At 43.8% G+C, this 288358-nt stretch overlaps 3 protein-coding genes and 1 long non-coding RNA gene across 6 annotated transcripts; 1 reads left to right on the forward strand and 3 right to left on the reverse strand.

Moving 5' to 3' along the window:
• The first annotated feature begins 95935 nt into the window (after positions 1-95935).
• On the forward strand, positions 95936-104550 carry LOC110503019 (endoplasmic reticulum lectin 1). 2 transcript variants are annotated; one of them, XM_036960895.1, is made up of 13 exons: positions 95936-96051; positions 96852-96956; positions 97102-97182; positions 98207-98284; positions 98390-98518; positions 98729-98952; positions 99588-99735; positions 100680-100844; positions 101288-101347; positions 101500-101624; positions 101866-101943; positions 104193-104268; positions 104427-104550. In XM_036960895.1, the coding sequence occupies exons 2-13, from the start codon at positions 96894-96896 to the stop codon at positions 104496-104498; spliced, it is 1299 nt and encodes a 432-aa protein (XP_036816790.1). In that variant the 5' UTR covers positions 95936-96051; positions 96852-96893; the 3' UTR covers positions 104499-104550. The 2 variants fall into 2 exon arrangements, with proteins under 2 accessions (XP_036816790.1, XP_021437074.1); XM_021581399.2 differs by lacking the exon at positions 95936-96051 and adding an exon at positions 96213-96571.
• A 1505-nt stretch (positions 104551-106055) lies between these two features.
• gpr75 (G protein-coupled receptor 75) lies at positions 106056-111382 on the reverse strand. Its single transcript, XM_021581398.2, has 5 exons — positions 111197-111382; positions 110139-110410; positions 109804-110057; positions 108778-109160; positions 106056-108552 (listed from the first exon to the last, which is right to left on the reverse strand). Exons 2-5 carry the CDS (start codon positions 110210-110212, stop codon positions 107578-107580), a joined length of 1686 nt encoding a protein of 561 aa, XP_021437073.1. The 5' UTR covers positions 110213-110410; positions 111197-111382; the 3' UTR covers positions 106056-107577.
• Positions 111383-115279: 3897 nt separating this feature from the next.
• On the reverse strand, positions 115280-213751 carry LOC110503043 (proteasome activator complex subunit 4B). 2 transcript variants are annotated; one of them, XM_036960896.1, is made up of 44 exons: positions 213235-213751; positions 202868-203008; positions 199901-200017; positions 198902-198958; positions 195499-195543; positions 187822-187971; positions 187357-187420; positions 187059-187133; positions 186366-186488; positions 185974-186066; positions 181608-181873; positions 180429-180615; positions 180124-180278; positions 174087-174237; positions 173758-173926; positions 173516-173583; positions 173032-173247; positions 168250-168407; positions 166790-166885; positions 166613-166668; positions 166376-166432; positions 162990-163144; positions 161101-161163; positions 160524-160619; positions 156986-157117; positions 152866-153075; positions 152544-152680; positions 152257-152310; positions 148995-149124; positions 148585-148666; positions 147214-147437; positions 146775-146900; positions 139519-139671; positions 138883-138987; positions 138441-138532; positions 133532-133663; positions 130800-131008; positions 130275-130360; positions 130044-130172; positions 127878-128033; positions 121252-121414; positions 117101-117234; positions 116625-116766; positions 115280-116459 (listed from the first exon to the last, which is right to left on the reverse strand). In XM_036960896.1, the coding sequence occupies exons 1-43, from the start codon at positions 213429-213431 to the stop codon at positions 116632-116634; spliced, it is 5544 nt and encodes a 1847-aa protein (XP_036816791.1). In that variant the 5' UTR covers positions 213432-213751; the 3' UTR covers positions 115280-116459; positions 116625-116631. The 2 variants fall into 2 exon arrangements, with proteins under 2 accessions (XP_036816791.1, XP_036816792.1); XM_036960897.1 differs by lacking the exon at positions 198902-198958.
• A 9892-nt stretch (positions 213752-223643) lies between these two features.
• LOC118943927 lies at positions 223644-226354 on the reverse strand. Its single transcript, XR_005039278.1, has 2 exons — positions 226016-226354; positions 223644-224505 (listed from the first exon to the last, which is right to left on the reverse strand). It is a non-coding gene; the product is annotated as an uncharacterized LOC118943927 (long non-coding RNA).
• Between the last annotated feature and the right edge of the window lie 62004 nt (positions 226355-288358).

Here is a 288358-nt window from a genome sequence, read left to right on the forward strand (position 1 = left end):
AAAAAGCTACATTTTAGTCTCATCTGACCAGAATATCTTCTTCCATATGTTTGGGGAGTCTCCCAAATTCCTTTTGGGGAACACCAAATGTGTTTGCTTATTCTTTTCTTTAAGCAATGGCTTTTTTCTGGGCACTTGTTGCCTCTCTGATTAATGCCCTCCTTGCATGGTCCGTGAGTTATGGTGGGTGGTCCTCTCTTGGTAGGTTTGTTGTGGTGCAATTTTCTGTCCATTTTTTAATAACGGATATAATGGTGCTCTGTAGGATGTTCAAAGTTTCTGATATTTTTGTACTTCTGTACTTCTGTACTTCTCCACAACTTTGTCCCTGAACTGCTTGGAGAGCTCATTGGTCTTCATAGTGCCGCTTGCTTGGTGGTGCCCCTTGCTCAGTGGTGTTGCAGACTGGGGCCTTTCAGAACACATGTATATATGGAGGGGGTGAATACATATGCATGCACCACTTTTCAATTTTTTTGTTTTTTTTTAACAAGGATTTTTTATTTATTCACTTAACCAATTTGGACGAATTTGCGTATGTCCATTACATGAAATCTAAATAAAAATCAATTTAAATTACAGGGTGTAATGAAACAAAATAGGAAAAACGCCAAGGGGGTGAATACGTTTTCAAGGCACTGTACTTATTCCTTGCAGTGTTATTTTTAATGTACATGAGGTACTGTATACTTTTAACCTCTGGACAAGCCATGGGAGCTTCAAAGGCCTCTACATTTGGGTGGGAGGGTCTGTGGGAGGGTCTGTGGGGGGGTCTGTGGGAGGGTCTGTGGAACTCTCCTGCCATTGTTAGGCTCAAGCAATTTCTCATTTAAGTGCTAATTGATCAGGTCAGTTTCTTTCCTAGCAGCTTGGGACTTTGTAGGCTTATTTATTAAGCTTCATTTAACAAAATTCCCTCGAGATTATTGTCTTTTACTTTTAGCCTTCAGAAGTAGGTTCAGACCGAACTTTACTCACTCAGTGTTGTTGCGGATGGTATTTCCAGGTTCCGCTGTGTTACTTCTGCAGGTTTTGGTTTGTTAGAAGTTTTTTCTTGATAATCCTTGGTAGTAATAGTCCATTCAGGTAATTTTGTCCAAAATCAAGGTTTTAGGTATGGAATTGGGATTTGGATTGAAGGTTTTGATGTTGAGGTTAGTATCCTGTATAAGTCCTGAAAAAAATATAGTTTATCTACATTTATCCAACTCTAATTTTGTATTTTTTCAGGAGAACTCAGGGACCAATGCTCTCTGTGTGTGTCTATCTCTCCCTCTCTCTCTTTCCCTCTCTCTCTCTCTCTCTCTCCGTCTAGTTCGCTCCCTCTCTATCTGTCCCTCTCTCTCACAAACACTATCTTTCACTCTCTCTCTCTCTATTCCTTTCTCTTTAGGTTTTGCCTTTCTTCTCTAAGGTGAATGTTAGTGTTGTGTACTTTGGATGATATGAAAGCAGTATGTATAACAGTAGGCCTGGTTCCCTCAGGCTCTCCTGGGTTCAACTATGGTGAACTTTGTTTATGGATCTTCACGGTTAATAATTGTCCTCTGATCTCCGTCGTGGATTCTAAGCTATACTATAAAGAAGAATCAAATAATTTTTGAATACCGCAAACACAGAGTCCATTTCACATTTATATTTGTGCCTTTTATTAAATCACTCTCACACTTGTATTGCACACTGAAAGTTCAACCCCGTATATCAGATAGGCAAAGTATGCAATCCACATGGCACCCTAATGCCTAGTGGATATTTCTCGGTCTGTACGTTCCTTCGTACGTTCATAGGTTAGTCACATGTGATCTCTCAAACAGCACTGGGCTGATTTTGCCTAAACTTGGGTGAAGGATGGGACTTACCATAGCAATCTGGCATTTACAAAATTACATTGATTGGCTAAGTTATATATTTACTAACTAGAGAGTTTAGAGTTTCTAACCATTTCATACCTTTCAGCTTGCGGTGTCAGTCCCGCTGGTGTAATGTAAATTTCATTAGGAGTCTTGTATACATTTTTTTAAATGTTTATTTAATCTTTATTTAACCAGGTAGGCCAGTTGAGTAAAAGTTCTCATTTACAACTGCGACCTGTCCAAGATAAAGCAAAGCAGTGCGACAAAAACAACAACACAGAGTTACACATGGAATAAACAAACGTACAGTCAATAACACAATACAAACATCTGTATACAGTGTGTGCAAATGACGTAAGGAGGTAAGGCAATAAATAGGCCAATAGTGGCAAAGTAAATACAATTCAGCAATTTACACTGGAGTGATGATATACAGTGGGGCAAAGAAATAATTTAGTCAGCCACCAATTGTGCACGTTCTCCCACTTAAAAAGATGAGAGAGGCCTGTAATTTTCATCATAGGTACACTTCAACTATGACAGACAAAATTAGAAAAAGAAATCCAGAAAATCACATTGTAGGATTTTTTATGAATTTATTTGCAAATTATGGTGGAAAATATGTATTTGGTCAATAACAAAAGTTTATCTCAATACTTTGTTATATACCCTTTGTTGGCAATGACAAAGGTTTTCACACACTGTTGCTGGTATTTTGGCCCATTCTTCCATGCAGATCTCCTCTAGAGCAGTGATGTTTTGGGGCTGTTGCTGGGCAACACGGACTTTCAACTCCCTCCAAAGATTTTATATGGGGTTGAGATCTGGAGACTGGCTAGGCCACTCCAGGACCTTGAAATGCTTCTTACGAAGCCACTCCTTCGTTGCCCAGGCGGTGTGTTTGGGATCATTGTCATGCTGAAAGACCCAGCCACGTTTCATCTTCAATGCCCTTGCTGATGGAAGGAGGTTTTCACTCAAAATCTCACGATACATGGCCCCATTCATTCTTTCCTTTACACGGATCAGTCGTCCTGGTCCCTTTGCAGAAAAACAGCCCCAAAGCATGATGTTTCCACCCCCATGCTTCACAGTAGGTTTGGTGTTCTTTGGATGCAACTCAGCATTCTTTGTCCTCCAAACACGACGAGTTGAGTTTTTACCAAAAAAGTTATATTTAAGTTTCATCTGACCATATGACATTCTCCCAATCTTCTTCTGGATCATCGAATTGCATAGTGGAGTTTGGAGTGTGACTGTTTGAGGTTGTGGACAGGTGTCTTTTATACTGATAACAAGTTCAAACAGGTGCCATTAAAACTTCTCATGACTCTCAAACCCGCATGCGGGAGCGTAACCATAGCCTCAAACTAATTAGCATAACGCAGCATAAATCTTCTTAGAAAATCTTCCTATTCATGAAAATCACAAATGAAATATATTGAGACACAGCTTAGCCTTTTGTTAATCACACTGTCATCTCAGATTTTCAAAATATGCTTTACAGCCAACGCTAGACAAGCATTTGTGTAGGTTTATCATGGCATAATGCTATGGCTAGGCTCTGCTACCAGCAGGCAACATTTTCACGAAAATAAGAAAAGCAATCAAATTAAATAATTTACCTTTGAAGAACTTCAGATGTTTTCACTCAGGAGACTCCCAGTTAGATAGCAAATTTTTTCCAAAAATATTATTTTTGTAGGCGAAATAGCTTCGTTTGTTCTTCACGTTTGGCTGAGAAATCGACCGGAAAATGCAGTCACTACAATGCCAAACTTTTTTCCAAATTAGCTCCATAATATCGACAGAAACATGGCAAACGTTGTTTAGAATCAATCCTCAAGGTGTTTTTCACATATCGATTCGATAATATATCAGTCGGGACAATTGGTTTCTCATAAGAAGCGATTGAAAAAATGGCTACTTGTGTACTTTACGCAAGATTTTCTGCGGGAGACTTGCTCAATGTGGTCCCTTACGGCTATTCTTCAACATAAATGCGTAAAAATACGTCACAATGCTGTAGACACCTTGGGGAATACGTAGAAAACGTAAGCTCATTCGTAGCCCATCCACAGCCATATAAGGAGTCATTGGCATGAAGCGGTTTCAAAAAATGTGGCACTTCCTGATTGGATTTTTATCTGGTTTTCGCCTGTAACATCAGTTCTGTTGCACTCACAGACAATATCTTTGCCGTTTTGGAAACGTCAGAGTGTTTTCTTTCCAAAGCTGTCAATTATATGCATAGTCGAGCATCTTTTCATGACAAAATATCTTGTTTAAAACGGGAACGTTTTTTACCCAAAAATGAAAATACCGCAACAGGTTAATACAGGTAACGAGTGGAGGATAGAGGAGCCTCTTAAAGAAGAAGTTGGGGATGAGGTATGTAGTTGGTTGGATGGGCTATTTGCAGATGGGCTGTGTACAGCTGCAGAGGTCGGTACGCTGCTCTGACAGCTGACGCTTAGTTAGTGAGGGAGATATAAGTCTCCAACGTCAGTGATTTTTTTTTTTATTCGTTCCAGTCATTGGCAGCAGAGAACTGGAAGGAAAGGCAACCAAAGTAGGTGTTGGCTTTGGGGATGACCACTGAAATATACCTGCTGCAGCGCGTGCTACGGGTGGGTGTTGCTATGGTGACCAGTAAACTGAGATAAGGCGGAGCTTTACCTAGCAAAGACTTGTAGATGACCTGTAGCCAGTGGCTTTGGCGACGAATATGTATCGAGGACCAGCCAACGAGAGCATACAGGTCGCAATGGTGGGTAGTATATGGGGCTTTGGTGACAAAACAGATGGCACTGTGATAGACTGCATCGAATTTGCTGAGTAGAGTGTTGGAGGCTATTTTGTAAATTACATCGCCAAAGTCAAGGATTGGTAGGATAATCAGTTTTACGAGTGTATGTTTGGCAGCATGTGTGAAGGAGGCTTTGTTGCGAGCACTCTCCTTGGAGGGCGGTACCATCCCATTGCCACAATGTCTGTGCTCACGTGGGCGTGGTTACTGACTTGGTAAAACTTTTATATTAAAAACAATTCTCATGTAGAAGGCCAAAATCACATTTCGTCTTCTCACAAATTGTTTCATATTTAATCCTATAAATTCCACAACATTTGGATGTAAACCTGACAGCTGGGAAATACACACATTCAGAGATGCAGTTATGTTGTTATACCATCCTTAATGAGATCCCTAAACAACAACTGATCTGACACAACAGTTCTTTAAGTACCCACTTTAAGTACAACTGTTTGTATTACAGAAATAGTGTTTCATTTTCCAACCTTGAATGTTACAGTACTGCAAAATTTCTCGCTGTTGTAACAGGTATTTTTAACTTCCATTTCTGAAATAGTGGGAGAGAGAGTGTTTGGTAGGTAGCCTAGTGACTAGAGCACTGGACTAGTAACCAAAAGGTTGCAGGATCAAATCCCCAAGCTGACAAGGTAGAAATATGTAATTCTGCCCCTGATCAAGGCAATTAACCCACTGTTACTAGGCCATCATGTAAAATAAGAATGTGTTCTTAACTGACTTGCCTAGTTAAATAAAGGTAAAATTGTAAAAAGTCCTGCAGGTACTTTCATAAAACAGCCAACTTCACCCTTCTCCCCCCTCTGCGGGAGAGAGAGAGCGCTGTGGAGTGGACTCACTGTAACCTGATCCTTCGTATCCTCACAGGAGAGTCATGGCAGTAGCTCGCTAGCCATTGTTTTTTTTTTACTAACTTTGCTAGCTATTGACAACATTTACATCCGTCTAAAGTACATTTGACAACATGATAATGATGGCAAAGTTGCTTCCTACTATGTATCTACTTTAGCAATGTCATGGTATTCCCAAGCCCCTATAGGGTAATTTGGATGTCACAGTCATTAGCCTCAGTTCAAAGTCATTAGCCCCAGTTCTACCTTTAGACATCAATATGCTGCGGCATCTGTAGAACATAGCTATCAATGGTAACGATGCCACTGAGTTTCAGAGGTGCAACTCATGAATAGTCTAGGAAATGACCTCTACTCCATCCCTTATCCTCTCCCCTCTACTCCATCCCTTATCCTCTCCCCTCTCCTCCATCCCTTCTCCTCTCCCCTCTATTCCTCTCCTCCATCCCATATCCTCTCCCCTCTACTCCATCCCTTATCCTCTCCCCTCTCCTCCATCCCTTCTCCTCTCCCCTCTACTCTTCTCCTCCATCCCTTATCCTTTCCCCTCTACGCCATCCCTTATCCTCTCCCTTCTCCTCCATCCATTCTCCTCTCCCCTCTACTCCTCTCCTCCATCCCTTATCCTCTCCCCTCTACTCCATCCCTTATCCTCTCCTCTCTACTCCATCCCTTATCCTCTCCCCTCTACTCCTCTCCTCCATCCCTTATCCTCTCCCCTCTACTCCATCCCTTATCCTCTCCCCTCTCCTCCATCCCTTCTCCTCTCCCCTCTACTCCTCTCCTCCTTCCCTTATCCTCTCCCCTCTACTCAATCCCTTATCCTCTCCCCTCTACTCCATCCCTTATCCTCTCCCCTCTACTCCATCCCTTATCCTTTCCCCTCTACTCCATCCCTTATCCTCTCCCCTCTACTCCATCCCTTATCCTCTCCCCTCTACTCCATCCATTATCCTCTCTCCTCTACTCCATCCCTTATCCTCTCCCCTGTCCTCCATCCCTTATTCTCTCCCCTCTACTCCATCCCTTATCCTTTCCCCTCTCCTCCATCCCTTATCTTTGCCCCTCTACTCCATCCCCTCCCCTCTCCCCATCCCTTATCTTCTCCCCTTTACTCCTTTCCTCCATCCCTTCTCCCTCCCTTCCCCAGCTTAGTGGGCTGGTATCCTGACTTACTCTGCTGGCACTTCCTAGATTGCCCCCTCCGTCCCACCACGTCCTTCCTTTCCTCCCTCCCCCCTCTCTTCCCTTCCTCCCTCCCTCCCCTTCCTTCCTTCCTTCCTTCCTTCCTTCCTTCCTTCCCTCCTCCCTTCCCTCCTCCCTTCCTCCCTCCCCCCTTCCCTCCTGCATTTATTCAGATAATATTGGAGTCAGATTGATGAATGTACTTTATTGCTATATTCAACATCATTTTCATCCAAACTACACCACTATATTGGCCTTTTCTAAGAGTTTTTGGAGTACATACTGTATGTTTGGCAATGCAGAGGTGCTATAGATGCGGGTGTTTTATTGTAAATACAGGCAAGACAGCACAGGGAGAAAGGTTTACATACTATAGACAACAAGAAAGCAAAACGTGCTTGGCTGCTGCACATACAATGTAAACTTCAGAGTTAAAGATACTATGGAAGTTCAGTTTCTAATTCTTTACCCATTTTTAGATCAGAGGCACCACTAGTGGCAAACGTTCTATATAGTCCCTCTAGCAGTCTGATTAGAATACTGTAGGGTAAGATCACTATAGGGTGAATTTCCTGAGCCGCAATGTCTCAGGACGACCTTTGTGTGTCTCACACACACGCATACACACACATACACATAAACACAGATATACACGCACACATACACACACAGTTGATAAGTAACTAAGTGGCTCTGTTTATATTGGAGATGCCTTCACTTGGAAAGGGGAAGTGTTATTGATCTTAGCTGAACTTCGTTCATTTGATTGTATTTCAGAAGGGTACAGAATACAAACTGTGGATCGTAAACTAGATGGTGGCTTGCTAGGTAATTCAGGTGGCTGTGATGTCAGAAACTAAAACAAAACCTTTAAGAGAGAAATGTTTCTAGGTGCCTTGCAGGTTGTGTAGTAGATGGTGGTTGTTTGGCGTGGTATAATACTATGTTAATGCTGCCACATGGTTTTTAAAATACAGTCATTGTTCATGTGAATTAAAAGTTGTTTAAAACCTGCATTTTGCTTACTCAAGGTTGTTGTGTGAAAAACAAAACAACGCCACCACTACAGAATTAGGCCATTTGACCTTGATGGATGGTTTCATTTTCAAAGTTTCAACGTTTCCAACTTATCTCTCAGTTTCCAGCTAAGTGGTTCCTTTATTTTGGATTGTCTGACTGGGATGTCTGGTGGAGTCATGCCTGGCTTCCCATCGACATCGCGACAGCGCCTCTTCCCGCTCAGGAGGGCATGGGGCCCACAAATCTTCAAAAGCTCTACAGCTGCACCATTGAGATCATCTTGACTGGCTGCATCACCACCTGGTATGGCAACTGCACCGCCCTCGATCACATGGCACTACAGAGGGTGGTTCGGACAGCCTAGTACATCACTGGGGCTGAGCTCGTTGCCATCCAGGACCTCTCTATCAGGCGAGAAAATTGTTAAAGACTTTAGCCACCCCAGTCATGGACTGTTCTCAGTGCTTCTGCATGACAAGCAGTCCTAGAGAAACAAGTCTGACACCAACAGGCTCCTGAACAGCTTCTATCCCTAAGCCATAAGACTGATAAATAGCTACTATCTGCATAAACAGACTATCTGCATTGACCATTTAATTTTATATTTGCACTGACTCTATGCACACTCGCACACACTCATACTGAAACTCCAACACACACACCACACACACACATAATTTGCTCACACATACATAACCCACACACACATTCATTCTGAATCTACACCCACCCACACACTCACATACAATCATCATATATGCAGCTGCTACTCTGTTTATCATATTATTTTATTGAAAATTAAATTCAATAAAATGTTATTTTATTTCATCAGGGAGTCACACTTAAGACCAAAGTCTCTTTTATAGATCAAAATATAAATACAAGAGCCTCCCGAGTGGTACAGCAGTCAAAGGCACTGATCAGTGTTAGAGGCGTCACTACAGATCCGGGTTCGATCCCTGGCTCTGTCGCAGCCGGCTGTGACTGGGAGACCCATGAGGCGGCATACAATTGGCCCAGCGTCGTCCAGGTTAGAGGAGGGTTTGGCCGGGTTTGGGATGTCCTTGTCCCATCGTGGTCTAGTGACTCCTTGTGGGGGGCCGGGTGCCTGCAGGCTGACTTCGGTCGCCAGCTGTACCGTGTTTCCTCCAACACATTGGTGCAGCTGGCTTCCGGGTTAAGTGAGAAGCGTGTCAAGAAGCAGTGCGGCTTGGCGAGGTCGTGTTTCAGAGGACGCATGGCTCTCGAACTTCACCTCTCCCAAGTCTGCATGGGAGTTGCAACAATGGGACAAGACTGTAACTACCAATTGGATATCACAAAATTGTGGAGAAAAGGGGTTAAAAAATCTGAAGTTTATATACACTTAGGTTGGAGTCATTAAAACTTGTCTTTTAACCACCCCACAAATGTCTTGTTAAAAAACTATAGTTTTTGCAAGTCGGTTAGGACATCTACTTTGTGCATGACACGTAATTTTCCAACAATTGTTTACAGACATATTATTTAAGTTATAATTCACTGTATCATCATTTCAGTGAGTCAGAAGTTTACATACACTAAGTTGACTGTGTAAACTTCTGACTTCAACTGTATATTAATTTTTAAAAATACAGAAAGAAAAACGTGTTAATAGTAATAAGGTCCTCAATCATATTTCCTGATACCTGTATATAGCTACTGACCCTGGAACAGACCCTGTATATAGCTACTGACACTGGAACTGACCCTGTATATAGCTACTGACACTGGAACAGACCCTGTATATAGCTACTGACCCTGGAACAGACCCTGTATATAGCTACTGACCCTGGAACAGACCCTGTATATAGCTACTGGCCCTGGAACAGACCCTGTATATAGCTACTGACACTGGAACTGACCCTGTATATAGCTACTGACACTGGAACAGACCCTGTATATAGCTACTGACCCTGGAACAGACCCTGTATATAGCTACTGACACTGGAACTGACCCTGTATATAACTACTGACCCTGGAACAGACCCTGTATATAGCTACTGACACTGGAACAGACCCTGTATATAACTACTGACCCTGGAACAGACCCTGTATATAGCTACTGGCCCTGGAACAGACCCTGTATATAGCTACTCTATTTTTAGGAAAGAGCAAGAAGGCTTTTCACTGTACTAATAAAAACGTGAAACTTGAACTAATGTTTCTGTTCCACGGTGAGTCTGGATTTGGGGTGAATCGTCAGGCAAGATGAATTCCCAACTCAGCCTAATTAGATAAATGCCGCAGACAAGACCGGTTGGCATGGAAACCAAGGTCTATGTGTGCGTGTATGTGTGTGTGTGCCTCCTGTATCTGAGAAGTGTATGATATTTTAACACTGAGTAATGTGTGCTTGTGTTTCCATGACCCCTATACTTGTTATGATAAAGGTCAAATTCAAAATGCAGAGCTTCACATTCACGTCAGATAGAGATTCTTCAGTTAGATTCAACAAACTGTATACTGCCACTTCATGAATGTAGATTTGAAGAACCTTATCTCAATAGCCCTGAAGGTTTTTACCCAATATGAAAATATCAATTTTTATATCTGCACATTTATTTTGGTGAATGTGTGTGTCTAACATGATTGCTAGTACTTGCCTTGAAGTTTGCATGATTTTCATCCAATATTTGAGTTTGTATGTTCCTCTATACTTCAATGCAACACTGCACTAAAAATCTCTGGACAAAATCCTTCTTTTGTGACCTACAGCTTCAGAGTCAGTTTGCAATTAGCGAGCAGGGTCAGAGTCTATCTTGGGTAGCTCAGTGACCTTGGAGACCTTGGAACAGAATACAGAAGGGAGCCAAGTAAAAAACTCACCTCTTCTGCTAAAAAACAAAGCTCAGAGTCTGGAGCCAGTGAATACTGCAGTGTCACGTGGCAGAACAGTACACTCCTCACCTCTCCACCTAATTGCTGTGTGGTGAGAGTTCTGGCACAAAAAAATGGTCGCTGTGCATCACCTAGGTGGGTGCTACACATTGGTGGTGGATGAGCTGAGTTTCCCCCTACCATATAAAGAGCTTTGAGAACCTCAGTTGGTAAAAAAAAAAAAAAAAAACGCTATTTAAATCCAATCAATTAATTACACAGTTTGTGTCCTAAATGGCAGCCGATTCCCTATAGAGTGCATCCTATAGGCCCTGGTCAAAGGTAGTGCACTACATAGGGAATAAGGATCCATTTGAGCCACATCCACAGATTGCACCTTGGACACTAACAGCAGGCTGCCAGTTGGCCAATCCACCGTCTGTGGCGGCTAGTCTGGCAGGGCTAAATTAGACCAAGACAGATGCTGTCACAAACTGAGCCCTGGCTGGCTGCATCCCCAACTCACAATGTAATGGGGGCGTTCAAGGTTGTCTTTTGTGCATTTGTGCTGAGCAGATGGATATGGAATGTGCAGCCCAAGCAACTTTAAACAACACAAACTGTGTTGAGTAACTCTGGTACATGTGTAAAGATTCTCCTAATGTCACGTCCTGTCCTTAGTTCCTTTTTTATGTCTCTATTTTAGTTTGGTCAGGGCGTGAGTTGGGGTGGGTATTCTATGTTTTGTGTTCTATGTTTTCTATTTCTATGTGTTTGGCCTGGTATGGTTCCCAATCAGAGGCAGCTGGAAATCGTTGTCTCTGATTGAGAACCATACTTAGGCAGCCTGTTCTCCCACTATGGGTTGTGGGTAGTTATTTTCTGTTTAGCGTTTTTGTTGCACCTTACAGAATTTATTAAACTGATTATGAATACGTACCACGCTGCACTTTGGTCCTCTTCTCCTTCTCCAGACGACAATCGTTACACCTTATATTTTATTTTAGCAGAGTCCCATTGAGATGTAGATCTATTTTACAAGGGAGCCCTGCAATAACACAATACAAATTACACAATTACAAAACAGTTTAAGAGATCTTTATAAATAAAAAGAAAGCAATGAATTGATCTGCGTAAACATTTATGTAAGGGATTCATAGAGATGGGAAGATGGCCTTTGTAACCCATTTCAGGAAGAAGACCATGCAATGGTCATTAAGTGATCACTCCAAACCCAAACAGTCTTTTGTGTCAAGTGTGCCTTTTGTCCATCTCTATGGAATCTTCTCACATAGGGTATCGTCTATAGATCTCTATGGATTCTCCTCACACAGGGTACCGTCTATACATCTCTATGGATTCTTCTCGCACAGGGTACCATCTATACATCTCTATGGATTCTCCTCACACAGTGTTCCATCTATACATTTCTATGGCTTCTCCACACAGTGTTCCATCTATACATCTCTATGAATTCTCCTCACACAGTGTTTAATCTATACATCTATATGAATTATCCTCACAGGGCACCATCTATCCATCTCTATGGATTCTCCTCACACAGGGTACAATTTCTCCACTCATGCATTATGGATGCCAATCATCTAAACTGCATCAAGTTGACACTTTCCACTTAGTTTCAGGAGCAGTGTCTGTGAGGATGCCACTGTTTGTCAAGTGATATGAATGCTGAGGCAGGTCAACAGTAGTGCACTATAAGGAGAATAGGTGGGATGCACACTCCTTTGTTTCAGAAGACAAGGTTTGGTCTCAGGGGGCTGTCGAATTCTGTAGCTATAAAATATTTAAGTACTCTGCACATAAGAAATATACATTTTGAGTGGGTTTTAAATAACACAGTTCCTTGCTTTTTGGTTGTTTTAAAATCTTTAATTTGATCTTGTAATTTTTTTATGCTTTAGCACACAAACACACAAACACACCCTCTGAATCTGAACAACAATCACACCTGTAACCCTGAACACGTGACTATTAAACCCTCTGAATCTGAACAACAATCACACCTGTAACCCTGAACATGTGTTTATAAAAACACTCTGAATCTGAACCACAATCCCACCTGTAACCCTGAACATGTGACTATTAAACACTCTGAATCTGAACAACAATCACACCTGTAACCCTGAACATGTGACTATTAAACACTGAATCTGAACAACAATCCCACCTGTAACCCTGAACATGTGACTATTAAACACTGAATCTGAACAACAATCCCTCCTGTAACCCTGAACATGTGACTATTAAACACTGAATCTGAACAACAATCACACCTGTAACCCTGAACATGTGACTATTAAACACTGAATCTGAACAACAATCCCTCCTGTAACCCTGAACATGTGACTATTAAACACTCTGAATCTGAACAACAATCACACCTGTAACCCTGAACATGTGACTATTAAACACTGAATCTGAACAACAATCCCACCTGTAACCCTGAACATGTGTTTATAAAAACACTCTGAATCTGAACCACAATCCCACCTGTAACCCTGAACATGTGACTATTAAACACTGAATCTGAACAACAATCCCACCTGTAACCCTGAACATGTGACTATAAAAACACTCTGAATCTGAACCACAATCCCACCTGTAACCCTGAACATGTGACCATTAAACACTCTGAATCTGAACCACAATCCCACCTGTAACCCTGAACATGTGACTATAAAACACTCTGAATCTGAACAACAATCCCTCCTGTAACCCTGAACATGTGACTATTAAACACTCTGAATCTGAACAACAATCCCTCCTGTAACCCTGAACATGTGACTATTAAACACTCTGAATCTGAACAACAATCCCTCCTGTAACCCTGAACATGTGACTATTAAACACTGAATCTGAACAACAATCCCTCCTGTAACCCTGAACATGTGACTATTAAACACTCTGAATCTGAACAACAATCCCTCCTGTAACCCTGAACATGTGACTATTAAACACTGAATCTGAACAACAATCCCTCCTGTAACCCTGAACATGTGACTATAAAAACACTCTGAATCTGAACAACAATCACACCTGTAACCCTGAACATGTGACTATTAAACACTCAGAATCTGAATCTGGGATGAGAGAGGGAGATATTTTACGCCACTCTCCGGCTGATGACTACATTTTTCTGCAAGCAGTAGTTTTCAAGAGAGGTTACAAGGAAGTAGGTTACATCCCTAATGGCACCGTATTCTCTATGTAGTGCACTACTTTTGACCAGAGCCCTATGTTGTGCACTATTTTTGACCAACGCCTTATGTGGTGCACTACTGTGTACCAGAAGCCTATGTAGTGCACTATTATTGACCAAAGCCATATGTAGTGCACTATTTTTGACCAAAGCCCTATGTAGAGCACTACTTTTGACCAGAGCCCTATGTAGTGCACTACTTTTGACCAAAGCCCTATGTAGTGCACTACTTTTGGCCAAAGCCCTATGTGGTGCACTACTGTTGACCAGAAGCCTATGTAGTGCACTATTATTGACCAAAGCCATATGTAGTGCACTATTTTTGACCAAAGCCCTATGTAGTGCACTACTTTTGACCAGAGGCCTTTAAAAACTACTAGGTCCTTAAATGGTATTGTATGTGAGAGGCATGTTCTCAGTAAGCCGTATATAGCCTAGGACTACTGTTAAAATGGTGTTATAGGACTAAATAATTGACATAGCCTATGTCTTTGGTAACCGGACAAGAGGCGGTCTTTGGAAATGGGGATGGATACAAGCCGTATGGAGTATGCACTGCCGGTAGGTCTGTGTGAAGTGTGAATAATGTAAAAGCCTGGAGTAAACCATTTAGACACCCTTTACGAATAGGCTCCTGGCTAATGCATGGCCAGGAGAAGAAAGACACCAGACACATTTCTTTTGAACCAGATTTCAATGGAGCAGGGAAAGGGTAACCTACTAAGGACTTGTTTTTTAATTAAACAAAACGGAAAACAAGCCATTTTTAAAGGAAAATAAATTAAATATTTCTAAATTCTACTGTCTCCAGATTATCTCATCTCCCGTACCCTAACGGATCTACAGTTGTCTCCAGATTATCTCATCTCCCGTACCCTAACGGATCTACAGTTGTCTCCAGATTATCTCATCTCCCGTACCCTAACGGATCTACAGTTGTCTCCAGATTATCTCATCTCCCGTACCCTAACGGATCTACAGTTGTCTCCAGATTATCTAATCTCCCGTACCCTAACGGATCTACAGTTGTCTCCAGATTATCTCATCTCCCGTACCCTAACAGATCTACAGTTGTCTCCAGATTATCTCATCTCCCGTACCCTAACGGATCTACAGTTGTCTCCAGATTATCTCATCTCCCGTACCCTAACGGATCTACAGTTGTCTCCAGATTATCTCATCTCCCGTACCCTAACGGATCTACAGTTGTCTCCAGATTATCTCATCTCCCGTACCCTAACGGATCTACAGTTGTCTCCAGATTATCTCATCTCCCGTACCCTAACGGATCTACAGTTGTCTCCAGATTATCTAATCTCCCGTACCCTAATGGATCTACAGTTGTCTCCAGATTATCTAATCTCCCGTACCCTAATGGATCTACAGTTGTCTCCAGATTATCTCATCTCCCGTACCCTAACGGATCTACAGTTGAAGTCGGAAGTTTACATACACTTAGGTTGGAGTAATTAAAACTCGTCTTTCAACCACTCCACACATTTCTTGTTAACAAACTATAGTTTTGGCAAGTCGGTTAGGACATCTACTTTGTGCATGGCACAAGTAATTATTCCAACAATTGTTTACAGACATTATTTCACTTATAATTCACTGTATCACAAATCCAGTGGGTCAGAAGTTTACATAGACTAAGTCGACTGTGCCTTAAAACAACTTGAAAAATTCCAGAAAATGATGACATGGCTTTAAAAGCTTCTGATAAGCAAATTGATATAATTAGAGTCAATTGGAGGTGTACCTGTAGATGTATTTCAAGGCCTACCTTCAACTCAGTGCCTCTTTGCTTGACATCTTGGGAAAATCAGAAGAAATCAGCCAAGACCTCAGAAAGAAATTGTATACCTCCACAAGTCTGGTTCATCCTTGGGAGCAATTTCTAAACGCTTGAAGGTACCACGTTCATCTGCACAAACAATAGTACGCAAGTATAAACACCATGGGACCACACAGCCATCATACTGCTCAGGAAGGAGACGCGTTCTGTCTCGTAGAGACAAATGTACTTTGGTGCGAAAAGTGCAAATCAATCCCAGAACAACAGCAAAGTACCTTGTGAAGATGCTGGAGGAAACAGGTACAAAAGTATCTATGTCCCTAGTAAAACAAGTTCTTTATCGACATAACCTGAAAGGCCGCTCAGCAAGGAAGAAGCCACTGCTCCACAACCGCCATAAAAAAAGCCAGACTACGGTTTGTAACTGCACATGGGGACAAAGATCATACTTTTTGGTGAAATCTCCTCTGGTCTGATGAAACAAAAATAGAACTATTTGGCCATAATGACCTTAATTATGTTTGGAGGAAAAAGGGGGACGCTTGCAAGCCAAAGAACACCATCCCAACCTTGAAGCACGGGGGTGGCAGCATCATGTTGTGGGGATGCTTTGCTGCAGGAGGGACAGGTGCACTTCACAAAATAGGAGGAAAATGTGGAAGGAAAATTATGTGGATATATTGAAGCAACATCAAGACATCAGTCAGGAAGTTAAAGCTTGGTCGCAAATGGCTCTTCCAAATGGACAATGACCCCAAGCATACTTCCAAAGTTGTGGCAAAATGGCTTCAGGACAACAAAGTCAAGGTATTGGAGTGGCCATCACAAAGCCCTGACCTCAATTCTATAGAAAATGTGTGGGCAGAACTGAAAAAGCATGTGCAAGCAAGGATGCCTACAAATCTGACTCAGTTACACCTGCTCTGTCAGGAGAAATGCGCCAAAATTCAACTTATTGCGGGATGCTTGTGGAAGGCTACCTGAAATGTTTGACCCCACGTAATAACAATTTAAAGGCAATGTTACCAAATACTAATATATGTATATAAACTTCTGAATCACTGTGATGTGATGAAATCATCATAAATCATAAATCACTCTCTCTACTACTATTCTGACATTTCACATTCTTAAAATAAAGTGGTGATCCTAACTGACGTAAAAAATTGAATTTTTACTTGGATTAAATGTCAGGAATTGTGAAAAACTGAGCTAAAATGTAGTTGGCTAAGGTGTATGTAAACTTCTGACTTCAGCTGTGTAGCCTGGAGGGTTTTTTTCACACATCTGAAATAATAAGAGGGGCTGGCTAAAACATTTTAATAGACTATATAGATAAAAAAGGGATGTCAGCTCACTATTTTGCCAAACTTGATCTTTTATTAAAGCTTTTGTTGATTAAGATTTGTCCCAAAGCGGTCTAACTAGCAAAGCCCTTTATCGATAGTCTACTGCTTGGTGAATGCATTGGGCAGGAAAAAAACAGCTTTCATTGAGAAGAGTGCAGGCTATGCTTGTTTTTTTTAATCAAATGTTTTTTTATGTTTCTAAATACAAGGTTTATGGGCACAGAAAGCACATCTCTCTTGTTCTTGGCTGGATAGGCTGGGGTTCCGCTGTCAAAATCCATGCTTAACCAAAATGCCAAAACCAACCGTGTTCCCGCTAAAACTTCCAATTTACAGTAGCTATTAGAGTAAAATAATACCATGATATTGTTTGAGGAGAGTGCACAGTTATGAACTTGAAAATGTATCAATAAACCAGTTAGGCAAATTTGGGCAGATTTGATACAACATTTTGAATAGAAATACAATGGTTCATTGGATCAGTCTAAAACTTTGCACATACACTGCTGCCATCTAGTAGCCACAAGCTAAGTTGCACCTAAGCTGGAATAATACATTATGGCCTTTCTCATGCATTTCAAAGATGATGGGGGCAAATGTATTATGTATTATCTTTTACCAGAACTAATGTGTTATATTCTCCTACATTCATTTCACATTTCCACAAACTTCAAAGTTTTTCCTTTCAATTGGTATCAAGAATATGCATTTCCTTGCTTCAGGTCCTGAGCTACAGGCAGTTAGATTTGGGAATGTCATTTTAGGTGAAAATTTAAAAAAAGGGTCAGATCCTTAATTCAAACAGGTCGAAATTGCAAACAAACATGCATTTGACAATTGCGCTGGCTTAACGCCAGACGAAAATAGTCCATGAGTCCATTGTCTCATTTACTGATATTGTGTAATCTATCATCATTTGGGTGATTTGACAGCTGTGTCCACAGGCACACTCCTTGAATAATTTTTCATCTATACATCACAGACTGCTTACAGGGTGTTCCTCAAAACATTACAGTACTCTGCCACCGCATATAACTGATACCAGGCTGACCACCACCTGCCTCCATACTGTCAAGTTACTGTATCGTTGCGATGTTCTGCGGCCATGTTTTTATTTGCTAGTTCTATGTACAAACGTGTACAAGTTCAAAACACTAACGGGTTAAACCCTAAAGTCATCAGAGCAAACAGAGAAGAAGAAAGCCATACAGTGTATTTTTACCAGCGCTCTGACAGTATGATTAAACTCAAAGGGACTTCCATACCTCAGGCTAGTATTTAGTGAGACGCCTTCCCTCCACCACCATCTTGCTTTTGGAGGTATTAAATTGTGAATACTAACAGAGGCATTTGTCATGAAGTGATGATGGCTGTTCTGAGGGCCTCAGGGCCCTGGCAGATGTTGACTGATGTGTCTGCCATGGCAGGTACAAGAGAGGAGGAGATGAGAGAGACAGACACACACGTACACCGCTGCTGTCTCATGCCATTAAATGAAAATGATACTGAACTACAACAAAGAAGCCATACTGAGAACATTCAGATTGCAAGTACATGAATGAATTGTGGTTTACAAAGAGAGAGAAAGTTTTACAATACAAAGTCAAACCTTCACCTGTGAAAAATCTACTATACTAACAACTGAAGGTCACAATGTTCTCCTGGAGCATGCGTCTGTCTGCAATGGGATGGTTTCCTGTTATGTCATCAATTCTACAGAACAAACGTTTGATCTCTCTCTTACGATTTAACTCTCCCAATGTATCTATCTCTGTCTCTCTCTCCCCTGTATCTTTCTCTCGTCATCCCTCGTTCCTGCACGTATCACCGTCTCCAGGAGAAGTGTGATGAGTTTAATAGATTCTGTTTTAAAGGGCACTTGAGATAATATATATGGAGAAAGTCTACTGAGGAAACAAGGACAGATGGAGTCTCAAGAAATAAAATGAGAGAGAATTCCTTAGAGCATCCTGGGTGAGAGAGAGAGAGAGAGAGAGAAAGAGAGAGAGAGAGAGAGAGAGAGAGAGAGAGAGAGAGAGAGAGAGAGAGAGAGAGAGAGAGAGTGGAAGGGGTAGGGAGAGTGTGGAAGGGGGAGTGAGGGAAGGAGAGGGGGGTGGAACAGGAGGAGAGAGGTTAGAGAAGGAGAGAAGGGGCAAGTGAGATGGAAAGAGAGGAAGAAATAGAGAGGGAGGGGATGGAGGAAAGGGAGCATTCTACGGAGGACACAGAGGGGATGGAGGACAGGGAGCATTCTATGGAGGACAGGGAGTATTCTATGGAGGACAGGGAGGGGTTGGAGGACAGGTAGTATTCTATGTAGGACAGGGAGGGGATGGATGACAGGGACTATTCTATGGAGGACAGGGAGGGGATAGAGGACAGGGAGGGGATAGAGGACAGGGAGGGGTAGCCCCTTCCAGTCCTCCATAGAATACTCCTTGTCCTCTAACCCCTCCCTGTCCTCTATCCCCTCCTTGTCCTCTATCCCCTCCCTGTCCTCTATCCCCTCCTTGTCTTCTATCCCCTCCTTGTCCTCTATCTCCTCCCTGTCCTCTATCCCCTCCCTGTCCTCTATCCCCTCCCTGTCCTCCATAGAATACTCCCTGTCCTCCATCCCCTCCCAGTCCTCCGTCCTTCCCTGTCCTCCATAGAATACTCCCTGTCCTCCATCCTCTCCCTGTCCTCTATCCCCTCCCTGTCCTTCATCCCCTCCCTGTCCTCTAACCCCTTCCAGTCCTCCATAGAATACTCCTTGTCCTCTAAAGGACAGGGAGGGGATGGAGGACAGGGAGGGGATAGAGGACAGGGAGAGGATGGAGGACAGGGAGTTTTCTATGGAGGACAGGGAGGGACGGAGGACTGGGAGGGGATGGAGGACAGGGAGTATTCTATGGAGGACAGGGAGGGGATGGAGGAAAGGTAGTATTCTATGTAGGACTGGGAGGAAATGGATGACAGGGAGTATTCTATGGAGGACAGGGAGTATTCAAATCAAATCAAATTTATTTGTATAGCCCTTCGTACATCAGCTGATATCTCAAAGTGCTGTACAGAAACCCAGCCTAAAACCCCAAACAGCAAGCAATGCAGGTGTAGAAGCACGGTGGCTAGGAAAAACTCCCTAGAAAGGCCAAAACCTAGGAAGAAACCTAGAGAGGAACCAGGCTATGTGGGGTGGCCAGTCCTCTTCTGGCTGTGCCGGGTGGAGATTATAACAGAACATGGCCAAGATGTTCAAATGTTCATAAATGACCAGCATGGTCAAATAATAATAAGGCAGAACAGTTGAAACTGGAGCAGCAGCACAGTCAGGTGGACTGGGGACAGCAAGGAGTCATCATGTCAGGTATTCCTGGGGCATGGTCCTAGGGCTCAGGTCCTCCGAGAGAGAGAAAGAAAGAGAGAATTAGAGAGAGCATATGTGGGATGGCCAGTCCTCTTTTGGCTGTGCCGTGTGGAGATTATAACAGAACATGGCCAAGATGTTCAAATGTTCATAAATGACCAGCATGGTCGAATAATAATAAGGCAGAACAGTTGAAACTGGAGCAGCAGCACGGCCAGGTGGACTGGGGACAGCAAGGAGTCATCATGTCAGGTAGTCCTGGGGCATGGTCCTAGGGCTCAGGTCCTCCGAGAGAGAGAAAGAAAGAGAGAAGGAGAGAATTAGAGAACGCACACTTAGATTCACACAGGACACCGAATAGGACAGGAGAAGTACTCCAGATATAACAAACTGACCCTAGCCCCCCGACACATAAACTACTGCAGCATAAATACTGGAGGCTGAGACAGGATGGGTCAGGAGACACTGTGGCCCCATCCGAGGACCCCCCCGGACAGGGCCAAACAGGAAGGATATAACCCCACCCAATTTGCCAAAGCACAGCCCCCACACCACTAGAGGGATATCTTCAACCACCAACTTACCATCCTGAGACAAGGCTGAGTATAGCCCACAAAGACCTCCGCCACGGCACAACCCAAGGGGGGGGGGGGTGCCAACCCAGACAGGATTACCACATCAGTGAATCAACCCACTCAGGTGACGCACCCCCTCCAGGGACGGCATGAGAGAGCCCCACTAAGCCAGTGACTCAGCCCCTGTAATAGGGTTAGAGGCAGAGAATCCCAGTGGAAAGAGGGGAACCGGCCAGGCAGAGACAGCAAGGGCGGTTCGTTGCTCCAGAGCCTTTCCGTTCAACTTCCCACTCCTGGGCCAGACTACACTCAATCATATGACCCACTGAAGAGATGAGTTCAGTAGAGACTTAAAGGTTGAGACCGAGTTTGCGTCTCTGACATGGGTAGGCAGACTGTTCCATAAAAATGGAGCTCTATAGGAGAAAGCCCTGCCTCCAGCTGTTTGATTAGAAATTCTAGGGACAATTAGGATGCCTGCGTCTTGTGACCGTAGCGTACGTGTAGGTATGTACGGTAGGCCCAAATCAGAGAGATAGGTAGGAGCAAGCCCATGTCATGCTTTGTAGGTTAGCAGTAAAACCTTGAAATCAGCCCTTGTTTTGACAGGAAGCCAGTGTAGAGAGACTAGCACTGGAGTAATATGATCAAATTCTTTGGTTCTAGTCAGGATTCTAGCAGCCGTATTTAGCACTAACTGAAGTTTATTTAGTGCTTTGTCCGGGTAGCCTGAAAGTAGAGCATTGCAGTAGTCTAACCTAGAAGTGACAAAAGCATGGATTAATTTTTCTGCATCATTTTTGGACAGAAAGTTTCTGATTTTTGCAATGTTACGTAGATGGAAAAAAGCTGTCGTTGAAATTGTCTTGATATGTTCTTCAAAAGAGAGATCAGGGTCCAGAGTAACGCCGAGGTCCTTCACAGTTTTATTTGAGACGACTGTACAACCATTAAGATTAATTGTCAGATTCAACAGAAGATATCTTTGTTTCTTGGGACCTAGAACAAGCATCTCTGTTTTGTCCAAGTTTAAAAGTAGAAAGTTTGCTGCCATCCACTTCCTTATGTCTGAAACACATGCTTCTAGCGAGGGCAATTTTGGGGCTTCACCATGTTTCATTGAAATGTACAGCTGTGTGTCATCCGCATAGCAGTGAAAGTTAACATTATGTTTTCGAATAACATCCCCAAGAGGTAAAATATATAGTGAAAACAATAGTGGTCCTAAAACGGAACCTTGAGGAACACCGAAATTTACAGTTGATTTGTCAGAGGACAAACCATTCACAGAGACAAACTGATATCTTTCCGACAGATAAGATCTAAACCAGGCCAGAACTTGTCCGTGTAGACCAATTTGGGTTTCCAATCTCTCCAAAAGAATGTGGTGATCGATGGTATCAAAAGCAGCACTAAGGTCTAGGAGCACGAGGACAGATGCAGAGCCTCAGTCCGATGCCATTAAAATGTCATTTACCACCTTCACAAGTGCCGTCTCAGTGCTATGATGGGGTCTAAAACCAGACTGAAGCATTTCGTATACATTGTTTGTCTTCATGAAGTCAGTGAGTTGTTGCGCAACAGCCTTTTCTAAAATTTTTGAGAGGAATGGAAGATTCGATATAGGCCGATAGTTTTTTATATTTTCTGGGTCAAGGTTTGGCTTTTTCAAGAGAGGCTTTATTACTGCCACTTTTAGTGAGTTTGGTACACATCCGGTGGATAGAGAGCCGTTTATTATGTTCAACATGGGAGGGCCAAGCACAGGAAGCAGCTCTTTCAGTAGTTTAGTTGGAATAGGGTCCAGTATGCAGCTTGAAGGTTTAGAGGCCATGATTATTTTCATCATTGTGTCAAGAGATATAGTACTAAAACACTTGAGCGTCTCTCTTGATCCTAGGTCCTGGCAGAGTTGTGCAGACTCAGGACAACTGAGCATTGAAGGAATACGCAGATTTAAAGAGTAGTCCGTAATTTGCTTTCTAATAATCATAATCTTTTCCTTAAAGAAGTTCATGAATTTATCACTGCTAAAGTGAAAGTCATCCTCTCTTGGGGAATGCTGCTTTTTAGTTAGCTTTGCGACAGTATCAAAAAGGAATTTCGGATTGTTCTTATTATCCTCAAATAAGTTAGAAAAATAGGATGATCGAGCAGCAGTAAGGGCTCTTCGGTACTGCACAGTACTGTCTTTCCAAGCTAGTCGGAAGACTTCCAGTTTGGTGTGGCGCCATTTCCGTTCCAATTTTCTGGAAGCTTGCTTCAGAGCTCGGGTATTTTCTGTGTATCAGGGAGCTCGTTTCTTATGACACATGTTTTTAGTTTTTAGGGTTGCAACTGCATCTAGGGTATTGCGCAAGGTTAAATTGAGTTCCTCAGTTAGGTGGTTAACTGATTTTTGTCCTCTGGCGTCCTTAGGTAGACAGAGGGAATCTGGAAGGACATCAAGGAATCTTTGTGTTGTCTGTGAATTTATAGCACGACTTTTGATGATCCTTGGTTGGGGTCTGAGCAGATTATTTGTTGCAATTGCAAACGTAATAAAATGGTGGTCCGATAGTCCAGGATTATGAGGAAAAACATTAAGATCCACAACATTTATTCCATGGGACAAAACTAGGTCCAGAGTATGACTGTGACAGTGAGTGGGTCCAGAGACATGTTGGACAAAACCCACTGAGTCGATGATGGCTCCGAAAGCCTTTTGGAGTGGGTCTGTGGACTTTTCCATGTGAATATTAAAGTCACCAAAGATTAGAATATTATCTGCTATGACTACAAGGTCTGATAGGAATTCAGGGAACTCAGTGAGGAACGCTGTATATGGCCCAGGAGGCCTGTAAACAGTAGCTATAAAAAGTGATTGAGTAGGCTGCATAGATTTCATGACTAGAAGCTCAAAAGACGAAAACGTCATCATTTTTTTTTTTGTAAATTGAAATTTGCTATCGTAAATGTTAGCAACACCTCCGCCTTTGCGGGATGCACGGGGGATATGGTCACTGGTGTAGCCAGGAGGTAAGGCCTCATTTAACACAGTAAATTCATCAGGCTTAAGCTATGTTTCAGTCAGGCCAATCACATCAAGATTATGATCAGTGATTAGTTCATTGACTATAATTGCCTTTGAAGTAAGGGATCTAACATTAAGTAGCCCTATTTTGAGATGTGAGGTATCATGATCTCTTTCAATAATGACAGGAATGGAAGTGGTCTTCTATGGAGGACAGGGAGGGAATGGATGACAGGGAGTATTCTATGGAGGACTGGGAGGAAATGGGTGACAGGGAGTATTTCAATGGAGGACAGGGAGGGAATGGAGGACAGGTAGTATTCTATGTAGGACTGGGAGGGGATGGATGACAGGGGGTATTCTATGGAGGACAGGGAGGGGATAGAGGACAGGGAGGGAATAGAGGACAGAGAGCGGATAGAGGACAAGGAGGAGATAGAAGACAAGGAGGGGAGAGAAGACAAGGAGGGGATAGAGGACAAGGAGGGGATAGAGGACAGGGAGGGGATAGAGGACAGGGAGGGGATAGAGGACAGGGAGAGGATGGAGAACAGGTAGTATTCTATGGAGGACTGGAAGGGGTAAGGGGACAGGGAGGGGATGGAGGACAGGGAGGGGATAGAGGAAAGAGAGGGGATAGAGGACAGGGAGGGGATGGAGGACATGTAGTATTCGATGGAGGACTGGAAGGGGTTAGAGGACAGGGAGGGGATAGAGGACAGGGAGGGGATAGAGGACAGGTAGAGGATGGAGGACAGGGAGTATTCTATGGAGGACAGGGAGGGGATGGAGGACAGGTAGTATTTTATGTAGGACTGGGAGGGGATGGATGACAGGGATTATTCTATGGAGGACAGGTAGTATTTTATGTAGGACTGGGAGGGGATAGAGGATAGGGAGGGGATAGAGGACAGGGAGCGGATAGAGGACAAGGAGGGGATAGAGGACAAGGAGGGGATAGAGGACAAGGAGGGGATAGAGGACAGGGAGGGGATAGAGGACAAGGAGGGGATAGAGGACAGGTAGAGGATGGAGGACAGGGAGTATTCTATGGAGGACAGGGAGGGGATGGAGGACAGGTAGTATTTTATGTAGGACTGGGAGGGGATGGATGACAGGGATTATTCTATGGAGGACAGGTAGTATTTTATGTAGGACTGGGAGGGGATAGAGGACAGGGAGGGAATAGAGGACAGAGAGCGGATAGAGGACAAGGAGGAGATAGAAGACAAGGAGGGGAGAGAAGACAAGGAGGGGATAGAGGACAAGGAGGGGATAGAGGACAGGGAGGGGATAGAGGACAGGGAGGGGATAGAGGACAGGGAGAGGATGGAGAACAGGTAGTATTCTATGGAGGACTGGAAGGGGTAAGGGGACAGGGAGGGGATGGAGGACAGGGAGGGGATAGAGGAAAGAGAGGGGATAGAGGACAGGGAGGGGATGGAGGACATGTAGTATTCTATGGAGGACTGGAAGGGGTTAGAGGACAGGGAGGGGATAGAGGACAGGGAGGGGATAGAGGACAGGTAGAGGATGGAGGACAGGGAGTATTCTATGGAGGACAGGGAGGGGATGGAGGACAGGTAGTATTTTATGTAGGACTGGGAGGGGATGGATGACAGGGATTATTCTATGGAGGACAGGTAGTATTTTATGTAGGACTGGGAGGGGATAGAGGATAGGGAGGGGATAGAGGACAGGGAGCGGATAGAGGACAAGGAGGGGATAGAGGACAAGGAGGGGATAGAGGACAAGGAGGGGATAGAGGACAGGGAGGGGATAGAGGACAAGGAGGGGATAGAGGACAGGGAGGGGATAGAGGACAAGGAGTATTCTATGGAGGACTGGAAGGGGTTAGAGGACAGGGAAGGGATGGAGGACAGGGAGGGGATAGAGGACAGGGAGAGGATGGAGGACAGGGAGTATTCTATAGAGGACAGGGAGGGGCGGAGGACTGGGAGGGGATGGAGGACAGGGAGGGGATGGAGGAAGGGAGAGGATAGAGGACAGGGAGGGGATAGAGGACAAGGAGGGGATAGAGGACAGGGAGGGGATAGAGGACAAGGAGGGGATAGAGGACAGGGAGTATTATATGGAAGACAGGGAGGGGATTGAGGACTGGGAGGGGATAGAGGACAGGGAGGGACTAGAGGACAGGGAGTTTTCTATGGAGGACTGGAAGGGGTTAGAGGACAGGGAGGGGATGGAGGACAGGGAGGGGATAGAGAATAGGGAGAGGATGGAGGACAGGGAGTATTCTATGGAGGACAGGGAGGGGATGGAGGAAGGGAGTATTATTTGGAGGACAAGGAAGGGAAGGAGGAGAGGGAGGGGATAGAAGACAGGAAGAGGATAGAGGAGAAGGAGAGAACAGAGGACATGGAGGGGACGGAGGACATGGAGGGGACGGAGGACATGGAGGGGACGGAGGACAGGGAGTATTCTATGGAGGACAGGGAGGGGATGGAGGACAGGGAGTATTCTATGGAGGACAGGGAGGGGGTGGAGGACAGGGAGCATTCTTTGGAGGACAGGGAGGGATGGAGGACAGGGAGGAGAAGTGGGACAGGTAGTATTCTATGGAGGACAAGGAGGGGATTGGAGGACTGGGAGTGTTCTATGTAGGACAGGGAGGGGATGGAGGACAGGGAGGGGATAGAGGACAGGGGGTATTCTACAGAGTACAGGGGGGGATTGAGGACTGGGAGTGTTCTATGTAGGACAGGGAGGGGATGGAGGACAGGGAGTATTCTATGGAGGACAAGGAGGGGATTGGAGGACTGGGAGTGTTCTATGTAGGACAGGAAGGGCATGGAGGACAGGGAGGGGATAGAGGACAGGGGGTATTCTACAGAGTACAGGGAGGGGATGGAGGACTGGGAGTGTTCTATGTAGGACAGGGAGGGGATGGAGGACAGGGAGGGGATAGTAGCCAGGGGGTATTCTATGGAGGACTGGGAGGGGATGGAGGACAGGGAGGGGATAGAGGACAGGGAGGGGATAGAGGACAAGGAGGGGATAGAGGACCGGGAGTATTCTATGGAAGACAGGGAGGGGATAGAGGACATTGGGGGGATAGAGGACAAGGAGGGGATAGAGGACTGGGAGAGGATAGAGGACAAGGAGGGGATAGAGGACAGGGAGTATTCTATGTAGGACAGGGAGGGGATAGAGGACAGGGGGGGATGGAGGACAGTGAGATTTCTATGGAGGTTAGGGAGGGGACGGAAGACAGGGATTATTCTATGGAGGACTGGAAGTGGTTAGAGGACAGGGTAGGGGATGGAGGACTGGGAGTATTCTATGGAGGACTGGGAAGGCGTTGGAGGACAGGGAGGGGATAGAGGACAGGGAGGGGATAGAGGGCAGAGAGGGGATTGAGGACTGGGAGTATTCTATGGAGGACAGGGAAGGGATGGAGGACTGGAAGGGGATGGAGGACAGGGAGGGGATGGAGGACACTGAGTTTTCTATGGAGGACAGGGAGGGATGGAAGATGCAGTATTCTATGGAGGACAGGGAGGAGATGGAGGACTGGGAGTATTCTATGGAGGACAGGGAGGGGATAGAGGACAGGGAGGGGATGGAGGACACAGAGTATTCTATGGAGGATAAGGAGGGATGGAAGACGCAGTATTCTATGGAGGGCAGGGAAGGGATGGAGGACAGGGAGTATTCTATGGAGGACAGGGAGGGGATGGAAGACAGACAGTATTCTATGGAAGATTTGGAAGGGATGGAGGACAGGGTCTATTCTATGGAGGACAGGGAGGTGATGGAAGACTGGGAGTATTCCATGCCTATTGTCACGATCGTTGGAATAAATGGAACAAGGCGCAGTGTGCGTAGCGTTCCACATGTTAAATTAATAAATTAAACTCACCAAAACAATACAGAACAAATGAAACGGGAAGTCAATGCAGTGCTCACAGGCATTACACAAAAACAAGATCCCACAAAAACCCAGTGGGAAAAAGCTGCCTAAATATGATCCCCAATCAGAGACAACGATAAACAGTTGCCTCTGATTGGGTACCATACCAGGCCAACATAGACATATAATAACCTAGATAACCCACCCTAGTCACACACCGACCTAACCAACATAGAGAATAAAGGGCTCTCTATGGTCAGGGCGTGACACCTATCTGTGAAATGTACGTTACTGAGCAAATACTATTTATTATTTATTCATATTTTAATGTCAGAGCCCATGTTCAATATAAAGAGGAATGACTATTTATTATTTATACATTTTTTAAAAACTTCTTATGGCTGCAGGGGCAGTATTGAGTAGCTTGGATGAATGGTGCCCAGAGGTGCCCAGAGTAAACTGCCTGCTCCTCAGCCCCAGTTGCTAATAAATGCATATTATTATTAGTATTGAATAGAAAACACTCTGAAGTGTTTCTTTTGCTTTTCTGAAGACAAAGGAATTCTCCGGTTGGAATATTATTGGAATTTTATGTTAAAAACATCCTAAAGATTGATTCCATACATCGTTTGACATGTTTCTACGAACAGTAACGGAACTTTCTGACATTTTGCCTGCAACTAGGGAACGCGCTTCATGACTTTGGATTTGTTTACCAAACGTGCTAACAAAAGTAGCTCTTTGGACAAAAATGATGGACATTATCGAACAAATCAAACATTTAATGTGGAACTGGGATTCCTGGGAGTGCATTCTGATGAAGATCATCAAAGGTAAGTGAATATTTATAATGCTATTTATGACTAATTTTGACTACCCAATATGGGGGATATCTTTTTGGCTGCTTTGTTGTCTGAAAACTGTACTCAGATTATTGCATGGTTTGCTTTTTCCGTAAAGCTTTTTTGAAATCTGACACAGCGGTTGCATTAAGGAGAAGTGTATCTATATTTCCATGTCTAACAATTGTATTTTCATCAATATTTATAATGAGTATTTCTGTAAAATGATGTGGCTCTCTGCAATATCACCGGATGTTTTTGGAACTAGTGAACATAACGCGCCAATGTATAATGAGATTTTTTTATATAATTATGCACTTTATCGAACAAAACATACATGTATTGTGTAACATGAAGTCCTATGAGTGTCATCTGATGAAGATCATCAAATGTTAGTGATTAATTTTATCTCTATTTGTGCTTTTTTGTGACTCTTCTCTTTGGCTGGAGAAATGGCTGTGTTTTTCTTTGGCTTGGCTCTGACCTAACATAATCGTTTGTGGTGCTTTCGTTGTAAAGCCTGTTTGAAATTGGACACTTTGGTGGGATTAACAACAAGATTACCATTAAAACGGTATAAAATACATGTATGTTTGAGGAATTTTAATTATGAGATTTCTGATTGAATTTGGCGCTCTGCACTTTCACAGGCTGTTATCATATCAATCCGGTTAACGGGATTGCAGCCCTAAGAAGTTAATGTTCTAGACCATGTTCAATATAAAGAGCGACATCATTCTTGACCACTACGACTGTGTGTGGTATCCCTTATTTATTAATGCTCCCATGTGTTTGTCTTGGTTATCAATCCAATGAAAGGGGAAGAGAAGAGTGGGAATGATCAGTTAGAAAGAAGAACAGTCTTTAAGAATCTAGAGATATACCCAGGTAGGCACACATCTTCTGTCTCAGCCATTTCTCTGCTTAATCCCATGAAAATGAGGTCTTATGTTAAATCCGGCATATTTAAATTGATGTGTTGATTCATTTACACTGTCCCTGTCAATCTTACTTGTACAATCCTACTCTAAGTAGGGTTATATTGACATATGGCAGGCATGACACACACCCACACAGATAAAGGTCACATATAATCAGATCGAACATCCAGGTGTGACATAAATTAGTAACTTAATTCCAAGAATTGCAGTAGAGGTTGGAGAGAGGGTTACCCAGGGGATTACAGTCAAATCTTACAGGTGAAGATATTGACATTGTTGCAGCAAAACGTTGAAATCTATCACACACAAACGAATTGAGGGATCATTTAATGAAAGGCCAATTGTAACGGCTTTCTTCCTGGGAAGGAGAGGCGGACCAAAACGCGGCGTGGTTAGAGTTCATGTTAATTTAATAAGGTAACTCAAACATGAACAGGATACAAAACAATAAACGTGAAAACTGAAACAGTCCTAACTGGTGCAGAAAACACAAAGACAGGAAACAACCACCCACAAATCCCAACGCAAAACAGTCCTAACTGGTGCAGAAAACACAAAGACAGGAAACAACCACCCACAAATCCCAACACAAAACAGGATACCTAAATATGGTTCCCAATCAGAGACAATGACTAACACCTGCCTCTGATTGAGAACCAAATTAGGCCAAACGTAGAAATAGACAAACCAGACACACAACATAGAATGCCCACCCAGCTCACGTCCTGACCAACCCTAAAACAAGGAAAACACACAAGAACTATGGTCAGAACGTGACACAAATACACATTTTAGAGTCAGATAGTAGAGTAAGGCATTTGCAACACTAAGATTGTAGGATTCGATTCCCGAGCCACCCATATGAAAAATATATGCACGCGTGATTGTAAGTCACTTTAGATAAACACATCGCCTAAATGGCATATATTATAATATTAGAGGAGGCTAGTGTCCTTGTGTGCCTGTTGTACATAGTATATTCTAATTAAAATGACAAATATTCAGAAAAGGATTTGGACATGTTTCCTGTAGCTTTTTTCACTTTTTGTTTTTGTTTGTGCTTGAGAAGAGTTCAAATATATTAGTTTGAGAATAGTTGGAATATGGCTACCTATCAACCTTCACTATCCCAGGAAATATGTTCCCTGGTACCAAGAGGTGATGCCAGCATTCTGATAACTGAATCAGACACCTCTCATCCAACTGATTGTTTTTCCATTGAATTTGGCTTTCAGTCAATAACACGGATGGAGGTTCTAGCCTTGACTGAACAAATCAGACCTCTTTTCTATCACTTTTTTTTGTCCCAATGACACCCTATTCTCTATATAGTGCACTACTTTTGACAAAAGGAAATACGGTGCCATTTGGGAGGCAGCCTTTTCTGAAAAAACTGTCAAAAAAGCGTTGTCGTGTAGTGAGGGGGTGTATAGAATAATCTCTAATAATATCAGTGGCTTTCAAAATGGAGGGTACAAAAACATTCACAAACCTCGGTGTGCAGAGATTTGTTTCTGACAGGCTACATCCATCAAAGAGAGAGGTTACTGCTTCTAATACATTGCCTTGTCCCCTTTCCTCATGTTTCTGCTGTTGGAGCTTTCTTTCTTGTGGTCACCTCTAAGAAAAGTTCAGTGTTCGGTGGGCAGTCGATAAAGACTCCTTAGATTCAAGTTTCAAGTTTTAATCTCAAATGCACAAGTACAGTGAAATGCATTTCTTGCAAACTCTAACCCCAATAACGCAGTAATCAATATCAATGTAATACAAAAAACAACAAGGTAGAACAAAAACACACGAGATATAAAAAATAAATAAGAAGAACACAATAAAGTAAGTAAGCATAGTATATATATGGTCAGTTCCAGGACCATATTTACAATGTGCAGGGATACTGGATGGATTGAGGTAGATATGTATCGGGGTAAGGTGACTGACTAGGCATCAGGGTATTTGATGATTGTGTATTTGAAGATTGTGTGTGTGTGTGTGTGTGTGTGTGTGTGTGTGTGTGTGTGTGTGTGTGTGTGTGTGTGTCAGTGTAAATGTAAATGTATGTGCATGTCATGGGTGTATGAGCAGATGATGGAGTGAATGTTTCAACAGTGTGGAAATGATAAAAGTGCAGGAAATGCAGAAATTGAATAAATTGGATTGAACAGTATAAAACAATCAGAATTGAGAAAGTCCCATTGAAATGACATATCATTCATGTGTTGTCACCCTAGGGTCATGAACTACTCATAAAGCATATTTAGAACTTTTATTGTTCAAAAACATAAAATACTGTCAAAAACTTCATACTGTCAAAAAGATGAAACATATGGTGATATATCGCCCATGTCACGCCTTCCGCCGAAGTTGGTCCCTCTCCTTGTTCGGGCGGCGTTCGGCTGTCGACGTCACCGGCCTTCTAGCCATCGCCAATCCACTTTTCATTTTCCATTTGTTTTGTCCTTGTCTTACACACCTGGTTTCAATCTCCCAATTACTTGTTCATTATTTAACCATCTGTTCCCCCCTGGTTGTTTGTGAGTGATTGTTCGTTTGTAATACGGTCCGTTATTGTGGGCTCGATTTATTGTGTTGTATTTGTGAATATTTGAGTACATTATGTTTATTACTCATATCTGCTGTCCTGCGCCTGACTCCTCTACACCAGCTACACACAGGCACTATTACAGCACAGCCCTAGCCCCTGCTATGGGGACAAAAGTTCTATATGTTGCTGGTTTTCAGAGAGTGTAGTGGTTGAACCATGCCCTTTAACTGATTACTAGAATTTGTCAATGGTTAGGGGCTATGGGTCTATCTGTGATTGACTGTATGACTATTTTAAAATACATTTGTAGTGTGTGTAGATTCAGCAGTAGGCAACCATCTTCCTGGAGATCTATTCTCCAGTAGATTTCTACCCCAACAATCACATTGTTCAACAATCCCATTTCACAACAGATTCCGCCAAGCAAGTTGTTGTTGAGAAGCTAGGGATTGCTGTGTGTTGCATTAAATGTGAAATACTACCTCTTCTACTTTTTCTGTCACAGGATGAGATTACACTGTAGTTGTGTATAGTTGGAAAGACAATGTAAATAAAACCACTGTTTGTACTTTCTACCATTGCTGACTACTCTACTGCTGCTCTACACCGCCTATCTCAGTATGTTTAGCTAACACCCTCTAACGTTCACCATCATCTGTTTCCCTTTCACAGGAACAGTTTACAGTATGTTAAGCTACAGTAACACCCTCTAACGTTCATCATCATCTGTTTCCCTTTCACAGGAACAGTTTACAGTATGTTAAGCTACAGTAACACCCTCTAACATTCACCATCATCTGTTTCCCTTTCACAGGAATAGTTTACAGTATGTTTATCTAACACCCTCTAACGTTCACCACCATCTGTTTCCCTTTCACAGGAACAGTTTACAGTATGTTTAGCTAACACCCTCTAACGTTCACCATCATCTGTTTCCCTTTCACAGGAATAGTTTACAGTATGTTTAGCTAACACCCTCTAACGGTCACCACCATCTGTTTCCCTTTCACAGGAATAGTTTACAGAGCTTGAACACATGTAAAACAATAACCTGAAAAGATACTAATGCCATTATTTAGACTTCATTATAATCTTGTTTACGATCTGTTTAATATGTTCCGTAAATAACTGATATATGCGCCCGGTCTACGGCACTGCATCTCAGTGCTAGAGGCGTCACTACAGACCCTGGTTCGATTCCAGGCTGTATCACAACTGGCCATGATTGGGGGAGCCATAGGGTGGCGCACAATTGGCCCAGCGTCGTCCGGGGTTAGGGTTTGGCCGGGGTAGGCCTTCATTGTGAATAAGAATTTATTCTTAATTGACATGCCTAGTTGAATAAAGGTTAAATAAAAATAAATATTTATGAAGAATGACAACAACTTTCCAGTCTGGTTTCTGTATTTACTTTCAGCAGCAGAAAACATTCCAAATGTGTAATTCATTTGAGGAATTGAAATAAATGATCATCTCCAGTGTCATCACAAAGTTTATTTCTTAAAATGGTGAAATAGACTTTGTGACGATACTGACGATTATACCATAGTCTTCCCTCTAGATAAGCATGGCATGAGGCAATGAATAGGCCCGGATGTTCCACCATACAAACAAGCTGTTCAGGTCCGGCATCTTCTGGTGACACATTGAAAACTGCACAACAATGATAATGAAGATAGATTATGTATGCTTTTTGTTTTGATGACAAGACAAAGAAGTCTACACACCTGTGGAAGTTTGTCGCTTTTCAGGGTCCGGCTCCAGCTCCAACTGACAGGTGCTTTTGTTGTTGTTGTTGTTGTTTTTCTAGACCATCCTATCAGCTAATCATGGCTGTGTATGTACACTACCATTCAAAGGTTTGGGGTCACTTAGAAATGTCCTTGTTTTTGAAAGAAAAGCACATTTTTTTGTCCATCAAAATAACATCAAATTGATCAGAAATACAGTGTAGACATTGTTAATGTTGTAAATGACTATTGTAGCTGGAAACGGCTGATTTTTAATGGAATATCTACATAGGCGTACAGAGGCTCATTATCAGCAAGTATCACTCCTGTCTTCCAGTGGCATGTTGTGTTAGCTAATCCAAGTGTATCCTTTTAAAAGGCTAATTGATCATTAGAAAACGCTTTTGCAATTATGTTAGCACAGCTGAAAACTGTTGTTCTGATTAAAGAAGCAATAAAACGGGCCTTCTTTGGACTAGCATCAGCATTTGTGGGTTCGATTACAGGCTCAAAATGGTCAGAAACAAATAGCTTTCTTCTGAAACTCGTCAGTCTATTCTTGTTCTGAGAAATGAAGGCTATTCCATGCGAGACATTGCCAAGAAACTGAAGATCTCGTACAACGCTGTGTACTAGTCCCTTCACAGAACAGCGCAAACTGGCTCTAACCGGAATAGAAAGAGGAGTGGGAGGCCCCGGTGCACAACTGAGCAAGAGGACATGTACATTAGAGTATCTAGTTAGAGAAACAGACGCCTCACAAGTCCTCAACTGGCAGCGTCATTAAATAGTACCCGCAAAACACCAGTCTCAACGTCAACAGTGAAGAGGCGACTCCGGGATGCTGGCCTAGAAGACTAGACACGCTAAGGTACTTCTTTCTATTCTGGTTAGAGCCTGTTTGCGCTGTTCTGTGAACGGAGTAGTACACAGCATTGTACGAGATCTTCAGTTAATTTCAATTTCTCAGAACACGAACAAGAATAGACTCACGAGTTTCAGAATAAATATTGAGGCTCTTATCAACCCCCCACTTGCAAAACATCGCCAGAATGTAAACAAAAAGACACCTCTAAAAACTATTTTCATTGATGCTGAAATAAACAAACCACCAGGACTATAACACATTCATAGCATATTCATAAGCAGCTGTCTTTATCGCCTGTTTGGCAGCATTTCACACTGCTAAAATGTAGCCAACATACATTAGGTATAGTAACTCACTATTTACTTGCTTAGGGGCTTCATTACACATTTACAAGCCCAACATATTTAAAAGAGATTAGAGTGTCGGATCACTGTAGTCCACCTCTGTAGAGGGCAGATAACTCTCTTTGTCTCCTGTTTGGCTGCCGAAAAACATACCTTAATTATTGTTGAAGGGCACAGCTTGAAACCTCTCTCAGAGATTGTGTTTGTATTCAACTCTCCTTCTCTCTGAAGTTGTTGTACGGTCATTTTATTATTTCTCTTGAGTTGGAAATCTTTAAGGTTCTCATCTCCGTAATGTAAACAGAACAAAATGGGAAACCTCTGAAACCAGTTGTCATTGTAGAAAAGTGAAATACACCATGACTATAAAATAGGCTACTTACCATGAGAGTCACTTGTAATGTCCCTATCAATCTAGTCTAGTGTAGACACACAGGCACATCACAACTGTCAATCACTCACGCTAGCGACACTAATTAAACAACACAGTTGGCTTTCTGCTCTGTCTGTCACACACACACCAGTCAGTATGTGACCTGTAGAGATGATCTGTCAGCTGCTGGTAATTGAAAATCTACCTCATTGGCTATTTTCCTAAACAAATCAGCCACGTCAATCAAGAGTTGTTGTGCTGAAACAGGCTCCTATAGAGACACAAGCTAAGTTAGGTCACAGAAAACTCTGACACTAATGTTATTTTTCTTACCCTTCCATTACAATTTGTAACCCTAAAAATACATTAGACCATATTTTTTGTTTGTACATCTTTTACCATTGTTATTGTTTATGATTGTTATCAATAAATCATATGAACACAAAGTCTGACTGCAGGTGGAAATGAGATACACAATGTCACAGACTGACTGGTCTATGAACATATTCATTTTTTTCTCCAAACCACATACCTGTTTCAACAGAATTTATATGAGGGGTGGATGGAAGAGAATAATTTCTATGTTACACATTTCAATGTTACGGCTTTAAGGAAATCTCTTGAGAAACATAATCACTTTAAGGGGGAATTTCTTTGGTTTGTGCCTCATACACTGTTGTCCCTATCCTCCTCCCTCCTCCCTCCTCCCTCCTCCTGCTCCTCCTCTTCCTCCTCCACCCACTCACCCACCTCCTCCTCCCTCCTCTTCCTCCCTCCACCTCCTCCTCCCTCCTCCCCCCTCCCTCCTCCTCCTCCTCCTCCTCCTCTTCCTCCTCCTCCTCCTCCCTCTTCCTCCCTTCTCCTCCCTCCTCTGTTTCCTCCTCCTCCTCCACCTCCTCCTCCCTCCTCTTTCTCCCTCCTCCTCTTCCTCCTTCTCCTCCCTCCTCATCCCGCCTCCATTTTCTCCTCCTCCTCCACCCACCTCCTCCTCCCTCCTCCCCAGAACCTCTGCCCCCAAGGCAGACAATGATTATGTCCCAAATGGCACCCTACTATCTATATAGTGCAATACTTTTGACCAGGTCCCACAGGGCTCTAATACCCATAGGGCTCTACAACCTATAGGGCTCTACTACCCATAATAGGGCTCTACTACTCATAGGGCTCTAATACTCATAGGGCTCTACTACTCATAGGGCTCTACTACTCATAGGGCTCTACTACTCATAGGGCTCTACTACCCATAGTAGGGCTCTACTACCCATAGGGCTCTACTACCCATAATAGGGCTCTACTACTCATAGGGCTCTAATACTCATAGGGCTCTACTACTCATAGGGCTCTACTACTCATAGGGCTCTACTACCCATAGTACGGCTCTACTACTTTAGGGCTCTACTACCCATAGGGCTCTACTACCCATAGGGCTCTGGTCAAAAGTAGTGCACTACAGTGCCTTGCAAAAGTATTCACCTCCCATGGCATTTTTCATATTTTGTTGCATTGCAACCTGTAAATCCAGAAAATCACAATGTAGGACTTTTTATGAATTTATTTGCAAATTATGGTGGAAAAGAAGTATTTGGTCAATAACAAAAGTTTATCTCAATACTTTGTTACATACCCTTTGTTGGCAATGACAGAGGTCAAAAGTCTTCACAAGGTTTTCACACACTGTTGCTGGTATTTTGGCCTATTCCTCCATGCAGATCTCCTCTAGAGCAGTGATGTTTTGGGGCTGTAGGTGGGCAACACGGACTTTCAACTCCCTCCAAAGATTTTCTATGGGGTTGAGATCTGGAGACTGGCTAGGCCACTCCAGGACCTTGAAATGCTTCTTATGGAGCCACTCCTTCGTTGCCCGGGCGGTGTGTTTGGGATCATTGTCATGCTGAAAGACCCAGCCACGTTTCATCTTCAATGCCCTTGCTGATGGAAGGAGGTTTTCACTCAAAATCTCACGATACATGGCCCCATTCATTCTTTCCTTTACACGGATCAGTCGTCCTGGTCCCTTTGCAGAAAAACAGCCCCAAAGCATGATGTTTCCACCCCCATGCTTCACAGTAGGTTTGGTGTTCTTTGGATGCAACTCAGCATTCTTTGTCCTCCAAACACGACGAGTTGAGTTTTTACCAAAAAAGTTATATTTAAGTTTCATCTGACCATATGACATTCTCCCAATCTTCTTCTGGATCATCGAATTGCATAGTGGAGTTTGGAGTGTGACTGTTTGAGGTTGTGGACAGGTGTCTTTTATACTGATAACAAGTTCAAACAGGTGCCATTAATACAGGTAACGAGAGGAGGACAGAGGAGCCTCTTAAAGAAGAAGTTACAGGTCTGCGAGAGCCAGAAATCTTGTTTGTTTGTAGGTGACCAAATACTTATTTTCCACCATAATTTGCAAATAAATTAATTAAAAATCCTACAATGTGATTTTCTGGATTTCTTTTCTCATTTTGTCTGTCATAGTTGAAATGTACCTATGATGAAAATTACAGGCCTCTCTCATATTTTTAAGTGGGAGAACTTGCACAATTGGTGGCTGACTAATACTTTTTTGCCCCACTGTACACATTTCTGAAAGGCCCCAGAGTCTTCAACAAAACTAAGCAAGGGGCACCACCAAGCAAGCAGCACTATGAAGACCAAGGAATTCTCCAAACAGGTCAGGGAAAAAGTTGTGGAGAAGTACAGATCAGGGTTGGGTTATAAAAAAAATATCCGAAACTTTGAACATCCCACAGAGTACCTTTAAATCCATTATTAAAAAATAGAAAGAAAATGGCACCACAACAAATCTGCCAAGAGAGGGCCACCCACCAAAACTCATGGACTATGCAAGGAGGGCATTAATCAGAGAGGCAACAAAGAGACCGAAGATAACCCTGAAGGAGCTGCAACGCTCCACAGCGGAGAGTGGAGTATCTGTCCATAGGACCAATTTTAGCCATACACTCCACAGAACTAGGCTTTACAGAAGAGTGGCCAGAAATAGCCATTGCTTAAAGAAAATAATTATCAAACATGTTTGGTGTTTGCCAAAAGGCATGTGGGAGACTCCTCAAACATATGGAAGATGGTGCTCTGGTCAGATGAGACAAAAATGTTGATTTTTGGCCATCAAGGAAAATGCTATGTTTGGCACAAACCCAACACCTGTCATCACCCTAAGAACACCACCCCCACAGTGAAGCATGGTGGTGGCAGCATCATGCTGTGGGGATGTTCTTCATCATCAGGGACTGGGAAACATGTCAGAATTGAAGAAATGATGGGTGGCGCTAAATATAGGAAAATTCTTGAGGGATACCTGTTTCAGTTTTCCTGAGATTTGAGACGGGACAGAGGTTCACCTTCCAATGACCCTAAGTATACTGCTAAAGCAACACTAGAGTGGTTTAAGGGGAAACATTTAAATATCTTGGAATGGCCTAGTCAAAATCCAGACATCAATCTGTTGTACGACTTTAAGAATGCTGTACACCAGCGGAACCCATCCAACTTGAAGGAGCTGGAGCAGTTTTGACTTGAAGAATGGGCAAAAAATCCCCGTGGCTAGATGTGCCAAGCTTATAGAGACATAACCCAAGAGACTTGCAGCTGTAATTGCTGCAAAAGGTGTCTCTACAATGTATTGACTTTGGGGGGGGTGAATTGTTATGCACTCTTACGTTTTCTGTTTTTTTGTGTTAATTATTGTTTGTTTCACAATAAAAAATGTTTTGCATCTTTAAAGTGGTAGGCATGTTGTGTAAATCAAATGATACAAGCCCCTAAAAATCCATTTAATTTCAGGTTGCAAGGCAACAAAATAGGAATTATGCCCGGGGGATGAATCCTTTCGCAAGTCACTGTATGTAGGGAATAGGGTACCATTTGGGACTCAATGTTCCAGTAATGTTTTTCAGTTTTTTCACTGACTGTCAGTTATAACTGTGATGTTATCTCTTAGCCTGCGTCCATTCTCTTTCAATGCCTTTCAAGGCCTTTATAGTGCGCTATTTTTGACCAGAGCCCATACGGTCCAGTTAGGGAATAGGGTGCCCTTTGGGACTTAGCCATGGAGAAATGTAGATAAACCATGGGCCTTTCAGACAGAATTCCTCTCTTCCTATTTAAAGTGACTGAATGGTCTAATTTTGGCTGCACTTTAAGGTGACTGGTACTCTGCAAACACCTTTTTGATGGTGATGGCACTCGACCAAGGAGGGATTTGAGTCAGTAGACTGCATATGTATATATATATTTGACCATAGTGGGAATAAGGGGCAGTTGGGGAAGCAGACCATGACTGCAGCTGCCTTAGGAAAATAACATACATGTTCTGCTTTCATAGAAGATGGAGGTTAAGTACTGTTATTGTAGACCTAAAAGATGCACTCTGCCCCACCATCTATGGTATCTTCAATAGTTTATCAATGTACCTTCGCTCCACCTCTCAGGTGCCCTACAGGAGCTAGCAGACACTGTCTGGAAGATTCCACATATCAAATCAAACATGAAGGATTGATGTCAACCAAATGGCCTCACTTCTCACGAATGTTGCCATATTTCATAATGGTTGAACATGGGGATACAGAGAGCATTATGTAAATTATTCTCCACCAAAATGAAAAGGTGATCTCACGTTGTTAATTTATGTGAGGGCGGCCAAAACATTCAGTTTTCTTTCAAGTGAAAACTTTCCTTTAAAAGGAAGCACTTTATTTTAGAGTTTGGTTAGTAGATTATGGAAGTCGATTATTGTCTATCGTTCAGGTAGTTGGAGGACATGTGTAGTTAGGTAATGGGAGCCTGGTGGTTTCAGATCTGGTCTTGCCAACTACTATGGTCATTGTCATGCCAAACATGTTATTTAAAACAAGGGTAATGGATGGCGGAGGGGTTAAAAGTCAGTTCTAAAAGTGTCCAGTCAGCAGATCTTCTGTCTGGAGACAGCCAATCAGAACGAAACCAGCTGGTGTGGTTTGGCATGCCAGAGGGACACACAGGCCGGTTAAAAGATGGTCTTCCGTGCCCCTGTTTTTGTGTGTGTGTGTGTGTGTGTGTGTGTGTGTGTGTGTGTGTGTGTGTGTGTGTGTGTGTGTGTGTGTGTGTGTGTGTGAGTACGTGCTTGTGTCTACGTGCTTGTGTCTGCGTGTGTGTGTTTTTGATTCACACATAGGAGAATTTGGTTCATTCTGCAGTCATCACAGCTAAAAGGATTTCTCTCTTCTCGTTAGAGAAATTAACTCTGTTTAATGAACCAGAGAGATTAACCTGCTATCTAATTACAACCTTATCTCCAACTAGAATTTATTACAAAATGTCACACCTTCAGGGACCCAATGATTAAACTGTCTCAAAGTTGGCTTTTTATTTCAATATGAAGTTATAGGCCCCTCCCCTGAATCATAACATGCTTATTTGGACAACACAGTGTTGTACGCTCATTTCTAAAAGTGGTCACATCATTCTAAATCGCATAGACGACATCATTTGGACATTCTCTTTAATAGAACAATATGTAAGTATTACTATAAAACAATGCCTCCATTGTGAGTGGGGAGGATGATAACATGGAGTTATTTCTGGTTGAAAATAAGTAGGACATGTTGCTGTCTGTTGAATACTGACTCTCCCTCCCAGTCAGTGATGGCGTTCAGGGTGGCAACAAACCAATTTTCTACTCTCACTATAATCTCTCTCTCTCTCTCTCTCTCTCTCACTCTCTCCCTCTCACTATAATCTCTCTCTCTCTCTCTCTCACTATAATCTCTCTCTCACTATAATCTCTCTCTCTCTCTCTCTCACCATAATCTCTCTCTCTCACTATAATCTATCTCTCTCACTTTCTTTCTCTCTCTCTCTCTCTCTCTCTCTCTCTCTCTCTCTCTCTCTCTCACACTATAATCTCTCTCTCTCTCACTATAATCTCTCTCTCTCTGTCTCTCACTATAATCTCTCTCTCTCTCACTATAATCTCTCTCTCTCTTCCTTTATCTCTCTCTCTCTCTCACTATAATCTCTCTCTCACTTTCTTTCTCTCTCTCTCTCTTCTCTCTCTTCTCTCTCTCTCACTATAATCTCTCTCTCTCTCACTATAATCTCTCTCTCACTATAATCTCTCTCTCTCACTTTCTTTCTTTCTCTCTCTCTCTCTCTCTCTCTCTCTCGCTCTCTCTCTCTCTCTCACTATAATCTCTCTCACTATAATCTATCTATCTCTCTCACTTTCTGTCTCTCTCTCTCTCTCACTATAATCTCTCTCTCTCTCTCACTATAATCTCTCTCTCTCTCTCTCTCACTTTCTCTTTCTTTATTTCTCTCTCTCTCTCTCTCTGTCTCTCTCTCTCTCTCTCTCTCTCTCTCTCACTATAATCTCTCTCTCTCTGTCTCTCACTATAATCTCTCTCTCTCTCACTATAATCTCTCTCTCTCTTTCTTTATCTCTCTCTCTCTCTCACTATAATATCTCTCTCTCTTTCTTTATCTCTCTCTCTCTCACTATAATCTCTCTCTCTCACTATAATCTCTCTCTCACTTTCTTTCTCTCTCTCTCTCTTCTCTCTCTTCTCTCTCTCTCACTATAATCTCTCTCTCTCTCACTATAATCTCTCTCTCACTATAATCTCTCTCTCTCACTTTCTTTCTTTCTCTCTCTCTCTCTCTCTCTCTCTCTCTCTCGCTCTCTCTCTCTCTCTCACTATAATCTCTCTCACTATAATCTATCTATCTCTCTCACTTTCTGTCTCTCTCTCTCTCTCACTATAATCTCTCTCTCTCTCTCACTATAATCTCTCTCTCTCTCTCTCTCACTTTCTCTTTCTTTATTTCTCTCTCTCTCTCTCTCTGTCTCTCTCTCTCTCTCTCTCTCTCTCTCTCACTATAATCTCTCTCTCTCTGTCTCTCACTATAATCTCTCTCTCTCTCACTATAATCTCTCTCTCTCTTTCTTTATCTCTCTCTCTCTCTCTCACTATAATATCTCTCTCTCTTTCTTTATCTCTCTCTCTCTCACTATAATCTCTCTCTCTCACTATAATCTCTCTCTCACTTTCTTTCTCTCTCTCTCTTCTCTCTCTTCTCTCTCTCTCTCTCACTATAATCTCTCTCTCTCTCACTATAATCTCTCTCTCACTATAATCTCTCTCACTTTCTTTCTTTCTCTCTCTCTCTCTCTCTCTCTCTCGCTCTCTCTCTCTCTCTCTCTCACTATAATCTCTCTCACTATAATCTATCTATCTCTCTCACTTTCTTTCTCTCTCTCTCTCTCACTATAATCTCTCTCTCTCTCTCACTATAATCTCTCTCTCTCTCTCACTTTCTCTTTCTTTCTTTCTCTCTCTCTCTCTCTCTCTCTGTCTCTCTCTCTCTCTCTCACTATAATCTCTCTCTCTCACTTTCTCCCTCTCTCTCTCTCTCTCTCTCTCTCTCTCTCTCTCTCTCTCTCTTCTCACTCTCTCTCTCTCTCTTCTCACTCTCTCTCTCTCTCTCTCTGTGGCGGGGTTGAGTTCAGGTTGGCAATAAACCTCTCCTAAGAGTTCTGCAGCCAGGTGGAGGTGTGGGTAAGAGTTCTGCAGCCAGGTGGATTTGTGTAGAGAAGAGTTCTGCAGCCAGGTGGATGTGTGTGGGTAAGAGTTCTGCAGCCAGGTAGAGGTGTGTGGGTAAGAGTTATGCAGCCAGGTGGAGGTGTGTGGGTAAGAGTTCTGCAGCCAGGTGGAGGTGTGGGTAAGAGTTCTGCAGCCAGGTGGAGGTGTGTGGATAAGAGTTCTGCAGCCAGGTGGAGGTGTGTGGGTAAGAGTTCTGCAGCCAGGTAGAGGTGTGTGGGTAAGAGTTATGCAGCCAGGTGGAGGTGTGTGGGTAAGAGTTCTGCAGCCAGGTGGAGGTGTGTGGATAAGAGGTCTACAGCCAGGTGGAGGTGTGTGGATAAGAGTTCTTCAGCCAGGTGGAGGTGTGTGGATAAACGTTATGCAGCCAGGTGGAGGTGTGTGGGTTACAGTTCTGCAGCCAGGTGGAGGTGTGTGTAAGAGTTATGCAGCCAGGTGGAGGTGTGCGTGTAAGAGTTCTGCAGCCAGGTGGAGGTGTGTGGATAAGAGTTCTGCAGCCAGGTGGAGGTGTGTGGATAAGACTTCTGCAGCCAGGTGGAAGTGTGTGGATAAGAGTTCTGCAGCCAGGTGGAGGTGTGTGGGTAAGAATTCTGCAGCCAGGTGGAGGTGTGTGGGTAAGAGTTCTGCAGCCAGGTGGAGGTGTGTGTGTAAGAGTTCTGCAGCCAGGTGGAGGTGTTTGGGTAAGAGTTATGCAGCCAGGTGGAGGTGTATGGGTAAGAGTTCTGCAGCCAGGTGGAGGTGTGTGGGTAAGAGTTCTGCAGCCAGGTGGAGGTGTGTGGGTAAGAGTTATGCATCCAGGTGGAGTTGTGTGGATAAGAGTTATGAAGCAAGGTGGAGGTGTGTGGATAAGAGTTCTGCAGCCAGGTGGAGGTGTGTGGATAAGAGTTCTGCAGCTAGGTGGAGCTGTGTGTAAGAGTTCTGCAGCCAGGTGGAGGTGTGTGAATAAGAGTTTTGCAGCCAGGTGGAGGTGTGTGGATAAGACTTCTGCAGCCAGGTGGAGGTGTGTGGGTAAGAGTTCTGCAGCCAGGTGGAGGTGTGGATAAGAGTTCTGCAGCCAGGTGGAGGTGTGTGGGTAAGAGTTCTGCAGCCAGGTGGAGGTGTGTGGGTAAGAGTTCTGCAGCCAGGTGTAGGTGTGTGGGTAAGAGTTCTGCAGCCAGGTGGAGGTGTGTGGGTAAGAGTTCTGCAGCCAGGTGGAGGTGTGTGGGTAAGAGTTATGCAGCCAGGTGGAGGTGTGTGGGTAAGATTTATGCAGCCAGATGGAGGTGTGTGGGTAAGAGTTATGCAGCCAGGTGGAGGTGTGTGGATAAGAGTTATGCAGCCAGGTGGAGGTGTGTGGGAGTGGGAAGGAAGAGCAGCATGTCTTCTGTCACTCAGACCGGACCGTGTGTGTGTGTGTGTGTGTCTAGCAGGCCCGCTAGGAAGGACCAGATGGCTGCTCCAGGATAAAGAACCAGTGACATCTGCTGCGTCGCAACGCCAACCCGCCAACTTCCCGACAGGCTAACAGACTCTCCTGGATCCTCCGGGGAACCGGTCCACTCCTCTCTTCCTTCTCCCCCTCTCCTCCTCCTCCTCCCACTTCACCAGATCAAGTTTCTCTTCTCCTCGACTCCTCCACTCACAGGATAAGAAGTTAAAGCAAGGGGTCTTGAAGATAAAAGCATAGACAGAGTGTAGGTGTGTTTTAGAGGCAGAATAGTGATGTCTTGGATTTCATTTTCTGTCCTTCACTGGAAGAGAGAGGAATGAATGCTGTCGGTGTCTATTTGTTAAAGAGATTCTCTAGTGCTTTTGTACACTTGTTAGACAGTAGTTCTGAACCCACGAGCCAGAAGTGGTCCCCGAAAATGGCAAATTACATCACAAATGTGGTAGACGTGCACCACGTCATTGCTCTCTCTCTCTCTCTCCCTCTCTCTACTGTCTGTTCGTTCTGCTAGCTGTCACTCAAACGGTTTGGGCCTGAAGCTCATTGGCTGGCCCGCGTGGGAGTAAATGTAGGAAAAATGGCACTGCACAGCTTCCAGAAAACAGTCGCTTTCAAATGGGGGATTTCGTGGCTAATTGAGGTTAAACATAATTCTGCTCATAGATTATGCATGCATGAACTACACATTGAAACATCCAGCCCAAAGTGGGAGGTTTAAAGCATGTCCTTAAATGCTGCTGAATTGGATTAGGGTTTTGTTTCATGTTGGTTTATGCTATGTTCAATGTTCAGCTACCTGTCGTCACCAATGGGCCGCATGTGAAACTCTCTGTAACACTTTACCTAAAGCCTGCTTTATGAGGCTGATATGAACCCAAGATAAAAGGAGCAGTTCCTACATCCGTTTCTGGACTTATAAATTAACAATATGTACCCATTGATTCTTGAAGAATATAACTTCTTGAAGAATATAATGCCTCATGAGCTTAGCTTCATCCATCAGAACTCAATATATAACTTGTTTTATTCCAATGTTTGTAAACAAAGTACACGTAAACAAACAAGACAGGATTAAAGCTATAATTGTTATATCATGGATGGCCATGCATCCATAGTTCATCTATGAAGAATGATCTGGCCTTAATGGCAATGTACTTTTATCATCTCCACCCTGCACAGACAGAAGAGGACCGGCCACCCCTCATAGCCGCGTTCCTCTCTATGTTTCTTCCTAGGTTCCTGTCTTTCCAGGGAGTTTGTGCTAGCCACTGTGCTTCTTCATCTGCATTGCTTGCTGTTTTGGCGTTTTAGGCTGGGTTTCTGTATAAGCACTTTGTGACAACTGCTGATGTAAAATAGGCTTTATAAAATACATTTGATTGAATATGACCCATCACTCAGCTTTTTACCGAAACAGTGGTGGCGAGGTACTTTGTTATTGTTTCTACTGCGGATTGACTCTTTAAGTAAAGCGCTCCAAACTCCCTCAGTCGAGCATCTGATTCCCCCTTTTTGGTTTACTGGGCTGAAGTGTCTTTGGATATACCTTTTTTCCCTTTAGCGTTCATTTGGTGATGTATGAACCTTTATCAATGTTATAGCAACTTGGAATCATCTGAGACATTTTTTGGGGGCAGATTTTGCTCACAGCTTGGCTTTCAATGCTGAGTTGTTTGAGAAGTGAGTGAGTTGTCACAGGTTCTAACTAAGACTGCAATCCATGGGATCTGCTCCAAAAAGGTAATTCTCTGACAGCCTAGGGATCATTGAAAGGGCATAATCTCTGTCTGTGTCATTTGGAAGAGAGGCAGCCGGATGCCAAACTGTCAATACCCAATCAGCTCTCCTCTTTTCAAGTAGAAACTTAATATCAACACCAGTTATGTATGACTATTTATTAATTTATCGAGAATGAAATGAGAAAACACTCCTATCAAATATTTAACATGGTGTTAAAACATTTACACTTCAATTAACAGAAACCATAAAGACACAATTGAGGGTGCATGATGGGATGTGTGTGGCCTAACAGCCTGGAAGGGCGAGGGGAGGAGGTTCAATCAGTCAATCTCCCATCCGTCAAGACGGCTTTGATTCATTTACACCTTAATGTTTCATTTCAATTTGCCATGACCCGACTCCAAATTGGCTGGCAAAGGTCATTTTCTATAATCATTCATCTGTAAACATTAATGAGACAGGTGTGTAGGAGTCACAGTAATGTTTATTTATTGTGTTTATACATCCTAAAATGTCAATTCATTATCCCATGTAAATCCAGTTGTCATCAGCTCAACCTTTCCCTGTTTGTTTGAATGTTAGATTGAGTGGAATCTCCCTTTAATTGTCAGGTGACTGCTTTCAAGCCTTGCAATTAGTTGATTGCACACACCTGTGGCCTCCTGCCTCAATTGCTTCAGTTTGTATTAATGGAAGATGGTATTCAATGTTTGAAGGTGACTGCTGGTTTGTCATGGAAGTTTTAATAAAAATAACCTCTTTATTATGATAGCACCATCTCTGTCTTGTCAATGTGAAAGAGCATCGGCCAGCTATCAGCACTGATTTTAATCTGGAGAGGCTCTGCATCTCTTACCTACCTACCTACCTAATTCTATACAGCCTCTGCAGTCTTGTAATAGTGTCCTCATTAAAAAAAGATATACTTTTACATAATTTACAAGATTACTGGGTGGTGTGGGGATACTGTAAAATGTAAATAAAACAACTGACAACAAATGAGCCAATAGAAAACAAATAGAAGCATATTACAGTTTTTTCCGATTGCTAAACGACAGTGGACACAACTGGAGTCACATGTGCAAAACTCTAACTACAGTCTGCACAGCAGCAGTTCATGTGGACCAAACTCTAGTTCGTTTTTCATTGCTTGAACACAGTTTTCAAAACTCTACACACTTATCCCACGACTTTAACCACAACCTGCACAACACTGTGGATTTCCAGCACTTTGTTCAAATGCTAACACACTGCTGTCAAAACTGTGAACCACACATTCAAAACGGAATAGATTTCAGCCTTGTGCCTTTCAAACACTGCTGATTGCAATTTCAGCTGAAAGGCTAAGCAGGTGTCTTGTTTTAGACTTGTTAGTGAACACACACACATATTACAGTATATATAGGTAGAGCTCAGAAAGACTCATTTTGGAAATGGAACAAGGAAGATGGGTTCGTGGAGGGAGAAGGGTGGCAGGGAGAGGGCGGATGCGTGGAGGAAGACAAAGAAGACAAAGAGCTGTTATTTCAGATGAAATAAGGGCTACACTTATAGACCATGTCGTGAACCATGGTCTCTCATTGAGGGTGCAACCCAATCTGCAAAGATCCACAGTGGCATCTGTAATGCGAATTTTCCATCATGCAAACAGGTGAGAGTTACATCCTTACAGTAAATGAAAACATTACAGGAATCTATTTTGTATTGCAATTATAGAATATTTACACAGATATATATTACAGTAAGTTTGACTGTAAAATATATTTTTACAACAGGACCCAAAGGCTGCCCCCAACAGGGGGAAGAGGAAAAATATTTTCAGATCCGCAGGAAAATGCTATTGTTGACATGGTTGTTGTCAACAATGCAATAAAACTGCGGGAGATTCAAGATAGAGTGCTGGCTGATAATGATATATTTGAAAATGTTAATTCTGTCAGCACAACAACTATTGCTCGAGTCCTAAAGAAACACCAAGTTACAATGAAACAGTTATACACTGTACCGGTCGAGAGAAACAGTGAACGGGTAAAAGAGCAAAGATACCAATATGTCCAGGTAAGACATCTGAGGTTACGTACACAGCTATACAAAATATTTACAGTAAAAAAAAACACTAGCATTTCTACAGTAAAACTGTGCACTTACTGTTTTTCAGAGAGTAATGGAGGTGGAAGCACTGGAAAGACCACATTCATTTGTATTTATCGATGAAGCTGGATTTAACCTTGCCAAAACACGGCACAGAGGAAGGAATGTTATAGGTCAAAGGGCCACTGTGGAGGTTCCAGGCCAAAGGGGGGGAAATATCACCATGTGTGCTGCAATGGCCAATGATGGTTTGCTTCTCAACACACCACTCATTGGCCCATACAACACAGAAAGGCTTATAGCTTTCCTAGAACAGCTCTATGCTCAGCTAGTGCCAGCAGAACAGGGGGAGCCAGTAAGAAACCCCCAAGTTTTTGTCATAGTTTGCGATAACGTTGCTTTTCACCACTCTGCAGCTGTCACAGATTGGTTTGCAGCACATCACAGATTTATGGTTTTGTACCTGCCTGCATATTCACCCTTCCTCAATCCAATAGAGGAGTTTTTCTCTGCCTGGAGGTGGAAAGAGTTTGGTCACCACCCACATGACCAAATGTCTCTTTTGGAAGCCATGCGTGCCGGATGTGAGGACACGAGTCCAGAGGACTGCCAGGGATGGATAAGGCACTCCAGAAGGTTCTTCCCCAGGTGCATGGCAAGAGAAAACATTAGATGTGATGTTGAAGAAAACCTGTGGCCTGATGCTAGAGAGAGGCAGGATTAGCCCCTCAATTATTTGTTCGAATTACAGTATGTACTTTTAGTTTCTACCTTTTTTTTTCTCATTACTGTAATTCCGTAAATTACTACAGACTATTGAAGCAAACTGCTAATTTTCATTAACCTTAAAGAATTGTTATGTTCTAAAAATTGTAATAAATCATGTGAAAGAATGTCACTCTTTTCTTTGAAGAAAATATTACTTTGTATGAAGTCACTGAAATTGTTCAAACTGTAATGATGAATAGTTTGTATTTTCTGATTTGGTGTTTGATGCTAGTGTTTTTACTCTCAGTGTGTTCTGAGTGACAGTGTGTGTTATCTCAGTGAGGGTTGTGCATAGTGTTTGGCTGCACTGAGCGTGTTTTGAGCCATGTGTTAAGAGTTGTGTTGCTTGGAATGAGTTTTGCAGGTGATGTGAACTGTTTAGCTCAGGTGACTGTAGTTAGAGTTTTGCACATGTGACTCCAGTTGTGCCCACTGTCGTTTAGCAATCGAAAAAAACTGTATAAGGCAATGCTGATGGTCAGTGGAGAACCAGGACTGCTGGTGGTCAGTGGAGAACCAGGACTGCTGCTGGTCAGTGGAGAACCAGGACTGCTGCTGGTCAGTGGAGAACCAGGACTGCTGCTGGTCAGTGGAGAACCACGAATGCTGCTGGTCAGTGGAGAACCAGGACTGCTGATGGTCAGTGGAGAACCAGGAGTGCTGATGGTCAGTGGAGAACCAGGACTGTTGCTGGTCAGTGGAGAACCAGCACTGCTGGTGGTCAGTGGAGAACCAGGACTGCTGCTGGTCAGTGGAGAACCAGGACTGCTGCTGGTCAGTGGAGAACCAGGACTGCTGCTGGTCAGTGGAGAACCAGGACTGCTGCTGGTCAGCATTCATGGAGTCTTGGCTGGGGGACAGGACATTGGGTGGTGCCTTGGCGTGGGGGTTGAATATGGGCATTGACCATAGGACGAGGACAAGGCTGCTAAAAGTAGAAACGTAATAACAGTTCCAGTTATGGAAAGCAGAGGGGCCTAGAAGTTATAGAAAGCATGTCGGTTTGGGCCGAGAAATAATAATACATTTATAAATGCATTTTATTTCAATTTAGTGGACACATCAATGAGAAAACAGAGGACTGGACACATCAATGAGAAAACAGAGGACTGGACACATCAATGAGAAAACAGAGGACTGGACACGTCAATGAGAAAACAGAGGACTGGACACATCAATGAGAAAACAGAGGACTGGACACATCAATGAGAAAACAGAGGACTGGACACGTCAATGAGAAAACAGAGGACTGGACACATCAATGAGAAAACAGAGGACTGGACACATCAATGAGAAAACAGAGGACTGGACACATCAATGAGAAAACAGAGGACTGGACACATCAATGAGAAAACAGAGGACTGGACACATCAATGAGAAAACAGAGGACTGGACACGTCAATGAGAAAACAGAGGACTGGACACGTCAATGAGAAAACAGAGGACTGGACACATCAATGAGAAAACAGAGGACTGGACACGTCAATGAGAAAACAGAGGACTGGACACGTCAATGAGAAAACAGAGGACTGGACACGTCAATGAGAAAACAGAGGACTGGACACGTCAATGAGAAAACAGAGGACTGGACACGTCAATGAGAAAACAGAGGACTGGACACGTCAATGAGAAAACAGAGGACTGGACACGTCAATGAGAAAACAGAGGACTGGACACATCAATGAGAAAACAGAGGACTGGACACATCAATGAGAAAACAGAGGACTGGACACGTCAATGAGAAAACAGAGGACTGGACACGTCAATGAGAAAACAGAGGACTGGACACATCAATGAGAAAACAGAGGACTGGACACGTCAATGAGAAAACAGAGGACTGGACACGTCAATGAGAAAACAGAGGACTGGACACGTCAATGAGACAACAGAGGACTGGACTAGAGGTCGATCGATTATGAATTTTCAACGCTGATACCGATTATTGGAGGACCAAAAAAGGAGATACCGATTAATCGGCTGATTTTTAATTTATTTTATTTGCAATAATGACAATTACAACAATACTGAATGAACACTTATTTTAACTTAATATAATACATCAATAACCTCAATTTAGCCTCAAGTAAATAATGAAACATGTTCAATTTGGTTTAAATGATGCAAAAACAAAGTGTTGGAGAAGAAAGTAAAAGTGCAATATGTGCTATGTAAGAAAGCTTCCGTTTCAGTTCCTTGCTCAGAACATGAGAACAAATGAAAGCTGGTGGTTCCTTTTAACATGAGTCTTCAATATTCCCAGGTAAGAAGTTTTAGGCTGTAGTTATTATAGGAATTTTAGGACTATTTCCTTCTATACCATTTGTATTTCATTAACCTTTGACTATTGGATGTTCTTATAGGCACTATCGTATTGCCAGTGTAGCAGTATAGCTTCCGTCCCTCTCCTCGCTCCTCCCTGGGCTCGAACCAGCAACACAACGACAACAGCCACCATCGAAGCAGCGTTACCCATGCAGAGCAAGGGGAACAATTACTAGAAGGCTCAGAGCGAGTGACGTTTGAAACGCTATTAGCGTGCGCTAACTAGCTAGCCATTTCACTTCGGTTACACCAGCCTCATCTCAGGAGTTGATAGGCTTGAAGTCATAAACAGTGCAATGCTTGATGCACAACAAAGAGCTGCTGGCAAAACGCACTAAAGTGCTGTTTGAATGAATGTTTACGTGCCTGCTTCTGCCTACCACCGCTCAGTCAGATACTTAGATACTTGTATGCTCAGTCAGATTATATGCAATGCAGGACACGCTAGATAATATCTAGTAATATCATCAACCATGTGTAGTTAACTAGTGATTATGATTGATTGTTTTTTATAAGATAAGTTTAATGCTAGCTAGCAACTTACCTTGGCTTACTGCATTCACGTAACAGGCAGTCTCCTTGTGGATTAATCGGTCGACCTCTAGACTGGACACGTCAATGAGACAACAGAGGACTGGACACGTCAATGAGACAGAGGACTGGACATGTCAATGAGACAACAGAGGACTGGACACGTCAATGAGAAACAGACGCCTCACAAGTCCTCAACTGGCAGCTACATTATATAGTACTCGCAAAACACCAGTCTCAAGTCAACAGTGAAGAGGCAACTCCAGGATGCTGACCTTCTAGGCAGAGTTCCTCTGTCCAGTGTCTGTGTTCTTTTGCCCATCTTAATCTTTTCTTTTTATTGGCCAGTCTGAGATATGGCTTTTTCTTTGCAACTCTGTCTAGAAGGACAGCATTCTGGAGTCGCCTCTTCCCTGTTGAGGTTGAGACTGGTGTTTTGCGAGTACTATTTAAAGAAGCTGCCAGTTGAGGACTTGTGAGAGGCGTCTGTTTCTCAAACTAGACACTCTAATGTACTTGTCCTCTTGCTCAGTTGTGCTCCGGGGTCCCACTCCTCTTTCTATTCTGGTTAGAACCAGTTTGCGCTGTTCTGTGAAGGGAGTAGTACACAGCGTTGTACGAGATGGCAATTTCTTGCATAGCCATAATTTCTAAGAACAAGAATAGACTGACAAGTTTCAGGAGAAAGTTATTTGTTTCTGGCCATTTTGAGCCTGTAATCAACCCCACAAATGCTGATGCTCCAGATACTCAACTAGTCTAAATAAGGCCAGTTGTATTGCTTCTATAATCAGAACAACAGTTTTCAGCTGTGCTAACATAATTGCAAAAGGGTTTTCTAAGGATCAATTAGCCTTTTAAAATGATACACTTGTATTAGCTAACACAACCATTGGAACACAGGAGTGCCATTGGAACACAGGAGTGACGGTTGCTGATAATGGGCCTCTGTACACCTATGCAGATATTCCATTAAAAATCAGAAGTGTATGTACCCTCTGCACTATATAAAACTATTTTTTGACCACTGGAGACTTGGCTGGAGGACAGGACCTTGGCTTGGGGGTTGAACGTGGGCACAGGGCGAGGTGGGCATAGAGTCCCTCTGAGATGGATACTCTGTGTGTGTGTGTGTGTGTGTGTGTGTGTGTGTGTGTGTGTGTGTGTGTGTGTGTGTGTGTGTGTGTGTGTGTGTGTGTGTGTGTGTGTGTGTGTGTGTGTGTGTGTGTGTGTGTGTGTGTGTGTGTGTGTGTGTGTGTGTGTGTATCCATTTGGTTATGGCCATCATGCTCTGTGTGGGTGTATGCACAAGAAGTGTATAAAAATATCCAATATTTTGGGTGTCAGGGATGCTTCATTATCTATTTGTACAGCCATAAACAGCAGTTATCTTCCCCCTATAATATCAAACTGTTGAATTAACAGTACAGCCTTAAACAACTGTTCTCTGTAACGTCTGCTTCCAACTCACACTCTCAAACACGTAGATCTCCTGAACGCAGCTCACTCTCCAGATCCCAATCACCTGAATTCTGATCACACACCTGTATGTCATTATCACACACTATTTAGTTCAGTTCTTTGCACCCCATCATTGTGAGGTAATGTTTGTTTTGTGACATACTTCTGTTCAGAGTGCTGTCCACCCCCCAATAGTCTAAATCTTCCCGTGTATGATCGTTTTGCCTGCCTCACTAACGATGCCTTTTCCCTATTCCCTGCCTGTACTTTAGCCTATCGGATTTCCTGTTGTTATCAACACATTGCCTGATCTCCCGGACAATGTTAATAGCCTTTTCCCTGCCTGTACTGTTGCCTTTTTGGACCCCCTGTGTATGACCTTCTACCTGCCCCTGGACCCAGCTACCTGCCTCCCCCTGTGGTCCTTTACAAATAAACACCTGCTGCGCACTGCGAAACCAGCTCTCTGTCTCCCATCGTGTTCATTACATTCTCTTCCCCCTATAATATCAAACTGTTGAATTAACAGTACAGCCTTAAACAACAGTTATCTTCCCCCTATAATATCAAACTGTTGAATTAACAGTACAGCCATAAACAATAGTTCTCTTCCCCCTATAATATCAAACTGTTGAATTAACAGTACAGCCACACTGTAATGAAAAGTAAAACCATGTACAATTGTGGCTTAATGATCAAACAATTATAACATAATTGTGGAAAAGTAAAATTATACACACTAGGCATAATTCTGAGATCCACACACACACTCCAGTAGTTTTAATTAGGTGCAGCTTCTCAGTGAAGAAGTTAGAAAGTTGCCTTGGCCTCAGTGGTGCAGAACAGACAGAACAGCAAAAAGATTCTGACTCCATTCTGACTCCATTCTGACTCCATTCTGACTCCATTCTGGCTCCATTCTGACTCCATTCTGACTCCATTCTGATTCCATTCTGACTTCATTCTGACTCCATTCTGGCTCCATTCTGACTCTATTCTGGCTCCATTCTGGCTCCATTCTGACTCCATTCTGACTCCATTCTGACTCCATTCTGACTCCATTCCGGCTCCATTCCGACTCCATTCCGACTCCATTCCGACTCCATTCCGGCTCCATTCCGACTCCATTCTGACTCCATTCTGACTCCATTCCGACTCCATTCTGACTCCATTCTGACTCCATTCTGACTCCATTCTGGCTCCATTCTGACTCCATTCCGACTCCATTCTGACTCCATTCTGACTCCATTCTGACTCCATTCCGACTCCATTCTGACTCCATTCCGGCTCCATTCTGACTCCATTTTGTCCTCTGAAAACCCTTTTGTTGTGTTGTTACCTTGTCCACAGGTTAATTACTACCACATATAAAGACAGACAGATGGCGGACAACATTACATCTTTATATTTCTTAATTAACTTAGTCTCTCAGGCCCACTGTTGTTTTACTACCGGTATATACAGTAAATGTAGATATTTACTCTAGAATGTTTTTATCTTTCTCACTTTTATTTGATGTATGTGAAGCACTTGGTACTGCTTTTGATATATGACATGTGCTTCATAAATAAAGTTTGGTTTGATAACTGTTTAAATCGTCTCAGCTTTCATTTGTTAGACACAGGTCAGATCTAGTCGGCGTCTACAGTTTTATTACATACGCTTATAACTTGTTATATTGAAGTCATTTTCTTGGCAGACATTTTAATGAGCTTCTAGTTTATCATATGTCACTTTTGATTACTCACGGAAGAATGAAAATCTAATTTATCTTTTCAGATGTGAAATAAACAGCTCATTCTGAACATCATGTTTATTAAGAGGAAAAACTATTTATTAACTCTGGCAGGTTTTCCATTCTGACTGTTTTCCTCTTGTTGATGTTTATTTATCATGACATCATGACCTCTAACACACACACACACACACACACACACACACACACACACACACACACACACACACACACACACACACACACACACACACACACACACACACACACACACACACACACACACACACACACAGAGGCATGCATGCACGCACGCACATACACCTACGCACACACACACACAGGCAAGCTCGAATGTGCCCACACACACACAGAGGCATGCACGCACGCACGCACATACACCTACGCACACACACACAGGAATGCTTGAACGTGCCCTCACACACACAGAGGCATTCTCCCACACACACACACACACACCGAGAGGCATGCTCGCACGCACACACACACATAAAGAGGCATGCATGCACAGACACACACTCACACTCACACACAAACACTCACACATATAGAAACACACACACAAACAGACACGTCTATGATAGACAGATACTGTGTGTGTGTATGTGTGTGTGTGTGTACATGTTTTTCACAAAGCCACTATGAGACAGTTGGCCACAGAGCAGCACTTAGCACCATCAACTATGTAGGGCATCCAGACAGCTTTAATACCATCATCACTGTTAATGATTTAACCTTTCAAAGATATTGGTTCCCATTTGGGACTCTACCCTCCCACGTTCAGCTGGAACGGTGGCGCATGGAACGCAAAAATATTCTTAGAAATATTTAACCTCCACACATTAACAAGTCCAATAGCTCAAATGAAAGATAAACACCTTGTTCATCTAGCCAGCAAGTCAGATTTCTAAAATGTTTTACGGCGAAAACATAGCACATATATATGTCAAACCACCACCAGACACAGCTCATTTGAATAGCCAAAACATGCAATCAACAAACGTAGGATTAAAAAATAAATCATTCACTAACCTTTTGAAAATCTTCATCAGATGACAGTAATAGGACATGTTACACAGTACATTATTTTTTTTTCAATAATATGCCATTTATATCCATAAATGTCCATTTACATTGAGTTCATGTTCAGAAATTACTCAAAAATGTCCGCAGGAAATCTAGGTAGCGCGGCAAGATAACGTAAATAGACATCATAAACTTTGACTAAATATACATGTTCTACATATAGTTAGAAAGATACACTGCTTCTTTATGCAATCGCTTTGTTACATTTATTTTTAACGTTACAGAAATCGCACACTATTCAATATTCTGAGACGGCGCTCAGATATAAGCTACATTTCTCCGTAATGTTGGAGTCAACAGAAACACAGATTTCAGCATAAATATTCCCTTACCTTCGATGGTCTTCGTTCAGAATGTTCTGGAAGGCTTCATACTTACCCAATACATCGTTTGGTTTCAAGTCTTGCGTCTTTGTATTAGCTACTGCTAATAACATCAGCTGAAATGCACCCAAAATGTCCTCTGGTCCGGAAAAGTTGCGCATCAAAACTTCAAAATTACATATTATATGTCGACTAAACAGGTCAAACTAAGTGCAGAAGCAAGCTTTATGATGTTTTAGACACACAAAACAAATTTCAATTCAACCGGTCATCGTCTGTCCTTCTTTTGAGTGCTGGAACAAAGGAATGGCTGGGACCAATTTGCGCCACAACGCACAACATATTTTCTCATGGCACACACTAATTTCACTCCCATAGGGCCAATTCTCGCGGGATTTGAACGATTAAAAGCTCTACTGAATGAGGACATCGAGTAGAAGACATAGAAAGTCTCCCCAGAATCATAACTGGTTGGGAAGGGTGGGGGCGACGACGTCAAAGTTCCTCCAACTTTCATGACCACAAAAACTAGTTTGGAAGAATGCCTGCCCTGTGAGTTCTGCTATACTTACAGACATAATTCCAACGGTTTTAGAAGCTTTAGAGTGTTTTCTTTAGAAGCTTTAGACAGATTTCTTTTTCAGTTTACTAGGGGTACCCAATTCCTCCAAAGGGGGCATAAGTCTGCCATATTAAGTATTCTTTTTTTAAAAGCTGCCTTCTTTCCCCTTGGAGTACAGATCCTACTGTACCTTAGCGTGGGAAGTGTGTTTGGGAAATCAGATACGTAAAGGTTTTGTACAGTATTTTGTGTCGTATTTTTATATTCTAATAGCGGAACATTGTTGATATTCAAACCCTTTGGTGTCGCTTTGGAGAGGAAGAACTAATGCTGTATATCCCTGTCAAATATTGAAGTTGGTTTCCTTTTAGAAATGAGCCAAGTCACAAAATGCACTTGATGCTTCAGTTGGAGATGTTGGCTTGAGGAGAAACCGCTCTAAAGTGAGAGAGAGTGATACTTCATTATCCAGCACATCGGCTGGTCATGGCTCGAAGTATATTGTTACGGCTCTCGTCGAAAGGAGTGGACCAAAGCGCAGCGTGGAAAGTGTTCATGATTTTTAATTTTCAAAAAACACTCAAACAAAATAACAAACGTGAAAACGAAAGCACACAGTTCTGTCAGGTACAGACACTAAACAGAAAACAAGATCTCACAAAACCCAAAAGGAAAATACAACTTATATGTGATCCCCAATCAGAGACAATGATAGACAGCTGCCTCTGATTGGGAACCACACACACGGCCAAAAGCAAAGAAATAGAAAATATAGACTTTCCCACCAGAGTCGCACCCTGACCTAACCAAACATAGAGAATAAAAGGATCTCTAAGGTCAGGGCATTTATAACAATAATCAAAAGTGTTTTGTTCCACAATGACTTCCACTCACTAACATCTCCACACTAGTCCACACAGCACTTATAAACAATGTTCTTTCTGCACTGGAAACAGTGCACCACTTTCCCTGTCTCTGAAAATGCTCTCCGTCATCCCTAAGCTCTTCCACCTTATGCACAATGCTTAGGCTGCGTTTACAAGGTGGTTACCACACTTTCTGTTCTAGTTTACAGACAAAACGTACTTCTGGGGTTTTCAGCGATTTTCCACTCAAGTGCAGCTACTCAAGACCTTCGTTCATTGCTCCCAAAAATTACCTATATAGGTTCTGTGGAATACAATATATAGCCTACAACACTTACAGACCTAATAGGGAACACATTCCAAGAGTATTCTGTTCTTCATTTGAATTATCTTATTCCAACTCCATTTGTAAAACATAACTCCTGTAGAAATGTCTTAAGAGTATTCTGGATGAGTGTTTTCTACCTAGTTCCTATAGTTCCTGTTGTTCCTATTGTATTACATATCATGGAAGCAAGTCTGGAACATCAGTAGAGCACAAGTCTGCCTAGAAAAAAGAACAATTAGACGCTTGTATCGGTCTAAAATGGTTAGAAGTTATCCAATTTAACATGACATTTCAGACGTAGCATCCCTATAGCCAAAGTTTGTGTGTCTTGATTTACATGTGATCCAAATAGCCTGGACGACATGCTTTCTGGAGACACACAAATACACTACTCCTCCCACCCATGTAATTATAAAAAAACTTTGAGGTTTACATTGGGAGATTGACAAGGCTCAATGTCCTCTCATTGCATCGTCCCTTCTATGTGTGATGGCTGAGTCTGTCAGGTGCGTGAATGAGGACCCAAAAGCGAATTAACAAACAGAGTTTCTTTAATGATGAACACACGTGGGCTCAGATGGACAGGTAGATTCCGACAGGACAGGACAAGGTTGCAGCAAACACGATGATAGTCTGGTTCAGGCATGAGACACACAAACAAGAATCCGACAAAGACAGGAGCAGAAACAGAGAGAGATATAGGGACCTAATCAGAGGGAAAAAAGGGAACAGGTGGGAAAAGGGGTGAATGAGGTAGTCAGAGAAGACAAGGAACAGCTGGGGGAAAGAGGGACAGAAACGGTAACCTAGTACGACCAGCAGAGGGAGACAGGGTGAAAGGAAAGGACAGAAAGACACAACATGACAATACATGACAGTACCCCCCCACTCACCGAGCGCCTCCTGGCGCACTCGAGGAGGAAACCTGGCGGCAACGGAGGAAATCCTCGATCAGCGCACGGTCCAGCACGTCCCGAGAGGGAACCCAACTCCTCTCCTCAGGACCGTACCCCTCCCAATCTACGAAGTACTGGTGACCACGGCCCCGAGGACGCATGTCCAAAATCCTACGGACCCTGTAGATGGGTGCGCCCTCGACAAGGATGGGGGGGGGGGGAAGACGAGCGGGGGCGCGAAGAACGGGCTTGATACAGGAGACATGGAAGACCAGGTGGACGCGACGAAGGTATCGCGGAAGAAGAAGTCAAACTGCGACAGGATTAATGACCCAAGAAATACGGAACGGACCAATGAACCGCGGGGTCAACTTGCGAGAAGCCGTCTTAAGGGGAAGGTTCTGAGTGGAGAGCCAAACTCTCTGACCGCGACAATATCTAGGACTCTTAGTTCTACGCTTATTAGCAGCCCTCACAGTCTGCGTCCTATAACGGCAAAGTGCAGACCTGACCCTCTTCCAGGTGCGCTCGCAACGTTGGACAAAAGCCTGAGCGGAGGGGACGCTGGACTCGGCGAACTGAGATGAGAACAGCGGAGGCTGGTACCCGAGGCTACTCTGAAAAGGAGATAGCCCGGTCGCAGACGAAGGAAGCGAGTTGTGGGCGTATTCTGCCCAGGGGAGCTGTTCTGACCAAGACGCAGGGTTGCGAAAAGAAAGACTGCGTAAGATGCGACCAATAGTCTGATTGGCCCGTTCTGCTTGACCGTTAGACTGGGGGTGAAAGCCGGAAGAGAGACTGACGGAAGCCCCAATCAAACGGCAAAACTCCCTCCAAAATTGAGACGTGAATTGCGGACCTCTGTCCGAAACGACGTCTGACGGAAGGCCATGAATTCTGAAAACATTCTCGATGATGATTTGTGCCGTCTCTTTAGCAGAAGGAAGCTTAGCAAGGGGAATGAAATGAGCCGCCTTAGAGAACCTATCGACAACCGTAAGAATAACAGTCTTCCCCGCTGACGAAGGCAGTCCGGTGACAAAATCTAAGGCGATGTGAGACCACGGTCGAGAGGGAATGGGAAGCGGCCTGAGACGGCCGGCAGGAGGGGAGTTACCGGACTTAGTCTGCGCGCAGACCGAACAAGCAGCCACGAAACGACGCGTGTCATGCTCCCGGGTGGGCCACCAAAAACGCTGGCGAATGGAAGCAAGCGTACCCCGAACGCCAGGGTGGCCGGCTAACTTGGCAGAGTGAGCCCACTGAAAAACGGCCAGACGAGTAGGAACGGGAACGAAAAGAAGGTTCCTAGGACAAGCGCGCGGCGACGGAGTGTGAGTGAGCGCTTGCTTTACCTGCCTCTCAATTCCCCAGACAGTCAACCCGACAACACGCCCCTCAGGGAGAATCCCCTCGGGGTTAGTGGAGGCTACTGAAGAACTGAAGAGACGAGATAAAGCATCAGGCTTGGTGTTCTTAGAGCCCGGACGATAAGAAATCACGAACTCGAAACGAGCGAAAAACAGCGCCCAACGCGCCTGACGCGCATTAAGTCGTTTGGCAGAACGGATGTACTCAAGGTTCCTATGGTCAGTCCAAACGACAAAAGGAACGGTCGCCCCCTCCAACCACTGTCGCCATTCGCCTAGGGCTAACCGGATGGCGAGCAGTTCGCGGTTTCCCACATCATAGTTACGTTCCGACGGCGACAGGCGATGAGAAAAATACGCGCATGGGTGGACCTTGTCGTCAGAGAGGGAGCGCTGAGAAAGAATGGCTCCCACGCCCACCTCTGACGCGTCAACCTCGACAACGAACTGTCTAGAGACGTCAGGTGTAACAAGGATAGGAGCGGATGTAAAACGATTCTTGAGGAGATCAAAAGCTCCCTGGGCGGAAACGGACCACTTAAAGCACGTCTTGACAGAAGTAAGGGCTGTGAGAGGAGCTGCCACCTGACCGAAATTACGGATGAAACGACGATAGAAGTTTGCGAAGCCGAGAAAGCGCTGCAGCTCGACGCGTGACTTAGGGGCGGGCCAATCAATGACAGCTTGGACCTTAGCGGGATCCATCTTAATGCCTTCAGCGGAAATAACAGAACCGAGAAATGTGACGGAGGAGGCATGAAAAGTGCACTTCTCAGCCTTCACAAAAAGACAATTCTCTAAAAGGCGCTGGAGGACACGTCGAACGTGCTGAACATGAATCTGGAGTGACGGTGAAAAAATCAGGATATCGTCAAGGTAAACGAAAACAAAGATGTTCAGCATGTCTCTCAGGACATCATTGACTAATGCCTGAAAGACAGCTGGAGCGTTAGCGAGGCCGAAAGGAAGAACCCGGTATTCAAAGTGCCCTAACGGAGTGTTAAACGCCGTCTTCCACTCGTCCCCCTCCCTGATGCGCACGAGATGGTAAGCGTTACGAAGGTCCAACTTAGTGAAAAACCTGGCTCCCTGCAGGATCTCGAAGGCTGAAGACATAAGAGGAAGCGGATAACTATTCTTCACTGTTATGTCATTCAGCCCTCGATAATCTATGCAGGGGCGCAGAGACCCGTCCTTCTTCTTGACAAAAAAAAAACCCCGCTCCGGCGGGAGAGGAGGAGGGGACTATGGTACCGGCGTCAAGAGCTACAGACAAATAATCCTCGAGAGCCTTACGTTCGGGAGCCGACAGAGAGTATAGTCTACCCCGGGGGGGAGTGGTTCCCGGAAGGAGATCAATACTACAATCATACGACCGGTGTGGAGGAAGAGAGGTGGCCCTGGACCGACTGAACAACGTGCGCAGATCGTGATATTCCTCCGGCACCCCTGTCAAATCACCAGGCTCCTCCTGTGAAGAAGAGACAGAGGAAACAGGAGGGATAGCAGACATTAAACATTTCACATGACAAGAGACGTTCCAGGAGAGGATAGAATTACTAGACCAATTAATGGAAGGATTATGACAAACTAGCCAGGGATGGCCCAAAACAACAGGTGTAAAAGGTGAACGAAAAATTAAAAAAGAAATGGTTTCGCTATGATTACCAGAAACAGTGAGGGTTAAAGGTAGCGTCTCACGCTGAATCCTGGGGAGAGGACTACCATCCAGGGCGAACAAGGCCGTGGACTCCCTTAACTGTCTGAGAGGAATGTCATGTTCCCGAGCCCAGGTCTCGTCCATAAAACAGCCCTCCGCCCCAGAGTCTATTAAGGCACTGCAGGAAGCTGACGAACCGGTCCAGCGTAGATGGACCGACAAGGTAGTGCAGGATCTTGAAGGAGAGACAGGAGTAGTAGCGCTCACCAGTAGCCCTCCGCTTACTGATTAGCTCTGGCTTTTACTGGACATGAAGTGACAAAATGACCAGCAGAACCGCAATAGAGACAGAGGCGGTTGGTGATTCTCCGTTCCCTCTCCTTAGTCGAGATGCGGATACCTCCCAGCTGCATAGGCTCAGCTCCCGAGCCGGCAGAGGAAGATGGTAGTGATGCGGAGAGGGGGGCAACGGAGAACGCGAGCTCCTTTCCACGAGCTCGGTGACGAAGATCAACCCGTCGCTCAATGCGAATAGCGAGTTCAATCAAGGAATCCACGCTGGAAGGAACCTCCCGGGAGAGAATCTCATCCTTTACCTCTGCGCGGAGACCCTCCAGAAGACGAGCGAGCAAAGCCGGCTCGTTCCAGCCACTGGAGGCAGCAAGAGTGCGAAACTCAATAGAGTAGTCTGTTATGGATCGATTGCCTTGACATAGGGAAGACAGGGCCCTGGAAGCCTCCTCCCCAAAAACAGATCGATCAAAAACCCGTATCATCTCCTCCTTAAAGTCCTGATACTGGTTAGTACACTCAGCCCTTGCCTCCCAGATTGCCGTGCCCCACTCACGAGCCCGTCCAGTAAGGAGAGATATGACGTAGGCGACACGAGCAGTGCTCCTGGCGTAAGTGTTGGGCTGGAGAGAAAACACAATATCACACTGGGTGAGGAACGAGCGGCATTCAGTGGGCTCCCCAGAGTAACACGGCGGGTTATTGATTCTGGGCTCCGGAGATTCGAAAGCCCTGGAAGTGGCCGGTGGATCGAGGCGGAGATGGTGAACCTGTTCTGTGAGGTTGGAGACTTGGGTGGCCAGGGTCTCAACGGCATGTCGAGCAGCAGACAATTCCTGCTCGTGTCTGCCTAGCATCGCTCCCTGGATCTCGACGGCTGAGTGGAGAGGATCCGAAGTCGCTGGGTCCATTCTTGGTCGGATTCTTCTGTCAGGTGCGTGAATGAGGACCCAAAAGCGAATTAACAAACAGAGTTTCTTTAATGATGAACACACGTGGGCTCAGATGGACAGGTAGATTCCGACAGGACAGGACAAGGTTGCAGCAAACACGATGATAGTCTGGTTCAGGCATGAGACACACAAACAAGAATCCGACAAAGACAGGAGCAGAAACAGAGAGAGATATAGGGACCTAATCAGAGGGAAAAAAGGGAACAGGTGGGAAAAGGGGTGAATGAGGTAGTCAGAGAAGACAAGGAACAGCTGGGGGAAAGAGGGACAGAAACGGTAACCTAGTACGACCAGCAGAGGGAGACAGGGTGAAAGGAAAGGACAGAAAGACACAACATGACAATACATGACAGAGTCAGTCTCAGGCCACGTTTTCTAGGAGGTGACTTTGGTTTATTTGTATTCCTCATTAGCTTTTGCTGAAGCAGCAGCTATTCTTCCTGGGGTCCACACAAAAACATAAAACATGACAAGTAACACAACACTGATACACTGAAAGACAAGAACTGTCACACACATTAAAATACAACAATATACACACAATACAACTAAAGAATAATGTGTGTGTGTTGTGTATAAATTGTGTGTGTTATGTGATAGAATGTGTTTGTGAGTCATTTCACAGTCCCTATTGTGTCATGAGATGTTATTTCATACATTTTTTAAAGGTCATTTTTCTGTGTGCTTTAGTAATTGGAGACGGAAGGGAGTTCCATGTGATCATGGCTCTGTGTATAACTGTGGGTTAGCAAAGACTGGCATGCATGTTGTTGATGTTAGTTCTGCATGTGCAGTTAAGCACAAGGCATGCTGCTCTGTTTTGAGACAGCTGCAGCTTTGCTAGGTCTTTCTTTTCTGCACTTGACCATATTAACAGACAGTAATTAAGATGGGACAAGGCCAGAGCCTGAAGAACTAGTACAGTTGCACTTGTACAGCTCCCCATCTTCACGACAACTTTGTCTATATGACTTGACCATGATAATTGCCTATCCAATGTTATACGTAAGAGTTCAGCTTCCTCAACTTGCTCAATGGTCACACCCTTAATGGTCACACAACTCCAGTTGAAGTTTAGGTCCTAGAGAATGTTTTGAACCAAATAAAATGCTTTTAGCGTTTGGTGTATTTTTAGAACAGTTTGCAGGTGAACTTGCAAACACAACAATTCAACAAAATGTGACTTGAGATCCTCTCTAAGCATTACAGGAATATGCCTCTGAACATATACAGCAACACCTCCCACATAGCTATTTCTGTGTTTTCTGTAGATGTTATATCCTTGTACTGCTAGTGCTGTATCAATGTATTTATGTAAGTGAGGCCAGCATATGAATGTTATCCAATGTTAGCAAGTTATTGTTTTTATGAACCTTATTTATAAGGCTAAACATAGTAATATAGGCTATTGATAGCCCTTTCCTGGGTACTGTAGCTTATCAGAGAAAGACATAATATGAAGGAAAAAAATCCTAAATACAAATAAAAACATTGATTGACTATTAGCCAAACAATCAGGCAATTGTGAGTGTCAGTTGGTGTATGTGTGTGTGATGTGGGGCTGAAGCTAATGGCCCAGAAGCTTGGCTCTCTCTCTCTCCTCTCAGACTTTTGGGAGGGAGGGTGGATAATGAACTGTGAAATAGCAACAAACAGCAGGGATTTAAACAGCCACAAGGGCTAACAGCTTCATGTTCGAACTGTCAAGGAAACCTGGCTCTATAGCTAGCAGCTATCCGAGGACAGAGAGTAGCGGTCCTTGCAACTGAGGCTAACCACGTCGAGGGATCCAAATTAAACAGGCAGGCTAGCAAACAAACTTTATCAAGGAGAAACTTTCAAAACAACAAACCGAGCTCTCTCTCGTTCCACATGAGAGGCTTGTTGGGAATTCTAGGTTGTTCATGTTTGGAAATGCTGGATTTAAAGGATGAAGTGAACCACAACTATATTTTTTTAAAGGAATAAAACAAAGGGGGAAGACAGAAATATTCTCTCTGTTTGTTCTCTTGGTACCAGCGCCAGGCAATCAGTCCTTAGCAGTAACTTTCCAGACCACCATAGCTGAGTTACAACTGGTGACCCTTAACCTCAGGAGAGTTTACCTAAGAGGCTAAGTTCTACCTATGGACACATGGAATTTAACCGTACCCAACAGGCTCTGTACAGAAGCAACCCCCTAGCCCCTAGCCCTTCCTCCTAGCTCAACCCCTAGCCCTTCCCCCCTAACCCCTAGATCTTAGCCTCTAGCCCTCCCCCTAGCCCTTCCTCCTAACTCTTAGCCCCTAGCCCTTCCCCTCTAGGCCCAAGCTCCATTTTGTTTTTTGCCCTAGCACTACACAGTTGATTAAAATTATCAAAGCTTGATGATTAGTTGATTATTTGAATCAACTTTGTAGTGCTAGGGCAAAAATCACCTAGCCCAGTGGTGTGGGGGAAGGGGATATGGACTGAGTCAGTCTCAGCGGTGTGGGGGGAGGGGCTATGGACTGAGTCAGTCTCAGCGGTGTGGGGGAAGGGGCTATGGACTGAGTCAGTCTTAGCGGTGTGGGGGGAGGGGCTATGGACTGAGTCAGTCTCAGCGGTGTGGGGGGAGGGGCTATGGACTGAGTCTCAGCGGTGTGGGGGGAGGGGCTATGGACTGAGTCAGTCTCAGCGGTGTGGGGGTGTGTGGGAAGGGGCTATGGCCTGAGTGTTCCAATTCTGCTGATCTCCCTTCTCTTATCCTCCTCCATTGGTTGTTCCCACATAATGACTCACACTGGGCTCTGGTACAGACACATACAACAGCAGCAAGCAGCAGCAGCAGAAATGCTGGAGCCCGTTAGAGCAAGTCCAGATCGATTCAAACAACAGCTTCTCTCATTACTCTCTCAGTAGGGGTGTGTAAAGCATTACACACACACACACACACACACACACACACACACACACACACACACACACACACACACACACACACAGTAGCCTAACTCTAGCACTGATAAGGCTGGCAAAGGTTCTGTCTGTTAACCCATTTGTTCCAAAAACTTTCCCCGACATGCCACTATGCAAATTGACATGCCATTAGTAACCATAACATATAATCTATATCATGTTTTATATACAGTACCTGTCAAAAGTTTGGACACCCCAAATCATTCAAGGGTTTTTCTTTATTTTGACTATTTTCTACATTGTAGAAAAATAGTGAAGACATCAAAACTATGAAATAACACATATGGAATCATGTCGTAACCAGAAAAGTGTAAAACAAATCAAAATATATTTTATATTTCAGATTCTTAAAAGTAGCCACCATTTGCCTTGATGGCAGCTTTGCAGCCTCTTGGCATTCTCTCAACCATCTTCACCTGGAATGCTTTTCCAACTGTCTTGAAGGAGTTGTTGGCTGCTTTTCCTTCACTCTGCAGTCCAACTTATCCAAACCATCTCAATTGGGTTGAGGTCAGGTGATTGTGGAGGCCAGGTCATCTGATGCAGCACTCCATCACTCTCCTTCTTGGTCAAACAGCCTGAAGGTGCTAATTATCCTGTTGAAAAACAAATGATAGACCCACTAAGCACAAACCAGATGGGATGGCGTATCACTGCAGAATGCTGTGGTAGCCATGCTGGTTAAGTGGGCCTTGAATTCTAAATAAATCACAAAGAGTGTCACCAGAAAAGCACCCCCACACCTCCTCCTCCATGCTTCACGGTAGGAAACACTCATGCGGAGATCATCTGTTCACCTACTCTGCGTCTCACAAAGACACGGCAGTTAGAACCAAAAATCTCAAATTTGGACTCACCAGACCAAAGGACAGATTTCCACCTGTCTAATGTCCATTGCTCATGTTTCTTGGCCCAAGCAAGTCTCTTCTTATTATTGGTGTCCTCTAGTAGTGGTTTCTTTGCAGCAATTCAACCATGAAGGCCTGATTCACACAGTCTGATTCACACAGTTAAAGTTCTTGATATTTTCCAGATTGGCTCCATGTCTTAGACTGTCATTTCACTTTGCTTATTTGAGCTGTTCTTGACATAATATGGGTATTTTGCAAATAGGGCTTTCTTCTGTATACAATGTAGAAAATAACGAAAAACCCTTGAATGAGTAGGTGTGTCCAAACGTTTGACTGCTACTGTATATACTGTATGATTCAAATACAGTTTCATCAGAAAGTATTTGACTTATTCCACATTTACAGCATAAATTCAAAACTGATTAAATAGATGACAATTTACAGACAATACCTCATAATGACAAAGTCAACTGAGTTAGGAAGGACACCTGTATCTTTGTAATGACTGGGTGTATTGATTTTAATTTGATTTATTTAACCTTTATTTAGGCAAGTCAGTTAAGAACAAATTCTCATTTCCAATGACAGCCTAGGAACAATGGGTTAACTGCCTTGTTCAGGTGCAGAACAATAGATTTTTATCTTATCATCTCGGGGATTCGATCCAGCAACCTTTTGGTTACTGGCCCCAACGCTCTACCTACTAGGCTACCTGCTGACCCATTGGATGATGCACCATCCAAAGTGTAATTAATAACTTCACCATGAAGTTCACTCAAAGGGATATGTCTGCTATGTCTGTCTGCTCTTTTTATTTTACCCATCTACCAAGGGGCCCTTCTTTGCAAGACATTGGAAAACCTCCTTGGTCTTTGTGGTTGAATCTGTGTTTGAAATGCACTGCTCGACCAAGGGATCTTATAGATAATTGTATGTCTGGGGTACAGAGATGAGTTTGTCATGATGAAAATTACAGGCCTCTCTCATCTTTTTAAGAGGGAGAACTTGCACAATTGGTGGCTGACTAAATACTTTTTTGCCCACTGTATTTACTCAAGACATTTCAGCTTTTCATTTTTTATTATTTATTTAAAATATCCAAAAACATAATTCCACTTTAACATTATGGGGTAGTGTGTGTAGGCCAGTGACACAAAATCCATTTTAAATTCCGGCTGTAACACAAGAAAATGTGGAAAAAGTCAAGGTGTGTGAATACTTTCAGGAGCACTGTTGACAGTTGAAGTCGGAAGTTTACATACACCTTAGCCAAATACATTCAAACTCAGCTTTTCACCATTTCTGACATTTAATCCTAGTAAAAATTCCCTGTTTTAGGTCAGTTAGGAACACCACATTATTTTAAGAATGTGAAATGTCAGAATAATAGTAGAGATAATTATTTATTTCAGCTTTTATTTCTTTCATCACATTCCCAGTGGGTCAGAGGTTTACATACACTCAATTAGTATTTGGTAGCATTGCCTTTAAATTGTTTAACTTGGGTCAAACGTGTCGGATAGCCTTCCACAAGCTTCCCACAATAAGTTGGGTGCATTTTGACCCATTCCTCCTGACAGAGCTGGTGTAACTGAGTCAGGTTTATAGGCCTCCTTGCTCACACACTTTTTCAGATCTGCCCACAAATGTTCTACAGGATTGAGGTCAGGGCTTTGTGATGGCCACTCCAATACCTTGACTTTGTTGTCCTTAAGCCATTTTGCTACAACTTTGAAAGTATGCTTGGGGTCATTGTCCATTTGGAAGAGCCATTTGCGACCAAGCTTTAACTTCCTGACTGATGTCTTGAGATGTTGCTTCAATATTTCCACTTAAATTTCCTTCCTCGTGATGCCATCTATTTTGTGAAGTGCACCAGTCCCTCCTTCAGCAAAGCACCCCCACAACATGATGCTTCCACCCCCATGCTTCACAGTTGGGATGGAGTTCTTCAGCTTCCCCTTTTTCCTCCAAACATAACAATGGTCATTATGGCCAAATAGTTATATTTTTGTTTCATCAGACCAGAGGACATTTCTACAAAAGGTATGATCTTTGTTCCCATGTGCAGTTGCAAACCGTGGTCTGGCTTTTTTTAATGGCGGTTTTGGAGAAGTGGCTTCTTCCTTGTTGAGCGGCCTTTCAGGTTATGTCGATGTTGGACTTGTTTTACTGTGGATATAGATACTTTTGTACCTGTTTCCTACAGCATTTTCACAAGGTCCTTTGCTGTTGTTCTGGGATTGATTTGCACTTTTCACACCAAAGTATGTTCATCTCTAGGAAATGGAACGTGTCTCCTTCCTGAGCGGTATGACGACTGCGTGGTCTCATGTGTTTATACTTGTGTACTATGGCCAATTCCCCCTGAAATAACAAAATACAGTCAAAATACCTGATTTAAACATATCTAAAGGCTAATGGAAAAATGGTAAAATCCTCTTTAAGATATTTGTGATCAAGTACAGTATATCCACCACTCCACTTCAATCTGCTGAAAAAATAAATAATCAGCTCTGATGAAATATTATAAATGAGTGCCTCTGTATTTCCCTGTTGGTCACAAATGATTAGCCAAGCAAGGGAGCAAAGTAAGCCCCTCAGCCCTCGTTTTTAATGGAGTTTGTGAGTGCACAATTATGTTCACCTCGGGGCCTGAAAAGCCCTAGAATTCAATTCGCGATGATTGTACATCCGCTAAGAAAAGTCAGCCAAAACTTAAAACTGTCAATATTGAGCCAACAAGATAAAGATAAAGATAAGATAAAACTGATGTAAAGAAATAAGAAATTGTGCTACTAATGCACAAACACGTTTCGTAAAAGTAATGATGTTTTTGTTTGGTTAGCTTTCGGGGGAAAAAATAAAAATCCTTCTTCAGAAGTTCCAGCTAGGCAGGCTAACGTTAGTTAGCTAATTCATTTGCCAGCTATCATACAGTAGGCGTATATTAATAATTATATAGTTAATATAAGTAGACATGCAATCCTACTTGACTGTAGCGCATATAAAGCACCCACAAGCTACCAGTGGCTGAAAACACAATCGTCGCGGACGAACAAGTAACACATTTCCAAGCAAGGGCGGTCCATTTAAAATTCATTCCTTCCTCCCTCGCCCCTTCCAATGCTAGTGTATACTCATCAGAAGTTATAATATGTCATCAGAAGTGTCCACTTAATTTGAGGGCTGAGGGGACAGGGTGTGTCTTTTAAGTGTTTGCAGCCATAGAGGAAGATAAGTGTTTCCAATGACATCATCAACCAATTAGCAGACAATAGGTATGCAATGCCAACTCAAAATTTGATACAATCACACATTGCACACCGATGATGTCATTGGAAACACTTATCTTCCTCTATCTTTTTTCTACAAAACAGATGAGAAATAATAAGAAACCTGAACACTGATCTTGCTAGTACCACTGCTCTTTATTAAGCTTTACATGACGGCCTTAAGGCCTTCGTCAGAGCGTTTGTGAGTGTTTTTAATTTGCACCGTTATGTAGACAACCCACATCTGTTCAATGCATGGAATGGGGTTTGAGTCAAGGGAAAATAAGTAAGTGTTACCAAATGTAACAATGTGCATTTCATAAGTGTTCTAATAAAGTGTGTACATAAAACGTATTAAACATGTCTGTAAAACCACAATGAGGACATCGACCTACCAAGTCAGTTTTAATAAATCATGGGGTACCGAGCAAGAACAAACGCCAGAGTAATCTGAAGTGGTAGCATTAATTCATGTTCACATTTACAACTTAACTTAATGCATAGCAGCTCATCATTATTTAAGACCTTTTGGGAATAATGTCTGGAAGGTAAAAATCCAAAAACATTCTCTTTTGCTCAAAGTATTATTTATATCTCCTCCCCTGTCACTATTTGAGAGGCTGAGATACTAACCAATACCCACCAACAAACTTTATTCTAGAGCTGAATATGTTTGGACGTATAACTATTTCAGGTTTGATGATGAACACCATCTCCAAGCGAATGGAACATCGATGGGCTCCACATTTGCTCCAAGCTATGCTAACCTTTATGTGGGCTGTTTAAAATAACTTCTGGTTTACAATGAAAATAAAAATCCATTCCTGAATAAAATCCTGAATTGGTATCGATATTTTGACGATATTTGAGAAGAGCTGTCCGACTTTATGGCATTACTCAATGACATTGACCCCAATCTCAAATTCACTATTGAATCAAATTCACAAATTCACTAACGATATGTGGATTGAGAAATCAAATGGAACCCTGTTTACAACTCTGTACAGCAAAGAAATGGACATAAATATTATATTACAGGGGGATAGCCTACCCTGAGTCATTTAAAAGAGGACTTCCCAGAAGCCAGTTTTTCAGACCACGCCGTATATCCCACTCCACAGAGGACTACCTAGAATAAGCTGCAGAGATGCGCGATAGGTTTCTAAGAAGAAGCTACTCTACACAATGTGTGGATGAAGCTCTTAATTTGACATTGGGGAAAACATGAGATGAACTACAAAAAGACCCACTAACGTTAAAGAACACTGTAATGTTCACAACCACATATACTTTGAACTCGCACAAAGTGGGAGATGCTGTCAAGAAACACTTGCATGTTTTATCATCGGACCAGGTGAAGTTCAGAACCTACCACTTATTGCATATAGGAGAGGTCGCAATTTAAGCGAATAATTGGTCCATGCCAATTGTAACGAAGATGGCGCCGAAGGGGATGGTTGCCGTCTTATCAGCTCTTAACCAACCATGCTATTGTATTTGTTTTTTCGAGTTGTATAATGTTGCTGCTACCATCTCTTATGACCGAAAAGAGCTTCTGGACATCAGAACTGTGATTACTCACCTCAGATTAGACAGAGTTTTTCTTCAATAAGTCAGACGGGAAGGATAAACTACAGACACCCGACCTGACCCAGATCCCAGGCATTCGCTGGAAAAATAAACTGAAATTTTGCGGAAAAAGATCAGGGTGCCTTGTGAGGATCAGGCGACGAGTGGCTAATCTGCCTTTGCCTTCAGTCCTGCTAGCTAACGTTCAATTGCTGAAAAATAAATGGGAAGAACTGGAAGCACGTATATCCTACCAATGGGACATTAAAAACTGTAATACTGTATCTTATGTTTCACCGAGTCAAGGTTGAACAACGACATTAAGAACATACAGCTGGCAGGTTATACACTCTATCGGCAGGATATAACAGCAGCCTCTGGTAAGACATGGGGTGGGGGCCTATGCATATATGTAATCAACAGCTGGTTCACGATATCTAAGTCTAAAGGTTTTGCTTGCCTGTGATAGTGTGGTCTACAGCTTATCATGAGATACTCTATCTACCTAGAGAGTTTTCATCTGTATTTTTCGTAGCTGTCTACATACCACCACAGACCGATGCTGGCACTAAAACCACACTCAATGTGCTGTATACCCCCATAAGCAAACAGGAAAATGCTCATTCAGAGGCGGCGCTCCTAGTGGTCGGGGACTTTAATGAAGGGAAATAAATCAATTTGACCTAATTTCTATCAGCATGGTGTTAGGGGGCGCTATTTTAAATTTTGGATGAAAAATGTTCCCGTTTTAAACAAGATATTTTGTCACGAAAAGATGCCCGACTATGCATATAATTGACAGCTTTGGATAGAAAACACTCTGGCGTTTCCAAAACTGCAAAGATATTGCCTGTGAGTGCAACAGAACTGATGTTACAGGCAAAACCCAGATAAAAATCCAACCAGGAAGTGCCGCATTTTTTGAAACCGCCTCATGCCAATGACTCCTTATATGGCTGTGAATGAGCTACGAATGAGCTTACGCTTTCTACGTATTCCCCAATGTGTCTACAGCATTGTGACGTCTTTTTGTGCATTTCCGTTGAAGAATAGCCGTAAGGGACCATATTTAGCAAGTGGTCACATGGTGTCTCCCGCAGAAAATATTGCGTAAAATACTGGAGGTAGCCATTTTTCCAATCGCTTCTTATGAGAAACCAATTGCCTCGACGGATATATTATCAAATATATATGTTAAAAACACCTTGAGGATGGATCCTAAACAACGTTTGCCATGTTTCTGTCGATATTATGGAGCTAATTTGGAAAAAAGTTTGGCGTTGTAGTGGTAGCATTTTCCAGTCGATTTCTCAGCCAAGCATGTGGAACAAACGGGAGCTATTTCGCCTACAAAAATAATATTTTTGGAAAAAAGGAACATTTACTATCTAACTGGGAGTCTCCTGAGTGAAAACATCCAAAGTTCTTCAAAGGTCAATTATTTAATTTGGTTGCTTTTCTTATTTTCGTGAAAATGTTGCCTGCAGCCAGCAGAGCCTAGCATAGCATTATGCCATGATAAACTTACACAAATGCTTGTCTAGCGTTGGCTGTAACACATATTTTGAAAATCTGAGATGACAGTGTGATTAACAAAAAGCTTGTGTTTGAATATATTTCATTTGCAATTTTCATGAATAGGAAAAGTTTCTAGGGGTATTTATGTCCGCTGCGTTATGCTAATTCGTTTGAGGCTATGATTACGCTCCCGGATCCGGGATTGCTAGTCGCAAGAAGTTAAATGTGCAACCAGAAGGGAAACAATTATAGGCCACCTTTACTCCAAACACAGAGATGGCTTACAAGCAACAATTAAAGCAGGAAGAAACAGTGACTCAGTCTATAAAAAAGGGGTCAGATGAAGCAGATTCTAAACTACAGGACTGTTTTGCTATCACAGACTGGAACATGTTCCGGGATTCTTCTGATGGCATTGAGGAGTACACCACATCAGTCACTGGCTTTATCAATAAGTGCATCGAGGACGTCGTCCCCACAGTGACTGTACGTACATACCACAACCAGAAGCCATGGATTACAGGCAACATTCGCATTGAGCTTAAGGGTAGAGCTGCCACTTTCAAGGAGCGGGACTAACCGGAAGCTTATAAGAAATCCCTCTATGCCCTCCAACGAACCATCAAACAGGAAAAGCGTCAATACAGGACTAAGATCGAATCGTACTACACCGGCTCCGACGCTCGTCGGATGTGGCAGGGCTTGCAAACTATTACAGACTACAAAGAGAAGCACAGCCGAGAGCTGCCCAGTTACACAAGCATACCAGACGAGCTAAATTACTTCTATGCTCAATTCGAGGCAAGTAACACTGAAACATGCATGAGTACATCAGCTGTTCCGGATAACTCTGTGATCATGCTCTCCACAGCCGATGCGAGTAAAACTTTAAACAGGTCAACATTCACAAGGCCGCAGGGCCAAACGGATTACCAGGACGTGTACTCCGAGCATGCTCTGACCAACTGACAAGTGTCTTCACTGACATTTTCAACCTCTCCCTGTCTGAGTCTGTAATACCAACATGTTTCAAGCAGACCACCGTAGTCCCTGTGCACAAGAACACTAAGGTAACCTGCCTAAATGACAACCGACCCGTAAGACTCACGTCTGTAGCCATGAAATGCTTTGAAAGGCTGGTCATGGCTCACATCAACACCATTATCCCAGAAACTCTAGAGCCACTCCAATTTGCATACCTCACCAACAGATCCATAGATGATGCAATCTCCATTGCACTCCACACTGGCCTTTCCCACCTAAACAAAAGGAACACCTATGTGAGAATGCTATTCATTGACTACAGCTCAGCGTTCAACACCATAGTGCCCTCAAAGCTCATCACTCAGCTAGGACCCTGGGACTAAACACCTCCCTCTGCAACTGGATCCTGGACTTCCTGACGGGCCGCCTCCATGTGGAAAGGGTAGGTAACAACACATGTGCCACGCTTATCCTCAACGCGGGGGCCCCTCAGGGATGCGTGTTCAGTCCCCTCCTGTACTCCCCGTTCACTCATAACTGCATGGCCAAGCATGACTCCAACAACATCATTAAGATTGCCGATGACACAACAGTGGTAAGCCGGATCACCGACAACGATGAGACAGCCTATAGGGAGGAGGTCAGAGACCTGACAGTGTGGTGCCAGGACAACAACCTCTCCCTCAACATGATCAAGACAAAGGAGATGATCATGGGCTACAGGAAAAGGAGGACTGAGCATGCCCCCATTCTCATCGACAAGGCTGTAGTGGAGCAGGTTGTGAGCTTCAAGTTCCTTGGCGTCCACATCAGCAACAATCTAACATGGTCCTAGCACACCAAGACAGTCATGAAAAGGGCACAACAAAACCTATTCCCTCTCAGGAGACTGAAAAGGTTTGGCATGGGTCCTCAGATCCTGAAAAGGTTTTACAGCAGCACCATCGAGAGCATCCTGACGGGTTGCATCAATTGACTGATATGGAAACTGCTCGGCCTCCGACAGCAAGGCACTACAGAGTGTAGTGCGAACGTGAAGCTTACTAGGGCTATACAGGCCACTAACAAATTCAACTACCGACAAAATACAAAAGGAAAAAAGGCTGCCTAAGTATGATTCCCAATCAGATATAACTATAGACAGCTGTCCCTGATTGAGAACCATACCCGGCCAAAACATAGAAATACAGAACATATAGTTTCCCACCTGAGTCACACCCTGACCAACCAAACATAGAGAATAAAAAGATCTCTACAGTGACAGGCAGTGTCAGAGGAAGGCCCTAAAAATTGTCAAAGACTCCAGCCACCCTAGTCATAGACTGTTCTCTCTGCTACCGCATGGCAAGCGGTACCGGAGCACCAAGTCTAGGTCCAAGATGCTTCTAAACAGCTTCTACCCCCAAGCCATGAGACTCCTGAACAGGTAATCAAATGGCAACCCAGACTTTTGCATTGCCCCTCCCCCCCCAGTCTCTGTTATGATCTATGCATAGTCACTTTAATAACTCTACCTACATGTACATATTACCTCAATTACCTCAACACCGGTACCCTTTGTATGTAGCCCTGGCATTGTTATTTACCTCTGCTCTTTAATTATTTGTTATTCTTATCTCTTACTTTTTTTTGTTGTATTTTCTTAAAACTGCATTGTTAGTTAAGGGCTTGTAAGTAAGCGTTTCACTCTAAGGTCTACATCTGTTGTATTTGGTACATATGACAAATAACATTTGATGGCCAACTGACAGTCACAAAAGAAAAATGAGCCTGGCTCTTTTTCACCCTCTACCGAATGGTAGCTATAAATGCATAGGTTGCGCGCTGTGCAACAATATGATGAAGTGTGAGTATTTCTGCCACCCACATACAGGAAAACGGTTCCTGTAACGATCTTCGTTGGAATGAGACCAAAGTGCAGCGTGGAAATTGTTCATATTTAATGTTCACAAAAAAACACTCGAACAAAATGACAAAACGGAGCGAACAAATTGATTGAGAACCATACTAGGCCCCAACTCACGCCCTGACCAACCTAAAACAAAGACATAACAAAGGAACTAAGGTCAGAACGTGACAGTACCCCCCCGCCCGAAGGTGCGGACTCCGGCCGCAAAACCTGAACCTATAGGGGAGGGTCTGGGTGGGCGTCTGTCCACAGTGGCGTCTCTGGCGCGCGACATGGACCCCACTCCACCATAGTCTCGGCCCAATTAAGTGGCGCCTTGGGAGCGGCGACCCTCGCCGCCGACCTCGGACTGGGGACCCTTGCCGTGGGTCCCGAATGGACGGGCGGCTCCGGCAGCTCAGGACAGACGGGCGGCTCCGGCAGCTCAGGACAGACGGGCGGCTCCGGCAGCTCAGGACAGACGGGCGGCTCCGGCAGCTCAGGACAGACGGGCGGCTCCGGCAGCTCAGGACAGACGGGAGGCTCCGGCAGCTCAGGACAGACGGGAGGCTCCGGCAGCTCAGGACAGACGGGAGGCTCCGGCAGCTCAGGACAGACGGGAGGCTCCGGCAGCTCAGGACAGACGGGAGGCTCCGGCAGCTCAGGACAGACGGGAGGCTCCGGCAGCTCAGGACAGACGGGAGGCTCCGGCAGCTCAGGACAGACGGACGGACCTGGAGGGAGGAGACGGAGAGACAGCCTGCGTACCGGAGACCAAACACGCAATCCTGGCACAACACGCCGTGGTTGGATGCCCACTCTCGCTTGGCACTTGCAGGGGGGCTGGCCTATAGCCCGCCGGGCTATGAGCGCGTACTGGCGACACCGTGCGCTTGACCGCATAACACGGTGCCTGACCAGTACTGCGCTTCTTACGGTAAGCACGAGGAGTGGGCTCAGGTCTCCAACCTGACTCTGCCACATTCCCTGTGTGCTCCCCCCCAAAAATTGGGGCTGCCTCTCGTGCCTGCCGCGCTGCCGTGCTTATCACCACAGAGCTGAGGCGATAAAGGCAGAGCTGGAGGCAGCGAAAGCTGAGCGGCCAAAATCTCCTCCCATGTCCATGAGTCCAGAGATCGCTGCTGCCCAATACCACGCTGCTTGGTCCTTGGTTGGTGGGTGATTCTGTAACGATCGTCGTTGGAATGAGACCAAAGCGCAGCGTGGAAATGGTTCATATTTAATGCTCACTAAAAAACACTCAAACAAAATGACAAAATGGAGAAAGCGTACAGTTCTGTCAGGGAAAACAACCTAAACAGAAAACAATCACCCACCACTAAAATGGGGAAAACAGGCTACCTAAGTATGATTCTCAATCAGAGACAACAAACGACACCTGCCTCTGATTGAGAACCATACTAGGTAGAACACATAGAAAAAAGATCATAGACTACCCAACCCAACTCACGCACTGACCAACCTAAAACAAAGACATAACAAAGGAACTAAGGTCAGAACGTGACAGTTCCAAATAAATAACGTTATTTTGTGCTCCACCACCCATGTTATCTACATTATTAAATGTCCATATGCGCTGTGTTATGTAGGTAAAACCTTTCGTTCTCTCAAGCAGAGAATTAGTGAACATAAAAGTTAAATCAGGAGAAAATACATGGATTACCTAGTAGCAGTACATTTGAATGACCTAAAACATTACATTTCTACCTTTAGATATATGTCGCGTAGAGAAGGTCACGTTCTCAGACAGGGGAGGAAATATAAATTATACTTTGAGCAAAAGAGAATGTTTTTGGATTTTCACCTTCCAGACGTTATTCCCAAAAGGTCTTAAATAATGATGAGCTGCCATGCATTAAGTTAAGTTGTAAATGTGAACATGAATTAATGCTACCACTTCAGATTACTCTGGCGTTTGTTCTTGCTCTGTACCCCATGATTTATTAAAACTGACTTGGTAGGTCGATGTCCTCATTGTGGTTTTACAGACATGTTTAATACGTTTTATGTACACACTTTATTAGAATACTTATGAAATGCACATTGTGACATTTGGTAACACTTACTTATTTTCCCTTGACTCAAACCCCATTGTCACGCCCTGGCCATAGAGAGGCTTTTATTCTCTATTTTGGTTAGGCCAGGGTGTGACTAGGGTGGGCATTCTAGTTTCTTTATTTCTATGTTTTATCTTTTTTTGTGTTTGGCCGGGTATGGTTCTCAATCAGAGGCAGCTGTCTATCGTTGTCTCTGATTGAGAATCATACTTAGGTAGCCTTTCTCCCACCTGGGTTTGTGGGTAGTTGTTTTCTGTATAGTTTTAGTTAGTTTTAGTATCTCGCTTTGTAATTTTTGTTTCTAGTGTTCAGATTTGAATAAATATCATAAACATGTACCACGCTGCACTTTGGTCCACTCCTTCTTCATCAGACTTTACACCCATTCCATGTATTGAACAGGTGTGGGTTGAGCAACGTCTCATAAAAGTGCAAATTAAAAACACTTTCAAACGCTCTGACGAAGGCCTTAAGGCCGTCATGTAAAGCTTAATAAAGAGCAGTGGTACTAACAAGATCAGTGTGGGATTTCTTCTTTTGTCTCATCTTATTCAACTGTTACCAGGCACCTGCAACAAAGTGCAAGTGCCTTTTGAATTTTTACTACAAAACATAGAAAATTACAATTTTCCCATATGTAGATGTTGGGGCAGAGTCAGGTAGAAATAGAGAGGGAGTTACCATAGACAACACTGTGTCAGAGTCAGGTAGAAATAGAGAGGGAGTTACCATAGACAACACTGTGTCAGAGTCAGGTAGAAATAGAGAGCGAGTTACCATAGACAACACCGTGTGAGAGGTCATGATGTGTGTATGTAGAGGGGAGGAGGAGTGTGAGAGGAGGAAGGAGGATGGGAGAGGGGGAAGATAGAGTGGTTGATTCTCTGAATGTGTCCAACTCTGTTCCTCCAGATCCAATTTTCCTCCTCGGCTTCTTTCTCTCTTTCTCTCTCTCTCTCTCTCTCTCTCTCTCTCTCTCTCTCTCTCTCTCTCTCTCTCTCTCTGTCTCCTTCTCTCTCACCCTTTCTACTCAGCATCTCTCCCTCCTCTCTCTCTCTCCTCTTGCTCTCTCCCCCTCTCCCTCTTCCCTCTCTCTCTACCCTCTTGCTCCCTCCCTCCCTCCCTCTCCCCTCTCCCTCTGTCTCTCTCAGCCATGTCAACAGCTCCACCAAGAGGTAGAGAAAGCTTCCTCACGTGCATCTCTCTCCATCATAAGCCTCAGTCTCCCAACATAAAACACTGTTTCTCTACCATACCTAGCTGGGCTTACCCCCGATGTAAATACAGATATACAGAATAAATCTGACATACATCCAGATATCATCCAATTAGTACTTTGTTTGGGGGGTGGGGGGGTGGTTTAAAATAACGAATTGATTAGAATTAGTCAATAATAAAACATTTGAGACATACTGATGACTACATAAACTGGGGATGAGCTCGTTTGGTATTTTACACAAAATTCCTCCTCTTGTTTGCATATTTATTTTATTAACCTTTATTTAAACAGGGAGTCACATTGAGATAAAACTATTTTACAAGAGAGCCCTGTGTACGTTTACAAATAAAACCCAATACATAAATAAAACACAACAGCCCTACAAAACACACTATAAAACCCAACAGCCCTACAAACCCCATTATAAAACACATTAGCCCTACAAAACACACTATAAAACCCAACAGACTAACACACTATAAAACACAACAGCCCTACAAAACACACAATAAAACACAACAGCCCTACAAAACACACTATAAAACCCAACAGCCCTACAAAACACACTATAAAACCCAACAGCCCTACAAAACACACTATAAAACCCAACAGCCCTACAAAACACACTATAAAACCCAACAGCCCTACAAAACACACTATAAAACACAACAGCCCTACAAAACCCACTATAAAACACAACAGCCCTACAAAACACACAATAAAACACAACAGCCCTACAAAACACACTATAAAACCCAACAGCCCTACAAACCCCATTATAAAACACATTAGCCCTACAAAACACACTATAAAACCCAACAGACTAACACACTATAAAACACAACAGCCCTACAAAACACACAATAAAACACAACAGACTAACACACTATAAAACACAACAGCCCTACAAACCCCATTATAAAACACAACAGCCCTACAAAACACACAATAAAACACAACAGCCCTACAAACCCATTATTAAACACAACAGCCCTTCAAAACCCATTATAAAACACAACAGCCCTTCAAAACAGTTCGAACTACTAATTTTGAAAATTACTCTCTCCAGAAATAAGTCTCTCACTGTTGCCGCCTGCTACCGACCCCCCTCAGCTCCCAGCTGTGCCCTGGACACCATTTGTGAATTGATCGCCCCCCATCTAGCTTCAGAGTTTGTTCTGTTAGGTGACCTAAACTGGGATATGCTTAACACCCCGGCAGTCCTACAATCTAAGCTAGATGCCCTCAATCTCACTCAAATCATCAAGGAACCCACCAGGTACAACCCTAACTCTGTAAACAAGGGCACCCTCATTGACGTCATCCTGACCAACTGGCCCTCCAAATACACCTCCGCTGTCTACAACCAGGATCTCAGCGATCACTGCCTCATTGCCTGTATCCGCTACGGAGCCGCAGTCAAACGACCACCCCTCATCACTGTCAAACGCTCCCTAAAACACTTCTGTGAGCAGGCCTTTCTAATCGACCTGGCCCGGGTATCCTGGAAGGACATTGACCTCATCCCGTCAGTTGAGGATGCCTGGTCTTTCTTTAAAAGTAACTTCCTCACCATTTTAGATAAGCATGCTCCGTTCAAAAAATGCAGAACTAAGAACAGATATAGCCCCTGGTTCACTCCAGACCTGACTGCCCTCGACCAGCACAAAAACATCCTGTGGCGGACTGCGCTAACATCGAATAGTCCCCGCGATATGCAACTGTTCAGGGAAGTCAGGAACCAATACACACAGTCAGTCAGGAAAGCTAAAGCCAACTTCTTCAGGCAGAAGTTTGCATCCTGTAGCTCCAACTCCAAAAAGTTCTGGGACACTGTGAAGTCCATGGAGAACAAGAGCACCTCCTCCCAGCTGCCCACTGCACTGAGACTAGGTAACACGGTCACCACCGATAAATCCATGATTATCGAAAACTTCAACAAGCATTTCTCAACGGCTGGCCATGCCTTCCGCCTGGCTACTCCAACCTCGGACAACAGCTCCCCCCCCCCCGCAGCTACTCGCCCAAGCCTCTCCAGGTTCTCCTTTACCCAAATCCAGATAGCAGATGTCCTGAAAGAGCTGCAAAACCTGGACCCGTACAAATCAGCTGGGCTGGACAATCTGGACCCTCTATTCCTGAAACTATCCGCCGCCATTGTCGCAACCCCTATTACCAGCCTGTTCAACCTCTCTTTCATATCGTCTGAGATCCCCAAGGATTGGAAAGCTGCCGCAGTCATCCCCCTCTTCAAAGGGGGCGACACCCTGGACCCAAACTGTTACAGACCTATATCCATCCTGCCCTGCCTATCTAAGGTTTTCGAAAGCCTAGTCAACAAACAGGTCACTGACCATCTTGAATCCCACCGTACCTTCTCCGCTGTGCAATCTGGTTTCCGAGCCGGTCACGGGTGTACCTCAGCCACGCTCAAGGTACTAAACGATATCATAACCGCCATCGATAAAAGACAGTACTGTGCAGCCGTCTTCATAGACCTTGCCAAGGCTTTCGACTCTGTCAATCACCGTATTCTTATCGGCAGACTCAGTAGCCTCGGTTTTTCGGATGACTGCCTTGCCTGGTTCACCAATTACTTTGCAGACAGAGTTCAGTGTGTCAAATCGGAGGGCATGCTGTCCGGTCCTCTGGCAGTCTCTATGGGGGTGCCACAGGGTTCAATTCTCGGGCCGACTCTTTTCTCTGTATATATCAATGATGTTTCTCATGCTGCGGGCGATTCCCTGATCCACCTCTACGCAGACGACACCATTCTATATACTTCCGGCCCGTCCTTGGACACTGTGCTATCTAACCTCCAAACGAGCTTCAATGCCATACAGCACTCCTTCCGTGGCCTCCAACTGCTCTTAAACGCTAGTAAAACCAAATGCATGCTTTTCAACCGTTCGCTGCCTGCACCCGCACGCCTGACCAGCATCACCACCCTGGATGGTTCCGACCTTGAATATGTGGACATCTATAAGTACCTAGGTGTCTGGCTAGACTCTAAACTCTCCTTCCAGACCCATATCAAACATCTCCAATCGAAAATCAAATCAAGAGTCGGCTTTCTATTCCGCAACAAAGCCTCCTTCACTCACGCCGCCAAACTTACCCTAGTAAAACTGACTATCCTACCGATCCTCGACTTCGGCGACGTCATCTACAAAATTGCTTCCAACACTCTACTCAGCAAACTGGATGCAGTTTATCACAGTGCCATCCGTTTTGTCACTAAAGCACCTTATACCACCCACCACTGCGACTTGTATGCTCTAGTCGGCTGGCCCTCGCTACATATTCGTCGCCAGACCCACTGGCTCCAGGTCATCTACAAGTCCATGCTAGGTAAAGCTCCGCCTTATCTCAGTTCACTGGTTACGATGGCAACACCCATCCGTAGCACGCGCTCCAGCAGGTGTATCTCACTGATCATCCCTAAAGCCAACACCTCATTTGGCCGCCTTTCGTTCCAGTTCTCTGCTGCCTGTGACTGGAACGAATTGCAAAAATCGCTGAAGTTGGAGACTTTTATCTCCCTCACCAACTTCAAACATCTGCTATCTGAGCAGCTAACCGATCGCTGCAGCTGTACATAGTCTATTGGTAAATAGCCCACCCATTTTCACCTACCTCACCCCCATACTGTTTTTATTTATTTATTTTTATTTTTCTGCTCTTTTGCACACCAATATCTCTACCTGTACATAACCATCTGATCATTTATCACTCCAGTGTTAATCTGCATAATTGTAATTATTTGCCTACCTCATGCCTTTTGCACACAATGTATATATAGACTCCCCTTTTTTTCTACTGTGTTATTGACTTGTTAATTGTTTACTCCATGTGTAACTCTGTGTTGTCTGTTCACACTGCTATGCCTTATCTTGGCCAGGTCGCAGTTGCAAATGAGAACTTGTTCTCAACTAGCCTACCTGGTTAAATAAAGGTGAAATAAAATAAAAAAAAAAATAAAAAAAACCCACTATAAACCACAACAGCCCTTCAAAACCCATTATAAAACACAACAGCCCTACAAAACACATTATAAAACACAACAGCCCTACAAAACACACTATAAAACACAACAGCCCTACAAAACACACTATAAAACACAACAGCCCTACAAAACCCATTATAAAACACAACAGCCCTACAAAACCCACTATAAACCACAACAGCCCTACAAAACCCACTATAAAACACAACAGCCCTACAAAACACAACAGCCCTACAAAACACAACAGCCCTACAAACCACAACAGCCCTACAAACCCCACTACAAAACACAACAGGCCTACAAAACCCACTATAAAACACAACAGACTAACACACTATAAAACACAACAGCCCTACAAAACACACTATAAAACACAACAGCCCTTCAAAACCCATTATAAAACACAACAGCCCTACAAAACACACTATAAAACACAACAGCCCTTCAAAACCCATTATAAAACACAACAGCCCTTCAAAACCCATTATAAAACACAACAGCCCTACAAAACACACTATAAAACACAACAGCCCTACAAAACACACTATAAAACACAACAGCCCTACAAAACACACTATAAAACACAACAGCCCTTCAAAACCCATTATAAAACACAACAGCCCTTCAAAACCCATTATAAAACACAACAGCCCTACAAAACACACTATAAAACACAACAGCCCTTCAAAACCCATTATAAAACACAACAGCCCTACAAAACACACTATAAAACACAACAGCCCTACAAAACACACTATAAAACACAACAGCCCTTCAAAACCCATTATAAAACACAACAGCCCTACAAAACACACAATAAAACACAACAGCCCTACAAACCCATTATAAAACACAACAGCCCTACAAAACACACTATAAAACACAACAGCCCTACAAAACACACTATAAAACACAACAGCCCTACAAAACACACTATAAAACACAACAGCCCTACAAAACACACAATAAAACACAACAGCCCTACAAAACACACTATAAGTCACATAATACACAACATTAAACATATTTAAGAAAAGCAATCACATTCTGTAACATAAACGTCTCCAATCAATACGTTAAAATGCCTGATAGGAACCAGAATATCAAATGGCAAGGAAATCTGCATATTGTTCCACAAATAACGGGCAAAAAAACTAAAAGCATATTTTCCTGATTCTGTGGAGACTAAAGGGATCTCCAGAGTTATCCATCCCTGAGAACGGGTTTGGTCATTTGTACGTCGAAAATGAATCAATGAAGTGGTCTACAGAGGAAGTTTCTACAGACTGCTTTGTAAATATATAAAAGAGAGTACAGCTCTCTTCTTACAGGCAGAGAGGTCCATCCCACATAATAAAAATACAATGAGGAGTCCTAAAACCGTGCCCAGTGATAAAATGTATTGCTGAATGGAATACTGAGTCCAATGGTTTCAAAACAGAGGCTGTCGTGTGCATATAAATCATGTCACCAAAGTCTACCACAGGGAGAGGTGTTGTTTAAACAATCTTCCTTCTATTTTCAAAACTGAATATGAATGACATGAATAGTTGCACAGTTACGAAAACAAGGACGGTAATAAATGCCTATAGACGTGAAATATATGGTTTCACAGCAGCCATGCAGATTATTTTATTTTTTTTATTTCACCTTTATTTAACCAGGTAGGCTAGCTGAGAACAAGTTCTCATTTACAACTGCGACCTGGCCAAGATAAAGCACAGCAGTTCGGCACATACAGCAACACAGACTTACACATGGAAGAAACAAACATACTGTCAATAATACAATAGAAAAAGTCTATATACAGTGTGTGCAAATGAGGTAAGATAAGAGAGGCAAGGCAATAAATAGGCCATGGTGGTGAAGTACTTACAATATAGCAATTAAACACTGGAATGGTGGATGTGCAGAAGATGAATGTGCAAGTAGAGATACTGGGGTGCGAATGAGCAAGATAAATACATGAATACATTATGGGGATGAGGTAGTTGTATGGGCTGTTTACAGATGGGCTATGTACAGGTGCAGTGATCTGTGAGCTGCTCTGACAGCTGGTGCTTAAAGCTAGTGAGGGAGATATGAGTCTCCAGCTTCAGTGATTTTTGCAGATAGCCTCTCTGTTGGTGCAGTTTTATGTGTGGCTAAAATGAGATCTTCTGTTTATTTTTTATTTTTAAGCCCCCGTCCCCGCAGGAGGCCTTTTGCCTTCTAGTAGGCCATCATTGAAAATAAGAATTTGTTCTTAACTGACTTGTCTAGTGGTTATGTCCCAAATGGCACCCCATTCCCCATATAGTGGACTACTTTTTAACAGAGTCCTTACCTCTCTGGTCAAAAGTAGTGCACTACATAGGGAGTAGGGTACCATTTGGGACTGACCTCATGTCGCTGCTCTGTCTGCAACATTGACATTTGCTGCATTGCCACTCACTGCCACTGACGTTTTGCTGCTGTTCCAGAAATCCACTGGGAGACAGAGTTGAGGCGTAGTGTGTTCCGGTATCGTGCCTGAAGGTGAGAGTCCACTGGGGGGCCAAGTTAAGGCGTAGTGTGGCCTGGGATCGTGCCTGAATGTGAGAGTCCACTGGGGGGCAAAGTTGAGGCGTAGTGTGGCCTGGGATCGTGCCTGAAGGTGAGAGTCCACTGGGGGGCAGAGTTGAGGCGTAGTGTGGCCTGGGATCGTGCCTGAATGTGAGAGTCCACTGGGGGGCAGAGTTGAGGCCTAGTGTGGCCTGGGATTGTGCCTGAAGGTGAGAGTCCACTGGGGGGCAGAGTTTTTTTTTTTTAAAATATTTTTTTTTAACCTTTATTTAACCAGGCAAGTCAGTTAAGAACAAATTCTTATTTTCAATGACGGCCTGGGAACAGTGGGTTAACTGCCTGTTCAGGGGCAGAACGACAGATTTGTACCTTGTCAGCTCGGGGGTTTGAACTCGCAACCTTCCGGTTACTAGTCCAACACTCTAACCACTAGGCTACCCTGCCGCCCCTAGTGTGGCCTGGGATCGTGCCTGAAGGTGAGAGTCCACTGGGGGGCAAACATGTGTAGACTAACAGTGAAATGCTAATACTTGAATAAGTCATAGAGCCCATTGCCCTTTATGGTTTCACAAAATGGGACAAACACCAAATTGAGACCCTGCATGCAGAATTCTGCAAAAAATATCCTCTGTGTACAACGTAGAACACCAAATAATGCATGCAGAGCAGAATTAGGCCGATACCCGCTAATTATCAAAATCCAGAAAAGAGCCATTCAATTCTACAACCACCTAAAAGGAAGTGATTCCCAAACCTTCCATAACAAAGCCATCACCTACAGAGATATGAACTTGGAGAAGAGTCCCCTAAGCAAGCTGGTCCTGGGGCTCTGTTCACAAACACAAACACACCACACAGAGCCCCAGGACAGCAACACAATTAGACCCAATCAAATCGTGAGAAAACAAAAAGATAATTACTTGACACATTGGAAAGAATTAACAAAAAAACAGAGCCAACTAGAATGCTATTTGGCCCTAAACAGAGAGTACACAGTGGCAGAATACCTAACTACTGTGACTGACCCAAACTTAAGGAAAGCTTTGACTATGTACAGACTCAGGGAGCATAGCCTTGCTATTGAGAAAGGCCGCCGTAGGCAGACATGGCTCTCAAGAGAAGACAGGCTATGTGCACACTGCCCACAAAATGAGATGGAAACTGAGCTGCACTTCCTAACTTCCTGTCCAATGTATGACCATATTAGGAGACATATTTCCCTCAGATTACACAGACCCACAAAGAATACGAAAACAAACCCAACTTTGATAAACTCCCATATCTACTGGGTGAAATTCCACAGTGTGCCATCACAGCAGCAAGATTTTTGACCTGTTGCCACAAGAAAAGGGCAACCAGTGAAGAACAAACACCATTGTAAATACAACCCATATGTATGCTTATTTATTTTCCCTTGTGTACCCTTAACCATGTGTACATCGTTACAACACTGTATATATACGTAATATGACATTTGTAATGTCTTTATTGTTTTGAAACTTCTGTATGTGTAATTTTCACTGTACATTTCTATAATTTATTTCACTTTTGTATATTATCTACCTCACTTGCTTTGGCAATGTTAACACATGTTTCCCATGCCAATAAAGCCCCTTGAATTGAATTGAATTGAGACAGAGACAGAGACAGAGACAGAGACAGAGACAGAGACAGAGACAGAGGGAGAGGGAGAGAGAGAGAGAGAGAGAGAGAGAGAGAGAGAGAGAGAGAGAGAGAGAGAGAGAGAGAGAGAGAGAGATTAAATTCTCCCGTTGACAATTTTGATTCTTATTATCTTAATATTGTAAATATCCAAAGTAAGCTTTGGCAATACGTACATGTTATGTCATGCCAGTAGTGCATATTGAATTAAATTGAATTTAGAGAGACAGAGAGAGACAGAGGGGGTGAGGGGGGGGGGGGGGGGGGGGGCAGAGAGAGGGAAGAGAGAGAGAGGGGAGGGGGAGGGGGGACACAGAGAGAGGAGGAGAGAGAGAGAAAGTAAATGTTATTTTGCCTATTTCTCTTTTCTGTCTGGATAACGCATAGATGGGGGGCAATCTATTCCTACTATTTACGGAATGTCTGTCTCTTACCAACTGAATATCGTTGTGAATAGAACTTGGCCGTTTTAAATGATGTATATTATGAAATAAAAACAAGCAGAGAGAGCGAGAGAGAGAGAGAGTGAGAGAGAGAGAGAGGGAGGGAGGGAGTGGGGGGAAACAGGGAGAAGGTGAGAGAGACAAAAAGACAGAGAGAGAGAGACAGAGAGAGGGGGGGGGAGACAGAGATACAGAGAGCAGACCAGAGCAGACCAGAGCTAAGCTGTAGCCTGTCTGCCTGTCCATCAGTCTGTTTGTCTCTCTGTCTGCCTGCCTGTCTGGAGAAGGAAGAGGAATCCTAATAAACAGACCTGCCTGGCTGGAGCCTGACTCGCTCTCTCGCTCTGTCTCCATCTCTCTCTGTGTTAAAGAATGAAACTGACATTGAACAGACGGTTCCAACACCTTCAGTTTACTTTTTTTTATAGATGGCACAATTGTTTTGTACAGTGTTCTGCACACCAAGTTATTTCAGAAAAATGTATGTACATTTCATGACTTTCCTTTACAGTGTGCAGGAGCCATATATCACTATTTTGATTTACATTTTCAATTTTGTTTATAAGCAAGGTCGATAGAAAAAAGAAAGTAGCACCGGGCGGCTCGATACTGAGTTGACTGAAGTCCCACACAGAGATGGAAGAACAGAGAAGAAGTGAGGCGGTGCATGGTGCGAACCCAAACCGACTGAGAAATACAAGTCGAGTACTTTCTCCTTTGAGTCATGTACAGGAGAGGCTATTGCAGTAGACGACCCCACCGGGTTCCACCCCTATCAGCTAAAAACTAGAAGAAGCAGTGGGCACGCGTTCACCAACAATTGAGGAGTGAAAAAACATTGCCTGGAACATGACAGTGAGTTCAGTTTACTTGAGCGGCCAGCACAGCCCCCAAACCTCAACCCAATAGAGTATCTTTGGGATGAGATGGAACAGGCTGTTCACAGCAAGAATGTACCACCGTCCAATCTGCGGCAACTGTGTGATGCCATCGCATCGCATCTAGAATGCCCCAAAGAATTCAGTTTGTTCTGGAGGCAAAGGTGTCCGACCCCGGAACTAGATGGATGTACCAAATAAACTTTCCGGTGAGTGTAAGTTTTCCTGTGAGAACTTTTGTTCAGAACCCATTACGATGTTTCAGGTGCCAAGTGTATGGTCATGTTGCAGCAGTGTGTAGGAGGTACATTTTGAAGCGTGAGAAGTGTGCAGGGGGCCATGGGACAAAAAAGTGTGTAGTTTAGGTGTAAAAAGTGGAGTGTTTCAATTGTGGTGGTGGCCATGTTGCTGGGGATCAGGCATGTCCTGTGCAAGTGAGACAGACTGAAGTTTCCAGGGTGAGAGCAGCGCAGAAAGGGACATATGCTGATGTAACAGCTGTGCCATGAAGACAAGTAAGACTGGTCTCGGCACCAGTGTAACAGATGTGATTGTCTAGTCTCTGGCTTGTCATAAAATGTGAAGACTGTTATTTTATCAAATCAATTCTCTATATGCAATTATTATCACGTGATTAAACTAATCATGTAAACTTTAATTAACTAGGAAGTCGGGGGACCACGGGAAAATGTTTATAGAATCAATTTCACGAATCGACTCTAAAGATTTGTTCATATCTTATCGAGTGCAGTCTTCTATTAATGAATTATTACCTCATCAGTTCTCATTCCAAACGTCGTAAAATTCTTGGCTATCTGCACTGTCACGCCCTGACCATTGAGAGCCTTTTTATTCTCTATTTTGGTTAGGTCGGGGTGTGACTAGGGTGGGTAATCTAGGTTGTTTATTTCTATGTTGGCCCGGTATGGTTCCCAATCAGAGGCATCTGTTTTTCGTTGTCTCTGATTGGGGATCATATTTAGGCAGCCATTTCCCCACTGTGTTTTGTGGGATCTTGTTAATGTGTAGTTGCCTGTGAGCACTTCATTTACTTCACGTTTCGTTCGTTAATTATTGTTTTTGTGTGTTTCATTCAATAAACATGTGGAACCCATATCACGCTGCGCTTTGGTCTAAATGTTATAACGACGATCGTGACATGCACGAACGCAGCCTTTACTATAAATCATCCATACACCAATTGGCTCAATTATTTATTTACTAACTAAGTAAACAATTATAGAATATACAATACATAATAACATTATACAGTAAAATACAGTCCCTAGTGGACTAAACAAGAAAAACAATTTAGTTATAACACGATAGATTCAGAGAGAAGAGAAGGGCGTTTGGAAGGAAGGCTAAGGAACATCTGTCTCTATCGAACCTGGGAAGCTATTTTCACATAAATACATATGACACTAACAATCGTTCATTCAGAAAAAATGCATTGTATTTACGTGAAGCTGGCTTCGATAGTTGAGCTGGTGGTGTGAGGCTCTGGTTTGCCCAGTCAAGATCGCCATTGTCCTTTGTAGATTATTCCGGGTCGTCGTGGAGAGGTTCACATGGTCTGAGAGATTCATCTCTCTCTGGAGACGCTTCCTCATCGGTCAGTGTTCTCATACTAGATTTGCTCATATGTCTGATATAAACTCAGAAAAAAAATAAACGTCCTCTCACTGTCAACTGCGTTTATTTTCAGCAAACTTAAACATGTGTCAATATTTGTATGAACATAACAAGATTCAACAACTGAGACATAAACTGAACAAGTTCCACAGACATGTGACTAACAGAAATGGAATAATGTGTCCCTGAACAAAGGGGGGTCAAAATCAAAAGTAACAGTCGGTATCTGGTGTGGCCACCAGCTGCATTAAGTACTGCAGTGCATGTCCTCCTCATTTAGTGCACCAGATTTGTCAGTTCTTGCTGTGAGTTGTTACCCCACTCTTCCACGAAGACACCTGCAAGTTCCCAGACATTTCTGGGGGGGAATGGCCCTAGCCCTCACCCTCTGATCCAACAGGTCCCAGACTTGCTCAATGGGATTGAGATCAGGGCTCTTCGCTGGCCATGGCAGAGCACTGACATTCCTGTCTTGCAGGAAATCACGCACAGAACGAGCATTACGGCTGGTGGCATTGTCATGCTGGAGGGTCATGTCAGGATGAGCCTGCAGGAAGGGTACCAGATGAGGGAGGAGGATGTCTTCACTGTAACACACAGCGTTGAGATTTCCTGCAATGACAACAAGCTCAGTTCGATGGTGCTGTGACACACCGCCCCAGACCATGACGGACCCTTCACCTCCAAATCGATCCTGCTCCAGAGTACATGTCTCGGTGTAACGCTCATTCCTACGACGATAAATGCGAATCCGACCATCACCCCTGGTGACAGAAAAGCGCAACTCGTCAGTGAAGACGTCCTGTCTGGTCCATCGACGGTGGGTTTGTGCCCATAGGTGATGTTGTTGCTGGTGATGTCTGGTAAGGACCTGCCTTACAACAGGCCTATAAGCCCTCAGTCCAGCCTCTCTCAGCCTATTGTGGACAGTCTGAGCACTGATGGAGGGATTGTGCATTCCTGGTGTAACTCGGGCAGTTGTTGTTGCCATCCTGTACCTGTCCCACTGGTGTGATGTTCGGATGTACCGATCCTGTGCAGGTGTTGTTATACGTGGTCTGCCACTGCGAGGACGATCAGCTGTCCGTCCTGTCTCCCTGTAGCGCTGTCTTAGGGGTCTCACAGTATGGACATTGCAATTTATTGCCCTGGCTACATCTGCAGTCCTCATGCCTCCTTGCAGCATGCCTAAGGCACGTTCACGCAGATGAGCAGGGACCCTGGGCATCTTTCTTTGGGTGTTTTTCAAAGTCAGTAGGAAGGCCTCTTTAGTGTCCTAAGTTTTTATAACTGTGACCTTAATTGCCTACCGTCTGTAAGCTGTTAGTGTCTTAACGTCCTTTCCACTGGTGCATGTTCATTAAAGGTTTATGGTTCATTGAACAAGCATGGGGAAACAGTGTTTAATCCCTTTACAATGAAGATCTGTGAAGTTATTTGGATTTTTACAAATGATCTCTGAAAAACAGGACGCTTACTTTTATGCTGAGTTTATGTTAGTTTCATATGCACTTCTTCTTTAGGTGATCAATAGTTCAGAGTTAATACCATTTCACGTTTGGCACAAGCTCTCTCGTTTCCTGGCCTGTAGAGTTGAAATTAGACCTTTTCAACGTGGAAGACAAGTACCCCTGTCATTTGGAAATTAGTTGACTTTGGGTCACGGGGGCTTTTGTAGACAAGAAAAGGGGTTGGTTCATCATTTCCAACCAATGTCTACTCACTTAGGCGTGGCTACTGACTTAGTTAAACTTTACAATGAAGACCAATTCTCTCATTTTAAAGGTTAACATCACATTACATCATTTCGCAAATCATCTTTACTCACTCAGTTTAAACAATAATTAGATGCAAGCGTCATAATTGAGGAACCTGTATAAAACATAGTTAGGGTAATGTATTGTATGTATATTGTCTTTCATGAGGTCATAAACATGAAACCAACCAGACCGGGTTGTAGCTGGCTTCTCCACCGACCGTTTACAAATTCTCAAAAATAGGAATATTGTTTAATTTTCAAATTCTGGGATGTAGTAGAATTTGGCGGGAGAGTTATTTTGTTCAATTGTGACCCTCTCTCTCCCAAATGGTCAGGGAGACGAGTCTCTAAAAGGAATTTACGACGTGGTTGTAAAGTTGTAAAACATTTCGTTTTTATTTAACCTTTATTTAACTAGGCAAGTCAGTTAAGGACAAATTCCAATTTACAGTGATGGCCGACCAAAGGCAAAAGACCCGCGTGGACGGGGGCTAGGATTTAAAATAAAAAATGTTAAAAAAATAATAATAATAATAAATATAGGACAAAACACAAATCGCAACAAGAGAGACAACACTACATAAGACAGACCTAATAATGAGAGCAAAGCAAGGCAGCATGGTAGCAACACAACATGACAGCAACATAGTTGCAACACAACATGGTAGCAGCACAAAACATGGTACAAACATTATTGGGCACAGACAACAGCACAAAGGGCAAGAAGGTAGAGACAACAATACATCACGCAAAGCAGCAACAACTGTCAGTAAGAGTGTCCATGATTGAGTCTTTGAATGAAGAGATTGAGATAAAACTGTCCAGTTTGAGTGTTTGTTGCAGCTCGTTCCAGTCGCTAGCTGCAGCGAACTGAAAAGACGAGCGACCCAGAGATGTGTGCGTTTTGGGGACCTTAAACAGAATGTGACTGGCAGAATGGGTGTTGTATGTGGAGGATGAGAGCTGCAGTAGATATCTCAGATAAAGGGGAGTGAGGCCTAAGAGGGTCTTATAAGTAAGCATCAACAAGTGGGTCTTGCGACAGGTATACAGAGATGACCAGTTTACAGAGGAGTATAGAGTGCAGTGATGTGTCCTATAAGAAGCATTGGTGGCTAATCTGATGGCCGAATGGTAAAGAACATCTAGCCGCTCGAGAGCACCCTTACATGCTGATCTATAAATTATGTCTCTGTAATCTAGCATGGGTAGGATGGTCATCTGAATCAGAGTTATTTTGGCAGCTGGGGTGAAAGAGGAGCGATTACGATAGAGGAAACCAAGTCTAGATTTAACTTTAGCCTGCAGCTTTGATATGTGCTGAGAGAAGGACAGTGTACTGTCAAACAATACTCCCAAGTACTTGTATGAGGTGACTACCTGAAGCTCTTAACCCTCAGAGGTAGTAATCACACCTATGGGGAGAGGGGCATTCTTCTTTCATTCTTCTTAGGATAGAGAAAGCTTGCTGGACACTAAGAAAGCTTTGTTGTAGAGCATTTAACACAAAATCTGGGGAGGGGCCAGCTGAATATAAGACAGTATCATTGTCACGACTTCCGCCAAAGTCGGTCCCTCTCCTTGTTTGGGCGGTGTTCGGCGGTCGACGTCACCGGTCTTCTAGCCATCGCCGCTCCACCTTTCATTTTCCGTTTGTTTTGTCTTGTTTTCCTGTTTCCTCATAATTGCTATGTGTATTTAGCCCTCTGTTCGCTCCATGTCTGTGTGGGGTATTGTTTATTGTCAAGGTTGGCACGCTTCCGGCTGGTTAGCGCCGGGTTTTATGTGTACCCGTGATTTAAGGCAGCCGGTACATTGTACTTGGTTTGTCGTACTTTGTGCTGCCTTACTTGTTTTGGCCATTTGTTTTTTTTTTTGTGATGCTGTTTCGTTCTGTTCTTACAAATGCCTCAGTAAAGTGCTTTGTGTTCACTCATCTCTGATCTCCTGCGCCTGACTTCCATGCACCAGCTACACCCTGCATTGACAATCATCTACATATAAATGGATGAGAGAGCTTCCTACTGCGGGGCCTAGGATTGAGCTTTGCGGTATTCCCTTGGTGACAGGCAGTGGCTGAGACAGCAGATTTTCAGACTTTAAATACTGTACTCTATGAGAGAGGTAGTTAGCAAAACAGACCAAAGACCCCTCAGAGACACCAATATTCCTTAGCCGGCCCACAAGAATTTAATGGTCTACCATATCAAAAGCTTAGGCCAAGTCAATAAAAATAGCAGCACAACATTGCTTAGAATCTAGGGCAATGGTGACATCATTGAGGACCTATACAAACTTATTTGGGACTGGGGGGAAGTATTGAGTAGCTTGGATAAAAAGGTTCCCAGAGTAAACTGCCTGCTACTCAGGCCCAACAGTGAGATTTGGATAGAAAACACTCTGAAGTTTCTAAAACTGTTTGAATGATGTCTGTGAGTATAACAGAACTCATATGGCAGGCAAGAACCTCAGCCCTCGATCCAAGCTAGTGGAAGCCCTAGGAAGTGCAACTTCATCCATATCTCAATGTGTACTCGGTAGGCAAAGCTTTGAAAAACTACAAACCTCAGGCCCTTAAAACCTGTACTGGATCAGTGGGTCCCCCCGCGGGACAGTTGAGCAAAAGTAGGCTAATGTGATTAGCATGAGGTTGCAAGTAACAAGAACATTTCCCAGGACATAGACATATCTGTTATTGGCTGAAAGCTTAAATTCTTGTTAATCTAACTGCACTGTCCAATTTACAGTAGTATAGTATAGTTTAAGAATACCATGCTATTGTTTGATGAGAGTGCACAGTTATGAACTTGAAAATGTATTAATAAACCAGTTAGGCACATTTGGTCAGTCTTGCCACAACATTTTGAACAGAAATACAATGGTTCATTGAATCAGTCCAAAACTTTGCACATACACTGATGCCATCTAGTGTCCAAAATCTAAATTGCGCTTAGATTTCTAAATTATATATTGGCCTTTCTCTTGCATTTCAAAGATGATGGTACAAAAAAATACAAGAAAGCCCTTGGTTTGTTCTTTGTATTATCTTTTACCAGATCTAATGTGTTATATTCTCCTACATTAAATTAACATTTCCTCAAATTTCAAAGTGTTTCCTTTCAAATGGTATCAAAAGAGGGTCAACAATGCAGTTCACAAAATAGAGTTAAGAAAATATTTACTAAATAAACTAAAGTATTTTTTAAATAAAAAGTTAAATAACAATACCGAGGCTATATACAGGGTACAACAGTATTACAACAACCACCTGAGACCCTGAGGAAAGTAGGGGAGGGTGGACATTGGGCAAAGGGTGAGGATTTAGGATCCCTGTGAGTAGGCCAGCACTGAATGACCCGAACAGTTTGTGCTTTAGTAAGGTTGGTTTCTGGTAAGTAGAGTTCCTAAAGATTATACATATGCTTTTGTTGACAGGAAACGTATTTTTTCGGTGAAGCCGGGTATATTGTGGTAGAGTTGTTTTCCGTCGCCACCCACAAGAACAATTCACAACTCAGGGAGTCCAACCAATACAGACTGCCGATGTTGTGTGTCCCAAAGCTGGCTAAACAGGCTGTACCGGAAATAGACGTGGCAAACGACTGGATACTTCCTGTTCGCTGTGTTGACAAATGAAAGAGAGACAGCCAGATGGATTCATAATTTTACGATAACTCCAAAGCTAACCCGGTTTTAACTCAGGTTAGCTATCTCATGCCTTGGCAGGCACCGTAGAAGGTAGTTAGCGATCGAGCCTTGCAGGGGTAATGGACGGGACTCGGCTGTTGTTCGTGTTGTTTGGGGGTTTGTTGGAGGTGTATTGTGGTGTGTCGGCTAACAGAGGTGGATCTCCTTCGTTTACTGATGAAATCCCATTCAAAATTAACTGGCCCGGGGCCGAATTCACCCTGGTGAGTGTTTTGTGATAGAGAATAAATATAGTTTTTGTCATAGTTAACGTTAAATCATGGCTGGTTATTTATGATTTCATTGAAAAGCGAACGTTAGCTAGCTAGTTTTAAATGGTGATAAAGTATGTTAAGCTTAAGCCTAGCTAGCTGAAAATTCCTTGTTATGGCTGTTGTCATATGACTGCCAACGCAGAAACTGACCATGCATAGTTTGCCTGTTATGACTGCTGCAAAGCAGAGCACTTACACAACATCTGACCCTAAATCTGTCCTTCCATAGCCAACCTCAGGTGCCTTCTACAAAGAAGATGACTTTGTCATTATGACAACAACAGAGAAGGAGAAATACAAATGTCGCCTGCCTTCCTTGTCAAATGGAGATGGTGTGAGTTCGAGTAATCATTTTCAGTTTCACTCTTTACAACAATATTGCTTCTCACTTATCCTCCTGTCTCCCTCTGTGTCTGTTTGTCTTTCTGCCTGTCTCCCCTCCCTCTCTTTTTCTCTCTCTCCGCACCCCTCTCTCTCAGGATGATGACAAGGTGTACGCTGGTCCCACTCCAGGTGATCTGCTGGACCCACTGTTCAAAGAGAGCAGCTGCTCCTACAGAGTGAGAACTGAACCGTTTCACTTCTACTTCTGTCTAAATATAGGCTATACTGAGTACCACTGCAACACTAATGTCATGGCCCCCCCCTAGGGATCACATGCTATAGATGTACACTGTCTAAACTACTGGCACACAGCTCGGACACCCATGCATACCCCACAAGTCATGCCACAAGAGGTCTCTTCACAGTCCCCAAGCCCATAACAGACTATGGAAGGCACATAGTACTACATAGAGCCATGACTACATGGAACCATGACTACATGGAACTCTATTCCACATCAAGTAACAGATGCAAGCAGTAAAATAAAAACCCAGATAAACACTTTATGGAACAGTGGGGACTGTGAAGCAACACAAGTATTGACACACACACACATACAATAACATACACGTGGATTTAGTAATGTGGTGGAGTAGGGGCCTGAGGGCACCCGGTGTGTTGTGAAATCTGTGAATGTATTGCAATGTTTTAAAGTTGTATAAATCACCTTAATTTAGCTGGACCCCAGGAAGAGTAGCTCCTGCTTTGGCAGCAGCTAATGGGGATCTATAAAACATACAAATAAATACTACCTTTCAAAGTTTGGGGTCACTTAGAAATGTCCTTGTTTTTGAAAGAAAAGCAATATTTTTGGTCCATTAAAATAACTTCAAATTGATAAGAAATACAGTGTAGACATTGTTAATGACTATTGTAGCTGGAAACGGCAGATTTATTTTATGGAATATCTACATAGGCATACAGAGGCCCATTATCAGCAACCATCACTCCTGTAGATAATCCATAAACAATCTGCCGTTTCCAGCTACAATAGTAATTTACAACATTAACAATGTCTACACAGTATTTCTGATCAATTTGATGTTATTTTAATGGAAAAAATTTCTTTTCAGTAAAAAACAAGGACATTTCTAAGTGACCCCAAACTTTTGAACGGTAGTGTCATGTACTGTGCTGTCACTTTCTATGGATAGGCTAACCACTGTCTCTTCTGGCATTTGTTGTGGTGTTAATTAATAGATTGAGTCATACTGGACGTATGAGGTTTGTCATGGGAAACATGTGAGACAATACCATGAGGAGAAGGAGACGGGACAGGTCAGTGGGAAATGATGTTACCTCAAAATTGGCATCATTATAATGTCTACCATCAAGTATGTTGCAATAAATAAGAAAAAAAATATTTTTGTGTTGATCTGGCAGATCAAAGTTCAGGAGTACGTCTTGGGAAGCATGACCAAGACGACAGAGTCTTCAGCCACTTCAGGAACAGAAATTGCAGAGGTAGAGAAAGTTGAGGAGATGGATCCCACGCCAGAAGCTGAGAAAGAGGTTGGTTGTTCAACATCTTGACTCATACACATAAATACATTTTAAAAAACACTTCGTAAGACTTCTTTGAACTTTGTCTTTTCTCGTTTTATTTCTCTCTCTAATCATGTGTCGCTATTTTGAAGGTTTTACTTGCTGTGATTAGTTTATCTACCTAAGTTGAATGTGCCGATTGTCTCTGCTAAGCGATGAAAATATAAATGTTTCTAGGTTCCCACTAAGAACGTGGAGGGCCAGCTGACTCCATACTACCCGGTGTTGATGGCCCACGGGACGGCGTGTGTCCTGAAACAGAACACGCCTCGCTCCACCAATGTGCTGTATGTCTGCCACCCCGAAGCCAAGCACGAGATCCTCTCTATCGCTGAGGTCACTACCTGCGAGTACGAAGTAGTGGTGCTGACCCCTCTGATCTGTGCACACCCTAAATACAGGTGGGTAGAGAGAGAATGAGGTCCACAACCAAAATGCAATAGCATAACACCCTTCACCCCACTGCTGGCTTGCCACTGAAGCTAAGCAGGGTCAGTCCCTGGATGGGAGATGCTGCTGGAAGTGATGTTGGAGGGCCAGTAGGAGGCACTCTTTTCTCTTGTCTAAAGAAAAATCCCAATGCCCCAGGGCAGTGATTGGGGACATTGCCTTGTGTAGGGTGCCATCTTTTGGAAGGGACATTAAACGGGTGTCCTGACTCTCTGTGGTAACTAAAGATCCAGTGGCACTTATCGTAAGAGTAGAGGTGTTAACCCTGGTGTCCTGGCTAAATTCCCAGTCTGGCCCTCATACCATCATGGCCACCTAATCATCCCCAGGTTACAATTGGCTCATTCATCCCCCCTCTCCCACGTAACTATTCCCCAGGTTGTTGCTGTCAATTAGAATGTGTTCTCAGTCAACTTACCTGGTAAAGTAAGGGTTAAATAAAATGACAGGTACCAGCAGGTCTACTGTAAACTGCATCCCAAACCCAACCAGTTCCCCTCATTATGTATTTCTCAACTATAAGTCAAGGGGACTACCTTGTTTGAAATGATATGGAGGCTTATATCTTTATCCCGTGGTCTGTTAGGTTCAAGTCGTCCCCTGTGAATGCCATCTTCTGCCAGGCCATGTCTGGTTCTCCCCTGCGGCCTCATAGTCTCTCTCAGATGGACCGGGAGCAGGAGGAGCTGCTGAAACCTCCCTTCACTGCCGCTGCTGCTGCCCCGGAAAGAGAAGTGAGAAAGGAGGAGGGGGGAAGGAGAGAGACTAGGAGAGGAGAAAGAGAAAGGGGAGAGTGAGAAAGAAGACAGGAGAGAGACTAGGAGAGGGGAGAGTGAGAAAGAAGACAGGAGAGAGACTAGGGGAGGAGAAAGAGAGAGGGGAGAGTGAGAAAGAAGACAGGAGAGAAGGGAATGTTGAAGATAAGAGGTGATGGTAGTGGGGCACAGTGGTGAAAAAATTTGCCAATTGTCATACGTGAGTAAAAGTAAAGCTACCTTAATAGAAATTACTCAAATAAAAGTAAAAGACACCCAGTAAAATACTACTTGAGGAAAAGTCTAAACGTATTTGGTTTGAAATATACTTAAGTATCAAAACTAAAAAGTATAAATCGTTTCAAATTCCTTATATTAAGCATATCAGATGGCACAATTTTTCATGTAAAAAAAAAAAACGTACAGATAGCCAGGGGCACACTCCAACACTCAGACATCATTCAGAAACAAAGCATTTGTGTTTAGTGAGTTGTCAGATCATAGGCAGTACGGATGACCAGGGATGTTTTCTTGATAAGTGCGTGAATTGGACCTTTTCTGTCCTGTTAAGCATTCAAAATGTAATGAGAACTTTTGGGTGTCAGGGAAATGTATGGAGTAAACTACATCATTTTCTTTAGGAATGTAGTGAAGTAAAAGTGGTCAAAAATACACAGATGCCCCAAAAAACTACTTAAGTAGTACATTAAAATATGTTTACTTAAATACTTTACACCAATGATGGGGCAATACAGGGTCATGATCAGAAGAACGAAAATGTGTATTCCTGTTGGACAAGTTCGGGTAGGTAGCTATTCTACTATTTGAAAACTGTTTTGTCTGTACTGAACACAACCCAGGTTTAGAAGCTGTCTGTTTAATGTATTCTAACTAAACACCTCCTCCCCTCTCTTGTCCTCCAGGAGGAGAGTACGTCCCCCATGAGAGAGGAGGCCTTCTCCTCTACCCATAAGCCCCTGGTGGTGGGCGGGCAGACCCAGGTTACTGTGGGAACCACCCACATTTCCCGTCTGACAGACGAGCAGCTGATCAAAGAGTTCCTGAGTGGCTCCTACTGTCTTCATGGGGTTAGTATGAGGCCTGCTGATAGGCTGGCTGTTGAAAGGGACACCTGCTCATTGTCTACAGCCACATATTGGCTACTGCTCATTGGCTGCTGTTGTTAATTCAATGTAATATGCAGTGCCTTCAAAGTATTTAGACCCCTTGACTTTTTCCACGTTTTGTTACGTTACAGCCTTATTCAAAAATTGATTAAATAAACCCCTCAGCAATCTACACACAATACCCCATAATGACAAAGCGAAAACTGTTTCTAAGAAATTTTAGAACATTTATAAAACAAACGCGTAAGTATTCAGCCCTTTGCTATAAGACTCAATTGAGCTCAGCTGCATCCTGTTTCCATTGATCATCCTTGAGATGTTTCTACATCTTGATCGTGGTAAATTCAACTCCCACAACTCTTCATACTGTAGCCTCTGTCTGATGTCTAGAACGTGTGTTGCAGGGAGTGGGATGGTGGAAGTATGAGTTCTGCTATGGGAAGCATGTACATCAGTACCATGAGGTAAGGGTTATTTACTTAGTAACGTTGAAATGCTGAAGCACAATATTTCCTGTAGACTGAAAGATGTTACAGTTTTGGCTGGCTGGGTGCCTCATGTAATTTTTGCGATGTTAAAGTATCTAATATAGGATGATGAATTGATTCTCTCCCAGGATAAGGAGCAGGGGAAGAACATTGTGGTAGTGGGCAGTTGGAACGCTGAGGAACATCTGCAGTGGGCTCAGAAGAACGTGGCCAGATCTTACCAGTTCAAAGACCACGGAGTGCAGAAAGTAAAGTACGTCCGTCAGCCATACAAGACGTTTATTTATTTATTGATCAGCACAATGTTAATGAATATTGGGGCATTAGGGGCTGGTGTCCTGGACAAAGATGAACTCAATGGAGAATATCAATTGAAAGGGCGTTTTAGTCCAGGAATAGGATTCTTCAGGGTCCAGGAAACCTGATTTTCTAATGACAACACATTGATTGATAGTCAGAATAAGGACTTCATGGTTGTTGTACTTCCTCCCCAGACTGGTGTCTCTCTTCTACGGCCATGGGGACGTGTGTGACCTGACGGGGAAACCCAGACAGGTCATCGTCAAGCTCAAGTAGGGTCTCTTAATATTCTTATATACAATTGAAGTCGGAAGTTTACATACACTTAGGTTGGAGTCATTAAAACTCGTTTTTCAACCACTCCACACATTTCTTGTTAACAAACTATAGTTTTGGCAAGTCGGTTAGGACATCTACTTTGTGCATGACACAAGTCATTTTTCCAACAATTGTTTATAGACAGATTATTTCACTTATAATTCACTGTTTCACAATTCCAGTGGGTCAGAAGTTTACATACACTAAGTTGACTGTGCCTTTAAACAGCTTGGAAAATTACAGAAAATTATGTCATGGCTTTAGAAGATTCTGAAAGGCTGATTGACATCATTTGAGTCAATTGGAGGTGTACCTGTGGATGTATTTCAAGGCCTACGTTCAAACTCTGTCTCTTTTCTCGACATCATGGGAATTCTTTTTTTTAAATCAACCAAGGCCTCAGAAAATATAATTGTAAACCTCCACAAGTCTGGTTCATCCTTGGGAGCAATTTCCAAACGCCTGAAGGTACCACGTTCATCTGTACAACCAATAGTACGCAAGTATACACACCATGGGACCACACAGCCGTCATACTGCTCAGGAAGGAGACTCGTTCTGTCTCCTAGAGATGAACGTACTTTGGTGTGAAAAGTGCAAATCAATCCCAGAACAACAGCAAAGGACCTTGTGAAGATGCTGGAGGAAACGCATACAAAGTATCTATATCCACAGTAAAACGAGTCCTATATCAACATAACCTGAAAGGACGTTCAGCAAGGAAGAAGACACTGCTCCAAAACCGTCATAAAAAAGCCAGACTACGGTTTGCAACTGCACATGGGGACAAAGATTGTACTTTTTGGAGAAATGTCCTCTGGTCTGATGAAACAAAAATAGAACTGTTTGGCCATAATGACCATTGTTATGTCTGGAGGAAAAAGGGGGATGCTTGCATGCCGAAGAACACCATCCCAACCGTGAAGCACGGGGGTGGCAGCATCATTTTGTGGGGGTGCTTTGCTGCAGGAGGCACTTCACAAAATAGATGGCATCATGAGGGAGGAAAATTATGTGGATATATTGAAGTAACATCTCAAGACATCAGTCAGGAAGTTAAAGCTTTGTCGCAAATGGACAATGACTTCCAAAGTTGTGGCAAAATGGCTTAAGAACAACAAAGTCAAGGTTTTGGAGTTGCCATCACAAAGCCCTGACCTCAATCCTATAGAAGATTTACAAACCTGGCCTACAAACCTGACTTAGTTACACCAGCTCTGTCAGGAGGAATGGGCCAAAATTCACCCAACCTATTGTGGGAAGTTTGTGGAAGGCTACCCGAAACGGTGATGTCTGATGAGGACCTGCCTTACAACAGGCCTGTAAGCCCATTGCCGACAGTCTGAGCACTGATTGTGTGTTCCTGCTGCAATTCGGGCAGTTGTTGTTGCCATCCTGTACCTGTCCCGCTGGTGTGATGTTCGGATGTACCAATCCTGTGCAGGTGTTGTTACACGTGGTCTGCCACTGCGAGGACGATCAATTGTCCGTCCTGTCTCCCTGTAGCGCTGTCTTAGGCGTCTCACAGTACGGACATCGCAATTTATTAGAGTCCATAGAAAGGCCTCTTTAGTGTCCTGTTTTCATAACTGTGACCATCATTTCCTACCGTCTGTAAGCTGTTAGTGTCCTAACGACCGTTCCCCAGGTGCATGTTCATTAATTGTTCATGGTTCATAGCATGGCAAACAGTGTTTAAACCCTTTACAATGAAGATCTGTGAAGTCTTTGGATTTTTACAAATTATTTTTGAAAGAAAGGGACGTTTCTTTTTTTTCTGAGTTTACATGATTCCATATGTGTTTCCACACTATTATTCTAAACTGTAGAAAAAATTCAAACACTTGAATTAGTAGATGTCCAAACTTTTGACTGGTACTGTATATCGTGAGTCATCATTGGTGTGGTCTAGTAGGGTCTCTTAATATAATATACAGTACCAGTTTGGGTACGCCTACTCATTCAAGGGTTTTTCTTTCTTTTTTACTATTTTGTACATTGTAGAATAATAGTGACGACATCAACTATTAAATAACACACATGGAATCATGTAGTAACCAAAAAAGTGTTGAAACAAATCCAAATGACTTTGAGATTCCCTCTGCCTAGATGACAGCTTTGCACACTTGGCATTCTCGTTCAGAACGTTTCATGTCACTGAATACACAGCCGGTCTCTGATGGAAGCCCGTCCTGTGTCTCAGGTGTAAGGAGTCTGAGTCTCCCCATGCCGTCACTGTGTACATGCTGGAGCCTCAGACCTGCCAGTACGTCCTTGGGGTAAGAATGCACACACGCATCACTGTCACACCATGTTATGGTTCAACACTTGAACCCATTCTTGCTGTTTTTGCCGCAAGCGGTTGGGCGAGTCAGGTTTCCAGTGTATCACTACACATGGCAAATAAACATGATCAGGTTATTTTTTTTCCCATCAGGTTGAGTCTCCAGTTATATGCCAGATCCTGGACACAGCTGATGAGAAAGGCCTTCTCTCCATCTCCAGCTAACAGCACAGACAGAGGAGGCTGAAGAGATGGCGAAAAGGAGGGATGAACAGAAGTAAAAATGAAGACGTTTTACTACATTTAAATTGAGAAAATGATGTGCACATCTAGTAACACGTCTTCTTTGTTCTAGAAAATAAAGGACAGGGATTTAGGCAAAGATGTCCTGAAATGGAAGACTGGATGAACCAAGGCCCATGGCACTACTCAGGAGGTCCAGACTGACATGGACTTGGAGAGGAGCGTGTTGATCCTGGAACGGCCCTTGGAACCCAGGGCCACAGCACCCCTCTTCCACCCTGGCTTAAACCTCCTATGTACTGAACCAACTCCATGTTGCATCAAAAACCTTATGATAAACCTTACATTTGATCTGAGTTGGAAATGGGACCCTGTTCACGTCACAAGGCTCTATGGACTGGACTTCAGATCTTCCTCTTAGGGCAGGTTAGTTCTAGTGTTCTCTGGCCAAGATGCCTGGACAGAACAAACAATCATTCAAACAGCATCATCAGGATAACCAGCTTCCATGTTGTAGTTGAACACTATATATAAACTCCCAGTAAGTTATTGGGTAAATCACCAACATTTCGGCATCACTGTGTTCTCTTCAGGGTAATGTCATGATTGCTAAAACCAGGTTATATAGACAACAGTGCAATTAGCGCAACCAATGACATTAGTGAAGTGTGTCATAATTCATTCTAATTAACTTAATAATTGAGTAAAACTGTTAAATAACATTGACTATCCAGTAGCAGCTCACTTTGTTGAAGCTAATCAACCTCTCTCCTCTCAAATAGACAGGCATTGAGCATGTTGCTCTACCAAGGAGAGGAGGTAACATTGAGATCCTACTACTACAAAGGGAGGCCTACTGGATATCCTCTCTAAAAACATTGACCCCTAGTGGTCTGAATATTGACTTTGATCTCAGGCCCATTTTATGAACAAGTCTTATGAATGGATACATTCTTTCTACAGCTTATCAGCGTACACCCAATATGTTCCCCCTGTTGATTATGCATTATGGTTGAACCAAAAGATGACATGTAACACATTTTTTTATGAAATGGGAAACAAATATATATGTGAAATTGAATTGAACAATGTATGTTGGTGCTAATATATACAATATTTATGTTTCCATATGATAACAATAGCCTAATATATTCAATATGCTATCATTTTAAAAAAATTTATGGTTTCATTCAATTCATTCTAATTAACTTAATTATGACACACCCTTCACTATTGTCATTGGTTGCACTAATTCCACCGTTTGTCTACATAATCTGGTTTAAGCATTCATGACATTACCCTGAAGGCACAGTGATGCCGAAACATGGTGATTTACCCAATAAATGACAGGGAGTTTATATAGTGTGCAACTCTTTATTTATAGAGCTGATAGTTTATTCGCCGGTAGTCAGCACCTCTACATAAAATCATTTTCTCTGCTCGTTTTTATACGTAGTTGGTTTTATCCTCAGCATTTTAACTGTATTTATTTGGGTTTAATTTCAGTTTGATTACATGCTTGTCCTTGACAATTATACGTTTTTTTTTTGTTTGTAGATACAGTATCTTCCGACAAAGTCCGTTTTGAATTTTAAAATATTTGGACAAACAATATCTGGGCATAGTAAGACTGGGGCTTTGGTGTCAAATCCATTTGTCAATTCAGGAAACTGAAATTCCAATTTCCTCATTCGAAAGCAGTAAGGAAAATTAGGATTTGAATTTGTTTACTTCTGAAATTGACCCCAACCCTGGTTGTTGTTACGTTACAGGGTGATTGAGAGTATCTAATAAACTGATGTGCTGTGAATTCAATCCCCGGATGTTATTGACGAGCGCTGATGATTAACATTGGTTATGCACTAAATCGGATGTCATTTCTGTGGATTTCTAAATCTGGTGTGTTCTGTGGTTTAAATGAGGAATACACTGAAAAAATAAATAAAACCATCTGAACAAAGTTAGGTTGAAATGAATTCTAGTCATACCCCATGGTCTTGGATAGCTAGCCACAATGTGATAACCTGATTGGTCCTCAGCTCTCAAACATGACACATTTAGTAAAAGGCCAACAAAAAGTGACTTCTGTCTGATCACTGGTAGATAATGTGATACAATAGATCAGGGGTTCTCAAACTTCTCAGTAACCCCGTACATTCTATGTATTTGAACTATTCCACAGCTAGCTCACCTGATTGAACTTGTTGACTAGGTGAATCAGGTGTGTTAGTTCAACAACATGGTGAAACGTCTGGGGGTTGAGAGCATCTGTACTGGACATCATTGTGTGACATGACAAAAGCTTGGACAGTGAGTTGCAGGTTGATTAGTTGACCACCAGAGGTCTCTTACTCCATAAGAGGTGTTTATACAATAGATCTTCAATTTAGATATTTTCTTTGCCAGGAGCCACTGGACACATTGCACTTGCAAAACATTTACTGATATCATAGAACATGTATGAGACTCACAAATACAGTATTATTATGACGAGAAAGACCATCTAAATTGTACAATATGAAAAATGTCATGTCAGTGTAAAAAGTGATTCCACTTATTTCAGTAACATCAATAACAATATGGGATCAGTGGTGTTTCTCTCCCTCTGGACTAAGAGATCTTCCATTTAATATTCTGAAGTCAATGGGGGTTATTCTTTACCTCTAACAGTTCAATACCACATGATATTCAGACAATTAGTACCGTTTACTCTCTGGTGTCTTGTGGTAATAGTCATATAATATTATAGTAACTTTTAACATCCCTGATCTATGTGCCCAATCCCTCTCCAATTTCAGCATGGTGGCAGGGTTACACTCGAAGTAAAGTATCTGATCAATAAATCAATTCATGTATAAATCATTGTGGTAAGTTAAACTGAAGGTATGGAGATCTGATGCACCGAGGTCCTCTCAAAGTCTGGCAGAACCACAAGACTATGTTAGCCCACTGAACTAAAGCCTATTGGCATTAGATTGGCGAGCCAACACAAGTCTTCAGGTCTAAGCCAAGGCTATTCGTCAGTTTAGACTGAAGGGATCCAATCAATCATGGTGGTTAGTCAGACTGAAGGTATGGGTATCTTATGGGCTGAGGTGCTCTCAACGTCCTGCAGCACCTCCTGGTGGATGTGATAGTGCATGGCAACGTAGGACTTGTTGAACCCAAAGGCCTGGGAGGAGGAGGAGTTGGCAGCAGGCTGCAGACTGTTGGTAGGGGAGCCGGGTCCTGCAGAGGGGCTGCTGTTGTAGATACTGTAGTAGGGCTCGATACGGGTGTTGATGGGGGTGGAGGTGCTAGGGGGCCTGGGCTTACGCCCACCATGCCCGCCTGTAGCTCTCGGACTGGGGGCACAGTCCCGGGAGTGACTGGGTCCACAGGCTTGATCCACCAGTCTCCTTTGTGGCTTGGGTGAGAGGACATAGGCAGAGTTGGTCTCGTGGTGCGAGGACTTGTTACGGTTGACCTCGAGACTGCCTTTACCCATGGCATGGAGCCGTGTCTTGTGCTTGCAGCAGAGGAACACCAGCGCCACCCATTGGAGGCAGCAGAGGACGCGTCGGCGAAGCCCGGCGCTGTTGCGAGAGTACACGAATGGGTTGATGCACGACTTGAGGAAGATGAGCGCGAAACCGCACAGTTCGAACTGGTAGTGAGCGAAGCTGCTCTCTGGAGAGAGGACGTCCTGGGCTAAGGAGACGCCCATGGGGAGACAACAGAGAAGGACGGAGAATACAATCACCACACAGGTTACTACAGCCTTGGAGTCTTTAACTGTGGCCAGGTTGACGGTAGAGACGAGCTGGCAGCAGGTAGCTCCCTGGGCAGCCCCGGGTACTAGACCCTGGCTGGTGGGTCTGTTAGTGTAGGAGTGAGTCTGAATGTGTTGGAGCTTGTTGTAGGTCTGGTTGCGGTAGAGTGAAGGAACCTGGACGGCACACTGCATGCTCTCTAAGCCGGCCGCCATGAGCGGGGGAGGGGGTTGTGGTAGCGGCGGGCGTGTGGCGTCTACAGTGATGACGCGGCACTTCCTCACCTGGGGACAGGATGGGAACAACCACTTAGCATAGGGAGACATAACATGATATAAGTCATAACATTATTTTGCTTTATACATGCTTATAGCAAGTTATAAGTAATTAAGTGTGACTAAAGTTTCTTAAAAACGTATCAAATAATCCTGCAAGGGGTGGCTCGCTAATGTGATTTACCTGACACGAAAATCAAATGTTATTCATCCATCCCTCCCTCTCTCTCTCACCTGTGCATTCTTCCTCAGCGTTTGAGCAATCATGAGGTAGCAGACAGACACCACCGCCACGCAGAATGCAAAGTCTGCCAGGTAGACATATAGAACCACCCTTGCAGGCCCACCCGTTAGGCCGAAGTGAGGCAGGCAGGGTCCCTCCTTCATGGGGTAGGCTCGCAGGGTGAGCAGGGCAGCCATAGTAAAGCTAGAGGTCCAGAGGAGGGCGGTGAGAGCCAGAGTACAGGGGAGCGAGGCCATGCGGTTGGGCTGCTGGCCCAGGACCATACGGAGCCGATGGAGGGCGATCACAGCTACCGTCTCCAGAGACATGATGATGAAGGCAGAGCTGGTCAGGTGGAAGGTGAAGCAAAAAGTCTTTGACACGCCCCCTCCTCCTGGAACAAAAAAAAAGTTAACTCTTTAGACTTTTGCAAACCTTCAAGAATCAGACCGGGGTACAAATATTTGGAAAAATACTTTCAAATACTTGGATCATTTGGTTGAGTCTGCCTATAGTGCTAGATGGGAACAGTTTGCAGTTTTGGGACTTTTCTATTGGTTTATTAAGCTAAGCGAATTCAAATAGGCACACAACAGAACAATAATAATAATTAGGTGGGTGATTATATTCATCCTATTTGTGAATTAGAAAATTGTTTTTTTTGGCATATACCAACTCCCCGAGATAGCCTCGGAGAGTGAGGTCACGGCCAGGGTCAGCCATTATCAACTGCAATCCTGAAGCAATAAGGGCTAAGTGCCTTGCTCAAGGGTACATCAAGAGATTTCACCTTGTTGGCTCTAGGATTCGAACATGCTCTAACGCTCTAACCACTAGGCTACCTGCCACCCAAAACAAAAATCTATTAATCGGGGACAGACAGGGCCCAGTGTCTTAGCTGTAAGCAAGAGACAAGAACTAAGTAAAGAGCAGAAGGAAGTAAATATCATAGAGATCCTATGAAATGACTATAGAGGCTATGTTGTAAATCCTCAAAGTTGCAGAATGGTATTCTATGGTATATACAGTCTACTGACCTGAGTCCAGGAAAAGCACCAATGCGAACATCGGCGCAGTCACGCAACATATAATCATATCACAGAATGATAAGTTCAGGATCATGAAGTCGAAGTTGGTGCGGAACTTGCGGAAGGCCGGGTGGAAGAAGGAGAGGAACACCACCAGGTTGCCGTAAGAACCCAGAAAGAATATGAGGATGAGGAGGAGGGAGCAGGAAGTGAGGGTAGCCGTGTGGATCAGGGCCCAGCCAGGGGAGGAAGAGGAGGAGGACCTAGAGGGAGGAGGAGAAGATGGCTGATACATATTCCTTACATTCCACAGAAATGTGTATTTTTCTTTTCAACCCACGCACCTCGGGCCCAGGCTGCTGTTGTAGGTGTGGTGGTGGCAGACTGACGGCAGACTGGTCACATTCATCATACACATAGGGCTGGTTTCCCAGACAAAGATTAAGCCTAGTCCTGGACTAAAACGCTGTTTTAATGGACTTTCTCCATTGGGTTAGTAAAGACTGGAGAACAGCCTCACAGGTGTTCACATCATTTCACTGAACAGGATGGTGAAGGTATCTGCTGTCTCCTCCATTGACATGGTCCCCTTGGTCATGGGAAAGACCCCAGATTTCTACATAGAAACAGAGGAATCTGAGTTTAGTACAACACCATATTATTACAATGAAAGACATGTATGAGGACCATTGTGAATGATAATAATTCTGCTCTTTCAATGGAAAAAGCCCTCCCCTTCCTGCCAGACAAGCACTAAAGTCTAAATAGGCTTAGGCTGAAGCAAGAGCAAACAAATCAAATGTGGAGCCTACACAGTAATCTAATCCTTCTATCATTATTGTCGAGGGTTTTACATATATGTTTAATATGTTTACACAATAGATTTGGATAGAATGATAGAATGTGGTTGAGCTTACGACGACAATAGGAGCTGCAGCTTTTGTGTAGGACTATCGATAATGAAAATGTGCATGGAATTCTAAAATTATCTCATTTACTTAGTGAAACATACAGGCTTACCGCATCTGCATTTATCTGTATGTGCATGTGAATGCTCTGATGCAAAACGATTTCAATATGATAGTCGAGTCATCATGGTCATTTGATTATGGTTATGAAAACCAATACAATACTCAAGGTGTTGCTCTCCATCCAGCCACCACCACAGCTACAGGCATTAGAAAAAACCCGAAGTATTCCTTCACAGATAATCAGAAGCAATAAAATACGATACTTATATTCTGTATGCAACCTAATATTGCGGCTTACTTGGAAATCATAAAGGCATTGTCATATTGATGTGAACGCTAATAGAGAAAAAAAAAAGACGCGAAAATAGACATAGGCCTCATTGTTATACAACCCATAGGTTACATTTTCATATTCGGAATTGGCAACTTACCGTCCCCGCATGCATTATAACCACAAGCACTTTTATTCACAATATATCATTCAAAAAGAGCGTGTATTTTATTGTCGATGTGATGTATCCATTTTTTGTTTTATCCGGGAGAAGATGAAGACCGGGCGCAGTACATCGGTAAGACGTGGGATATGACATACAGTACTGGGCGCGTTCCCCTGCCTAGGTGTTGCTGACGCATGCCAGATCTTACCAGGCCTGGATAGGTATTTTACATGTCATTTAACCACATATTCGTTTCGGTACTGGTACTCCATGTGTTACTAACAGTGAATATATTCATGTCACTATTTATATTTGATGTTTGTACATCTTTAACATCAGCGATTGCGGGTACCAGTTACCACCTCTAGCTTGAAGATCTCATTCTAACGGAATCAAAAGGATACGAATCCATTCTCATGGGCGATAAACCGCAACATTACCTAAATATTGGGTTCCAACTCGTTCTAGAATTCCCTCTCTTTGTAGGGTACAGTATCTTTGTACATTGAGACCCTCGATGGATTAAGGTACCCTCTCAACCTGGTAGGCTACGGTAAAACCAGTCAAAGTGCCATCTAATATTGCACAATTAGCACTGCACATCAAAGATGTATAGTGCCTTGCGAAAGTATTTGGCCCCCTTGAACTTTGCGACCTTTTGCCACATTTCAGGCTTCAAACATAAAGATATAAAACTGTTTTTTTTTGTGAAGAATCAACAACAAGTGGGACACAATGACATTTATTGGATATTTCAAACTTTTTTAACAAATCAAAAACTGAAAAATTGGGCGTGCAAAATTATTCAGCCCCTTTACTTTCAGTGCAGCAAACTCTCTCCAGAAGTTCAGTGAGGATCTCTGAATGATCCAATGTTGACCTAAATGACTAATGATGATAAATACAATCCACCTGTGTGTAATCAAGTCTCCGTATAAATGCACCTGCACTGTGATAAGTCTCAGAGGTCCGTTAAAAGCGCAGAGAGCATCATGAAGAACAAGGAACACACCAGGCAGGTCCGAGATACTGTTGTGAAGAAGTTTAAAGCCGGATTTGGATACAAAAATATTTCCCAAGCTTTAAACATCCCAAGGAGCACTGTGCAAGCGATAATATTGAAATGGAAGGAGTATCAGACCACTGCAAATCTACCAAGACCTGGCCGTCCCTCTAAACTTTCAGCTCATACAAGGAGAAGACTGATCAGATTTGCAGCCAAGAGGCCCATGATCACTCTGGATGAACTGCAGAGATCTACAGCTGAGGTGGGAGACTCTGTCCATAGGACAACAATCAGTCGTATATTGCACAAATCTGGCCTTCATGGAAGAGTGGCAAGAAGAAAGCCATTTCTTAAAGATATCCATAAAAAGTGTTGTTTAAAGTTTGCCACAAGCCACCTGGGAGACACACCAAACATGTGGAAGAAGGTGCTCTGGTCAGATGAAACCAAAATTGAACTTTTTGGCAACAATGCAAAATGTTATGTTTGGCGTAAAAGCAACACAGCTCATCACCCTGAACACACCATCCCCACTGTCAAACATGGTGGTGGCAGCATCATGGTTTGGGCCTGCTTTTCTTCAGCAGGGACAGGGAAGATGGTTAAAATTGATGGGAAGATGGATGGAGCCAAACACAGGACCATTCTGGAAGAAAACCTGATGGAGTCTGCAAAAGACCTGAGACTGGGATGGAGATTTGTCTTCCAACAAGACAATGATCCAAAACATAAAGCAAAATCTACAATGGAATGGTTCAAAAATAAACATATCCAGGTGTTAGAATGGCCAAGTCAAAGTCCAGACCTGAATCCAATCGAGAATCTGTGGAAAGAACTGAAAAATGCTGTTCACAAATGCTCTCCATCCAACCTCACTGAGCTCGAGCTGTTTTGCAAGGAGGAATGGGAAAAAATGTCAGTCTCTCGATGTGCAAAACTGATAGAGACATACCCCAAGCGACTTACAGCTGTAATCGCAGCAAAAGGTGGCGCTACAAAGTATTAACTTAAGGGGGCTGAATAATTTTGCACGCCCAATTTTTCAGTTTGTGATTTGTTAAAAAAAGTTTGAAATATCCAATAAATGTCGTTCCACTTCATGATTGTGTCCCACTTGTTGTTGATTCTTCACAAAAAAAATACAGTTTTATATCTTTATGTTTGAAGCCTGAAATGTGGCAAAAGGTTGCAAAGTTCAAGGGGGCCGAATACTTTCGCAAGGCATTGGGAACTCCCAATCACGGCAGGTTGTGATCCTGCCTGGATTCGAACCTGTAGTGACGCCTCTAGCACTGAGACGCAGTGCCTCAGACCACTGCGCCACTCGGGTGCACGAATGGCATATTTGGGTAAAAGTAGATTCCTTAATTGAAAATTACTCAAAAGTCGCCCAGTAAACTACTTGATTAAAAGTCTAACAGTATTTGGTTTAACATATACTTATGTGTAAAAATAATTTCAAATTGCTTAAATTAAGCAAACCATACATTTTATTTATTTGGTGTTAGACAGGGACACACTCCAACACGCAGACAAAATTTACAAAGGAAGCATTTGTGTTTAGTGAGTCCACCAGATCAGAAGCAGTAGGGATGTTCTCTTGATAAGTGCGTGAATTGGTCCATTTTCCTGTCCTGTTAAGAATTCATAATGTAACCAGTACTATTGGGTGTCAGGGAAAATGTACAGAGTAAAATGTACATTATTTACCACTAGGAACGTAGTGAAGTCAAAGTTGTCAAAAATAGAAATAGTAAAGTAAAATACAGATACCCCAAAAACTACTTAAGTAGTATTTGTACTTAAATACACTGAATAGGAGCCATCCCAGAACCAACCAGCATAAAGACACACACACACACACACAAAGTTTGTTACAAACAAACCATGAATTTCTTTATTTTCTTCAGAAAACAGTACATCTAAAAATAATCACTGCAGTTTTGGCACTACACTAAACAGGTGTGAGGTACTAAACTGAACCAATGAGACTAGATTTAAGTCTTCATGGAAAAGTAAATATTGAACCAAAAATAAATCTCTCACTAGGGTTTTTAAAAAGAATGGAGAACAATGTTATATTGATGAGTAGAGGGGAAGGGGTGCTAAGGTGGTGGACAGGATGTTTGGCTATTCCTTGGGCCCCGTTTCCCAGACACAGATTAAGCCTGGTCCTGGACTAAAAAGCTTTGTTTCAATGGAGACACCAATTATATCATGCTTTTTAGTCCAGGACCAGGCTTGATCTGTGTCTGGGAAATGAGTCCCTTGGGGTTTTGAGAGGGGTTTAGACATGCCATGATGATTAAACTGTACCCATCAGCTGAAAACCTTGCACATAGCCTTGAGGAATGAACACACACTCACACACTCACTCTGCTACGTAGTCATCATTGCCCAAGCGAGAGCAGATTACATCAAATGCTCCGTCACTAACAAGCTGAACAATCTATCTACTCACAAACCAAAAGCTTTCATTACCAGCAACTCTAAGAATAATAAAATCAGCACTTCAAACAAATAAATAAACCTGTTTGTGCATTTATGTTACATACACATGGTATACACACATAATAAAATATGCATATAGCAGAGATAAACTAAGTACACAAACATCAAGTATGTAAATGTGTGTGCCAGGTTAAAATCTAAGTTATGTCCCAAATGACACTCTATTCCCTATATAGTGCACTACTTTTGATCAGAGCCTTATGGGCCCTCGTCAAAAGTGGTGCACTAAAAGGAAAAGGGTCCATTTGGGAAACACTCCTAATCTAATGATAATGAACGATCATCTGAACACATACAGACTGTGGCTAAGAACACTTCATTGGAGACCTGGAACAATATGGTTCCTATCCTCTAGAGCAGGGCTCTCCAACCCTGTTTCCTGGAGAGCTACCCTCCTGTAGGTTTTAACTCCAACCCTGTTCCTGGAGAGCTACCCTCCTGTAGGTTTTCACTTCAACCCTGTTCCTGGGGAGCTACCCTCCTGTAGGTTTTCACTTCAACCCTGTTCCTGGGGAGCTACCCTCCTGTAGGTTTTCACTTCAACCCGTTTCCTGGGGAGCTACCCTCCTGTAGGTTTTAACTCCAGTCCTGTTCCTGGGGAGCTACCCTCCTGTAGGTTTTCACTTCAACCCTGTTCCTGGGGAGCTAGCCTCCTGTAGGTTTTCACTCCAACCCCAGTTGTAACTATCTTAACTCAGCTGATCAACCACGTAGTTTTTAGAATCAGGTGTGCTAGATTAGGGTCATAGTGAAACCTACAGGACGGCAGCTCCCCAGGAACAGGACTGGAGTTAAAACCTACAGGACGGCAGCTCCCCAGGAACAGGACTGGAGAGCCTTGCTCTAGTGGGATAATATAGTTAGTTGGTGCAGAGTTGATAACATTGAGGGGATGTTGTACCGAGAGCAATATTACGGGGGAAACTAGCTCTGGTCCTAAGGCGTAGTGGTGCACTAATGGGGGAACACGCACTACATCTTGGACCAGAGATAGAGGGAAACCTGCAGGTATCTTCATCAAGCATTCCACACACACACACACACACACACACACACACACACACACACACACACACACACACACGAGAAGAACAAGAGAAATCAACTGTACAGTAATATTACAGTAATATTACAAAGTGCAGATCAATCATCCATGCTATGGTTTATCCTTAAATATTAAGTATAGTAGAAATGTAAATGAGCGCTAAAAACAAATACACAACTGCATCCATTCCATTACGTATGCATATTTCCCCCCTCCCCAAGGTCCTCAGGGTACAGGGTTGTATTCGTTACGGCACAACGTAGAAAAAAACTTTTTCTAAAGGAAACATCCAGGTAGTTCCTCCTCGTTTCATTATGTTTGGTGCCTAGTGAAAATGACCCAGGTGTCGTCCGTTGGTCTGGTCAGAGGGCAGGGACCTGAAAGTGAGGCCCGTCTCCCCTCATGCAGGCTCGTCTGTTCTGGAAGTCACACAGCGTCTCAGAGTAGCGCTGCTGATCGAGGATCAGATCGCCATGTCCATATAATGGTTTTCAATACGATCTGAAAGGCAAAACTGATCCTAAATCAGCAATTGTACTCAGACGCTTTGTGAATACGGCCCTGTTCTGTTCAGTTTGAGGCTTTCCCAGACTAATAACAGAGTGAGGAACTGTTGAGTGGCTCAAAGAGGGCATTCAGGGTGTCGTTCCTCCGTTAAGAAAACATCATCTCCATCTGAAAGTTGTACCAGGGCCCTAAAGAGAGACCAAATGGACGGTTTGATTAATGGTTGGTGCCCTGAGGAAGTGCCTTGAAGTTTACAATGTACTGTAACTTGTGTTGGTGAGGTTTCCACCCAAGCATACGTTTGAATTGATCTACAATGAGTCAGCATTTTAGGATGGGAGTGTGTGTCCTACCAGGTATCTAGGCATAGTAGCAGGGAGAGACAAGCAGGTCGGTCAGAACCAGCAGCTGGTCGTCAGTGAACTGCTGTTTGTGTTCCTGCCAGTTGTCATGATGAGTCCGCCGGAAGTTAGACAGGGTCTTCTTCACAGACATCTTCAGGAGAGAGAGAGAGAGAGAGATATTCAGGAGCGAGAGAGAACGAGATTCAGGAGCGAGAGAGAGAGAGAGATATATTCAGGAGCAAGAGAGATTCAGGAGCGAGAGAGAGCGAGATTCAGGAGCGAGAGAGAGCGAGATTCAGGAGCGAGAGAGAGCGAGATTCAGGAGCGAGAGAGAGCGAGATTCAGGAGCGAGAGAGAGCGAGATTCAGGAGCGAGAGAGAGCGAGATTCAGGAGCGAGAGAGAGCGAGATTCAGGATCAAAAGAGAGCGAGAGGGAGAGTGACAGAGAGCATGCCATTGAGCTGTGTGTGTTTAGTCCTCCTCACCTCAATGGGCTGTGTGTCATTGAGGTGGACGCTCAGGTTCATCAGTAGCTGGGGCATCCAGCTGGGAACATCGTAGGGGCTGGACAGGATACAGGCACTCAGACCTAACACTCCAGCATGTCGCCTCACTAGATCTACACACACGGGGGGGGGGGGGGGGGGCATTGAAAAACTGAGCTATAACATGTTCAGCAAGGTCAAGACAAATGCATTTTAGAAGCCTATCTAACACAACCATGGCAACTGTGTTCCAAGTAAACAATTGACCGTTGGATGTAGACAGCTATGTTCTAATACCCACACTAGTGTGCCACTTAAAATGAAGATGCACTAAATATACAAAAGTATGTGGACACCCCTTCAAATGAGTGGATTTGCCTATTTCAGCCTCACCCGTTGCTGAAAGGTGTATAAAATCGAGCACACATCCATGCAATCTCCATAGACAAACGTTGCAGTAGAATGGCCTTACTGAAGAGCTCAGTGACTATCAACGTGGCACCACCATCATAGGATGCCACCTTTCCAACAAGTCAGTTCGTCAAATTTCTGCCCTGCTAGAACTGCCTGGTCAACTGTAAGTGCTGTTATTGTGAAGTGGAAACGTCTAGGAGCAACAACGTCTCAGCCACGACATGTTAGGACACAGAACGGGACCGCCGAGTGCAGGAGCGCATAATTTTATTTTTATTTATTTTTATTTTACCTTTATTTAACCAGGTAGGCAAGTTGAGAACAAGTTCTCATTTACAATTGCGACCTGGCCAAGATAAAGCAAAGCAGTTCGACAGATACAACAACACAGAGTTACACATGGAGTAAAACAAACATACAGTCAATAATAAAGTATAAACAAGTCTATATACAATGTGAGCAAATGAGGTGAGAAGGGAGGTAAAGGCAAAAAAGGCCTTGGTGGCAAGGTAAATACAATATAGCAAGTAAAACACTGGAATGGTAGTTTTGCAATGGAAGAATGTGCAAAGTAGAAATAAAAATAATGGGGTGCAAAGGAGCAAAATAAATAAATAATTTAAATACAGTTGGGAAGAGGTAGTTGATAGGGCTAAATTATAGGTGGGCTATGTACAGGTGCAGTAATCTGTGAGCTGCTCTGACAGTTGGTGCTTAAAGCTAGTGAGGGAGATAAGTGTTTCCAGTTTCAGAGATTTTTGTAGTTCGTTCCAGTCATTGGCAGCAGAGAACTGGAAAGAGAGGCGGCCAAAGAAAGAATTGGTTTTGGGGGTGACTAGAGAGATATACCTGCTGGAGCGTGTGCTACAGGTGGGAGATGCTATGGTGATAATAAGTCTGTCCCCAGTTGCAACACTCGATACCGAGTTCCAAACTGCCTGCAAGCAACGTCAGCACAAGAACTGTTCGCCAGGGGCTTCATGAAATAGGTTTCCATGGCCAAGCAGCCTCACACAAGCATGGATGCCAGGAGAACACTACCTGCCCCAATGCATAGTGCCAACTGTAAAGTTTGGTGGAGGAGGAATAATGGTCTGGGGCTGTTTTTCATGGTTTCATGTTTTCCTTAGTTCCAGGGAAGGGAAATCTTAACGCTACAGCATGCAATGAAAGTCTAGACAAATATGTGATTATAACTTTGTGGCAACAGTTTGAGCTAGGCCCTTTCCTGTTTCAGCCCCTGTTCACAAAGTGTGGTCCACGCAGAAATAGTTTGTCGAGATCGGTGTGGATGAACTTGACTGGCCTGAGCACAGCACAGCCCTGACCTCAAACCCATCGAACACCTTTGGGATGAACTGGAACGCTGACTGCGAGCCAAGCCTAATCGCGCAACAGTGCCCGACCTCACTAATGCTCGTAGCTGAACGGAAGCAAGTCCCAGCAGCAATGTTCCAACATCTAGTGGAAAACCTTCCCAGAAGAGTGGAGGGTGTTATAGTAGCAAAGGTGGGACCAACTCTATATTAATGGCCATGGTTTTGGAATGAGATGTTCGACGAGCACGTGTCCACATACTTTTGGTCGTGTAGTGTATGTAGTGGCCGTTTTAAGTGGTATTTAGTGTGGACAGAGTAAGAGCCAGTATGTAGTGTGGACAGAGTAACAGAGCCAGTATGTAGTGTGCACAGAGTAACAGAGCCAGTATGTAGAGTGAACAGAGTAACTAACAGAGCCAGTATGTAGTGTGGACAGAGTAACAGAGCCAGTATGTAGTGTGGACAGAGTAACAGAGCCAGTATGTAGTGTGGACAGAGTAACAGAGCCAGTATGTAGTGTGGACAGAGTAACAGAGCCAGTATGTAGTGTGGACAGAGTAACAGAGCCAGTATGTAGTGTGGACAGAGTAACAGAGCCAGTATGTAGAGTGAACAGAGTAACTAACAGAGCCAGTATGTAGTGTGGACAGAGTAACAGAGCCAGTATGTAGTGTGGACAGAGTAACAGAGCCAGTATGTAGTGTGGACAGAGTAACAGAGCCAGTATGTAGTGTGGACAGAGTAACAGAGCCAGTATGTAGTGTGGACAGAGTAACAGAGCCAGTATGTAGTGTGGACAGAGTAACAGAGCCAGTATGTAGTGTGGACTAGAGTATTAACATTAGAGGTCGACCGATGATGATTTTTCAACGCCGATACCGATTTTTGGAGGACCAAAAAAGAAGATACCGATAGAAATCAGCAAATTATTATATATATATATATATATATATATATATATATTTGTATTAATGACAATTACAACAATACTGAATGAACACTTATTTTAACTTAATATAATACATCAATAAAATAATTTTGTCTCAAGTAAATAATGAAACTTGTTCAATTTAGTTTAAATAATGTAAAAACAAAGTGTTTGGAGAAGTAAAAGTGCAATATGTGCAATATGTGTAAAAAAGCTAACGTTTCAGTTCCTTGCTCAGAACATATGAAAGCTGGTGGTTCATTTTAACATGAGTCTTCAATATTCCCAGTTAAGAAGTTTTAGGTTTTTAGTTATTATAGGAATTATAGGACTATTTCTATACCATTTGTATTTCATATACCTTTGACTATTGGATGTTCTAATACGCACTATCGTATTGCCAACCTAATCTCAGGAGTTGATTGGCTCGAAGTTATAAACAGCGCAATGCTTGAAGCACAGCTAAGAGCTGCTGGCAAACGCAGGACAGTGCTGTTTGAATGAATGCCTACGAGCCTGCTGCTGCCTACCACCTCTCAGTCAGACTGCTCTATCAACAATCAAATCATAGACTTAATTATAATATAATACCACACAGAAATACGAGCCTTTGGACATTAAAATGGTCAAATCCGGAAACTATCATTTCGAAAACAAAACGTTTATTCTTTCAGTGAAATACGGAACCGTTCCATATTTTATCGAACGGGTGGCAACCCTAAGTCTAAATATTCTTGTTACATTGCACAACCTTCAATGTTATGTCATAATTATGTTCAATTCTGGCAAATTAATTACGGCCTTTGTTAGGAAGAAATGGTCTTCACACAGTTCGCAACGAGCCAGGCGGCCCAAACTGCTGCATATACCCTGACTCTGTTGGAAGAGAAGTGACATAATTGACCCAGTTACAATAAATTCATGTTAGCAGGCATATTAACTAAATATGCAGGTTTAAAAATATATACTTGCGTATTGATTTTAAGAAAGGTATTGATGTTTATGGTTAAGTACATTTGTGCAACAACAGTGCTTTTTTCACAAATGCGCTTGTTAAATCATCACCCGTTTGGCGAAGTAGGCTGTCATTCGATGATTAATTAACAGGCACCGCATCGATTATATGCAACGCAGGACACACTAGATAAACTAGTAATATCATCAACCATGTGTAGTTATAACTAGTGATTATGTTAAGATGGATTGTTTTTGATAAGATAAGTTTAATGCTATCTATCAACTTACCTTGGCTCCTTGCTGCACTCCTGTAACAGGTGATCAGCCTGCCACGCTGTCTCCTCGTGGAGTGCAATGTAATCGGCCATAATCGGTGTCCAAAAACGCAGATTACCGATCGCTATGAAAACTTGAAATTGGCCCTAATTAAATCATCCATTCCGATAAATCGGTCGACCTCTAATTAACATGTTTGTCACTTAGCAGACACTGTTATCCAGAGCGACTTATAGGTATAATTTGCTCATGGCTACCTCCAGAGGGGATGGTGTCCACCACGGAGCCCAGCTCCCTCTTCCTCTTCTTGGGTAGGCGGGTCTTACAGAGGGCCTCAAAGTGGCTCTGCATGGGGCCCTCTATGGACAGGAAGTTACACTGAAGGAAACCGCTCAGAGTGGTGGCAGCCATCTCCCTCACCTGGGGGAGAGAAGGAAAGAGATGTGATATATGGAGCTGGCTGGTCCATTCTGTACTGACTAGATCTGCTCAACAGACAGAAGCTCCATCTAAACTCTCCTCCTCCTCAAAATGCAGTGAAGGGCTGAGGAGCGAGACCATAGTTGGACATTGTCCTCCAATACTCTTGAGAAGTAGTCAAGGAAATAGGAAGAGATGAATCACTGAAAGCTTAATTAAGATGGAGCCAGAGAGAACAGGGAGAGCAGAAAGAGAAAGTGAGCGAGCGAGCGAGAGCAGGCGGGAAGAGAGAGAGAGAGCAGGGAGTGCGAGCGAGCAGGGAGAGAGAGAGCGAGGAGGGAGAGAGAGAGCGAGAGCGAGCAGGGAGAGAGAGAGAGAGCGTGCAGGTAGAGAGAGCGAGCAGGGAGAGCGAGCAGGGAGAGGGGTAGAGGGAGCGAGCAGGGAGAGAGAGCGAGCAGGGAGAGAGAGCGTGCAGGGAGAGCGAGCGAGCAGGGAGAGGGCGAGCGAGCAGGGAGAGGGGGAGCGAGCAGGGAGAGGGAGAGGGGGAGCGAGCAGGGAGAGGGAGAGGGGGAGCGAGCAGGGAGAGGGAGAGGGGGAGCGAGCAGGGGGAGAGGGGGAGCGAGCAGGGAGAGGGAGAGGGGGAGCGAGCAGGGGGAGGGGGAGCGAGCAGGGAGAGGGGGAGCGAGCAGGGAGAGGGGGAGCGAGCAGGGAGAGGGGGAGCGAGCAGGGGGAGAGGGGGAGCGAGCAGGGAGAGGGAGAGGGGGAGCGAGCAGGGGGAGAGGGGGAGCGAGCAGGGGGAGAGGGGGAGCGAGCAGGGGGAGAGGGGGAGCGAGCAGGGGGAGAGGGGGAGCGAGCACGGGGAGACAGAGCGAGCGAGCGAGCAGGGGGAGACAGAGCGAGCGAGCGAGCAGGGGGAGACAGAGCGAGCGAGCGAGCAGGGGGAGACAGAGCGAGCAGGGGGAGACAGAGCGAGCAGGGGGAGACAGAGCGAGCAGGGGGAGACAGAGCGAGCAGGGGGAGACAGAGCGAGCAGGGGGAGACAGAGCGAGCAGGGGGAGACAGAGCGAGCAGGGGGAGACAGAGCGAGCAGGGGGAGACAGAGCGAGCAGGGGGAGACAGAGCGAGCAGGGGGAGACAGAGCGAGCAGGGGGAGACAGAGCGAGCAGGGGGAGACAGAGCGAGCAGGGGGAGACAGAGCGAGCGAGCGAGCAGGGGGAGACAGAGCGAGCGAGCGAGCAGGGGGAGACAGAGCGAGCGAGCGAGCAGGGGGAGACAGAGCGAGCGAGCGAGCAGGGGGAGACAGAGCGAGCGAGCGAGCAGGGGGAGACAGAGCGAGCGAGCGAGCAGGGGGAGACAGAGCGAGCGAGCGAGCAGGGGGAGACAGAGCGAGCGAGCGAGCGAGCAGGGGGAGACAGAGAGAGCGAGCGAGCAGGGGGAGACAGAGCGAGCGAGCGAGCGAGCAGGGGGAGACAGAGCGAGCGAGCGAGCGAGCAGGGGGAGACAGAGCGAGCGAGCGAGCGAGCAGGGGGAGACAGAGCGAGCGAGCGAGCGAGCAGGGGGAGACAGAGCGAGCGAGCAGGGGGAGACAGAGCGAGCGAGCAGGGGGAGACAGAGCGAGCGAGCAGGGGGAGACAGAGCGAGCGAGCAGGGGGAGACAGAGCGAGCGAGCAGGGGGAGACAGAGCGAGCGAGCAGGGGGAGACAGAGCGAGCGAGCAGGGGGAGACAGAGCGAGCGAGCAGGGGGAGACAGAGCGAGCGAGCAGGGGGAGACAGAGCGAGCGAGCAGGGGGAGACAGAGCGAGCGAGCAGGGGGAGACAGAGCGAGCGAGCAGGGGGAGACAGAGCGAGCGAGCAGGGGGAGACAGAGCGAGCGAGCAGGGGGAGACAGAGCGAGCGAGCAGGGGGAGACAGAGCGAGCGAGCAGGGGGAGACAGAGCGAGCGAGCAGGGAGAGAGAGAGCGAGCGAGCAGGGAGAGAGAGAGCGAGCGAGCAGGGAGAGAGAGAGCGAGCGGGGAGAGGGAGCGAGCGAGCGAGCGGGGAGAGGGAGCGAGCGAGCGAGCCCTGTATCAACACGGTGCTCTGCTCCCGTCCCCCAACACATTCCACAGCTATCTGTCTTTCCTGTATCAACACGGTGCTCTGCTCCCGTCCCCCAACACATTCCACAGCTATCTCTCTTTCCTGTATCAACACGGTGCTCTGCTCCCGTCCCACAACACATTCCACAGCTATGTCTTTCCTGTATCAACACGGTGCTCTGCTCCCGTCCCACAACACATTCCACAGCTATCTGTCTTTCCTGTATCAACACGGTGCTCTGCTCCCGTCCCACAACACATTCCACAGCTATCTGTCTTTCCTGTATCAACACGGTGCTCTGCTCCCGTCCCACAACACATTCCACAGCTATCTGTCTTTCCTGTATCAACACGGTGCTTTGCTCCCGTCCCCCAACACATTCCACAGCTATCTGTCTTTCCTGTATCAACACGGTGCTCTGCTCCCGTCCCCCAACACATTCCAGAGCTATCTGTCTTTCCTGTATCAACACGGTGCTCTGCTCCTGACCCCAACACATTCCACAGCTATCTGTCTTTCCTGTATCAACACGGTGCTCTGCTCCCGTCCCCCAACACATTCCACAGCTATCTGTCTTTCCTGTATCAACACGGTGCTCTGCTCCTGACCCCAACACATTCCCCAGCTATCTCTCTTTCCTGTACCAACACGGTGCTCTGCTCCTGTCCCCCACACATTCCACAGCTATCCGTCTTTCCTGTATCAACATATATATACACACACACACACACACACACACACACACACGTATGTATGTATGTATGTATGTATGTATGTATGTATGTATGTATGTATGTACAGTGCCTTGCGAAAGTATTCGGCCCCCTTGAACTTTGCGACCTTTTGCCACATTTCAGGCTTCAAACATAAAGATATAAAACTGTATTTTTTTGTGAAGAATCAACAACAAGTGGGACACAATCATGAAGTGGAACGATATATTACGAATATAACGAATATTGGATATTTCAAACTTTTTTAACAAATCAAAAACTGAAAAATTGGGCGAGCAAAATTATTCAGCCCCTTTACTTTCAGTGCAGCAAACTCTCTCCAGAAGTTCAGTGAGGATCTCTGAATGATCCAATGTTGACCTAAATGACTAATGATGATAAATACAATCCACCTGTGTGTAATCAAGTCTCCGTATAAATGCACCTGCACTGTGATAGTCTCAGAGGTCCGTTAAAAGCGCAGAGAGCATCGTGAAGAACAAGGAACACACCAGGCAGGTCTGAGATACTGTTGTGAAGAAGTTTAAAGGCCGGATTTGGATACAAAAAGATTTCCCAAGCTTTAAACATCCCAAGGAGCACTGTGCAAGCGATAATATTGAAATGGAAGGAGAATCAGACCACTGCAAATCTACCAAGACCTGGCCGTCCCTCTAAACTTTCAGCTCATACAAGGAGAAGACTGATCAGAGATGCAGCCAAGAGGCCCATGATCACTCTGGATGAACTGCAGAGATCTACAGCTGAGGTGGGTGACTCTGTCCATAGGACAACAATCAGTCGTATATTGCTCAAATCTGGCCTTTATGGAAGAGTGGCAAGAAGAAAGCCATTTCTTAAAGATATCCATAAAAAGTGTCGTTTAAAGTTTGCCACAAGCCACCTGGGAGACACACCAAACATGTGGAAGAAGGTGCTCTGGTCAGATGAAACCAAAATTGAACTTTTTGGCAACAATGCAAAACGTTATGTTTGGCGTAAAAGCAACACAGCTCATCACACTGAACACACCATCCCCACTGTCAAACATGGTGGTGGCAGCATCATGGTTTGAGCCTGCTTTTCTTCAGCAGGGACAGGGAAGATGGTTAAAATTGATGGGAAGATGGATGGAGCCAAATACAGGACCATTCTGGAAGAAACCCTGATGGAGTCTGCGAAAGACCTGAGACTGGGACGGAGATTTGTCTTCCAACAAGACAATGATCCAAAACATAAAGCAAAATCTACAATGGAATGGTTCAAAAATAAACATATCCAGGTGTTAGAATGGCCAAGTCAAAGTCCAGACCTGAATCCAATCGAGAATCTGTGGAAAGAACTGAAAACTGCTGTTCACAAATGCTCTCCATCCAACCTCACTGAGCTCGAGCTGTTTTGCAAGGAGGAATGGGAAAAAATGTCAGTCTCTCGATGTGCAAAACTGATAGAGACATACCCCAAGCGACTTACAGCTGTAATCGCAGCAAAAGGTGGCGCTACAAAGTATTAACTTAAGGGGGCTGAATAATTTTGCACGCCCAATTTTTCAGTTTTTGATTTGGTAAAAAAGTTTGAAATATCCAATAAATGTCGTTCCACTTCATGATTGTGTCCCACTTGTTGTTGATTCTTCACAAAAAAATACAGTTTTATATCTTTATGTTTGAAGCCTGAAATGTGGCAAAAGGTCGCCGAAATATATATATATATGTAGAGGGCAGGTCAGACTATATATAGAGGGCAGGTCAGACTATATATAGAGGGCAGGTCATTCGATTAGAGGGCAGGTCATTCGACTAGAGGGCAGGTCATTCGACTAGAGGGCAGGTCATTCGACTAGAGGGCAGGTCATTCGACTAGAGGGCAGGTCATTAGACTAGAGGACAGGTCATTAGACTAGAGGACAGGTCATTAGACTAGAGGGCAGGTCATTAGACTAGAGGGCAGGTCATTCGACTAGAGGGCAGGTCATTCGACTAGAGGGCAGGTCATTCGACTAGAGGGCAGGTCATTAGACTAGAGGCCAGGTCATTAGACTAGAGGACAAGTGAACTGGGGTATTTTGTCTGAAAATAAATACAGAAGAGGTAACATCACCCTCCCCATAGCAACAGAATACTCCTGCTTTCCATAGCAACAAGTGAGAGGGGGAGAATAAGGAGGAAGAGTGCTGGAAGACAGGGCCTGTGATCTCACACACACACACACACACAACACACACACACACCTATCTACCATTCTGTCTTCTTCAATGTGATCTGTAACCTCCAGACCTACCTATCTACCATTCTGTCTTCTTCAATGTGATCTGTAACCTCCAGACCTACCTATCTACCATTCTGTCTTCTTCAATGTGATCTGTAACCTCCAGACCTAACTATCTACCATTCTGTCTTCTTCAATGTGATCTGTAACCTCCAGACCTACCTATCTACCATTCTGTCTTCTTCAATGTGATCTGTAACCTCCAGACCTAACTATCTACCATTCTGTCTTCTTCAATGTGATCTGTAACCTCCAGACCTAACTATCTACCATTCTGTCTTCTTCAATGTGATCTGTAACCTCCAGACCTAACTATCTACCATTCTGTCTTCTTCAATGTGATCTGTAACCTCCAGACCTACCTATCTACCATTCTGTCTTCTTCAATGTGATCTGTAACCTCCAGACCTACCTATCTACCATTCTGTCTTCTTCAATGTGATCTGTAACCTCCAGACCTACCTATCTACCATTCTGTCTTCTTCAATGTGATCTGTAACCTCCAGACCTACCTATCTACCATTCTGTCTTCTTCAATGTGATCTGTAACCTCCAGACCTAACTATCTACCATTCGGTCTTCTTCAATGTGATCTGTAACCTCCAGACCTAACTATCTACCATTCTGTCTTCTTCAATGTGATCTGTAACCTCCAGACCTAACTATCTACCATTCTGTCTTCTTCAATGTGATCTGTAACCTCCAGACCTACCTATCTACCATTCGGTCTTCTTCAATGTGATCTGTAACCTCCAGACCTAACTATCTACCATTCTGTCTTCTTCAATGTGATCTGTAACCTCCAGACCTACATATCTACCATTCTGTCTTCTTCAGTCATGACACCACCTGTGCTTCAGTCTGTTGTGTACTATGATCATCCTCTCTGTTGAACTCATTTTCTACATTCAATCAAATGTATTTAAAAAATGCTTTTTACATCAGCAGATGTCACTAAGTGCTAAAAACAGAAGGAACAACTACCTAGAAAAGCAGGCAAGAACCTAGGAAGAAACCTAGCGAGGAACCAGGCTCTGAGGGGTGGCCAGTCCTCTGCCGGTGGAGATAAGAGTACATGGCGATGAAGGCCAGATTGTTCTTCAAGATGTTCAAATATTCATAGATGGCCAGCAGGGTGAAATAATAATCACAGTGGTTGTAGAGGGTGCAACAGTTCATCACCTCAGGAGTAAATATCAGTTGGCTTTTCATAGCTGAGCATTCAGAGGTCGAGACAGCGGGGGGAGCGAGAGAGAAAGGGTCGAAAACAGCATGTCCAGGATAGATACCTATATATATATATATATATATATATAGATACAGGATATATATCTATATGTGTGTGTGTGTGTGTGTGTGTGTGTGTGTGTGTGTGTGTGTGCGTGTTTGTGTGTGTGCGTTACCTCCAGCTGCTCGTCCTCCAGCAGGCGTATGACCAGTGCTCTGACGTCGTTGACGGCTCCCTGGTCGCTCATAAAGGTGAACAGGTTGTAGAAGACCATGATCTGTAGGTACGTCAGCACCGTGTAGCGAGCATGCCACGAACTGCTACCTGCTATCTGGAATATAACGGAACTATGTTAATATCATGACGGTAATGATCTGTAGGTACGTCAGCACCGTGTAGCGAGCATGCCATGAACTACTGTAACATAATCCAGCATGTACCACAAACTACTGTAACACCATCCAGCATGTACCACAAACTACTGTAACACCATCCAGCATGTACCACAAACTACTGTAACACCATCCAGCATGTACCACAAACTACGGTAACACCATCCAGCATGTACCACAAACTACGGTAACACCATCCAGCATGTACCACAAACTATGGTAACACCATCCAGCATGTACCACTAACTACGGTAACACCATCCAGCATGTACCACAAGCTATGGTAACACCATCCAGCATGTACCACAAACTACTGTAACACCATCCAGCATGTACCACAAACTACGTTAACACAATCCAGCATGTACCACAAACTACGGTAACATAAACTAGCATGTACCACAAACTATGGTAACATAATCCAGCATGTACCACAAACTACGGTAACACCATCCAGCATGTACCACAAACTACTGTAACACCATCCAGCATGTACCACAAACTACTGTAACACCATCCAGCATGTACCACAAACTACGTTAACACAATCCAGCATGTACCACAAACTACTGTAACACCTTCCAGCATGTACCAAACTACTGTAACACCATCCAGCATGTACCACAAACTATGGTAACACCATCCAGCATGTACCACAAACTACTGTAACACCTTCCAGCATGTACCAAACTACTGTAACACCATCCAGCATGTACCACAAACTACGGTAACACCATCCAGCATGTACCACAAACTACGGTAACACCATACAGCATGTACCACAAACTATGGTAACACCATCCAGCATGTACCACAAACTACGGTAACACCATCCAGCATGTACCACACACTATGGTAACACCATCCAGCATGTACCACAAGCTATGGTAACACCATCCAGCATGTACCACAAACTACGTTAACACAATCCAGCATGTACCACAAACTACGGTAACATAAACTAGCATGTACCACAAACTACGGTAACATAATCCAGCATGTACCACAAACTACGGTAACATAATCCAGCATGTACCAAACTACTGTAACACCATCCAGCATGTACCACAAACTACTGTAACACCATCCAGCATGTACCACAAACTATTGTAACACCTTCCAGCATGTACCAAACTACTGTAACACCATCCAGCATGTACCACACACTATGGTAACACCATCCAGCATGTACCACACACTATGGTAACACCATCCAGCATGTACCACAAGCTATGGTAACACGATCCAGCATGTACCACAAACTACGTTAACACAATCCAGCATGTACCACAAACTACGGTAACATAAACTAGCATGTACCACAAACTACGGTAACATAATCCAGCATGTACCACAAACTACAGTAACATAATCCAGCATGTACCAAACTACTGTAACACCATCCAGCATGTACCACAAACTACTGTAACACCATCCAGCATGTACCACAAACTACTGTAACACCTTCCAGCATGTACCAAACTACTGTAACACCATCCAGCATGTGCCACAAACTACTGTAACACCATCCAGCATGTGCCACAAACTACTGTAACACCATCCAGCATGTGCCACAAACTACTGTAACACCATCCAGCATGTGCCACAAACTACTGTAACACCATCCAGCATGTACCACAAACTACTGTAACACCATCCAGTGTGTACCACAAACTACAGTAACATAATCCCAAGAGAACACCATCCAGCGTGTACCACAAACCTTACAGCTTCTTACACTTCTAACAAACATTTTGCAGAGGCTCAGAGAGTTGATAGAACCAGAGTCTTGACAATGGGGGATTTGATATGTTTTTTAACCCTTTTCTCTATGGAGATTGCAGTGAATGGAGAAAGTGGTTGTAGATGAGTCTGGCCTGTTTGTGTGTGTGTGTGTGTGTGTGTGTGTGTGTGTGTGTGTGTGTGTGTGTGTGTGTGTGTGTACACACCTCTTGCAGGGCCAGCAGGACCAGTGGTATCTGCTCTGTGTAGAGTAGTCCCTGGGACATCAGCGACAGACAGGTCTTTGCATCCCTCTTCAGCTCATCATAACTGTCATCATTCTCCACCGGAGCGATCTACAAGAGACAGATGAGGGTTGTTAGCATTCAGCCAGAGGATGATAGACCTCCCATCAGTCTGGTTCCTCTCAAGGTTTCTTCCTTCCTTGACCCACCCACCTTGAACAGCAGGGGTAGCAACTGGAGCTGCTCTGGAACGGCCGTGGAGAAGGAGCGTCCAGCACTGGCCATCAGCCACTTGAGTACTGGAAACACATACATAACCTTTTTACATCGTATGCTCTGAGGAAGGTCTTCATAACTAAACGTTTGGCACATTGAATTACTGAAATCTGCATCGTGCAGTGATCCAGTGAGCCGGGACTCTTCTCCCTTGGCTTTACACCTGGGTTTATTAGCTCCATCAACTCTATCCCTGACCTGTCTTCAGTAGTTTGATGGACTGGGTTAGGGGTCATACCTGGGTTAGGGGTCGTACCTGTTTTCAGTAGTTTGATGGCCTGGGTTAGGGGACGTACCGGCCTTTTGTAGTTTGATGGGTTAGGGGTCTTACCTGTTTTCAGTAGTTTGATGGGTTAGGGGTCGTACCTGTTTTCAGTAGTTTGATGGGTTAGGGGTCGTACCTGTTTTCAGTAGTTTGATGGGTTAGGAGTCATACCTGTCTTCAATAGTTAGGGGTCGTACCTGTCTTCAGTAGTTTGATGGCCTGCGTCCTCTCGTCCTGCTCCCCCACATCGTTCTCTTCTACCACGTGGTTCTGGATCTCCTCGTCCCCCTCCGTCAGGGGTTTGAGGCGCAGCAGTATTCGCTCTGTGAACTCCTTGATGCGGGGCGAGGCCGTGGGCTGGGTGTACGGCAGATTGACGTCTATCATGAAGATGTAGGTGAGGACGCTGGAGAAGAAAGAGGAAAGAGAGCGAAAGAGGAGGCAGAGGGAGATTAACACCTTTAGTTGAGTTAATTTATGAATCTAGATTTTTGTATTTAGGCCATTATTTTTCATGTATTCCTCTTTTTCGACAGTTTGCTTGTCTCTACCTCTTTCAGTACTCTCATGAATGATAAAATCAACAATTCTACCTGGTTTAACATAAATAAATAAAAAAGCATAAGGTGATCTCTTGGCCAACCTGTTTGAAAAGTTATGGACGAATGTTTACCTACTATGACTGACGTGTGGGTAGATACCTAGCTGAATGAACGATGACTGATGTGTGGTTAGATACCTAGCTGAATGAACTATGACTGATGTGTGGTTAGATACCGAGCTGAATGAACTATGACTGACGTGTGGTTAGATACCTAGCTGAATGAACTATGACTGACGTGCAGTTAGATACCTAGCTGAATGAACTATGACTGACGTGTGGTTAGATACCTAGCTGAATGAACTATGACTGACGTGTGGTTAGATACCTAGCTGAATGAACTATGACTGACGTGCAGTTAGATACCTAGCTGAATGAACTATGACTGACGTGTGGTTAGATACCTAGCTGAATGAACTATGACTGACGTGTGGTTAGATACCTAGCTGAATGAACTATGACTGACGTGCAGTTAGATACCTAGCTGAATGAACTATGACTGACGTGTGGTTAGATACCTAGCTGAATGAACTATGACTGACGTGCAGTTAGATACCTAGCTGAATGAACTATGACTGACGTGTGGTTAGATACCTAGCTGAATGAACTATGACTGACGTGTGGTTAGATACCTAGCTGAATGAACTATGACTGACGTGCAGTTAGATACCTAGCTGAATGAACAATGACTGATGTGTGGTTAGATACCTAGCTGAATGAACTATGACTGACGTGTGGTTAGATACCTAGCTGAATGAACTATGACTGACGTGCAGTTAGATACCTAGCTGAATGAACAATGACTGATGTGTGGTTAGATACCTAGCTGAATGAACTATGACTGATGTGTGGTTAGATACCTAGCTGAATGAACTATGACTGATGTGCGGTTAGATACATAGCTGAATGAACTATGACTGACGTGTGGTTAGATACCGAGCTGAATGAACTATGACTGACGTGCAGTTAGATACCTAGCTGAATGAACTATGACTGACGTGCGGTTAGATACCTAGCTGAATGAACTATGACTGACGTGCGGTTAGATACCTAGCTGAATGAACTATGACTGACGTGTGGTTAGATACCTAGCTGAATGAACTATGACTGACGTGTGGTTAGATACCTAGCTGAATGAACTATGACTGATGTGCGGTTAGATACCTAGCTGAATGAACTATGACTGACGTGCGGTTAGATACCTAGCTGAATGAACTATGACTGACGTGCAGTTAGATACCGAGCTGAATGAACTATGACTGACGTGCGGTTAGATACCTAGCTGAATGAACTATGACTGACGTGCAGTTAGATACCTAGCTGAATGAACTATGACTGACGTGCAGTTAGATACCTAGCTGAATGAACTATGACTGACGTGCGGTTAGATACCTAGCTGAATGAACTATGACTGACGTGCGGTTAGATACCTAGCTGAATGAACTATGACTGACGTGTGGTTAGATACCTAGCTGAATGAACTATGACTGACGTGTGGTTAGATACCTAGCTGAATGAACTATGACTGACGTGTGGTTAGATACCGAGCTGAATTAACTATGACTGACGTGTGGTTAGATACCTAGCTGAATGAACTATGACTGACGTGTGGTTAGATACCTAGCTGAATGAACTATGACTGACGTGTGGTTAGATACCTAGCTGAATGAACTATGACTGATGTGTGGTTAGATACCTAGCTGAATGAACTATGACTGACGTGTGGTTAGATACCTAGCTGAATTAACTATGACTGACGTGTGGTTAGATACCTAGCTGAATGAACTATGACTGACGTGTGGTTAGATACCTAGCTGAATGAACTATGACTGACGTGTGGTTAGATACCTAGCTGAATGAACTATGACTGACGTGTGGTTAGATACCTAGCTGAATGAACTATGACTGACGTGTGGTTAGATACCTAGCTGAATGAACTATGACTGATGTGTGGTTAGATACCTAGCTGAATGAACTATGACTGACGTGTGGTTAGATACCTAGCTGAATGAACTATGACTGACGTGTGGTTAGATACCTAGCTGAATGAACTATGACTGACGTGTGGTTAGATACCTAGCTGAATGAACTATGACTGATGTGTGGTTAGATACCTAGCTGAATGAACTATGACTGACGTGTGGTTAGATACCTAGCTGAATGAACTATGACTGACGTGTGGTTAGATACCTAGCTGAATGAACTATGACTGACGTGTGGGTAGATACCTAGCTGAATTAACTATGACTGATGTGGTAAGTGGCAGTAAGCTAAAAACAAAAGGGTCAGCAGTGAAAATGTTTGTGTAATGTGGAGGCGAGGTCCTACCTTCCGATGCGCTCACGGACGTTCTTGTAGACCTGTGTGAGTTTGGGCTCTAGGTACTGCAGCAGTCTGTGGAGCAGCTCAGGGACCCTCCACTCCTGTTGAGCCAGGCCCCCCTGCAGCACATACAGACGACTGGGCAGGAGAGAGGAGAGTTATACACACACCTAACCCTCCTGCTGAGTCAGGCTTCCCTGCAGAATATACAAACGACTGGACAGGAGAGTTACACGCACACACACACCTAACCCTCCTGCTGAGTCAGGATCCCCTGCAGAATATACAGACGACTGGACAGGAGAGAGGAGAGTTATACACACACCTAACCCTAACACTAAGTCAGGCCTCCCTGCAGAGTACACAGAAGACTGGACAGGAGAGAGGAGAGTTATACACACACCTAACACTAAGTCAGGCCTCCCTGCAGAGTACACAGAAGACTGGACAGGAGAGAGGAGAGTTATACACACACCTAACACTAAGTCAGGCCTCCCTGCAGAGTACACAGAAGACTGGACAGGAGAGAGGAGAGTTATACACACACCTAACACTAAGTCAGGCCTCCCTGCAGAGTACACAGAAGACTGGACAGGAGAGAGGAGAGTTATACACACACCTAACACTAAGTCAGGCCTCCCTGCAGAGTACACAGAAGACTGGACAGGAGAGAGGAGAGTTATACACACACCTAACACTAAGTCAGGCCTCCCTGCAGAGTACACAGAAGACTGGACAGGAGAGAGGAGAGTTATACACACACCTAACACTAAGTCAGGCCTCCCTGCAGAGTACACAGAAGACTGGACAGGAGAGAGGAGAGTTATACACACACCTAACACTAAGTCAGGCCTCCCTGCAGAGTACACAGAAGACTGGACAGGAGAGAGGAGAGTTATACACACACCTAACACTAAGTCAGGCCTCCCTGCAGAGTACACAGAAGACTGGACAGGAGAGAGGAGAGTTATACACACACCTAACACTAAGTCAGGCCTCCCTGCAGAGTACACAGAAGACTGGACAGGAGAGAGGAGAGTTATACACACACCTAACACTAAGTCAGGCCGCCCTGCAGAGTACACAGAAGACTGGACAGGAGAGAGGAGAGTTATACACACACCTAACACTAAGTCAGGCCTCCCTGCAGAGTACACAGAAGACTGGACAGGAGAGAGGAGAGTTATACACACACCTAACACTAAGTCAGGCCTCCCTGCAGAGTACACAGAAGACTGGACAGGAGAGAGGAGAGTTATACACACACCTAACACTAAGTCAGGCCTCCCTGCAGAGTACACAGAAGACTGGACAGGAGAGAGGAGAGTTATACACACACCTAACACTAAGTCAGGCCTCCCTGCAGAGTACACAGAAGACTGGACAGGAGAGAGGAGAGTTATACACACACCTAACACTAAGTCAGGCCTCCCTGCAGAGTACACAGAAGACTGGACAGGAGAGAGGAGAGTTATACACACACCTAACACTAAGTCGGGCCTCCCTGCAGAGTACACAGAAGACTGGACAGGAGAGAGGAGAGTTATACACACACCTAACACTAAGTCAGGCCTCCCTGCAGAGTACACAGAAGACTGGACAGGAGAGAGGAGAGTTATACACACACCTAACACTAAGTCAGGCCTCCCTGCAGAGTACACAGAAGACTGGACAGGAGAGAGGAGAGTTATACACACACCTAACACTAAGTCAGGCCGCCCTGCAGAGTACACAGAAGACTGGACAGGAGAGAGGAGAGTTATACACACACCTAACACTAAGTCAGGCCGCCCTGCAGAGTACACAGAAGACTGGACAGGAGAGAGGAGAGTTATACACACACCTAACACTAAGTCAGGCCTCCCTGCAGAGTACACAGAAGACTGGACAGGAGAGAGGAGAGTTATACACACACCTAACACTAAGTCAGGCCTCCCTGCAGAGTACACAGAAGACTGGACAGGAGAGAGGAGAGTTATACACACACCTAACACTAAGTCAGTCCTCCCTGCAGAGTACACAGAAGACTGGACAGGAGAGAGGAGAGTTATACACACACCTAACACTAAGTCAGGCCTCCCTGCAGAGTACACAGAAGACTGGACAGGAGAGAGGAGAGTTATACACACACCTAACACTAAGTCAGGCCTCCCTGCAGAGTACACAGAAGACTGGACAGGAGAGAGGAGAGTTATACACACACCTAACACTAAGTCAGGCCTCCCTGCAGAGTACACAGAAGACTGGACAGGAGAGAGGAGAGTTATACACACACCTAACACTAAGTCAGGCCTCCCTGCAGAGTACACAGAAGACTGGACAGGAGAGAGGAGAGTTATACACACACCTAACACTAAGTCGGGCCTCCCTGCAGAGTACACAGAAGACTGGACAGGAGAGAGGAGAGTTATACACACACCTAACACTAAGTCGGGCCTCCCTGCAGAGTACACAGAAGACTGGACAGGAGAGAGGAGAGTTATACACACACCTAACACTAAGTCAGGCCTCCCTGCAGAGTACACAGAAGACTGGACAGGAGAGAGGAGAGTTATACACACACCTAACACTAAGTCAGGCCTCCCTGCAGAGTACACAGAAGACTGGACAGGAGAGAGGAGAGTTATACACACACCTAACACTAAGTCAGGCCTCCCTGCAGAGTACACAGAAGACTGGACAGGAGAGAGGAGAGTTATACACACACCTAACACTAAGTCAGGCCTCCCTGCAGAGTACACAGAAAACTGGACAGGAGAGAGGAGAGTTATACACACACCTAACACTAAGTCAGGCCTCCCTGCAGAGTACACAGAAGACTGGACAGGAGAGAGGAGAGTTATACACACACCTAACACTAAGTCAGGCCTCCCTGCAGAGTACACAGAAGACTGGACAGGAGAGAGGAGAGTTATACACACACCTAACACTAAGTCAGGCCTCCCTGCAGAGTACACAGAAGACTGGACAGGAGAGAGGAGAGTTATACACACACCTAACACTAAGTCAGGCCTCCCTGCAGAGTACACAGAAGACTGGACAGGAGAGAGGAGAGTTATACACACACCTAACACTAAGTCAGGCCTCCCTGCAGAGTACACAGAAGACTGGACAGGAGAGAGGAGAGTTATACACACACCTAACACTAAGTCAGGCCTCCCTGCAGAGTACACAGAAGACTGGACAGGAGAGAGGAGAGTTATACACACACCTAACACTAAGTCAGGCCTCCCTGCAGAGTACACAGAAGACTGGACAGGAGAGAGGAGAGTTATACACACACCTAACACTAAGTCAGGCCTCCCTGCAGAGTACACAGAAGACTGGACAGGAGAGAGGAGAGTTATACACACACCTAACACTAAGTCAGGCCTCCCTGCAGAGTACACAGAAGACTGGACAGGAGAGAGGAGAGTTATACACACACCTAACACTAAGTCAGGCCTCCCTGCAGAGTACACAGAAGACTGGACAGGAGAGAGGAGAGTTATACACACACCTAACACTAAGTCAGGCCTCCCTGCAGAGTACACAGAAGACTGGACAGGAGAGAGGAGAGTTATACACACACCTAACACTAAGTCAGGCCTCCCTGCAGAGTACACAGAAGACTGGACAGGAGAGAGGAGAGTTATACACACACCTAACACTAAGTCAGGCCTCCCTGCAGAGTACACAGAAGACTGGACAGGAGAGAGGAGAGTTATACACACACCTAACACTAAGTCAGGCCTCCCTGCAGAGTACACAGAAGACTGGACAGGAGAGAGGAGAGTTATACACACACCTAACACTAAGTCAGGCCTCCCTGCAGAGTACACAGAAGACTGGATAGGAGAGAGGAGAGTTATACACACACCTAACACTAAGTCAGGCCTCCCTGCAGAGTACACAGAAGACTGGACAGGAGAGAACAATAAAATATAATCAAAAAGAAAGGAGGACGAAGGCACTCTTCATATTATTATTCTTGACTCACAGACAAACATTTTACAGACAAACAAACCATCATCGACTCAGACTCCATAGCTGTGTTCGAATACCCATACTAACATACTGTATACTACATACTTAATGGGTATATACACTACATACTATTAGTTCATTTTAGCATACTGTAAACAAACGGTATCCTTTCAGTTGAGCGTACTTCGCCTGTCTACCGGAAGTTGATGCTGTTGCTATGCAACCTCTTGCTAGCTTGTTAGCATAACAGGTGTGTTCGTAAATTCAATCTGGAGTGCACTCTGGGCGTATGTAAATTCAGAGCGTTGTCAAATTGTCTGTTAGTAAATTCAGAGTGTTTGGCTCTCGGAGCATTCAGAGCGCACACTGGACCCTCTGGCCGAGGAGAAAGTTTGATCCGAGCGTTCGAATATATTGGCAAGTTTGACGCATTAGTACTAGCCTACTAATGTTAGCTAGCTAGCTAACATACCGGTACATACTGCTGTAATGATATGTTGTGGTTCGTAAGGAAAGCGCAGCTAACAAATTGTCAGTCAACGTAACTTATTTGAAAAGTCATAGTCGCCGCCATTTTCTTGAAATCTGAAACCGTTGTGAAGCCACGCCCATTCTCTGAAGAATTGTATTATTATTATTATTATTATTGTAATAATTGTATTGTGCTCTAAAATCACAGAAATAGTGTCCACTGCTTGTAATACTTTATATTTTGGCGAATTTAGTATGACAACTTTTGGCACACTAACTATATCCATACTATGGCCAATAAGCATACTACATACTCAATTTACATCACAAAAAGTAAAGGTAGTATGAGTATTCGAACACAGCTCATCTCTTCAATGCAGGACTAGTCATCTGGGCACATATGGAACAGAATAAATACACCCTTCCACACAAACACACTAATAGGATGAGAATTAAAGGAGGCAAAGTGTTTCCTTACCAGGCATCTACGAAGGATCCCCCCTCCCCGTTGACTGGAGATTCCATCAGCATTTCAAACAACCAGTGGAGCTTCCTGGGGTCTCTGCTCTCCTGTACAACACAACCAACCTAAAGTAAACATCTGTTCTCCTGTACAATAACAAGGTCAAATGTCAACAGCATGGAAGCAGGAAATTAACAGGCCAGGCAAGTACTAGACAGGAGATTCAGGAGGCTATTTCTCAATATCTGTACTAAATTCTTCACTCTTTGCCTTTTTCTCAAAATGCATTGGAAGAGAAGATCCAAGTTCCCCTCCCATTCAGGCCTTCTCCTCTAATGCGTTTTCAGAAGGAAACAAGGAGAGAGGATGCATTTGGGACTAGAGGAACTACCAATTGAGAAAGAACCTGAAAGAAATGGACAGCTGAATGAGAGGGATGGGAGGGCTAGCAGCTTACACAGGCTGTGGCGATGCAGGTGCCCCAGTCAGCGTATGTTTCTACAGTGATGTTGTTCAGAGCTGTACGGATCAGAGGACACAGCAGCTCCCACAGACTCTCCACCTGGGAGGGGAACATAGGTCAAAGACTTAACAAATATTCAACTTTTATTTATCTAGGTAAGTCAGTTAAGAACAAATGCTTATTTGCAACGAGGACCGGCAGTACTGATTATAAGCATGGTGTGTGACCACAGCGTATGTCTCTCTCCTCTACCTTGGCATAGCTCCAGTGTGTTCCTTCCTCTCTCCTACCTTTCCATAGCTCCAGTGTGTTCCTTCCTCTCCCCTACCTTTCCATAGCTCCAGTGTGTTCCTTCCTCTCCCCTACCTTTCCATAGCTCCAGTGTGTTCCTTCCTCTCCCCTACCTTTCCATAGCTCCAGTGTGTTCCTTCCTCTCCCCTACCTTGCCATAGCTCGTGTGTTCCTTCCTCTCCCCTACCTTGCCATAGGTCCAGTGTGTTCCTTCCTCTCCCCTACCTTGCCATAGCTCCAGTGTGTTCCTTCCTCTCCCCTACCTTGCCATAGCTCCAGTGTGTTCCTTCCTCTCCCCTACCTTTCCATAGCTCCAGTGTGTTCCTTCCTCTCCCCTACCTTTCCATAGCTCCAGTGCTTGCTGCCTCTGATCAGTCCAGAGGTGATCTCTGCTACACAGCGCTGTTTGCTCTCATGTGTGTCGGCCACCAGACGCTCCATGTGTGGTTTCAACAGGGGTAGGAAGGCATCGTTGAAGTTCCGGAACAGGCCCTGAGGGATAGAGGAGAGGAATAAAACAGAGTTAGGGAAGCCTGATTCTTAACTAGGATTGCCATTTCAGAAATCCTGGTTGGAGGATTCTGGATTTCCAGCTTATTCCAGGAAACTTCCAGATGTTTTCTAGAAAACTGGGGATTTGGGGTTACCAGTTACCAGTACTAAGTCAATGTGCAGGTGTTATGAGGTAATAACTTGTCTATATACAGGGAGTACCAGTACTAAGTTGATGTGCACATGTACGAGCTAAAAACATTTTATTATTAATATTAACACATGGGATAAACAAATGTACAGTCAATAACACAATTGAAACAAACCACAATAGAAAAATATATATACAGTGTGTGCAAATGTAGTAAGATTAGGGAGGTAAGGCAATAAATAGGCCATAGTGGCGAAATAATTACAATTTGCATGAACACTGGAGTGATAGATGTACAGATGATGATGTGCAAGTAGAGATACTGGGGTGCAAAAAGAGAAAAAATTAATCATTTTGGGAATTAGGTAGTCGGGTGTGCTATGTACAGATGGGCTGTGTACTGGTACAGTGATCGGTAAGCTGCTCTGACGGCTGATGCTTAAAGTTAGTGAGGGAGATATAAGACTCCAGCTTCAGTGATTTTTGCAATTCGTTCCAGTCAGAGAATTGGAAGGAAAGGCGGCCAAAAGAGGAGTTGGCTTTGGGGATGACCAGCGAAATATACCTGCTGGAGCATGCGCCACGGGTGGGTGTTGCTCTGGTGACCAGTGAGCTGAGATAAGGTGGGGCTTTACCTAGGAAATACTTATTTATATATGACCTGGAGCCAGTGGGTTTGGCGACGAATATTAAGCGAGGGCCAGCCAACGAGAGCATACAGGTCACAGTGGGGGGTAGTATATGGGGCTTTGGTGACAAAACAGATGGCACTGTGATAGACTGCATCCAATTTGTTGAGTAGAGTGTTGGAGTCTATTCTGTAAATGACATAGCCGAAGTCAAGGATCGGCAGGATAGTCAGTTTTACGAGGGTATGTTTGGCAGCATGAGTGAAGGAGGCTTTGTAGAAAAATAGGAAGCTGATTCTAGATTGAGTTTTGGATTGGAGATGCTTAATGTGAGTCTGGAAGGAGAGTTTTTAGTCTAACCAGACACCAAGGTATTTGTAGTTGTCCACATATTCTAAGTCAGAACCGTCCAGAGTAGTGATGCTAGTCGGGCAGGTGCGGGCAGCGATCGGTTGAAAAGCATGCATTTAGTTTTACTAGCATTTAAGAGCAGTTGGAGGCCACGGAAGGAGTGTTGTATGGCATTGAATCTCATCTGGAGGTTTGTTAACACAGTATCCAAAGAAGGGCCAGAAGTATACAGAATGGTGTTGTCTGCGTAAAGGTGGATCAGAGAATCACCAGCAGCAACAGCGACATCATTGATATATACAGAGAAAAAGTCAGCCAGAGAATTGAACCCTGTGGCACCCACATAGAGGCTGCCAGAGGTCCAGACAACAGGCCCTCTGATTTGACACACTTAACTCTGACAAGTAGTTGGTGAGGCAGTCACTTGAGAATAAGAATGCGGTGATTGACAGAGTCGGAAGCCTTGGCCAGGTTGACGAAGACAGCTGCACAGTACTGTCTTTTATCCATGGCAGTTATGATTTTGTTTAGGACCTTGGGCGTGGCTGAGGTGCACCCATGGCCAACTCGGAAACCAGATTGCACAGCGGAAAAGGTACGGTGGGATTCGAAATGGTCGGTGATCTGTTTATTAACTTGGCTTTCGAAGACTTTAGAAAGGCAGGGCAGGATGGATATAGGTCTGTAATAGTTTGTATCTGGAGTGTCTCCTCATTTGAAGAGGGGGATGACCGCGGCAGCTTACCAATCTTTAGGGAACGCAGACGATATGAAAGAGGTTGAACAGGCTAGTAATAGGGTTTGCAAAAATTACGGCAGATACTTTTAGAAAGAGAGGGTACAGATTGTCTAGCCCGGCAAATTTGTAGGGGTCCAGATTTTGCAGCTCTTTCAGACCATCAGCTATCTGGATTTGGGTGAAGCAGAATTGGGTGGGTTGCTTGGGCAAGTTGCTGCGGGGGGTGCAGAGCTGTTGGCCGGAGTCGGGGTAGCCAGGTGGAAAGCAAGGCCAGCCGTAGAAAAATGCTTATTGAAATTCTTGATTATCGTGGATTTATCAGTGGTGACAGTATTTCCTAGCCTCGGTGCAGTGGGCAGCTGGGATGTGCTCCTATTCTACATGGACTTTACAGTGTCCCAGAACTTTTTGGAATTCATGCTACAGGATGCAAATTTATTTTTGAAAAAGCTAGCCTTTGCTTTCCAACTGCATGTGTATATTGGTTCCTAACTTCCCTGAAAAGTTGCACATCACAGGGGCTATTCGATGCTAATGCAGTACACCACAGGATGTTTTTGTGCTGGTCAAGGGCAGTGAACTGGAGTGAACCAAGGGCTATATCTGTTCTTAGTTCTACATTTTTTGAACGGGGCATGCTTATTTAATGCAACCGCTGTGTCAGATTTCAAAAAAACATTACGGAAAAAGCATAATCTGAGTATGGCGCTCAGAGCCCAAACTAGCCAATAGAAATATCCACCATGTTGCTCAGTCAACATTAGTCATAAATAGCATTATAAATATTCACTAACCTTTGATGATCTTCATCAGAATGCACTCGCAGTTCCACAATAAATGTTTGTTTTGTTTGATAATGTCCATAATTTATGTCCATATAGGTTCTTTTGTTAGGGTGTTTGGTAAACAAATCCAAAAGCGCGTTCAGGTCCAGTCGGACGAAAACTTCAAAAAGTTATATTACAGGTCGAAGACACTTGTCAAACTAAGTATAGAATCAATCTTTAGGATGTTTATATCATAAATGTTCAATAATGTTCCAACCGGAGAATTCCATTGTCTGTAGAAAAGCAATGGAACGAGAGACACCTCACATGTGAAATGCGCGTGACTGAGAACGAGGCTGCTGCCAGACCCCTTAGTCAAACACCTCTCATTCGCTCCCACTTCACAGTAGAAGCCTGAAATGTTCTAAAGACGGTTGACATCTAGTGGAAGCCTTAGGAAGTGCAAAATAACCCATGTCCCACTGTGTATTCGATAGGGGCTGAGTTCAAAAACGACAAACCTCAGATTTCCCACTTCCTTTTTTTTCTCCTCAGGTTTTTGCATGCCATATGAGTTCTGTTATACTCACAGACATCATTCAAACAGTTTTAGAAACTTCAGAGTGTTTTCTATTCAATACTAATAATAATATGCATTTATTAGCATCTTGGACTGAGTAGGAGGCAGTTTACTCTGGGCACACTATTCATCCAAAAGTGAAAATGCTGCCCCCTATCCCAAAGAAGTTAAGAAGTGTATCTAAAGCTCCATGCATAAAACTTGAATTTTCCTCGACATTTATAATGAGTATTTCTGTGAATTCATGTGGCTCTCTGCAAAATCATAGCATGTTTTTGAACTACTGAACATAACATACCAATGTAAAATACGATTTTTGGATTTAAATATGCACTTTATCGAACAAAACATACATGTATTGTGTAACATGAAGTCCTATGAGTGCCATCTGATGAAGATCATCAAAAGTTAGTGATTCATTTTTTCTCTATTTGTGCTTTTTGTGACTCCTCTCTTTGGCTGGATAAATGGCTGGGTTTTTCTGCGGCTTGGTGGTGACCTAACATAATCGTTTGTGGTGCTTTCGCTGTAAAATATTTTTGAAATCAAGACACTGTGGCTGGATTGATGAGAATTTGATCTTTAAAATGGTGAAAATTGATTTATGAGATTTCTGTTGATTTGTATTTGGTGCCCTGCAATTTCATTGGCTGTTGGCGAGGGGTTCCGTTTCTGTCCTAGACAGGTTAAGATGGTGAGGAAATCACATTTAAAGAATAATCAGGCATCCTCTACTGACGGGATGAGGTCAGTATCCTTCCAGGATACCAGGGCCAGGTCGATTAATAAGGCCTGCTACCCAAAGTGTTTTAGGGAGCGTTTGACAGTGATGAGGGGTGGTCGTTTGACAGCGGACCCATTATGGACGCAGGCAATGAGGCAGTGATCGCTGAGATCCTGGTTGAAGACAGCAGAGGTGTATTTAGAGGGCAGGTTGGTCAGGATGATATATATGAGGGTGCCTCGTGTTTACGGATTTGGGGTTGTACATGGTAGGTTCCTTGATAATTTGTGTGAGATTGAGGGTATCTAGCTTAGATTGTAGGGTGGCCTGGGTGTTAAGAATATCCCAGTTTAGGTCACCTAACAGTACGAACTCTGAAGATAAATGAGGGGCAATCAATTCGCATATAGAGTCCAGGGCACAACTGGGAGCTGAGGGGGGTCTACAGCAAGTGAGAGATGTATTTCTGGAAAGGTGGATTTTTAGAAGTAGAAGCTTGAACTGTTTGGGCACAGACCTGGATAGCATGACAGAACTCTGCAGGCTGTCTCTGCAGCAGATTGCGACCCCGCTCCCGCCCCCTTGGCAGTTCTATCTTGGTGGAAAATATTGTAGTTGGGGATGAACATTTCATACTTTTTGGTGGCCCTTCTTAAGCCAGGATTCAGACACGGCTAGGACATCAGAGTTGGCGGAGTGTGCAAACAAACTTAGGGAGGAGGCTTCTGATGTTGACATGCATGAAACCAAAGCTTTTACGGTTACAGAAGTCAACAAATGATAACGCCTGGGGAATAGGTGTGGTACTGGGATCTCCAGTGCCTGGGTTAACCTCTACATCACCAGAGGAACAGAGGAGGAGTAAGATAAGGGTACGGCTAAAGGCTATAAGAACTGGTCGTCTAATGCGTTGGGAACAGAGAATAAAAGGAGCAGATCTGTGCGTGGTAGACTAGATTCAAGGCATAATGTACAGACAAGGGTACGGTAGGATGTGAGTACAGTGGAGGTAAACCTAAGCATTGAGTAACGATGAGAGAGGTTTCGTCTCCACATGTGTGGAGGGTGGGACAAAAAGCTATCTAAGGCAAGGTGAGCGGGACTGAAGGCTCTACAGTGAAATAAAACAATAAGGATTAGCCGAGACAGCAGTAGACAAGGCATATTGACAGAGAGAGACATAAAGCAGTCACCGGTGTTGATCGGGAGAGCTAAGACAACAACGGGTAAATGGTGATGAATGGGCAGAGCGGGTCAGTTAGGTACATACAGGACCGGAGTTTGAGGCTGGGGCCGACAGATAAACAAAATGAGGTACCGTGTTATTGAAACAGTCCCGGGGGCATCAGCTGTGTAGCCGAGTAATCATGGGGTCTAAAGAACAACAGTAGGCGAGTCACGGAGCCATTCAGTAGTCACCACTACGCTAGGCGAGTGGGGGAGACAACGCTTAGAATGCTAGCGGGCCGGGGGAAGAAGATGGGTCTTCGGCAACATCGCAATGGAAAAGCCCGGTGCGACCACTTCGGCAGACCAGTCGTGATAGATCGGCGGGTCTCCGCGTCAACAACAAAGGGTCCAGACCAATTGGCAAGAGGTATTGTAGCCCTAGAATTAGCTGGTATATGGGCCTAGCTCAAGGCTAACTGGTGCTTGGGGGTAGAAGCTGTTCAGGGTCCTGTTGGTTCCAGGCTTGGTGCATCTGTACAGTTTGCCATGCGGTAGCAGAAAGAACAGTCTATGACTTGGGTCTCTGGAGTCTGACAATTCTTTGAGCCTTCCTCTAACACTGCCTGGTATAGAGGTCCGGGAGGGCCCATGCCAAACCTTTTCAGAGTTGGTTGGTGTGGAGCCTGTTTGTCTTGCTGACGTTGAGGGAGATGTACGTTCACTGTGGGGACGATGTCATAGATGCACTTATTAATAAAGCTGGTGACTGATGTGGTAAACTCCTCAATGCCATCGGATGAATAACGGAACATATTCCAGTCTTCCGTATTGGGCGCGTCACTGGTACTTCCTGTTTGAGCTTTTGCTTGTAAGCAGGAATCAGGAGGATAGAGTTGTGGTCGGATTAACCAACTGGAGGGCGAGGGAGAACTTTGTATGAATTTCTGTGTGTGGAGTAAAGGTGATCTAGAGTTTATTTTCGTCGAGATGCACAAGTGAAATGCTGGTAGAAATGAGGTAAGACGGGAGTTCAGTTTGCCAACATTAAAATCACAGACCAATCAGAGCGCCGCCTCTAGATGAGCATTTTCTTGTTTGCTTATGGCATTATACAGCTCATTGAGTGTAGCCGTGGTTTGTTGTGGTAAATAGACAGCTACAAAACATTTATAAAAACTATTTTGGTAGAAACTATGGTCTACATCTAAGGTATTAAGGTATTCAAGGGAGCAGAACCTCGAGACTTCCTTAATATTAGAGATCGCACACCAGCTGTTGTTAACCATGAGACACACACCTCCCCCCGTTATGTCAGATACATAAAATACAGCTAGATGTATATTATTATCCCTGTCCTTGTTCAGCCCCGACGCCGAGAAACATAGGACATTACAGTTCTTCAGGTCCCGTTGATAGGAGTCTCGAATGGCGCTTGTCCAGTCTGTTCTCCTGTGATTGTACATTCGCCAATAGAACGGAGTGTATAGGCGGTTTATATAGTCGCCGAAGTAGTTTCGTCAGGGTGCCCACAGGTCGGCCTCTCTCACGCCATCTCTTTCTCTTCCGAGAGTTGGTGGTCCTGCGCCACCGACTCATCGAAGTAGAAATATGATCAAAATTGAGGTTAGTGATTGCTGTTCTGATGTCCAGAAATTATTTTTGGTCATAGGAAATGATGGAAGAAACATTATGTATAAATAAAGTTAAGATCAGTGAAAAAAAGAGAAACACCCAAAATAGCAGACTTGGTCAGGAGCCTGTAAAGCGACAGCTGTCCATTGCAGCACCATTCCAACCATATTCTTAGCCTACAAAAACTGTCTAGGTTAATCCTCAGAAGTCTTCCCTTGTTTACGTAGCTTCTATCTTTCATGCTCACCCAGTCTACATTTTAAAAAGTCAGAGGGAAGCAAGGAGACCATTTGAAGAGAAGGTTCAGGAAAGACCTTTGAGATTGGGTGAGTGTTAAATCCTGATCTGTGTCTCCCTCACCTTGAAAAGGCAGAACCTGCGGGGACTGAACTTGTCCTTGCCCTTGCGGTCCTCCAGAGAGAGGAACTCAATCAGCTGGTTGATGAATCCTGGATCTGAGAAGTGGTCATAGATGATCTGCTCTCGCTGGAGGGAAGAAACAAAACAGTTGTAACAGTGGACATGAGATATCACCTTTTACAGCAGAGGATGTTACATACATTTTCCAAGAGTGAGAGAACGCATTCTGATTCTCTACCCTTCAGCCAGAAGTGTGCCGTTGTCACTCCCACTCATGCATTTCAAAAGCATTGGAAGCGTGCATGGCTGGAGGGAGTTTCCACCATATTCCTTACACTAATAAATTCATTTTACATCCATGAGGGGGAGTGTAAGAGTGCACACTTTGGGACAAGGGTAGAGCACCGGACTGTGGCCATTGTGTGTGTCATCTCCTCACCTCTGTCATCTCCTCCCTGGTCAGTCCTTGTTTGGGCTGCTCCTCAGAAGGAGCGTACATCATGAGTTTCTGTGGCCAGCTGTAGTATCCCCAGTGGGTCTTCTCTACAAACGTACAGCCCTCCCAGTCCTGCTGGGTACGAGGCAGACTGCTACTGTTATACTGGAGCCACTGGTTATCAGGCCTGTCCCCTGCTATCAAACCAGCCAGCTCTTTCATACCACCTGGTAGAGGGAAGAGGAGGAAGAAGGAGAGAGGGAAGAGATATGACCATGAGGTTACTGTTATACTGGAGCCACTGGTTATCAGGCCTGTCGCCTGCAATCAGACCACTTGGTTGAGAGGGAGAGGTGGTGAGATAAGCTGCATGTATATGTTACAGGGTTCTCAGAGGCAGTGGCAAGTTAAATTCAAGGACTTAAGTACTTTTTCAAGCACTAACATTTATCTTTAGGATCATCAATTTGTAGTCGTGAATATTATGTGATTGTTTCTAGTCGCCACCAGATGGCAGTATATCGCTACAACCTCATAACTAACGGCTGCCACTTGATAAAGCAGAAAATCACGGGCTCCCCATGAAGCTTTGGAGGTTGTTGCAGAAAAAGTCACAATGTAGAACAGGCACTAGCGCCGAATGCAGCGTTGTAATTCCCCCTTCATGTGGCTCTTCAGGGCTTATTCACCCACTGACAAACTTTGACTCATTTTTTGCACTTTACAAGGAGTGGGTTGGAGGGGTCCAGTGATGTAGTTAGTGGTGAGTAAACTACACTGAACAGAATTATCAACACAACATGTAAAGTGTTGGTCCAATGTTGTTCCAGAATTGAATCTACATTGTCCATTTCAGCTGTGGATGTGACGTTTGGCCTGGCTGAGTGGCATTGTGGGTGGAATGAGCGAGCCCGCCTGGCAAACAGAGCTAAACACATGGGGAACTACAACTCGGTAGTCTGCCTGGAAATTAATTTGCAAGACCAATACATTTTTCTAATATTTTTCATAAATATATTTGAAAATGATCTGTTCTCACCTCATTTTAACTCAAGTACTTTTCAAGTACCAACAAAAGGTCTGATTATCAAGGTATTCCGGTACTTGAATTTCAGAGTGCCAAATTCAAGTACTTTAAGCACCTTGTGCGAACCCTGCTGTTATAAATCTGACCTGGGGTCAAATAGTATTTGTTTTCTTTCAAATGCTTTGATTCAGCCTGCCTGGAGTGCCAGGTGGACAGGGTTTACAATTTTGGGACTATTCCTTTGGTTCCACAGCGCCAGAGCAAACACAATCAACCGCAGCTCAAAATAAATATTATTTAAACCCAGGTAAAAGGACTGGTGAGGAGACAAAGTGCAGGTTACTTACAGAGCGTGTTGGGGCTGACTGGTACTTTTCTGTGTGGCCTCTTGAGTTGCTTCATGATCCCTGCCACAGCTGATATCGCCACCTAGTGGGGAAATAAATACATGTATAAAGATGTTTCTATCTTACAATGAAATACCATAATGATTAAAGTCCTCAGCAGTGGTGAGAATATACATGTATGAAGATAAGTGTATTTGTGTGTGAAACGTTGTTGACTGCTGCCATCTGAATGAAACTGAACACATGACTGAGTGTCAGTGATTCTACGTGTGTATGGACAGAGAGTGTATGGACAGAGAGTGTATGGACAGAGAGTGTATGGACAGAGAGTGTATGGACAGAGAGTGTATGGACAGAGAGTGTATGGACAGAGAGTGTATGGACAGAGTGGTTGCTGTGGCAGTGCCCACCTTGCGGACCAGGAGGGAGTCATGGTTGAGGCTCTTGACGAAGAAAAGGACAGCGGGGGAGGGGAGGGGGTGGTCATCCCTCAGTAACAGAGACATGAAGCCAATGGCAATGTGCTCAAACTTCCAGGGCCTGCAACATAAAGCAGGTGTGTTCAGGAGGTGGAAAACGTTTTGAAACAGAGGTACTGCCTGAAGTCGTCCAATAGCAACAGACATTTTGGTATTTCGTGGAATTTTAAATGTCGAAGATAGAAATGTAAGAAATAGAGCCGACAGGATATTATTGTAACGTCTGTCATCGGGACGAGCTGAACCTGCACGCCTCAGTCATCGGGACGAGCTGAACCTGCACGCCTCAGTCATCGGGACGAGCTGAACCTGCACGCCTCAGTCATCGGGACGAGCTGAACCTGCACGCCTCAGTCATCGGGACGAGCTGAACCTGCACGCCTCAGTCATCGGGACGAGCTGAACCTGCACGCCTCAGTCATCGGGACGAGGTGAACCTGCACGCCTCAGTCATCGGGACGAGGTGAACCTGCACGCCTCAGTCATCGGGACGAGGTGAACCTGCACGCCTCAGTCATCGGGACGAGCTGAACCTGCACGCCTCAGTCATCGGGATGAGGTGAACCTGCATGTTTCTGTCATCGGGACGAGTTGAACCTGCACGCCTCAGTCATCGGGACGAGCTGAACCTGCACGCCTCAGTCATGGGGACGAGCTGAACCTGCACGCCTCAGTCATCGAGACGAGGTGAACCTGCACGCCTCAGTCATCGAGAAGAGGTGAACCTGCACGCCTCAGTCATCGGGACGAGGTGAACCTGCAGGCCTCAGTCATCGGGACGAGCTGAACCTGCACGCCTCAGTCATCGGGACGAGGTGAACCTGCACGCCTCAGTCATCGGGACGAGGTGAACCTGCACGCCTCAGTCATCGGGACGAGCTGAACCTGCACGCCTCAGTCATCGGGATGAGGTGAACCTGCATGTTTCTGTCATCGGGACGAGTTGAACCTGCACGCCTCAGTCATCGGGACGAGCTGAACCTGCACGCCTCAGTCATCGGGACGAGCTGAACCTGCACGCCTCAGTCATGGGGACGAGCTGAACCTGCACGCCTCAGTCATCGAGACGAGGTGAACCTGCACGCCTCAGTCATCGAGAAGAGGTGAACCTGCACGCCTCAGTCATCGGGACGAGCTGAACCTGCACGCCTCAGTCATCGGGACGAGGTGAACCTGCACGCCTCAGTCATCGGGACGAGGTGAACCTGCACGCCTCAGTCATCGGGACGAGCTGAACCTGCACGCCTCAGTCATCGGGACGAGGTGAACCTGCACGCCTCAGTCATCGGGATGAGGTGAACCTGCATGTTTCTGTCATCGGGACGAGTTGAACCTGCACGCCTCAGTCATCGGGACGAGCTGAACCTGCACGCCTCAGTCATCGGGACGAGCTGAACCTGCACGCCTCAGTCATCGGGACGAGCTGAACCTGCACGCCTCAGTCATGGGGACGAGCTGAACCTGCACGCCTCAGTCATCGAGAAGACGTGAACCTGCACGCCTCAGTCATCGAGAAGACGTGAACCTGCACGCCTCAGTCATCGGGACGAGGTGAACCTGCACGCCTCAGTCATCGGGATGAGGTGAACCTACACGTTTCTGTCATCGAGACGAGGTGAACCTGCACGCCTCAGTCATCGGGATGAGGTGAACCTACACGTTTCTGTCATCGAGACGAGGTGAACCTACATGTTTCTGTCATTGGGATGAGGTGAACCTACATGTTTCTGTCATTGGGACGAGGTGAACCTACACGTTTCTGTCATCGAGACGAGGTGAACCTGCATGTTTCTGTCATTGGGATGAGGTGAACCTGCACGTTTCTGTCATTGGGATGAGGTGAACCTACATGTTTCTGTCATTGGGATGAGGTGAACCTACACGTTTCTGTCATTGGGATGAGGTGAACCTGCATGTTTCTGTCATTGGGATGAGGTGAACCTGCATGTTTCTGTCATCGGGACGAGGTGAACCTACATGTTTCTGTCATCGAGACGAGGTGAACCTACATGTTTCTGTCATTGGGATGAGGTGAACCTACATGTTTCTGTCATTGGGATGAGGTGAACCTACACGTTTCTGTCATTGGGATGAGGTGAACCTGCATGTTTCTGTCATCGGGACGAGGTGAACCTACATGTTTCTGTCATCGAGACGAGGTGAACCTACATGTTTCTGTCATTGGGATGAGGTGAACCTGCATGTTTCTGTCATTGGGATGAGGTGAACCTACATGTTTCTGTCATTGGGATGAGGTGAACCTACATGTTTCTGTCATTGGGATGAGGTGAACCTACATGTTTCTGTCATTGGGATGAGGTGAACCTACATGTTTCTGTCATCGAGACGAGCTGAACCTGCATGTTTCTGTCATTGGGATGAGGTGAACCTACATGTTTCTGTCATCGAGACGAGGTGAACCTACATGTTTCTGTCATTGGGATGAGGTGAACCTACATGTTTCTGTCATTGGGATGAGGTGAACCTGCATGTTTCTGTCATTGGGATGAGGTGAACCTACATGTTTCTGTCATCGAGATGAGGTGAACCTACATGTTTCTGTCATTGGGATGAGGTGAACCTACACGTTTCTGTCATTGGGATGAGGTGAACCTACATGTTTCTGTCATTGGGATGAGGTGAACCTGCATGTTTCTGTCATTGGGATGAGGTGAACCTGCATGTTTCTGTCATCGAGACGAGGTGAACCTGCATGTTTCTGTCATCGAGACGAGGTGAACCTACATGTTTCTGTCATTGGGATGAGGTGAACCTGCATGTTTCTGTCATCGAGACGAGGTGAACCTACATGTTTCTGTCATTGGGATGAGGTGAACCTACATGTTTCTGTCATTGGGATGAGGTGAACCTGCATGTTTCTGTCATTGGGATGAGGTGAACCTGCATGTTTCTGTCATCGAGACGAGGTGAACCTGCATGTTTCTGTCATCGGGATGAGGTGAACCTACATGTTTCTGTCATCGGGACGAGGTGAACCTGCATGTTTCTGTCATCGGGATGAGGTGAACCTACATGTTTCTGTCATCGAGACGAGGTGAACCTACATGTTTCTGTCATCGAGACGAGGTGAACCTGCATGTTTCTGTCATCGGGATGAGGTGAACCTACATGTTTCTGTCATCGAGACGAGGTGAACCTACATGTTTCTGTCATCGAGACGAGGTGAACCTACATGTTTCTGTCATTGAGGCGGTCCAGAAGTTCACCAACCAGCTTGTCATATTTCCTGAGGGAGACAGCACAGTAGTAGTTTGGAAAGTGTGTGGACATTATACTGTAGACATAACTGAGGGATTAGTTTAACAATGGGAACTGGTAGACCTTTGCTAGTGTAATAATACACCAATACAAATGCAAGTTGAAGATTTTGTACACAGTCCAACAACAGTATTGTAGTGTTTATTCATTAGCAGTGTCCAGCACTCTTCTTGCTGTCTGATAAAATAGATATGTACTCACTGTTCAGAGTCTAAGTTCTTCTCCTCCTGCTTCCTGAGGCCCTCTGCTTCTTCTTGGTCTGAGGGGACAGGTTCCGGGGGCAGAGGAACACCAGAGGTCTGGAGCTGCACCGCCACCGCACGGCATTCTGATGGGATCTACATTACAGTTAAGAGGTTTAATCATATATTATTATACATGTTATATAGGACGAGGTCTGGAGCTGCAGTAATGATGTCATGACGTTATTACTTTCACTTTACAATCAGGACACGGTGTCATTAAAACCCAGATGGTTGTAATGATAATTTTGACCAATGGAAAGGCAGGAAGAGACTCTTACAGCAAAGTCTATGCCGATGGTCTCGTACTGGCGGTGGATCTTGTCAGCGAGGTCGTCGAACAGGCGGACGATGGAGGGCTTCTCCAGGGACATAGCTGAGCTGAGTCCTGAGCGGACGATGGCAGGCCAGGTCAGGGTGATGCAGTCCCAGTCGTGCAGGTTGGCCAGGCACACCCCACTGTGGTTCCCCAAGAGACAGTATAAGGCACCCTAGAGAGAGAGAGAGAGAGAGAGAGCGCGAGAGTAGAGAGATCGAGATCGAGAGGAGAGAGATCACGAGCGAGAGGAGAGAGAGTGCGAGCGGAGAGGAGAGAGAGAGCGCCCGAGAGGAGAGAGAGAGCGCCCGAGAGGAGAGAGAGAGCGCCCGAGAGAAGAGAGAGAGAGCGCCCGAGAGAAGAGAGAGAGAGCGCCCGAGAGAAGAGAGAGAGAGCGCCCGAGAGGAGAGAGAGAGAGCGCCCGAGAGGAGAGAGAGAGAGCGCCCGAGAGGAGAGAGAGAGAGCGCCCGAGAGGAGAGAGAGAGAGCGCCCGAGAGGAGAGAGAGCGCCCGAGAGGAGAGAGAGAGAGCGCCCGAGAGGAGAGAGAGAGAGCGAAAGGAGAGAGAGAGCGAGAGGAGAGAGAGAGCGAGAGGAGAGAGGGCGGGAGGAGAGAGAGGAGAGAGCGGAGAGAGAGATGAGGAAGGATAAAGACAATGAAGGATGGGGAAATAGAAGGAAGAGGGATCAGTTATTTTAAATTTTCTCCATTTACAGTGGGGCAAAAAAGTATTTAGTCAGCCAGCAATTGTGCAAGTTCTCCCACTTAAAAAGATGAGGCCTGTAATTTTTATCATAGGTACACCAACTATGACAGACAAAATTAGAAAAAATAATCCAGAAAATCACATTGTAGGATTTTTAATGAATTTATTTGCAAATTATGGTGGAAAATAAGTATTTGGTCAATAACAAAAGTTTCTCAATACTTTGTTATATACCCTTTGTTGGCAATGACAGAGGTCAAACGTTTTCTGTTAGTCTTCACAAGGTTTTCACACACTGTTGCTGGTATTTTGGCCCATTCCTCCATTCAGATCTCCTCTAGAGCAGTGATGTTTTGGGGCTGTTGCTGGGAAACACAGACTTTCAACTCCCTCCAAAGATTTTCAATGGGGTTGAGATCTGGAGACTGACTAGGCCACTCCAGGACCTTGAAATGCTTCTTACGGAGCCACTCCTTCGTTACCCGGGCGGTGTGTTTGGGATCATTGTCATGATGAAAGACCCAGCCATGTTTCATCTTCAATGCCCTTGCTAATGGAAGGAGGTTTTCACTCAAAATCTCACGATACATGGCCCCATTCATTCTTTCCTTTACATGGATCAGTCGCCCTGGTCCCTTTGAAGAAAAACAGCCCCAAAGCATGATGTTTCCACCCCCATGCTTCACAGTAGGTATGGTGTTCTTTGGATGCAACTCAGCATTCTTTGTCCTCCAAACACGACGAGTTGAGTTTTTACCAAAAAGTTATATTTTGGTTTCATCTGACCATATGACATTCTCCCAATCTTCTTCTGGATCATCCAAATGCTCTCTAGCAAACTTCAGACGGGCCTGGACATGTACTGGCTTAAGCAGGGGGACACGTCTGGCACTGCAGGATTTGAGTCCCTGGCGGCGTAGCGTGTTACTGATGGTAGGCTTTGTTAATTTGGTCCCAGCTCTCTGCAGGTCATTCACTAGGTCCCCCCGTGTGATTCTGGGATTTCTGCTCACCGTTCTTGTGATCATTTTGACCCCAAGCGGTGAGATCTTGCGTGGAGCCCCAGATCGAGGGAGATTATCAGTGGTCTTGTATGTCTTCCATTTCCTAATAATTGCCACCACAGTTGATTTCTTCAAACCAAGCTGCTTACCTATTGCAGATTCAGTCTTCCCAGCCTGGTGCAGGTCTAAAATGTTGTTTCTGGTGTCCTTTGACAGCTCTTTGGTCTTGGCCATAGTGGAGTTTGGAGTGTGACTGTTTGAGGTTGTGGACAGGTGTCTTTTATACTGATAACAAGTTCAAACAGGTGCCATTAATACAGGTAAATAGTGGAGGACAGAGGAGCCTCTTAAAGAAGAAGTTACAGGTCTGTGAGAGCCAGAAATCTTGCTTGTTTGTAGGTGACCAAATACTTATTTTCCACCATAATTTGCAAATAAATTCATAAAAAATCCTACAATGTGATTTTCTGGATTTTGTTTTCTCATTTATCTGTCATAGTTGAAGTGTACCTATGATGAAAATTACAGGCCTCTCTCATCTTTTTAAGTGGGAGAACTTGCACAATTGGTGGCTGACTAAATACTTTTTTGCCCCACTGAATATTGAACAAAAATATAAACGCAACATGCAACAATTTCAAAGATTTATTAGGAAATCAGTCAATTGAAATGAATTCATTAGGCCCTAATCTATGGATTTCACATGACTGGGAATACAGATATGCATCTGTCGGTCAGTGTTACGTTCCCCAGTTTATGTGTTGTAGTTTGTGTATTTGCATGTGTTTATTTCAGGAAATGGCTTCCTGAAATCCCTCAAGCAGCTGATTGGTCGACTCCAGGGCTAATTGGAGCGCTGACCCCGCCCCCTCGTCAAGACGCAGCTGTCTCCAATTACCTGTTCCTTCTGAAGCTATATAAAAGCCAGTGTTCTGTTCAGGAGGGAGAGATTTATACAAGGTCATTGCAGAGCGATTGTTTGTGATAGAGATTTGCTAGAGAGATTTGCTGGGAGGTCATTGTAGAGCGATTGATTGTGATGCAGAGATTTTGCTAGAGGTTGATTTTGCTGGGAGTTCATTGCTGAGAGTTGGTATGTTCTGTGATTTGTTGCTCAGGTAGAGCTTATTTGATGTCCTTTGTTTCTTAGTTTGTTTGTGAAATTGTTTAATATTTTGTTTCATTTGTTCCCAGGGGGGAAGGGGAAGGCACCTTGGGAGTGCTTAGGCAAGAGGCCCGCGGGCATACATATACCCGTAGTATATTCACTGTCTAGGCACACTAGGTAAGACCTGGGCGGACCACCCCCTGTATTTTGGTTAGGGCACCAGGTGGTGCTAAATTAGGTAAGTGGTGGGTAGGCAGGTAAGATAGGAGAGGGGGGGACTTTAAGATTTACTTTCTTTGCTTTGGTTCCGTCCAGCCCCTTTTCCCCATATTACCGTGTACAGGAATAAAGTCCTTGTAAACGGTACCACATTCTGTCTGTTGTCATCCTTACTCGCACCTACAGTCCATACCTCTTTCACTTCACAGAGAGTTTAGTTGTAGCAGGGTGTTGCGTTCCCTCTTCATAGAGGCGTGCGTAACAGTCAGACATCTTAAATGTCTTAAATTAAATCTTAAGAAATGGGCCTCATGATCTTGTCAGGATGTTTCTGTGCATTCAAATTGCCATCGATAAAATGCAATTGTGTTCGTTGTCCGTAGCTTATGCCTGGGGGCACTCTGTTCACATCAATAATCCGCTCGCCCACACGACGCCATACATGTGGTCCGCGGTTGTGAAGCCGGTTGCACATACGGACAAATTATCTAAAACAACGTTAGAGGCAGTGATTATGGTAAAGAAATATACATTAAATTCTCTGGCAACAGCTCTGGTGGACATCCCTGCAGTCAGCATGCCAATTGTGCGCTCCCTGAAAACTTGCGAGATCTGTGGCATTGTGCTGTGTGACAGAACTGCACATTTTACAGTGGCCTTTTATTGTCCACAGCACAAAGTGCAGCTGTGTAATTATCATGCTGTTTAATAAGCTTATTGATATCCCACACCTGTCAGGTGGATGTGTTATCTTGACAAAAGTGAAATGTAAACATTTCTGCACAACATCTGTGAATATGGAACATTTGTGATCTTTTAGTGCAGCTCATAAAACCTACATGTTGCGTTTAAAGTTTTTGTTAATTGTATAACATTCATTCAATCAGTCAGTCAAACAATAATTTAGTCAGCTGATTGATCAATAAATGACTCAATCAATTTTCAATAACCAGCCTAGACCGTGTGTGTGGACAGAATAAGAGTATTGGAGAAACAGGACAGAGAGCGAGACAGGACAGAGAGCGAGACAGGACAGAGAGCGAGTCCTACTTTGAACTGCTGCTGTGTGACGTGGGAGCGGTCTGGTTCCAGGAACTGCAGCACACGGGGGATCACGTCCCTGCAGCAGAAGTTATAGGTTCCCAGAGCCGTGAACAGCACACTCTGAGCCCGGCTACGCACCTGGAGGAGCACACATGGGGGGAGAGACACTCAAATGGTGTTTCTTTCTTAATACATTTTCCTTGATTCCTTCCTTGCATCCTCTCTCCTCGCCACTTCCTCAAAAAAAACAAGAGAGAAAACCCATTGTTCAGAATTAAAATTCTCCTCTAATATGTTTTGAGGTACAATATATGATATTATATATGCCATTTACAGACCTGCCAACCCTGTCCCACTTTTTAGAGTACCAGAAGCGTGTGGCATGCGCTGTTTGTGAGTCTGATCGCAATTATAGAATTGTACCAAATCAGGCCTATAAAAACGATGGAATACATTCTTTCTTGACAGCATTCCATTTAAACATATGGTAAAAGTCACTAACAAGATGCAATTAGAAAGAACACAAAAGGCCGTTATTCTGGAGCTTTTTTTAATTTTATTAAACAAATAAATTATTTGTTTAGGTTTAGGTAAAAAATGTACAAAAGTCTTATACACTATTATTATTTATTCAACTCTGATATGATAAGAACAAATGTTTGAAGAACAGCATCAGTATGAAATTAACATGTTACCCATAATAAAAAACAAAAAGCTATTATAGGAAACAGTGGGTGAGAACAAATCACCTGGAAACCTTCAAATGTTCAGGAAATCATTTCCCTAGACAGATTTGCCTGGTATAGTTGAAGTTGGAAGATAACAAACACTTTGGTTGGAGTCATTAAAACTTGTTTTTCAACCACTCCGCAAATGTCTTGTTAACCTCTCTGGGGTAGGGGGCAGTATTTTGACATCTCGATGCAAAGCGTTTCCAAAGTAAACTGCCTGTTACTCAGGCCCAGAAGCTAGGATATTCATATAATTGGTAGATTTGGATAGAAAACACTCTAAAGTTTCTAAAACTGTTAAAATAATGTCTGTGAGTATAACAGAACTGATATGGAAGGCGAAACCCAGAGGACAAACCATCCCCCAAAAAAACAATTCAGCTTACCAATATTTTCAATGGCTAGTATTTTAATAATATGGCCAAGTCCTCCCAGATTGCAGTTCCTGTGGCTTCCACTAGATGTCAACAGTCTTTAGAAAGAGTTTCAGGCTGGTTTTGGGAAAAATTACCCAGAAATTGTAGTTTTTCTAGGTGGCTCCCATTTTGGCTGTAGTGTTTCCAAGCGCGTGGAGGAAAGAGTTTTCTTTCCTATTTATCTCCGGTAATGAACATACTATTCTCCATCTTAAATGTTTTCGTTTATTTACAAATTAGGATACCTAAGGTTTGATTATAAATGTTTGACTTGTTTGGAAAAGTTTATTAGTAACGTTTGGGATTAATTTTGTATGCATTATGATGGAGGGAAACTGAGTGGATTATTAACCTCTTGAAACTAGGGGGCACTATTTTTGGAAAAATAACATTCCCAAAGTAAACCGCCTATTTCTCACGACCAGATGCTAGAATATGCATATAATTGACAGCTTAGGGTAGAAAACACTCTAAAGTTTCCAAAACTGTCAAAATATAGTCTGCGAGTATAACAGAACGATATTGCAGTCGAAACCCTGAGGAAAATCCAATCAGGAAGTGCCTCTTATTTTGAAATCGTTGTGTTCCTATGCACCCCTATTGGCCATTGAAAGGGATATCAACCAGATTCCTTTTTTCTGCATATTCCCTAAGGTGTCTACAGCAACATAGTTTCACGCCTTTATGTTGAAGAATGAGCGTAAATGACTACATTGCGTAAGTGGCCAGCTGAGGGCTCTCAGAGTGATTATTGCGTAAAGGTAGTCATTTTTCCTCTCGTTCCTACTGAAAAGCCAATTGTCCCGGTTGATATATTATCAAATAGATATTTGAAAAACACCTTGAGGATTGATTATAAAAAACGTTTGCCATGTTTCTGTCGATATTATGGATATAATTTTGATTTTTTTTCCGGCGTTGTCGTGACCGCTATGTCCGGTGGATTTCTCAACATAACGTGACCAACAAACGGAGGTATTTTGGGTATATATCCTCTCGTTGTAGAATCAGATTTCCGACATCAAAAAATTGCCATGGCTCTCTGTAAAAAGTATGCTTAGATTTTTGATACAGGATCGGTGAGAAATTTCAAGACTTTCTCAGGTTTGGTAAGATCTTTTGGTCCTTCTTTTACTTTCTTTTCTGCCACTTTGTCCCCGATATCCCTTTGCTTGAACAGAGTCAGGTCGAAGATTTTGTCAGCAGGTCCACATTTGATGGAGGATGGCGTGACTTTGCTTCTAAAGGAGCCAGATGAGGGCTCGGGTGAGAGCTCGGAGGGCTCGGGTGAGAGCTCGGAGGATTCAGGTGGGGGCTCGGAGGATTCAGGTGGAGGTTCGGAGGAGCCAGGCGGAGGATTTGTAGAGCCAGGCGTGGGCTTTTTAGAGTCAAGCGGGGGCTTTGTAGAGTCAGGCGTAGATGGTATAGAGTACAGTATATACATATGAGATGAGTAATGTGGGGTATGAGAACATTATATAAAGTGGCATTGTTTAAAGTGGCTAGTGATACATTTAATTATATAAAGATGGCAAGATGCAGTAGATGGTATAGCGTACAGTATATACATATGAGATGAGTAATGTAGGGTAAGTAAATATTATATAATATAAAGTGGCTAGTGATACATGTATTACATAAAGATGGCAAGATGCAGTAGATGGTATAGAGTGCAGTATATACATATGAGATGAGTAACGTAGGGTAAGTAAATATTATATAATATAAAGTGGCTAGTGATAAATTGATTACATCAATTTTTCCATTATTAAAGTGCTGGAGTTGTGTCCGTATGTTGGCAGCAGCCACTCAATGTTAGTGGTGGCTGTTTAACAGTCTGATGGCCTTGAGACAGAAGCTGTTCTTCAGTCTCTCGGTCCCAGCTTTGATGCACCTGTACTGACCTCACCTTCTGGATGATAGCAGGGTGAACAGGCAGTGGCTCAGGTGGTGTAGGTGTCCTGGAGAGCAGGTAGTTTGTGCAGACCTCACTGGGTTCTGGGGAGCCTTACGGTTGTGGGCGGAGCAGCTGCTGTACCAGGTGGTGATTGTGCATCTGTAAAAGTTTGTGAGTGTTTTTGGTGACAAGCCAAATTTCTTCAGCCTCCTGAGCTTGAAGAGACGCTGCTGCGCCTTCTTCACCACGCTGTCTGTGTGGGTAGACCATTTCAGTTTGTCCGTGATGTGTACGCCGAGGAACTTAAAACCCTCCACCCTCTCCACTACTGTCCCGTCAATGTAGATAGGGGGCTGCTCCTTCTGCTGTTTCCTGAAGTCCACGATCATCTCCTTTGTTTTGTTGACATTGAGTGTGAGGTTACTTTCCTGACACCATTTTCCTGAACTCTAAAACAAACATGTGTGGAAGTGAACTCTAAAACAGTGAACTGGGCTAACCTGACTGTAGGTGCTGGTGGATAGCCTCAGCAGATCCCTCATCAGTTCCTGGTGGATACTCCTGTACTCACACCCCTCCACTGTTAGCTTACGAAGCTGGACAACACAAAACACATGACAGTTAAACAGCAGCTGGGTTACTACCAGGGGTAATAGAAACACAGACAGATTATTCCATGACAGCAGCAGACACTTGAGAATGGATAGCACACACACACAGAGCGAGAGAGAGACAGAGCGAGAGAGACACAGAGCGAGAGAGACACAGAGCGAGAGAGACACAGAGCGAGAGCGCCACAGAGCGAGAGCGCCAGATAGCGAGAGCGCCAGAAAGCGAGAGCGCCAGAGAGCGAGAGCGCCAGAGAGCGAGACAGAGAATGAGAGAGAGCGAGACAGAGAGCGAGACAGAGAGCGAGACAGAGAGCGAGACAGAGAGCGAGACAGAGAGCGAGACAGAGAGCGAGACAGAGAGCGAGACAGAGAGCGAGACAGAGAGAGAGACAGAGAGCGAGATAGAGACAGAGAGCGAGATAGAGAGTGAGATAGAGAGCGCCAGAGAGAGCGACAGAGGTCCTACCTCATGCTGTAGCATAACTCTGTCGATCAGTAGGGCTCTGATGTGCTGCTTCCTGCCATGAAGCTTTAGGTGGAACAGGAGAAGAGAAATTAGTAACTACTGTCTAGACCAAGGCTGGGCGCTATTCTCTATGTAATGAACTACTGTCTAGACCAAGGCTGGGCCCTATTCCCTATGTAATGAACTACTGTCTAGACCAAGGCTGGGACCTATTCCCTATGTCTAGACCAAGGCTGGGCCATATTCCCTATGTAATGAACTACTGTCTAAACCAAGGCTGGGCCATATTCCCTATGTAATGCACTACTGTCTAGACCAAGGCTGGGCCCTATTCCCTATGCAATGAACTACTGTCTAGACCAAGGCTGGGCCCTTTTCCCTATGTAATGAACTACTGTCTAAACCAAGGCTGGGCCCTATTCCCTATGTAATGAACTACTGTCTAGACCAAGGCTGGGCCCTATCCCCTATGTAATGAACTACTGTCTAGAACAAGGCTGGGCCCTATTCCCTATGTAATGAACTACTGTCTAGACCAAGGCTGGGCCCTATTCCCTATGTAATGAACTACTGTCTAGACCAAGGCTGGGCCCTATTCCCTATGTAATGAACTACTGTCTAGACCAAGGCTGGGCCCTATTCCCTATGTAATGAACTACTGTCTAGACCAAGGCTGGGCCATATTCCCTATGTAATGAACTACTGTCTAGACCAAGGCTGGGCCCTATTCCCTATGTAATGAACTACTGTCTAGACCAAGGCTGGGCCATATTCCCTATGTAATGAACTACTGTCTAGACCAAGGCTGGGCCCTATTCCCTATGTAATGAACTACTGTCTAGACCAAGGCTGGGCCATATTCCCTATGTAATGCACTACTTTCTAGACCAAGGCTGGGCCCTATTCCCTATGTAATGAACTACTGTCTAGACCAAGGCTGGGCCCTATTCCCTATGTAATGAACTACTGTCTAGACCAAGGCTGGGCCCTATTCCCTATGTAATGCACTACTTTCTAGACCAAGGCTGGGCCCTATTCCCTATGTAATGAACTACTGTCTAGACAAAGGCTGGGCCCTATTCCCTATGTAATGAACTACTGTATAGACCAAGGCTGGGCCCTAATCCCTATATAATGAACTACTGTCTAGACCAAGGCTGGGCCCTATTCCCTATGTAATGAACTACTGTCTAGACCAAGGCTGGGCCCTATTCCCTATGTAATGAACTACTGTCTAGACCAAGGCTGGGCCCTATTCCCTATGTAATGAACTACTGTCTAGACCAAGGCTGGGCCCTATTCCCTATGTAATGCACTACTTTCTAGACCAAGTCTGGGCCCTATTCCCTATGTAATGACCTACTGTCTAGACCAAGGCTGGGCCCTATTCCCTATGTAATGAACTACTGTCTAGACCAAGGCTGGGCCATATTCCCTATGTAATGAACTATTGTCTAGACCAAGGCTGGGCCCTATTCCCTATGTAATGCACTACTTTCTAGACCAAGTCTGGGCCCTATTCCCTATGTAATGAACTACTGTCTAGACCAAGGCTGGGCCCTATTCCCTATGTAATGAACTACTGTCTAGACCAAGGCTGGGCCCTATTCCCTATGTAATGAACTACTGTCTAGACCAAGGCTGGGCCCTATTCCCTATGTAATGAACTACTGTCTAAACCAAGGCTGGGCCCTATTCCCTATGTAATGCACTACTTTTGGCAAGGGCCTTGTACTGATCAGAAATCAACACTAAACTCTTACAATATATGTTAGATAAGTCTGTGGGTGCCTTACATGACCAGCATTCATTCATTGAAGATAAATATGTCATTGAATCACACAAGTTCCACCACGGCTCCAGTATGGCGTTCTAGTTATGTATCTCACCCTGTTCTCCATGGACTTCTTGACCAGGTTGAAGCTCTTCCAGCGAGAGTCAAACTCGTGTTTTTGGGAGCCTTTGAAGTGTAGCAGGTCACTGATGATCTTGATGATGGAGAATAGAGACTTGGTGTCGTCCTCGGAGTGTTCCAGAATGTGATCTGGGGACATAAAACAGAACCAACCGCTACATTGACATGAAGTGAAATGGGTGGGTTTTAGATGTCTTTGTTAAATTTAAAAAATATATTTTTAACCTTTATTTAACCAGGAAAAGCCCATTGAGACCCAGAGTCTCTTTTTCAAGGGAGACGTGGCCAAGAAGGCAGAAACAATCAATACATTGCATAGTTAAAACATACAACACAACATGACCCAGCCTAAAAAAAGCATTTACACCCCTCCGTAACAGTCTCCCATCAATATTTTACAATCATTCACTGGCACTAACATATCTAGATGAAGCATGGATTGTAGACTATTCCATGCCTCTGGTGCACAAGAAGAGATGGCAGTCTTGCCTAATACTGTGAATGTACTGGGGACTAAGTAGCAACCACCTAGCAGACCAGGTATGGTGACTGCTGGTGGTGAAGGAGACCAGACTACAGAAGTAAAGAGGGAGTTTACCCAAAAGAGCTTTGTAGATGAACACATACACAACAAGTCAACATACTCAATTACAGAGAGAAAAGTGGCCTGAACAAGCTTCTTTCTAGTCATAAGTGGGAAGCAAGCCTTATTACGAAAATAAAAAAAACCAATTTCAATTTAAGCTTTGTCACAAGATTATCCACATGAACTTTAAAGGACAACCTAGGTATTTGTAAGATGACACTTTTTCAACGGATAAGCCACCAGATGTGACAATGCTAACCTTCTCTGGCTGAGTTCAAGCTCTGGTAAAGGTGATGAATTTAGTTTTTTGTACATTCTAAATCAGTTTGAGACCATAAAAGGGAGTCCTGCAGTGACTAAAAAGCAGTCTGGAGCACTTCAACAGCCTGAACCAGAGAAGGAGCACATGAATATATGATCGTCATATAGATGTAACTTTGCTGGTTGCATCCCATTTCACATATTAGCTCTTCATGTGAAGACAGTGATGAGACACAAAGACATTTAAAAAATTAAAAAACATTACATCTGGACAGCTTTACACTGTTAGTTACACCTGGACAGCTTTACACTGTTAGTTACACCTGGACAGCTTTACACTGTTAGTTACACCTGGACAGCTTTACACTGTTAGTTACACCTGGACAGCTTTACACTGTTAGTTACACCTGGACAGCTTTACACTGTTAGTTACACCTGGACAGCTTTACACTGTTAGTTACACCTGGACAGCTTTACACTGTTAGTTACACCTGGACAGCTTTACACTGTTAGTTACACCTGGACAGCTTTACACTGTTAGTTACACCTGGGCAGCTTTACACTGTTAGTTACACCTGGGCAGCTTTACACTGTTAGTTACACCTGGGCAGCTTTACACTGTTAGTTACACCTGGGCAGCTTTACACTGTTAGTTACACCTGGGCAGCTTTACACTGTTAGTTACACCTGGGCAGCTTTACACTGTTAGTTACACCTGGGCAGCTTTACACTGTTAGTTACACCTGGGCAGCTTTACACTGTTAGTTACACCTGGGCAGCTTTACACTGTTAGTTACACCTGGGCAGCTTTACACTGTTAGTTACACCTGGGCAGCTTTACACTGTTAGTTACACCTGGGCAGCTTTACACTGTTAGTTACACCTGGGCAGCTTTACACTGTTAGTTACACCTGGACAGCTTTACACTGTTAGTTACACCTGGGCAGCTTTACACTGTTAGTTACACCTGGACAGCTTTACACTGTTAGTTACACCTGGGCAGCTTTACACTGTTAGTTACACCTGGGCAGCTTTACATTGTTAGTTACACCTGGGCAGCTTTACACTGTTAGTTACACCTGGACAGCTTTACACTGTTAGTTACACCTGGGCAGCTTTACACTGTTAGTTACACCTGGGCAGCTTTACACTGTTAGTTACACCTGGGCAGCTTTACACTGTTAGTTACACCTGGGCAGCTTTACACTGTTAGTTACACCTGGACAGCTTTACACTGTTAGTTACACCTGGGCAGCTTTACACTGTTAGTTACACCTGGGCAGCTTTACATTGTTAGTTACACCTGGGCAGCTTTACACTGTTAGTTACACCTGGACAGCTTTACACTGTTAGTTACACCTGGGCAGCTTTACACTGTTAGTTACACCTGGACAGCATTACACTGTTAGTTACACCTGGACAGCTTTACACTGTTAGTTACACCTGGGCAGCTTTACACTGTTAGTTACACCTGGACAGCTTTACACTGTTAGTTACACCTGGACAGCTTTACACTGTTAGTTACACCTGGGCAGCTTTACACTGTTAGTTACACCTGGGCAGCTTTACACTGTTAGTTACACCTGGGCAGCTTTACACTGTTAGTTACACCTGGGCAGCTTTACATTGTTAGTTACACCTGGGCAGCTTTACATTGTTAGTTACACCTGGGCAGCTTTACACTGTTAGTTACACCTGGACAGCTTTACACTGTTAGTTACACCTTGACAGCTTTACACTGTTAGTTACACCTGGACAGCTTTACACTGTTAGTTACACCTGGGCAGCTTTACACTGTTAGTTACACCTGGACAGCTTTACACTGTTAGTTACACCTGGACAGCTTTAGTTGTGGTTACAGACAGGAGGGAGGGTGGAGACAATATTAGTGTTGAGTTGTGGTTACAGACAGGGGGGAGGGAGGAGACACTATTGGGGTTGAGTTGTGGTTACAGACAGGAGGGAGGGAGGAGACACTGTTAGGGTTGAGTTGTGGTTACAGACAGGAGGGAGAGAGGAGGCACTATTAGGGTTGAGTTGTGGTTACAGACACAGGAGGGAGGGAGGGGACACTATTAGGGTTGAGACGTGGTTACAGACAGGAGGGAGAGAGGAGGCACTATTAGGGTTGAGTTGTGGTTACAGACAGGAGGGAGAGAGGAGACACTGTTAGGGTTGAGTTGTGGTTACAGACACAGGAGGGAGGGAGGAGACACTATTAGGGTTGAGTTGTGGTTACAGACAGGAGGGAGGGAGGAGACACTATTAGGGTTGAGTTGTGGTTACAGACAGGAGGGAGGGAGGGAGGAGACACTATTAGGGTTGAGTTGTGGTTACAGACAGGAGGGAGGGAGGAGACACTATTAGGGTTGAGTTGTGGTTACAGACAGGAGGGAGGGAGGGAGGAGACACTATTAGGGTTGAGTTGTGGTTACAGACAGGAGGGAGGGAGGAGACACTATTAGGGTTGAGTTGTGGTTACAGACAGGAGGGAGGGAGGAGACACTACTCACGTAGCAACTGCCTCATCACTCTACAGATAGCATCTCTGTAGTTCTCTCTGGACAAATCTGGAGGAGGAGAGAGAGTTGAGGTTTTACATAACAACATGCATGCAAACATGTCTCTGGAACAATAAAAATTGTCACCACAACAAGTGAGTGATGCCGCAAACTATGAAGGCTCAAGGACCATTTTGTCTGTTACCAAGGCCTCAGAATAATGAATATGAGCTAAAGCATGCAACTCACCATAGGACACTCCTGTGAAGAGGTTGGTCTCACCCAGATTTACCATGCTAGTAACCCTGACAGAGAAAGAGAGATTTCATAGTTAACACACACTGTAGTTAAACACTGACAACTATTGATGTAAAAAGGGCTTCATAAATACATTTCATTAATTAAGCTTGACTGTGTACTACTCACAGTTCTGTGATGGGCTCTCCTCGCAGTGGTGGAAACAGACTTCCTGCTCCGAGAAGGCAGTGCTGTACGATAGACAAACTCTGTAGGACGTCATCCCTGAAAAATGGGATTAGTTACATGCAGGGTCCACAACACTGACTACACATTATAAAGCAGAACGGAGTTGTGTTAAGTGGGGAGAACACGTTTGAAACGGAGTGAAAACACCTGAACTTGTCAAGAAGAAAATGGCACACGTGGACACTAGTTTGTTCTTAGATTAGTGTAGAGCACTTTTGCAGTCACAAAGCAAGCCAACATATAGTGCTCAGAATTCTTTTTAAACATGACTTTTTTTTCTTTTTTACACATTAACCTAATAAAACCAGTTGTGTATGAATGAGGTTCGTGCAGGAGGCCTAATACATTATCACAAAATAATGGCTATGTGCCTGGCCTGGTAATATTGTTATTCTCAGACCACGTTATATTTCAAAACTCAAGCTTTGATAACAAACTAGATCAGTTGGTGTACCTTTAGCGAGGCACAGCAAAGCAAGGCATTCGTCTCAGTGAAGGGAGTGAGAGAGCAGCAGCCTCTCACCTATGACCAGAGAAAGTTAAATATTCCTCTATATTAAAATAGACCAAACGAGGTGCTAATAATAATTCAAACGCAGGGCTATCGATACACTTGACTACTAATTCATTGCAGATGCAGCACGATTGGAAGTAGAGAGAAGAGTATTTTATGTATTGTAATAGTGGTGACAGTGCTGAATAAAAGTTTGACATGAACTCACTCATAAAAACAGCAGCTCTTTGACAGTCTCCCTCTGGTAATAGTTTTAAAAGTTATTAAATCTCATGTAGGCCTGTATCAAACAATGCTGTAGTCGGGGTCATGGAAGCTGTAGGTAGGCATTTGAGCTATTCGATTGGCCAGAGCAGTAAGCACACTTGATTTAGCCACAGATCTCCAGGTCTGCTGGGTAGGCAGAGTTTGTCATTTCAGAGAAATTAAATGGTTGAAAATGGGAACACTTTGCCTACCAGGTGCAGCAGGGCTTCTGAATCAGGAGCACCTCCATCAACAGAGCAACACACAAACATAACCAACATAAAAGGAGCTCAAGCCTTTATCATTGGATTTTCTACAGAAATGTTTGGTGATTGACTAGGAATGCCTTGGAGATCACGATGACTTGGTGACCACTGATGTACAGCATCCTATCCTTACACCTGCACCAGTCTGCTCCAGACTTGTCGTGGTCTGTTTAATGTGCCTTCACCTGGCAATCCCCTGGGTCCTAACTATTCATTAGGGCATATCGTAGCAAAACGTTTCGCAAATTAAAACAAAAATGTGTGTTTCTTATTGGACAAGTTTAGGTAGTCTTTACAGTCCGTTTTCTTCTGTTTGATAACTGATGAATAGGACCCTCTTACTGCCTTCACACAGTCTGTTTGCCCCCCCTCACCTGGTCATGTCCCGTTCCCCCTGGGCGTATCTCTGCAGCCGCAGCAGCTCTGGCTGTAAGATCAGGTCCAGAACATAGAACACAAATCTGGTCTCCTCCACACTGGGGACGTGCCACTGGATGTGAAGGTTCCACAGGTCCCCCGGACGACCCCAGTCCTGGACAGAGGGGGAGAAGGTTGAGATCAATATATAATTGTCACACCCTGACCATAGTTTGCTTTGTATGTTTCTATGTTTTGTTTGGTCAGGGAGTGATCTGAGTGGGCATTCTATGTTGTGTGTCTAGTTTGTCTGTTTCTGTGTTTGGCCTGATATGGTTCTCAATCAAAGGCAGGTGTTAGTCATCGTCTCTGATTGGGAACCATATTTAGGTAGCCTGTTTGGTGTTGGGTTTTGTCTCCTGTGTCAGTGTTTGTACCACACGGGACTGGTTTCGGGTTTTCACATTTATTGTTTTGTAGTTTGTTCATGTATAGTTTTCCTTATTAAAAAAACATGAACTTCAACCACGCTGCGTATTGGTTCGCCTCTCCTTCGACGGAAGAAAACCGTTACAATAATATATACACTACTGGTCAAAAGTTTTTGAACACCCCCATTTTTCCAGTTTTTATTGAAATTTAAGCAGTTCAAGTCCAGTGAATAACCTGAAAATGGGAAAGGTAAGCAGTAAACTACCAGAGGTAAACAATTATATATATATATATATATATATATATATTTTTTAAGAATCTAGGTTACCAAAAACTGAAAAATAATGTATTTTTCAGAGTTAAAAAAAAGGCCTTTTCAGGGAACAAGTAATGGGTTAACAACTTATAGCTGTTCCGCAGCAATGGAAGTAAATTAAGCCTCAAAACTTTGGTTGATTACTTACAAACCCTCTGTCTGTTGTCGTAGCAGAATCAGAATTAGTTAGGTAACATTGATAAATAAGATGTTTTATCTACTTTCATAAATATGCTTATGTGGAAAAAGTCACTTGGGGCCCAGAGAGGGGAGAGGTCAGGCTTGTCTTTTATCTGTCTGGTAATATGCAGAATATCAGAAAGGGAGAAGTCAGAATTGAACAGTGTCTTCCAATATATCAGTTAAACCATGTGAAGGGCTCCACAATGCCTGTGTGCCAGTCACTCCCCTCTGTGAGCTTGTCCAGGAGGGAGTGTATTTGAGATGGGTGTATCTAGAATTGACAATTGATATATGCCATTGGATGAGGTAATGTTTTGGTAATAGGAAGTACCAAGAATGAAAAGTAGAACCTCGTCTTAGAGAGCAAACTGAACAATAATTTATAGCTAATGCTATCTGGCTATGGGATACTCCTCTTTCAGGCACAAGGCCATTTGTGAAGTTTCTAAGATCTGTGGTTCGTCATTGTGAGTTGAGAGGGGTGTATCTTGGCTATAAAAGATGAAGTATTATTTTGTAAGCACTCTCAGAATTCATTTATAGACACTGAATTGATCTGAGAGTCAAGGGACTATGGTGAAGCTCATATTATTAAAATATGAAGTTTAAAGTATAACTCTGACTTGTGTGTGGTTTGTAAACTCTCCTTTTACTTAGTAATACAGGAAATTACCACGACACTGTATAAAAGCAGTGTTGGAACAGACTGTTACTACAACCTCTTAAGCATTATTTGGACAGTATTGTACTGCAGGAAGTAGTATATTGCTATTAAAATGGTGAGAAAAAAGGCAATTAACAAAGGCAGACAGACCGACCGTTTATAACCCTTAAAAGTGTAGGTCTTTCCTTTAGAGAAATTGCAAAGAAAGCCAAGGTGTCAGTGAGTACAGTTTCCTACACCATCAAAAGGCACTTGGAAACTGGATCAATACATGCTAGAGAATCACCTTTGCCAGCGATTACAGCTGTGAGTCTTTTTGGGTAAATCTATGAGCTTTGCACACCTGGGTTGTACAATATTTGCACATTCTTTTAAAAATTATTCAAGCTTTGATAAGTTCGTTGTTGATCATTGCTAGCCAGCCATTTTAAGGTTTTCAAGGTGATTTAAGTCAAACTGTAACTAGGCCCCTGTTGGGATGTGCTAAACTTTGAACATTGAGATAGGACATGAAAGAGACTGGGTTATGTTAGAAGTTAATGGTTCTCAGAAGAAGGCTTTGGAAGGTGTTTGATGGAGGAGAGGAGAATGATGTGTTGATTACAGGGGAGACAGATGGATATTGTGTATTTGATGAAAGAGGGGTTGAGGTCAGGAGGTGAGGACAGATTCTCTTAAGAGCAGTTATTTCCTTTCATATCGATGAAGGGAAGTGAACAAGTGCACACTTCGGGAGAAAGGAGAGATCATGAGATGAAATCCCTCTCAAGGACCTTCCATAGAGAGGGATAGAAGGCGCACTTGTCACAAAATCCTGTCATGGCATGAGTGGCACCATGGAGGGATATCAACATGTAAAGGGACTTCCTATAGGCAAAGATGGGAGGTGTACCCTCAATCTATCTCCGTGGGCCCTTCTCATTGACTATGCGGACAGGAGTATACTATAGGGTGTTCACCTATACAACTATTCATTCATTCAAGGTTTATACAAAATATCCATTCAACAGAGAATTGCGCCCAAAAAACAATATTCCAAACCCCATGCCTCTACCATATATTTCTGCCCCTGAACAGGCAGTTAACCCACTGTTCCTAGGCCGTCATTGAAAATAAGAATGTGTTCTTAACTGACTTGCCTAGTTAAATAAAGGTAAAAATTAAAATAATATATGGTTCAAAAGTTAAATGATTTACTCTGAGAATGTAGCATGTATAGATGGAATGGAATGTCATCTCTGCTTCATAGAACTCTGTGGCGTTGCTTCGTGGCAGAATAGCGCTAACTTCGAACACCAACTGACAAGCTAACTAGTGGCTGCAGGTTCGTGAGTGAAAACATGGTATTTTTCTAAATGACATCTGCAGAATACAAAACAGGGACGAAATATATATTTTATTTACAAAATTAACAGACCGAATTCCAATATTCACCCTCCACTAAGACAATCAGATCCTGTTTTCATGGTGTATGGGTCTTTCCCTCGAATCGCAATAGAAACAGCCCCTCTCAATGTAGATTTATCGCCAATATAGCCAAAGAAAATCAAGGATATGGAGATTAAATGACGAGAGGATCAAGCTTATTTTGATTGGTCCAACCAGCGGAAACACCTCCAAATGGTACCACCTCCCAACGCAAAATATGGAAGAGATGCAACCAAGAGCAGCAGAGTCTAAACTAGCTATGGTCACAGCAAATTAACAGTTTTATTTCATCAACAATGTCAAGTACAAGTATATTAAGGTTATAATATTGTAGAAAAAAATCGAAAAGATTAATTCAATGTGATTTATAATGACATGGGGCCAAAAAAAACTAATGTTTTGACAAATTCTGTAGCACCCTCTTGAATTGACCTGTTTTTCCTCTACATTGTAGAGCCATGAGTAAACATCCTACACACTTTCTATCACAAGGTCCAGAGTGGCTGGTGAGTGATCAGACCAATCAGGAAGAGATCACGTAAAAAGTAATAAAAGTAACACAATTTATGATAGAAATGGGACAGAAGCACTCTACAATCGTCATTGTTTGGGGTCTGTCTTGGTTATAAAAAGTTATTCGCACTAAAGAGAATGTTGTAGAAATTTGGTAGGCAGCAATTTAGAGAACGTACAACTAAAAGTAAAGTTCTGAACCTTGTGGGTAGGTAGGTAGTCCTATATGGGCTGCTGAAAGCTTCCTGGTACACTGCAGTTCTCTGTGGGGAAGGTGAGGGCTATAGAACCCCTAACACCAACCTCTACAAACCCCTAACACCAACCTTAGTACCTCTAACCCTGTACGTACCTTGATGGGCAGGTAATCCTGTGTGGGCTGCTGAAAGCTTCCTGGTACACTGCAGTTCTCTGTGGGGAAGGTGAGGGCTATATAACCCCTAACACCAACCTCTACAAACCCCTAACACCAACCTTAGTACCTCTAACCCTGTACGTACCTTGATGGGCAGGTAATCCTGTGTGGGCTGTTGAAAGCCACCTGGTACACTGCAGTTCTCTGTGGGGAAGGTGAGGGCTATATAACCCCTAACACCAACCTCTACAAACCCCTAACACCAACCTTAGTACCTCTAACCCTGTACGTACCTTGATGGGCAGGTAATCCTGTGTGGGCTGTTGAAAGCTTCCTGGTACACTGCAGTTCTCTGTGGGGAAGGTGAGGGCTATAAAACCCCTAACACCAACCTCTACAAACCCCTAACACCAACCTCTACAAACCCCTAACACCAACCTTAGTACCTCTAACCCTGTACGTACCTTGATGGGCAGGTAATCCTGTGTGGGCTGCTGAAAGCTTCCTGGTACACTGCAGTTCTCTGTGGGGAAGGTGAGGGCTATAGAACCCCTAACACCAACCTCTACAAACCCCTAACACCAACCTTAGTACCTCTAACCCTGTACGTACCTTGATGGGCAGGTAATCCTGTGTGGGCTGCTGAAAGCTTCCTGGTACACTGCAATTCTCTGTGGGGAAGGTGAGGGCTATATAACCCCTAACACCAACCTCTACAAACCCCTAACACCAACCTTAGTACCTCTAACCCTGTACGTACCTTGATGGGCAGGTAATCCTGTGTGGGCTGCTGAAAGCTTCCTGGTACACTGCAGTACTCTGTGGGGAAGGTGAGGGCTATAGAACCCCTAACACCAACCTCTACAAACTCCTAACACCAACCGTAGTACCTCTAACCCTGTACGTACCTTGATGGGCAGGTAGTCCTGTGTGGGCTGCTGAAAGCTTCCTGGTACACTGCAGTACTCTGTTGGGTAGATGAGAGCTGTAGACCTCAGGATATGATGCAGCAGGTTACAGGCCAGGGTGTAGCCCTGTTTACACTTTAGATGGAGGGTCAGCTGCAGGATCTGAACCAGCTGGGTGCTGTAGGGGAGGATCTTGTCCCCGTCCACACGAGTCACCTGGGGAGGACAAGGAGACAACAGGAGGGAAGGAGGGTTAGGAGAGAACATACAGGCCCACCCTGTGTTCTGTTCATTAAGGCACACAAAGGAAAACGTTTGAAAACATTTGCAACAGAAAATAAAAAATGAACTTTCTTATTGGACAACTTTATGTAAGTAACTCCCCCGTTTCAAAAGTGTTTTCCTGTTTGGTGTCTAGTCTACTGAGAGGTGAAGGGAACAAGGGAATGTTTCAGTCAGTATGGATGCAGGATGATGACCTCACCTCTGACAGTAGCTGAAGGTTCCATAGTAACTCCTTATCCAGTTCCTCCTCACTCAACACCTCCTCATCTGGAAATCAACAACCAAGAAACGATCCATTGATTCCCACTTCTCCCCAACTCTAACCCCACCATATCAGAATCAACAACAGTCTCAAATTAAGACCAAATCCAGATTGGCTTTATAGCCCTCCACTCCAACAGAACACATCCAGAACACATGTCCAGCTTAGTGAGCACTTACTGACAGTGAGCTGGTTTATGGCATTGCAGCAGTGTGGTACCAAAAGCTTCAAAGACTGAGCAGGGTGAACCTTGGAGGCTGCTCTGCACATGTCAGCCACCATCCTGCCAGCCACACGAGTCTCAAAGATGTTGGTGGTGGCAAAGATGAAGACCTTCTCCAGAGCCACCTGAACAACACAAATGAACCAAAGGATATATTCACATCATCACATGCATGTACAGTGGCGTCGGGAAAGTATTCAGACCCCTTGACCTTTTCCACATGGTGGTACTTTAAAGGACACACACAGTGAGAAAGGTGTAGGTATACAGTGAGTTGTGGCCTACCTTGAAGATGTCTATAGAGCACTGTGTGAGGATGGTGCTGAAGGTTGAAGACAGTCCCAGCTCCACCAGGCTCTCCAAATGGGTCATCTTCTCAGTCTCGGTCTCCTCTCTGGTCTGCTCTAGAGTACTGCTGTCTATCAGGGCAAAACACCTGGGGGCAGATTCACAAAACATTACTTAGAAAAAAACGTAAGAAGTTTAAGGGAAAAAAAAGAAGAAGTTCATTAGATAAGTAAGTAAGTTCAATTGGTCAAAATGTTCTTAGGAATTCAATGTTTTCTTATGAACTTTATAAATATCTTCTTATGTTGCATTGACATTAGTGACGTGTTTGAAACCAATAAATAAGCCGAAGTGACAGGGATGATAGGATTTGGCCCACTATAATAAAGCTATATTTCCATTTTATTACATTTATCTGCACCATGTTTCAATATTTTTTTTTGTAGTCGGCTTGTGAACCCTTCATAAACAAAAACAAACGTTATTTGTTCACACATTATAGCCATCAGACTAGCTATATCAAAAACTAAAATGGATAATCAAGGAAAGCACAATAAAACTTCAGCAAACAAGAGTTTGAAGTGATGGTGGAGGAAATAGCAGCCAGGAAAAGGTTGTTGTTGGGAGACTTGAAAACTGAAGGGTCACGGCAGAGAGAGAGGATGGGTGAGACTGGCTGAGACAAGGGACAGTTTCTGCCGACGGGGGTATGGCAAGGGACAGTGTCTGTCGACGGGGGTATGGCAAGAGACAGTGTCTGTCGACGGGGGTATGACAAGAGACAGTGTCTGTCGACGGGGGTATGACAAGAGACAGTGTCTGTCGACGGGGGTATGGCAAGGGACAGTGTCTGTCGACGGGGGTATGGTAAGAGACAGTGTCTGTCGACGGGGGTATGACAAGAGACAGTGTCTGTCGACGGGGGTATGACAAGAGACAGTGTCTGTCGACGGGGGTTTGACAAGAGACAGTGTCTGTCGACGGGGGTGTGACAAGAGACAGTGTCTGTCGACGGGGGTGTGACAAGAGACAGTGTCTGTCGACGGGGGTATGACAAGAGACAGTGTCTGTCGACGGGGGTATGACAAGAGACAGTGTCTGTCGACGGGGGTGTGACAAGAGACAGTGTCTGTCGACGGGGGTATGACAAGGGACAGTGTCTGCCGACGGGGGTATGACGAGGGACAGTGTCTGCCGACGGGGGTATGACAAGAGACAGTGTCTGTCGACGGGGGTATGACAAGAGACAGTGTCTGTCGACGGGGGTGTGACAAGAGACAGTGTCTGTCGACGGGGGTGTGACAAGAGACAGTGTCTGTCGACGGGGGTGTGACAAGAGACAGTGTCTGCCGACGGGGGTATGACAAGAGACAGTGTCTGTCGACGGGGGTATGACAAGAGACAGTGTCTGTCGACGGGGGTATGACAAGAGACAGTGTCTGTCGACGGGGGTATGACAAGAGACAGTGTCTGTCGACGGGGGTATGGCAAGGGACAGTGACTGCCGCCGTAAAAAGATAGTGGTCTGACATCAAGTGGGCTGCTAAAAAGAAGGGAGCTGAGAGACCATTCATATGGACCAGCTGGAGAAGGTGGGCAACCAGTAAGTTGGGCAACCGGTAAGTTGGGTAGCTACGTTAGCTAGCTAACGTGTAACAACATTATAGCCAACATAGCTAACGACGTTAACATCAGCCAAGTTCTTCTTTGAGAATTGATGCGCTAACACTAGCTATTTAACAATATATTACAATATTCTAGAAGTGTTAACTAGCTAGCTAGATAATGCAGGTTTAATTCGTTTTCTTGCTATAGTTAAATGTTTGTTAGCAAAGTACATTTCCAAGAAGAAATCCTAAAACATTATTTTCAAGAATCCCATTTCTTCTTAGCGCAGACCAGATCGCAGACACCACCGCACGCGCACACTAGGGTTGAACATTTTGTGGAATATTCAGAGCTGGAAATGGGAATATATGGGAAATAAACTCAGCAAAAAAAAGAAACGTCCCTTTTTCAGGACCCTGTCTTTCAAAGATTATTAGTAAAAATCCAAATAACTTCACAGATCTTCATTGTAAAGGGTTTAAACACTGTTTCCCATGCTTGTTCAATGAACCAAACAATTAATGAACATGCACCTGTGGAACGGTCGTTAATATACTAACAGCTTACAGATGGTAGGCAATTAAGGTCACAATTATGAAAACGTAGGACACTAAAGAGTCCTTTCTACTGACTCTGAAAAAACACCAAAGAAAGATGCCCAGGGTCCTTGCTCATCTGCGTGTATGCGCATTAGGCATGCTGCAAGGAGGCATGAGGACTGCAGATGTGGCCAGGTCAATAAATTGCAATGTCCGTACTGTGAGACGCCTAAGACAGGGAGACAGGACGGACAATTGATCGTCCTCGCAGTGGCAGACCACGTGTAACAACACCTGCACAGGATCGGTACATCCGAACATCACACCAGTGGGACAGGTACAGGATGGCAACAACAACTGCCCGAGTTACACCAAGAACGCACAATCCCTCCATCAGTGCTCAGACTGTCCGCAATAGGCTGAGAAAGGCTGGACTGAGGTCTTGTAGGCCTGTTGTAAGGCAGGTCCTCACCAGACATCAATGGCAACAATGTCACCTATGGGCATAAACCCACCGTCGCTGGACCAGACAGGACTGGCAAAAAGTGCTCTTCACTGACGAGTCGTGGTTTTGTCTCACCAGGAGTGATGGTGGGATTCGCGTTTATTGTCGAATGAATGAGAGTTACACCGAGGCCTGTACTCTGGAGCCAGGTCGAATTTGGATGTGGAGGGTCCGTCATGGTCTGGGGCGGTGTGTCACAGCATCATCGGACTGAGCTTGTTGTCATTGCAGGCAATCTCAACGATGTACATTACAGGGAAGACATCCTCCTCCCTCATGTGGTACCCTTCCTGCAGGCTCATCCTGACATGACCCTGCAGCATGCCAATGCCACCAGCCATACTGCTCGTTCTGTGCATGATTTCCTGTAAGACAGGAATGTCACGTGTTCTGTCATGGCCAGCAAAGAGCCCGGATCTCAATCTCATTGAGCATGTCTGGGACCTGTTGGATCGGAGGGTGAGGGCTAGGGCCATTCCCCCCAGAAATGTCCGGGAACTTGCAGGTGCCTTGGTGGAAGAGTGGGGTAACATCTCACAGCAAGAACTGGCAAATCTGGTGCTGTCCATGAGGTGGAGATGCACTGCAGTACTTAATGCAGCTGGTGGCCACACCAGATACTGACTGTTACTTTTGATTTTGACCTTTGTTCAGGGACACATTCTTCCATTTCTGTTAGTCACATGTCTGTGGAACTTGTTCAGTTTATGTCTCAGTTGTTGAATCTTGTTATGTTCATACAAATATTTACACATGTTAAATTTGATGAAAATAAACACAGTTGACAGTGAGAGGACGTTTCTTTTTTTGCTGAGTTTTATATGGGAATTAACAGAAATATATGCAAATTTATATTAATACCGTTTAAATGTAGATGTTCGTTGCATTGGATATATTTACCATTTCATATGGAGACCGAAACAATACCATTTTACCTGATCATAAGTACACAATTGCAAATTACTAAATCCTTCCAACAGAAAAAAAAAAACATTTAGTATTGATTTGAACTTCAATTAAATGAGTTGACTCTTCACATGGGATGATTTCACTGAACAACAAAAGAAAGGGATATTGAATGATCCATGGCATCTCCCAAAAACATTTTCAGCATACATCTGTAAAATAATAGTCTAGAAACTAAAGCTTTGGTTGTCTTTTTCTCAGGCGTCCATGTCTTGTCCCTGGACCTCCTCAATGTCCACCTCTTGAAAATCAGACTGAGGCCTCATCTTCACTGTCACCTTCCAAGCTTGTTGAGGGTGGCTTGTTGTCAGGCTCAAAAAGCCTCAATTTGCCCAGATGGCCACCAATTTTTGAACCCTTGTATTGGTCAGCCTGTCGCGTGCTTTGGTGATTGTGTTCCCAAACAAGGACCAGTTACTTTCGACAGACTGCCAAGAACCTTGCCCTCATCCAGGCCAAGGTGGCGAGACACGGTAGTGATGACACCAAAGGCTTAGTTGATCTCTGCACCAGACAGGATGCTCTTGCCAGCATACTTGGGGTCCAACATGTACGCTGCGGCGTGTATGGGCTTCAGGCAGAAGTCTTCAGGCTTTTTGATGTATTTCAGAACTACAGTTTCCTCTGCTTGGAGCAACAGTGAAGTGGGCAGGGCAGTACAGATTTCTTCTCTTACATCTGCAAGCAGAGTCTGAACATCAGACAGCATGGCATTGTCTCCCTCAATCCGTGCAATGGCTACTGCTATAGATTTCAGGAGTTTCAGGCTGCTTACCATTCTCCCAAAATACATAATCCAGGAGGATCCTCTTGATGGGGCCGTCCATATCGGCAGACTGTGATATGGCCATTTCTTGGAGAGACTCATTCCCCCCCCCCAGGAGACTGTCAAACATGATGATAACACCATCCCAACGGGTGTTGCTGGGAAGCTTCAATGTGGTGCTCTTATTCTTCTCACTTTGCTTGATGAGGTAGATTGCTGCTATAACTTGATGACCCTTCACATACCTACCATTTCCTTGGCTCTCTTGTAGAGTGTATCCATTATCTTCAGTGCCATGATGTCCTTGAGGAGCAAATTCAATACATGAGCAGCACAGCCAAAGGGTGTGATGTGAGGGTAGGACTCCTGCACTTTAGACCAAACAGCCTTCATGTTCGCTGCATTGTCTGTCACCAGTGCAAATACCTTCTGTGGTCCAAGGTCATTGATGACTGCCTTCAGCTCATCTGCAATGTAGAGACCAGTGTGTGCGTGTTGTCCCCTGTGTCTGTACTCTTGTAGAATACTGGTTGAGGGGTGGAGATGATGTAGTTAATTATTCCTTGCCCACAAACATTCAACCACCCATTAGAGATGATTGGAATACAGTCTGCTTTCTCTATGATTTGCTTGACCTTCACTTGAACTCTGCATCCAGCAAATCAGTAGATAATGCATGTCTGGTTAGAGGGGTGATTGCCTCTGAGCATCAGAGGTGAACCAGTTGCATACACAGCTCGAGCAAGACATTCATCAGCATTTCTCTGACTACGTTCCTCCATTGAGTCAAAACACGTCTGATTCCGGGACGACCATGAGCTGTTGCTATCGATAAGGTGTCTGATTCATCATTTTTCACTTCGAATAGAAGTAGAAGGACTTTTGTCAGAGGTTGCTTGTTTTGAGCGCTGAGGGAACTTTCTAAAATTGGCCAGATGATTCTGTATTTGCAAATGTACACAGCTTTTCCTTCTACATTAGCTGCAGTGAAATATCTCCACACATCAGATAGTGCCTGTGGCATTTTTCTGTAAAGATAAGAAAATATATTGTAAAAAAATATATATACACAATTCCATGTACAGAGCAATAGTTAACCAGTTAAACAACTCCTTTGTAAGATACATGTTTTAGTGAAACATGTATCATAAATGTATCACAACTATCATAAATTGTTAAGTTAGAAATAATTTAAACACACTTTGGTGTAGGCTACTATTTTCTTCTTAACAAAAATATCATGTCATAAAATATATTCACCCCACCTAGTACTGTAATCAAAACTTACCAGAAAGCATGTAGTCCTTGGCTCAGTGTAGTAGTGTAGGCTCAATAGCATCTCATTAGTGTGCAAGATCTTGAGAATCAGCTGCACATGTGATGGAAGAATGCACTGTGCATGCAAAGGGTTGCAATTCCATTGAATTGGGGATAGATTAACCAAAATGTGCCACAAGACCTTGAATTGCCGTATGCGTATCCCACAAAACAAGGTTCACTGTTATAAGCTAACTTTATTGATGAATTTAAGCAAAATTCCCCAAATTCCAGGGCTTAACTTCCCATGGAAAATTCCGGAAATTTATCGTAAAGTTTCCAATCCTTTGCAACCCTACCTGAGTCCTATATTGACTTCCTCCATACTCATACCTGTCCATGAACTGAAGAACAAAGTCCTCAAACTCTGCCGAGGCTGAGCACATCTCTCTCTCCACCGCTGTCAGGTCGCTCCTTTCATGAACAGCAGAGGAACAGTCCACCAAAGGCACAAGAGTAACAAACGTAGCAATGAATTGGAATGTTATCTGCAGAAAGGAGGGAGAGCACACTTAGCCTTGCAACACACACAGAAACAACTTCCAAATTGATGACAATATCTTTACCCAAGCAACCCCAGTGTAGGAGGAGGGTGGGAGGCCTACAAGAGCTTATTATCATTGAACTCTATTACCCACCATGCACTTGCTGAAGTCATTGGGGTCAACACCGGGCAGAGCCCTCATGAGGAGGGGCAGCATGTGTGTGGGGCCCTCAGGGAAGCGCTGCCCCCCAGACACCAGGCTGCGAGCCACGCCGATCATACAGCTCAGGGTGGCAGTCAGCTGGTGGGGTTCTGTCAGGGTCTCCATAGCAGGGTAGGTTCTATAGAATAAGACCAGATAAATTAGTGCTGGGCCATATATCCTATCTTACGGTATACTGGTATGGATCCACATGCCGGTATGGATCTTTTTAATAGTCTTTAACAGCATAATAAAGAAAAAGTTCAACTTAATGGACTACTTTGCTGTCAGGTTTGTCCTAGCTTGGTTGAGTGGAAATCCATCAGCATGGAGAAAGCCTGCTAAAGCCACTTAGGATTCACTTGACATCCTAGGGTCATTCATTACTTAGAAAATTATGAACTTAGATTTTTCATCAACATAAAATACCAGTGGTGGAAAAGGTACCCAATTGTCATACTTGAGTAAAAGTAAAGAAACCTTAATAGAAAATGACTCAAGTAAAAGTGAAAGTCACCCAGTAAAATACTACTTGAGTGAAAGTCTAAAAGTATTTGGTTTAAATATATTTAAGTATCAAAAGTAAAAGTATAAATAATTTTTAATTTCCTATATCAAGCAAACCGGAAGGCACCATTTTCCTGTCTTTAAAATTTAGGGGCACACTCCATCAGTCAGAAATAATTTACTAACGAAGCATTTGTGTTTAGTGGGTCTGCCAGATCAGAGGCAGTAGGGATGACCAATAATGTTATCTTGATAGGTGTGTGAATTGGATCATTTCCCTGTACTGCTTACCATTCAAAATGTAACAAGTACTTTTGGTTGCCAGGGAACATTTTGGGAGTAAAAAGTACATCATGTAGTGAAGTAAAAGTAAAAGTTGTCAAAAATATAAATAGTAAAGTACAGATACCCCAAAAAATGACTTGAGTAGTACTTCAAATTATTTTTACTTAAGTACTTTACACCAATGTAAAATACCACCATACTGTCAAAAAAATATTGTGATATATTTTGGCTACATCGCCCAACCCTAAGACAACAGATCCACTGGGAATCGCCCCACTTAAACAACGACAGAGGAAACACTGCCCATTCACTTCTGACTGACTGCTTGATTTCACTCACTTCTCCAGCACTGGTGGTATGACAAGTTCAGGTCTCATGAGGGCCAGGTTCTGCAGGGCCTGAGCAGCATCCAGACTGCCTGTCTTACTGAACATGGCCAGCAGCACCGGCTGCATCATACTCTCCACGAACGCCGTGATGTCCGCCTCCGTCAACTTGTGGCTGTCCGGTACCGGAGTGAGCCACGTGGGCTTCCGGTAGCGCTCCCGGTGGAGCCGTCTTACCACGCTGGCCGGGAGGCGCTGCAGCAGCTTCATCAACTTCATCTGGGGACAGAGATAGGTGTGAGGACTAGAGAGATCAGTGTGATGACATTATTTTACCTTATTTCAACAAGGAACACAGACTGAGACCAAGGTCTCTTTTACAGCTGGGCCCTGCGTATACATGTTTACACATACAGGTTAGGTACAATGATTAAGAAACTACACCAGACAAACAAAACCATCACAGATAACACACAAAAATACAACAACAGATTACATTTACACACAGGTTATTCTACTAACAGGTTATTCTACTACAAGTTATTCCCCTAACAGCACAAGAACTTGCATTACCCAAAACAGTTACAAGCAATACAAGAATAAAATCCTCCAATAAATGTTTAAAATGGGCGACAAGAGTCCCAAGTTTAAGTTTAGTCTGCAGGCTATTCCATAGGCAAGGAGCGTAACAGGAAAAGGCAGCCATACCCAACTCTGTGGAAACCGCATGGGCCTCAAGTGTAATCCATGCTTGAGACCTGGTTTTAGGAATTCTAATTCTAATATTGATGAGTGATGTTAAATAAGAAGGTAGTTTATTCAGAAGTGCTTTATGGACAAACACGAGAGCATGTTGTTCTCGTCTCACGGACAGCGAAGTCCAACCCACATTTTGATATAAAACTCAATGGTGAGTTCTGTAGCTAACACCCGTAATAAACCTAAGTGAACAATGATAAGTAGCATCCAGCGATTTAAGTGTTGATGCCGTAGCATGCATGTAAATAATATCCCCATAATCTACAACAGACATAAAAGTAGCTTTGCACAATTTGTCTTCTATTTGTAGAGGACAAACATGTCCTGTTTCTATAGAGGAAGCCTAGCTTGATTTTTTGCCGTTAACAAAGTTCGTCAACATGCATTTTAAAAGGCAGTTTATCATCCAACCATATCCCTAAGTATTTATATGCAGAGACCTGATTCATTCGAGAACCATGTAAGCTCATGAGGGACAGAGAGACAGGTGTGAGGGACAGAGAGACAGGTGTGAGGGACAGAGAGACAGGTGTGAGGGACAGAGAGACAGGTGTGAGGGACAGAGAGACAGGTGTGAGGGACAGAGAGACAGGTGTGAGGGACAGATACAGGGTTAGAGAGAAGCTGGACGGGAGGCAGATATGAGGACAAAGACAGACCGGTACGTTACACAGGGGTGTCAGACAGTGTGGTGATAGCGTGCCTTCCAGGGTTGAGGAAAATTACATTTCATCTCAGTAAGTACACTGAAATTGAGCACAGCATGGCTTTAGAACCAATACCCTGTCAGGACAGCATGGCATTAGAACCAATACCCTGTCAGGAGTGCATGGCTTTAGAACCAATACCCTGTCAGGAGTGCATGGCTTTAGAACCAATAACCAATCATGACAGCATGGCTTTAGAACCAATACCCTTTTAGAACAGCAGGTTGTGTCCGTCTCCCCACGCCACTAAACCAACAGCTACTAAGGGGCATGGAGAGACTGACTTGCACAGAAACTTTCCTAAGTATAGATTCAGGTCAATTATTGATTTTGCACAGGTTTATCTCAGGTGAGTTGAACCCACACATTCTCAATAAAGACTTAAATATCTCCGTCCCAGATTCAGTTCCCTTATTGGGTGACAGAATGACATATCTTGGGAATGTCAGGGGCTGGCCAAAGGCATTTGATGAATTCAAAAAAATATATGTGTCTTTCTATGTCACTAAATCGATGATGACTACTTTACAGGTATATTACTGTCACTATAGCGACGAGGACTACATTAAAAGGTACATTACTGTCACTATAGCGACGAGGACCACATTACAGGTACATTACTGTCACTATAGCGACGAGGACCACATTAAAGGTACATTACTGTCACTATAGCGACGAGGACTACATTACAGGTACATTACTGTCACTATAGAGACGAGGACCACATTACAGGTACATTACTGTCACTATAGCGACGAGGACCACATTACAGGTACATTACTGTCACTATAGCGACGAGGACCACATTACAGGTACATTACTGTCACTATAGCGACGAGGACTACATTACAGGTACATTACTGTCACTATAGCGACGAGGACCACATTACAGGTACATTACTGTCACTATAGCGACGATGACCACATTACAGGTACATTACTGTCACTATAGCGACGAGGACCACATTACAGGTACATTACTGTCACTATAGCGACGAGGACCACATTACAGGTACATTACTGTCACTATAGCGACGAGGACTACATTACAGGTACATTACTGTCACTATAGCGATGAGGACTACATTACAGGTACATTACTGTCACTATAGCGAAGAGGACTACATTACTGTCACTATAGCAACGAGGACTACATTACTGTCACTATAGCGACGAGGACTACATTACTGTCACTATAGCGACGAGGACTACATTGCTGTCACTATAGCGACAAGGACTACATTACTGTCACTATAGCGACGAGGACTACATTACTGTCACTATAGCGACGAGGACTACATTACAGGTACATTACTGTCACTATAGCGAAGAGGACTACATTACTGTCACTATAGCGACAAGGACTACATTACTGTCACTATAGCGACGAGGACTACATTACTGTCACTATAGCGACGGGGACTACATTACAGGTACATTACTGTCACTATAGCGAAGAGGACTACATTACTGTCACTATAGCGACGAGGACTACATTACTGTCACTATAGAGACGAGGACTACATTACAGGTACATTACTGTCACTATAGCGACGAGGACTACATTACAGGTACATTACTGTCACTATAGTGACGAGGACTACATTACAGGTACATTACTGTCACTATAGCGACGAGGACTACATTAGTCACTATAGCGACGAGGACTGAATTACAGTCACTATAGCGACGAGGACTACATTACAGGTACATTACTGTCACTATAGTGACGAGGACTACATTACAGGTACATTACTGTCACTATAGTGACGAGGACTACATTACAGGTACATTACTGTCACTATAGCGATGAGGGCTACATTACAGGTACATTACTGTCACTATAGCGACGAGGACCACATTACTGTCACTATAGCGATGAGGACTACATTACAGGTACATTACTGTCACTATAGCGACGAGGACTGAATTACAGTCACTATAGCGACGAGGACTACATTACAGGTACATTACTGTCACTATAGCGACGAGGACTGAATTACAGTCACTATAGCGACGAGGACTACATTACAGGTACATTGCTGTCCCTATAGCGACGAGGACTGAATTACAGTCACTATAGCGATGAGGACTACATTACAGGTACATTACTGTCACTACATTACAGGTACATTACTGTCACTATAGCGATGAGGACTACATTACCATCTTACTTTAGCCAACTCAGGATGCATGGTACTTTTATATTGGACACAGATCACAAGAGCGTGGGATTGTCTGTTTATATTCCCCTACACTGAAAACAAACCAGGAGAACATCTCACAAGTTGATGGGGTTTACCAGAAACATAACAGGGTCACAACTCTACCTCCAGACCTGGGTTCAAAAACTTTTAGCGTTTGCTTTAGTCTGCCTGGAGTGCAGGATGAGCAGGGTGTGCATTTTTGTGACCATTCTATTCCATTGCGTCAAGCAAGCTCAATGAATCCCAGGTTAAGTATTAGTAATGGTAATTGAACCAAGGTCTGAGTCCCTCTGCCATAAATAAAGGATTGTGTATGACTGTGAAGACACAGCTTGCAGCCTGAGGCTCTGGTATGATGACGGAGGTTGGATGTTTCTAGAAAAGAATGGCATGAGCCCCGGATATCTGGCTGACCTTTTATAGCACTGCTGGCAGCTGCCGCTCTCTTATGTGTCATCAGGGCATTCATTCTGAACGAACGGTATGTACACAAACCCCTGGGCTTGGAGGGTTGGAGAGGGAACTGCCAGGAGGCCTAGGGAAGCTTCTGGAGCAAGGAGAAGGGGAATGTGGGGCACATTCAAAGAGCTAGTCACTAAGACTGTGATTTGAGTGTGCAGGTATGCCAGTGCAACGAAAGGTTTGTTAGGAGAATGAGATGCCCGTCTGGGTAAACATTGAAGAAGTGAGCGTGGCAGTGACTCACCAGCCAGCGTCCATGGTTGGATGGGTGGAAGAAAGACGTGATGCTGTTGAAAAGGCCACGGAGCTGTGCCTGGGCTTGATTACTGGGGCCTCCCTGCCATCACACAAACAACAGATGCTTAACAAGATGAAAAACAAAACAGATTATTCCATTAACACAACTATCATTCCATCGTGAGCCAATGCTAACTAGCGTTAGCCCAATGACTGGAGGTCTACCGGAAACAGCAGTATCCAACAGAACAGCACTACACTTATTCCAGAGTATTATTGTGTTGTGATCTGGCATTGTATTGTATGATTACTGATTACTGTGAAAACATTGAAATAAACTTGAAGAGCTATAAAAAAAAAGCATTGATTGAGCAACACTGATTGTGAAGAGTGACTGACCAGTAAAGCGGAGACCCAGAGGACCACGTGTACGACATCGTAGGCGTTTGTCAGGTATCTGGGAACCAGCATCTGACTGGTCCCCACCGGGAGGTTCAGACTACGCAGCACTCTGGTGAAGATCTGGCATCAAAAAGGAGCAATCCATGTGAAGATGATGAATACTTTATTGTCCAGTCATCCAATTACTTTTTCTGATCACAGGATTTCATATTTTTGTGGGATTTTTTAAATAATTTTCATCCATTTCATTACATGACATTTGAGATCAGGGCATGTTGGGTAATAACATATAAAACATGGTGAAAGACATGCTACACGCCAGGAAGACCAACAGGGAACTGTGTTACAGTAGTTAGAGTCACTAACAGGCAGCACTTTCAGTGACTGTCTGGTCTGCTATGACATGCACACCACAACTAAGGTCACAGGTCAAATGCAGAGGGTAAGATTTCAGCATGTTGCAAAAACACTTGACACTCCCAAATGGCTCACTTGGCCCAAACCCTTCAACGTTATGCATATCTGTATTGCTTACACCTTATAGATCAGTAAACATCAAAGTGTTAAAACCAAGGGAATAGGGGCAGGGAGTGAATTGGGACCTGCTAGAAGAGACCATTGGGGTCGAGTAATGGGGTAGTTTCTATAGGCACAGCGAGACAAATGTTATTGATGGAGGAGTGTCCATACCTTGGGTATATATGGGTCCCAGTCAATGTAGCCAATGTTGTCATTGGCCAAGCGGGCAAACAGGTTGACAAGATGCTGTGGGGGAAAAAAAAAAATGAATAAGGAAAACTTTAAATTAGGAATATCTAGCGAATAGTTAAAGTTTCTGTCTATCAAAAAGAATGTTGGAAACTGTACTACAATAGCCTGGTTCCAGATCTGTTTGTGCCAACTTGTCAAAACAGCACAAACAGATCTGGCATTCGGCTAATACTACCACACACCGGTATGTCAATCAAGTGAATGTTGTCCAACTTACCACCTCCCAACCTGGAAGGTTCTGTACTGCCACCCACAAGCTGATGAGCTCATCAAACCACAACCTGGTGATCAGAAAACAAACTCTCATACATACTGAAGCATACTGCACACACATCTCATAGCTGAAGCATACTGCACACACACACCTCATAACTGAAGCATACTGCACACACAACACATCTCATAGCTGAAGCATACTGCACACACAACACATCTCAACTGTGGCATTTACACAGTGTTTATATATATATCTTTTTTTTTAAGAGAATAAAATTGAAATGGTGATTTAAATCCAAGTTTTGGGATGTCGTAAGGTTGAAATATTCCAGAAATGTTCCTGTAATCAGAAGGGAAAAAGCTAGAAGGGAATTCCTCAACTGGGATTTCTGAAAAACCTGTGCACTTTGGGAGTTTCTGTAATTATGCAACCCTATGGGGAGGTGGCAGAGGTGTGTGTTCTCACGTGAAGCCCTTGTGGTGCAGCTCTGGGGGTAGGGTGGTGGGGAGGAAGAGCTCTAAGTATCCTATTGCTCTCTGCATGGTCACGTCAAATGGACAGAGCAGTGGACGCCACTCCTCCAACATCTCCTGGGTGGCTGACTCCGGAAAATACCTGAAGAATAAAATCAAATAAAATATCATTAAGGCCTGTATTTATAGTGCCATCATTAAGGCCTGTATTTATAGTGCCATCATAAAGGCCTGTATTTATAGTGCCATCATAAAGGCCTGTATTTATAGTGCCATCATAAAGGCCTGTATTTATAGTGCCATCATAAAGGCCTGTATTTATAGTGCCATCATAAAGGCCTGTATTTATAGTGCCATCATAAAGGCCTGTATTTATAGTGCCATCATTAAGGCCTGTATTTATAGTGCCATCATAAAGGCCTGTATTTATAGTGCCATCATTAAGGCCTGTATTTATAGTGCCATCATAAAGGCCTGTATTTATAGTGCCATCATAAAGGCCTGTATTTATAGTGCCATCATAAAGGCCTGTATTTATAGTGCCATCATAAAGGCCTGTATTTATAGTGCCATCATAAAGGCCTGTATTTATAGTGCCATCATAAAGGCCTGTATTTATAGTGCCATCATTAAGGCCTGTATTTATAGTGCCATCATAAAGGCCTGTATTTATAGTGCCATCATTAAGGCCTGTATTTATAGTGCCATCATAAAGGCCTGTATTTATAGTGCCATCATAAAGGCCTGTATTTATAGTGCCATCATAAAGGCCTGTATTTATAGTGCCATCATTAAGGCCTGTATTTATAGTGCCATCATAAAGGCCTGTATTTATAGTGCCATCATTAAGGCCTGTATTCATAGTGCCATCATAAAGGCCTGTATTTATAGTGCCATCATAAAGGCCTGTATTTATAGTGCCATCATAAAGGCCTGTATTTATAGTGCCATCATTAAGGCCTGTATTTATAGTGCCATCATTAAGGCCTGTATTTATAGTGCCATCATAAAGGCCTGTATTTATAGTGCCATCATAAAGGCCTGTATTTATAGTGCCATCATAAAGGCCTGTATTTATAGTGCCATCATAAAGGCCTGTATTTATAGTGCCATCATTAAGGCCTGTATTTATAGTGCCATCATAAAGGCCTGTATTTATAGTGCCATCATAAAGGCCTGTATTTATAGTGCCAACATTAAGGCCTGTATTTATAGTGCCATCATAAAGGCCTGTATTTATAGTGCCATCATAAAGGCCTGTATTTATAGTGCCATCATAAAGGCCTGTATTTATAGTGCCATCATAAAGGCCTGTATTTATAGTGCCATCATTAAGGCCTGTATTTATAGTGCCATCATAAAGGCCTGTATTTATAGTGCCATCATAAAGGCCTGTATTTATAGTGCCATCATAAAGGCCTGTATTTATAGTGCCATCATAAAGGCCTGTATTTATAGTGCCATCATAAAGGCCTGTATTTATAGTGCCATCATAAAGGCCTGTATTTATAGTGCCATCATTAAGGCCTGTATTTATAGTGCCATCATTAAGGCCTGTATTTATAGTGCCATCATAAAGGCCTGTATTTATAGTGCCATCATAAAGGCCTGTATTTATAGTGCCATCATAAAGGCCTGTATTTATAGTGCCATCATAAAGGCCTGTATTTATAGTGCCATCATTAAGGCCTGTATTTATAGTGCCATCATTAAGGCCTGTATTTATAGTGCCATCATAAAGGCCTGTATTTATAGTGCCATCATAAAGGCCTGTATTTATAGTGCCATCATAAAGGCCTGTATTTATAGTGCCATCATTAAGGCCAGTATTTATAGTGCCATCATAAAGGCCTGTATTTATAGTGCCATCATAAAGGCCTGTATTTATAGTGCCATCATAAAGGCCTGTATTTATAGTGCCATCATTAAGGCCTGTATTTATAGTGCCATCATAAAGGCCTGTATTTATAGTGCCATCATAAAGGCCTGTATTTATAGTGCCATCATAAAGGCCTGTATTTATAGTGCCATCATTAAGGCCTGTATTTATAGTGCCATCATTAAGGCCTGTATTTATAGTGCCATCATAAAGGCCTGTATTTATAGTGCCATCATAAAGGCCTGTATTTATAGTGCCAACATTAAGGCCTGTATTTATAGTGCCATCATAAAGGCCTGTATTTATAGTGCCATCATAAAGGCCTGTATTTATAGTGCCATCATAAAGGCCTGTATTTATAGTGCCATCATAAAGGCCTGTATTTATAGTGCCATCATAAAGGCCTGTATTTATAGTGCCATCATTAAGGCCTGTATTTATAGTGCCATCATAAAGGCCTGTATTTATAGTGCCATCATTAAGGCCTGTATTTATAGTGCCATCATAAAGGCCTGTATTTATAGTGCCATCATAAAGGCCTGTATTTATAGTGCCATCATAAAGGCCTGTATTTATAGTGCCATCATAAAGGCCTGTATTTATAGTGCCATCATTAAGGCCTGTATTTATAGTGCCATCATTAAGGCCTGTATTTATAGTGCCATCATAAAGGCCTGTATTTATAGTGCCATCATAAAGGCCTGTATTTATAGTGCCATCATAAAGGCCTGTATTTATAGTGCCATCATAAAGGCCTGTATTTATAGTGCCATCATAAAGGCCTGTATTTATAGTGCCATCATAAAGGCCTGTATTTATAGTGCCATCATAAAGGCCTGTATTTATAGTGCCATCATAAAGGCCTGTATTTATAGTGCCATCATTAAGGCCTGTATTTATAGTGCCATCATAAAGGCCTGTATTTATAGTGCCATCATAAAGGCCTGTATTTATAGTGCCATCATAAGGCCTGTATTTATAGTGCCATCATAAAGGCCTGTATTTATAGTGCCATCATAAAGGCCTGTATTTATAGTGCCATCATAAAGGCCTGTATTTATAGTGCCATCATAAAGGCCTGTATTTATAGTGCCATCATAAAGGCCTGTATTTATAGTGCCATCATAAAGGCCTGTATTTATAGTGCCATCATAAGGCCTGTATTTATAGTGCCATCATAAAGGCCTGTATTTATAGTGCCATCATAAAGGCCTGTATTTATAGTGCCATCATAAAGGCCTGTATTTATAGTGCCATCATAAAGGCCTGTATTTATAGTGCCATCATAAAGGCCTGTATTTATAGTGCCATCATAAAGGCCTGTATTTATAGTGCCATCATTAAGGCCTGTATTTATAGTGCCATCATTAAGGCCTGTATTTATAGTGCCATCATAAAGGCCTGTATTTATAGTGCCATCATTAAGGCCTGTATTTATAGTGCCATCATAAAGGCCTGTATTTATAGTGCCATCATAAAGGCCTGTATTTATAGTGCCATCATAAAGGCCTGTATTTATAGTGCCATCATAAAGGCCTGTATTTATAGTGCCATCATTAAGGCCTGTATTTATAGTGCCGTCATTAAGGCCTGTATTTATAGTGCCATCATAAAGGCCTGTATTTATAGTGCCATCATAAAGGCCTGTATTTATAGTGCCATCATAAAGGCCTGTATTTATAGTGCCATCATTAAGGCCTGTATTTATAGTGCCATCATAAAGGCCTGTATTTATAGTGCCATCATAAAGGCCTGTATTTATAGTGCCATCATAAAGGCCTGTATTTATAGTGCCATCATTAAGGCCTGTATTTATAGTGCCATCATAAAGGCCTGTATTTATAGTGCCATCATAAAGGCCTGTATTTATAGTGCCATCATAAAGGCCTGTATTTATAGTGCCATCATAAAGGCCTGTATTTATAGTGCCATCATAAAGGCCTGTATTTATAGTGCCATCATAAAGGCCTGTATTTATAGTGCCATCATTAAGGCCTGTATTTATAGTGCCATCATTAAGGCCTGTATTTATAGTGCCATCATAAAGGCCTGTATTTATAGTGCCATCATAAAGGCCTGTATTTATAGTGCCATCATAAAGGCCTGTATTTATAGTGCCATCATTAAGGCCTGTATTTATAGTGCCATCATAAAGGCCTGTATTTATAGTGCCATCATAAAGGCCTGTATTTATAGTGCCATCATAAAGGCCTGTATTTATAGTGCCATCATTAAGGCCTGTATTTATAGTGCCATCATAAAGGCCTGTATTTATAGTGCCATCATAAAGGCCTGTATTTATAGTGCCATCATTAAGTCCTGTATTTATAGTGCCATCATAAAGGCCTGTATTTATAGTGCCATCATAAAGGCCTGTATTTATAGTGCCATCATAAAGGCCTGTATTTATAGTGCCATCATAAAGGCCTGTATTTATAGTGCCATCATAAAGGCCTGTAGTTTGGTGTGGTGTATATCAGCCATAATACTACAAGCATCTAAAATGAGCATAATAAAGTTGTTTAACCCCTCGCCAAGGACAAACAATGTGTGATGTGCATATGGCATTCATCATATAAATCATTTATGTACTATTTTATAAATAATTAACGACAAAGCATCCTACTCCTAGACATGCAAAGAGCAATGCTGCACGTAGGCCTTGACCTTGGCCACAAACCATTGGTTGGCAGACAGAAATAGATTAATTATATTATAATTTCTAGTTTCGCAGCTATGGCAATGGAATCAAATAAAATGTGTATATGAAACAATGGCAGTTAAGCTGACGTTTGCTGATATAAAAAAGCATCAGTATAGCTAATGTAATCAGATCGTGAGCAGGTTTGTGTGAACACAACAGCATCAGCACTTGGACCGCAGAAGAGCAGTTTTGCATGGCTTAAACGGAGCTATAGGACAACAACTGCAGTTCTTTCTACCTAAACATTCCAATTCAATTGAATGGCCAGAAAACCCCAAATAACAATATGTACGATTATCCAATTCCCTTCTCATGTCCTTCCCATCGCTTTGCAGTTGCAATTGATCTTCATTAAACTCCTTAACAGGCCTTGCATTAGGCCACTCTGCTGCTGAGTGCTCCTGGCCCCAAAAGGGCTCTCTCTCTCGGTCCCTACTTCACTGCTGCTGAGTGCTCCTGGCCCAAAGGGCTTTATCTCTCTCTCTCCTCTACCTCTCTCTCGGTCCCTACTTCACTGCTGCTGAGTACAACTAGCCCCAATGGGCTCTCTCTCTCCTCCACCCCTCTCTCAATCCCTACTTCTCTGCTCACAGTAACAGGAAACTCTACCAGGCCAAAATTAGATTGGATAATAGGATTAAGTCTCAGTCACTACAGAAGCAAGTAACTCAGGGACTCAACTGAGTGACTAAGCTTCTTGACACTTGCACGCGCGCACACACACAAATCTCTGCCACCCTGCCTGTGAGTGGTTACAATAGTCCCTGTGCACAGGGAAGCGAGGGTTACCTGCCTAAATGACTAACGCCCGGTAGCACTCACATTTGTAGCCATGAAGTGTTTTATAAGGCTGGTCATGGCTCACATCAACAGCATCATCCCAGATACCCTAGACCCACTCCAAATTGCATACCGCCCCAACAGATCCACAGATGACGCAGTCTCAATTGCACTCCACACTGCCCTTTCCCACCTGGACAAAAGGAACACCTATGTGAGAATGCTGTTCATCGACTACAGCTCAGCGTTCAACACCATAGTGTCTACAAAGCTCATCACTAAGCTAAGGACTCTGGGACTAAACACCTCCCTCCGCAACTGGATCCTGGACTTCCTGATGGGCCACCCCCAGGTGGTAAGGGTAGGCAACAGCACGTCTGCCATGCTGATCCTCAACACTGGTGCCCCTCAGGGGTGCGTGCTTAGTCCCGTCCTGTACTCCCTGTTTCCCACGACTGCGACTCCAACACCATCATTAAGTTTGCTGACGACACAACAGTGGTGTGTCTGATCACCAACAATGATGAGACAGCCTATAGGGAGGAGGTCAGAGACCTGGCAGTGTGGTGCCAGGACAACAACCTCTGCCTCAATGTGACCAAGACAAAAAAGCTGATTGTGGACTAAAGGAAAAGGCAGGCCTAACAGGCCCCCATTAACATCGACGGGGCTGTAGTGGAGTGGGTAGAGAGCTTTAAGTTCCTTGGTGTCCACATCACCAACGAACTACCATGGTCCAAACCCACCAAGACAGTTGTGAAGAGGGCACAACAACACCTTCTCCCCCCCAGGAGACCGAAAAGATTTGGCATGGGTCCCCAGATCCTCAAAACGTTCAACAGCTCCACTATCGAGAGCATCCTGACCGGTTGCATCACCACCAGGTAAGGCAACTGCTAGCATCCAACCAAAAGGAGCTAGAAAGTAATGTGTACGGCTCAGTAAATCACTGGGGCCAAGCTTCCTGCCATCCAGGACCTATATACTAGGCGGTGTCAGAGGAAAGCCCCCCCAAAAATTGTCAAAAATTCCAGTCACCCAAGTCATAGACTGTTCTCTCTGCTACCGCACAGCAAGCAGTACCGGAGCACCAAGTCTAGGACCAAAAGGCTCCTTAATAGCTTCAACCCCCAAGCCATAAGACCGCTGAACAATTAATAAAATGGCCACCAAACTATTTGCATTGACGACACCCCCCACCCCCTTTGTTTTTACACTCCTGCTACTTGCTGTTTATTATCTATGCATAGTCACTTCACCCCCACCTACATGTACAAATTACCTCAACTAACCTGTACCTCCACACACTGACTCAGTACCGGTACCCCCGGTATATAGCCTCGTTATTGTTATTTTATTGTGTTAATTTATATTATTTTTTATACTTTTGTTTATTTGGTAAATATTTTCATAACTTTTTCTTGAACTGCATTGTTGGTTAAGGGCTTGTAAGTATGCATTTCAGTCATAAACATAAAATATATCCTTGCCTGGCATCCAGGGATGGAACTAGCTAGCACCCCTTTTCCCTCCAAAATTTTGTGGAATCCAATTGGTAGTTACTGTCTTATCTCATCGCTGCAACTCCTGTGTGAACCCGGGAGAGGCGAAGGTCGAGAGACATGTGTCCTCCGAAACACAATCACGCTGCTTCTTGACACAATGCCCACTTAACCCGGAAGCCAGCCGCACCAATGTGTCGGAGGAAACGCTGTACACTTGGCGACCGTGTCAGTGTGCACTGCGCCTGGACCGTCACAGTTGTCACTAGTGTGCGATGGGACAAGGACATCCCTGCCGGCCAAACCCTCCACTAATCTGGACGACGCTGGGCCAATTGTGCGCAGCCCAATGGGTCTCCCGGTCGCGGCCGGCTGCGACAGAGCCTAGACTCGAACCCAGAGTCTCTAGTGGCACCGGTAGCACTGCGATACAATGTCTTAGACCACATGGGAGTTCTAGCTAGCATGACCTTGACAAATTGTCAGTCAGCAGACCTAGGCTAAGTCCCAAAAGGAGGTTTCTTACTGACAGTTCAGTTTCACAGAATGTCTCTTATTTAATTCAGAGTTGACCCTTGGCTTGGTGTGCATCTCTACTCCAGGGCTATCATTCAATGGCAGGAGTTCTGAAGTAAGAACAGATGGATAACAGGCCATGTTGTAATGATACAATAACTCTTCAGATGATACACCAGTGTTCACCAAAAGTGTCCCAAGAGTAAATGCAACAATGAGCTCAGCAACTGAATTCTTTAAAAAGACATACAGTATATTTCATATAGGGGTTTAAAAATATATACTTACGGTCTGCAGCTTTTCACAAGTGTTTTCAGAACATTTTCCACCGAGCTGGGGGAGAAAGAGAAAAGACAAGAGAGAAGAGGAACAAGAGAGAGAGAAGAGGAACAAGAGAGAAGAGGAACGAGAGAGAGAGAGAGAGAGAGAGAGAGAGAGAGAGAGAGAGAGAGAGAGAGAGAGAGAGAGAGAGAGAGAGAGAGAGAGAGAGAGAGAGAGAGAGAGAGAGAGAGAGAGAGAGAGAGAGAGAGAGAGAGAGAGAGAGAGAGAGAGAGAGAGAGAGAGAGAGAGAGAGAGAGAGAGAGAGAGAGAGAGAGAGAGAGAGAGAGAGAGAGAGAGAGAGAGAGAGAGAGAGAGAGAGAGAGAGAGAGAGAGAGAGAGAGAGAGGTGTTGAGACATCAGAACAGACAGAGTAGGCTGTTGATGAAACAACGAGCACACTGAACACACCAATGTGATGAGGTTGACTGACTGCATGCAGGTACAGCCAAATCACTCACATTGAAATTCCACATTTAGTACATGCTCATCAAAAGCAGTGCCTGAAATGTAATGAGAAAGGTGCTGGCTTGGGTACTCAATTGAGCTGTGGAGCTCATTTTAAGATACAGCAGTGTTCATATTTTAGAGTGAGTACTCTGAAAGAGTGGTCTGTAATCAAGCAGTAGAGAGACAAGTGTCTGGACTGGCTCAACTCAAGCACTGATCAAAAGTAAAGGATGTGAGGACCATGTGTGTACATAGAAACAGCAAGGAAATTAGGGACATACAAACTGGAATAGCGTGACAAAAGCACTATAGAAACATAAACAGAACTCAAGTCAATGACTACAACAATGGGACTATTCCAGGGCCGTTCTACTTTTGTCCTGGGTGGCCCTGGGCTAGCAGTGTAACTGCAGAACATGAATGGTAAATCATTTAACAGATGTACTCTGTTCATTCACAATCATCAGAATGGGGCTTTTTATTGGGCTTAGGGTATTGTCTTGGAGAGAAAATGACTGGGACTGAGGCTTTATGTAAATAGTAGGTCTAGCCGTTAATACTTGTAATGAACGCTGATCTTGAGGGTGTTAAATGGAGGGTGCCTATTGTTTTAGGCTTTTTAAATCACCTAGCCTGACTAAACAGTAAACATATCTGGGCTGTACTCAGGGCATGCAAAGAAAAAAACAGAAATTAATGTTTCTTATTGGACAACTTCAAGTAGTCCCTCCCATATGAGTGTTTCTTAAATGGACAACTTCAAGTAGTCCCTCCCATATGAGTGTTTCTTAATGGACAACTTCAAGTAGTCCCTCCCATATGAGTGTTTCTTAATGGACAACTTCAAGTAGTCCCTCCCATATGAGTGTTTTTAATGGACAACTTCAAGTAGTCCCTCCCATATGAGTGTTTGAGTAGTCTCTCCCATTCAGTCCATTTTCTTCCGTTTGCTGCCTAAATAATACAACCAACACCAGGCTACACTGTAGTATTGCTGACTGCTGTTACAGGCTTCGGTTTGGTAACGGTTGGGCCTATTTCTGAATGTTACCATCATTATGAACAGCTTGAAAAGGTTGGTCACTCAACTCGGTGTCAAAAGATTTATCTGAGACCAATATAACCGCAGCTGTTGAGCTCAAACACCCTCAATCACCCCGCCACTCACACACCCTGAGCTCAAACACCCTCAATCCCCCTGCCTTCACACCAATCACAAAACCTGATCTCAAACACCCTCAAACCTCCTGCCATCACTCACACACCCTGAGCTCAAACACCCTCAATCACCCCGCCACTCACACACCCTGAGCTCAAACACCCTCAATCCCCCTGCCTTCACACCAATCACAAAACCTGATCTCAAACACCCTAATCCTCCTGCCATCACTCACACACCCTGAGCTCAAACACCCTCAACCCCCCTGCCTTCACACCAATCACACAACCTGAGCTCAAACACCCTAATCCTCCTGCCATCACTCACACACCCTGAGCTCAAACACCCTCAAACCTCCTGCCATCACTTACACACCCTGAGCTCAAACACCCTCAATCCCCCTGCCTTCACACCAATCACAAAACCTGATCTCAAACACCCTCAAACCTCCTGCCGTCACTCACACACCCTCAAACCTCCTGCCACCACTCACACACCCTGAGCTCAAACACCCTCAACCCCCCCCCCCCCCCGCCTTCACACCAATCACACAACCTGAGCTCAAACACCCTAAACCTCCTGCCATCACTCACACACCCTGAGCTCAAACACCCTACCTTTCCACCACTCACACACCGAGCTCAGTCATGCGTTGTAACTGCCTCGTCTATCCCATTCAACCACGCGCTAAACTCAAACTTATTCAAGTCTCTTTCAAATTAACCGTACTGCATTGCTTTAATTCAATAGACTAATGGGAACTATACAGATGAGCGACTTCTGCCAAGGGCTCCTGGCTTTGCAACTCAGGGCTTGAGTGAGTTGGGGTGGGTCCCAATAGCCTAATCTCTTTTTTTCACCAGAAATGTGCACTTGTTCACAAATGTTTATACATTTGTATATAGTAGTGAAAGAGTGCACACCTCAGGAGGAAGGAGAGATTTTTGGGACCCAACTATACTTCTCTTATAGGTCTACTTCCCACAGACCGACCACACTGACAATCCCCAAACTCATGCTCTGAATTACAAATACAAAGTAACATGACCAGAACACCAACAGCTCCAACACTCAACCCTGGGGAACCCCAAACCCAATGACCTTTAGAATACTTGGGTGAAACATGTGATAATCACCCCCATCTTATACCAGTATACCAGGAGGAACAAGATACAAGAGCTTCAAACTACCCTTACCATGACTCTCACTCAGAAATATGGGACAACAGTTGTGGCACAAAAGAGCAAAGAAACAAGGTAAAATGTATTATCTGGTAGGGTGATTTATGCCAAATTTGAAACTTTTCTCTAACGATGTGCTGTCTAACATTATAAGGAAGCATTTTCTTTGTTGTTGCACAAATCTGTGCTCTTTAGCATCACGAAAAAGTTGTCCATCATGGACGTTTTTAAACAGGTGAATTCAGAATGTGCTCTTGTAAAACAATTCAAGTGGCCTACTCTAGTGCTGACAGAGCAGGTCAAACCACAAAATCATATGGGACTTGACGAAGAATGGGTATGGGGGATATAGAGTCCAGTTAGATGCAGTGCGACAGTCTCCAATATGAGTGAAATGTTAACATTGCTTTTTGGTTTTAGGTTGATTTGTAGTTGATTTTATGTCAAACCAGCTGCGTGGGGGTGTCCAGTGTGCTTTTTGGTTTTCAACATGCAACATAGACAAATAAAAACCAAAGAGTGCCTGAATAAAAGGATGAAATACATTTTATTTTTTATCACAAAAGAGAAGCGTTGTCCTTACCACCTCTGAAACAATTTTATCATTACGTGTTTAGAGGAAGCACGAGGCCGTAGAGAACTGAATGTGAGAGGAAACAAAGGCATAAAAACACATTCAGATTCACACTATGAAAAGCCAATCCATTTCAATATCAAATTCTAACACCTTTTTTTGTACCACAGCGTCATTACACATTTTCTCATTTGTTTTGTTTTTTCACTGCTCCTTTAATTATCATAGTATCAATGAACCGGGTAACTTGCTTCCCTTTGTGAAAGCCCATTATGTGCTAGCAAGGCTTTGTTGTAACACAATGTTTCCATAGCACTATACAAGAGCACCTCGCACTGCTTGCTGGGAGAAAAGGGGTGGGATGGAGGTCCCTGGCTATATGCAACCTGGGGGTGTGTTGGTATAGATTTGACAACTTTCAGAAATGAGCCTAGCCTACAAAAAATGGTCAGGGATAACAATCTTCGCATGTAAAGGCATCAGCATACTTCCCAGCCAAAACAGTCTGGAAGAGGTTGTGCATATATTATCATAACATTGTGACGTTTTTGTTCGTTCTGGACTTCGATAAGTTGTTTTTTCAAGCTACTCGTTTGGGTCGCCCAGACAGCTTCGGCTAGCAGCCAGCCAAACTGAAGCATGCTGAAGCCTTATGAAAGGATGCATCAAGGAGGCAAAGGGAAACTGAATGAACGGTGTGTTGAACTGTATTAGCCAGAACCGTGGCAGTAGGCAGTACCAACAAACCTCCAGCGGATTAACTGACACAAAGACAGCTACATTTCACAATAAATTCATTTATACCACCACTAGAGATTAGGAAGTGAGCTCCGTAACAAACACAAAGGTAGAAGCGGGGCCCCACCACCTTCCTGCTTATAGAGGGAGGGCTCAAAATGGGAAGAACCTATATTGGATGGGTTGGTTTCAATATGTGGAGTTCTTTAAAAAAAAAAAAAAAAGACATCTTGTTTTTAACCATTCTGGTAAAAGAGAAGAGGGACGTACTTGGGGAACCAGTTGAGGCCCAGGTGTTCTGTCTTTGAGTAGAGGATCCTGTCTTGCAGCTCGTACAGTGGTCTCCAAGGCAACTCCAGGTCCTCACGCGACAGCAACTCTGTTTTTCTGTTAGAAATAGAGTAGGTGGGGTTAAAATATGTTAAAGACTTAATTGAAAAAATCATGTCACCCTTACCTCAAAAAGCTTCTCACGCAATTGTGGTCAGAGGGTTCAATTTATGGAGAGTATTTCAACTCTGAAACATGAGTGACACTCAAGCTTCTCATACAATTAGGAGGGAAACAATAGACCCGAAAGAAGATTTTTTTTTCACCTTTATTTAACCAGGTAGGCTAGTTGAGAACAAGTTCTCATTTGCATCTGCGACCTGGCCAAGAAAAAGCATAGCAATTCGACATACAACACAGAGTTACACATGGAATAAATAGTGGGTGCTGCTATGGTCAATAATACAGTAAAACAAAAGAAAACAAAAAGTCTATATACAGTGAGTGCAAATGGTAAGATAAGGGAGTTAAGGGAGTTAAGGCAATAAATAGGCCATGGTGGCGAAGTAATTACAATATACCAATTAAACACTGGAATGGTAGAAGTGCAGAAGATGAATGTGCAAGTAGAGATACTGGGGTGCAAAGGAGCAAGACAAATAAATAAATACTGTATGGGGATGAGGTAGATAGATAGATGGGCTATGTACAGGTGCAGTGATCTGTGAGCTGCTCTGACAGCTGATGCTCAAAGTTAGTGAGGGAGATATGAGTCTCCAGCTTCAAAGATTGTTGCAGTTCGTTCCAGTCATTGGCAGCGAAGAACTGGAAGGAAAGACGACCAAAGGAGGAATTGGCTTTGGGGGTGACCAGTGAGATATACAGTGGGGCAAAAAAGTATTTAGCCACCAATTGTGCAAGTTCTCCCACTTAAAAAGATGAAAGAGGCCTGTAATTTTCATCATAGGCACACTTCAACTATGACAGACAAAATGAGAAAAAAAATCTAGAAAATCACATTGTAGGATTTTTAATGAATTTATTTGCAAATTATGGTGGAAAATAAGTATTGCTTCTTACGGAGCCACTCCTTCGTTGCCCGGGCGATGTGTTTGGGATCATTGTCATGCTGAAAGACCCAGCCACATTTCATCTTCAATGCCCTTGCTGATGGAAGGTTTTCACTCAAAATCTCACGATACATGGCCCCATTCATTATTTCCTTTACACGGCTCAGTCGTCCTGGTCCCTTTGCAGAAAAACAGCCCCAAAGCATGATGTTTCCACCCCCATGCTTCACAGTAGGTATGGTGTTCTTTGGATGCAACTCAGCATTCTTTGTCCTCCAAACACGACGAGTTGAGTTTTTACCAAAAAGTTATATTTTAGTTTCATCTGACCATATGACATTCTCCCAATCTTCTTCTGGATCATCCAAATGCTCTCTAGCAAACTTCAGACGGGCCTGGACATGTACTGGCTTAAGCAGGGGGGCAAGTCTGGCACTGCAGGATTTGAGTCCCTGGCGGCGTAGTGTGTTACTGATGGTAGGCTTTGTTTTACTTTGGTCCCAGCTCTCTGCAGGTCATTCACTAAGTCCCCCCGTGTGGTTCTGGGATTTTTGCTCACCGTTCTTGTGATCATTTTGACCCCACGGGGTGAGATCTTGCGTGGAGCCCCAGATCGAGGGAGATTATCAGTGGTCTTGTATGTCTTCCATTTCCTAATTATTGCTCCCACAGTTGATTTCTTCAAACCAAGCTGCTTACCTATCGCAGATTCAGTCTTCCCAGCCTGGTGCATGTCTACAATTTTGTTTCTGGTGTCCTTTGACAGCTCTTTGGTCTTGGCCATAGTGGAGTTTGGAGTGTGACTGTTTGAGGTTGTGGACAGGTGTCTTTTATACTGATAACAAGTTCAAACAGGTGCCATTAATACAGGTAACGAGTGGAGGACAGAGGAGCCTCTTAAAGAAGAAGTTACAGGTCTGTGAGAGCCAGAAATCTTGCTTGTTTGTAGGTGACCAAATACTTATTTTCCACCATAATTTGCAAATAAATTCATTAAAAATCCTACAATATAATTTTCAGGATTTTTTTCCCTCATTTGGTCTGTCATAGTTGAAGTGTACCTATGATGAACATTTTGCCTCTCTCATCTTTTTAAGTGGGAGAACTTGCACAATTGGTAGCTGACTAAATACTTTTTTGCCCCACTGTACCTGCTGGAGTGTGTGCTACGAGTGGGTGCTGCTATGGTGACTAGTGAGCTGAGATAAGGCGGGGCTTTACCTAGCAGAGACTTGTAGATAACCTGTAGCCAGTGGGTTTGGCGACGCGTATGAAGCGAGGGCCAACCAACGAGAGCGTATAGGTCTCAATGGTGGGTAGTGTATGGGGCTTTGGTGACAAAACAGATGGCACTGTGATAGACTACATCCAGTTTGTTGAGTAGAGTGTTGGAGGCTATTTTATAGATGACATCACCGAAGTCGAGGATCGGTAGGATGGTCAGTTTTACGAGGGTATGTTTGGCAGCATGAGTGAAGGATGCTTTGTTGCGATATAGGAAGCCAATTCTAGATTTAATTTGGGATTGGAGATGCTTAATGTGAGTCTGGAAGGAAAGTTTACAGTCTAACCAGACACCTAGGTATTTGTAGTTGTCCACATATTCTAAGTCAGAACCGTCCAGAGTAGTGATGCTGGACAGGCGAGCAGGTGCCGGACATGATCAAAGGCTGATTAGAGTGACATTATGTGCCATTGACTGATGAGGTAGACGAAGCATTGCATCATACTGGTCTCAAGATTGTTGATGGGGGTGTGTGTGTTGCTTACATTAGGAGGTTGATGAGCAGAAGGGCCAGCTTTCATACTGATCTCCAGCTTGTCAATGTGAGTGTGGTTGCATGCGTAACTGTGGGAGTGTATACATACGGACCATATGTGTAACCCATGGTCTTACTTGAGGAGGTTGATGAGTAGCCGGGCTAGGCCTTGCATCATACTGATCTCCAGCTTGTCGATGGTGATCAACTCGTACAGCAGCTTGATGAACAGCACATGGTCCTCCTTGCTGAACTTCCTGCCGTACAGCCGAATGTACCTACAACAAAAACAACTTTAGGGCACAGCCACAGAGATGCATGAACACAAACCAGACGGGCCTCGACATTAACGCTTGTCCTCTTGTCCAGGACAAATAAAAAATAAATAAAAAAGAAAGTTTCACAAGAATAGAGTTAATCTGCCCGAATGGAAATAAATAAATAAATATATATATATATATTTTTTTACATTTCCATATATGCTACTGTTCAAAAATTCAGGGTCACTTAGAAATGTCCTTGTTTCTGAAAGAAAAGCAATTTTTTTGTCAATTAAAATAACATAAAATTGGTCAGATGTCTACAGTGTCAGTCTACAGTGACACTATAGACATTATTAATGTTGTAAATGACTATTGCAGCTGGAAACGGCTTTTAACGGAATACCTACATAGGCGTACAGAGGCCCATTATCAGCAACCCTCACTCCTGTGTTCCAATGGCACGTTGTGATAGCTAATCCAAGTTTATCATTTTAAAAAGGCTAATTGATCATTAGAAAACCCTTTTGCAATTATGTTAGCACAGCTGAAAACTGTTGCAAAAAGCTAAGAAAAAAAGAGCAGTGACAGCCATGGCTAACAGAGGGGCTGAACAACTGGAAACGCCTCCCGCTTCATTTAAGTCTCATGTATGGGAGCATTTTGGCTTCCCTGTCAAATATGATGATGGAAGAAGGGTGGTGGACAACACCATTACGGTGTGCAGGCGTTGTGCCACAAGAAAGCCGTATGATCATGGAAATACATCGAGCGTGGCCACACATTTAAAGCGTTGTCACTCTGGTGTGTCAGTGACAGGAGCCAACTCAGCCAAGAGACAACTTCTCACCGCGGCTTTTAAGCTCTTTGCTGCAGAATCAGACCGGGCCAAAACCATCACCAAATCTATTGGGATGTTTATCACTGTAGACATGAGGCCATACTCTGTTGTGGAAAACAAAGGGTTTCAAAATATGGTGAAAGTGCTTGAGTCACGCTACGAAATCCCCTGCCGCATCCACTTCAGTATAAAGATCTTACCAGATCTTTATGAACAGGAAAATATCAGAATTGTCAACAAATTATCCAAGGCATCCTCTGTTGCCCTCACCACAGACGGGTGGACCTCCAGGGCAACGGAAAGCTACGTGACTGTTCGCTACACCACAGAGGAGTGGACCTCAAGGGTAACAGAAAGCTACGTGACTGTGAGCTACACCTCAGAGGAGTGGACCTCAAGGGTAACAGAAAGCTACGTGACTGTGAGCTACACCTCAGAGGAGTGGACCTCAAGGGTAACCGAAAGCTACGTGACTGTGAGCTACACCATATTTTTTCCCAATGTCATCCTCAGAGTTATCAGACTCCAAAGCATCCATGCAGTATTGTTTTTTCTCTGGAATAGTGTTCAATACACATAGGTTGACAATAAATGTGGCTCAATTCACAGTTGTTTCAGAGTCCCGCAATAATAGCCATGACGCTAATGTTCTCTGGGTGTCACCGAGTAGACTGATACCCCATGTTATTGATCCACAATCCATAGGTAAGGCTGTACAGTGAAATAAGTATGCCCCCGATGCAATTCTAAAGTATAATATTTCTAGTGTGATTTCAACAGATGTCAAATTAACAAATTATTTATATAAACAACATTCCAACCTCATTTAGCATGATCTATTCAATTATGGCATAATTCTACTATTTGTATTAATTTGCATCACTGTCAATTACATACTTTTATTTTGAAGGCTAACCGCAAAGTATTGTGGCTAGCTTCACATAGATGGGTCTGACCAGCATTAATCAAATAAGAACTGTCTTATAAATTAGGGTTATTTTAACTTAATGAACACGTCAAATTATTGTGATGTGCAGGTCCTGTTTGGTCAACAAGCTTATCTGACACATCAAATAGTGATTTTTCACACGCAAAGATCCAAATGGTGTTCTATAGTATGAGAAATCCTGGTTGAGATTTAAACAACTCAACAACGAAACAGCACAGCAAGTAAGTGAAAGAAATATGTTTTGTTATGTTTTATTGGTAATGGGGACATGCGTAAATGCCAATAAAATACATTTTTGGCCAGTGTGGTGTGTGTTTGTGTGTGTGTGTAACCTTTATTTAACTAGCAAGTCAGTTAAGAACAAATTCTTATTTACAATGACGGCCCGGACGACGCTGGGCCAATTGTGCGCCACATTATGGGACTCCCAACCACGGCCGGATGTGATACAGTCTGGATTCGAACCAGGGACTGTAGTGACACCTCTTGCATTGAAATACAGTGCCTTGGGCCTCTGTGTCCATGTATGTGTTAACTATTTAACTGTACTAGAATGCGTAAAAGGCCGCTAAAATTGTAAATATCAGTATCGTATATCGGCCAAAAATGTCATATCAGCGCATCACTACCTTTAGGTGTTTGTTATTCAAGGAAAGAAACTCCCACGCAGCTTGTAAAGTAGCTCCATAACTTTTAATAAACCCAATCTCTACATTTTTTTTTCTTCTTCATTGAATAACATTCACACATTTCTGATACATCTGGTGGGAATTCTCCACCCTCTGCAATAGACCAATGTCCCTAATAGGCATGGGTGGTATACTGTACATACAAACACACACTGTATACCGTGGTATTTGCAAATAGCCACAGGATTATTTCTCCAATACCTTCAAAACGATTTAGATTTTTTTTTCAAATAAATGTGAATATTTGTAGATACTTAAGTAAAACCTTGTGCAATACGTTAGGAGATAAAAGTGACCGGTGAAATTATCATTATGAAGCTTACGGTAGTCCCCAGGAAATGGGTGTTCTTTTACAAGCACACAACTACACGAGACCAGGGCCTTGAGTCACTCACTGTTGTGCAGCACACACCAGGTGGTGTAGTTACAGTATGGAATTCACAGTGAAATGTTTGCCAGCAAGATATCTTACAACCATTAAGTTAACTGTATAATATGTTCTAAATGCTTCTAGGAAGGCTTTCCACTAGATGTTGAACATTGCTGCGGGCCATGGAAACCCATTTAATGAAGCTCTGACAAACGGTTGTTTCCAGGGGCAGTTTGGAACTTGGTAGTGAGTGTTACAACTGAGGACAGACAATTTTTACGCGCTTCAGCACTCAATGGTCTAATGATGTGAGCTTGTGTGGCCTAACATTTCGAGGCTGAGCCGTTGTTGCTCCTAGATGTTTCCACTTCAAAATAACAGCACTTAGAGTTGAATGGGGCAGCTCCAGCAAGGCGGAAATTTGCTGAACAGACTTGTTTTTTTAACTCATTTTCCCCCCTCATCTTTACAGGAAAATACCACGGGCACTATCTGATGTGTGGAGACATTTCAATGCAGCTAATGTAGAAGGAAAAGTTGTGTACATTTGCAAATGCTGTGCCAAATCATGTGAATAATGCAACAAAGATGCAGAATCATCTGGCCTCATCTGCATAAAGTTCCCTCAGTGCTCATGTAACAGTATAGACATTACGTCCGTCCCCTCGCCCCAACCTGGGCGCGAACCAGGGACGCTCTGCACACGTCAACAGTCACCCTCGAAGCATCGTTACCCATCGCTCCACAAAAGCCGCAGCCCTTGCAGAGCAAGGGGAACCACTACTTCAAGGTCTCAGAGCAAGTGACGTCACCGATTGAAACACAACTAGCGCGCACCGCTAACTAGCTAGCCATTTCACATCGGCTGCACTCACAACAAGCAACCTCTGACAAAAGTCCCTCTACTTCTATTCGAGGTGAAAATGATGAATCAGACACCTTAATCGATAGCGACAGCTCATGGTCGTCCTGGAATTAGTTTTTTTGGACTCAATGGAGCAATGTAGTCAGAGAAATGCTGACGAATGTCTTGCTTGAGCTGTGTATGCAACTGGTTCACATCTGATGCTCACAGGCCGTGTGTATTGGAAGAGATTTCTGAATGTTATTCCCCCAGCATACACCCATCCAACCAGACATGCTTTATCTACTCATTTGCTGGGTGCAGAGTTCAAGTGAAAGTCAAGCAAATCATAGAGATAGCAGGCTGTACTGAAATCATATCTGATGGGTGGTCGAATGTTCGTGGGCAAGGAATAATTAACTACATCATCTCCACCACTCAACCAGTATTCTACAAGAGCACAGACACAAGGGACAACACACACACGTCTCCACACTGCAGATGAGCGAAGGCAGTCATCAATGACCTTGGACCACAGAAGGCATTTGCACTGGTGACAGACAATGCTGTGAACAGACAATCCTACCCTCACATCACACCCATTGGCTGTGCTGCTCATGCATTGAATCTGCTCCTCAAGGACATCATGGCACTGAAAACAATGGATACACTCTACAAGAGAGCCAAGAAATGGTTAGGTATGTGAAGGGTCATCAAGTTATAGCAGCAATCTACCTTACGAAGCAAAGTGAGAAGAATAAGAGCACCACATTGAAGCTGCCCAGCAACACCTGTTGGGATGGTGTTATCATCATGTTTGACAGTCTCCTGGGGGGGGGGGGGGGGGGGGAGTCTCTCCAAGAAATTGCCATATCACAGTCTGCCGATATGGACAGCCCCATCAAGAGGATAACGTATTTTGTGAGAGAGTGGTAAGCAGCCTGAAACCTATAGCAGTAGCCATTGCACGTATTGAGGGAGACAATGCCATCCTGACTGATGTTCAGACTCTGCTTGCAGATGTAAGAGAAGAAATCTGTACTGCCCTGCCCTCTTCACTGTTGCTCCAAGCAGAGGAAACTGCAGTTCTGAAATACATCAAAAAGCCTGAAGACTTCTGCCTGAAGCCCATACACGCCGCAGCGTACATGTTGGACCCCAAGTATGCTGGCAAGAGCATCCTGTCTGGTGAAGAGAACAACAAAGCCTATGGTGTCATCACTGCCGTGTCTCGCCACCTTGGCCTGGATGAGGGCACGGTTCCTGGCAGTCTGGCGAAGTACACTTCCAAGTTAGGGCTTTAGGATGGAAATGCAATATGGCAGTTGTGCCAACATATCTCATCAGCCACCTGGTGGAAGGGATTTTGTGGATCTGAGGCTCTTTCCCCCCATTACCTCCATCATCCTCCAAATCAAACCAACATCAGCCGCTTCAGAGCGCAACTGGTCCTTGTTTGGGAACACACACATACACCAAAGCATGCAACAGGCTGACCAATACAAGGGTTGAAAAATTGGTGACCATCTGGGCAAATTTGAAGCTTTTGAGCCTGACAACGAGCCATCCTCATCAAGATTTGAAAGTGACAGTGAAGATGAGGCCTCAGAGTCTGATGTTCAAGAGGTGGACATTGAGGAGGTCCAGGGAGAAGACATGGAAGCGTGAGAAGAAGACAACCAAAGCTTTAGTTTCTAGACTATTATTTTACAGATGTATGTTGAAAACGTTTTTTGGGTAGATGCGATGGATCATTGGGGATCATTCAATATTCCCTTTCTTTTGTTGTTCAGTGAAATCATCCCATGTGAAGAGTCAACTAATTTAAAGTTTAATTCGTAACTAAATTATTTATTTATTTTTCTATTGGAAGGATTTAATCATTTGTAATTATCTCTACTTATGATAAGGCAAAAGGTTTGTTTCTGTCTCCATATGAAATGGTAAATATATCCAATGCAAAAATCTATATTTAAATGGTATTAATATTAATGTGCATATATTTCCATTAATTCCCATATATTCCCATGGAAAGTTTCCAACTCTGAATATTCCCCAAAATGTGCAACCCTAACGGTGCCACGTTAAATGTCACTGAGCTCTTCAGTAAGGCCATTCTACTGACAATGTTTGTCTATGGAGATTGCATGGCTGTGTGGTTTTATACACCTGTCAGCAACAGTGTTGAATGGCTGTCCACATACTTGTATATAGTGTATGACAAAGCCCAGTGCTATCGGCCAAGCAACAACAGTACATAAATAGGCCTGCATTGAATGCTTCTTGTTCTTGTCAAGGAGCCAAAATACTTGTGTAGCTCCAGAATCTAGATCAACTGTTGAGAGCAGTGACTCGGGTCATAGCCTGGACATAATCCTAATGCCCTGTTGGTATGAGTCCCAAAAGGCACCCTATTCCCTCAGTAGGTCACTCCTTTGGGCGAGGGCCCATAGGAAATAGGATGCCATTTGGGACATAGTTACGACTGACTGACACAGCTTAAGGTGAAAGAGCCTAATGAGCCTAGTAGCTAGTACAACCAAATAAAACATGGCAAACACAACACAGACAGAGAGTAATGATGTAACATTGGCACGGTGTGAAAACACTGTCTATGTGTAACTATTCCTATAAAGCGTTACACAGCCTATATGTTTGGAACAGAACTCTTGATTTTGTGAGAAGCTCTGAAGAGTGCCTTGAATTCAGAACTTCTGAAACAGGCTCACAGATAACTGTGCTTCCATCTTCTGTAGCCTGACACTTTATATATAGTTCTCTTTCCTGAAGGTCTGGGTACAACAGGGATGTGGTACAGTTAATATACAGTCAACCATTATCAACCTTGTGTAAGGCCTTATTAATTATTATGGTGCTGTATCGTGTTTACATCCTTAATTACAGTCAGCTATAGAATGGGATCACCAGTGTGTTACCAATCCCACGTGGTCACATCCAAGCAACACAAAAACCATTGCGAAACGACACGTCACGTTGTAGAAGAGTTTACCTGGGACAGCATATCATATGAAGCAACACTGGCAGTGATTAGGCCATATGAGAACGTACATAGTGCATGTTGAAGCAGACTTTGCACAATCAGTGAGCCCTGAACTACAGAGCACTTGTGTTGTGTAGTTATGAGCAGTAGCTTTACGAAACAAAAATTAACACAATATGCAACAATTTCAAAAATGTTACTGAGTTAGAGTTCATAAGGAAATCAGTCCATTTAAATAAATTCATTAGGCACTCCTCTATGGATTTGACATGACTGGTGGGACTACAGATATGCAGCTGTTGATCACAGATACCTTAAAGATAGGGTTGTGGATCAGAAAACCAGTCGGTATCTGGTGTAACCACCATTTTTCTCATGCACCGCAACACATCTCCATCGCACAGTTGATCAGGCTGTTGATTGTGGCCTGTGGAGCGTTGTCCTACTCTTCTTCAATGGCTGTGTGGAGTTGAGGTCGACCGATTAATCGGAATGGCCCATTAATTAGGGCCGATTTCAAGTTTTCGTAACAATCGGAAAGCGGTATTTTTGGGCGGCAATTTGCCGAATTTGTTTATTTTTTATATACCTTTATTTAACTAGGCAAGTCAGTTAAGAACACATTCTTATTTTCAACGACGGCCTAGGAACGGTGCCTCGTTCAGGGGCAGAACGACAGATTTTCACCTTGTCAGCTCGGGGGATATAATCTTGCAACCTTACAGTTAACTAGTCCAACGCAATAACGACCTAGCTCTCTCACGTTGCACTCCACAAGGAGACTGCCTGTTACGCGAATGCAGTTGCTAGCTAGCATGAAACTTATCTTATAAAAAACAATCAATCATAATCACTAGTTACCTACACATGGTTGATGATATTACTAGATATTATCTAGCGTGTCCTGCGTTGCATATAATCTGTCTGAGCATACAAGTATCTGACTGAGCGGTGGTAGGCAGAAGCAGGCGCGTAAACATTCATTCAAACAGTACTTTCGTGCGTTTTGCCAGCAGCTCTTTGTTGTGCGTCAAGCATTGCGCTGTTTATGACTTCAAGCCTATCAACTCCCGAGATGAGGCTGGTGTAACTGAAGTGAATTGGCTAGCCAGTTAGCGTGCGTTAACTAGAGGGACGGAAGCTATACTGTTACACTGGCAATACTAAAGTGCCTATAAGAACATCCAATATTCAAAGGTTCATGAAATACAAATGGTATAGAAGGAAATAGTCCTATAATAACTACAACCTAAAACTTACCTGGGAATATTGAAGACTCATGTCAAAAGGAACCACCAGATTTCATATGTTCTCATGTTCTGAGCAAGGAACTGAAACGTTAGCTTTCTTACATAGCATATATTGCACTTTTACTTTCTTCTCCAACACTTTGTTTTTGCATTATTTAAACCAAATGGAATATGTTTCATTATTTACTTGAGGCTAAATTGATTTTATTGATGTATTATATTAAGTTAAAATAAGTGTTCATTCAGTATTGTTGTAATTGTCATTATTACAAATAAAATAAATTGGCCAATTAATTGGTATCAGCTTTTTTGGTCCTCCAATAACCGGTATCGGCGTTGAAAAATCGTAATCGGCCGACTTCTAGTGGAGTTGCTAGATATTGGCGGGAACTGGAACACACTGTCGATCCAGAGCATCAAACATGCTCAATGGGTGGCATGTCTGGTGAGTACGCTGGCCATGGAAGAACTGGGATATTTTCTGCATCCAGGAATTGTGTACAGTTCCTTGCGACATGGGACCGTGCATTATCATGATGTGCCATTAATCTGCCACCATCACAACAGTGGGCCTGTTTTCAAAGTGCCATCGATAAAATGCAATTGCGTTCATTGTCTGTAGCTTCACCTGTCCATACCATAACTCCACCACCACGGGGCACTCCGTTCACATCAGCAAACCACTTGCCCACACAATACCAAACATAGTCTGTGGTCGTAAGGCCATTTGAACATGCTGCCAAATTCTCAAAACAAACGTTGAATTAGCTTATGGTATAGAAATTCACATCCAATTCTCTGGCAACAGCTCTGGTGGACCTTCCTGCAGTCAGCATGCCAATTGCACACTCCCTCAAATATTGAGACATATGTGGTATTGTGTTGTGTGACCATTCTACCCATTTTAGAGTGGCCTTTTGTCCTCAGTACATGCTGCACAAGTGTAATGATCATGCTTTTTAATCAGCTTCTTGATATGCCACACCTGTCAGGTGGATGGATTATCTTGGCAAAGGAGAAATGCTCACTAACAGGGATGTAAACAAATATGTGTTTGTGTATGGGATATTTTATTTCAGCTCATGAAACCAACACATTACATGTTGTGTTTATATTTTTGTTCAGTGTAGTTTATTGCCACGTGACAGTAAAACTGAACTCCCTTCTGGAAAATAATATTGTTGTCTTCATTTGGGAATATGAAGTAATGTTTGCCTTAAGATTCTCACACTGTGGTCTATCTACTCAGCTAGCTAAATCATGGGACTAATGTAAAACCGTCAACACCGAAGTCTTTGAAAGTGTACACAGACTTTCAAAAATCTTTCACAAGTCTTGAGTCCTCCCTTGGGCCAAACAATTCCCGTGAGATGGTACCAACCACACCGTCAGAGTGACTAAGCAATGGCTGGCTAGCTTAGCTAGCTAAGTAAAGGTATTATTAGGTAAAAAGAGACAATAGGTTACATGTCAGTAACATGTCTCAATTAGCTAGCTGGATAGATAGGTTCGCAGGGAAACGGATGTTGGAAACATATAGTTGGTATTAACTAACGTTAGGCCTATAGAGTTAAGCATGCTTACAAACAAGATGCACTAACGTTAGAGGGCTTGTCCGTTATGTAGTTAGAGTTTCCCTAGCCACTTGCTGAGTTTAGCTAACATTAACTAACTAGCGTGCTCAGTCTGTCTTAATGACACAGCAATTGATAGTTAGCACGGCGTTACTATCCGTGTCCATGGTTAACGTTACTCATATCGTGATTTAAGATTTAAGACAGCCATTTCGCTGGCATTCTGTATTGAAATGTGAAAGTTGAGTAACGTTAGCTGGCTACTGTTCTGGCTGGCTAATGTTGGCTAGCTAACTAACTTCGTTAACTTCAGCCAACGAACGTTACCTCAGGGTTTCTTGCCTGGCTAACCTTAATCCTGGGAGCTAAATGCACAAGGCCGAGTCAGTGACAGTGATGCATACACTGAGCTCAAAATACGCCGGTCAAATTGCGAATGTTAGCAAGCTACTACCGGTACCCCACTTTCGAACGGAAATCTAACTTTAGCTAGCCTAGCCTCCACTGGCTAGCCTCCTAGCCAACCCAAATAGTTGTATAACTTACTCGTCTGTGACTAAACTCCACCATTTGGGATGGAGCTGAGTCGGCTAGTTGCCAACTACATCAGCAAATAACGTTATTTGGCCAAGCAAATGTTCGTTGCTACCTAAAGCTAGTTCTCAGGGCAGGTGAATGGCAACCAGCTAACTAGAAAGTCAGACACTTGGGTAAGAACACACTTACGTGGAAAGTTTCCTTGTCCAAAACAAGACACCCGGCCATATCTCTCGAAGCTGGACAGCCCGGCCCAAGTTCCCTTTGATTTGACCCAAAATGACATTGGATTCGTCGTCTAATATATCCGCATATGGCAGAAGTTTGTTGTAGACGATGTCTTTTTGAGAGACAAATCCTAATGTCCCCGACACGTCTTTTTTCATATTACAATTTCCCAAAATGTCTTTATCTTCTTTGCTTGACAAGTTAGCGCGAATTAGCTAGTTTGTATCCTTCTATAGCTAGCTACAACAACTTAATGTTTCCTTTTTAACATCCTAGCTAAATATCACAATTTTGCAGTGATAAGACTATATCCGGTATATATTCGATTCAGTTGAAGATTGTTTCTTGAAAAAATGCATTGGCACTTAAAAATGATTTATTCTTAGCCAACTACCGAAGCTACATTCGGCTGACTTTTCACGCAACCACTCCTCCCCGACCCCTACAGTCATTTCCGCCAGTCAAAAAACAACTTCGGCGGATTGCATTCAATTTAAGGAGCGTACACCGCCACCTACTGTAGTGGAGGCCATTCACTGCCGACCTAAATTAAAATATTCGTGATATAGTTCTATACAATTTGGGAAAGGAACAATTACCCTGCCAACTATTAGCACTCTAAAAAAAATAAAAAAGTAACCACCATATCATCCTACTCCAGACCTATGGTCTGGGAGGACAGAACTCTACCACTCAATACCCCCTAAAACTGTTCTCCAGTAAAATACCGCAATGCCAAATATTTCTCTGCCGCCACAACCTCTTTTCTGTGACTTTCGAGCAATTTCTGCAGCACAATTGGCAACCATAGCTATGAATGCAAAGAAACCTACCTTACTGACACATACAGCAATTCTTCACATCACTATTAGTCTCTGCCTGTTCACAGGAATCCTCTCAGGATCCCTCACCCTGTACCACTCTTCACTGCTACAGCAAACAATACTTGATGTACTACTATGACCCTGGCAACCTGCCTTTAACCGGACACCTTTGATCTCTAGCCCCACAACTAACTTCCTCCACCGAAACTACACATTCCTTAATTTCAAGCCCTCCTACACACTTCCCACATCTAGGCCTCACCCTCCTACATATTGCTGCCCATAAACTTGACACCAAATTCAGGAACAAGCATTCCTACAGGGTGACCTTATCTGGCAAAGACTACATCAAAACAGACAACGTCTTCTCCATTTCCCCACTGGATCTGCGTTGAACCAGGCGGCAACTATCAGACACGGGGAGCCTTCACTTTCAACTGATCTTCAACATTTAATACCAACCCAGGTATCACGCCTTTCAACAGTGCCCTTGTCCAGAGAGCAAAGCAAGTCACATTTCTTCTACCTAATCACGTGATCCAGAGCACCCGCTTCCTCTGGGCTGAAGAAACAATAAAAACCACCACTAGTACAGTCCTAGTTACTGTCATCAACGCAACCTCTTCTCCACCCAACCTACCACCACAACATATGAGATCTCAAACCAGTGTGCCTCTCACCTAATACCATACCCTATTCAAAGGCACTGAAATATTTTGTCTTGCCCATTCACCCTCTGAATTGCATACATACACAAGCCATGTCTTTAAGGCTGGCGGATCACAGCCAACTTTTAGGTTCATACACCGCCACCTACTTTCTGGAGCATGAGGCCAGTCATAGCGGCAGGGTAGCCTATTGGTTAGAGCATTGGACTAGTAACCGGAAAGTTGCAAGTTCAAACCCCGAGCTGACAAGGTACAAATCTGTCATTCTGCCCCTGAACAGGTAGTTAACCCACTGTTCCTAGGCCATCATTGAAAATAAGAATTTGTTCTTAACTGACTTGCCTAGTTAAATAAAGGAAAAATAAAACAAATAAGACAGCCTACCTACATGAAATGCTCTTCATTACACCCGTTCCTCTAAGAAAGTTAAATATAGCCCTAGACACCACCTACACTCCAGTATAAAAACCCAATACCACTACTTTGACACGATCTGCACCATGCCAATGGCCTGGGAGGACAGGACACCCCGCAACACACCCTGTAATTCTTCTGAAGTCAAATCACATATCACATACAAATCACATATCTGTGAATTGCATTGCTGCAGTACAGTTGATAACCATTGATATGAACGCTAAGAAGCCAACCTTACTGAAGCATAAATCTCACATTGGCCTATCCCTCTGTTCTGGTACAAATCTACTCACTGGAACCCTCTCAGTATTCCTCTCCCATCCTCCATTTCTAAACTGCTTTCTAAACTGACCACTTCAAGCTGCCTCTCTTGCACCAGACACTATCCGATGGCCTCCTGCACACTTCCATTATCTTGGAATCTCCCTCCTACAAACTGCTGCAGCATGACCATCAACATTGCACCTGAAACAACGCAGTATATTCAGTACAAAAACTAAACGGTATAACTGATAACCTAAGAAAGTCATGTTAGGCTACGAGACAGAATCAAAACGACTGACGCTTCCCACCAGGTCTGCGATGCACCAACAGAAATCACTCCTTTCAATGGTGCTCTGCTCCTAAGAGCAAAGCAAGAAACAGATCTTGACCCAAGTTGTGTGACACAGAGCACCTCGTCCCTCTTATCAGAAGAGACAAACAAATATCACAAGTCCATTACAGGTTACTCTGAAACCACAAATTAATCCACCAAAAGGCAAGGGCCCACTTTCAAGGCTTAAACATCCTTCTTTAACCTGTCTCCTCCCCTTCATCTATGCTGATTGAAGTGTATATAACAGATTACATCAATAAGGGATTATAGCTTTCACCTGGTTAGTTTGGTACACTCAGTGTATATGGAAGTAGTTTAGTGCCCCCAAAAATTGGTTAAATATGTGTAAATGATCATTAGTATGACCATCTTAAAACAATTCCATGTTAGCTTAGTAGAACATCCCATGCTTAGACTGTGGGGCAGGGGTGTCAAACTCATTCCATAGAGGGCCTAGAATCTGCAGGTTTTTGTTTTTTTCTTTCAATTAAGACCTAGACAACCAGGTGAATGTGGTTCTTTACTAATTAGTGACCTTAATTCGTCACTCAAGTACAAGGGAGGAGCGAAAACCCGCAGACACTCAGCCCTCTGTGGAATGAGTTTGACACGTGCTCTGAGGGGTTGTAGTCAACTAGGTGGGACTTCCAACTGCATTGGTTGATCCCTCCTGGTAACCCTGTTAGAGTCATGTCCAACCGGGTCATCAGGAAGGATGAGCCAATCGTGAAGAAGAAAATTGATTACTTCAAAATAGAGAATTCCTCAAATGGTTCTGCCCATGCTGTCATAGACTCTATAATGGCACAGATACAAATATTAGTCCTCTATCTATCTCTATGACTGCAACACACTTTGAAAGGCGGTGACCAGGGGCGGACTGGGACTAAAAATCAGCCCTGGTATTTCTAACATACCGGCCCATTTTAATCCGCTGTCCCATTTTTTTTCCCCTTGAGGCCCCCACACCAGACCACATGTTTTCCTTGAGGGCCCCTAATTATTAGCCAGTAAATTATAAGTTTGTGCAACAACAAACAAAAAAACGTTAGACAGGCCCACTAGGCAAAAAATTAACCGGCCCATCTGGCATTTCAGTCTACCCCTGGAGGTGTCCAACAAAGTGATCTGCTGGAACATCTGCCTGACAACTCACTCATTTCAAGACAATTCGATACAAAGTTCTGTTTGGTACAGTTGATGGGAATAACCACGAAGGGAAAGCTGTCTCTCTTTGTACTCTATTAGCCAAAAGGCTCATATTGCAATTCTGGAAACTGGAGACTGTACCTACCTTTGAAATGTGGTTACGGGATTTAGGGAATGTAATACATATGGAAAAGATTCGATACAATACCTCCAATAGAAGTCCAATGTTTTACAAAATATGGCACTCGATACTGGATAAATGGTCTAGTCCCGCTTCATAACTGGGTTGACGATCTGCTGCTACTCTGTGCTGTACTCCACTCAATATTTATTTTTGGCTTAACTACACTGCTTGTAATGACTATATGCTGTCTTCCTATACATGTACCACCTAATAGGATTTAGTTTTATTTTGTGTATGTGTGAGTTAAGTTTTGTTTTGTCCTCAAAATTGGCCATCCCATTCAACAGTACAATGAATGTCATTGTTAGTATTGCTGTCTTTATTAGATCTTTTATTGTAAAATAATAAACATATTATTAAAAAAAAAAAAAAACATTTTCGCTAACCCTAACCCTTTTCCTAACCTTAAGATCAGTTTCCTAACCTGCTGTGTAAGGTCTCCTAACCAGATATGAAAATTTCACTTCGGTATCGAAGTGCCGTGAAAAGAGTGTCTCCCCAAAATTGATGTCAAACTCCCATGAGTTTTTCAAACTGTCTGCCCAAAGTTGGTTGGGAGAGTGTTAGGATCAGTGATGAGAGTAAATTGTAGTTTTAATTTTTGTGAATGTGAATGCTATAGTTGTACATTTGCAGTGATTTTCACTGATATCACAGTGCTGAAATGACCAGAGACAGTAGTCTACTGAATAGCTCCTCAATACAACACTGGTGGTCATTCATTTCGCATGCGGTTGTCATCATGCTTCCCAAGCAAGGGCAGTACCGTCAAGCAGTAAGGCTAACGAAGTCGACTGTAGTCGAAAGTCGGCGAGTGAAGTGAAGTGAACAATTTGGTTGTTTTCCAACGGAAAGGCTCAGATCAACATGGCAGTGTTAACATAGATGCTGATGTAAATTTGTCCATACTGTTAGGGTTGCGTCAATTCGAATCTGGTATCAGGATAAGTATGACACTGAGTCACTGATTGTATTTTTTATTAGCTAAGCAATAAGTGGTAAATGCAATTTTCGTAGATACGGGCTCTCTGTCCCACCTAGCAGGGCAAAACAGAGAACTGACTTGTTCCTGACAAAGATATTATAATATACTCTGATGACAGAAGTAGTTCCTGCTTCCGAGCCGGCCTGTCAGAGTAGAGACTGGGCGTGGTTTAGACTCACCCAGCCTATCGTTGATTGTTGGCGCAGAGGCTGGTCCCAGCCATTTTCCATCATGAGAAAGGCCCATGGCCCTGAAACTGTTAACAATGTCTCAAGTCAGCTATGTTGCATAACACATACATCCACACAAGCCAACAGCAGATAATATTCAATCACATATCTGGTAACGGGCTATATTGCATAACACAGAATCCTCATAATACCCTCATCACACACACAAACTGAAAACATAACGTGTACAATTCATTGGTTAGAGGTATCATATATTACTTTTATTTGTATCCCCTGTAACTGGTTCTATGCTATGTACCAGATTGTAACCATTTATACGATCAGCACACATGCATTTGATCGTTTTCGGACCTCTGTAATCGAGAGGCAGTGCTGGAGCCGTGTGATAAGGTAAGCAGTGTTTGCTAGCTGATAACAAGCTATTTTGGTTAGGTCAAAGATCTGTGGTTAGTGTTAATAATGGGATATGTAGGAGGGTGAGCCGGTCAAGGATCGATTCAGACAAGGTGGTCTATTGTATGACAAGTGACAGTTTAATTATGAGTAAAGATATCTGGTACAACGTATACGGGCCCATTTCATTCGGTTCTTAAGGAACCAGCAGAAAAGAGCGCAGATAACAGAGTGCACATGTCTCATATACAGAACAGAAAGTAGGTTGATTCTAGAAGATCGGGTCTTCGGGTTGGTTCAGGCTGAGGTGTAGTCTTCTTGGATTGGCCCTGTTGGGCCGTCCGTCATCCCTCTGAGTCTTGTTCTTTGCCACACAATGTTCAGCTAAAAAGGAGATTAGGTGTGTGCGCTGTCCTCAGTCACACAATGTTCGGCTAGAAAGGAGATTAGGTGTGTGCGCTGGTTTCTGCAAGTCAAGGCTGTCTCTTCCTCCCAATGTGTGGGTGTATGTCTTATCTGTGTGTCCTCGGCAGTTAGTGTGTGTAATGTGTGTGTGCTGTGTGTGTGGGTGTGGGAGCTATCCTGTATGGGACCTAACATGTTTTACTGTGAAAATACGTTGTCTCAGTTATAGCAATGTAATAGCAGTAGGCTGGTCACCTGCATAAGAAATAGCACTTCCTTACAAATCCCTCTCTTCACGTCTCCCCAGAGACGTGACACAACCTAACTAGATCCAGACACAAAAAGAAAACTTTTCCCAGAAGGAAAAGTTTTGTGATTCCCTCTCTTCACATCTCCTAAGAGATGTGACATAAACTAGGCTAACAATTACAAAGTTGAAAATACCTTCATGTTCTCCATTCGATCCCACTATGTACTAGATTGGCTACCAGCCACCTAGGAACTTGCAACCCTCATGCCAAAAGAGAACAACAGCTCATTGAAAAACAGAACAAAAGAAAATGATGTGAAATTTAAGCCCCCCTTTTTGACACCCACTAGGGTGTCACTCATTATCCCTTATTTCAGCAGTCATAGCATTTCATGAAAAAAAAAACAAAACCTAGTAGGCACTCTCAACCTCATCCTCAAATTTGGGCAGGTCATTAGCAAGCAGAGGAAACATCTGGGAAAGGGGGGAAGGGTCAATAGCTCTAGAGATAACCCTAGTGGTGAGGGAACGGATACATGGAATGCAACAGCATCCACAGAGAACCAAAATGACCGCGAACACCGAAATGGAGACCAAAATGGAGGAGACCAGGGTTTTATATTTACCAAAGGCACTCATCCAGGAGTCCCACATTGAGGTATCAATCCCAGAATGAGATTTCATTTTACCATTAAGAGTCCTCAAACCTTCTAGGGCTACGGTCAAGCTACCATCGGAGGCTGTGTTATTAGGGATGAAAATACAACACTGTTCACCAAACATAGTGCAAGCTCCACCTTTCTCTGCCGGTAGCATATCCACTGCAATGCGATTCTGGAATGTATTCTATCCACATTTTTATTAACAGTGCACCACCAACAAATGGAGGACTCAAACCCAGCTGCCACCTGATCCACCAACTTGTACTCGTCAGGAACTCCCCTTGGGACTCCAATGGCGTCTATGTACGTCGGATCACCACTAGATGGGGTGGTGGCACGCCTGGAACGTCCCCTCCAATATTCAGGGTTCACCCTCTGGACCCTAAGGATGAGGTCTCCAGCCTCTGTAGGGTAGATAGAAACAGGCAAAAGGAGAGTAACAAGTGCACAGCTTCCAGTAGTATTGGAGGGTAATTTATCAAACAGGACAGTGTTGCCACACCACCACCTCACATCTGTTCTGGATATTGGACTGAAACTCCTAACAATGTTGATTGTATCCAGACACCAATTCCCAGGAACCTGTCCCACATTAGTACCGCCTCCCGTCATTTTGACACAGGTGAAATGTGCCCTGGCAACCTTGTTGGAAAACAATGGTTTCCTAGCAGTAGATTTAGTCATGGGATAGACAGCATCCCAGGCAGAGCAATTACAACTGGGGTTATCCGTAGTCATTAATGGGATTAAACATGTTAGAGTCACATCTGTAACAGACTTCTTAAAACACGGTATGATGCAAGCAGCACAACACATCAATAATACAAATACAAGAATTAGGGTCAGAAATCCAGTAACCACCATACCAGTGTACTTACCAAACCAGGCTCCCAACCAAAAGAACAGTCCAGACTCCTCCACCCCCGCCATGGTCCTCATCTCAGCAGATAGTGCACCAAGCCCATTAAAGGCCTTAGCTATACCACCATCTGGAGTGGTGTTATTAGGAATATACGTGCAACATTGTTCACCGAACATCTTGCAGACTGTCTGGCAACCCTAGATGTGGCCTCAAGCTGTTAAGACAGACCAGTGAGTGCATCACGGGGGTAATTCACAAAACGCTGTTGATTATAGTAGATATAACTGATCCATGCAGTCTGTCTAGCATCCACTATGGCTGGACCTATAATAGGTAGCAAGTGCCAGAGTCCATCATTCCTACCCAAGGCCTGAAACTCATGAGGAACCCCCACTGGCACTCCCAACAGGTTAGTGTGTATGTCAACTACATCCTCTGTCCATGGAGCACTACATCTATGTCTCCCATGGGATGGAATGTTTTCAGGTCCCCTGGATACAGAACCCAACAGCTGTTCAGAAGTAACATCAACAATGGTCAGTGGAATTATCAAACTGGTCAGAGCACACATACCTTGCCAGTCTCCTCTAAGAATGGGTCTCAGTACTCTTTTGGGTCCACATATCCACCACACATCAGCCAGACCACTAGTTTGGTTTAGGCCTGTAACTGGCCAAGTGGCATAAATGGTTATGTTACTGCTGCAATCAGCTTCAGGCAATCTCCCATAGTCCATGCCACTACCTGTACCCGTGATGCAACTGTAATTGCCCCCATATGCCTTAACACCCCAAGGGGCCCGATGAGGAGGTACTGTAGGAAACACAAGGCTCAAAGAGGAACAGAGGGTTGAATTGGGCTGAACCTGGTAAAAACCTCTCAGAATACACAACCACCCTTCTCCTTCTCCTATAGCAAATGGGTGTGTAGCCAGAACAAGTCTAGCATGACTACAAATAGTGCAGTCCTTTCTTCTCATGGTTTTAGCTGTGTACCTCATATAAGACAGCCACAAATTGTCCCTACCATCAAAACCAGTCTCAGTGCCTAATTGATCAATAGCTGTGTAGTCTCTAACATTAATTACCTGAATAGGATTTTTTAACACAGTGGTGGTAGGTGGCAGGTTCGGTCCAGGGGTGGTAGAGGAGTGTGTCTGGCCCTGGTTCGTCTGGGACCTCTGGTTTTGGCAGCTCCCTAATAGAAAACACACCCATCGTGTCTGTCCCGGTCCTTTGTAGTCCGAGGGTGTAAGTGCCTGCATCAGAGAGCTTAATAGTTTTGATGGTTAGTAGGATTTCATCACCTTTACAAAGTTCAACAGTGCTACCAGGTTTTCCCCATATGATGGAAAACCTATCCACCTTTGTGGGATCCCCTATGCTATAAGAATACCCTCTTCTCCAATCCTAGAATTGTCCCAAGTTGGTTATCATGTAATCCCCATATGGACACCCTCCCCCATTACACAGGTACACTGACACTCCTGTAAAGCCCCACCCTCTCCCAGAGAACACATCACTAGCAAGAGCCAGACACATCTTCACTTCTATGAACAAAAACAGGGGTGACAGGACAGGGAGGGTTACTTCATTCGAGAGATGGCCCCCGGAATCCTGTTAATTCCAGTTCTCCTCTCGAACACTGTTTATTGTTCGACAGTGTCAGTGTCCTACCCTTCCCCGTGCGATATGAATCCGGGTAGCTCTTTCAGCTAGCTGTCACCAGGAGTCCTTGTATGGTCCCCCCAACAAGCCTCTGGGACTGGATTGAGTGACTTCACCTGTAGTTCACCTGTAATGCATAAAATCCTGGACATACAGGCTTGGTTAACAAACAGTGTCTCATATGTTTTATCTGATTATATCTTTAGTTTCTTATCCAATAGGCCCCATCCTATCCTAGACCACAATTTACCCATCCCCCTTTTGATACCTGGCTCTGCCCAGGTAACAACCTTACCTACTCTAAATAATGACTTAGGTAAGATTAGTATATTATCCTTCTGTTCTGACATTATCATGTAGGAGCGCCCCTTTCATTTTCCACATGTCCAATTATCCCTTTTGTCTCCACTCAGTAACTGTTATCTACACATTCTGTTATCTTTGCTCGTCCTGGCTCCCTTTTCAAACTTCTCCTCTCTGCTCTCCAACCTTCAAGGTCTCTGCAGTGCAGGGGAGGGCTCTTCTGTCTGCCTTTTCCCCTTATCTGTCTGTAGCTCGTTTTCTCATGTTTCCAAATTTGAACTAAATGTCTCACTGTTTGGCTTTATCTAAACTCATGGATTTTTTTTTTTTTGAAAAACATGTCTATGGTGGCACTTTCTAAAGTCCTTATATAGGTTAATTAAACCCCACTATAATTAATTTACCTTAAAAAATAAAAACAAACCGTATTACCCATGACCACAAATTAAATATTCAAATGGCACCCCCTATACACAGGTGTTAAAACCAAACACAAATATCTCAATTTCTTCCCTGCCCTGTTGGCTCAAAATATGTCCCAAATACTTAACATGAGTCCACCATAAATAAAACTTATCCTAGCTAAATTTTCACACCACGTTCATCAGAGAAAATATATTGACACTATAATGTAAATTTCACTGCATTTTTGTATTAAATTACCTTAATATCAGTATTACAAATTACCCTAGATTCTCCATCCAAATGGCTTTCCAATGAGGCTGATCAGACCACAAAGGAAAGTTACAATGGAAGTCATAAGTCATACCACCTTCCCTGTGTTTGATTACCAATTTCAAACCAGTTGTAACTTTAGTTAACGTCAACCTGCTCCGCCACAGGAGTGCCATCTGATGCACTGTCCAGCTAGACCAGTCAGGACCAGTCTCTGCCACTAAATTCTTCCACGTCCATTTATTATACCCCCCTTCTGTCATGTACCACACTGATCTAGACCAACTGATTGCATGAGTACCATAACCGCCACCTGGGCTTCCAATAACACCCCAGGTAAGTATAACAGTGGTAGTAGCGTTAGGCGGGATACACAGAGTAGCTGACCTAATCAATTCTGCAGTACACTCAAAGTCATTATTCTGAACTTGACGTTTAGACAGAACATGCGTATCCGAGAATATTGAAGCATTGGTGATGTTTAGCTGGGTAGTCTGTTCCTGGTCAGTGATTATACGCTGGGCTGCCCATATCATTACTCCCAATGTCAAAACAACATTGACTATAATTAGGACAAACAATGGGCCAGAACAACCCAGTCTTTCCCATGGTCTCCTAGCCCTTCTAGCCCATGGTGCTACTCTAGTGTCCCTATCATCTGAGGATGGGAGTCTCCTCCACATGATCAGACGGGAGGGATGTCAGAATTTGAATTCGAATTGGATGTGAGTAAATCACTTCTTACTTCAGCCAGAGTTCTGGCAGGGGTTGGGGCTGGTGTACAATGTGTCAGGTGGTGCCAAGGTGCGCCTAATTTACCTTTGACCTGGACTGAGTGTGAAGTAACCTCCTTCACTTCGTACGGTCCAGTCCACCTGGGATCAGCCCACTTTCTCTTGTGGACCTTGATCCTTACCCAGTCCCCAACTTTTACCCTTGGTTGTTCCGGGACGTCAGTCAGCTCCCTCTCTGCGACACGGTGTATCTGTTTGGAGAGAGCTGCAGACAATTCCGTCAATTTCTTCACATAGTCAGACATCCCTATTTGGTGCACATCAAGAGGGGGCATATGACCTCCCTCTCTTGGTGGCCCTGGCATTACTCTACCTGTCATTATTTCATGGGGTGAAAGATGTGTCCCTGCACCTGGTGAGGACCTCATGGCCATCAGTGCCAGGGGCAGGGCTTCCACCCAGGTCAATTTAGTTCCTGCACATACTTTAGCTATTTTAGCTTTCAGATTTTGATTACAGCGTTCCACAAGGCCCTGCGATTGCGGCCTATACACAGAGCCAAACTTGTGTGTAATGCCAAACCTCTCCTCCACCTGTCTTAGGTGCTGATTTGACGTGTTTTTTTAGAAATATTTTGTACACTCTTTGGATATACTTAGCCCGTCACTGGCTCGTGCCAGTGATGTATTCTTAGGAGACACTATTACTCGTACTCTGTCTTAACTCAGAGCCTCTCCGTCATATATCCAGAATTTTAAACAATAATGTTTTAATGATTAAACACGAGCCACCAATTCAGGAAATGATTATCAACATAAACTATGTTTTAACAATTTGGATAATAGATTTTTTTTTTTTTTTTTTTTTTAGGAAATACTTTTCTCACAATAATTTTAAATATTGGTAATAATATCAGGGACTTGTGAAACGCCGTTTACATTTAGTCTATAGTCAACACACAAATATTATTACATGGACATAGTTTTAAACACAATTGTTCAATTAGAACATCTTATTCTATGACATCACACATTAGTACATTTATCACATTCATTCTGGCCACAACACAAAGCGGACTTTTCAGTCCAACATATCTTAATCATACATTAATCTATTGTAGACACCTCACCGGACACTACCAGCTATTGGATTTTAACCTCACCGGACACTACCGGCTATTGGTTCTATCTAAAACACTAATTGGATTTATCTTTTGCAGATGAATGATCGAATCATACTCAGATGTTAATGATAAAACTGATCACGCCCTTTTTCAGACGCCCGAACGAATATCACTTATACATAGAATATAATCCTGGTCACATCAATACTCAATAATAGACCACCTTACCAGACACAGCTGGACCGGTCACTAGCCGGACTATCGGTGAAAATCTATCCTAGACTATATTATTTATTCCTTACTGGTGTCTGCCACCAGACCGTTCACAGCCGGACTATCAGAATATTCTATTAATATTAGGTCTACTACTAAATATCCCTTACCGGTGTCTGCCACCGGACCGTTCTCATGCCGGACTATCGGAATATTCTAACTACTACTCATCCCTTACCGGTGTCTGCCACCGGACCGTTCTCATGCCGGACTATCGGGATATTCTAATTACCACATATGTTTACTTCACTGTCAATTTCAAGTCCATTATTTATATAAAATTTACACAAAAATTCTTACCCACACTCGGTACTACTGATCGTAATTTGGTATGACTATTCGACAATATGCAAAGTTTGATAAAACAGGTTTTGCTTACCTTATTTTGTGGTCGACCAGAGATCAGTTTCCCGAGTTGAGCAGAATTGTTGTCCACCCCCGAATGGTTTTCACCTGTCCTCCGGGAACCGTCCTTTCACCAACTCGCCCCCTCACACCCACATCAACCACTCTGGACTGGGTCGTTAGTAAACCATCCTTCTGCTACCAAGTTTCTGTTAATAATGGGATATGTAGGAGGGTGAGCCGGTCAAGGATCGATTCAGACAAGGTGGTCTATTGTATGACAAGTGACAGTTTAATTATGAGTAAAGATATCTGGTACAACGTATACGGGCCCATTTCATTCGGTTCTTAAGGAACCAGCAGAAAAGAGCGCAGATAACAGAGTGCACATGTCTCATATACAGAACAGAAAGTAGGTTGATTCTAGAAGATCGGGTCTTCGGGTTGGTTCAGGCTGAGGTGTAGTCTTCTTGGATTGGCCCTGTTGGGCCGTCCGTCATCCCTCTGAGTCTTGTTCTTTGCCACACAATGTTCAGCTAAAAAGGAGATTAGGTGTGTGCGCTGTCCTCAGTCACACAATGTTCGGCTAGAAAGGAGATTAGGTGTGTGCGCTGGTTTCTGCAAGTCAAGGCTGTCTCTTCCTCCCAATGTGTGGGTGTATGTCTTATCTGTGTGTCCTCGGCAGTTAGTGTGTGTAATGTGTGTGTGCTGTGTGTGTGGGTGTGGGAGCTATCCTGTATGGGACCTAACATGTTTTACTGTGAAAATACGTTGTCTCAGTTATAGCAATGTAATAGCAGTAGGCTGGTCACCTGCATAAGAAATAGCACTTCCTTACATTAGCTAGGTGCTAATAAAAATTAGCTAGATAACCACCGACTGTAGATACGTGCACAACACACATCACCTTCCTTACAAGTAAAAAGTAAACCAGCATAGGCTGGCATAATGACTGTTTTGACATTTTTATTGACATGTTTTTAGTGAGCTAGCCAGCTAGTTAATATTAGCTCATGGTTTGTGTAGTCATACTTTTTCACGTGGGATCATGCTAGCTAGCATTAGCCCACCTGGGAAGGGATATTACCTACACCGTTCGTGTAGTCAGACTTGTTAGCTAACGTTAGGCCGGCACCATGGCAAGGATAATTGGTTAGCTAACATGTCACCACTTAGAAAGGTTTGACTACATGAACCATTAGCTAATACTAACTAGCTAAGTATCACCTGGTGGGCTAGCTAGTTAGGCACCTTGGTTGGCTAGTTAGCTACATTAACTAAAGTTTGCTAGCTAGCTCAAAAATGGCTTGTGAGCTCTAGCCCAAGGCTAGTACTTTTCAGACTGTGCTAGTAGACAATGTGCCAAACTGCCTGACACAGCAGTGACATTTTGCCTTTACAAACATCACATGCCACAGATGTAGGACCTGAATGCTACCCGGGCTAGTAGAAATCGTGGTCTGCTGGCCAGTGTCCAAATCCTTATGTTCCCTCCCTGCATGTCAGTCCCTTTCAGACGATCGCCCTACCACTGTTGGTCCTCCTCAGTGATCTCACGGTTGGGGGTTTTATCTGGAATGCTCAACTAAAGGATTAGGACAGTCTAGGGTACTACTTGCCCGAAGAGATGAAGTATTGCGATGAGCTCTACGGCTATACTTATGACTCTAATTCTCAAGAGGAAAGTCCATCCCAGCAGAAATGTCCCATCCACATAGTAGGATTTTAGATGTGCTGATAGACCAAAGCAGAGTCTATTTTATTGTTACTATAGTCAAGTCTGAAGGTTATGGTATTTACATATCAATGTTACCATTTTAGTAATCAACCTAGCTAGCTAGTAAAATGTACTTTTGTCTTGTCTTTCTGACGGGCGGCCCAGAATCCCATTGACAACACTGGGGTCTGCAGCTGCCATTTTCCGTTGGGAAAGAGAAATGGCCCTGTATTTACCTAAAAATGTCTCTTTGTTTTCCACTCCAACAGGAGTGCATCCTGCAGACCATCCGGTGCACAGACATCCTGTGCCAGTGTGATCCGAGCGCGAGCGTCCAGTTTTGGAGAGACTACAGCACATCGAGCCTGTGGGCTGAAAGGTCAGAAACGAATGAAATATGTTACAATGTTATGTAAAACATTGAATTTGTCCATTTTGATTTTATGTCCCCTTTTCCCCGTGTTTTAGACATGAGGCACTTGTTTTTCAACAATGTCAGGTACAGGCAGGGATGACTGGGGCCTTCAGCAAGTAAAACACAGGGGGAAATAAATCATTTCAAGATCAGTGTTAGGTTCTAATTCTCAGAGTAAAAACTCTACAGACAATATTAAAGCTCAAACCAAGTTTATTCTTCCACGAGGATCAATACAGCTGCATTACACAACGACATTGCTCACACGAGTTCCCGAGCTGACAAGTTAAAAATCAGTCGTTCTGCCCCTGAACAAGGCAGTTAACCCACTGTTTCTAGGCCATCATTGAAAATAAGATTTTATTCTTAACTGACTTGCCTAGTTAAATAAAGGTAAAATAAATTAACAAGCACTGATCTGTTTCTGTTTCTCATAGGCTGAGTCTCCTCCTACACATCTGAACAAACATTGTATCTTAAGTGCTAGGCAGGAAACGAAGTGATACGGCCATAAACTTTACTTTCTCTCTTAACGTGACCTGACCTCGTCCTAAACTTGGGATAATTTACCCTATCCCAAGTTTAGGAGTTAGTACCCAGAATAAATCAACAGATATCAATTCCCCATAAAGTTTACTGAACAAAAATATAAACACAACAAAGTGTTGTTCCCATGTTTCATGACCTGAAAAAAAAAGATCCCAGAAATGTTTCTTATGCACAAAAAGCACATTTCTCTCAAATGTTATGCACAAATTTGTTTACGTCCCTGTTAGTGAGCGTTTCTCCTTTGCCGAGATAATCCATCCACCTGACAGGTGTGGCATATCAAGAAGCTGATTAAACAGCATGATCATTACACATGTGCACCTTGTGCTGGGGACAATAAAAGGCCACTCTAAAATGTGCAGTTTTGTCACACAACACAATGCCACAGAAGTCTCAAGTGTTGAGGGAGTGTGTAATTGGCATGCTGACTGCAGGAATGTCCACCAGAGCTGTTTCCCGATAATTGAATGATAATTTCTCTACCGTTCTACCATTTCAACTGTGGTTGTGAGCAGAGTGCCCATTGGTCGCGGTGGGGTTATGGTATGGGCAGACATGAGCTACGGACAACAAACACATTTGCATTTTATCGATGGCAATTTGAATGGACAGAGATTGTGATGAGACCCTGAGGCCCATTGTCGTGCCATTCATCCACCCCATCACTTCATGTTTCACTATGATAATTCACTGCCCCATGTCGCAAGAATCTGTACACAATTCCTGGACGCTGAAAATGTCCCAGTTCTTCCATGGCCTGCATACTCACAAGACATGTCAGCCATGCTCTGGGTTGACGTGTGCGACAACGTGTTCAGCCATTGAAAAGGAGTGGGACAACAATCCACAGCCTGATCAGCTCTATGCGAAGGAGATGTGTTGCACTGCATGAAAAGGGTCTTCACGGAGGCTGTAAGACCTTCCCTCCACGTAGACTTCACTACCTCTTCAATGGTAAGGTCCATTGCACCATAGGCACACTTGCATTCAACCCTTGACCTAGTCTCTTTCTGAATACAATGTAGAAATAAATACAGTGCCTTGCGAAAGTATTCGGCCCCCTTGAACTTTGCGACCTTTTGCCACATTTCAGGCTTCAAACATAAAGATATAAAACTGTATTTTTTTTGTGAAGAATCAACAACAAGTGGGACACAATCATGAAGTGGAACGACATTTATTGGATATTTCAAACTTTTTTAACAAATCAAAAACTGAAAAATTGGGCGTGCAAAATTATTCAGCCCCTTTACTTTCAGTGCAGCAAACTCTCTCCAGAAGTTCAGTGAGGATCTCTGAATGATCCAATGTTGACCTAAATGACTAATGATGATAAATACAATCCACCTGTGTGTAATCAAGTCTCCGTATGAATGCACCTGCACTGTGATCGTCTCAGAGGTCCGTTAAAAACGCAGAGAGCATCATGAAGAACAAGGAACACACCAGGCAGGTCCGAGATACTGTTGTGAAGAAGTTTAAAGCCGGATTTGGATACAAAAATATTTCCCAAGCTTTAAACATCCCAAGGAGCACTGTGCAAGCGATAATATTGAAATGGAAGGAGTATCAGACCACTGCAAATCTACCAAGACCTGGCCGTCCCTCTAAACTTTCAGCTCATACAAGGAGAAGACTGATCAGAGATGCAGCCAAGAGGCCCATGATCACTCTGGATGAACTGCAGAGATCTACAGCTGAGGTGGGAGACTCTGTCCATAGGACAACAATCAAGTATATTGCACAAACCTGGCCTTTTTGGAAGAGTGGCAAGAAGAAAGCCATTTCTTAAAGATATCCATAAAAAGTGTTGTTTAAAGTTTGCCACAAGCCACCTGGGAGACACACCAAACATGTGGAAGAAGGTGCTCTGGTCAGATGAAACCAAAATTGAACTTTTTGGCAACAATGCAAAACGTTATGTTTGGCGTAAAAGCAACACAGCTCATCACACCATCCCCACTGTCAAACATGGTGGTGGCAGCATCATGGTTTGGGCCTGCTTTTCTTCAGCAGGGACAGGGAAGATGGTTAAAATTGATGGGAAGATGGATGGAGCCAAATACAGGACCATTCTGGAAGAAAACCTGATGGAGTCTGCAAAAGACCTGAGACTGGGATGGAGATCTGTCTTCCAACAAGACAATGATCCAAAACATAAAGCAAAATCTACAATGGAATGGTTCAAAAATAAACATATCTAGGTGTTAGAATGGCCAAGTCAAAGTCCAGACCCGAATCCAATCGAGAATCTGTGGAAAGAACTGAAAACTGCTGTTCACAAATGCTCTCCATCCAACCTCACTGAGCTCGAGCTGTTTTGCAAGGAGGAATGGGAAAGAATTTCAGTCTCTCGATGTGCAAAACTGATAGAGACATACCCCAAGCGACTTACAGCTGTAATCGCAGCAAAAGGTGGCGCTACAAAGTATTAACTTAAGGGGGCTGAATAATTTTGCACGCCCAATTTTTCAGTATTTGATTTGTTAAAAAAGTTTGAAATATCCAATAAATGTCGTTCCACTTCATGATTGTGTCCCACTTGTTGTTGATTCTTCACAAAAAAAATACAGTTTTATATCTTTATGTTTGAAGCCTGAAATGTGGCAAAAGGTCGCAAAGTTCAAGGGGGCCGAATACTTTCGCAAGGCACTGTAAATGTTTTCAACAATATTGTCCCATTCTGTGTGCAGCGTTGTCTCTTTCTGAAGACAATTTAACAAAAAAATAAGAGGAAGGCCTCAAAATGCCTGCACTTTGACTGTTCTTGCTAGAAATGGCCTACCCACTGAAAATCTGGTCAAAGTCTATACTACACTAGTCAGCCCTTCTCTGGAATATGGTGGGGTGCTGTTAGTTGGATGAAGAGGAAGGCCTTGAGGATCATCTCCAGAGGTGGAGCAGTCCAACCACAGCTCCTGTCACTGCAGAGCAGGCGAGAGCAGGCTGCAGTGCACCTGGTGAAGGATATCACATTTTAATATTTCCATTTCCATCATGATATATGTCCTATAATGTTTCAAGTGTTCTGTATTCTATTCGTGTAACGTATGTGTTATGTACTTTAAATGAGTGTTTTGCAATTATTAGTAATGTAAATTCTGCATTTTGTCAGTTTTATCTGTGGAAGAATAAAACTAAACCTCATTCTGTGTGCAATGTTTTCTCTTTCTGAAGACAATGTAACAAAAAAAAAAAACATTTTCAACAATATGGTTCCATTCTGTGTTCAACGTTGTCTCTATATAAATTATTTTTTCTTTCGTCTCTGTGTTTCATCATTTTCCTTCAATTTGCAAGAGGCTGAATGTATCTCACAGGAGAAAGCATCCGAGCGAGTGAAACAGCGCCCCTCTGTCTCTCTATGTGTAGGTCATCTATCTGGTGCTGTCTGATCCAAACAAGTATGACATTGTTGCCGCCCAGAGCATTGAAGGCAAGGGAAGCCAGCAAGCATCTGGCCTCCCTTGAGAAAAAAATACAATATATTAGCCAATCAGCGTTGAGCCAAACTGAGCGAGCTCAACTGTGAATGGTCCACCAAAAAAAAGTGTGAAGGGGAGCCAGCTTGAATTTGGCATCACTCCTATCAAATCCCATTGAGAGCATACATTATTGACAGAAAAACTTGAATTGTTGCATCTCGTTGTGATATTGTCCTCCGGTGACTAGCTAGCCAGCTAACTAAAATAGTCCCTTTCCTAAATTAGCCATGGATGGAGATGGGGATTTGGACTTGTGGTTTTACTTAATTCTCCATACTGGCCAATGATTATAATGGCAATTTGGATCCAACCACTAGTTCATGCATTGTTGTGCCCCTGGCCTGAAAGGATGGAAGTTGTGTAGCTAGATGTAGAAAGATAACGTTACCTAGCTAACGTTGCCCATGGATGGAAGTTAGGCTAGCGAGCAAGCATTTTAGCCAGGTAGCTTAGGACAACAAAAATATAACGTGTGTACTGTATGAGAGTGATAGACCATTTTGTCAACGTGAAAGAGAAGAGGATGGCATTGGCGTTTTCTACTAGTAGGGTGAGTCTACTTACATGCACGCACGCTCGCACGCACACACACAGAAATCAGAACCATAGACAGATAATTTTTAGCTTACATTGATTGGACTAAATTGTTTTGATATCTTTTAGTTGTATTAGACTAAGCAGAGGTGATTAGATGATGTTGACGTTGAAATAGTGCTGGAATAGTGGAGGCAGGTAACGCTCTGTTGTTCTAAATCAATAGTTAGTATAGTGGCCCGAAAATGACAAAAACATTAACTTACTTGACCATGCTGTAGGTCATGTACCTGTCTGTTACTGTACATGCAGTATGCTTAGTGGACTTCACTGGACAGAGGTTTCTATCCGATAAAACAAAGGTTGGTTGAAGTTATTCTGCCACTGTGTCTAATTATTGTCTCTGTCTTAGGCCTATATATCACGGTGGCAAGGCATACGAACGGTTATAGAGCAATCAATGCAATTATCACAACTAAAACACTGAGCCACATGGGACCCCAGTACTGACCTCCGTTCTCAACACTGTCTGAATGGAGCCTCACCCCTTTAAGTACAAAATGGTCATATTAGATTGTGATGTTATGAAAAAATGTGTTTTCAATCGCAGTAGCTATAAAATCCTTCATTTGTTCATGTTTTCATGAACATACAGTACCTAGCTAGTACATAATACTATAACCTGGTCCCTCAGGCAACATGTATAATGAACAGCGGCAATACCCAGAGAGAGCCATTAGGAGTAAGTTGATGTTACCCTGAGAGTTGGTCTTGGGTCAGATTTGCACTTCCCCCATTAAATGTTAATAAAAACTCTCCAGCCTCCCTAGCATTGTGTATCACCTGATTTACTTAACAAAAGGCACATCTGAATAGGTGGTCCAGGTATCCTTATTACATGGCACAACTAGGCTGGTGGGTGTGTCCTCCATGTCCTCTGTTGTTCCTGCAAGCAAGGAAGGAGGCCGATGATACATCAGACTTGCCTGGGTTCCAACTTCACCAGTCTGGTCCCCAGGAAACCGTCAGACCAATTGTTTCTAGAAAACTACATTTTGCACAAACTTACATATATGCTTCAGTAAGGTTGGCTTCTTAGCGTTCATAGCAATGGTTATCAACTGTACTGCAGAAATGGAACATAAATCACAGAAAATGTATGTTGTAGTGGCAGCTGCAGAGAAGTATTTAGGTATACAAGATTTTACTTCAGAAAAGTTACAGAGTATGTTGAGCAGTGGTGTCCCGTCCCGTCGGCATGGTGCAGGAGCAGATAGTGCCAATGTAGCGTAATTTTGTTTTTTACGAGTTTACAGTTAGTTGGAAGGGTGTTTTATTATATACAGTACCAGTCAAAAGTGTGGACACCTACTCAAGGGTTTCTTTATTTTTACTATTTTCTACATTGTAATATAATAGTGAAGACATCAAAACTATGAAATAAAAAAAGTTTTAAACAAATCAAATCTTGCATAATTTGGTCAGCTGTGCGATTAAGTTCTGGGCAAAGATGGTGGATAAATGAAGATATTCCATGAAGGCCATTTACCTGTTCTGACCTAGGAACATACAGAGAAGGAACTACCAGATGCGTTATAATAGCCCGGAATTAAAGCTGCACTGGGAGCCCAAATCAAATCACATTTTATTGCTTACATACAGTACACATGTTTAGCAGATGTTATTGCTGGTGGAGCAAAATGCTTGTGTTCCTAGCTCCAGCAGTGCAGTAATATCTAACGAGGGGACAGTCTTCCATCTGATGGTGAGACTGACCAGAGCGAGGGGACAGTCTTCCATCTGATGGTGAGACTGACCAGAGCGAGGGGACAGTCTTCCATCTGATGGTGAGACTGACCAGAGCGAGGGGACAGTCTTCCAACTGATGGTGAGACTGACCAGAGCGAGGGGACAGTCTTCCACCTGATGGTGAGACTGACCAGAGCGAGGGGACAGTCTTCCATCTGATGGTGAGACTGACCAGAGCGAGGGGACAGTCTTCCATCTGATGGTGAGACTGACCAGAGCGAGGGGACAGTCTTCCATCTGATGGTGAGACTGACCAGAGCGAGGGGACAGTCTTCCAACTGATGGTGAGACTGACCAGAGCGAGGGGACAGTCTTCCACCTGATGGTGAGACTGACCAGAGCGAGGGGACAGTCTTCCACCTGATGGTGAGACTGACCAGAGCGAGGGGACAGTCTTCCACCTGATGGTGAGACTGACCAGAGCGAGGGGACAGTCTTCCACCTGATGGTGAGACTGACCAGAGCGAGGGGACAGTCTTCCATCTGATGGTGAGACTGACCAGAGCGAGGGGACAGTCTTCCAACTGATGGTGAGACTAACCAGAGCGAGGGGACAGTCTTCCATCTGATGGTGAAACTCGAGTTGAAACGCATCTGCCTTATGCACAAATGCATGTTGTTCCTATGACCAGAGAAAGTGAAATAGAACAGGGCAGCACGGCTGACCCTTAAATGCACATTTAATTTATTTTTTACCTTTATTTAACTAGGCAAGTCGGTTAAGAACAAATTATTATTTACAATGACGGCCTACACGGGGAGCTAACAATGATATGCATGTAAATCTCTCATGGTTCAAAGTGGAGGAGAGATTGACTTCATCACTACTTTTTTTTTGTCAAAAGTGTTGACATGCTGAATGCACTGAGCTGTCTGTTTAAACCTCTAGCACACAGCTCAGACACCTATACATACCCCACTAGACATGCCACCAGAGGTCTGTTTAAACTACTAGCACACAGCTCAGACACCTATACAGTGCATTGCGAAAGTATTCGGCCCCCTTGAACTTTGCGACCTTTTGCCACATTTCAGGCTTCAAACATAAAGATATAAAACTGTATTTTTTTTGTGAAGAATCAACAACAAGTGGGACACAATCATGAAGTGGAACGACATTTATTGGATATTTCAAACTTTTTTAACAAATCAAAAACTGAAAAATTGGGTGTGCAAAATTATTCAGCCCCTTTACTTTCAATGCAGCAAACTCTCTCCAGAAGTTCAGTGAGGATCTCTGAATGATCCAATGTTGACCTAAATGACTAATGATGATAAATACAATCCACCTGTGAGTAATCAAGTCTCCGTATAAATGCACCTGCACTGTGATAGTCTCAGAGGTCCGTTAAAAGCGCAGAGAGCATCATGAAGAACAAGGAACACACCAGGCAGGTCCGAGATACTGTTGTGAAGAAGTTTAAAGCCGGATTTGGATACAAAAAGATTTCCCAAGCTTTAAACATCCCAAGGAGCACTTTACAAGCGATAATATTGAAATGGAAGGAGTATCAGACCACTGCAAATCTACCAAGACCTGGCCGTCCCTCTAAACTTTCAGCTCATACAAGGAGAAGACTGATCAGAGATGCAGCCAAGAGGCCCATGATCACTCTGGATGAACTGCAGAGATCTACAGCTGAGGTGGGAGACTCTGTCCATAGGACAACAATCAAGTATATTGCACAAACCTGGCCTTTTTGGAAGAGTGGCAAGAAGAAAGCCATTTCTTAAAGATATCCATAAAAAGTGTTGTTTAAGGTTTGCCACAAGCCACCTGGGAGACACACCAAACATGTGGAAGAAGGTGCTCTGGTCAGATGAAACCAAAATTGAACTTTTTGGCAACAATGCAAAACGTTATGTTTGGCGTAAAAGCAACACAGCTCATCACCCTGAACACACCATCCCCACTGTCAAACATGGTGGTGGCAGCATCATGGTTTGGGCCTGCTTTTCTTCAGCAGGGACAGGGAAGATGGTTAAAATTGATGGGACGATGGATGGAGCCAAATACAGGACCATTCTGGAAGAAAACCTGATGGAGTCTGCAAAAGACCTGAGACTGGGACGGAGATTTGTCTTCCAACAAGACAATGATCCAAAACATAAAGCAAAATCTACAATGGAATGGTTCAAAAATAAACATATCCAGGTGTTAGAATGGCCAAGTCAAAGTCCAGACCTGAATCCAATCGAGAATCTGTGGAAAGAATTGAAAACTGCTGTTCACAAATGCTCTCCATCCAACCTCACTGAGCTCGAGCTGTTTTGCAAGGAGGAATGGGAAAAAATGTCAGTCTCTCGATGTGCAAAACTGATAGAGACATACCCCAAGCGACTTACAGCTGTAATCGCAGCAAAAGGTGGCGCTGCAAAGTATTAACTTAAGGGGGCTGAATAATTTTGCACTCCCAATTTTTCAGTTTTTGATTTGTTAAAAAAGTTTGAAATATCCAATAAATGTCGTTCCACTTCATGATTGTGTCCCACTTGTTGTTGATTCTTCACAAAAAAATACAGTTTTATATCTTTATGTTTGAAGCCTGAAATGTGGCAAAAGGTCGCAAAGTTCAAGGGAGCCGAATACTTTCGCAATGCACTGTACATACCCCACAAGACATGCCACCAGAGGTCTCTTCACAATCCCCAAGTCCAGAACAGACTATGGGAGGCAGTACTACAAATAGAGCCATGACTATATGGAACTCCATTCCACATCAGGTAACTGATACACGCAGTAGAATCAGATTTGAAAACCCTTGATAAAAATACACCTTATGGAACAGGGGGACTTTGAAGAGACATACAGGTACACAGCACTCTACCCACACGTACATTGAAACAAGGTTGTATGGTGGTATTATACATTTTGTATTGTAGATATGTAGTGGTGTAATAATGTTATATGATGCACTGGTTTATCTTTTGTTTTATATTTAATGTAAGTGTCTTAATGGGTTGGCAGGAACTAATGGGGATCCCTAATAAATACATAAATCATCATAAATCCCTAATAAAGACCAAACGAGGTGCTAATAATAATTCAAACGCAGGGCTATAGATACACTTGGCTACTAATTAATTGCAGATGCAGCGCGATTGGAAGTAGAGAGAAGCGTAGTTTATGTTTTGTAATAGTGGTGACAGTGCTGAATAAAAGTTTGACATTAACTCACTCTTAAAAACAGCAGCTCTTTGACAGTCTCCCTCTGGTCATAGTTTTAAAAGTTATTAAATCTCATGTAGGCCTGTATCAAACAATGCTGTAGCCGGGGTCATGGAAGCTGTAGGTAGGCATTTGAGCTATTCGATTGGCCAGAGCAGTAAGCACACTTGATTTAGCCACAGATCTCCAGGTCTGCTGGGTAGGCAGAGTTTGTCATTTCAGAGAAATTAAATGGTTGAAAATGGGAACACTTTGCCTACCAGGTGCAGCAGGGCTTCTGAATCAGGAGCACCTACAGTCAACAGAGCAACACACAAACATAACCAACATAAAAGGAGCTCAAGCCTTTATCATTGGATATTCTACAGAAATGTTTGGTGATTGACTAGGAATGCCTTGGAGATCACGGTGACCACTGGTATAAAGCATACCTGACCCATTGAAGTCTAGAGCACCTCTGGAGCAGGGTTCCATTCAAAGGTGTCATAACATTGGTGGCATTAAATGTTGAAGAGGCTCAGATTAGTACAGAAAGTGTTGTATGCTGAAGCAGTGAAGAGAGTGGTAGAGGAAGATGTATACAGGGTGAGGGATCCTGACAGGATTCCTGTGAGTAGGCAGATACTAATAGAGAGTGATGGGAAGAAGAGTGGTAGAGTGGGTTTCTTAGTATTTATAGCCATTGTTGTCAACTGTACTGCAGAAATGGATCATACAGTAAGTCACAGAAAATGTGAGGTTGTGGTGGCAGCTGCAGAAGTATTTGGGATTGCAAGGTTTTACTGCAGAAGTGTTGAGGGGGCTGTTGATTGGTCGTGTTCTGTCCTCCCAGACCGTTAGCCTGGAGTAGGATTAGATAAGATAAATTAGTGGAATGGGGTGTTGTTGTTGTGAGGATTAATAGTTGGCAGGGTAATTTTGTAGTACCTGAATTGGATGTAGGTAGGCCGTGACTGGCCTCACACTTCAGTACGGTGGCGGTTTATGCACCTAAAAGTTGGATGCGATCCGCAATCTCAAAGAAGAAAAAGAAGACGGCAAGCGCACTAAAAACCATGCACGTGACAACATTACCACCTGGTGGTAGATGCAATAACTGCTCTTTTACAAGTCAAGACAACCATCTGCTGTTCAATTCAAAGAGCTTTATTGGCATGGGAAACATGTTAACATTGCCAAAGCAAGCGAAGTAGATAATATACAAAAGTGAAATAAACAATAAAAATGAAAGGTAAACATTACACATACAGAAGTTCCAGAACAATAAAGACATTACAAATGTCATATTATGTATATATACAGTGTTTTAACGATGTGCAATTGGTTAAAGTACAAAAGGGAAAATAAATAAACATAAATATGGGTTGTATTTACAATGGTGTTTGTTCTTCACTGGTTGACCTTTTCTTGTGGCAACAGGTCACAAGTCTTGCTGCTGTAGATATGGGAGTTTATCAAAATCGGGTTTGTTTTCAAATTCTTTGTGGGTCTGTGTAATCTGAGGGAAAAATGTGTCTCTAATATGGTCATATGTTCTCCCTTGCGTCCAGGCAACCATCCTCAATACTATTTTTTTGACACACATCGTAGTAGCACAGATTGGTAGTAGGCTGGTTGCCAGTAAGTAGGTGATGTGAGCAATTATCTATAGCTAGGTAGCTAGCTTGCTAGAGATTAAATGAACATTAAGTTGTTTTAAGGTGGGTGCCTATGTTGCTGAATAACTTCTTCGGGTAGAATACGACTATATTCAGACTACCAGTCTGTCAGCTGTAGCTGTCTACTACAAATGATAGGACTACCAGTCTGTCAGCTGTAGCTGTCTACTACAAATGATAGGACTACCAGTCTGTCAGCTGTAGCTGTCTACTACAAATGATAGGACTACCAGTATGTCAGCTGTAGCTGTCTACTACAAATGATAGGACTACCAGTCTGTCAGCTGTAGCTGTCTACTACAAATGATAGGACTACCAGTCAGCTGTAGCTGTCTACTACAAATGATAGGACTACCAGTCAGTCAGCTGTAGCTGTCTACTATAAATGAGAGGACTACCAGTCAGTCAGCTGTAGCTGTCTACTATAAATGATAGGACTACCAGTCAGTCAGCTGTAGCTGTCTACTATAAATGAGAGGACTACCAGTCAGTCAGCTGTAGCTGTCTACTATAAATGATAGGACTACCAGTCAGCTGTAGCTGTCTACTATAAATGATAGGACTACCAGTCAGCTGTAGCTGTCTACTATAAATGATAGGACTACCAGTCAGTCAGCTGTAGCTGTCTACTACAAATGATAGGACTACCAGTCAGCTGTAGCTGTCTACTACAAATGATAGGACTACCAGTCAGTCAGCTGTAGCTGTCTACTACAAATGATAGGACTACCAGTCAGCTGTAGCTGTCTACTACAAATGATAGGACTACCAGTCAGCTGTAGCTGTCTACTATAAATGAGAGGACTACCAGTCAGTCAGCTGTAGCTGTCTACTATAAATGATAGGACTACCAGTCAGTCAGCTGTAGCTGTCTACTACAAATGATAGGACTACCAGTCAGCTGTAGCTGTCTACTATAAATGAGAGGACTACCAGTCAGTCAGCTGTAGCTGTCTACTATAAATGATAGGACTACCAGTCAGCTGTAGCTGTCTACTATAAATGAGAGGACTACCAGTCAGTCAGCTGTAGCTGTCTACTATAAATGATAGGACTACCAGTCAGCTGTAGCTGTCTACTATAAATGATAGGACTACCAGTCAGCTGTAGCTGTCTACTATAAATGATAGGACTACCAGTCAGTCAGCTGTAGCTGTCTACTACAAATGATAGGACTACCAGTCAGCTGTAGCTGTCTACTACAAATGATAGGACTACCAGTCAGTCAGCTGTAGCTGTCTACTACAAATGATAGGACTACCAGTCTGTCTGCTGTAGCTGTCTACTACAAATGATAGGACTACCAGTCAGCTGTAGCTGTCTACTATAAATGAGAGGACTACCAGTCAGTCAGCTGTAGCTGTCTACTATAAATGATAGGACTACCAGTCAGTCAGCTGTAGCTGTCTACTATAAATGAGAGGACTACCAGTCAGTCAGCTGTAGCTGTCTACTATAAATGATAGGACTACCAGTCAGCTGTAGCTGTCTACTATAAATGATAGGACTACCAGTCAGTCAGCTGTAGCTGTCTACTACAAATGATAGGACTACCAGTCAGCTGTAGCTGTCTACTACAAATGATAGGACTACCAGTCTGTCAGCTGTAGCTGTCTACTACAAATGATAGGACTACCAGTATGTCAGCTGTAGCTGTCTACTACAAATGATAGGACTACCAGTCTGTCAGCTGTAGCTGTCTACTACAAATGATAGGACTACCAGTCTGTCAGCTGTAGCTGTCTACTACAAATGAGAGGACTACCAGTCAGCTGTAGCTGTCTACTATAAATGAGAGGACTACCAGTCAGTCAGCTGTAGCTGTCTACTACAAATGATAGGACTACCAGTCAGCTGTAGCTGTCTACTACAAATGATAGGACTACCAGTATGTCAGCTGTAGCTGTCTACTACAAATGATAGGACTACCAGTCTGTCAGCTGTAGCTGTCTACTACAAATGATAGGACTACCAGTCTGTCAGCTGTAGCTGTCTACTACAAATGATAGGACTACCAGTCTGTCAGCTGTAGCTGTCTACTACAAATGATAGGACTACCAGTATGTCAGCTGTAGCTGTCTACTATAAATGAGAGGACTACCAGTCAGTCAGCTGTAGCTGTCTACTATAAATGAGAGGACTACCAGTCAGTCAGCTGTAGCTGTCTACTACAAATGATAGGACTACCAGTATGTCAGCTGTAGCTGTCTACTATAAATGAGAGGACTACCAGTCAGTCAGCTGTAGCTGTCTACTACAAATGATAGGACTACCAGTATGTCAGCTGTAGCTGTCTACTATAAATGAGAGGACTACCAGTATGTCAGCTGTAGCTGTCTACTATAAATGAGAGGACTACCAGTCTGTCAGCTGTAGCTGTCTACTATAAATGAGAGGACTACCAGTCTGTCAGCTGTAGCTGTCTACTATAAATGAGAGGACTACCAGTCTGTCAGCTGTAGCTGTCTACTACAAATTATAGGACTACCAGTCTGTCAGCTGTAGCTGTCTACTACAAATGATAGGACTACCAGTCAGTCAGCTGTAGCTGTCTACTACAAATGATAGGACTACCAGTCAGCTGTAGCTGTCTACTACAAATGATAGGACTACCAGTCTGTCAGCTGTAGCTTTTTATTACAAATGATAGGACTACCAGTCTGTCAGCTGTAGCTTTTTATTACAAATGATAGGACTACCAGTCTGTCAGCTGTAGCTTTTTATTACAAATGATAGGACTACCAGTCAGTCAGCTGTAGCTGTCTACTACAAATGATAGGACTACCAGTCAGTCTGCTGTAGCTGTCTACTACAAATGATAGGACTACCAGTCAGCTGTAGATTGCATCATTTCACATTTGTGGGATTGTCTGTATATTATTCCAAGAGAGACTGTTGTCTAAAGGAGGAGTTTTTAAATTTTTACCAATTTTCTAAAGGTTTGGGGTTTAAAAACAGAATATTCTCTATCAGTGTGCTGTATGGTCAGGTAGTTCTCTATCAGTGTGCTGTATGGTCAGGTAGTTCTCTATCAGTGTGCTGTATGGTCAGGTAGTTCTCTATCAGTGTGCTGTATGGTCAGGTAGTTCTCTATCAGTGTGCTGTATTGTCAGGTAGTTCTCTATCAGTGTGCTGTATGGTCAGGTAGTTCTCTATCAGTGTGCTGTATGGTCAGGTAGTTCTCTATCAGTGTGCTGTATTGTCAGGTAGTTCTCTATCAGTGTGCTGTATGGTCAGGTAGTTCTCTATCTGTGTGCTGTATGGTCAGGTAGACTATGTGGAGACACCAGTTTGAGGGACATTTGGTTGAATATTTAGTAAATAATACTTAGTGGCATGTTAACTGTATGTTTCTTCCTCTGTTCCTCTCCATTACTCAGTGTGTTCCTCTTGGAGAAGAGCAGGCAGCTGGTCACTGGTTCTGCTGATGGACAGGTTGGTGGGACACACACACACCAGAGGAGGCTGGTGGGATGAGCTTTTGGAGGATGGGCTCATTGTAATGGCTGCAATGGAATAAATGGAATGGTATCAAACACATCAAGTATATGGAAACCACATGTTTGACTTCCGTTCCATCAATTCCATTCCAGCTATTACAATGAGCTCATCCTCCTATAGCTCCTCCCACCAGCCTTCTTTGACACACACACATATACACACACACACACACAGACATACACACACACACTCTCTTCCTGTGGACCACATATGTCATTTGGTGACCAGACTGGACCTTCACAAGGTGCATCAATGATACCAAAGGCACCTGTACACAGTGGCCCCACAGACTGGTGGTGTAGTAGGGTAGGCAAGATAGTACAGTAGTTATGGAGGGGATTTGTTGGCTTCCTGTGATGTGTTTTAGCCTGCAAGCCAAATACACATTTCCATTTTCACATAACTTATGGAACGTGAACTTATTTCCCATATGTTCTCTCCCTTTATGAGTATCAGACGGAAAAGTTAAATATGAAAGTGTTTTTCCTTCCATTTTACCACTAGATGGAATCAGAACACTTTGAGTTATGTTCTGTAGGAGGTTTGGGTTATGTAGTCATATGCTGTGTCTGACTGTAGGAGGTTTGGGTTATATAGTCATATGCTGTGTCTGACTGTAGGAGGTTTGGGTTATATAGTCATATGCTGTGTCTGACTGTAGGAGGTTTGGGTTATATAGTCATATGCTGTGTCTGACTGTAGGAGGTTTGGGTTATATAGTCATATGCTGTGTCTGACTGTAGGAGGTTTGGGTTATATAGTCATATGCTGTGTCTGACTGTAGGAGGTTTGGGTTATATAGTCATATGCTGTGTCTGACTGTAGGAGGTTTGGGTTATATAGTCATATGCTGTGTCTGACTGTAGGAGGTTTGGGTTATATAGTCATATGCTGTGTCTGACTGTAGGAGGTTTGGGTTATATAGTCATATGCTGTGTCTGACTGTAGGAGGTTTGGGTTATGTAGTCATATGCTGTGTCTGACTGTAGGAGGTTTGGGTTATATAGTCATATGCTGTGTCTGACTGTAGGAGGTTTGGGTTATGTAGTAATATGCTGTGTCTGACTGTAGGAGGTTTGGGTTATATAGTCATATGCTGTGTCTGACTGTAGGAGGTTTGGGTTATATAGTCATATGCTGTGTCTGACTGTAGGAGGTTTGGGTTATATAGTCAGTCATGTGCTGTGTCTGACTGTAGGAGGTTTGGGTTATGTAGTCATATGCTGTGTCTGACTGTAGGAGGTTTGGGTTATATAGTCATATGCTGTGTCTGACTGTAGGAGGTTTGGGTTATGTAGTCATATGCTGTGTCTGACTGTAGGAGGTTTGGGTTATATAGTCATATGCTGTGTCTGACTGTAGGAGGTTTGGGTTATATAGTCAGTCATGTGCTGTGTCTGACTGTAGGAGGTTTGGGTTATGTAGTAATATGCTGTGTCTGACTGTAGGAGGTTTGGGTTATATAGTCATATGCTGTGTCTGACTGTAGGAGGTTTGGGGTATATAGTCATATGCTGTGTCTGACTGTAGGAGGTTTGGGTTATATATGCTGTGTCTGACTGTAGGAGGTTTGGGGTATATAGTCATATGCTGTGTCTGACTGTAGGAGGTTTGGGGTATATTGTAATATGCTGTGTCTGACTGTAGGAGGTTTGGGGTATATTGTAATATGCTGTGTCTGACTGTAGGAGGTTTGGGGTATATTGTAAAATGCTGTGTCTGACTGTGCACCAATTACTCAGTAGCCATATGTCATATTCATTACCCCTAGCACCCGTTATTCTTTTCTCAACAATTTCTTGCTATCCAATTGGGAGAGTGCCGCCTCATGGGTCTCCTGGTAGCGGCCGGCTGTGACACAGTCCGGGATCGAACCGGGGTCTGTAGTGACGCCTGTAGTGACGCGTTAGACCGCTTCGCTACTTGGGAGGCCCCAACCACCCTCTTGTGTTTCGTTTCAGGAATCACTCCAGACCCAGTGGAGACAGCAAATCCAGTTCTCAGAATATATGCTCATCACAGGAGGCTACCTGGCAGCAGAGGTAAAGTGTGGTTCCAAATGGGGTTTCCTTGCGGGGTCCATGTGCAACCGATGTGAAATGGCTAGCTAGTTAGCGGGGTGCGTGCTAATAGCGTTTTGATTGGTGACATCACTCGCTCTGAGACGTTGAAGTAGTTGTTCCCCTTGCTCAGCAAGGGCCGCGGCCTTTGTGGAGCGATGGGTAACGATGCTTTGATGGTGACTGTTGTCAATGTGTGCAGAGGGTCCTTGGTTCGAGCCCAGGTGAGGAGAGGGATGGAAGCTATACTGTTACACATGTACTATAGATAAAAGTCCTCAATACAACACATTTCCTTATTAATCCCTTGACACATCACTTGTTTAACCCATTGTTTGCTTATTACAGTCTATTTTACTTGTGTAGATGTTCTATGCATTTGTAGTCTACAGTGAATTCGGGAAGTATTCAGTCCCCTTGACTTTTCCACATTTTGTTGTTACAGCCTTATTCTAAAATGGATTAAATAAAACATTTCCCTCATCAATATACACACAATACCCTAGAATGACAAAGTGAAAACAGGTTTTTAGAAATGTTTATAAATCTATACAAAATGTAAACAGAAATACCTTATTTACATAGGTATTCAGAACCTTTGCTATGAGATTCAAAATTGAGCTGAGGAGCATCTTGTTTCCATTGATCATCCTTGAGATGTTTCTAAACTCAGCAAAAAAAGAAACGTCCTCTCACTGTCAACTGTGTTCATTTTCAGCTAACTTAACATTTGTAAATATTTGTATGAACATAAGATTCAACAACTGAGACATAAACTGAACAAGTTCCACAAACATGTGACTAACAGAAATTGAATAGTGTGTCCCTGATCAACAGGGAGGGGGGTCAAAATCAAAATGAACAGTCAGTATCTGCTGTGGCCACCAGCTGCATTAAGTACTGCAGTGCAGTCTCCTCCTCATGGACTGCCAGTTCTTGCTGTGAGATGTTACCCCACTCTTCCACCAAGGCATTTCTGGGGGGAATGGCCCTAGTCCTCACTCTCCGATCCAACAGGTCCCAGACGTGCTCAAAGGGTTTGTGATCCGGGCTCTCTCTCTCAGCCTATTGCGGACAGTCTGAGCACTGATGGAGGGATTGTGCGTTCCTGGTGTAACTCGGGCAGTTGTTGTTGCCATCCTGTACCTGTTCCGCAGGTGTGCTGTTCAGATGTACCGATCCTTTGCAGGTGTTGTTACACGTCGTCTGCCACTGCGAGGATGATCAGCTTTCCGTCCTGTCTCCCTGTAGCGCTGTCTTAGGCGTCTCACGGTACGGACATTGCAATTTATTGCCCTGGCCACATCTTCAGTCCTCATGCCTCCTTGCAGCATGCCTAAGGCACGTTCACGCAGATGACCAGGGACCCTGGGCATCTTTATTTTGGTGTTTTTCAGAGTCGGTAGAAAGGCCTCTTTAGTGTCCTAAGTTTTCATAACTGTGACCTTAATTGCCTACCGTCTGTAAGCTGTTAGTGTCTTAACGCCCGTTCCACAGGTGCATGTTCATTAATTGTTCATGGTTCATTGAAAAAGCATGGGAAACAGTGTTTAAACCCTTTACAATGAAGATCTGTGAAGTTATTTGGATTTTTATGGACTATCTTTGAAAGACAGGGTCCTGAAAAAGGGACGTTTCTTTTTTTGCTGAGTTTACAACTTGATTGGAGTCCATCTGTGGTAAATTCAATTGATTGGACATGATTTGGAAAGGCATACACTTTTTATGTAAGGTCCCACAGTTGACAGTGCATGTCTGAGCAAAAACCATGCCATGAGGTGGAAGGAATTGTTATTAGAGCTCCGAGGCAGGATTGTGTCGAGGCTCAGATCTGGGGAAGGATACCAAAACATTTCTGCAGCATTGAAGGTTCCCAAGAATACAGTGGCCTCCATAATTCTTAAATGGAAGAAGTTTGAAACCACCAAGACTCTTCCTTGAGCTGGCTGCCCGGCCAAGCTTAGCAATCGGGGGAGAAGGGCCTTGGTCAGGGAGGTGACCAAGAAGCCAATGGTCACTCTGACAGAGCTCCAGAGTTCCTCTGTGGAGATTGGAGAACCTTCCAGAAGGACAACATAATGTTAACTTTCACTGCTATGCGGATGACACACAGCTGTACATTTCAATGAAACACGGTGAAGCCCCATCTCTGCAGCACTCCACCACTCAGGCCTTCATGGTAGAGTGGCCAGACGGAAGCCATTCCTCATTAAAAAGCACAACGGTCTGCTTGGAGTTTGCCAAAAGGCACCGGAAGGACTCTCAGATCATTTTTTTTTTTTTTTTTTACCTTTATTTAACCAGGCAAGTCAGTTAAGAACAAATTCTTATTTTCAATGACGGCCTAGGAACAGTGGGTTAACTGCCTGTTCAGGGGCAGAACGACAGATTTGTACCTTGTCAGCTTGGGGATTTGAACTTGCAACCTTCCAGTTACTAGCCCAATGCTCTAACCACTAGGCTACCCTGCCGCCCCATCATGAGAAAAAAGATTCTCTGGTCTGATGAAACCAAGATAGAACTCTTTGGCCTGAATGCCAATCGTCACGCCTGGAGGAAACCTGGCACCATCTCTATGGTGAAGCATGGTGGCAGCATCATGCAGGGGGGATGTTTTTTTTATCTGTCGGAAAGATATCAGTTTGTCTCTGTGAATGGTTTGTCCTCTGACAAATCAACTGTACATTTCGGTGTTCCTCAATGTTCCGTTTTAGGACCACTATTGTTTTCACTATATATTTTACCTCTTGGGGATGTCATTCGAAAACATAATGTTAACTTTCACTGCTATGCGGATGACACACAGCTGTACATTTCAATGAAACACGGTGAAGCCCCAAAATTGCCCTCGCTAGAAGCCTGTGTTTCAGACATAAGGAAGTGGATGGCTGCAAACTTTCTACTTTTAAACTCGGACAAAACAGAGATGCTTGTTCTAGGTCCCGAGAAACAAAGAGATCTTCTGTTGAATCTGACAATTCATCTTAATGGTTGTACAGTCGTCTCAAATAAAACTGTGAAGGACCTCGGCGTTACTCTGGACCCTGATCTCTATTTTGACGAACATATCAAGACTGTTTTAAGGACAGCTTTTTTCCATCTACGAAACATTGCAAAAATCAGAAACTTTATGTCAAAAAATGATGCAGAAAAAGGAATCCATGCGTTTGTTACTTCTATGTTAGACTACTGCAATGCTCTACTTTCCGGCTACTCGGATAAAGCACTAAATAAACTTCAGTTAGTGCTAAATACGGCTGCTAGAATCCTGACTAGAACCAAACAATTTGATCATATTACTCCAGTGCTAGCCTCCCCACACTGGCTTCCTGTTAAGGCAAGGGCTGAGTTCAAGGTTTTACTGCTAACCTACAAAGCATGACATGGGCTTGCTCCTACCTATCTTTCCGATTTGGTCCTGTGTACATACAGTGCCTTGCGAAAATATTCGGCCCCCTTGAACTTTGCGACCTTTTGCCACATTTCAGGCTTCAAACATAAAGATATAAAACTATATTTTTTTGTGAAGAATCAACAACAAGTGGGACACAATCATGAAGTGGAACGACATTTATTGGATATTTCAAACTTTTTTAACAAATCCAAAACTGAAAAATTGGGCGTGCAAAATTATTCAGCCCCTTTACTTTCAGTGCCGCAAACTCTCTCCAGAAGTTCAGTGAGGATCTCTGAATGATCCAATGCTGAATTTTGAGTTTTGAGTGAGTCAGAAAAATATGATATGTAAATAATGCAAATAAATATAGAACTTTGTCATAAAAAGACATGTTCATTATATTTCTTCAGCCTTGCAGGTGTCATGCTGTTACAGTGGACTGGAAACAGTTCCAACATCACTATGTATGTGTTTTTATTATTAGCAACTAACGGGGTCTGTAGGAGTGTTAGAGTGGTGTTTCCACGGCCATAGCAGAAAACGTCCTATTACAGGCTAGTTAAAGTGGCGTTAACCTTCTCAGGCTGTCCAAACAGCAACTTTTGCCATGCTGAAGTCCTATAGGCACTCTGCTGAGCTGGGGCAGGCACATGGGGTACACATGCAGCATACTGTATGCCACAGGATGACTGACTGATTAGTATAGAAAGGTCAGGATTCTCAGGGTGAACGTTTCTGACTTGATTATGTCCATCAAAAGGAATCTTTGAACTGGCCTTAAAGTTATGCAGTGTGTCGCAATAGAAGTCTGGTCCCACATGTGTTTGTGCTTTATAGCCAACTCATGTCTTTATGCATAAGCAGCTGTACAGCAAACTCATGAAGGCATGACAATGACCATAGGAGATAGGAGATCTGCTGTGGAGACAGGGAGAGGCTCGTGATCATTTTGGGTTGAAGATCTACTGTGGAGACAGGGAGAGGCTCGTGATCATTTTGGGTTGAATATCTGCTGTGGAGACAGGGAGAGGCTTGTGATCATTCTGGGTTGAAAATCTACTGTGGAGACAGGGAGAGGCTCGTGATCATTCTGGGTTGAAGATCTGCTGTGGAGACAGGGAGAGGCTCGTGCTCATTTTGGGTTGAAGACATTGTTACTGGTTCCAGATTGTAGCTTAGTTGTGCTGATGTGATTTGACGAATGTGCTGAGGTGGTGGTTCTGTGCTGTAGCCTGGTGTTAGTGAGTCACTGAGGACCAGCCAGACCTTCCCTCAGCTATCCTCTCTTGTTCTCTCCTCTCCTAATCCTCTCCTTCCTCCCCAATCCTCTCCTCAGCTCTCCTCTCCTCCCCCAATCCTCTCCTTCCTCTCCTCTCTCCTGGGCCACCCTGTTGTTTTTTCTACAGTGTGAGATGGCTTTAGTTCCCTGGCTTCCACAGTGTGATATACATATGCAGCATTAAACGAGGGGAAAAGTCAGCCTCGGCTTGGATCAAACCCAGTGTTCCCAGTTGGTGATGTGGTGTAGTATGTGTATGCCTTGCCATCTGACCAGCCACAGACCACAATGTTTTTATTTAGTGTGGGGTTACATGGACTTTTCCTCTTTAGTGTGGGGTTACATGGACTTTTCCTCTTTAGTGTGGGGTTACATGGACTCCTCTAGTGTGGGGTTGCATGGTATCCTCTCCTCTTTAGTGTGTGGTTACATGGTCTTATCTAGTGTGGGGTTACATGGTCTCTTCTCCTCTTTAGTGTAGGGTTACATGGTCTCCTCTCTTTAGTGTGGGGTTACATGGTCTCCTCTCCTTTTTAGTGTGGGGTTAGATGGACTTTTCCTCTTTAGTGTGGGTTTACATGGACTTTTCCTCTTTAGTGTGGGGTTACATGGACTCCTCTAGTGTGTGGTTACATGGTCTTATCTAGTGTGGGGTTACATGGTCTCTTCTCCTCTTTAGTGTGGGGTTACATGGACTCCTCTAGTGTGTGGTTACATGGTCTTATCTAGTGTGGGGTTACATGGTCTCTTCTCCTCTTTAGTGTGGGGTTACATGGTCTCCTCTCTTTAGTGTGGGGTTACATGGACTTATCTAGTGTGTGGTTACATGGTCTCTTCTCCTCTTTAGTGTGGGGTTACATGGTCTCCTCTCCTTTTTAGTGTGGGGTTAGATGGACTTTTCCTCTTTAGTGTGGGTTTACATGGACTTTTCCTCTTTAGTGTGGGGTTAAAGGGTCTCCTCTAGTGTGGGGTTAAATGGTCTTCTCTCCTATTTAGTGTGGGGTTAAATGGTATTCTCTCCTATTTGGTGTGGGGTTACATGGTCTCCATCTCCTCTAAGTGTGTGGGTGGGTACATGGTCTTATCTAGTGTGTGGTTACATGGTCCTATCTAGTATGGGTTTACATGGTATCTTCTCCTCTTTAGTGTGGGGTTACATGGTCTCATCTCCTTTTTAGTGTGGGGTTAGATGGACTTTTCCTCTTTAGTGTGGGTTTACATGGACTTTTCCTCTTTAGTGTGGGGTTACATGGACTCCTCTAGTGTGGGGTTACATGGTCACCTCTAGTGTGGGGTTAAAGGGTCTCCTCTAGTGTGGGGTTAAATGGTCTTCTCTCCTATTTAGTGTGGGGTTACATGGTCTCCTCTCCTCTAAGTGTGGGGTTACATGGTCTCCATCTCCTCTAAGTGTGTGGTTACATGGTCCTATCTAGTATGGGTTTACATGGTCTCTTCTCCTCTTTAGTTTGGGGTTACATGGTCTCTTCTAGTGTGGGGTTGCATGGTATCCTCTCCTCTTTAGTGTGGGGTTACATGGTCTCCTCTAGTGTGGGGTTACATGGCCTCCTCTAGTGTGGGTTTACATGTTCTCCTCTCCTCTATAGTGTGGGGTTACACAGTCTCCTCTACTCTATAGTGTGGATTTACATGGTCTCGTCTTTAGTTTGGGGTTACATGTTGTCCTCTCCTCTATAGTGTGGGGTTACATGGTCTCCTCTCCTCTTTAGTGTGGGGTTACATGTTCTCCTCTAGTGTGGGGTTACATGGCCTCCTCTCCACTTTAGTGTGGGGTTACATGGCCTCCTCTAGTGTGGGGTTACATGGTCTCCTCTCCTCTTTAGTGTGGGGTTACATGGTCTCCTCTCCTCTTTAGTGTGGGGTTACATGGTCTCCTCTCCTCTATAGTGTGGGGTTACATGGTCTCCTCTCCTCTATAGTGTGGGGTTACATGGGCTCCTCTAGTGTGGGGTTACATGGTCTCCTGTCTTTAGTGTGGGGTTACATGGGCTCCTCTATTGTGGGGTTACATGGTCTCCTCTCCTCTTTAGTGTGGGGTTACATGGGCTCCTCTAGTGTGGGGTTACATGGTCTGCTCTCTTTAGTGTGGGGTTACATGGGCTCCTCTAGTGTGGTGTTACATGGTCTCGTCTTGTGTGGGGTTACATGGTCTCCTCTTGTGTGGGGTTACATTGTCTCCTCTCCTCTTTGGTGTGGGGTTACATAGTCTCCTGTAGTGTGGGGTTACATGGTCTCCTCTCTTTAGTGTGAGGTTAAATAGTCTCCTCTTTGGTGTGGTTTTAAATGGTCTCCTCTTTGGTGTGGGGTTGCATGGTCTCATCTCCTCTTTGGTGTGGTGTAATGAATAGATATGTAATGCATAGATGTGTGCTGTAATGAATGTATAGATGTGTGGTGTAATGCATAGATGTGTGTGCATCACGAATAGCTCCCTAAGGAAAATGTTTTGCAGCATCAGCAAGAACTCAATCATGTTGATGGTGTAAAATTTCAGTGAGCAACGATATTGATTTGGCAATCTAATGTCTCTGGGGTATTCACTGTGCCCTTACTACCTCTGTCTCACCTTTGCTGCGATAATCACAGCAGTAAATACACAATGAAATCCCTCTCCACCTCACTGAAGGGTGTGTGTGTGTCTCACCAGATGAATCCCTTGGATCTCTATGGTCACACCTTTCACCAGATTTCTGTTCTACTCTACCTAATATAGACATTGGTATTCCACCCGTATCCTATATGTTAGCTATTATCCCACTCTGTCTCTTACAGACCACCAGAACTTGATCAAGCCATGGTCCAAGGACTGGATAACAGCATGAGTGAATCATCATTGAGACTTGATTCATGACTGGTTCGCTTCACTGAATCAGTCGGGACTTCCTCCAATACAGGGACACTTGGACCAGCTGAAAAGTAGATGGTCCAATCAGACCATAAAAACGTTTTTAGATAAAAGGAATTTATGGCAGTAGCAAGACAGAGGGGGAGGCAGACAGGACACGGGGGGTAATTCCCTGACATTAGGCCTACCCTACACTGTAACACATAATTGCCTCTCATTCAGAACAGAAACACTCACTTTCCTCCTGGATGCAAACCGCAGTCAAACCTTGTAAAACCTTTACATCTCATATAATCCTAATCTTGTGAAACCATGAACTACTAATTGCATAGTTATAAAAATCCCATTGGTTCAGTACATGTGAACTCTAATATAGGGAACACAAGTTTGAAAAACCATAGACATTTGTTATTCAAATGATTTTAATATGGAGTAAAATCTCATCTGTAAAAGTAAAAAATTAGTATGAGAAATGAGCAGCTTCAAAGAGTTGTGGAAAATATTCAGAGGTGTAGAAAAACAACCCGTAGGTCCTCTCAGAGCTAGATGGTTAGCAGTAGGTCTCATAGCTCTGTCCTAAAAGATTGTTGCCAATATGGTGTGTATCCTAGGCTATACATTCCTGACTTGTTTGGAAATGTCCTTGTCACACCACTTTGGCATGATTTACTGCTATATATAGTACTTCTCATACCATTTTGGCATGATATACTGCTATATATAGTACTTCTCATACCATTTTGGCATGATATACTGCTATATATAGTACTTCTCATACCATTTTGGCATGATATACTGCTATATATAGTACTTCTCATACCATTTTGGCATGATATACTGCTATATATAGTACTTCTCATACCATTTTGGCATGATATACTGCTATATATAGTACTTATCATACCATTTTGGCATGATATACTGCCAAATATAGTACTTCTCATAAATCAAATCAAATCAAATGTATTTATATAGCCCTTCGTACATCAGCTGATATATCAAAGTGCTGTACAGAAACCCAGCCTAAAACCCCAAACAGCAAGCAATGCAGGTGTAGAAGCACGGTGGCTAGGAAAAACTCCCTAGAAAGGCCAAAACCTAGGAAGAAACCTAGAGAGGAACCAGGCTATGTGGGGTGGCCAGTCCTCTTCTGGCTGTGTCGGGTGGAGATTATAACAGAACATGGCCAAGATGTTCAAATGTTCATAAATGACCAGCATGGTCGAATAATAATAAGGCAGAACAGTTGAAACTGGAGCAGCAGCACAGTCAGGTGGACTGGGGACAGCAAGGAGTCATCATGTCAGGTATTCATGGGGCATGGTCCTAGGGCTCAGGTCCTCCGAGAGAGAGAAAGAGAGAAGGAGAGAATTAGAGAACGCACACTTAGATTCACACAGGACACCGAATAGGACAGGAGAAGTACTCCAGATATAACAAACTGACCCTAGCCCCCCGACACATAAACTACTGCAGCATAAATACTGGAGGCTGAGACAGGAGGGGTCAGGAGACACTGCGGCCCCATCCGAGGACACCCCCGGACAAGGCCAAACAGGAAGGATTTAACCCCACCCACTTTGCCAAAGCACAGCCCCCACACCACTAGAGGGATATCTTCAACCACCAACTTACCATCCTGAGACAAGGCTGAGTATAGCCCACAAAGACCTCCGCCACGGCACAACCCAAGGGGGGGGGGGGACAGCACCCCCTCCAGGGACGGCATGAGAGAGCCCCAGTAAGCCAGTGACTCAGCCCCTGTAATAGGGTTAGAGGCAGAGAATCCCAGTGGAAAGAGGGGAACCGGCCAGGCAGAGACAGCAAGGGACGGTTCGTTGCTCCAGAGCCTTTCCGTTCACCCTCCCACTCCTGGGCCAGACTACACTCAATCACATGACCCACTGAAGAGATGAGTCTTCAGTAGAGACTTAAAGGTTGAGACCGAGTTTGCGTCTCTGACATGGGTAGGCAGACCGTTCCATAAAAATGGAGCTCTATAGGAGAAAGCCCTGCCTCCAGCTGTTTGCTTAGAAATTCTAGGGACAATTAGGAGGCCTGCGTCTTGTGACCGTAGCGTACGTGTAGGTATGTACGGCAGGACCAAATCAGAGAGATAGGTAGGAGCAAGCCCATGTAATGCTTTGTAGGTTAGCAGTAAAACCTTGAAATCAGCCCTTGCTTTGACAGGAAGCCAGTGTAGAGAGGCTAGCACTGGAGTAATATGATCAAATTTTTTGGTTCTAGTCAGGATTCTAGCAGCCGTATTTAGCACTAACTGAAGTTAATTTAGTGCTTTGTCCGGGTAGCCGGAAAGTAGAGCATTGCAGTAGTCTAACCTAGAAGTGACAAAAGCATGGATTAATTTTTCTGCATCATTTTTGGACAGAAAGTTTCTGATTTTTGCAATGTTACGTAGATGGAAAAAAGCTGTCCTTGAAATGGTCTTGATATGTTCTTCAAAAGAGAGATCAGGGTCCAGAGTAACGCCGAGGTCCTTCACAGTTTTATTTGAGACGACTGTACAACCATTAAGATGAATTGTCAGATTCAACAGAAGATCTCTTTGTTTCTTGGGACCTAGAACAAGCATCTCTGTTTTGTCCGAGTTTAAAAGTAGCAAGTTTGCAGCCATCCACTTCCTTATGTCTGAAACACATTCTTCCAGCAAGGGCAATTTTGGGGCTTCACCATGTTTCATTGAAATGTACAGCTGTGTGTCATCCGCATAGCAGTGAAAGTTAACATTATGTTTTTGAATAACATCCCCAAGAGGTAAAATATATAGTGAAAACAATAGTGGTCCTAAAACGGAACCTTGAGGAACACCGAAATTTACAGTTGATTTGTCAGAGGACAAACCATTCACAGAGACAAACTGATATCATACCATTTTGGCATGATATACTGCTATATATAGTACTTCTCATACCATTTTGGCATGATATACTGCTATATATAGTACTTCTCATACCATTTTGGCATAATATACTGCTATATATAGTACCGCTCATACCATTTTGGCATGATATACTGCTATATATAGTACTTCTCATACCATTTTGGCATGATATACTGCTACAGTGACTTCAGAAAGTATTGAGACCCCTTGACCTTTTCCACATTTTGTTACATAACAGCCTTATTCTAAAATCGATTATTGTTCCCCCCCTCTCAATCTACACACAATACCCCATAATGACAAAGCAAAAACAGGTTTTTAGAAATGTTTGCTAATTTATACAAAATAAAAAATGGAAATATCACATTTGCATTAGTATTCAGAGCCTTTACTCAGTACTTTGCTGAAGCACTATTGGCAGCTATTACAACATTGAGTCTTCTTGGGTATGACAATACAAGCTTGGCACACCTGTGTTTGGGGAGTTTCTCCCATTCTTCTCTGCAGATCCTCTCAAACTCTGTCAGGTTGGATGGGGAGTGTCACTGCACAGCTATTTTCAGGTCTCCAGAGATGTTCAATTGGTTTCAAGTCTGGGCTCTGGCTGGCCACTCAAGGACATTTAGAGACTTGTCCCGAAGCCACTCCTGTAGTTTCTTGGCTGTTCTGTTGGAAGGTGAACCTTTGCCCCAGTCTGAGATCCTGAGGGCTCTGGAGCAGGTTTTCAAAAAGGATCTCTCTGTACTTTGCCCCGTTCATCTTCGCGTCGATCCTGACTAGTGTCCCAGTCCTTGCCGCTGATAAACAACCCCACAGCATGATGCTGCCACCACCATGCTTCACCGTAGACCTGCTTGGAAGAGTGCTGCAGAGATGTTTGTCCTTCTGGAAGGTTCTCCTATCTCCACAGAGTTACTCTAGAGCTCTGTCAGAGTGACTATCTGATTCTTGATCACCTCCCAGACCAAGGCCCGTCTCCCCTGATTGCCCAGTTTGTCCAGGCAGCCAGCTTTAGGAAGAGTCTTGATGATTCTAAACTTCTTCCATTTAAGAATGATGGAGGTCACTGTTTTTGGGGACCTTCAATGCTGCAGAAATGTTTTGGTACCCTTCTCCAGATCTGTGCCTCGACACAATCCTGTCTCGGAGGTCTACGAGCAATTCCTTCGACCTCATGGCTTGGTTTTTGGTCTGATATTTACTGTCAACTGTGGGACCTTACATAAACAGATGTGTAACTTTCCAAATCATGTCCAATCAATTGAATTTACCACAGGCGGACTCCAATCAAGTTGTAGAAACATCACAAGGATGATCAATGGAAACAGGATGCACCTGAGCTCAATTTCGAGTCTCATACCAAAGGGGCTGAATACTTAAGTAAATAAAGTATTTCTGCACTGTGTATACATAGTACTTCCCCTAATACTTTGACATTATTTCCTGCTATATATATATATATACAGTGGGGCAAAGAAATAATTTAGTCAGCCACCAATTGTGCAAGTTCTCCCACTTAAAAAGATGAGAGAGGCCTGTAATTTTCATCATAGGTACACTTCAACTTTGACAGACAAAATGAGAAAAAATATTCCAGAAAATCACATTGTAGGATTTGTAATGAATTTATTTGCAAATTATGGTGGAAAATCAGTATTTGGTCAATAACAAAAGTTTATCTCAATACTTTGTTATATACCCTTTGTTGGCAATGACAGAGGTCAAACGTTTTCTGTAAGTCTTCACAAGGTTTTCACACACTGTTGCTGGTATTTTGTCCCATTCCTCCATGCAGATCTCCTCTAGAGCAGTGATGTTTTGGGGCTGTTGCTGGGCAACACGGACTTTCAACTCCCTCCAAAGATTTTCTATGGGGTTGAGATCTGGAGACTGGCTAGGCCACTCCAGGACCTTGAAATGCTTCTTACGAAGCCACTCCTTCGTTGCCCGGGCGGTGTGTTTGGGATCATTGTTTGAGGTGATCAAGTTTGAGGGATCAAGTTTGAGGTGTTCGGATCGCAGAAAAAGGGTAGAAGGGATCTTGAAGAAGGAAGGCTATCGCTCAGTTTTGCAATGCCATGCCCTGTGGACAGTTCTTAATTGGAGCCAGTTTCCTCCTACAACAGGACAATGACCCAACGCACAGCTCCAAACTATGCAATAACTATTTAGGGAAGAAGCAGTCAGCTGGTATTCTGTCTATAATGGAGTGGCCAGCACAGTCACCGGATTTGAACCCGATTGAGCTGTTGTTAGAGCAGCTTAACCATGTGGTACTTAAGAAGTGCCCATCAAGCCAATCCAACTTGTGGGAGGTGCTTCAGGAAGCGTGGGGTGAAATCTCTTCAGATTACCTCAACAAATTGACGACTAGAATGCCTAAGGATTCTTTGACAAAAGCATAGTTTGAAGGACACAATTATTATTTCAATTAAAAATCATTATTTATAACCTTGTCAACATCTCTGCTATATTTCCTATTCATTTTGTAACTCATTTCATGTTTGTTTTGATGGAAAATAAGGACATTTCTAAGTGACCATAAACTTTTGAATGGTAGTGTGTGTATATCTGTATATATACATATATATATATATATATATAATTTTGATTTTTTTGAGAGAGCTGTGCGTCCTCCGAAACACAACCCAGCCGAGCCGCACTGCTTCTTGACACAATGCCAGCTTAACCCGGAAGCCAGCCGCACCAATGTGTCGGACAAAACACTGTACACCTGGCGACCGTGTCAGCGTGCATTGTGCCCGGCCCACCACAGGAGTCGCTAGAGTTTGATGGGACAAGAACATCCCTGCCGGCCAAACCCTCCCCTAACCCGGACGATGCTGGGCCAATTGTGCGCCGCCCCATGGATCTCCTGGTCGCGACCGCTGCGACAGAGCCTGGACTCGAATCAGGATCTCTAGTGGCACAGCTGGCAATGCAGGAGGCCTCGTCACATTTAATTTTTTAATACATTTGCAAAGTTTTCAAAAAAACAGTTTTTGCTTTCATTATTTTGCTTTTGTCAAATTATGTAAATTGATGAGAAAAAAAAGTCAATTTTAGAAAAAGGCTCACGTAACAAAATGTGGGAAAAAGTCAAGGGGTCTGAATACTTTCTGAATGCACTGTATAGTGTATCTAAACATATCAAATAGTATTATTGCCCACTACAAGTGTACTAGGCCTGTGTTTTTGTTACACCTTAATAGTTTCCTTATTTCTGTTTGTCAGGCTTAGTGTTGAATAATGGTGGATGTTTAAATTTGAGTTATTTATTTAGATTATTTAGATTCATTGTGGGCATAGGCCAGGGTTAATTCCAGTTAATTGCCTGGATTCCCCATCGAATAGGGAGGACGTGTGGAACACTGTTTCACGCCACACACACACACACACTCCGGTTAATAGGGAGGACGTGTGGAACACTGCTTCATGCCACACACACACACTCCGGTTAATGGGGAGGATGTGTGGAACACTGCTTCATGCCACACACACACACACCGGTTAATGGGGAGGACGTGTGGAACACTGCTTCATGCCACACACACACACACCGGTTAATGGGGAGGACGTATGGAACACTGCTTCATGCCATCTTCGGCATGTCAGTGAGAACCCTCCACATGTTCGGCCCAGATGAACATATTTTTCTGAAAGAGAGAAAGGGAGCTTATTGAAATAGATGGACAACATGACAGTATATTTAAATTATCCTCAAGTTATTTTGCAAAGTGAGGCCACAAATCAATGACTTTGCCTGGCATGTATATTATAGTAATAACTAAGTTGCAAATGTTTTGAGGATTCTTTGAAACCACTATACAGTTTCTGATTTGTATCCTGTCTTGTGTGACCACATCTTTCACAAGAAGAAAATGGTTCCAGTCCTGCCAGGTAGATCAAGTAGATCAGAGAGCAGGTAGATCAGGTAGATCAGAGAGCAGGTAGATCAGGTAGATCAGAGAGCAGGTAGATCAGGTAGATCAGAGAGCAGGTGGATCACGTAGATCAGAGAGCAGGTGGATCAGGTAGATCAGAGAGCAGGTAGATCAGGTAGATCAGAGAGCAGGTAGATCAGGTAGATCAGAGAGCAGGTAGATCAGGTAGATCAGAGAGCAGGTAGATCAGAGAGCAGGTAGATCAGGTAGATCAGAGAGCAGGTAGATCAGGTAGATCAGAGAGCAGGTAGATCAGGTAGATCAGAGAGCAGGTAGATCAGAGAGCAGGTAGATCAGGTAGATCAGAGAGCAGGTAGAGCAGGTAGATCAGAGAGCAGGTAGATCAGGTAGATCAGAGAGCAGGTAGATCAGGTAGATCAGAGAGCAGGTAGATCAGGTAGATCAGAGAGCAGGTAGATCAGAGAGCAGGTAGATCAGGTAGATCAGAGAGCAGGTAGATCAGGTAGATCAGAGAGCAGGTAGATCAGGTAGATCAGAGAGCAGGTAGATCAGAGAGCAGGTAGATCAGGTAGATCAGAGAGCAGGTAGAGCAGGTAGATCAGAGAGCAGGTAGATCAGGTAGATCAGAGAGCAGGTGTTTGTTGTTGTGGGCAGATGTGAGCTCCACTGCCTTTCTATAGATTCCATACAGTACTTTGTAGGTAGGCTGTAGCTTATGGAGTAAAGGTGCACCAGGACCTGTGCTCACTGCTCAGGGAGACAGTCCATGCCAAGGGAAAACTGTTCAGAGTTTCCACACTGAGAGACATGGAAGAGCAAACAGGAGAGATGAGATACACGAGAGAGGATAGTGTGTGTGTGTGTGTGTGTGTGTTGTGACAGGAGGTGTGTAGACGTGCTGACTGTCTGACTGGGACATCAGTAGACAGACAGGACAGCAGCAGGATGCAGAGAAAAGTGACTCATATTCTGCCCCTTTCAGCTGGTGAGCTGTCTACTGTGATCGCTTTCAGTCAGTCAACCAGTACTGTGTTTCGGACAGGCAGACCAACAGACAGACAGACAAGCAGGCAGGCAGACAGAGAAAATGACAGACAGACAGATAGGCAGGCATTAGTCTTTCACATTCAGCCCTTCTGCTTCTCTCCTAGTATTCTTCATTTCTCACTCCAGCCCCCCTATAAGGGCACAAGGCGAGATCCAGATGCAGACACAGGAGGCAGATGGTTTGAGTCTTTGATATTTATTAATAATCCAAAAGGGGTAGGCAAGAGATTGGTCGTGGACAGGCAAAAGGTCAAAACCAGTTCAGAGTCCAGGAGGTACAGTTTGGCAAGCAGGTTCGAGGTCAGGGCAGGCAGAGTGGCCAGGAAGGCGGGTACAGAGTCCAGAAAACAGGCAAGGGTCAAAACCGGGAGGACTCGTAAAAAAGAATAGAAAAGGCAGGCGCACGGGGAAAACAGTTACCTTACTGAGTACAGTTAGGCCTGGCCCAGTTACCTTACTGAGTACAGTTAGGCCTGGCCCAGTTACCTTACTGAGTACAGTTAGGCCTGGCCCAGTTACCTTACTGAGTACAGTTAGGCCTGGCCCAGTTACCTTACTGAACGTAAGCAAGGAACGTTTAGGCCTGGCCCAGTTACCTTACTGAGTACAGTTGGGCCCTGTTAGGCCTGGCCCAGTTACCTTACTGAGTACATTTGGGCCCTGTTAGACCTGGCCCAGTTACCTTACTGAGTACATTTGGGCCCTGTTAGGCCTGGCCCAGTTACCTTACTGAGTACATTTGGGCCCTGTTAGGCCTGGCCCAGTTACCTTACTGAGTACAGTTGGGCCCAGTTACCTTACTGAGTACAGTTGGGCCCTGTTAGGCCTGGCCCGGTTACCTTACTGAGTACATTTGGGCCCTGTTAGGCCTGGCCCAGTTACCTTACTGAGTACAGTTGGGCCCAGTTACCTTACTGAGTACAGTTGGGCCCTGTTAGGCCTGGCCCGGTTACCTTACTGAGTACATTTGGGCCCTGTTAGACCTGGCCCAGTTACCTTACTGAGTACATTTGGGCCCTGTTAGGCCTGGCCCAGTTACCTTACTGAGTACAGTTGGGCCCAGTTACCTTACTGAGTACATTTGGGCCCTGTTAGGCCTGGCCCGGTTACCTTACTGAGTACATTTGGGCCCTGTTAGGCCTGGCCCAGTTACCTTACTGAGTACAGTTGGGCCCAGTTACCTTACTGAGTACATTTGGGCCCTGTTAGGCCTGGCCCGGTTACCTTACTGAGTACATTTGGGCCCTGTTAGACCTGGCCCAGTTACCTTACTGAGTACATTTGGGCCCTGTTAGACCTGGCCCAGTTACCTTACTGAGTACATTTGGGCCCTGTTAGACCTGGCCCAGTTACCTTACTGAGTACAAAAGCAGTGAGGTGCAGCAAAAACTGTTTTAACATTCATAAAACTTCCTACTAGTATTATTTATACAAGAACAAATCATTTAAGGAGTTAAAAAACAGTAAAACAATCAAAGTATGCTCCATAAACACAAAATAACCGTCTCTCCTTTTTCATATGTAACTTGATTATCATTAATATAGCTATTCTTAGTTACGAGGCTATTTGACTTTTCCTTATTTTGCCTGCGGACGACAGGAAAAGTGTTTTTGGAAAACCACACACGTTTTAATGGCTGTGGAAAAAGTGAGCTCACTCTCCACTCCAGTGAAGTGAAGGTTCTGACAGTGAGGAGAGGAGTGTCCCACACACACACACACATCTATAGTGTCCTAATGATGACAGTATGTGGTGGAATATAACTATGCTGTCGGTGAATGGAGCCTTCATATTAATCTCTGCATATCCAATCAATGACTCTAGATGTCTTATCTCTCTCCCTCTCAGGTTCAGACAAACGTGGCGTGAAGGAAAGATGCCAAAAGAAAGATGCCCAGGGTCCCTGCTCATCTTTGTGAATGTGCCTTATGCATGCTGCAAGGAGGCATGAGGACTGCAGATGTGGCCAGGGCAATAAATTGCAATGTCAGTACTGTGAGACGCCTAAGACAGCGTTACAGGGAGACAGGATGGACAGCGGATCATCCTCGCAGTGGCAGATCAAGTGTAACAACACCTGCACAGGATCGGTACATCCGAACATCACACCTGCGGACAACGTCGCCTATGGGCACAAACCCACCATCGCTGGACCAGACAGGACTGGCAAAAGTGCTCTTCACTGATGAGTCTCGGTTTTGTGTCATCAGGGGTGATGGTCGGATTCGCGTTTATCGTCGAAGGAATGAGCGTTACACCGAGGTCTGATCGATTTGGAGGTGGAGGGTCCATCATGGTCTGTGACAGTGTGTCACAGCATCATCGAACTGAGCTTGTTGTCATTGCAGGCAATCTCAATGCTGTGCGTTACAGGGAAGACATCCTCCTCCCTCATGTGGTACCCTTCCTGTAGGCTCATCCTGACATGACCCTCCAGCATGACAATGCCACCAGCCATACTGCTTGTTCTTTGCACGCACCCCTGAGGGGCCCCCATGTTGAGGATCAGAGTGGCAGAGGTGTTGTTGCCTACCCTTACCATCTGGGGGCGGCCCTTCAGGAAGTCCAGGATCCAGTTGCAGAGGGAGATGTTTAGTCCCAGAGTCATTAGCTTAGTGATGAGCTTTGTGGGCACTATGGCGTTGAACGCAGAGCTGTAGTCAATAAACAGCACTCTCACATAGTTGTTCCTTTTGTCCAGGTGGAAAATGGCAGTGTGGAGTGCGATTGAGATTGTGGTTCTGTTGGGGCGGTATACAAATTGGAGTGGGTCTAAGGTTTTAATGGTATTGATGTGAGCCTTGACTAGCCTTTCAAGCACTTCATGGCTACTGATGTGAGTGCTATGGGGCGGTAGTCATTTAGGCAGATTTATTGGGCACAGGGACTATGGTGGTCTGCTTAAACATGTAGGTATTACAGACTCGACAGGGAGAGGATGAAAATGTAAGTGAAGACACTTGCCAGTTGGTCCGCACATGCTCTGAGTGAATGTCCTGGTAATCCATCTGGCCCTGCGGCCTTGTGAATGTTGACCTGTTTAAAGGTCTTGCTCACATCGGCTATGGAGCGTGTGTCCACACTGTCGTCCAGAACCGCTGGTGCTCTCATGCATGCTTCAGTGTTGCTTGCCTCGACGCGAGCATATATGGCATTTCGCTCGTCTGGTAGGTTGGCGGCACTGGGCAGCTCATGACTGGGGTTCCCTTTGTAGTCCGTAATAGTTTGCAAACCTGCCACATCTGACGAGCATCAGAGCCGTAGGATTTAGTCTTAGTCCTCTATTGAAGTTTTGCCTGTTTGATGGTTCGTCTGAGAGCATAGCGGGATTTCTTATAAGCGTCCAGATTAAATTTCCACTCATTGAAAGCGGCAACTCTAGCCTTTAGCTCGGTGCAGATGTTTCCTGTATTCCATGGCTTCTGGTTGCGATATGTCCCTACTGTCCCTGTGGGGACAACGTCGTCAATGCACTTATTGATGAAGCCGGTGACTGAGGTCGTAAACTCTTTAGTGCCATTGGATGAATCCCAGAACATATTCCAGTCTGTGCTAGCAAAACAGCCCTGTAGCGTAGCATCCGCGTCATCTGATCACTTCCATATTGAGTGAGTCACTGGTATTTCCTGCTTTAGTTTTTGCTTATAAAGCAAGAATCAGGAGGATAGAATTATGGTCAGATTTGCCAAATGGAGGGCGAGGGAAAGCTTTGTAAGCGTCTCTGTGTGTGGAGTGAAGGTGGTCTAGAGTTTTTTTTCCTCTGGTTGCACATTTGACATGCTGGTAGAAATGAGTTAAAACAGATTTTGCCTGCATTAAAGTCCCCGGGCCACTAGGCGTGCTCCTTCTGGATGAGCATTTTCTTATTTACGTGTGGCCTTGTACAGTTTGTTGAGTGCGGTCTTAGTGCCAGCATCGGTTTGTGGTGTTAAATAGACAGCAAAACATATAGCAGGATTCTCAAACTAGCGGCCCGCATGCCGACTTTGGCCCACAGGGAATTTTATTTGGCCCCAAGTCATCTACATTTTTTGAATCAGGTCTCTCCAGAGATGTTCGATTGGGTTAAAGTTCGGGCTCTGGCTGGGCCACTCAAGGACATTCAGAGACTTGTCCCTAAGCCACTTTTGTGTTGTCTTGGCTGTGTGCTTCAGGTGGTTGTCTTGTTAGAATGTGAACCTTCGCCCCAGTCTTACGTCCTGAGCGCTCTGGAGCAAGTTTTCATCAAGGATCTCTCTGTACTTGCTCCCTTCATCTTTCCCTCAACCCTGACTGTCTCCCAGTCCCTCCCAGTCCCTGATGCTGAAAAGCATCCCCACACCATGATATTGCCACCACCATGCTTCACCGTAGGGATGGTGCCAGGTTTCCTCCAGACGTGACGCTTGGCATTCAGGCCAAAGAGTTCAATCTTGGTTTCATCAGACCAGAGAATCTTGTTTCTCATGGTCTGAGAGTCTTTAGGTGCCTTTTGGAAAACTCCAAGCGGGCTGTCATGTGCTTTTTACTGAGGAGTGACTTCCGCCTTGTCTCTCTAGCATAAAGGCCTGAGTGGTGGAATGCTGCAGAGATGGTTGTCCTTCTGGAAGGTTCTTCAATCTCCACAGAGGAACTCTGGATCTCTGACAGAGTGACCGTCATGTTCTTAGTCACCTCCCTGACCAAGGCCCTTCTCCCCCGATTGCTCAGTTTGGCCCGGCAGCCAGCTCTAAGAAGAGTATTGGGAATGATGGAGGCCACTGTGTTCTTGGGGTCCTTCCATGTTGCAGAAATGCTTTTGTTCCCTTCCCCTGATCTGTTGCTCGACACAATCCTGTCTTGGAGCTCTACGGATAATTCCTTCAACCTCATAGCTTGGTTTTTCCTCTGACATACACTGTCAACTGTGGGACCTTATATAGTCAGGTGTCTGCCTTTCCAAATCATGTCCGATCAATTGAATTTACCACAGGTAGACTCCAATCAAGTTGTCGAAACATCTCAAGGATGATCAATGGAAACAGGATGCACCTGACATCTACTTTCATAGCAAAGGGTCTGAATCCTTATGTAAATAAGTTATTTCTGTTGAGGGAAACCAATTTTTTTACCAATTTTAAAACAAGGCCGTAACGTAACTAAATGTGGAAAAAGTCAAGGGGTCTGAATACTTTCCCAATGTACTGTAAGACTGTAGAAACACCAGCAGATCAGCTCCAAGTGATTTTAATTTTAGAAATCTGTTCCAAAGTATAATAGAGAGATATATAGTTTGTGACCGTATACAAATGTAAACATGGTTTGAAATTATTATATTTTAGTCAAATACTATATCTGTTTGGGCTATTTGTAATTATGTTCCGGGCCCCATGACCATCCGTTCAAGTAAAAATGTTCCTGAGGCTGAATCTAGTTGATGACTGCTCTCTTACAGCCTCTTTAGCTTCGTAGGCCTATATGTTAGGAAATGTTTGATGGAGTGAGTGTTGCTGGCCGTTGCCTTAATGCTCCATCACTGTTTTCCTTTATGTAGCATGAATGAAGTGAAAACTCTTCAGAATGCTATTTGAACTCAAGCTATTATCTGAGCTTTTCCATACAGTTGATACAGGGTAGACTTTGCTGATGATGAGTGACTTATTTCACCTTGAATGGTAACCGTGATTTGAATCAGGTCCAGAGGCTCAACAGGAAATGCCTCAGGAGAAGATCCAGACATCCTCTGTCTCACTTTTAGATAAACATGCTTTGATCTCCCAGTGATGGTGAAGCATTCTCTGGGTCTCGGCCAAGGTATGAGCATGAGTTAGGACTTGTCTGCCACAGATGGGTGCTACAACAACATGTCTTCCGCTTCTGTTCATAACATCTTGCTCAACAACTGCACTCCATCTAACCCAAAACCTCCATCACACACATGCATGTGCACACACACACACACATGCACTCACATCCCTGACACTTGCTTTGATAGTTCCAAGCCACTATTGCTAAATGCTTTCTCTTGGAGGTGAATTGTGTTGATTTAAAGAGCTGTCTACAAATCAAATCAAATTGTATTGGTCACATACACATGGTTAGCAGATGTTATTGCGGGTGTAGCTCCAACAGAGCAGTGATATCTAACAAGTAATATCTAACACTTTAACAACAATACACACAATAAATACAATACACACAAATCTAGTAAAGTAAAGGAATGGAATTAAGAATATGTAAATATTTGGGCGAGCAATGTCAGAGCGGCATAGACTAAAAATCAGTAGAATAAAATATATACAGATGAGATGAGTAATGCAAAATATGTAAACATTACACGTGACTAGTGTTCCGTTATTAAAGTGGCCAGTGATTTCAAGTCTATGTATATAGGCAGCAGCCTCTAAGGTGCTAGTGATGGCTATTTAACAGTCTAATGCACCTGTACTGACCTCACCTTCTGGATGATAGTGGGGTGAACAGGCAGCGGCCCTGGTGGTTGTTGTCTTTTTGGCCTTCTGTGACATCGGGTCCTGTAGATGTCCTGGAGGGCAGGTAGTTTGCCCCCGGTGATGCGTTGGGCACACCGCACCATCCTCTAGAGAGCCCTGCAGTTTTGGGCAGTGCAGTGGCCGTACCAGGCGGTGAGACAGCACGACACGATGCTCTCAATTGTGCTCCCTAAAAGTTTGTGAGGGTTTTAGGTGCCAAGCCAAATTTCTTCAGGCTTCTGAGGCTGTCGGTAGACCACAGGATCCTACATCTCTGGCCCTCCCATCCATCCACACACAAACACCAACAGCAGTCAGCCAGTCAGTCAGGCAGTGTGGTTGGGTTCTGAACAGCTAAGACAGACTAATATTGCCAACCTCACTGTGGGCAGCAGTGTAGACCAGGGCTTGGGGAGGTGCTGTGAGACCAGCTACACTAGAGGACAGTACTGCAGACCACGGCTTGGGGGGGTGCTGTGAGACCAGCTACACTAGAGGACAGTAGAGGTAAAATGACAGACAAGGTCATGAATAATCATGGATCTCTCCTCCACTCTGTCCTTACTCTGCCTGAGACTGAAGACATGTCAGTGATCATAGAGCAGTGTGTGTATGAAAGTATATGTCAGAGTATGTGTTGTAGTGGTAGGAGTGGTGGTAGTAGGGGTAGTAGTGGTGGTGGTAGTGGTAGTAGTAGTGGTAGTAGTAGTAGTGGTAGTAGTAGTGGTAGTAGTAGTAGTAGTGGTAGTAGTGGTAGTGGTGGTAGTGGTAGTGGTAGTTGTAGTAGTGGTAGTAGTAGTAGTAGTGGTAGTAGTAATAGTAGTAGTGGTGGTAGTAGTAGTAGTAGTAGTGGTAGTGGTGGTAGTGGTAGTGGTAGTTGTAGTAGTGGTAGTAGTAGTAGTAGTGGTAGTAGTAATAGTAGTAGTAGTGGTCGTAGTGGTGGTAGTAGTAGTAGTAGTAGTGGTAGTAGTGGTAGTTGTTGTTGTTCCTACCACCGTCCAATGTACTAGACATACCATACTCTTTTTCTTGTTTGATTTTTAAAATAGTGTTACCATGGAGAATAGTATTACTATGGAAAATTGTGTTACCATGGAGAATAGGTATAATTATTGTGGTGCACTAGAGCATAGTTTCTGAAACAGCACCCTATCAGCCAGCACATTACTGTACATTACAGTGTGGGTTGCCACAATGAACATTTATGTCTGCTTGTCTTTCAGAGGTGTTGGAATAAAGCAGAATTCAAATTTCGTTGGGACTTTGTGTCCTAATGACTAAAAAAGTAATGTTCATCTGTGCTTCCATCAGCTCCATGTACTACTGTGGTTCCATCAGCTCCATGTACTACGGTGGTTCCATCAGCTCCATGTACTACTGTGGTTCCGTCAGCTCCATGTACTACTGTGGTTCCATCAGCTCCATGTACTACGGTGGTTCCATCAGCTCCATGTACTACTGTGGTTCCGTCAGCTCCATGTACTACTGTGGTTCCATCAGCTCCATGTACTACTGTGGTTCCGTCAGCTCCATGTACTACTGTGATTCCGTCAGCTCCATGTACTACTGTGGTTGCATCAGCTCCATGTACTACTGTGGTTCCATCAGCTCCATGTACTACTGTGGTTCCATCAGCTCCATGTACTACTGTGGTTCCGTCAGCTCCATGTACTACTGTGGTTCCATCAGCTCCATGTACTACTGTGGTTCCATCAGCTCCATGTACTACTGTGGTTCCATCAGCTCCATGTACTACTGTGATTCCATCAGCTCCATGTACTACTGTGGTTCCGTCAGCTCCATGTACTACTGTGGTTGCATCAGCTCCATGTACTACTGTGATTCCATCAGCTCCATGTACTACTGTGGTTCCATCAGCTCCATGTACTACTGTGGTTCCGTCAGCTCCATGTACTACTGTGGTTCCATCAGCTCCATGTACTACTGTGGTTCCATCAGCTCCATGTACTACGGTGGTTCCATCAGCTCCATGTACTACTGTGGTTCCATCAGCTCCATGTACTACTGTGGTTCCATCAGCTCCATGTACTACTGTGGTTCCGTCAGCTCCATGTACTACTGTGGTTCCGTCAGCTCCATGTACTACTGTGGTTCCGTCAGCTCCATGTACTACTGTGGTTCCATCAGCTCCATGTACTACTGTGGTTCCGTCAGCTCCATGTACTACTGTGGTTCCATCAGCTCCATGTACTACTGTGGTTCCGTCAGCTCCATGTACTACTCTGGTTCCGTCAGCTCCATGTACTACTGTGGTTCCGTCAGCTCCATGTACTACTGTGGTTCCGTCAGCTCCATGTACTACTGTGATTCCGTCAGCTCCATGTACTACTGTGGTTCCATCAGCTCCATGTACTACTGTGGTTGCATCAGCTCCATGTACTACTGTGGTTCCGTCAGCTCCATGTACTACTGTGGTTGCATCAGCTCCATGTACTACTGTGGTTCCATCAGCTCCATGTACTACTGTGGTTCCGTCAGCTCCATGTACTACTGTGATTCCATCAGCTCCATGTACTACTGTGGTTCCATCAGCTCCATGTACTACTGTGGTTCCGTCAGCTCCATGTACTACTGTGGTTCCGTCAGCTCCATGTACTACTGTGGTTCCGTCAGCTCCATGTACTACTGTGGTTCCGTCAGCTCCATGTACTACTGTGATTCCGTCAGCTCCATGTACTACTGTGGTTCCATCAGCTCCATGTACTACGGTGGTTCCATCAGCTCCATGTACTACTGTGATTCCATCAGCTCCATGTACTACTGTGGTTCCATCAGCTCCATGTACTACTGTGCTTCCATCAGCTCCATGTACTACTGTGGTTCCATCAGCTCCATGTACTACTGTGGTTCCATCAGCTCCATGTACTACTGTGGTTCCATCAGCTCCATGTACTACTGTGATTCCATCAGCTCCATGTACTACTGTGATTCCATCAGCTCCATGTACTACTGTGGTTCCATCAGCTCCATGTACTACTGTGGTTCCGTCAGCTCCATGTACTACGGTGGTTCCATCAGCTCCATGTACTACGGTGGTTCCATCAGCTCCATGTACTACTGTGCTTCCATCAGCTCCATGTACTACTGTGCTTCCATCAGCTCCATGTACTACTGTGGTTCCATCAGCTCCATGTACTACTGTGGTTCCGTCAGCTCCATGTACTACTGTGGTTCCGTCAGCTCCATGTACTACTGTGGTTCCGTCAGCTCCATGTACTACTGTGGTTGCATCAGCTCCATGTACTACTGTGGTTCCATCAGCTCCATGTACTACTGTGGTTCCATCAGCTCCATGTACTACTGACTAACAAAGTGATGCTCATCTGTGGTTCCATCAGCTCCATGTACTACTGTGGTTCCATCAGCTTCATGCTGATCCGGCACAACTCTGAGTGCGTAAGCAGCTCATGACAAGGCAGTGAGCCGTGTGGCCTGGAGTCACAGCAGGCAGGTGTCTGAGTGCCTCAGAAGACAGGACCCTCAGGATCTGGCCCCTGGAAGTCCTGAGCCTTTCGTTGCCATGGTAAACACTAAACAAACATGCAGAAGGCACTACACAGACATAGTCATCTCTTTAAACAATATTATGTAGTGTTTTAACTTCCACTTAGTTAGATTAGTAATTCCACCAATTTTTTATTGACAAGATTTGTTGTATATAATGTGACCAAGTACATCTATTATCATGGCATAAGAACTTTTTCATACTCAGCCTTTTCCAGGGTCCAAGATGTGACAAGCCTCATGGAATAGTAAAATCCTAGTTAATGAGGTTGATGACATGCTGTGTCTCTTGGCCTGGCATTGTGTGATGCTGTTATAGGGAACATCTGCACAGATCTCTCCTGTCCGTCTGTCTATTTGTCTGTTGGCCAAAGATACAGAGCAGTGAGCATGTGCAGATCCTCTTGACTTCCTCGTCACATTCTCTCCTGGAAGTCCCAGAACATGTGACTGTATAAGTGTGCTTTATATCCCCATGCTTTCCAGGGTGGGGATCGGTTCCATTTCAATTCAGCCTCAATTCAATTCCAATTTTCCTGAAGACTGCTTCAATAGTTTTAACAGAAGCTTCTGATGATTGGAGACATGGGGAAACAAAGTTTGTCTCCAGAGCAGGTTAGGACGAGTTGAGTCATTTGAGCAGTTTTCTCCCCTCCGCTTCTTTTAACCATCCCCAGCCTATCTATTCTAAATAAGGAGATCTTAGACTTGGCTGGAACTCCAGCAGTTTGTCTTTTTGTTGTGAACAGAAAAAGAGTAAAGTAAGTATCTTGGCAACAACAAAGACAAGTCATTTGGGGAGGGAAACTACGCAGGGCAAAGACTTATTGCACATGGCTTTGCTCAATTAAGTAGTTAAGATGTCTGTTTAATGACTAGGCACTAGCTATGTTTGTTTGTTGTTGTTGTCTTTGTGTTTGTCTTGTTAAAAAAACAAAAACTGTCATCCGTTCCGCATCAGAGTTGGTAGTTTTCTGATTAGGGTTGCAAAGTTCCATAAACTTTCCCAAAGATTTTCAGGAATGTTTGTTATTTTGGATAAGCTGTATAACGTTGCAGCTCCTCCAAGCCTGGGGCCTAAGTAAAGTGACAGCTTGACAGCTTATTATCAGGTTAACCCTAATCACTTTATTTGTTTTGGCTCTGGAAACTCTCTCCCCCTTTTCCCCTCTATTTCCTTCTCTTCCCCTCTCTTTCATTCTCTTTCCTTCTCTTCCCCCCTTTTTCCTTCCCCTTTCTTCCCCTCTCTCCCCCTCTCTTTCCATATCTTCTCCTCTATTTCTCTTCCCCTATATTTCTCTCCTCCTCTCTTTCCCTCTCTTCCCTTCTCTTCCCCTTTATTTCCTTCTCTCCCCCTCTCTTTCCATCTCTTCCCCTCAATTTCCCTCTCTTCCCCTCTCTCCCCTTCTCTTTGTACTCTCTCTCTACCCCTCTGTCTCCCTCTCTTCCTTTCCTCCTCTCATCTCCTCTCTCCCTCTCCTTCCCTCTTTTTTCCTCTCCCCTCTCCTTCCCTCTTCCCCTTTCTCTCTTCTCCTCTCTTCCCCTTTATGTCCCTCTTCTCCTCTCTTCCCCTTTATGTCCCTCTGCTCCTCTATTCCCCTTTATGTCCCTCTTCTCCTCTCTTCCCCTTTATGTCCCTCTTCTCCTCTATTTCCCTTTATGTCCCTCTTCTCCTATCTTCCCCTTTATATCCCTCTTCTCCTATCTTCCCCTTTATGTCCCACTTCTCCTCTCTTCCCCTTTATGTCCCTCTTCTCCTCTCTTCTCCTTTATGTCCCACTTCTCCTCTCTTCCCCTTTATGTCCCTCTTCTCCTCTCTTCTCCTTTATGTCCCTCTTCTCCTCTCTTCTCCTTTATGTCCATCTTCTCCTCTCTTCCCCTTTATATCCCTCTTCTCCTATCTTCTCCTTTATGTCCCACTTCTCCTCTCTTCCCCTTTATGTCCCTCTTCTCCTATCTTCTCCTTTATGTCCAACTTCTCCTATCTTCTCCTTTATGTCCCACTTCTCCTCTCTTCTCCTTTGTCCCTCTTCTCCTCTCTTCTCCTTTATGTCCCACTTCTCCTCTCTTCTCCTTTATGTCCCACTTCTCCTCTCTTCCCCTTTATGTCCCTCTTCTCCTCTCTTCCCCTTTATGTCCCTCTTCTCCTCTCTTCTCCTTTATGTCCCACTTCTCCTCTCTTCCCCTTTATGTCCCTCTTCTCCTCTCTTCCCCTTTATGTCCCTCTTCTCCTTTATGTCCCACTTCTCCTCTCTTCCCCTTAATGTCCCTCTTCTCCTTTATGTCCCACTTCTCCTCTCTTCCCCTTTATGTCCCACTTCTCCTCTCTTCTCCTTTGTCCCTCTTCTACTATCTTCTCCTTTATGTCCCACTTCTCCTCTCTTCCCCTTTATGTCCCACTTCTCCTCTCTTCCCCTTTATGTCCCTCTTCTCCTCTCTTCCCCTTTATGTCCCTCTTCTCCTCTCTTCTCCTTTATGTCCCTCTTCTCCTCTCTTCTCCTTTATGTCCCTCTTCTCCTCTCTTCTCCTTTATGTCCCTCTTCTCCTCTCTTCCCCTTTATGTCCCACTTCTCCTTTGTCCCACTTCTCCTCTCTTCTCCTTTATGTCCCTCTTCTCCTCTCTTCTCCTTTATGTCCCTCTTCTCCTTTATGTCCCTCTTCTCCTTTATGTCCCACTTCTCCTCTCTTCTCCTTTGTGTCCCTCTTCTCCTCTCTTCCCCTTTGTGTCCCTGTTATGTCCCTCTTCTCCTCTCTTCCCCTTTGTGTCCCTGTTATGTCCCTCTTCTCCTCTTTTCCCTGTTATGTCCCTCTTCTCCTCTCTTCTCCTTTATGTCCCTCTTCTCCTCTTTTCCCCTTTATGTCCCTCGTCTCCTCTCTTCTCCTTTATGTCCCTCTTCTCCTCTCTTGCCCTCTCTCTCTTTTAAAGAAACCATAGTCTAGTGGTACCACACTTGGCTCCTAACGTATTTTTCATTTGACAGCTAGTCTTACTGGGGTCCGACACATAACAAACATATTTTACCCAGGTGACCACTTTTCCTACTGTGTCCTCTTTATTTACCTACCCATCTACTTCTATACTGCCAAAATGAAAAGCGTCAAAGAAATGAACAGAGGACACAATAACTGGCCCACAACGAAGCATAGCATGCTGATGAGAGCACAGCCACTCTCCCTCTCCCACTCTGTTTCAATCCAAAGGACTTTCTTTCATGAATCTTTTTTTCCACTCTGAAAATATAAATTCCTGTGTCTTACTGACTTTGAGGCCAGGGAAAACTCCTCACAAAGTTTTTTAAAGGGAAAGGAAAGGGATTTCTGAATGCAACAAGCACTCTATTAAAGTGGAGATCTGTTTAATGCACATATGGTATCAAGCTGTGAAAGTAGATCCTTAGATATTTATTAAAATAGTTGGTTTAACACTTAGAAATAACTCATCACATTCATTAGATTCAATAATAGCATTATGGTGCAGTATTTCAGTCATCATATTGTTGGACTAGTCTTGGTTTCCAGTCTATCACATTATTTGTCTGACTTGTGATACTATTGCTGGACTATGGATGTTAGAGGTAGTGATTGTTTTGGTCGTCTTTACGTAAAGCCTGCAGGTAACGTATATCAGCATGTATGAATTGTTCATGCCCTTACAGGGCCTTACAGTGCCTTACAGGGCCTTACAGTGCCTTACAGGGCCTTACATGGCCTTACAGGGCCTTACAGTGCCTTACAGTGCCTTACAGGGCCTTACATGGCCTTACAGGGCCGTACAGTGCCTTACAGGGCCTTACAGGGCCTTACGGTGCATTACAGGGCCTTACAGGGCCTTGCATGGCCTTACAGTGCCTTACATGGCCTTATAGTGCCTTACAGGGCCTTACAATGCCTTACAGGGCCTTCGGAAAGTATTCAGGCCCCTTGGCTTTTTCCAAATGTTATGTTACAGCCTTATTCTAAAACTGATTAAGTTGCTTTTTTCCCTCATCAATCTACACACAATAGCCCATCATGACAAAGCAAAAACAGGTTTTTAAACATTTTAAAATTAAATAACACATTTACATAAGTATTCAGACCCTTGACCCAGTATTTTGTTGAAGCACCTTTGGCAGAAATTACAGCATTGAGTCTTCTTGGGTAGGACGCTATAAGCTTGGCACTCCTGTATTTGAGGAGTTTCTCCCATTCTTCTCTGCAGATCCTCTCAAGCTCTGTCAGGTTGGATGGGGAGCGTTGCTGCACAGAGACTTTCAGATCTCTCCAGAGATGTTTGATCGGATTCAAGTCCGGGCTCTAGCTGGGCCACTCAAGGACATTCAGAGACTTGTCCCAAAGCCACTCCTGCGTTGGCTTGGCTGTGTGCTTCGGGTTGTTGTCCTGTTGAAGGGTGAACCTTTGCCCCATTCTGAAGCCTTGAGTGCTCTGGAGCAGGTTTTCATCAAGGATCTCTCTGTACTTTGCTCCGGTCATCCTGACTAGTCTCCCAGCCCCTGCCGCTGAGAAACATCCCCAGAGCATGATGCTGTGACCACCATGCTTCACCGTAGGGATGGTGCCAGGTTTCCTCCAGTCATGATGCTGTGACCACCATGCTTCACCGTAGGGATGGTGCCAGGTTTCCTCCAGTCATGATGCTGTGACCACCATGCTTCACCGTAGGGATGGTGCCAGGTTTCCTCCAGTCATGATGCTGTGACCACCATGCTTCAATCTTGGTTTCATTGGACCAGAGAATCTTGTTTCTCATGGTCTGAGAGTCCTTTAGGTGCCTTTTGACAAACTCCAAGCGGGCTGTCATGTGCCTTTTACTGAGGAGTGGCTTCTGTCTGACCACTCTATCACTCTTCCATTTAAGAATGATGGAGTCCTCAGTGTTCTTGGGGACCTTCAACGCTGCAGTAATGTTTTGGTACCCTACCCCAGATCTGTGCCTCAACACAATCCTGTTTCTGAGTCCTACGGACAATTTCTTTGACCTCATGGCTTGGTATTTGCTCTGACATGCACTGTCAACTGTGGGACCTTATATAGACAGGTGTGTGCCTTTCCAAATCATGTCCAATCAATTGCATTTACCACAGGTGGACTCCAATCAAGTTGTAGAAACATGGATGATCGGTGGAAACAGGATGCACCTGAGCTCAATTTTGAGTCTCATAGCAAAGGGTCTGAATACTTATGTAAATAAGGTATTTGTTTTTTTCTATTAATACATTTGAAAAAAAATCTTAAGACCTGTTTTCGCTTTATCATTATTGGTTATTGTGTGTAGATTGCTGAGAATTTAGTATTTTTTAAATCCATTTTAGAAGTCACTACAGATCCAGGTTTGATCACGGGCGTGTCGCAGCTATCCGCGACCGGGAAACACATGAGGTCGCCAGTTGTGTGGTGTTTCCTCCAACACATTGGTTCGGCTGGCTTCCGTGTTAAGCGAGCAGTGTGTCAAAAAGCAGTGCAGCTTGGTGTTTCGGAGGATGCATGGCTCTCGACCTTCGTCTCTCCCGAGGGAGTCCATACGGGAGTTGTAGTGATGGGACAAGACTCGAACTACCAATTGGATACCACAAAAAAGGGGTAAAAAGTAATTCAATCAAAAATGTTAAAATTCAAATAGAATAACACTGTAACAAAATGTGGAAAAAGTCAAGGTTGTGAAGGCTCTGTATGCACCTTTAAAAATATCTGTATGAGCCTTAAAAACTTCTTATGGCTGCAATTCCGTTAACGGGATCGATATGACAACAGCCAGTGAAAGTGCAAAACAACAGACATCTCATAATTAAAAATCCTCAAACATACATGTATCTTATACCGATTTAATGGTAATCTTGTTGTTAATCCCACCACAGTGTCCGATTTCAAATAGGCTTTACAGCGAAAGCACCACAAACGATTGTTAGGCCACCACCAAGCCAAAGAAAAACTCAGCCACAAAAAGCTGAGGAGTCCCAAAAAGCACAAATAGAGATAAAAATTAATCACTAAGCTTTGATAATCTTCATCAGATGACACTCATTGGACTTCATGTTACACAATAGATGTATGTTTTGTTTGATAAAGTTCATATTTATATCAAAACATTGGCGCGTTACGTTCACTAGTTCCAAAAACATCCGGTGATATTGCAGAGAGCCACATCATTACAGAAATACTCATTATAAATGTAGATGAAAATTCAAGTGTTAGACATGGAAATATAGATATACCTCTCCTTAACCTTTCTGATCTCCCCATCCCGGATCCGGGATCGTGAATACAGACTCAAGCTCATTACCATAACGCAACGTTAACTATTCATGAAAATCGCAAATGAAATGAAATAAATATGCTAGCTCTCAAGCTTAGCCTTTTGTTAACAACACTGTCATCTCAGATTTTCAAAATATGCTTCTCAACCATTGCAAAACAAGCATTTGTGTAACAGTACTGATGGCTAACGTAGCATTTAGCATTAGCATTCAGCTGGCAACATTTACACAAAAAAACAGAAAAGCATTCAAATAAAATCATTTACCTTTGAAGAACTTCAGATGTTTTCAATGAGGAGACTCTCAGATAGCAAATGTTCAGTTTTTCCTGAAAGATTATTTGTTTAGGACAAATCGCTCCGTTTTCTGCGTCACGTTTAGCTATGAAAAAACCCCTGTATCCAGGATTGTGTAAATCTATCAGCAAGCTCATTAGCATAACACAACGTTAACTATTCATGAAAATCGCAAATGAAATGAAATAAATATGCCATCTCTCAAGCTTAGCCTTTTGTAAACAACACTGTCATCTCAGATTTTCAAAATATGCTTCTCAACCATAGGAAAACAATCATTTGTGTAAAAGTAGCTAGCTAGCGTTAGCATTTAGCGTTAGCATTTAGCGTTAGCATTTAGCGTTAGCATTTAGCGTTAGCATTTAGCGTTAGCATTAGCGTTAGCATCCAGCACGCAACATTTCAACAAAAACATAAAAGCCTTCAAATAAAATAATTTACCTTTGAAGAACTTCTGATGTTTTCAATGAGGATACTCTCAGTTAGATAGCAGATGCTCAGTTTTTCCAAAAAGATTCTTTGTGTATTAGAAATAGCTCCGTTTTATACATCACATTTGGCTACCAAAAAAACCCCGAAAATTCAGTCCTCAAAACGCGAACTTTTTTCCAAATTAACTCCATAATATCGACTGAAAACATCGCAAACGTTGTTTAGAATCAATCATCAAGGTGTTTTTCACATATCTCTTCATTGATACATCGTTCTTGGACACATGGTTTCTCCCCTGAATCAAATGGTAAAGTAAAAGCAGCTGGCAATTGCGCACCGAATTCCACGCAGGACACCAGGCGGACACTTGGAAAATGTAGTCTCTTATGGTCAATCTTCCAATGATATGCCTACAAATACGTCACAATGCTGCTAAGACCTTGGGCGAACGACAGAAAGTGTAGGCTCATTCCTTGCGCAATCACAGCCATATAAGACAATGGAATGGAAAACAGAGCTTCAGAAATTCTGCTAATTCCTGGTTGATGCATCATCTTGGTTTCGCCTGTAGAATGAGTTCTGGGGCACTTACAGACAAAATCTTTGCAGATTCTGAAACTTCAGAGTGTTTTCTTTCCAAAACTGTCAAGAATATGCATAGTCGAGCATCTTTTCGTGACAAAATATCGCGCTTAAAACGGGAACGTTTTTTATCCAAAAATGAAATAGCGCCCCTAGAGATCTAACAGGTTAATGCAACTGTTGTGTCAGATTTCAAAAAAACTTTAAGGAAAAAGCAAACCATGCAATACTCTGAGACGGCGCTCAGAAAACAAATACAATTTTCCGCCATGTTGGAGTCACGAGAAATCAGAAATTACACTATAAATATTCCCTTAACTTTGATGATCTTCATCAGAATGCACTCCCAGGAATCGCAGTTCCACAATAAATGCTTGATTTGTTTGATAATGTCCATTATTTATGTCCAAGTAGCTACTTTTGTTAATGCTTAGTTATACAAATCCAAACGCTCGTGCAGGTCCCGCATAACTTCAGACAAATACTTCAAAAATGTATATTACAGGTCTTAGAAACATTTCAAACTAAGTATAGAATCAATCTTCAGGATGATTTTTATCATAAATCTTCAGTAAAGTTCCAACCGGAGAATTCCTTTGTGTGTAGAGGAGCAATGGAACACAGGTCGATATCATGTGGAATGCACGTGACCAGGAAATGGCTCTCTGCCAGTAACCTGACTCATTCAGCTCTTATTCAGGCCCACAACACAGTAGAAGCCTCATTCAAGTTTCGAAAGAAGGTTGACATCTAGTGGAAGCCCTAGGAAGTGCAACTTCATCCATATCCCACTGTGAATTCAATAAGGCCTGGGTTGAAAATCGACCAACCTCAGATTTCCCACTTCCTGTTTGGAGAGGGGTGGCTACTGTTCTTTTTTCTCTCTTTTTTCTGACCATGGAAATCAAACGTTACTACATGGCCAAAAGCATATGGACTCCCCTTCAAATGAGTGGATTTGGCTATTTAAGCCACAACCGGTGCTGACAGGTGTATAAAATCAAGCACACAGCAATGCAATCTCCATAGACCAATATTGGCAATAGAATAGGTTGTACTGAAGAGCTCAGTGACTTTCAATAGGATGCCACCTTTCCAACAAGTCAGTTTGTAAAATCTCTGCCGTGCTAGAGCTGCCCCTGTCAACTGTAAGTGCTGTTATTGTGAAGTGGAAAATTATAGGTGCAATAACCGCTCCGCCACAAAGTGGTAGGCCACACAAGCTCACAGAACGGAACTGCTGAGTGCTGAAGTGCGTACAAATAGTCACTATCGAGTTCCAAACTGCCTCTGGAAGCAACATCAGCAAAATAACTGTTTGTCGGGAGCTTCAGGAAATGGGTATCCTTGGCTGAGAAGCCGCACAAAAGCTTAAGATCACCGTGTGCAATGTCAAGCGTCGGCTAGAGTGGTGTAAAGCTCACCTCCAGTGAACTCTGGAGCATCGGAAGCACTTTCTCTGGAGTGATTAATCACGCAATACAATCTGGCAGTCTGACGGACAAATCTAGGTTTGGCCAGGAGGACGCTACCTGCCCCAATGCACAGTGCCAACTGTAAAGTTTGGTGGAAGAGGAATAATGGTCTGGGGCTGTTTTTCACAGTTCGGGCTAGGCCCCTTTGTTCCTGTGAAGAGAAATCTTAACACTACAGTATACAATGACATTTTAGACAATTCTGTGCTTCAAACTTTGTGACAACAGTTTGGAGAAGGCCCTTTCCTGTTTCAGCATGACAATGCCCCCATGCACAAAGCGAGATCCATACAGAAATGGTTTGTCGAGATCGGTGACTGGCTTGCACAGAGCCCTGTCCTCAAACCCATCTAACACCTTTGGGATGAATTGGAACGCCGACTGTGAGCCAGGACTAATCGCCCAACATCAGTGCCAGACCTTACTAATGCTCTTGTAACTGAATGGAAGCAAGTCCCGCAGCAATGTTCCAACATCAAGTGGAAAGCCTTACCAGAACAGTGTAGGATGTTATAGCAGCCAAGGGGGACCAGATCCACATTAATGCACATGATTTTGGAATGAGATGTTCACATAGCAGGCATCCACATACTTTTGGCCATTGTATTTATCCTATGTGTCATTCTAAAAATGTTGTTAGTTTAAAGTCACATCACAATCACATACTTAGTAACTGCATTCCTGGAAAGAACTTCTGAGAACACATTCTTAGAATGTGAAGAGAGAGGTAGACAGAGAGAGTGAGAGAGACATGTACACGAGACACTACGAAAGGTAGGGAAGAGACAGCGAGAGAGAGAGAGAGAGAGAGAGAGAGAGAGAGAGAGGTAGGGGAGCGACAAAGAAAGAGAGAGGTAGGGGAGAGAAAGCGAGAGAGAGAGTTTTGGGAGAGACAGAGAGAGAGGTAGGGTAGAGGCAGAGAGAGAGAGAGAGAGGTAGGATAGAGGCAGAGAGAGAGAGTTTTGGGAGAGACAGAGAGAGAGGTAGGGTAGAGGCAGAGAGAGAGAGATGCATATCGAAAGGACAAGAGTTAGCTTTCGTCACTTCCTGTTTGTGATCAAACCAGCAAGTTGATATTCTACAGTACAGTGGTGGAAAAAGTACACAATTGTCATACTTGAGTAAAAGTAAAGATAAATAGAAAATGACTCAAGTCAAAGTGAAAGTCACCCGGTAAAATACTACTTGAGTGAAAGTCTAAAAGTATTTGGTTTTAAATATACTTAAGTATCAAAAGTAAAAGTATGAATTATTTCTAATTACTTGTATTAAGGAAACCAGTAGGCACAATTGTCTTTATTTATTTGGCATTTTATTATGGATCCCCATTAGCTGCTGCCAAAGCAGGAGCTACTCTTCCTGGGGTCCAGCAAAATGAAGGTGATTTATACAACTTTAAAACATTACAATACATTCACAGATTTCACAACACACCGGGTGCCCTCAGACCCCTACTCCACCACTACCACATATCTACAGTACTAAATCCATGTGTATGTGTAGTATGTTATCGTGTGTGTGTGTGTATTCATGTGTCTGTGCCAATGTTTGTGTTGCTTCACAGTCCCCGCTGTGTCCCCGCCATAAGGTGTTTTTATCTCTTTTTTTAAATCAAATTTTACTGCTTGCATCAGTTACTTGATGTGGAATAGAGTTCCATGTAGTCATGGCTCTATGTAGTACTGGGTGCCTTCCATAGTCTATTATGGTCTTGGGGACTGTGAAGAGACCTCTTGTGGCATGTCTTGTGGGGTATTTTAATTGACTACAGCTCAGCGTTCAACACCATAGTGCCCACAAAGCTCATCACTAAGGACCCTGGGACAAAACACCTCCCTCTGCAAAGGTCCGCCCCCAGGTGGTAAGGGTAGGCAACAACACATCTGCCACGCTGATTCTCAACACTGGGGCCCCTCAGGGGTGCGTGCTTAGTCTCCTCCTGTACTCCCTGTGGCCAAGCACGACTCCAACACTATCATTAAGTTTGCTGACGACACAACTGTGGTAGGCCAGATCACCGACATCGATGAGACAGCCTATAGGGAGGAGGTCAGAGGCCTGACAGTGTGGTGCAACAACTTCTCGCTCAACGTGAGCAAGACTTATGGACTTCAGGAAAAGGAGGGCCGAACAAGCCCCCATTAACATCGAAAGGGCTGTAGTGGAGCGGGTCGAGAGTTTCAAATTCCTTGGAGTCCACATCATCAACCAGCTATCATGGTCCAAACACACCAAGACAGTCGTGAAGGGGGCACGACAATGCATATTCCCTGCAGGAGACTGAAAAGATTCTACAGCTGCACCATTGAGAGCATCCTGACCAGTTGCATCACTGCCTGGTATGCAACTGCTCAGCATCTGACTGTAACGCGCTTCGGAGGGTAGATTGTACGGCCCAGTACATCACTGGGACCAAGCTTCCTGCTATCCAGGACCTATATACTTGACATTGTCAAAAGAAGGCCCAAAAATTGTCAAAGACTCCAACCACCAAAGTCATAGACTGTTCTCTCTGTTTTCGCGCGGCAAGCGGTACCGGAGTGCCAAGTCTACGTCCAACAGGATCTTTAACAACTTCTAACCCCAAGCCATAAGATTGCTGAACAATTCATCAAATGGCTACCCTGTATATAGCCTCATTATTTAAAAAAATATATTTATTTATTTAGTAAATATTTTCGTAACTCTTATTTTCTTAAAACTGCATTGTTGGTTAAGTGCTTGTAAGTAAACATTTCACTATTGGATGACCATGTCAGAACAACCCACCACTTCAGCTGAGAAACACTAAGCAAGAGGACTTTTACCATCACACCTTTACCAGTACTGGGTGGAAAAGACTTGTGGTATCTTTTGTTCTGCAAGCACACTTTTCCCCAAAGCTTCTTCCACTGAAACAGTGAAACTGCATGAGGCGGCACAATTGTTGTTTGCTCAGCAAGAGAAGGGAGGAGAAATGCTGCCAAATCCCCCCCACCCCCTCTCTCTCTTTAGGCTAATTTGATGAGGAGGGTTCTGTTTTCAGTTAGTCTCCACCACAGGCTTAGTGTTGACACTCAGCACAACTCAGACTGTTTCCCAGACCTGCACCGTAACTAAGCTGTGTGTGTGTGTGTGCTGTAAGCTGTCAGGGCCCATTTAGAGAGACCACGGGTGGTGAAGGCACATGGCCTCCAGCCTGAGTCTCTCTCTCAACAGAGCATTCTGCCTTCAGTATCAGGGCCTCCAGCCTGAGTCTCTCTCTCAACAGAGCATGCTGCCTTCAGTATCAGGGCCTCCAGCCTGAGTCTCTCTCTCAACAGAGCATGCTGCCTTCAGTATCAGGGCCTCCAGCCTGAGTCTCTCTCTCTCAACAGAGCATGCTGCCTTCAGTATCAGGGCCTCCAGCCCGAGTCTCTCTCTCAACAGAGCATGCTGCCTTTAGTATCAGGGCCTCCAGCCTGAGTCTCTCTCTCTCAACAGAGCATGCTGCCTTCAGTATCAGGGCCTCCAGCCTGAGTCTCTCTCTCAACAGAGCATGCTTCCTTCAGTATCAGGGCCTCCAGCCTGAGTCTCTCTCTCTCAACAGAGCATGCTGCCTTCAGTATCAGGGCCTCCAGCCTGAGTCTCTCTCTCTCAACAGAGCATGCTGCCTTCAGTATCAGGGCCTCCAGCCTGAGTCTCTCTCTCTCAACAGAGCATGCTGCCTTCAGTATCAGGGCCTCCAGCCTGAGTCTCTCTCTCAACAGAGCATGCTGCCTTCAGTATCAGGGCCTCCAGCCTGAGTCTCTCTCTCTCAACAGAGCATGCTGCCTTCAGTATCAGGGCCTCCAGCCTGAGTCTCTCTCTCAACAGAGCATGCTGCCTTCAGTATCAGGGCCTCCAGCCTGAGTCTCTCTCTCTCAACAGAGCATGCTGCCTTCAGTATCAGGGCCTCCAGCCTGAGTCTCTCTCTCTCAACAGAGCATGCTGCCTTCAGTATCAGGGCCTCCAGCCTGAGTCTCTCTCTCAACAGAGCATGCTGCCTTCAGTATCAGGGCCTCCAGCCTGAGTCTCTCTCTCTCAACAGAGCATGCTGCCTTCAGTATCAGGGCCTCCAGCCTGAGTCTCTCTCTCTCAACAGAGCATGCTGCCTTCAGTATCAGGGCCTCCAGCCTGAGTCTCTCTCTCTCAACAGAGCATGCTGCCTTCAGTATCAGGGCCTCCAGCCTGAGTCTCTCTCTCTCAACAGAGCATGCTGCCTTCAGTATCAGGGCCTCCAGCCTGAGTCTCTCTCTCTCAACAGAGCATGCTGCCTTCAGTATCAGGGCCTCCAGCCTGAGTCTCTCTTACTCCCTCTTTTTCATTATTATTACTATGGTGAAACGGACATAGAGGTGATGCCTATTTGAGAAGTTTAGTTAGATCAGTTTTGAATGCCTGGCTGGAGCCTGTATAATGGCTTGCCGTCATCAGTTCAACAATTACCACATATTGTGGTGTAAAGGTCAAGGCCAGGGCCTGTATTCATTAAGAGTCTCAGAGTAAGAGTGCTGATTTAGGATAATTTTTGTCTTTCAGATCACGATGCCCACCTACTTTAGAAGTTTACCAGTAAACTACCTGGTCTTTTGATAACTTTTAAGGTTTATTTGGAATTTTGGAACTCTATTGGCCTTTTTTGAGCACTTCATACTATCATAGGTGTCTGTAATGATCTCTGGCCCTCTGTGTGGCCTTATCACATGTAAAGTATATTTTAAAATAAAGATTTTCAGATGATCAGATTTAAAAAAAAATATAAATACATGAAAGTCAAAGTTGTAAATCATTCTTCTAAATATAAACCATCAACATAGTGAATACTATTGCTGTTTTTTTTTAACACACTTAGTTAAATAAATATGTCTATGTCTTTGTTGTCAATGTTTTGGGGACAAACTGGTGGCAGTTGTGACAAAAGATAATATTTGGAAGAGTTGCAGGGTTAATGTAAAAAGAATGCCATTGTCTTTTTTCATGAATTAGTCTATTTTCTCTTGAACCATATCCACTATTTATCTATCCACTAGAAACTACTGGACAATATGGTCTATCCACTAGAAACTACTGGACAATATGGTCTATCCACTAGAAACTACTGGACAATATGGTCTATCCACTCGAAACTACTGGACAATATGGTCTATCCACTCGAAACTACTGGACAATATGGTCTATCCACTAGAAACTACTGGACAATATGGTTTATCCACTAGAAACTACTGGACAATATGGTCTATCCACTAGAAACTACTGGACAATATGGTCTATCCACTAGAAACTACTGGACAATATGGTCTATCCACTCGAAGCTACTGGACAATATGGTCTATCCACCCGAAGCTACTGGACAATATGGACACCGATATACACAATTTTATATTATATATGAATACATAGAAAAATAAACAAGTTATTCAAGCATAAGTTACCAATTTTACCATAGATTGCCATAGATTACCGGTTATTTACCAAAATTACCAAAGATTCTTTGGTAAATTACCTGTAGCTTTGCAAACGCTAAATATGGGCCTGCATAGATTTATTTCATTGCTAGGTACCCAGACCAGATCTCTAATTATCGTTAGTACTTGTATGACTGCCGTCTTGAGAGCTCCGAACCAACTTTAATATTTTGTGATTATTTTGGCGTAGATCCACTATAATTTGTTATGATCAACAAAACTTTTTAACATCAGATCGTCAGTTACTAAATGACATTTCGGCTTCGACTTTGACTCATCCCTGGGCTCTTTATGTACCGCCAATCCAATCCTCGGGCTACCCAAGCGGAATCGCCAGCAAAAAAGAAGCAAGCGATCATGCATCCAGTTGAGCTTCAAGTTCCTCTGTGTCCCGTGTGGCTCAGTTGGTAGAGCATTGCGCCTGCAACGCCAGGGTTGTTGGCAGTGGTGGAAAGTACTTAAGTAAAAATCATTTAAAGTACTACTACTTAAGTCGATTTTTGTGGTATCTGTACTTTACTTTACTACTTATATTTTTGACAACTTTTACTTCACTACATTCCTAAAGAAAATATGTACTTTTTACTCCTTACATTTTCCCTGACACCCAAAAGTACTAGTTTCATTTTGAATGCTTAGCAGGACAGGGAAATGGTCTAATTCACTGACTTACCAAGAGAACATCGCCGGTCATCCCTGATGCCTCTGATTTGGCAGACTCACTAAACACAAATGCTTAGTTTGCAAATTATGTCTGAGTGTTGAAGTATGCCCCTGGCTATCTGTAAAAATAAGAAAAACAAGATAATGATGCTGTCTGGTTTGCTTAATATAAGGAATTTTAAATTATTTATAGTTGTTAAACAGAATCCTACAAAGTCTCTGGTTCTAGATGATAATCTCTAGAGCATCTTTATCAACAATAACCCATATCATTCACTAACTGACAGCAAGGAATCTCTTCAGAGAGCATACTCATGGATAACACAGTAACACACAGACAGTGGAAAATCTTACAGAATCATCTGATATCTACTTTCCTTTCCACTTTGTCCGTTGCCAAGCACAACGCAGGGTAATACCTCAGTAAAAATGATACTCAGTCCTCCAAACATTGCTATAAATGGGCATTAGTGTTCTGTTTTGTAAACTCTTTAACAAGGAGACATTCTGGATGGAGACATTCTTGAAAAATTTAAGTAATCGTCTGTGTCCCAAATGTTAATCTATTCCCTTTTCTGTGCACTACTTTTGACAAGAGCCCATGGGTCCTGGTGAAAAGTAGTGCACTAAATAGGGAATAGGGTGCCATTTAGTATGCATTCATGTTGCCAAGATCAGCACCGGGGTCCCACTCCTCTTTTTATTCTGGTTAGAACCAGTTTGCTCTGTTCTGTGAAGGGAGTAGTACACAGCGTTGTACGAGATCTTCAGTTTCTTGGCAATTTCTCGCCGTCATTTCTCAGAACAAGAGTAAACCGATGAGTTTCAGAAGAAAGTTATTTGTTTCTGGACATTTTGAGCCTGTAATCGAACCCACAAATGCTGATGCTCCAGATACTCAACTAGTCTAAATAAGGCCAGTTTTATTGCTTTAATCAGGACAACAGTTTTCAACTGTGCTAACATAATTGCAAAAGGGTTTTCATTGATCAATTAGCCTTTTAAAATGATACACTTGGATTAGCTAACACAACGTGCCATTGGAACACAGGAGTGATGGTTGCTGATAATGGGCCTCTGTACCCCTACGTAGATATTCCAGAACAAATCAGCCGTTTCCAGTATTTCTGTATTTCTGATCAATTTGATGTTATTTTAATGGACAAAAAATGTGCTTTTCTTTCAAACACAAGGACATTTCTAAGTGACCCCAAACTTTTGAACAGTAGTGTGTGTCTTCCTTCATACATGGCTCTATGGAAACATGTGGTCTATCGGCAACATGGGGTAATGCAAATCTGCAGTTTTTTAATATGGTTGTGATTTAACAAAGTACTCCATTGATCAAACTAAAACATCCATGATGAATTCCTTTGAGTTCTAAACTATATTTACGTTGTTATTAATCAATACATTATATGAGCCATGTTAAAATCTGGGGACCATTAGAGAAGACAGCAGTGGTATACCTTACTGGAGTTACTTTGGGTACTGTACTGAACTTTCCTTAGCAGCTGTTTGTGTGGTGCTGACCACTCCATCCATGTGCTGGATATGAACACAGGGACAGTGGCTTCACAGCTCCCTGATGCCCACAGCAGTCCATCCCATCACACAGAACCCTGAGCACACAACAGTCACAACACATTCAAAACCAGTACGTAGGCTAGCCTAAAACTTTACCAGCAGGAGGTTTCATCTGGGTTCAACAAACCGGTCCTATATGTTTTAAAATGTATTTGAAGTATGATCTGTAGGAAAACATGGAACATAACTGTTTTCCATTAGTCATTAATTCAGATGACATTGGTGGCTGTTGAAGTGATTGAGGTGATGTCACTAGGGTTTTTCGTCCAAGACAGGTCAGAGAGAAATGGAGTTAGTGATTAAAATACCACATCATGGTTAAGTCTATGAAAGCTGAAAACCTCATGGACTGTGGTCACTTCCTTCCCTGAGTCGGGCTGTGATGGGACACTCCTCCATCTCTGGAAAGCACATCGGGTTCCTCGAAAGATATTGCTTGATACAATAAAGTCAATCAGCCAGGTGGTTAGAGGCAGGCAGCCAGGTGATTAGAGGCAGGCAGCCTAGTGGTTAGAGGCAGGTAGCCTAGTGGTTAGAGCTTTGGGCCAGTAACCGAAAGGTAGCTAAATAAGAAATCCCTGAGCTGACAAGGTAAACATCTGTCGTTCTGCCTCTGAACAAGGCAGTTAACCCACTGTTTCTAGGCTGTCATCGTAAGTAATAATTTGTTATTAAATGATTTGCCTAGTTAAAAAAAGGTTATATAAAAAAATAAAAATCAGATTGGAGTGAAAGATTGGAGAGCCAGCTTGCCTTGGGCAGACATAAAATGGTATGCCAGCACCCATCATACAGTAACAAGTGTTTTGGCGTATGCCTTCATTGGGGGAAAGAAAAATCTAGCAGATGTATTGCTAATTAATATCCTAAAAGCAGTCCCTCACCCTTGGGTGGACTAGCCTTGGGCGAGCATGCATTGGTACATCGGCAACACCCATCCTCCACCATACTGGACAGTCAGAGGATGTACTCCTTGGCAGATCAGACATGGGTATTCTATTATATAAGATACCATCTTGGTCTACGTTACATAAGAAGCATCTCTCTTTCTGGCAATAGAACAGTCTGTGGTGTGGATGAACAAAACAGTTGTGAATCCCAAATGGCACCCTATTCCCTACACAGTGCACAACTTTTGACCAGAACCCTGGATGATGGGGCTTGTGTCATCAAATCCTTCCTATTACACTGGACAGAAATATAAATTCAACGTGCAACAATTTCAACAATTTTACTGAGTTACAGTTCATAAGGAAATGAGTCAATTTAAATATAAATTCATTAGGCCCTAATCTATGGGTTTTACATGACTGGGTAAGAGCAGAGCTGTGGGAGCCATGGGAGAGTCAGGCCCAGTC

Source organism: Oncorhynchus mykiss, chromosome 23, assembly GCF_013265735.2.
Source record: "Oncorhynchus mykiss isolate Arlee chromosome 23, USDA_OmykA_1.1, whole genome shotgun sequence".
Taxonomy (NCBI): domain Eukaryota; kingdom Metazoa; phylum Chordata; class Actinopteri; order Salmoniformes; family Salmonidae; genus Oncorhynchus; species Oncorhynchus mykiss.

Bases quoted from the DNA above. Each gene is read 5' to 3' on its own strand.
- LOC110503019 (XM_021581399.2), top strand. From the start codon at position 96,428: ATGGACGGGACTCGGCTGTTGTTCGTGTTGTTTGGGGGTTTGTTGGAG. The intron at 96,572-96,851 runs GTGAGTGTTTTG...GTCCTTCCATAG, and splicing joins CCGGGGCCGAATTCACCCTG to CCAACCTCAGGTGCCTTCTA. The intron at 96,957-97,101 runs GTGAGTTCGAGT...CCTCTCTCTCAG, and splicing joins CCTTGTCAAATGGAGATGGT to GATGATGACAAGGTGTACGC.
- gpr75 (XM_021581398.2), bottom strand. From the start codon at position 110,212: ATGTGTATGATGAATGTGACCAGTCTGCCGTCAGTCTGCCACCACCAC. The intron at 109,161-109,803 runs GTCAGTAGACTG...TTTTTGTTCCAG, and splicing joins GGTGCTTTTCCTGGACTCAG to GAGGAGGGGGCGTGTCAAAG. The intron at 108,553-108,777 runs GTGAGAGAGAGA...TCCTGTCCCCAG, and splicing joins CGCTGAGGAAGAATGCACAG to GTGAGGAAGTGCCGCGTCAT.
- LOC110503043 (XM_036960896.1), bottom strand. From the start codon at position 213,431: ATGAAAAAAGACGTGTCGGGGACATTAGGATTTGTCTCTCAAAAAGAC. The intron at 203,009-213,234 runs GTAAGTGTGTTC...TTTTTGTTGTAG, and splicing joins TGGACAAGGAAACTTTCCAC to GTACATTCGGCTGTACGGCA. The intron at 166,433-166,612 runs GTGAGTTGCATG...CTCCTCCTCCAG, and splicing joins CTTCACAGGAGTGTCCTATG to ATTTGTCCAGAGAGAACTAC.